Below are 234,947 nucleotides of genomic sequence, written 5' to 3'. Positions count from 1 at the left end.
CTATGCACTTTTTCCATGTGTTTTCAATTCTCCGACTTTAAAATGCATCAAAAGCCTGAAAGATAATTATACACACCTACATTCATACTCTTTGACTTAGTCTCATTCCGGGAACCTAAACTACAGATAGAATCACATACCCAGACAAGTTTTGATGCACAAAAATGTTCACTGTAGTGCTACTTACAATAGCCCCATTTTTTAAAAGATCTAAATTTTCACTAATAGGTAAAGAGTTAAACACAGTATAATATATACACAATTTGGAAACTTACTTAACCATTTAGAAGTCTGCTATCAAAGTGTATTTAATGGAATAGAGCACTGGTCATGATCCATGAATAAATGGAGAGGAAAATAGTGGAATATAAACTAAATGTAGACTGTGATCTCAATATTGTCAATATATATCATATATTCATACAAAAAAGACAGGAAGGAAATATATAAAAATAACAGGAGTAGTTACATCTGGGCAGTGGAATTATGGGTATTTGTTTTTGTCTTTATACTCATATTTCCCAAATTTCCTACAATGGATATATACTAATTTTATTCTTTTTTTTTTTTTTAATATATTTTATTGATTTTTTACAGAGAGGAAAGGAGAGAGATAGAGAGTCAGAAACATCGATGAGAGAGAAACATCGATCAGCTGCCTCCTGCACATCTCCCACGGGGGATGTGCCCGCAACCCAGGTACATGCCCTTGACCGGAATCGAACCCGGGACCCTTCAGTCCGCAGGCCGACGCTCTATCCACTGAGCCAAACCGGCTTTGGCTTAATTTTATTCTTTAATACATTCCCTTTTCCCCCTTCTTTAAATCTGGACCTTAGATGCACACAATTAGTTAACCACACTCGTCAGGCCATGGCACACCATCAGCGGCCTCTAAGTATGGCCTCTATTTTGTTTTATATTCACTTATTTTTGCCTTCGTCACCCATCTCCACTCCTTGTATTTCCCCCTCCCCCACAGACACCCACTCAGGTATATTTAAAGTATGTTCTTTCTATCCATATGCCATACACTTGTTGGGGTGTATGCATATCCAAATAGATAGAGTAAAAAAATATATGAAGAGCTGAAGTGCTGTTTTATGATTGTTTTTAATTTTCTACATAAATGGTACAGAGTTGTGAATCTGATGCTATCTTATTTTTTCACTTAACATCATGTCTTTGGGATCATTCCTTGATGCTATTTGTAAATAAAATGCATTATTTCCGACTCTTGCTTAGTATTTTGTTATTTACATGTATCACTGTGGTAGAGACTGCTGGCTGTTCCCCACAAGCAATTTTGTCCTCTTCCAGAACACACTCAGGGACTACATTTCCCAGTCTCCCCTGCAGATAGGTGGAGCCACACGAAGACACTTTAGCCCATGGATGCCAGCCCAAGAAACTTCTCCCTTGCTGTCTCCTCTATGCTCTTTGCCCTTCTAAGCTAGTTGGTATGAGGATGCCAGAGTGACCTTGGAAGTCAATGGGTTTAAGGTGGCAGAGTCACCCTCAACCTGGGTCAGAATGCCTGCGGGGAGGGGAGCCATACTCAACCATCAGTAACATTCACCTTGGACTATTATATGAACAAAAAATACAGTGGGTCTGACACTTTACATACATTAGGGCCTATTTATTATAGCAGTGAATATTAACCTTAACCAGTAAAACATATTCTACTTATCCATTTCCTAGTACAAGACACTAATGCCTCTAATTCTTTGAAGCAACACTGTGACACATATCCTCATATATATTTCCATTTACATCTGTGAGCAAGATTTTATTTTTAGGTTGTCTACCAGAAATGGAATTGCTGGGTCATAGGGTATGTACGGATTTTGTTTACCTGACCAAAGCAATGTCAGGGGCATCCAGCTTTGGGGTCAGTGACAGCAGAGGTTTTGGTATTCAGATACCCAGCATCGACATTGCTGGTTGGGGTGTCTGTGCTCAGAGGGGTCATCACTGGGGCCATGTCACAGAGTGGTTTGGGCAACGTTCTATGGTTGTGGTCTCTGACTGGCTTCCTGGGCCCCCTGGAGGGGCTGTGAACGCCCATAATCATTAATAAAATTACTAGAGTGGGTTCTGTTGTGTGCAGCTGCAAATTCCTAATCCATGTTAGATTAGGGGTTGGCAAACTTCTTCTGTAAAGGACTAGACAGTAAATATTTAAGGCTTTCAGTGCCTTGCGGTCTGTGCCCCAGTTCTCCAATTCTGCTTTTGTATCACTAACAGCAGCCAAAGACAATATGGAAATGAATGGGTGTGGCTGCATTCCAATATAACTTTATTGATAAAAACAGTAGCCTTCAGGCCACAATTTGCCAATCCCTGAGCTAGACAAAAAGTGATCTCTCCTTTCTCTAAATCTCTATGTAGACATTTATATCATATTTCCTGATCTTGCTTTAGTCAGCTTCTTTTCTCAATCCCCTTTTGGGTCCCACACAGAACCTAACACATTACCTCACCTGCAATAGACTGATGGAATAAGTGAGTGAGTGAATGAACGGCTTTCGTCTAGAGGTGGTCCCATGAACAATCCAAGCCAAGACCAGTGAGAACAGGAGCCAGCAGCAGACAACCTGTGCACCAGGGGGAGTCTAGTCCTGCTCCATGTGGCCCTGGAGGACAGGGTGCTTTCCGTTTTTCTGAGTCCTCAGAGCCTAGGACTATGCTTTACATGAGGTGCTTCTCTGTCCAGGATCTGTGCACTTAATTTTTTAGAAAGTCCCAAAGCAGGCCCCAGGCCTGGGTAGGTCCCTAGCTTTTCACACTTTCACCCAACACTGAACCCATCCCAGGCTAATGAGGAACTGAGAGAGTGACCTCCGCGCCCCAGAGGGGACGGAACAGATATTTAGGGGACTCCCAGAAGCTTTGTAGAAACTCCTGCCTCAACTTTAAAGGTCAAGCTGGCCGTCTCTGGCCTGCCTGCTCCCCCTCCCTGGTTTTCTTGGCCCGGAGAGAGCCTCGTTGGGCAGGGGGGTAGGGCCGGGATAGAGGGGTGGAGGCTGAAACCTGGGCAGACAGCAGGGTCAAGTGCCCAGCTCACTCCTCTCCTGCCCTCTGGCCTCCTGGGGAGCTCGAGCTGAGGCAACTTTGGCCTGGGAGCAACTGGGCCACTCGAAGTGTTTTCTGTGGCTGGCAACACAATAGAAGTTTTGCTGAGACTCAGGGAGCGTCTACAAAGTGCTCTCCAAGAGCAAGGCGCTGAGGCCCCAGCTTTTGGGAGGCTTTTTATCTTTGGATCCAGGCGGAGGTGTGGAGGGGCAGGGCAAGACCAAGGTTGAAGACAGTTGTAGCCACCTCGGGCTGTTTTCCGCTGCTGGGGTTGTTCGAAAAGGGAGTGGTCCTGTGAGATGAACAAAAGGCCAGGCTGGATTGGGGAGGAGGGCGTCACCTCCATCCTTAAGGTGGGCAGGGAGGCCACTGGGAGCTGGTGACTTGGCTTCAGCCAGGGCCCTGTTGAAAGCCCTGCTGTAGACGGGCATCAGTCGGCACAGACAGGAAGGATACTGCACAGCACCAGAGGTAGGATTGCCGAAGCACATGTTTAACTTTTATGAGAAATTGCCAATAGTTTTCCAAAAAAAATTGTGCTGGTTTTTTTTCCACTAGCACTATATGAGGGTTCCAGTTGCTTATTATTACTACTTTTTCATTGTACAAGTAATACATGGGTATATTCCCCTATAAAGCTAAAGTGCCTTTGAACAACCACCCAGCACCCACCACTCCCCTAGAATAATGCTGTCAGCTGTTGGGACAGCTTCCTTGCAGAACTTTTCTTGTGCATTTATGTATAATAACCCAACAGGGTTAATAAAATCGGCCAAAGGGTCAGGATTTCTACCACCAGATACTGCAAGAAGATCAACTCATGAGATAATGGTAAGTGGGTAGAATCTCTGATTTTGGCAAAATGGGGTGATCAGGAGAAGATAGCATCAAAGTTATAGTGGGCGGGGGGCGGGGGGCACCGGGGAGGGATTATGTTCACATCCCTGGAGCTGAAAGCCCTCAGTTCAAATTATGTCTGTGCCATCATCATGCTGGGTAACCTCAGGCAAGTGTTTCAACTTCTCTGTCCTCAGTTTCCCATCTAAAAATGGGAATAGTGATAGTAGCCACCTCAAAGTATTGTTATGAGATTTAACACAAATGTAAAGTGCTTAGCCCAGCTGGTGTGGCTCAAGCCTCAACCTATGAACCAGAAGGTCACGGTTTGATTCCCAGTCAGGGCACATGCCCAGGTTGCAGGCTCGATCCCTGGTAGGGGACATGCAGGAGGCCGCCTATCAATGTGTCTCTCTCATCATTGATGTTTCTGTCTCTCCATCCCTCTCCCTTCCTCTCTGAAATCAATAAAAATACATGTTTTTTAAAATGCAAAGTGCTTAGAACAGTGATGAGCACTTGTTAAATATTCAGGAAGTGTCATCTACTGTTACTATTTAACAACCCAAGTGTGTCTGTGTCCAAAGAACACGTTCAGCTCACTTCAATGATTGTCTTTACCTTCCTGGCCCCTTGGTGTTAGCTTTTCTATCTGTTGACTTAGGACACTTAGTGTGGAGGAGGAAGGAGAGACCTGGAAGATGCCAGGGGGTGGGAAGATGGGGAATCCAGGAAGGAGGAGCTTTACAGGAACCAATAGTTTCCAGAAGCAAGGGCCATAGAGCATCAAGAAAAGCCCCAGAGGTGAGTACAGCAACGACGTAGAAGAGGCTGCTGCAGCCTGGCCGTGGGACGTCCGGTCACAGTGACCTTTGGAAGGGACGTTGGGGGCAGAAGCCAGCTTCAGAGGGGCAGGGACGGCCCGCACTCAAGCAGAGAAATTGGTCAGGAGCACCAATGCTTCTGAGAAATCTGGCCCAAACGGATTGTATCTAGAAGGAGAGAAAAATGTGGGGGGGAGGGGGGTGGGTTGGTGTGTTTGTTTGTTTGTTTGTTTGTTTTTAAGGATAGATAATCTGAACAGGTTTAGGGGGAATAAAGTATTTCAAGAGCCGTGACCACAGGGTCTGAAAGGAACACAGCCTGACTCTCTCAGAAAGTTCTGCCTCGGTTACATGATCCACAAATTTCTATTGAACTGTTAACCACCCCCACACTCACTAATTTCATGGTGAGATACCAAGAAATAAATAACACAGTCTCCGCCCTTAATTGAAGGTGGTTTCCAGTCTGGCCTGGAGAAGTTCACAGGAACGTGAAAAAAGATAAAGTCATGATAAAAAGTGAAAACATGGAGCCATGCCTGGTTGGGAGAAAGGTGGCAGCTTTGATGGCCCACAGGAAGATCTTTTAAAAATTGATTTAGTTGCCATTGATTATAGATAGGATGTTTTCACAGTAAGATCTGAATTTCTCCTACCCCACGGCCTAAACATCAGCAAATTCTACAGCTCTGCCTTCAAAATGCATATATCCAGAGTCTGATGACTTCTCCCTACCTCTACTCTTACCCACCTACTGTCCATTCTCTACATGCAGCCAGAGGGATTCTGTGATGACTTAAGTCAGATCCTCTCTTTCCTTTGCTCAGAACCCTCCATGGCTCCCACCTACTCGGAACAAAACCCAGAAACCTCACAGTGGCCCACCGTGGCCTGCATGGTCGGCCCTATTACCCTCAGCTCCTTCCACTTTCCCTTCTCTCCCTCTGTTCCAGCCACACAGACCCCTCACTGTTTCTAGGACATTCCAGTCAGGCTTCCTCTTTGGGACCTTTGCATTTGCTTCCCCCTTTTCCTGGACTGCTGTTGCCGTGGTCGGCAAACTGCAGCTCGCGAGCCACATACGGTTCTTTGGCCCCTTGAGTGTGGCTCTTCCACAAAATACCACGTGCAGGCGCGCACGTACAGTGCAATTGAAACTTCGTGGCCACACTCAAGGGGCCAAAGAGCTGCATGTGGCTCGCGAGCCGCAGTTTGCCGACCACTGTCCTAGGGAAAGGGTAACCCACAACTCATTCGGCGAATCTTTCCAAATTTGATTCAAATGCCCCCATCTCACTAAGGTTTCCCGGATCCGCCTCTAAAAATTCACACTACCCGTGACACTTCTACCCCCTGCCCTGGGTGATGTTTCTCCACAGCACTTACCACCCTCTAACATGCCACATAGGCGATTGGTTCACATCTGTCCCCCATTAGTTTGCAAGCAGTGTCTTTAATCTGTTTTGACCCCATGGTCACGCCAGTGCCTGGAATAGTCCTGCACATATTAAGCTCTCCGAAAACATTTGTGCAATGAGTACATTTCCAGCTTCCCCAGAAGAATTTGGCAACACTGGGCAGGAGCTAGATAAGGAGGGGCCACCCCCTCTTCTGCTCACTGAAGTCCCCACCCAGCCCCCTTCACTCATTTGTTTTTTGTTCCCTGGGCAAGTGGCAGAACCCTGCATTGGGAGTCCAGAGCCTGGCGTTCTGATCCCAGCTTTTCCGTTAAATCGTTTCTTCCCTGCCACTTCCCTGTCCCTGCCAATCTCACCGCCTGGAATACCCTTCTCCTGTCTGCCTGGCAAACTCCTCTTCGTCTTCTAAATCAGGGGTCCGCCAACTCCGGCTGCCAGCCAAACCCAGCCGGCCGCCTGTTTTTGTGCAGCTTGTGAGCTAAGAATGGTTTTTACATTTGTAAATGGCTAGGGGAGGGTGGGGGGATCGAAAGCAGTCAATTTCCTAACACATGAAAATTATATAAAATTCAAATTTCAGTGTCCATGATAAATAAAGTTGTGTTGGCCGCAGAGAGCCACACCATTCATTCACCTGTCGTCTGTAGCACTACAACAGCAAAGCTGAGCAGTTGCGACAGAGACTGTGTGGCCAGCCAGTCTAAAATACTTGTCATCTGGCCCTTTACAGGAAATGTTTGCCGACCCTGGTCTAAATCCTTTCTTGAGATGAACAAAAACTAAAAACCACCAACGTCTTTCTCGGCCTTAGATCCTCTCTGAAACTTTCTCTCACTCCTGGATCCACTTTGGCCCAGGGAACCAACTCATATTAGAGCCCTATGTATTTGCCCCCTTCCTCCTCGGAGACCTGGCCCTTATCTCACAGACTCAAATCCTCCAGCACTGATCACGTTGCCTGATTGTCAATGACTATTGACTAAGCTTTATTGCCGGATCCAGGCCACCTACTTCCCTCTGGGCTTAGTTTTCTCATCTGTACAGTGGGAACCTTGGTCCCTGCGATCTCCAGCACTGCATGGAAGAAGCATACCTGAGTCCTTGTCAGGCAATGTGAGATTATTCGCCAAGACAGATTTTTTAATATGTTTTATTGATTTTTAGAGAGAGAGGAAGGGAGAAGGAGAGAGAAAGAGAATGATGGATGTGAGAGAGAAACAACCATCAGCTGCCTCCTGTATGCACCCTGAGGTATGGAACCGGCGACCCTTTGGTGCACGGGACGATGCTCAACCAACTGAGCCACACCAGCCAGGGCCAGATTTTTTTTTTTTAAGACACTGTGAGGGCACAAAGGCCACAAACCCACAAACTGTGGCCCAATTTCAGCCCAAATGTGTTTTGCTTGGTTTGTACCTGCTCTAATATTTTTTTTTACTTAGATATCGATATAAACATAACCTCTATAAACCCAGCCCACTTCAGTCACGAGTACTATCTTTATGGCCCTTGTGGGCATTTGAGTTTGCCGTCCCTGCATAGAAAGTTAAAGATCGTTACAGCCACAATGCCCCGAAGCCCTAAAGAAGCTTCTGGAGTCAAAGGTTAGGGATGTATTTAGGCCAGTTGTTCCCAAACTGGGTTGAACATCGAAATCACCAGGGCGTGTATAACATGCAGATTCCAGGCCCACCCCAGACCCACTGAATCCTACTCGCCATAGTATGTGGTGCTGGATATGAATTTTCTTTTCAAGATTCTCCCAAAACGCTTATGCATTGCAGATGGGAATATGTATTGAATCAAGCTCTACAGATGCGAATTTGACTGTCCCTGTCAAAATTATAAATGTTTCTATCTCTTGACCCAGCAATTCCACTGCTGGGAATTTATCTTCCAGACCAGTGCGTCTTAAACTTCAATGTGCACACAAATCCCTTGGGCATCTTTCTAAGATGCAGATCCTGACCTAGCAGGCCCAGGGTGGGGCCTAGGAGACTCCAGTTTTAACAAAGCTCCCACCTGACACCCAGCTATTAGTCTGGAACATTCTGAAACACACATACCCAGGGATGCCTGTACAAGATGAGTCATTGTACCATAGTCTGTTATTTGCAAGTGTTGGGAATAACCTAACTGTTCGCCAACAGGCGACCGTCTAAGGTGCATCCCTGCAGCGGAGCATTATGCAGCCTTGAAAAGGATCACGGCGGCTCTTCACGGAATGGTGTACAATGATCTCCGCGACATGTTATTAAACACAAAAAGCAAGGAGCAGAGCAGCGAGTGGAGTGCTCAACCATTTGTATGAAGAGTGTTGAGGGGAACATTTATGCTCATGTTGACTTGTAGAAGCGCAGAACAGCCTGGCAGGAGAAGCGTAACTGAATGCCTCTGGAGAAGAGGACAGGGTGGATGGGTGACAAGGGAGAGAGGGAGCTATATTAGAATACCCATTTGAATTTTGAACTATAGGAATATAATACCTGTTCAAAAAACTTTTTAAATTTTAAATTATAATGATACCTAAATAAAAAGTCTCACTTCTGGTGCTCAGACATGAATTTAGACCATCAGAAAAGCTGGTCCAGAGTGGGTCACCTCCTACCTCAGCACACCATGTACATTTGTGCATACACACACACACAGACACACACACACACACACATGCACACACTCATGCACACGCACACACGCACGCTCGCGCACACACACGCACGTGCGCACACATGCACACACACACGCACACGCACACACACACGCGACCCTTCGGTCCGCAGGCCGACACTCTATCCACTGAGCCAGACCGGTTAGGCTGCAGACAGCTTTGAGGACAGTCTGTGCAGCATGTTCACAAGCAGACCAGGCTTAGACTCTGCAAACTTGTTAGATCCCAGTCCTGCCAGCCAAGTGATAGAGAGCAAGACATTCAGCCTCAATGAGCCCCATTTCATGGGGGATGATCAAAATAACGCTGGTCGCCCTGCAGACCTTGAGTGGTGGGAAAATACTTCACAAACAAGAGTACACATGAAAACACTAGTTATAACATGAACCCCAGTGGTGAGCAGGGGGTGGGGCTGCCCAGCCTGGTCTCCGCGGGGTCTCGTGCAAACCTCCCAGGACACCATGCAAGGTGGAAACCCAATACCTTGACCTTTGCAGGGAGGCAACTGCTCTGAGCAACCCCTGGCAATGCTAATCACCAACTCTCCTCCCACCATCTGGTCCAGCTGCCAGGCTGAGTCACATGCAGGCAGGCTGAGGGACAGGCACATGACCTGTATGTGGGACTGGTGTGTGAGGTGGTTGGGGGAGGGTGGGAAAGGCCACAAAAGGCTGTCAGCCCCCCCTCAGTGGGAAATTTCCTGCCGGAGGAGAAGATCTAAGCTTGATTCTTAGGTTTGGAACTCAGCCGGCTGCCTGGATGTCTGGTAGAAGTCCTCCTTCAGGAAGCCCACTGGGTGTGCATGAGAGAGAGAGAGGAAGTGTACATGGAATAATAATAATAAAAATAACTAACAAATACGCACCACTTACTGTGGGCCAATCTCTGTCCTAAGCATCCTGCAGATTAAACTCTGTGAATCTTCATCAACACCAGCATCCTCATCACCCCCACTCTCCAGATGAGGAGCCAGAAGCACAGCACAATTAATAGTTCACCCAAGGTTATATAGTCCAGATTCAGAGTCAGGCAGTCCGACTCCAGAGGCCCCACTCTGAACCTCTCAGCTACAGGGAATTTCATTCCTTGAAGGGGTTTTCCAGGTGTCACTGGGCTCAGGGCAGTGGGTGACAATGGTGGAAACACTGCCAGCTTCTATGGGCATCTGTCTGTGGAACGCTGGACAAATTAACCCTGTGCTTCATGCTGAAGAGCCTCCGCTTCCTCACCTGTAAAATGAGGATCGTCATGGCAGTGCCCACCTTTCAGGCTGTCTCCAGGCTCAGTAATGAGGTACTGAGAGTCCTGCACACAGGAATGCACAGATATTAACTTTGTTAATATAATGTATACCCATTATTACCCAGTACTATTGAATGAGGTATTAAAAAGAAAAATAAAACAGCTAGAAACCCCCAGGCCTGTGCAAGAAGGAATCAAATCTCTTTTTTTTTAACTGTTTGTCCATATCATTCATCTGTAACATGTAACTTAAATAACTTGCCTTTTCTCCTGTTTCTATAAGAAAGCAAGATAGCCATAACTGGTTTGGCTCAGTGGATAGAACATCAGCCTGCGGACTTAAAGGTTCCAGGTTCAATTCCAGTCAAGGGCATGTACCTTAGTTGCGGGCACATCCCCAGTGGGGGGTGTGCAGGAGGCAGCTGATCAATGTTTCTCTTTCATTGATGTTTCTAACTCTCTATCCCTCTCCCTTCCTCTCTGTAAAGAATCAATAAAATATATTTTTTTTAAACAAAAGAAAGAAAGCAAGATCGGGTTAGCAAAGAAAGTACACAGATCTTGGTCATGATTAAAACCACTTTCATTCTTTCAAAGACATCAAGAATCTTGATTTCTATCAAGAGATTTTCGCAGAAGAGAAACCCACACACAGCACCAAGTCCAGCCTGGTGGCAGGGGGACAGATGAAATGTATCTTTCAAGGACACCTGCACCTCTTGGTCCTCGGGAAATTAATTCGATTCAACAATGATTTAGTGAGCATTTACACTGTTCCAGGTCCCTACTAGGGACTGGGGAGATACCACTCAACAAGACAGATACAAATCCCCCTGTCTCATGAGGCTGACGTTTTAGGGGAGGAGACAGATAATAAACAAGTAAATAGATCATCTGATGACAAGCGTTGAGAAATGCTGTGAAGAAAAATAAAGGAGAATTAGGGAATGGAGAATGGGGGGGGGGGGGAGGGTGTTATTAATTTGAACAGAGTGACATTTGAGCAGAGAGCTGATGAAGTGAGGGTAATTAGGGAAAAAGTATTCCAAGTTGAGGGAATGAGTGGCATGTACAAAGGCCCTGAGGCAGGCACAGGGAGAGAATGATAGAAAATGAATTTGGACAAGCAGGCAGGCCTTGCCTCTGTCTCTTTTCTTTGCCCCACTGGGATGAAAACAGTAACCTGCCACCCCACCTCCATTCCAGAGCCGCAGGGAGCTAACGGATGGGAAAGTGCTTTGAGAGGGAGAGCAGGAACAGTGTTATTAATGGACATGCTGGACAAGGCCCTTGCCAGGTGCACTTTGGGACAGTATGCTTTCTCCTCCCTCCGGGTGGTTCTGTTATCCTAAATACCAGCACTGGGCGAGTCCAAGCTGCAAATAGTTCTGTGCTCTAATTCAAGGGATGGAAAAGGTAGGGCTCAGAGAGGAGAGGAGACCTGCCTCAGGTCACAGAGCAAGTTCCTCCACAGCCCCAATTTTCAGGATTGGGCTCAAAAGTAGTGGACAAATATTGAACCAGCCCACTCTTCAGTGAAGATAAGAGTAAACAAAATCAATATTCTTATCTCCTTAAGAAGTTGCTACTTCCCCAGGGCAAGAAAGAGGTGAGACAATTAGCTGGAGGGTGTGGGGGCGGGGGGGGGGGGGTGGCTGGGGCAGTCACACTTGGCAAAGCAAATTAAATGTGTTAAATTAGCAATTTCTCCAATAGATTGATCTCTTTGCTCTCGGCAGGTGACCTCTCATTTGTGCTTTTCAAAACATTCCCCTAATTTTCCCAGGTCTTCACAGCCCAAGACTCGGGGCTGGTTGTCACCTTCCCACAGAAGAGAGAGTGAGAGCGAGAGCGAGGCTCAAAGTAGTGAAATAGCTCATCTGAAGCTGTACAGCAGGTTTTTCTGATCAGCCAGCAGATATGGCCTAACTGTGGCCTGAGAAAACGGCGGGGAGCAGGCCACACAGAAAATAACATAATGAATAAGATCATTTCAGAGAACACAAAGATGAAATAAAACATGGGGACTGCAGAACTAATTTAGTGTGGTCAGAGAAGGGCCCCAGGGGAGGTGACATATGAGTGGAGAAGAAACCAGCCATGTCCAGAGCCAATCAGAAGAGGGTTCCAGACTGAGGCACTACACACACACAGTCCCTGTGGTCAGAACAAGCATGGTGGTGGAGGAATGAACAGGGCAGACCAGGGGGAGGGGCGGGGGAAATGAGATCAGAGATGGGGGCAGGGCCTTGCAGGCCACTGTAAGGAATCGGACTCAGCCCTGAGGGCAGAGGCTGCCAGTTCAGGGCTCTATGGCTGGTGGCAGAGCTGGGCCTTCAAACCCAGAGCTCCTTCTTCAGAACAAAACTCTCTCTTCCCTTTGGCCTTTTGTGCATCCTGGTGCTTCCTCAGCTGACCTTGGAAGTTCCTGGTTGTACTCCTAGCATGTGACTCTGTCTTGCTCTGCTCAGCCCCGCTTTCCCACAAAGTCAGCATCGACTTGACTGTCTTTCTCACACGCAAAGGCCGACCTTCACCTCATCTTCTCAAGTTCAGACTCTCTGGGGGTCTTGCAACAGCAGATGAATTTGCATCCCCCTCCTCCTCTGGCAACAGCAGGTATTGGGGAAGGGAAAGAGAGAGAGAGAGAGAGAATATGAATGTGTCTTTCAGGAGTAAATCTGCAGCAAGCTAGGTAAAAAGGCAGAGAGAATACAGGTAAGAGCTGGTATAAAAGGCTTACCAGCCTTGCCTCAGGGACAGGCTCCCAGTGGCCATCTCTGTCTCCTCTGGCCTTACTTCTGGTGTTAGGAGGTGGCAGACAGGATCCCAGAATGTAGCTGGCCAAAAATAGCCATGCAGCGGGGACAGCCTCTAGGGAACCCTGAGGGGGTCCTAGGTTGTATAAGGTCATCATTACTGTCTACACATTTTGTTATTCCTTGAACATATTTCCTTAAAATTCAAATTATACATTAGGAGAATGGATTGGAAACTATATTGGCCAGTGTAGGGTGTGTTTCTGTGTGTGTTTTAAAAGTCAATTAAATCAACAGGAACAAGACAGCATGCCCACTTTCACCACTCTTATTCAACATAGCACTGGAAGTCCTAGCCACAGCCATCAGACAAGAAAAAATAAATAAAAGGCATCCAAACTGGAAAGGAGGAAGTAAAACTGTCGTTATTTGAAGATGACATGATATTGTACATAGAAAACCCTGCAGACTACACTGAAAGACTACTAGGTTTAATAAAAAAAAAATTTGGCAATGCAGCACAATACAAAATTAATACCCAGAAATCAATGGCATTTTTATGAACTCTGAGAAAGAAAAACTAAAAAAACCATTGCAACAAAAAAGTTAAGATACTTAAGAATAAACTTAACCAAGGAGCTACAAGACCTATACTCAGAAAACTACAGGACGTTGAAAAACAGATAGAGGAAGATATAAACAAGTGGAAGAATATACTGTGTTTATAGATTGGTAGAATAAACATCATTAAAATGTCCATATTGCCCTGGCCAGTGGTTAGAGTGTCAGCCCAAACACCAAAGGGTCTCAGGTTTGATTCCCCATCAAGGGCATGTACCTGGTTGCAGGTTCTCTCCCTGTTCCCAGTGGGGGCCTGTTCAGGAGGCAACAAATTGATGTGTCTCACATTGATCTTTCTCTCTTTCTCTCTCTCCCTCTCTCCCCCTCCCTCCCTCCCTTCCACTCTCTCTCTCTCTCTCTCTGAGAAGCAATGAAAAAATAAATGTCTATATTACCCAAAGCAATCTATAGATTCAGTGCAATCCCTATTAAAATACCAACAGCCTATTTCACAGATCTAGAACAAATACTCCAAAAATTTATATGGGACCAAAAAAGATCCCAAATAGCCTCAGCAATCTTGAAAAAGAAGAACAAAGTTGGAGGAAGCACAATACCAGATATCAAGCTATACTACAAAGCCACTATAATCAAAACAGCCTGCTACTGGCACAAAAACAGGCATTTGGAACAATGGAACAGAACAGAGAATCCAGAAATCGACCCAAGCCATTACGCTCAATTAATATTTGACAAAGGAGGCAAGAGCATGCAATGAAGTCAAGACAGTCTCTTCAATAAATGGTGTTGGGAAAATTGGACAGGTATACGCAAAAAAAAAATGAAATTAGACCAACTTAACACTATACACAAGAATAAACTCAAAATGAATAAAATATTTAAATGTAAGTCATTAAACCCTAAAAATTCCAGAAGAAAATTTAGGCAGCAAAATCGCAGACATCTCACACAGCAGAATTTTCACAATCGCTTAGGGCAAGAGAAACAAAGGAAAAAGTAAACAAATGGGACTACATCAAACTAAAAAGCTTCTGCACAACAAAAGAAACCAGCATCAAAATATAAAGCTTCTGCCACCGGGTGTGGCTCAGAGGTTGAGGGTGGAGCTATGAACCAGGAGGTCATGGTTCGATTCCCAGTCAGGGCACATGCCCATTTCAGGCTAGATCCCCAGTAGAGGCTGTGCAGGAGGCAGCCTATCAGTGATTCTCAGCATTAATGTTTCTTTCTCTCTCTCCCTCTCCCTTCCCCTTTGAAATCAATTTTTAAAAAAATTTTTTTAATAAAAAGGGGACCCACTGTATGGGAGAACATATTTGCCAATGATGCATCTGACAAGGGGTTAATTTCCAAAATATATAAAGTACTCATGCAACTCAACAAAAGGAAGATAAATAATCCATTTAAAAAATGGGCAGAGTGCCCTAACCAGTTTGGCTCCGTGGATAGAGCTTTGGCCTGTGGACTGAAGGGTCCCAGGTTCGATTCCGGTTAAGGGCATGTACCTTGGTTGCGGGCATATCCCCAGTGGGGAGTGTGCAGGAGACAGCTGAATCGATGTTTCTCTCTCATCAATGTTTCTGGCTCTCTATCCCTCTCCCTTCCTCTCTGTAAAAAAATCAATAATATATATATATTTTTTAAAATGGGCAGAGGACCTGAATAGACACTTCTCTGAAGAGGACATACAAATGGCCAATAGACATATGACAAAAATGTTTAATATCACTAATCATCAGAGAGATGCAAATTAAAAGGACAATGAGGTATCACCTAACACCTGCCAGAATGGCTACCACCAATAAATCAACAAACTGTAAGTGCTGGCAAGGATGTGGAGAAAAAGGAACCCTAGTACACTGCTGGTGGGAATGCAGACTTGTGTAGCCACTATGGAAAACAGTAAACAGTGTGGAGTTTCTCAAAAAATTAAAAATGGAACTGCCATTTCACCCAGTGATCCCACTTCTAGGAATATATACTAAAAATCCCAAAACACCAATCAGAAAGAATATATGCACCCCTATGTTCATAGCAGCGTTATTTACAATAGCTAAGACCTGGAAACAGCCCAAGTGCCCATCAGCAGATGAATGGATAAAAAAACTGGTACATTTACACCATGGAATACTATGCAGCTATAAAAAAGAAGGACTATTACCTTCTTTGAGACAGCATGGAGGGGTCTGGAGATGATTATGCTAAGCAAAATAAGCCAGTCAGAGAAAGACAAATATCACAGGATCTTACTTATATGTGGAATCTAATGACCACAATAAACTGATGAATAAAATAGAATCAGAAGCATGGAAACATGGAACAGGCTGACAAATCTCAGAGGGAATGGGGAGGAGGGCAGGCTGGAAGAGATTAACCAAAGAACTTCTATGCATACATGCATTGGCCATGAACACAGACAATAGGGTGGTAAAGACCTGGAGTAGGGTGGGAACTGGGTGGTGGGGGGCAAAGGAAGAAGAGGGGGGAGACATTTGTAATACTCTCAACAGGAAAGATAAAATAAATAAGTAAGTAAGTAAATAAATAAATAATTTTAAAAGCCAACTAGTCCATCTATTGCATTTTTCCATTTTTCCATTCCAACGTGGGCCCAGCAGAGTGGCCCCCACAAAGAATGAAGGTGAGAAGGACCGTTCTGCCATCAAGAAAAAGTGATCAGAGAATACACCATCGGCGTTCACAAGCACGTCCAAGGGGTGGGCTTCAAGAAGTCTGTCCCTTGGGCACACAAGGAGATCTGGAAATTAGCCTTGAAGTTGAATGGAGACTCCAGAAGTGCACTTTGACCCAGGCCAAAGGAAGAGGAAATGTCCCTTACATACCTGTGTATGGTTACCCAGAAGCGTAATGAGGATGAAGATTCACCAAACAAGATCACCACATTCAAAAATCTGCAATCCGTGTGGATGAGGACTAACCACTGATTGTCAAATAGAGTTACAAAACCAGAATTTCTTTAAAAGCCAAATAAACTTATAAAACTGAGCCTAAATATTTTAAAACTTAATATACACTCTAGAGCAGTTTTATATTTACAGAAAAATTGAGGGGAGAATACAGAGAGTTGCCTATACCCTCTGAACCTCCCCCCCCCCCCACCACCACCACCAAATTTCCCGCTATTAGCATCTTGCATTAGTGTGGTACATTTGTTACAATTGATGAGCCAATATTGGTACATCATTATTAACTAAACCCATAGTTTACATTAAGATCCACTCTGTGTTGTATATTCTATGGGTTTCAACAAATATATAATAACACATAGCTTCCATTGTAGTAATATTTAACATTGTAGTTTCGCTGCCCTAAAAATCCTCTGTGTTCTGCCTATTCATCTTCCCTCCCCCCAAACCTCTGGCAACCACTGATCTTTTTACTGTCACATTATTTTGGCTTTTCCAGAAAGTCATATATTTAGAATCGTACAGTATATAGTGTTTACAGATTGGCTTGTTTCACTTAGCAATATACATTTAAGTTTCCTCCGTGTCTTTTTGTTGGCTTGATAGCTCATTTTTTAAAAATCACTGAATAATATCCCATTGTCTGGATGGACCATAGTTTGTTTATCCATTCACCTACTGAAGGACATCTTGGTTGCTTCCAAATGTTGGCCATTACAAATAAAGGCAAATATATTTTTTTAAATATTTTTTTTCTTCTCATTGCAAAAAGCAATGGCATATGGTCATTGTAGATTAGGAGAGCACAGACAAACACAGAGCACGAAATAAACATCTCTCATTTTACAAATAAAGTAACTGAGGCTGGGGAGGGAGAGTGACGTGTTCATTCATTCCTCCCTCCAGTGAATATTTGCAAAGCTCCTGGAGGTGACAATCTAGAATCTAGATGGACAATAACCAAGTAAATAAATGATATGCATAATGAAAGAACAGCTAGTATTTATTGTGTACTTCTTTAGTGCCAGGCATTGTTCCAAAACCTTTGTGTGAATTGAGACAATTAATCTTCACAAGCGCAGATGGGAAAACTGGGGTCCAGAGAGGCCAAATCACTAATCCAACATCACACAGCTAGAAAGTGGAGGGAGCAGGATTTGAACCCAGCTCATGGGCTCCCAAGTCTGTGGGCTTACCACTCCTCTACTACAACAAGAGGGAGTCTTTTCAGACCAAGGGTTGGTGGCAGAGCCCAGGCTGACCCCTGATCTTCAGCTTTTTGTCTGCCGTTAGGGTTCTGAGAAGCCAAACGTCATTGTTCCTCATGGCTTCTTCCAGTCTCTTAGCCGCGGTCCCCGAGGACTGGAGGAAAGGCCTTGGAGCTCAGTGGCTGGCCAGGGCTCCTGAGTGCAATCGGATGCCCTTTATTTTTAAGCCATTAAATCCCTGATGACAAATGCTGCTGCTCTTCAGAGGAGCAAGATGACCTGACCAAGAGAGAGTCATCGCTGGGTATGGAAAAAAACAATCTCAAAGCACACACCTCGGCGGATGCATTTGACCATCAGTCAGGGAGGAGCAGTCTCACTCAACTCTGTTTCCTGCAGGGCAGTTCAAAATCAGCAGCAGAAAAAGCCAAAAGCTTCAATAAACGGTGTTGGTGAGGCTCTGGGGAAACAGATACTGTCCTAGACAGCTGGTGGAAGTCGGAGTTGCTTTGGGAAATGATTGAAAACAACTACCCAATTTTATTTTTTTACTGATTTTTAGAGAGAGAGGAGAGAGAGAGAGAGAGAGAGAGAGAGAGAAAGAAACATTGACGTGCGAAACATCGATTGGCTGCCTCCTGCATGTCCCTCACTGGGGAGCAGGCCTGCATCCGGGGCATGTGCCCTGACTCGGAATTGAATCGGCAACCTTTTAGTGCCTGAGACAACACTCTGCCAACTGGGCCACACCAGCCAGGGCTCAATTACCCAACTTTAAAGGAACACAGCCTTGGACCCAGCAATTCCAGGTCCAAGAGTTTCATCATACAGGCATCCTCTCTGTGTGTACACTGATGTACATACAAGGCTACACAGCACAGCAGTTTGTAGTAAAAGAACTGGAATAGGACTGGCCAGGTAGTTCAGTTGGTTAGAATGTTGTCCTAGTACATCAAGGTTGCAGGTTCAGGACACATACAAGAATCAACCAATAAATGCATTCATAAGTGAAACAACAAATTTCTCTCTTCTCTCTCTCTCTCTCTCTCTCTCTTTAAAAAAGAAAATCAATGAAAAGTAAAAATGGCCCATCCTTCTCCCATCCCTAACCAGACCCCTGGTTAAATAAAAAACAGCCATCCAGGCATCCTTCGCTTTACTGACCTTCGCTTTACTGCGCTTCACAGGTATTGCATTTTTACAAACCGAATGCAAGACCCTCCACCAGCAAAAAGATTCCGGCTCGCTTGGAACCAAATCCAAGACGCCTCTGAGGTATGCCTGTGCATACTTGCAAAGAAGTGCTCCACGTACTGCAATTGATCTTCACTCAAGACAAATTGTTTAAGGGGGAAAGCAAGGTCGGAACATTAAGTGCTGTCTCTGCTGTAAGGAAAAGGGGTAGGGGCTATTCCCGAGGTGTTGAATCATGACAGTGGCAAGGACCTGGGGGCAGGGATCCCATGCTGTGCAATGAATGGCAAAGTCCTCAACCTCTCCAGGCCTCAGTTTTCCAAACTGTAAAATTGGGCCCTAATATCTGGGCTCTTTGGAAAAATTAGATAATCTATGTGAGGGGCTCTGCTCAGTGCCTAGGATGTAGGAATTGATTAAAAAGAATGGCTATAGCCCTGGCTTGTGTCACTCAGCGGTTAGAGCATTGACCGGCACACCAAAGGGTCTCTGGTTTGATTCCCAATCAAGGGCGTGTACCTGGGTTGCAGGTCCGGACCCCAGCCCTAGTTAGGGCTAGAGCAGGAGGCAACCAATCAATGTGGCTCTTTCACATCGATATCCCAATGTTCTTCTCTCTCTCTCTCTCTCTCTCTCCACCCCCCCCCCCCCCTTCCTCCTACTCTCTCTAAAAAGCAATGGGAAAAAATATCCTCAGCTGGGGATAAAAATTTAAAAGAAGAATGGCTATAATAATAATTATCATTATCCACAAACACTCTCTCGAGGAAAACACAAGAAACTGGGTAGCTGGCTACTTCTGAGGACTGGGAGGATGGGGATGGGATAGAGGGCGACTGAGAGTGCATGCCCTTATTGAAACATTTGACTTTTTTTTTTTTTACCTTGTACATGTATCACACATTTAAAGAATATCATTTAAAATAGGGGGAAAGAGCCCGCTTGGCATGGCTCAGTGGTTGAATGTCAACCTATGAACCAAGTGGTCACGGTTTGATTCCTAGTCAGGGCACATGCCCGGGTTGCAGGCTCCATTCCCAGTGCGAAGCATGCAGGAGGCAGCCAATCAATGATTCTCTCTCATCATTGATGTTTCTATCTCTCTCTCCCTCTCCCTTCCTCTCTGAAAAAAAAAAAAAAAATATATATATATATATATATATATATATATATTTAAAAACAATAAAATAGGGGAAAAGAGCAAGTTCAAAATGAGGTGATTTTTCCACTGGATTTTCTGAGCTAACAGCAACCTGTGTGTCAAAGCCTTGCTCCCCCTGGGCCTCACCTGGGAGACTGTTGGAACTGCAGGCCCTCAGCCCCACCCCAGACCTGCTGAGCCAGAATCTGCATTTAACCAGATGTCCAGGTGAGTTGCACACTTATGCAAGTTTGAGCGGCACCGGTTGTAAGACTGCTGCCCTAGAGGCTGCCAAAGGCCAGAGGCGACATTTTTCCGTTTTGTGACTCAGGGTAGCACAGGATGAATGGAATGAGTTGCCCCTCCCTTGGGGTAGTGAGGCGGGGAGGGGAGAGAACAGTAAGAATTAAGAACTCTGCTTGTTCTCTCCCCACAGGAGGTTGTAGTACATGAGATCTGAGGTGTGTGGCTTTTGGTGACTCCCCACTTAGGGCTTAAAATAACTTTCTGGTTTAAAAAGAAGGAGGAGGGGGAGGAGGAGGAGGAAAGGGAGAAAGAAAGAAAAGGGAACCTCTCGCTGTAGCCCACACAGCGCCAACAGGAAAGAAAGCCTCTGCTCTCCCCATCCCATTTCATCTGTCTTTGGAGACAGTGACAGAAGAATTGTGGAAGGAGAAATCAAGTGGGAGGTTCTTAGAGTTGAAGGGCTTCTGAGATGATCCACTTCAAGCTTCTTATTTAATAGGTGGGAAATAGAGGCCCAGAGAGGGGAAGTACTTTGTCCAGGTCACACAGCAAATTAGGGGCAGAAGCAGTTCAGGGATCATAGAGGCAAGAGAGTCCTTGAAATTTGAGGGGCCTCACAGGTAATCCTACTGAGAGAGGCAGATCAGCCATTCTATCCTATAGGCCACAGAACGGGCATGTGAGCCAGCTGGGCTGATGAGAATTGGTTCTGGATCCTTTGTTAGTATTGGGAGCTATCTTTGCATCTTCCCACAGGTATAGAACTTGCCATATTTTTTTTAAAAAGTAGTAAAATACACAGAAGATTTACCCTCCTAACCATTTCTTAGTGGACAGTTGAGTAGTATTAAGTACATTCACGTTCCTATGCAATGAGCCTGCACTTTTGATGGAGACAACAGTAGGAGGAGTGTTTCACAGACACCATACAGATGGTAACTGTGGACGGAGCTGCCCTCACACCCAGCAAGTGTCCTCTCAGATGTACCAGTCAGCTTTGGCTGTGTAACAAACAACCACCCAAAAAAAATCTCACTTATTTCTATTCTTTTCACCTAAAAGCCTTCACCGAAGGCTGGAGGAGGCCCTTATTGCAGAGGGGAGTCTGCAGCTAAAACCCAGGAACGAGCTTTGGATCCAGACAGACCTGGACCCCAATCCTGGCTCAACCTCTTGCAAGCCGTATGATTAATTAGATAATTGTCCCTGTTATGCTTCCATTTTCTCAACTGTAACAGGAGGATAATAGAAGCCCCACTTCGAATTGCAATTGGTAACCACAGTGGACACAACGTTAAGTATTACAATGGACCAACCCAATTGACCATTACAATTAAGCATTACAATTAGGCTCAGCTCACCAAGATGCTCAGACTATGAAAGGCTGGAAGGGCCTGGCCTGAGTGAGAGAAGATTCCGGGTTCTCCTCTCACTCACCCTCCTCCATGTCACACCTTCATTTAGGCAAGAACGGTGGGCAGAATCACTCATACTCATTAAATTACCATGGCTTTTTCCATTGAGCGCCTATAACTGAATAGGTGCACATTACATGCACATGTAAAGTAATGCCTTTGTACTTATATTGTGTTTATGCACCTAGATCCTAAGCTCTGTGAAGGCAGGGACTGGCATGGGGACAGCTAAATATTTTGCCAGGTAGAATACAATTAGTCGTGGCTGCAAAGTGCCATGGGGAAGGCCAACCATTCACCCTGGGGCCGGGAAGGGCTCTGCAGTCTTCTGAACCAGCCCTTGAAGGAGAATTAGGGGATGGGAAGAGGATCCAGCATTTATTAACTATTTGCTTGGTACTATGTTTCCTGCTTTCATTTTTTCTACTTAGTTTTTTTTACTTTAAAAGATGACACAAGTAGTCCTAACCGGTTTGGCTCAGTGGATAGAGCGTCAGCCTGTGGACTCAAGGGTCCCAGGTTCGACTCCGGTCAAGGGCATGTACCTTGGTTGCGGGCACATCCCCAGTAGGGAGTGTGCAGGAGGCAGCAGATCGATGTTTCTCTCTCATCGATGTTTCTGACTCTCTATCCCTCTCCCTTCCTCTCTGTAAAAAGTCAATAAAATATATATTTTTTTAAATGACACAAGTGTACCAGTTAGCTTTTGCTATAGTACAAACTCATTTATTTCTTCCTCACGCATCTGTGGATTTTCTGGGAGATATTGTTGATCTCATGATCTCAGCTGGGTCTCTGGGCAGTGGATCTCCCACATGTTGTTCATTTTGGGGGGGACTAGCAGGCAACCTATGGCACTTTGCAGCCATCATTTCATTACTCTTAGTGAAAGGCAGGGGCACAGGGGACCAGCCCAACTCCACCAGCATAGCTCATGGTCACTGATATCCCATTGGCCAGAGTCAGTCACATAGCCAAGGCCAAAGACGAGAGACGGAGAAGTACATTCCTTCCATGAAAGTGAAGGTTGAGAGGGTGCATACTTGCTCAACAATAAGCTACTCTCCAGCAACCAGTAATACTTGAATGCAGTCTCATTAAAAATCCAAACTAGAAAACATAAAAGCATAACAAGAGAGGAAAATACTACCCTCCCCCTCCCCACCCCACCCTCTCTCCACCCAGGCATAAGCACTTCATCATCAGTTTGGGCTGAGTCCCACCAGACTTCCTCCCGACCTGCTCCCCTCACACACAGAAGGTTTTTATTTTACACAATGAGATCATACTACATAAATGTTCACATGACAATTAAAGTATCTAATCATTTAAGTAGTATATTGACCCTGTGATTAACCTTGTTGAGTTACCATTTTATAAATAAGAAATCTGAGGCCCTAGCTGGTTTGGCTCAGTGGATAGAGCATCGGCCTGTGGACTGAAGGGTCTCAGGTTCGATTCTAGTCAAGGGCACATGCCTGGGTTGTGGGCTCGATCCTCAGTGGGGGGCGTGCGGGAGGCAGCCAATCAATGATTCTCATCAATGATGTTTCTCTCTCTCTCTCCCTTCCTCTCTGAAATCAATAAAAATATTTTTTTTTAAAATAAGGAATCTGAGATTAAGATGCTTAAACAAGATCACCCACCTCTTAAATAGTTGAACCAGGATTTGAACGCAGGACTTTCCAAAAATTCTTTTAATTGCAATGAGGCTGTCTCTATGAAAAGGGGACTGGGTTGGTCCATCAAACATGTTACCAGCTCACTGCACCTATCCTTTGGGACCACCGAGAAGGATGTGTGTTTGTGTGTGTGAGTTTTAGGAAAAGGAAAAGGGAGTGTTTACTGTGACCGGACTTAGGTTAGGAGCTTTGGGAGACACAATGTGGAGGACAAAAGACCTCCCCCCTCAGGTCACGTTTAATTGAGTCAAAGAAACCAGGAGCCTCTCTTGAGGCAATTTAATAAGAGGGCAGGATGTGCTGGGTGAAGTGTGGGGCACCTACAGGAAGTGTCATTATCTGTCCATCTAAGAGCTGAACGCTGAAGGCGAGCTCAGCCAAGGGCTGACAGCCCTGCTCAGCCTTGGGGAGGACGCAGGCCTTAACCACATTCCTAGAAAACGGGTAGAATTTAGAGAAAGGAGGAAAAAACGCACTCCAAGCAAGAACTGGGGATGGTGACTATCACTCTATCACCTCCAGCAGCATGCCATCTGAGTGTGCCACCAGGGGGTCAGGGAAGTACATTCTAGCAGGAACCTGAAGGCTGATTGGGAATTAGGTTTTAAAAAAGTGGGGGACAGAGAGGGAATGGCATGTGAGAAAGCCTTGACTGAAGCTGGAGAGGGCTTGGGCATCAAAGAGAAAGACACTTGGGTGGGGGTGGGGGCAGGGATGTGGTTCAAGATAAGGCTGAGCGGTTGGCAGGGGCCAGGCAGGCAGGCACGTGAGCTGAGCTCATTGGGAAGGCGAGTAAGAGGGGAAAGATGTGGTGTGACCACAGGCTGCTGCCAGAGGAGGAGTGCGCATGTATGTGCTCTAAGAATGGCGTCGTGAGCGTGTAAGAGAACAAGGGCAGGGCAGCAAACGGCTCTGCCACAGGACCAGGGCGGGTACTGTGTAAACCCTGTGATGACTCTGGAATATGACTGAACCAGCAGCTAAAAATTCAAGATTTTGAAAGCGTGCCTCAAATAGCAAAACCTGAGAAGCCCTTTACATGGAATTTGAACAAAGCACAAAAGAGGCAAATTCTGATGTGTTTGTGGTGCAGAGTAGAGGAAGACGTGGGGGAGGGATTGGCATTTGGGAGGTGTCACAAGGTGACATCTGAGGATTGAATAGGTCTTGAGGAATGAATGAGAGATCACCGAGTAAGAATGGGGGCAGGACACAAGAGGCAGAAGGCACCGCAGAGGCAAAGGCGGAATGTGCCCGGAAAGTGAAAAGTGATGGAAGGGTGCGAGTTAGATTCCTGAAGGAGAGGGGCACCAAGGAATGTGGCGGTTCAGCTGAGGATAAGCTGTGCAGAGCCTCCCACACCAGACACGGACACTGGGGAACGCCAGGATCAGATGGTTCATAATAATATAATGGGCTTACCTTCGTGCTCTCTCACTCCCAGGGACTAGAGCAAGGCATTTGGGGCCCTTCCCCCTCTTCCTTCACACAAAGACACACCTTTTGGGGAGGTCCGGGTGACAGATGGGGGTGAGAGATCCTGTAATCCTATCCCCCGTCCCTGAGTCAGAAAGCCCTTTCCCCAGTGGGTTCCAGTCCAGGTCTACTGCGAAGACAGAGGCTGGAAAACTTTTTCTCATCCACCTGGCTTCAGGTGGGTGGGGTGGAAGCCAACCTGAGTCCTCTGGAGACAGCTCTGCCTGTGCGATCGGCCCCTTAAAAAACACAAATGAAACCCAAAGCGACATGAAAGATGGAAGGAGGTAGCCAAGTGCTGATCTTATCAAGCAAACTCCTTAGAATCAAAGAAAGGGAATAGAGCTTTCCTTGTTTTCTCTCCTTTTTCTTCCTAGTTAAATGCTGACTGGGGGTCTGTGGCTTGGGGTTGTAGGGGACTCCTAGATGTATCTTCAGGCCTGCGAGGCAGGTTTCCCAGCCACCCTGGATTTTTACCATTTTCTTGTTGGAAGTCACATCAAGCAAACTTTAAACACCATTTGGGGGAGGAACAGAAGAGGTTATAAAAAAAGAAGAAAAAAGAAGACTATCTCTACAAAAGGAGTTTATCATCTTGATGGAAGCAGGAAAGAGGCACATGTTTGTTATCTATCTCACTCAACTGTGAGCTCATTAGGAGCAAAGACCTCGTCAAAACCATCCTGACACCTATCTCTGGAACCAAGTGCATAATGGGACTCAATATCCATGTCATCTCCTTCAGAAATCTTTTAGTTATAAGTGATAGAAACCCCAGCTAAGTCAATCTAAGGAGATTCGATCCTGAAACTTTCATTGGAAGTATTAGAAATACAGTGCTTTCTTTATGCTGATCTTGTTAGAGGGATAATATCAGCATTAAGCCACCAGAGCTACCGCATGGAGAAACACCAGGGAAAGCAGAGCAGGAGAGGAAAATTGAGCTCTGGTTGATATCTTTGAGCCCCTGGATGCAGCCATGCCTGAATCCCACTCGTCGTTTAGTTGCAGCCTGAGTAGAGTCCCTTCTTGGTTCAAGTCAAGTTGAGTTGACTTTCAGTCACTTGCAAACAAAAAAACCACATTGAAAGGCTGTTGTAAAGGTTAAACAAGGTTGTAAATCATAAAGTGCTCAAAAAACAGGAGTTATTATTAGTAGCATTTTATAGTTCCATCTTCTGCATGCATATTGAAATCTGCTTTCACTTTAAAACTTTTACTTAAGGAAAAAAATGCTTAAAAGTCTATAAAATCAGGGCTGATACTCACTTGGTACCAGTGTGGCCACATGGATTATTTTAATACTGAAATATTTCCATAATGGTTGATAAATGGCACCACTTTGGATCTCCAGGACATACCCGACCTCTCTCTCAGGACCCTTCAGCCCATCCCACAGTCTGGCACCTAAGGAGTTAATACCAGGGCTGGCAGGGGATCCCGGACCTGCTCTCTGACTTAAGGCCTTCTCTTTGCTACATATTTTTTACATCACCTCTGGGTATAGCTGTGTGACCTTTTCTGATCCCAAAGATGCCAGAGACATAATTTTGCACAGTGGTAACTAAGCAGGTATGGGCACCAGGCCAAGCCCTGCCTCCCTCCCTGCCTGTTACCTTGTGGTGCTCCTTGCCTTAATTCTACATCAGGGCCATATTTGTCATTTCTGTGGCAATATGATATGCCTTTGTTTTAACACACGATGGCTGGCCCAATCCTTTCCCTGCAGTGGGACATATGGTCCGTTTTTGTTCAGCTCTTCAAATTTTAAAAACTCGCTCTGTTGGAAATTGCATTTCCATGTGGTGCCCATCTTTCTGGTAATAAGCAACGGATTTCCTTCCTGCCTCGAACTTCAGTTTTGCGAATCACAAGACACAGTTTAGCCTTTTTGTCTGGAAATGTTTTTTTTTGGTTGTTGCTCTTTGAAATAAGAATCCATGGGCTCAATTATGTAATGCTGCCATTTAATAAATTATTTATTTCGACTCTAAGTCTAGAAAGGATTTAAAATGGTTTATAAAAATACATACCAGATGAAATCAATACAAGAGGGAATCTCGGGGGGTGGGGGGTGGAATTAAGAAGCAGTATGTCTGATAGGTGAGGTGCTCAGCTGCTATTGAGAGGGACCAGAAATAATAGTAGCCTAAACACCATAGACGTTTACTTTTCTCTTACATCAATGAAATCTGGAGAAAGGAAGTTTAGAACCGATTTGGCAGCTCCACAAGAGCAAGGACACAGGCTCCTTCTAGTGTCCTGTTTCAATAAATCCTTAGAATGTGGCTTCTGTCCTCAAGGCTGCCTCATGGTTCAAAATGGCTACTGGAGCTCCAGCCATTGCAGCCACATTTAGGCAGCAGGAAGAAGGAAAGGAGAACACCCTTTCTTTAAGGAGTCTCTCAAAAGTTCCAGCCCCAAACTTCAACTTATATATCAATTGGCCAGAATTTAGCCCTCGCTGCATAGGAATTCGAGAAGTGCAGCCTTTTAGCTCGGCACAATGCCACCTCAAATAAAACCAGGATTGGGTTACTAGGAAAGAAGGGAGAATGGATAACAGGTAGACTGCTAGTAACCTCTGCTACAGGTAAGAAAAAGAAATAAAGCCAGGAATTCTGCTGGTTCACAAAACTGCCCATTGTAAAGACTTTTCTGGATTCCAAATTGTCTCTGAGCATGCTAGCAACCACGGCAGAAGGAAATCCATGACTAAATACAAAGTGTTATTATCAAAGCAAAGAAAGCAAACAAATTTCCCAGGAAAACTTATTTTTTTTCCAGACTCAGAAGTTAAGAAGAAAGTCTACCCACAAGTCTTCACGAGGAAGACATGGGACATGATGTCCTTAACAATATTCCTGCAAAATGGAACAACATGATTCTGGGATTTGCTTCAAAACTTCCGGGCCAGGAAGTGTGTGAGAGTATAGCTAAAACCAGATGAGCCATGAGTTGGTAATTGCTGAACAGGGTGATGGAGACATGGGACCTTTTTATACGTTTCTCTTTACTTTGGTGTTTAAAATTTATCCATAATAATAATAATAATAATAATAATAATAAAAGAGCTTAAACTCTGCAATACATCCTTTCCTACAGTTGCTTTTCAAGTGTTCCTTTCAATAAACTTGTCTTTAAGTTTAATTATCAGGCAGTTTCTACAATAATTAATCTGTCCTATTTTTGGCCTTTTTAGTAATGTCCTTATTTATTAACTTCTTTAACAGATTTATTGAGATATAATTCACCTACCGTACAATTCACCCTTTTAAAGTACCACTGGTTTCTCAGAGTTGTACAACCACCACCACAATCTAATTTTAGATACTAGTATGTTTATCAACATATAGAAACCCCCTACCCATAAGTAGTCACACCCCATTCCCCTCCCCCACACATCCCCTGACAACTGCTATCTACTTGCTGCCTTTCTGCATTTGCCTATTCTGCATATTTCATATATGGAATCATACAATATGTTTTCCTGTGTGTGACTAGCTTCTTTCATTTAGCATAATGTAGTCAAGGCTCATCCATGTTGTAGCATGCATCAGTACTTCATGCCTTTATACAGCCAAAGAATATTCTGTTTTATTGGTAATACCACATTTTGCTTATCCAACTGTCAACTAATAAACATTTGAGTTGTTTCCAATGTTTAGTTATTATGAATATTGCTGATATGAGTCTTTGTGCACGAGTTTTTGTGTGAATATATGTTTTTATTTCTCTTGGGTATATACCTAGAAGTGAAATGGCTGGGTTAAATGGTAAACTCTATGTTTAAGATTTTGAGGAATAGCTGAACTGCTTTCCAAAGTGGGAATGTATAATGGTTCCAACTTTTCCATAGCATCATCAACACTTGTTAATATCTGTCTTAATTATTTTAGCGATACCAGTGGGTGTTAAGTGGTGTCTTGTGGCTTTAATGTGCATTTCCCTAATGAGGAATGATGTTGACCATCTTTAAAAATGCTTATTTGCCATTTGTATATCTTCTTTGGAAAATATCTTTTCAAATCCTTTACCCACTCTCCAATTGACTTATTGTCTTTTTATTGTTGGGTTGTAGGTGTTTTTATATATTCTGGGTACAAGTTCCTTATCACATATATGATCTGAAAATATTTTCTAGCATTCTGTGGCTTTTTTACTTTCTTTTTTAAAATATATTTGTATTGATTTCAGGGAGAAAGGGAGAGGGAGAGAGAAACATCAATGATGAGAATCATTGATTGGCTGCCTCCTGCACGCCCCCTACTGGGGATTGAGTCCACAACCCAGACATGTGCTCTGACCAGGAATCCTGGTTCATAGGTTGATGCTCAACCACTGAGCCATGCCAGCTGGGCTTTTTTATTTTCACTTTTTTTTATGGTGTCCTTTGAAACACAAAAGTTTTAAATGTTGATGAACTCAAATTTATCTATATTTTTTCTTTAGACACTTGTGTGGGGTTTTTTTAATCAAGTCTAAGAAGGTTTTGCTTGACCTGAGGTCACAAAGATTTGTTCCAATGTTTTCTTCTAAGAATCGTAGTTTTAGTTCTTACCTTTAGGTCTACGATCCATTTGGAGTAATTCTGTGTGTGAGGAAGGGGTCCAAATGCATTCTTTTTTTTCTTTTTCTTTTGCATTGGATATCCAGTAGTCCCAGCACCTGTTGTTGGAAAAGATTTTATTTACCCATTGAAAGGTCTTGGCATCCTTGTCAAAAATCAACTGACTATAAATATAAAAAATTATTTCTATTCTTTCTATCTATTCCATTAATCTATATGTCTGCCCTTATGCCAATACCAAACTGTCTTGTTTACTGTAGCTTTGTAATAACTTTTGAATTCCAGAATTATGAGTCCTCTAACTTTGTTCTTTTTCAGGGTGGTTTTTTTTTTTTTTTTCAGCTATTATGGGTCCCTTGGATTTCTGCACAGATTTTAAGATCAATTTGCCAACTGCAAAGAAGTCAGCTGGGATTTTTATAGGGATTGCTTTGAATCTGTAGATCAATTGGGGAGAATTGCCACCTTAACAATATTAAGTCTTCTAATCCATGAAAATGGGGTATCTTTCCACTTATTTAGGTTTTCTCTTATTTCTTTCAACATCTTATTGTTTTCAGAGCACAAACTTTGTACTTCTTCTGTTAATTTATTCCTAAGTATTCTATTCTTTTTGATGCTAATGTAAATAGAATCATTTACTTAATTTTTATTTATAAACTTTTCATTGATACTTTATAGAGATACAATTGATTTTATATTAATCTTATATAGTACAACCTTTTTTACTAGTTCTGATAGTTTTTAAATGAATTCCTTATGATTTATAACATATAAGATGATGCCATCAGAGGATTTGAAGATAGCAGCATAGGTAAACACCTGAACTCGCCAGCTCCCGCATCAAAATTACAACTAAAATACAGAACAACCATCATCCAGAACCACTGGAAAGCTGGCTGAATGGAAATCTTACAACTAGAGAAGTAAAGAAGAAAGCACACTGAGACTGGTAGGAGGTGTGGAGGCATGGAACAGGCTGGTCTGGCACCCACGTGGGACGCTTTTTTAATTGGGAGGGAGATCATCTCTGCGGAGGCTGCCTGGAGGAGCAAAGGATCCCAGCCCCACACCAGACCTCCAGCCCAGGGAACCAGAGTTGGGAAAAGAAGTCCCTAAGGGCAGTAAGAACTATGGGCTGTAAAAACCAGTGTGGATTGGGGCTCAGTGGCACAGAGGCTGCTGGAGACCCAGCTGTTCCTCTTAAAAGGCCAGCACCACAAACTGAACTTACAAGGTCCTGCTTCTTCTGAGCTCCAGCACCAGGACAAGGCTCTGGGGAACACAGACACATATGAGGAGGAACTGGATTGTCTGGCATCGGTGCAGGAACTCGGGGGCAACTTTCTCCCAGATGGAGGTGCTCCCAGGGATAATTGTTCCTAGGCTGGCACCTCCATGGTTGGCCGCAGGGCTGACTGGCAGCCATTTCTGTTTGCTCTGCCCTGGTGATTCTCTAAGACCCCGCCTCATCCAATTTATAACCTCAATCAAGCTGTGGGCAACAGCTTTTGTACATGAATGGCCTATCCTTGCTCAGGCTAAAATCTCTCAAATAAGCTGCAGCTGGGTCAGGAAGGCCCAAACCAATCAATAAGAAGCCCAAGACCTGCCACCAGCACCAGCCTGCCTTGCTTCACAGCTGGGCCTTGTCTGGGCACTTCCAAACCCAATAAAAAGGAGAAATCTGCAGATCTCTCTGTATCTCCTGCTGGGTGGCCCAGGCAGTGGCTGACTTTGCACCTCCCTGGAAACCCATGAGCCAGTGTACCCAGTGGTCAGTGTCAGACCATACCAGATTACAACTCTACACTTCCATAAGTGACTCACTCAAGGGGCAGACTCAGTGAGCACCAAAGCCCCACTGAAGCAAGTCCTGCTCCATAGGGGGGAGGGAGGTCTCCTGCACAGCAGCTCTCCCACTGGTGTTGCAGCTGGTCCTCACAGCCAATTGGTCTGGAGGTCAATTCCCCCCAGTGACACCAACAGCAATCAAGTCTCAACTAAATAAGACTGTGCTCACAGCCCACAAAGAGGTGAACCTAGAGCTCCCAGTTCAGGTGACTGGGGAGGCTAAGCTACTAGGCCCTATAGGACACCTACTACACAAGGCCACTCTATCAACTCAAGGAGACATAGCAGCCACCCAATACATAGAAACAAACACAGGGAAGCAACCAAAATGTGGAGACAAAGAAACATGTCACAAATGAAAGAAATGGAAGAAAGCAAACTACTGGATACAGAGTTCAAAACCACAGTTATAAGGTTACTCAAGAATCTTCTAGAAACCTCCAAAAACTTTGAAAAGGACCAGTCAGAAATTAAGAATACACTGACTGAAATAAAGAATAATATACAGGGATTCAACAGTAGAGTAGAGGATTCTGAGAATCAAATCAACGATTTGAAATATGAAGAAGCAAAAAACACCCAACCAGAAGAGCAAAAAGAAAAAAGAATCCAAAAATATGAAGATAGTGTAAGGAGTCTCAAGAATACGAACATTTGCATTATGGGGGTGCCAGAAGAAGAGAGAGAGCAAGATATTGAAAACCTATTTGAAGAAATAATGACAGAAAACTTCCCCTCCCTGGTGAAAGAAATAGACTTCCAAGTCCAGGAAGCACATAGAGTCCCACACTAGAGAAACCCAAAGAAGACCTCACCAAAACACATCATAATTAAAATGCCAAGATCAAAAGACAAAGAGAGAATCTTAAAAGCAGCAAGAGAAAAGCAGTTAGTTACCTATAAGGGAATGCCCATATGACTGTCAGCTGATTTCTCAACAACTATGCAGGCCAGAATGGAGTGGCAAGAAATATTCAAAGTGATGAATAGCAAGAACCTACAACCAAGATTACTCTACCCAGCAAAGCTATCATTTAGAATTGAAGGTCAGCTAAAGAGCTTCACAGACAACAAAAAGCTAAAGGAGTTCATCATACCAAATCAGTACTATATGAAATGTTGAAGGGTATTCTTTAAGAAGAAGAAGAAGAAGAAAAAGATAAAAAATATGAACATCAAAATGGCAACAAATACATACCGATCAACAACTGAATCTAAAATTCAACATAAACAAATAAGAATCTAATGAACAGAATAAACTAATGAATAAAATAGCATCACAGGCATGGAAATGGAATAGACTGACAATTCTCAGAGGGAAGAGGGGTGGGGGGTGGGAAGAGATTAAACAAAGATCTTATATGCTTATATGCATTACCTATGGACACAGACAATAGAGAGGCGAAGGCCTGGGGCGGGATGGAAACTGGGTGGAGGGGGGCTATAGGGGAAAAAAGAAGGACACCTATAATAATATCAACAACAAAAAATTTTTTTTTAAAAGATGATGCCATCAACAAATAAAATAATCTTACTTCTTCTTTTTCAACCTGGATGCCTTTTATTTCTTTTTCTTATCTAATTTCCCCTGCTAGAATGCCCAGTACAATGTACAATAGATGTAGTGAGAGCAGACAGCTTTATCTTGTTCCTGATCTTAAGTGGAAAGCATTCTTTCATCATTAAGGAGGAGGGTATCTGTGGGGGGTCTGTAGATGCCCTTTATTGGCTTGAGGAAGTTTACTTCTATTTCTAGTTTGTTTAGTGTTGTTGTTGTTTTTATCATGAAAGGGTGTTGGATTTTGTCAAATTGTTTGTTGGGATTTTGTGTGTGTGTCTGTGCCTACTGAGATAATGTGGTTTTTTATCCTTTAGTCTATTAATATAGTATGCTGTATTAATTGCTTTTTTCATGTTAAGTCCACCTTGCATTCCTGGGATAAATTCCTGGTGTGTAATCCTTTTTATCTATCTCTAGATTTAGTTTGCTAGTATTTGATTGAGGATATCTGCATCTATGTCCATGAAGATATTAGTCTGTACTTTCATATTCTCATGATGTCTTCATCTGGCTTTGTTATCAAGGTAACACTGACCTCATAGAATGAGTTGGGAAATGTCCCGTCTTCTAATTTCTAGATGAATTTGTGAAGACTTTGTATTAATTCTTTCTTAAATGTTTGGTAGGATTCACCAATGAAGCTCTCTGAGCCTTGCTTTTCTTTGTGGAAAAATTTTTGATTAGTGTCTCTTTCTTCACTTGTTATAGATCTATTCAGATTTCCTATTTCTTCTTGAATCAGTTTGCTAGTTTGTCTTTCTAGGAATTTTTCCATTTCAGCTAACTAACCTAATTTTTGGCATAGTTGTTTATAGCGTTCCTTTATAAACCTTTTTTCGTTTTTCTGTAAGGTCAGTAATGATGTCTCCTCTCTCATTCTTGATTTTAGTAATTTGGGACTTCTCTCTTTGTTTCTTTTTCAGTATGGCTAAGATCTATCAATTTTGTTAATCTTTTCAAAGAACCATCTTTTGGTTTCTTTGACTTTATTGTTTTCTGTTCCTTATTTTATTAATTTCTGTTCTATTTTTTCCCCCTTCCTTCTACTTGACTTAGGTTTATACATAATATTTTTAAAGTAGTATTTTCTAAGTTATTTTCCACAGGAACTAACTGGTGAAGAGAAAAGATTACTCTAATCAAATAGTTTGGGGAAATATTGAATTTCATTGCATGAAATCTCTCTCTCTCTCTTACTGTGGAGGTCTCAGAACCTTTGCTATCTTTAGGAATAATGTAGATTTCTAAGAGGGGGTTTCAGTATGCAGCATTTTCTTTTTTTTTCTTTTTTAAATATATTTTATTGATCTTTTACAGAGAGGAAGGGAGAGGGACAGAGAGCCAGAAACATGGATCAGCCGCCTCCTGCACACCCCCGACTGGGGATGTGCCCGCAACCAAGGCACATGCCCCTGACCGGAATCGAACCCGGGACCCCCCAGTCTGCAGGCCGATGCTCTATCCACTGAGCCAAACCAGTTAGGGCAGTATGCAGCATTTTCAATAGTTATTTATTACAAAACTCATTTTCTTTGTAAAGTAATTTTGGATTCTGAGATTTTGTGAAAATCTACTCTTAAGTTTTCTGAAGTTTTACCATGCACAGAGATTTTATATGGTTAAGATGTAGAGTAACCACATAATTTCTCATTCAAACCAGCACACTTTTGAGACTGACATGGGTGTGAAATTTAAGGGGTGCCAAACACTTGGTGATCAGGATAAAAAATATTTATGATGCAATTTTAAAAGCAATCCAAATCAATGTAAAAAAATTCATGGTGAACAAAATAGCAGCATTTTAAATAAAAACAGCAACAGTATTCCAGACTTTGCCTTTTGCCTCAGGCTCCAGGATAACTTGGGCATGGCACTGTTACCGATCGATCCTATTTTTATAAAAAATATTAGTATTTAATTCATTATGGCTTTTTTGCATTCGTTTTTATTTTTGTCAGTATTGCACTACAAATATAATTATCCTGATCACTGGTTTTTTTGGTGCCCACCCTCCCTTACATTTTGCCTGGCTCAGCTCACCCTACCTAGTCCCCGTCTTGTTTTGCATAGAGAAGGCACTCAATTCAACTGTGTGTTGAATGCTAGCTGTGTGCCAGAAATTGATGTGAAGAGTTTTGTTAAGTATTTATCACCTCAACAACAACCAGAGGAAAAACCTTTGCAACTTTACATTGCAGAGTAAGTGACAAGCTGGGAGAAAATATTTGTAGTTTATACAGGCAAAGGATCACTGTCCAAAATATATAAAGAACTTCCACAAATTAAAAAAAAAATTTTTTTTAAGACAAACAGCCCAACACAACTGCACGAAAAGGAGAGAAACTGGCCATTCACCAAAGAGGAAAACCAGATGGTCAATAATCACGTGCAAAGGCCTCAACCTCGCTTTTATGAAATACAGATTCTGAAGTTTGATGTTATCAAGTATTGGCAAGGGTATAAGGAAACGGGATTATAAACTGATATCCTCCCTGGAAGGAAATGTGTCAGATCTGTTACATTAAAATTACACTCATCCTCTGGCTGAGCTATCCTACTTCTTATCTACACCAGGGAGAAGCGTGACACATGCACAAAGATTTGGGGCGGGGGGAGCTTTGCACATAATGGCAATACATTGGAAACACCCTTGAAGTTTCTTCAAGGCAGGAGCTGATAAATAAACCATGGTATGGCCGGCAATCCCATTCCTACTGGGGGCCCCAGTGGATCCCAGTGGTCGTCAGCCCTGGTCTAGAGAGAGAGCCAGCCCCACGGAGCCCCTTACCACACACCTCTTACGTGTTGGGGAATTGGAGCATTGTGGGATGTGGTTTCCCACCTCATCTAGTATCTTCACTTTTGCAAAACCTGCCTTTCTGGGTCTGGCCTCTCTTCCTTCACAGCCTGCTGGGCAGTGCTGCCTTTCTGCCACACTTGGTCTGGGTCCATGTTTTTCCAAGCTGCCTTCCTGGGAGCCTGGGAGCATCTGTCTGTCTCCTGGGGAATTAAAGGTGTTAAATCTGGTATAACAGGAATGCTCACAAATAACAAACTCACCCTTGTCCAATAGCATGGTTAGCTGCCTACACCCTCGCCCCTGAATCCAGCACCCTCACTCAGCCCGTTCTCTCCCGGTTCAGGTTGGTGCACGTGAAACTCATTCTGCAGTCCCTTTGGAGTCTAATCCCCATACTCCTTAGCCCAGAACATCTCCCAGTGGGGCTGTGCTGGAATGTGACTCTTGGAGACTCGGGCGGCGGTGAGGGGTCCTGTTTGTTGGTTCTCCACATCTAGTGTTTGAAAGGTTAGACTCCAGCTTCTGGAATCACATGGCTTCGAGCTCAGCACTTCCTACTTGTGTGGTCGTGGAAATTCACTCAACCTCTGTGAGCCTCCCTTTCCTCTTCTGCCAAGGATAGGGGACCCCACGAGCCTCATGAGGGTGTTATAAGGATTAAATGAGACAGCACCTTCAAAGCTCCCCGCCGAGAGCCTGGATGGTTGGGCTGAGGGACTTGGATGGGCCCTTTCATACCTGAGATTCTATAAATAGGAAGAAATGCTTAGCCGAACCCAGTGGGGAATTGAAAGCAGTGTCAGGAATCGGGTGAGAGGAAGAAGAGGAGGACTTGAGGGGGAAAAGGAAACACAAGCTGTGGGCTGTGCGTGGTGTTCTCTCTAAGATACTTCTCTGTTGTGGGTGCTGTCCTGTGCATTGAGGGACTCATAACACACCGGCCTCTACCCACTGGATACCAGTAGTCCTCCTACCCCCGTTGTGACAACCAAGTATGCCTTGGTGGGCAAGATTGTCCCCAGTTGAGAACCTCTGCTCTAAAACTGATTAAGCCTCCTGGTAAAACTGGGGTAATGATGCAGTAATATCTGCCTTGTATGGTGGCAGCTAAAGATTGTCATTATTTGCAGTGTGTTTATTGAGCACTTACTATGTACCGATGGCTGTGCTGATGCCTGACATGTATCAGCTCTCCCAGTCCTCTAGTCCATCCTGTTTGGCACTGCTCTCTTTATCTTCCCTGTACAGATGAAGAAACTTCAAACATCTCTCTCATCTTCAAATTCAAATTCAACCAACACCTTCCAAGAGCCGATACGTTCCAGGACCCAAGGAGTTATTGCACACATATATCACTTGTTTCTGGGTGGATTCAGCTCATGGGAATCACTAGGTGGAGACCAGAGAATGAGAGGAGGGGAGAACCCAGGGCATTTCAGCAACTTCAGCAGCTGCTGTGTCTCCTCTGTGATTCCAGTCCTCCTTCGGGGGTCCTGGCTCTGGCTGCCTGGCCAGACTTCCACCCGGTGGCCCAGACTCTGAAGCATGGCAACACCAACTCCTCACTTTACTCCTCCCCCAACAGGGTGGCAGCATCTTCCTGCTACGTTTGATCATCAGGTTGCCTAGCATGCCCTTTTGACTTTTCAGCTCCTCCATCACCCTTGTAACTAATGCCCTGTATTATATTCCCTCCGTTTAAAACCTGGAGGGTTTTTAGCTTCTCTGATTGAACTGTGACTGCTATACACAGGATTCAGTTTCCTAGGTCATCCTCTTAGATATCAAGCTGATGAGCTCTTGGCAATACACGGAGATCTCCCAAATATGAGGTTAAATGTGTCTGATAGATGTATTAGTCAGCACTCTTTTGATGGCAAGTGACAGAAAACCCAACCCTAAATGGTTTAAGCAGAAAAAGAAATGTATTAGCTTATGTAACAAAACAGCTCTGGGGATAACTGGCTTCAAGCACAGTTTGATCCAGGGACTCCAATGCTATAGTCAGGATATCTCCATCTCTAGCTCTTATTTTTTTCTGTGTTAACTCCATTCTTAGGTAAGCTCTTCCACTATGTGACAAAGGATGGTTCCAGCAGCAACAAGACTACATCCTTCCAGCTTAACAACCCCAACAGAAAGAGAGCCCTCTTTCTCAATATTTCCAACTAAGTTCCAGGGAAGATTCTCATTGATCATATGCCCATTCCTGAGCCACTTACTGTGGCCAGCAAGATGAGATACCGGGTTACCCCAGTGACTCCCCCCACCCTCCTTAGTTAGGCACACTGCTGCCTGGTATCAAGACCACATTTCCCAGCCCGCCTTGCAGCTGGGTGTGAACATGGGACTAAGTTGTAGCCATGGGATTATGTGGAAATGCAGGGTGGTGCTGGGGAGTGGGAAAAGGTGAAGTTGGGGGTGTTCTTAAAGGGAGGGGCCATGCACCTACCTGTCATGGCTCTTCCCTGGTACTTGAAATGGACATATGACCGTGGTAGAGCAGGTATCTTGGGCCACAGGGGGTTAACTCCTGGATCTTTCATCTTTAGGTGGGGAAAAAACCTCTGTTTAACTCATCTCCAGCTATAGCCCAATTTCTCTCTTTCCCTTATAGCAAAAACTCAGAGTCTGTCTTCTCTGTCTCAAATTTCTCTCTCTCTACTCACCCTTGACCTGTCATTCAAAGCTCAATCCCATGGTCATTCAAAGCCCTCATCCAACTTGGATCAGCAACATGTGACACAATCGCTCCCTCCCTCCTTTGTTATTTTTAATTTTGGTAAAATACATAAAGTAAAAATTGCCACCTTAGCCATTTTTAAATGGACAGTTCAGCAGCATTAAGTATATTAAGGTTGTTGTACAACCATCACCTCCATCCAGCTGTAGAACGTTTTCATTTTCCCAAACTGAAACTCTGTACCCATTAAACAACAACTCCCCATCCTTCCCTCTCCCCCCACCACCCCCAGCCTCTGGTACCCCCTAATCTATTTTCTGGCTATAAATTTGCATATGCTAGGTATTTCATATGTGTGGAATCATACAATATTTGTCCTTTTTCGCCTGGCTTCTTTCACTTAGTGTAATGTTTTCAAGGTTCATTTACATTGTAGCATGTATCAGGACTTCAGTGCTTTTTATGGCCAAACTAAAGGTCCGGTGCACGAAATTTGTGCAGGGGTAGGGTTCCTAGGCCTGGCCGGTGATCAGGGTCAATCTGCAGGGCAATCTGCGGGGTGATCAGGGCCCCACTTGCACTTGCCTTGGCTGGCCTGGCCCTGCCCGCTCACTGGCCCCGCCCCCCACTGCTGCCCTCTGTCACCTCCCTCTGCAGGGCCTGCGGGCTAGGGGCAGCTCCTGCGTTGAGCGTCTTCCCCCTGGTGGTTAGTGTGTGTCATAGCGACCAGTCGTTCACCTGTCGTTCTGCTGTTTGGTCGATTTGCATATTAGGGTTTTATATAGGCAGATAATATTCCATTGCTTGACTATTCCACATTTTGTTTATCCATTTATCTGGTGATGGACATTTGAGTTGCTTCTACTGCCTGGCTGTTGTGAATAGTGCTGCTGTGAACATTCCTGTACAAGACTTTGTGTACCTTGTTTTCAGTTCTCTTGGGAATACACCTCGGAGTGGAATTTCTGTGTCATATGACAATTGGAGGTTTTCTGCTTTGGGGGCTGTGCTGATTACGGTGGGACAATGGTTCCCAGCCTTTTGGACTTCTCAAGGCCAGTACAATTTCTTAAAAACAAATCAAATGATTGGACGATCTACATAAGATGGTCTGCTTTTTATATTACCAAGTAAAGACTTTAAGATAAGACAAAAAGGAGTATTTAAAGCACCATCACTATACCCCCAAAAAGGGAAGGAGATTAAAATATTAGAACAAACAGCAGTTAAAGTTTATGAAAATTTCACTACATTGCTACTTTCTCAAAAGTACATGAACTGCTAAACAAACAAACAAAAACCTCACTCCTCTCAGACTAGCCTGGCTGTGTGTGTGTGTGTGTGTGTGTGTGTGTGTGTGTGTCATGGGGGGATGTTGGGTATCCCAGCTCTAGGGAATTCTGAGATGTATAAAAGTGGTTCTTTTCTTAAGGAGCTTCAGGCTCTGAGAAGAATAAAAACCAGGATAACTGCTTTAATTGAGGCACAAGCAACAAGAGAACTTGAAGACAGAAATCAGTTCTGACCATGGGAAAACAAGTTGGAGATTCTGAGCAGGCTGGAATGAATTCTGTGTCCACAAGTCTGGGAGATAATTTTTACCAGACCAGAGAGAATCTACAATTCCTAGAGTCTTGGTATCTTTAGGAACAGAGAGATTCTATTGCCAAATAATCTCTTCCAGTTGGGGCATTAATGAAAACAGTGGGAAAGTTTGGTCCCCTCTCCTCCTGGGCCCAGGGGCTCTGAAAGCCATTGCCTTCAATAGGATCCAGCTTGGAAATTAGCTCCAAAGTGCCTGCCACCTGAGCAGATTTGGGAAGAAAGCAGCAGTCCCAGGAGGTCGGGTGCCATGGTGAAGGAACTAAAGGACGATGTACCTGGGGCAGCAGACATCAGGGGATCTGTGAGGCTCTGAGACCCCCGCCTCCTCCTAAGCCCCTAAAATCCCCTTGGAGAATTCGGGGGAGGCAGCCAGGGGACAGTTGTAGCGAACGCATTATGGGAAGGATCATTCTCTTTGCTTCCCAGTCCCACAGCTCCCAGCTGGAAGTACAAAATGAGGAAAGGAGGCGATAAAATGTGGCGACTTGGGATATGACTAAGTGACTCCCAAGGGGAGAGGCAAATCCTACCTGCAGGAGTTTAGGAGAGCCTCCTCCTGGGAGGAGGGAGCGAGCTGGGTGGGGAAGGATGCTGCGGCCTAACCCAGGCAGAGAGGAGATGGGGAGGCAGACACTTCCATATGGTGCTTGTGCTCTGTTCTAGGCCTTAGGGACAAAGCACCCAAGTCCTTATTCTCATCGACCTTCATTTCTTGTGTGGGGAAACAGACAACGCAGATATAAATTAATGTGGGGGGGTGGTTGAAGCTTTATTTGTATCGCAGGTCATAGATGAGAAGCACTCACTGGCAAAATAGTGCAGAAGTGGAAGTGTATCGAAATCAAACTTGGCTGATTTTCGCCAAGGCTGGCAATGAAAGCGGAGAAGGAAGTCCCCAGATTTTATGAGGTGGGCTCATGGAACGTTGTGGTGAGGGAGATTTTTTTCTGATTATCTCTGAAGGATAAAACAAGCCAGTACGAACTCACACGTGACATAGCGATCAGATTTTCTTCTGGTGCCAGGGGAGCTCATGAGAATGATGCTAAGGCCAGATGGTGAAGCCAAAACCTTTTCCCTCCTTTTTTTCAGAGGGGAGTAAAACAGGACCAGGTGGTGAGTCCATCTGAACTGCCTGGACATTGGCGTCCTCTGGTGGCCGATATATAAATTGCGTCAAGGTTGAGGATGGAATTAGGGTAAAATTAGTAGATCCTGGGCTCAGGCCTTTAAATCTGCAGTAAGCAACGTAGGTGAGAGGTTTAGGACTTGTTCTGAAAGGCTAGACAAAGCCAAGAATGAGGACCCAGTATTCAGTTCTGAGACCAAAAGCATTCTTTCCAGAATCCTCTTTTGGTATAATTTCAGATTCCCCAAACACCCTCATTTCCCACTTACTTTCTCAGCCTGGTTCTCCAGTCTTCTATTTAGTTTTGTAAAAGATCCATCATCATTCTGGTATAGCCCGTTTTTTTTCTTAAGTTAGTAAAAGTTAGTGTATTAATTAGGTTTGGCTGCATACATCAGAAAAAAAAACAAAAATAACTGCGACTTAAACAAGATAGGCAATTTTCTCTTTGTGAAAGTGCAGAGGTCAGCAGTCCCTGGCTCTCGGAGACCCGCATCCTTGTGTTTTTCTGGCTGCAGTTAGCACACTGCCTCATGGTCTAAAACAGCTGCTCTACCTCCAGCCACTGTATCAACATTCTGGCCAGAAGGGAAGAGGAGAGAGTGAAGAATGATACACCCTCACCCCTTTAAGGAGACCTACACATCTCACTTAACACCTTGTGGCTAGAGCTTCATCACAAGATGACTCTTAGATGTGAGAAAGGCAGGGATGGTTAGTATTTCACTGAGTAGTTAGGTTTCTGGCTGAAAATCAGAGTTACATTGCTCAAGAGGAAGGAAGGAATGACTACTGGGGTAGGCTAGTAGGAATCTCTGCCTTGATCTGTCTCTGCCGCTACTCAACCAAGAACCTCACATGGAAGAGCCAGGCCAGGCTACAAGTCTGTAGCCACAACAGAACAAGGGACTCTGACAATACTTATCACACTGACCTACAACTGGTTCCCCCAAAATTGATTTTCTCTAATTTCCTTGATCAAATTATTTTGTGTTCATTTCCCGTTTGTACTGGATGCCCACTGGCACTCCCTTGACCCTAATTCCTTCATCTTTCTGCTGTCTTTTCTTTCCTACAGGCCCAGCCCAGTGTAGCCTCCACGCCTTGATGCATGCTGCTCCTTCCACCTGGAAGGGCCCTCCTTCCTCAGGCTTATCTAAAGGTTAGCTGTGGGGAGCATGTGGCATGCTCTTTGGCTACCCTGTCTACGTGTGGGGGATGTCCCACCTTACAAGTGGAAGGTGGAGCCAGACCTGATCTCTAGCCTCCCTTGCAGCTAGAGGCAGGCGTATGGCCTTGGCTTTGCCAATCAGTTATAACCAGACGGGCCTTCAATTTGGAAGTGAGTGACATGAAGAAGGCACATCTCAAATCCACCCGGTGAGAGTAGCAGAGGGGCCTGCAGCTTTCAGGGACAGCTACAGAAGCCGGATCCTAGAAAGTTCATCCCATACTCAGCACTGGCCATTGTGAGCAGACAGCCTGCACTCCAGGGTGGTGGCAGTGGGTCTTTCTGGGCTGTCCAGCAGTTAAATGTGGACATTGCCTTTGGTGGTAGAGCCTCCAAAACTGATTCCCTGGCCCTCCTTCTTGGTATATTTTCATAAAATCCTTTTCTGCTTAAATGATCTGGAGTGAACCTGTTGTTTGCAATTCAACACTTGCCTGGTACACTCATTGTCTAGGTATTATTTTCCTGTGGCTGCAGTAACAAATTGCCTTAGTGGCTTAAATCAACACAGATTTCTTATCTCACAGTTCTAGAGGTCAAAAGTCTAAAATGGGTCTCATCGGGCCAAATTCAAGGTGTCATGAGGGCTGTGTCCTTTCTGGAGACTCCAGAGGAGAATCGTTTTTCTTACCTATTCCAGAATCTAGAGCTGCCCACACGCCTTGGCTCATGGCCCCTTCCTGAATCCTCGCAGTTAGCAATGGCATCGCTCCGACCTCTGCTTCTGTCCTCACATGTGCCTTCTCTGGTTCTGACTCTTCTGCCTCCTTTTTAAACTTATAAGAACCCTTGTGATTATATTCAGCCCAGCCAGATAGTCGAGAGTAATCTTCCCATCCCAAGATCCTTAATGCAATCCCATCTGCAAAATCCTCTTGCCATGTAAAGTAACATCTTCACAGGTTCTGGGGATTAGGATATGGGTAACTTTGGGGAACCATCATTCTATCCCCACAGTGGGGTTCCCCAGAAGCCTATCCTGAGACAAGGATGTGGGTGCAAATGGTTTTATTTGGGAAACATCAGTGGGAGAACAGGGAAGGGAAGGAAGCCACTACGGGGTTTGCCCTCAGGCTAGTAGTCACTGGGGACCTCTGGGAGACTATAGAGGAGTGATGGCGAACCTATGACACGCGTGTCAGAGGTGACGCGCGAACTCATTTTTTTGGTTGATTTTTCTTTGTTAAATGGTATTTAAATATATAAAATGAATATCACAAATATAAGTCTTTGTTTTACTATGGTTGCAGATATCAAAAAATTTCTATATGTGACACGGCACCAGAGTTAAGTTAGGGTTTTTCAAAATGCTGACACGCCGAGCTCAAAAGGTTCGCCATCACTGCTATAGAGCATGCGCCGGAGGTGTAGGTTTATCATTGGGCGGCTCTCCGAAGTGTGTCAACCCACTGGCACTTCTGGTCTTCCCAAGTTTGGCCAAGCACACGTCTTTGGCCAGAGAAACCTCTGAGGCTGAGAGTCTGACATATTTAAACCAAAACAATTTCCAAAGCAGCATGTGGCAGACGCCGTCAGTGCCCCAGCCATCTGCCCTGGGCACTCACCTACCCTGTCCTGCCTGGAGGAGGCTGCTGTCCATGGGCCATGGGGCTCGGCCAGCCTGTGTGCAGGACACAGTCTCAGAGTCCAAGTCCCCAGAAGCAGCCCGTAGGCCAAGATGGGTGGGGACTAAGTGAATAACTACCCCAGTTCCCTCCTCCCTCGCTGGAGAACTCCGAGGCCGTCTACACTGACTCTGGGTTGTCCAGTGGGCTAGAGCCCCAGAAGCCCTTAGCGGTCACTGGCTTGATGTCACACCTTTGCTGGCTGCATCCCCGCTCCCCTGCTGCCGTGTCCTGGGATCCCCTCCCAAACACACTCAAACCCTTGTCTCAGGGTCCTCTTCTCGGGACAAGCAAACCACAAAATCCCACACCATGGTGTCTTAACTATTTACATCGAACAAGTTAACATTTCTAGTGCAGTGGGGGCTCGAGTTGGGGCCTCATAGTAGGGAAAAGCCTCAACTGTAGACTTTGGAGAGTCTCTCCAAAGGAGGTTATGTACCTCGCCACTGGATTCCGCTCCTGTGTGTGCGTGTGGCCACCGCAGACCTGCTGGCAGGAACTGAGGATGCTGTGTTTGAGTTCTGCCTTAAAGTAAACACGGAAAGTAAATATGTTTCAAAGGGAACAGTGACACACAGAGGCACCCTGGGAGCGGGCGGGTCATCCAGGATGGCCAGGCGTATAAAGAGTCTGTGTGCAGTGGGAAGAACCCAGACTGGCAATGGGAAAGGCCAACGGCAGGCTCGGCCACAAGGGCCTCACGTGATGCTGCATGTCACCACGTTGAGATGGTACTCAGAGGAAAGCAGGAGTCAGAGCAGACACGGTTAGCTGCCAACTTTACTACTTACGACCAGGTTCAGCTGCAAGAGGTAGGGAACCGGAAATAAAAGGTGCTTATGTCTACCTCATGTAGAAGTCCGTCGGTAGGCACCCTGGAATGTCAGGGAGCCAGGGGCCTCCGCTCTAGTTGCTCTGCTGAGGAGACTTCTGTGTCAAAGATGGCCTTGTGGTCCAACGAGGCTGCTGGACACTGGGGCGGGGGGGGGGGGGGGGCGGGAGGGATAGGGGGGAGGGGTCGCTGGATAAAAAAAAATGCAACGTATTCAGTTAAATTGCAATTATTTCTATTTCAGGTAAGCAGCAAATACTTTTAAAATATAACTCTGTCCCAATGATTGCGTGAGACATACTTAGACTTTCTTCTTTAGAAAGTACTCATTGTTTACCTGAAATTCAAATTTAACTGCTGTAACAAATTCCCATAAATGTAGTGGCTTAAAGCAACACAAATGTATTCTCTCACAGTTTTGGAGGTCGGAAGCGTCAAGCCGTGTTTCTGGTGGAGGCACTACGGGAGAACCCATTTCTCTGCCTTTCCCAGCTTTTAGAGGCTGCCTGTGTTCCTCAGCTTGTGGCCCCACAATCACTCCTACCTCTGCTCCATCATCGCATCTCCTGACCCTGACCCTCCCATGTCCCTCTGATAAGGATCCTTGTGATTACATGGAGCCTACTGGATAGTCTAGAATAATTTCCCCATTTCCAAACCCTTACTCGCAGCTACAAAATCCCTTTGCCCTCTAAGGCTTCTGGGGGTTAAGATGTGGAGATCTTGGGGAACCATTATTGTGCGTACCTTAGAAATGCACAAGTTGTCCCCCAAATAACTTGCTGATGGAAGGATTAAATCATGTGGACCCCAATCCAGCCACCTTCATTCATTCATCCATAAACAGTTACTAAGCACCTCCTATGTGCTCTGGGTATAGAACTATGAATGAGACAACGTCTCTACCTTCATGGATGCACATTCTACCTGGAGAAAACAAGATGGCAAGTGAACAAACTCACGTGAAAGCAGACCTTTCCTTTAAAAGGTGGAGCCTAATTCTTCTCTCCTTGAGTGTAGACTGAACTTGTCATTCATTTCTAAAGCAATTGTATGTAAATCAAGGGAAAACTGTATTTTGTCTGGAAGTTCACCATTTCAAAACCACATCACCATTGCCCTAACCAGTTTGGCTTGGTGGATAGAGCGTCGGTCTGCAGACTGGGGGGGGGGGGGGGGTTCCAGGTTCGATTCCGGTCAAGGGCATATACCTTGGTTGCGGGCACATCCCCAGTAGCGGGTATGCGGGAGGCGGCTGATCGATGTTTCTCTCTCATTGATGTTTCTAACTCTCTGTCCCTCTCCTTTCCTCTCTGTAAAAAATCAATAAAACATATTTAAAAATAAAAAAACACACATCACCACCATTTGCCAAACATGGTTGAGTCACCAAAACAGCACCACATCTGTGTGGTAAGCCACTTCAGAGACTAGGTCATAAAAATCACTGTGGCCTCCAATGGCTACTCTCTCTCTTTTTCTCTTAGGTCACTCGCTGTGGGGAAAGTGAGGTGCTGCGTCAGGGACACACTCAGCAGCCCGACAGAGGGGTGAAGAACTGGGATCTCCAACCAACAGCCCTGTGAGGGAGCCACCCTGTGAGCGGCTCCTCCAGCTCCGGGCAAGCCTTCTGATGACCGTGGCCCCAGCTGACAGCTTGACTGCAACTTCATGAGAGATCCTGAGTCAGAACCAACCTAGCTGCTCCCAAATTCCTAACCCATACATATGATGAGATCATAAATGTTTCCTTTCAAGCCACAAAGTGTTCAGGTAATTTTTTTATGCAGCAAAAGATACCTAGTACACAGATACACACACACCACCATTTCAAATTAAATTTAGTGCAACAAGTGAAGTGAATCAAGATGATGTGGAAACAAGTGGTGGGAGCAGGGGTGATAAGACTGGCAAGTTAGTGACAGCCTCCCTGGCCAGTGACCTTGAGCTTCGAACAGAATGGTGGGAAGGAGCCAGCCAGCAGGGCTTTCCAACCCCTATAGATACCACACACCCCTTTTTATAACCACTAGGTCTCCATTAACTATTCAAAAATGAAATTCATAGGCAATTAAATCTTCCTACACACATAATTTTTTTTAAAAGATAATGACCTAACAAAGATGAAACGAAAGGAAAGCAATGTATAATTTGCAAATTTTATTATGAGGTATAAATGCTCAGACACAATTACTCTAAGCCTTAGAGTCTAAGGGATACAATAAAGCAGCCTGATGCGGGAACCTAAAAGGAGAATCCCTTGAATGGTGACAGCTACAAAGCAGACTTACCAGGGTGCTGTGGTGGCAACTCAAACCCCATGGCTGGAATAAATGGCAGTGATGTGGTTTTGAAATGGCGAACAACAGTTCCAGACAAAACAGTTTTCCCTTGAATTACAATAATAGTTGCATTCCTGGAAAATTCCATACATATTAAAACAGGATGAGAAGTGCTTTGTGTTTATATGTAAAGCAGATGTAGGTTCTAGGTTTAGATCATTCTGAACAGGTTTCTCCCCTACAGGGATGTCTAGTCCAGCCACGTGAGACACGTGTAAATCTTTGCTATTTGGGATTGTCCCGCTCTCTACAGGATGTTGTCAAGCATTCCTGCTCCCCCGCCATCATAACAATAAAATTACTCCCCCCACAAAATTTCAACATGCCCTGGGGGGGTCGCACTGCCCTCACTGAGATGCACTGATTGAGAGGAACAGGGATGCTTCAGCCAAGCCCTTGATGGAAACAAAAAGGGAATCCAGTGTGGCTGGAGAGTCCTGGGGAGGAAGAGAAGAAAAGGGGAGAGAGAGGTTCAGGCAGAGAATTCAGCCAAGATGAGACACAGGTATCCCCCGCTTTTCAAAAGTTCGCGCTCCTCAGCTTGGCTTTTACAAAAGACCTACACTGTTACCTGTTTTCCTTAACCAAAAGAAATCCATAAAGCAAAATGGGAGCCATTATAGAGGCAGTGCACACCCTGAGCAGTGAAAGTGACACCACCAAGCTCCTCCGGGATCCACATGCAGCGAGCAGCTCCACATCAAGCCCCAGGGCTTGGAACTGTGACTGTGAGCATCTGTGTTTCACCCTCACTTATGTCGTGCATCCATCACCAAGATGTATCCTAAGGTATCAGAAAAGCCTCAGAGAGTGCTAAGGGGGTTCTGCTTAGAGTAAAACTGGACATACTTAAGTGTTTTGATTGTGGTGAATGAAATAAAGGCATTGAACTTGCCTGTGTTCACCATTCATACCACTTACACACAGAGGGAGAATCTTGAAAGCTGCCGAAGTTACTACTGGCTCTGCTAGTAGCAAAGTGGTTTCCGTTAGCCCGCATCCAGTAATAGATAAAATGGCAAGTCTAGAGCTTGAGCGGATTGATGGGTGCACAACGCTGTTATCTGGGAACACTCAAAAACTTTCCCATATACATTAATGGTAATTGCTTCTTCGCCTTATGCCATTTCAGCTTACGAAAGGTTTCGTAGGAACGTTCTACCTCCAGCTAGCAGGAGAAACTTTCCCTTAGATTCAATTCCAAGGGCATTAGGGAGTCCTGTAGGGTTTTCAGCAGGGAGTGACATAGCCCGACCTTGTTGTGGGGGGTGGCTCCAAACTTCTGTTACTCAGGGGATTGCACTGCACTTCTCAGAGAGTTTCACACATTCAAGCACTCATTCATTCAACACGTAAGGATTAAGGGGTGTCTCATGCTGTGTAACAAACTACTCCAAAATGGAGTGGCTTAAAAGAACAATCATTTGTTGTTTTCTGCTACTCTGTGGGTTGGCTGGGCAGTTCTGCTGGTTTCACCAGGGTTACTGAAGCTGCTTTATTCAGCGGGTGGGTCAGCTGCAATGGCTGGGCCTCTCTCTCCATGTGCTCTTTCTTCCAGATGCTTCCTGAGCATCCAAGACTTCTTGATGCCCAGGCTCTGGACCACACACAGCCTCACTTCTATCACATCTATTGGTCAAGGCAAGTCACAAGGCCACCCCAAGAGGGTAAAGAAACAGACTCCACTTTTTAACAGGAAGAGCTATAAAGCCACATTTACAGCAATGGAATTCATGGCCATGAAACATTCGACCTGGCTCTGGACCAGGCCCTGGGGATACAGTCTGCCCTTCTGTGGCCTATACCTGGCAGATCACAAACAAGTCAACAAGTTAAAAAGGTCAGAAAATGCAATGAACACACCAAGTAGGGAAAGAGGGGCTACTTTATTTTTTTTTATTTTTTTAAGTTCATGTGGCTTTGCACTTTTTAAAAATATATATGCTTTTATTGATTTTTTTTTAGAAAGGAAGGGAGAGGGAAAGAGAGAAACATCATCATTCAGCTGCCTCCTGCATGCCTCCCACTGGGGATGGAGTCTGTAACCTGAGCATGCCCCGACTGGGGATCCAGTCTGTAACCTGAGCGTGTGCCCTGACCGGAAATTGAACCCAGTGACCTCGCCATGCATGGGAGGATGCTTAGTAAACAACTGAGCCACAGGGGCCAGGGGGAGAGGTAGCTATTTAAACAGGGTGGTCAGGCCCTAGCCAGCTTGGCTCAGTGGATAGAGCATCGGCCTGCGGACTGAAAGGTCGTGGGTTCAATTCCGGTCAAGGGCATATGCCTGGGTTGTGGGCTCGATCCCCAGTGCGGGGTGTGCAGGAGGCAGCCGATCAATGATTCTCTCTCATCATTGATGTTTCTCTCTCTCTCTCCCTCTACCTTCCTCTCTGAAATCAATTAAAAATAAATAAATAAACAGGGTGGTCAGGGAGGGCCTCCCTGAGATGTTTGAACAGAGACCTGAGCATTTGAACATGCCTGCATGGGAAGTTTCTGCCGTTTCCAAGAAAGACATGTTCTTGCATGAGCCCAAAGCACCATGGCCCCACTTGGGAGAGGATGGCAGTGTAAAAGAAAGGGCTCCAAGGGACATCACCAGTGGTGTTGTGCTATCACTGGTCGTGGGATGGGGGGAAGGTGCCCTAGGGCCAGAGTATCTGTCTTCTTATACTCATTTGCAGCTGTATAACACTGGCAATCTCTGCTTCTGCTTCTGTCAGACATCACCCCAAGCCCCCTTGCCCTGGTGTACTGCACAGGGAGGAACCGCAAGGTTATGAGAATAAACGGATGCACTCCAGAGGGCTATGCACTTGGGGTGGCTCTTCCTGGCTGCACTGTGCACAGGGGTGGCACTAGATGCACAGAGGGTCTCCATACTAGATGCCAGGGGTCAGCTCCGCTGCGCAGACAGGAGGCTTGTGCGGAAGGGGTGTGTCTTGCCAACAGCATGGAGAAATCCCGTTTGGAGAGTGCACACGAATACCTGTCTCTCTTTCTCTACCTTCCCTTGGCTTCTCCTTCCCGTCCACTCATCATCCCCTTCATTTCCTTTTCTCTCTCCATCACCCACCGTGCTTTCTTTCCATCCTTTCTCACCTCCTCCCCTTCACCTCCTCCCACACCATTCTTTTTCCCTTTCATTCCTGTGCCCTTGTCCTAACTTCCCCCTCTTCCCTTTATCCTTCTCATCTCCTCTTTTCTTCCTTCTTCTCTGCTATTCTCCTACGCTCTCCACTCCCGACCTCCTCCCTGCCTTCACCCCTTCACTTCCTCTCACCCCAGCTCCACCTCTCCCCTGCTTCTCCTATCTTCATGCCTCCCCTCATCTCTAACCACCTCCCCTCATCTCTAACCACCTCTCCTCCTCTTCCACTCCCCTGGCTGCCTCTCTCCTCCTCCTCTGGCCCCTTGATCACCTCTCTCAGTCTCTGGCCAATCCTCTTTTTTCCCTAACTTTCCCCCCTTCCTTCCTCTCCTCCCTTCTCCTCTCCTACCCCTTACTCCACTCTCACGGTCCTCGCTGCCTCGCGGTCTCCTCGCCTCCTTTTTTATCACCCACATCACCGCCTCTCCTGCCTTCACCTCCGTTGTTCTGCCCTCCAGGACCCGACCCGACCCGCCTTCGCCCACTTCCACTCGCCTCCCCACCCTCTTTTTTCCTGCCTGCCTTCCCCCACCTTGGCCCCGCCCTTCCTCGTTCACTGGCCCCGCCCCTTCCCAGCCGTAGGCCCCGCCTTGCCGGGGTCACGGGGTCGACGGACGCGCGGCGGCCGCAGCGGCCCCGCCAGTCACGTGGTCACGTGACGCGCTCCAACATGGCGGCGCTGTGGGGCCGCGATGTCGCTTCCTGACGGGGCGGCACGGACGGACGCGGCGGGTGCCGACCGGGACGCCGGGCCCGCGGCCTCGTTCACCCGTTCGCTCGTGCCGCCAGCCCGCGGGGCTCCCAGCCCCCGCCGGGCTGGTGCCATGCAGGAGAGCCAGACCAAGAGCATGTTCGTGTCCCGGGCCCTGGAGAAGATCCTGGCCGACAAGGAGGTGAAGCGGCCCCAGCACTCCCAGCTGCGCAGGGCCTGCCAGGTGGCGCTCGGTGGGTGAGCCGCCCCGACCCGGCCCGGCCCCGCGCCGGCCTCCCCGCGTCGGCCGTTACCGCCCTCGCCCTCAGCCCAGCCTCCGGGGCTCCACCTCCCCTCGACCCCAGTCCCACCCTGCCGTCCTCCTGCAGGACCTCGGGGGAGACGGATGCTCTGGCGCCTCGGGACTGGCCCAAGGTCACCCCGCAAGTTGTGGCGACCGGCGCGGCAGGCTCTCCAGCCTCCAGTCTTGAGGCACTCGCCTCGGCGTCCCGTTTCCTGGTTCCTCCTCACCCGCTCACTGTAGTCCTGCCTCGAGTCGGTTCTGCACCCGCTGGGGGCTCCGTGCGAGCGGGCAGGTGGGGAGGGCTGGTTCGGGGAACCCGGAGGCTTGCTGTGGAAGTGTGGGTTGGAGAGCGTCTTCCTTCCATTTGGGGAGTTCCCCTACCCCCTCCACGGGGGGCATGGAGCGGGCTCTCCTGCGTCTCCCAGGTATGGTGTGGACGAGACGTGGTCCGGGCGGTCCACTGCAGGGGAGGGTCTGAGGACAAGGGTGCTCGTCTGTTTTATTCGCTTCTGGATCCGCTGCACCTGCACCCGTGCCTGGCACACAGTAGACACTGATCGGATAGACCCCTAGTTACGGAAAGAGGGAGAGGGCGCTGACTCATAACTAGTTAAAACCTTAATTCCAACATCAACATCCCATTTTTCAGTTTAAAGCAACAGATATTTGTCACATGCGCACTGTGTACCAAGCACCGTGATGGGCACTGGGGATACAGTGGGGAACGAGTCAGACAAGATAGTTGCCCTTTAAGGAGCTTGTACTCTAATAGGGGAGACAAAATAAGTAAATAAGAAAATTAATGAGACACCTTTGAATACTAATAAGTACTTTTGTGAAAATAAAAGAGCGAGATGTGATAACAAAGGAATGCTTTTGATGAGGTGTCAAGAAAGTAATCCTTTCTGAGGGGTGACGTTTGAACGGATACTGAACGGCAAGGAGCATCCCTGTGGAGTTTGGGAGAAGAGCGTTCCGGCAGCGAGGATCAATACGGTTGACTAGATCCGGCCACACTGCCCCTATGCCTTTGGTTTGGAATATGTAAAAAGACCTGTTTTTCCCAGCAAACTGCGTAAGTGGAAGGTTTTCTTTTCTGCAGAGTTTGAGATTGCCATCACCTTTCTCACATTATCTGGTCCAAGGTCCAGTGCTGAGATTCTTCTCTTGGGGCCTGGGAGTGGGCTTGTGAACTTTGCACTCCTCTGGGCAGAAGGCCCCTGGCTTTCATCAGATTCCCATCAGGGCCTAACTCCCTCAAGGGTCAAGAACTGGTGACATAGAGGTTGTTGCTTAGATAATCTTGGAGGAATTTACTGAGATTTAGACTTGCAACGCTTTTCTGTTCAGAAAAACCAAGGCTACATGTTGGATGTCGTTTTATCAGGAATGCTCGATAAGCACTACAAAGCAGTTTGTTAGTTAGGCCAAAAGGCCTGGTACTTATAACTCTACTTGGAAATCTGCCTGGATTCTATCCTCTCACTATTACTTTTAAGTGTATTGTCACACACGATTCAAAATAGTTATTTGGCAGAAAAGTCTCCATTCCTTCCTCAGAAAACAACCTATAATTTTCACCAAATTGTATATCACATTCTTGGAACCTACTTATAAAATGGATCATAAAGGGCCATAACATTGAGAGCTTATTAGACATTTTTGGATCATATCTTTCTTCAGAAGTTCAGATTTTTCCAACCCGTATTGTGGAATGCACATTCAGTGTGTTAGTAGTGGCTGTAAGAAATAACCTGTAAAGGAAGTAATTCGACCATAGGTTAAATGAGTAGCAAGTTGACATAGTGGCTCATCGTCATAAAATTGAGTAATAGGAGCTATAGTAAGGAGACCTACGCTTAGTGTTGAGTTGAACCAGCCATCTTGTTTAAGAGAGTAATTGTGTGTTGTTGCTGTTAAATAAAAATGACTGTTTTACTTATAAACAATAGAAAACATACAGCAAAATGCCTAATGAGATGTCACTCTGCATCTCAAGACACAGTCCTCTTTCCAGTAAAAGTAGCCACAATGAGCCTGTGTATAAGAAGGGTTGCAAAGGAGCTAGTATTTTAGAGGTTACCATGTGTGGATTGTCATTAATTTTTGATAAGAGGAACGTTAAATGACTACTCAAAGTCGAAATGCTTGAATGAGAAGAGCACTTAACAGGAAACAGCCTCTGTGATATGAGTCCAATTGTAGCTTGTCAGGGGAGGGGAGAGGGGCTGCTGGATAGGGATTAGGAGTGTGTGCTCACTCAAGACTGCCTGCGTTTCCCTGCCTTCCACTTGTTATCTTTGTGATCTTGGAGAGATCGACCTTCCTCAAAGGGTTGTTATAAAGTTAGTTGACATGTGCAAAGGACTTGGCATGTAGTAGGTGCTCTGTAAAGGCTTGCTGCTCTTACTTATGTTTATTATTTTAAGCTACAAACCAGAGAAACTATAAGTGCTCTGGCTTAATGTAGTATATTAACCTACATTGGTTCCTCATTCAGCAGTGGCTTTTTCTTTATTTGGTTTGTAGATGCAATAAATAAGAATTTAATTACATAGCAAAAAGACTGTTTATTGCTAAATAAACCCAATGAAGATGGGGTGGTTGTCTCTTGTAAAAACAATGATGATCAAGATGGAAAAAGTTTGGAGTAATCTCACTGATTCATCTCCACTAAATGCCAAATGCCTAGATAGAGACTCTCAAGTAGGGGTTGTGTCCTTCCAGCCTTTATCTGGAGAAATCAGAAGAGCCCGTGAGAGTATTCATCTCCACAAGGACATTGTGGCTCTTTCCCATGTTAACAAATTTTTGACATATAAGTAATCTTGAACCTTTCAGCCCCCTGTTGGGTAACATAATTATATCACTAAAACTCCCTTTCATGTCTTTTTTAAGAGCCATTTTTTCCCCGTGATCTCTCCTTAACTTATATTGCTGCTTTTTTTTCTTTTTAATCCTCACTCTAGGATATGCTTATTGATTTTGAAGAGAGAATGAGAGAGAAATATCAATCGGTTGCCTTCCTTACATGCCCTGACCAGGATTGAACCTGCAACCTAGGTATATACCCTGACTTGGACTCGAACCCACAACCTTTAAGTATATGGGATGACACTCCAACGCACCTGAGCCACCTGGCCAGGGCATCTGCTCTTGAACTATATGGAGTTTGCAGACTTGACAAGATAATTGAGTGCTTTTAAATTGAGCATAGAAAAATTTGTCTGGAAATCTGAAAAACTTTAACGGAATTCTAACAATTCTTTACGTATATATAAGAGATACAATATCTTATTTAATAATTTAATATGCACAAATGGCCAAGTAAGGGTTAAGTGTTCTATAATTGTTGTCATTATTCTTAGTCATTATCAAGAATATGTAAAGCCAATAGTAAACATACCTATATGTTTTTCAAATGACTTTTAAAAATTGAATGTATTTTTTAGAGTAGTTTTTAGATTCACAGCAAAATTTCATTAAAGGTACAGAGAAGAATTCTCACATAGGCCCTACCTCACACATGCATAGCCTTTCCCGTTATCACTATCTCTCACCAGAGTGGTACATTTGTTACAATTGATGAACCTGAATTATCATTAATGTAGACACCCAATTGAGTGACTTTTTAACATCTCATGTTATGTAGTAACTATGATATCTACCATGTACTGAGCATTTCTTACGTTTCAGGCACAGTGCCATGAGCTTTACATGCAGTTTAGTTCTTACTGTTATCCTCATTGAGGCCCAGAGAAGTTGGCCAGCATAACTCAGCCAGTAAGCAATGGAGCTGGGGTGTGAACACAGGCAATCTGGCTCCAGAGCCCAAGAACTATTACTACCATGCTGTATTGTTTCTCCATATAAAAGTTCTTGTATATGAAGTCTTTAAACAGTTATTATACTACAATGATGTTTCTGTGCAAATGAAGTTTTAATAAAGTTTCTGTAAGTAAACCACTCAGTAAGTAAAGAGACCATATTTTCTATAGTTGGGATGTATTTGAAAGGCCTCTAATGAAAAAGATCACAACTATTTTTCCTGCAGGGTTTTACTGCATAGGTCTTTGGTTTACTTTAATTTATGGACTAATGGGAAGAAGTAAATGAGGGTAAAGAGCTGGTTTCCCATAAGTTTCATTTGAGTTATGAAGTTCTTCTGATTTATGACATCTCTCTTTATCAGCCATGAACTCCCTCATATTAATTCTGGAGTTGTGGCCTGTAATTGATGTCTGTCTTTGGGTCCAGTAGGGAAAGGGGAACCAAGGCCCAGAGAGCAACTTGCCCACATCTGCACAGCCAGATGGGGAAGCAGCTATATACAACACAGCTCTAGCCTGACATAAATGATAAATTAATTTGTAGATTTTCTACTCTGTTAAATATATGGGATTTAGAGATACGTGGATCTTTGGAGAGCTTAGCTTGAGCTGTCTTGATGGCAGGATGAAGGTGGAAACCAGACTGGAGTGGGTTGAGGCATGAGTGGGAGGTAGGGAAATAGTGAGCTCAGACAACTCTTTCCCAGAGTTTGGCTGTGGTGTGAAGGGGAGGAGGAGATATGGATCATGGGAAGTTTTCTTTCTGTTGTTTTTGTCTTTTTTTTTTTAAGATATGAAAGATTTGTTTAAATGTCATTGGGAAGGAGCCAATTAAGGGAGTACATTCATAAGTTGTATATTAATGTGCAAGAAACATTTAACATTTATACATCCATCTGATGGTAAATTGCTTTTTCCTCCATATGCTGATGATGATGATGTTCTAATTTTGATGTGTTCAGAATAACTATTCTCACTATTAGGAAGAACCTCAGTGCAAAATTTGAAAAATATAAATTTTTAAAAATCCCTAAATTGTCATAGCAGATAGAGTAAGGCTTTAAATTAATATATAGAATGAAATATTTAATTTTAGCAAATTCTGGTATTTTGGTTGGACATTTTGTTTATGAGTGCTGTATATTATAAAAGTTCTGAGGAATAACAGGACTCAGGAGCCTGACAGATTACTCTTTGTTGAAAAGCTTTATGATGATTCTTTGGGAGGAGGTCATCTCTCTAGAAGCAGCATCTAAAAATTGGATTTTGGTTATTGAAAGGTATTTATTTATTGGATTGGTGGAATATTCATTGAGAACTGAGTTTGAAACTTTGCTTATTCATTAGTCCTGTGAACCTGGGCTAATAAGTTAGCTTTTTGAGCCTGAGTTTCCTGAGGTGGTAATACCTATGCCACAGGATTATTGTAATGGTTAAGTGAATTAATGAGTGAAATTACTGACACAGTACCTGGCACTTAACAGATGACCTGCTAAAATTCAGAGGCATTGGTGTTACCATGTTTAAAGGAGAAGGAGCTGAATGCTTGCTCTTCTCTATCTTCCCTATTCATTGGTTTATGGACCTTTTTGCTAGTCTCTGACATTTGGACACCAGAGAAGCAAGTGGTTGGATGAATTTAGAGCTCTGTCCTGTACTTGTAAATCTCAGGGAAGATTCTGTAAGCAGTGCTGGGGAAAACAGTAAGACCATTCTTTATGGAAAAGAGTGAACTTGTGAAAAGCGTGTACTTAATCAGCAAGTACATGGAGTCTCCTACATAAATAGCTCAGCACTGTATTTAGTTCTCACCATTTTCACCAGGCTGAGGGGCCTGCCAGGAAAATACTTGACTTTCTTTCCAGCAAGGTTATCTTAGAAAAGAGTTTTTATGTTTGTTAATCCTGGAGTCTTCCTATAAGAAACTTCTTTTGGTTTACTGTCTTGGTTATAAATAAATCTTTTAGCTTTTTGTTAGGTATTTTATTAGGTTTTATAGATTTATAGGGAGAATAGCCTTCTTGTGCTAGGACATAAAACTCTTAAATTTGCCCTCAGCCCTAGGAAGTGGTCAGTTTATATATGTTCTTTATATAATTCTTTTTCCTGTTGACTGAATGAGGCTGAAATTCATTTAGATAGTATTTATTTGGGTGTCACACCTGGTGTTATGATGCAAGGAAAATAAAAAAAACAAGGACCCTGTTCTGTTCTCATGGAGTTTTCAGTTAATGGAGAAGAGGGGCATTGTTCAAATAATCTTGTCCTCTGGGCCATACTAGCAACTTGAGAAATCCCAGGAATGAGAGAAGCCTGGTCCTGCAAGGGGATTGAACAAGAAGTGAGGGAAAACTTTCCTGAGTCTGGAGATCTGAATGATAAATAAAAATTAAATAGGTCAAAGTCAGAGGCATTTTGGCAGTATGGGGAAGCAGCATGTGCAAAGGTCCTGTGGCAGCAAGGTGGTATATCTGTTAAGGAAACTAAAAGATATAACTATATATGAATTTACAATTACAAAAAAAAAAAAGTCAGGGAAAGAATGTTTGAGGATGAGGTGGGAGAGGTAGGCCAGGGCCCTTGGAGATCATTGTGAGAGTTTGACTTTTAGACCAAAAGCAGTGAGACCACACTGAAGAGTTCTAAACAGGGAAGAAGGTGATGGGATGACCAGTTTTGTATTTTTGTTTTTTTTGTTGTTGTTGTTGTTGTTGTTTTTCAAAATATATTTTATTGATTTTTTACAGAGAGGAAGGGAGAGGGATAGAGAGTTAGAAACATCGATCAGCTGCCTCCTGCATACCCCCTACTAGGGATGTGCTCGCAACCAAGGTACATGCCCTTGACTGGAATCGAACCTGGGACCCTTCAGTCCACAGGCCGACACTCTATCCACTGGGCCAAACCAGCCGGGGCAGGTTTTGTATTTTTGGAAAGATCACTTGGGCCATTGTGTTCAGAACATCTTAGAGCAGGGATGGGGAACATCTGGCCCGTGAGCCATATAAGTCCCACGAAATCATTTGGTCTGGCCCTGCCAAGGCATTAGGGGTGAGTTAATTAAATATTTGACCAAGTATAGCAGGCTAATTTTTAAGTTGATAGTTTTATATGGCATGAATATGATGTTATAAATATCCAAATGGCCCCTGGCAGAAAAAAGGTTTCCCACCCCTATCTTAGAGAAAGACCAGAGATGTTAGTGGCCTGGACTTAGAGTAGTAGTGACAATAGAAATAGAGCAAAATGAATGGTTTTCCCATTTGCTTAGAAGGTAAAGCTAAAAAAACCTGCTGATGGATTGGGTGAGAATGAGGATTGCTAAGGCTATTAAGTTTCTGACTCACCCAACTGGATGGATGTTGGTTCCGTTCTTTAAAATGGGAGTGTGGGAAGAGGAGGGGGTCAGGGATGAATTGGGACTTGGATGTGTTGAGTATTACCTGCCTTTGAGCATCCAATTGGACAGGTGGAGTGGGAAGTGGATAAATAAATGAGCCTGATGTTCATAAAACAGGCCTGGACTGGAAATCGAGATTTGGGAGTCATCAGAGTCTGGGTGGGGATCGAAAATATAGGTGAGGGTAAGACGGCCTGAAGAGAAAGAGAGAGTAAAGGGAAGGAGAGGCATGGGGAGCTAGGAACCCAGCCTGCTCTGGCTGAGTAGAGGAAGTTAAGTCTGTAAGGTAAATGAAGAAGAGATGGGCTGACAAGAGGCGGAAGGCAGATGAGAATGTGTGCTTAAGAAGCATAGAAAATTTCAAGAAGGGTGAGGTCAGTAATAAGGTCAAATTTTGCAGGGAGCTCAGGTCAAATAGATACTGGAAAAATGCCTATCAGATTGAGTGGTATATGGGTGGATTTAGCTTGAGTTGTTTTGGTGGTGTAGTGAAGGTGAAAGCCAGGCTGGAGTGGGTTGAGGCATGAGTGGGAGGTGAGGAAATAGGCAGTGAGCACAGACAACTCTCACATGGAAGTCATGGAAGTTGTATTGTGTAGAGGTGTGTTATTTATTTATTTATTTATTTATTTATTTATTTATTTATTTAAAGGTAAAAGCTTGAACTTGTTTCAGTGTTATTGGGAAGGGAGCCCGCTGAGGGCAAAGGTTAAATGCAGGAATGAGAAAGGACAGTTTATTCAACAAGTATTGAGTGCCTACTCCATGCCTAGGAATTCCTAGGTGCTGGGAATTCAACAGTGAAGACAACAGGCGAAAGTCTCTGGTTATAGAGTTTATGGTCTACTGAGGAAAACCAATAACAAATGGACTGATACATAATATGTCAAGATTGGTAAGTACTGTGAAGAAAAATTAGAAAAATGAGTCAGAATAAAGTGAAAAAATAAAGCAGGTGAGATACAAAATGATGAGGAGTAGAGATGACAGTTTTAGGTGGTGAGGGAAGGACTCTGAAGAAGTGACATTTGAACAGTGATCTGAAGGAGGTGAGGGGGGAAGCCATGTGGCTATCTGGGGGAGGGAGGGCCTTCCAGGCAGCAGGAAAAGCAAGTGCAAAGGCCCTGAAACAGAAAAACCCAACAAGCAGGCTGGAGACAGGCAGTAGAAGATGAGATCAGAGGGATAGCAGGGGCCAGATCTTATAAAGGCTTGGAGGCCAAGGTCATGATTTTGGATTTTACTCAGAGTGAGATGAGAAGTCAGTAGAGAGCTTTGAGCAGAGGAGCATATATCATCTAATTTACATTCCAAGGGAATCCCTCTGGCTGCTGTGTGGAGAAAAATGTGGGGAGGGAGGGCGGATTAGATCTCAAGCAGTAAGACCAGTTAAGAGGCGGTTATGGTGGTCTGGGTGGGAGATGATGGTGGTGGCCTGGTCAGAAGTGATGAGATTCTATATAATACGGAAAGCATGAAGTTCCTGAGAAGGCAGGTAGGGATGGGCGACTGCAGAACTGGAGGGATTGGACACCAACTGTCTTCTAGCAGGAGTGGAGGTGGTGGGTTCAGAAGTAAGTCAGTTTACAGGTTTGCTAACAGGAAGTAGAGGGAATCTCCTTGTGGCAGCTTCTAATTTCTGTGTGAAGTAGGAGCCACTCCATCGATGATGAGTAAAGAGTGGTGATGATTAGGAGGGAGAGATGGGGTGTTTAAGGAGAGCAGAGAAATGCGCAGTAGTCATTGCAGAGCGTTAGAGAAGATGGGCTTAAGTAGCAGTATTTGGGGTGCTGATTATGGCTTTATAGATCTACCAACTTGGTCTGTTGTCAGAAGTCTGGTTTTTAGGTGGGAACAGGTCAAAAGGAGATGGTAGTACAATCTAAGTTTGAGATTTTGCCAGCAGTTAAGAGTAAAGGTCAGAGAGAGAGAGAGAGGAACAAGGCTATCGATTGCCTATCATTCAGATAACAATCCTGCTAATGGATTCTATCCTGGAAAGTGAAGATAGGGGAAACCTGATATATTAGCCTTGTCAAAGTTTGACAGGCCAAAAGTAGGCCCTGCTTGCAGTTGAGTAGGTCAATTGGAAGGAAAGGAGGTTGTGGGCAGAGAGCAGGAAGGAGCTGGAAGTACCACCGTTGCACATGGGGACAAGATTCACAGTGTCACCAGCCACACCAGGGCGGTTTAGAGTGAAGGAGATCATTGGAGGGGGAGTTGAAGGAATTGAAGGCAGCATAGTAGAGAGGGGTGTGGCAGCTCAGATGTGTGAGGAGTAGTAAAGGTTTGAAGGGATGTTGTGGGACTTTCCGATCCCCATCCAGACTCTGATGACTCCCAAATCTCGATTTCCAACCCAGGCCTGTCTTATGAACATCAGGCTCATATATCTATCCACTTCCCACTCCACCTGATCAGCTGCCTCCTGCACACCCCACACGGTGGTGGCACTGTGGAGCTTGAGGAGAGAATGTGACTTAGTGCCAAAGTCTCTGATGAATGGGGAGGTGTGACCCAAGAGGTTCATAGGTGGCAGCCATGCCCAGAAAGGATTTCCCAGGAAGACCTTGTGGTTTTCCCCACCCCTCCCCACTCAGGTCTCCTTTCTTTCCGGCCTACTCATTTATTGCTTCTAATTGCCCAGTTGGCAGTTGGGAAAGCAATGCCTGGTAAGAAGTGGAGCAGTAAATGGAGCAGCTGTGACCCACCATATGCTCCTCTTCCTTCACCCACCCTCTCCCCCTTCTCATCATCGGCAGGTTCTGGAGTGCCAGCTCTGGAGCAGCCAGTCTTGGTGTGAATCCTGACTACACAGTAGCTCTTCCAGGCTGTGAGCATGGGAGGTGACTTCACCTCTCTGTGCTCGAATTCCTCACCTGTATGACAGTTAAGGATAAGAGTGCTCTTGCTTCCATGGGTTGTGATGAGGACTGAATGGGCACCTGCTGCTAGTGAATGTCAGCTGTTTTGATGATGATTTTGGTTCCACTCATTTGCTTTTTTCCCTTGGCTTTGTCTGGTTCCATCTATGGCACTAGAGATTTTGCACTGTTGCTAACTCCTGTTTTAAGATAAGAGCAAGACATTTATTGACCTCCCGCTGTATGCCACATAGTGCCTTAGCCATTAATCTCACAGTACCTTTCTTCTCATGGGGTAGTTGAGAGAATTACCTGCACCCAACTGCCTAGTCACAGTCTCTAAAGCACATGGGGCTGCCTTTTATCCTTTTTTTTTTTTTTTTTTTAGTTAATCCTCACCCGAGGATATTTTTTCCATTGATTTTTGGAGAGAGTGGAAGGAAGGGAAGGAGGGGGAGAGAGAGAGAAACATTGATGTGAGAGAGACACGTCAATTGGTTGCCTCCCACATGCACCCCAACCATGGCTGGGAATTGAACCTGCAACTCAGGTACCTGCCCTTGATTGGGAATCAAACCCGAGACCCTTTATTGCATGGGCTGACACTCTAACCACTGAGGGACACTGGCCAGGGCTATTATCCTAATTTTTTAAAGTTGGAAATCCAGATTCAGGGATAATTAATAACCCACCTGGCATCTTTCAGCTAATAGAACTCCATGCCAGGACTTGAACCTATTTCTCCCTGAATCACAAATCTATTTTTTTCTTCCCATACCAGCCTGCCACACACCTTTTCCCGCCTCTTTTTTTTTTTATTATGTATTTTAGAGAGGAAGGGAGAGAGAAAATCACTGATCAGCTGCCTCCTGCACACCCCACACTGGGGATCGAGCTTGCAATCCGGTCATATACCCTGACTGGGAATTGAACTGTGACCTCCGGGTTCATAGTTCAATGCTCAACCACTGAGCCACGCCGGCCGGGCTCCTGCCTCTTTTTTTTTTTTAATATATTTTATTGATTTTTTACAGAGAGGAATGGAGAGGGACAGAGAGTTAGAAACATCGATGAGAGAGAAACATCGACCAGCTGCCTCCTGCACACCCCCTACTGGGGATGTGCCCACAACCAAGGTACATGCCCTTGACCGGAATCGAACCCGGGACCTTTCAGTCCGCAGGCCAACGCTCTATCCACTGAGCCAAACCGGTTTGGCACCTGCCTCTTTTTAATGGGGAAAAAAATGTTGTTATCCAGTTACATCCAGAATCCATTAGTTGGATCATATGAAACTACTAATATTTGACCATAAAACTGGCATTTTTATGAGGTTCAGACTGGTACTTCTCTCTACACCCCCCCCATACCCCCCAGTCTCCACCCTGTCCAAATCCCCATATTGCTTGCCTGATTGGCTTCCCTGCTTCTGTTGTGGCCACCCTCCCCTTTATCCTCAAAATAGCCAGAAGGTAGGTCTGCTCAGGCCATGCTGCCTTCCTCCCCAGGCTGCCCATCATCTGGACCCCTGCTGTGCTGGGTGGAGAGGATTTTACTGTTTTTCCTTTAACAAAAAGTGGTTTAGAGAGTGCAACAAGTCCTAATTCTTGTGGGAATACTTAAGTATAAATTAAGAAAACTAAAGAGAATCTGTGAACAAACGATTTGTGGCCACAGCTTCTGTAGTAGTAGTCTTCTCTTTACTGCTCACTGCGATTGGCCCTGCTCTTCACTTAATACTGAAGCTGCTGCAAGTTACTCTGGCCCTTGTTCATTCTCCTTGGAAAACCAGGGTGCACCTTCACTGTGGTCCTGACGCAGCAGGCCAGGAAAGGGGATTGGGAGACTCCAGAGCCAAGTTGTAAAAGCCTCCCCAAGGCATCTGGAGCTCATTAGAGTAGTACAAAAACCAGTGCTTTGTGGCATTCACAGTTGGACATAATGATAGCAAAACCAACATTTATATTGTTCTGCATTTACAGTTTACAGAGTAATTCTGCGTGCTTATTTGAGAGTCAAGGTACCCAAGAGGTTATGAACATGGACTCTGGAGCCCAAATTTTGGGTTCAAATCTCCCTCCACCACTTACTATTCTTGTAACCTCTCCTGGGTCTTGTTTTTTCATCTGTAAAATTTAACAGGATCTGGCTTGAATCCTGGCCCTCTGGCTTCTTAGTTGCTCTTAGCTCTTGGGCTGAGCAACATACAACTTGTACAAAACTTAGATGTTTTGTCCTCACAGTGCTGATCATAGCCCTCAAAAGTCACTTTTATCCTCTGCAGTTACTTTTTGGTAGTCAGTAAAGTACTTTCGCTTGGATTCTTCCCTCCCCCTTAAAGCAAAGGTTGCCAACTGGTAGCTCCAGGGTCAGAGTAGCCTGCAAAACAGTTTTATTTGAGCCATATATTTTTTTTTTAAATAGTAGAAGTTGCTTTGAATTGCAGTCAGAACTTTCACTTTAAAATCCAAGTCAGAACAACTGGCACTTCTAGGCTCAGGGTCTCTAGAGGTATCAGTCAGCTGAAGCAGAGGTGCTGCTGTGCCCTTAGCACTGTTGGGTAGGGAGGGGTCCTCCCTGCTCTTAATGTCCTACACCCACCCATCTCTCCCCCTGAGGTTCCCTACCTGGTGGCTCCCATAGGCCTTTGACTGTGTAATCCCTGCACTTGATTTTATAACCATGGGTACCTCAGTCAGTAGCAATCCTGATGATAGATTCACAGATTGGTGGGTTGGCACCAGCGGCATTCCAGAACAGATTGTTTTAAAGCTTATAGGTTATCAGGGACTCTAGCAAAGGCCTAATTCTTTCAGAAATGTTTACTGACTAAGCTTAACTCTAACAAGGTAGCCATGATTGGAAGGAAACTTTATATTTATAAAGTGCCCCTCAAACGTGTCACACAGTGACAATTTACCACCAAGCAGAACCTTGAGGTTATGGATGTAGATTTCTAGAGGCTGAACGCTTAGCTACCAGCCTCATGGGTTAGATTTCATGGGGGCTTCAGCTTAGAGGAAGCTAGAACTATTTCCTTAGTGTATTATTGTCCATGAAGGGCAGGAACCATGCCACAGAGCTCTCTTAACAAACTCTGTCACAGGCCTTATGGTCCATGAGCAAAATGCTTGATATTAATCATATGGGTATTTGGCTCCTGTTTTCTAAATGCAGTAAGAAGACGTTGAAAGACTGGTTTGAAGGTTAGAATTTGCCACCTCTAGTAAGTCCAGGTATTCAGTTTTCACATTCTAAAGTTCAGTCTAGAGTAGAGGTGTCCAAAAAAAGGAAATTTGTAACTTCCAGATCTGTGTTCTGGGGTTGCTAGGATAATTAATGCCATATTCAAACCAATGGCTCTCAAGATTGTATAAAGAAGGCTGGTGTTTTGGACATTACCTGGATACGTGCATGGCATTCAGGGTAGGCTGCTTCATTGGCCCATGTTGGGGATACATTGAGCCTAACATATATGAACATGTATGATTGAGTTGGTGTAGGGAATTCTTGGTGTTTAGATAGGGTGTTCTGGTTTTCAGTGGTGTAAACCCTTGTACTTCTGGAAATAAGACTATCTCTTTGACATTGTGATTTCTGAATAATGACACTTTATTTCCGTAAGTGTAACCTCCATGGTTAAGATTTTTAAGTTAATTTGAATTCATAAAATTTATATATGCCTTCGCACAATAGTATGAATGTACTTAATGCCCTGAACTGTGCACTTGAAAATGGTTAAGGTGGTAAATTTTATCTTATGAATATTTACCACAATTTTAAAAACACATTTGTTGTTTTAAAAAATAAAGTACAAAAAAAAAATAAAGTACATATGCTTACCATAGAAAATGTGAGAAAAAAAATCCTACTACTTAGACAACTTTTGATATTTTATTTTTTTTGCAGTTTTCCATGCATATTTTTATACAGTTGAGGTGTTATTGTATTACCATACTATATTGATAACTACATTAACATACATTTTGTAGAATAGAGGAATAGCCAGAACGTGGACTATGAAGCCAAAATGCCTGAGTTCCATTTCTGGCTCCCCAGTTCCTGATAGGTAACAGGAAGCAAGTTACCTAACTTTTCTGTGCCTTGGTTTCCCCTGTCTAAACCAGTGATTCTCAACAGGGGCCTGAACAAGGAGCACCTGGCAATGTCTGGAGACATATTTGGTTATCAAGACTGCAGGTGGGGAGTGGGGGTGTTACTGGCCAGAGAATGCTGCTAACCATCCCAGAGTGCACAGGACAGCCCCAAACTAAATTATCTGTCCCCAAGTGTCACCAGTGCTGAGGTGGAGAAGTCCTGCTCTAAGTAAGAGATAGTAGTACCTACCTCATGAGATTGTTATGAGTACTAAATAAGTTAAAATATGTGAAGAATTTAGAACAATGCCTAGCACGTAGTAACTGCTATGTGTTAGCTATGACTGTTTATAAAATCATTTTCATCACTTCATATCAGTATTTCTTTACTTTAAAATCTTATAAATATTATTTTTAATAGTTTATGAGTGTCTTTAGTAAAGTTTCCTTTTATATAAACATTGCATACTCCTAACAGGTCTTTCTTTCTTCCTCCTCAGATGAAATTAAAGCAGAAATAGAAAAGCAGAGGTAAGCTGGGGCACTTTCTCCTTGCTGAAATATGATATTAAGGGAGTAGGTAGTGACTAAGGGAACGCATTTCTCTGCATGTTTTCTTAGATTTCTGATCCTTGGGCAGCACACACTCTCCTAGCCCAGAGCTGGACACATTGTAGAGCTCTGTATGTGTTTGAACCGATGCTAGGTTAACATGTTACTGGCTCAATAACTGTATTTGGAGGAAAGGGTAAGAAAGGTCAAGTTAATGCTGTTGTACCTTTTCTTGACAAGAGGTAAAGCCCTTGTCTCTTGTATGTCATGCTTCCTTAAGCAGGAGGACAGCTTGCCCCTATAAGTGGCTGTTCCTCATCTTCACAGAAATGAAGCCAGTAGTCACATTTCAGAAATAGAGCTCTGACATGGCGATGCCAAGATTCACTCCCGGATGCAGTCAATACACCTCGCTAATCTGAGACCTTGCTCTCTGCATGTGGCACTTGGGTGTTTTGTCCAAATGCATGTATGTATTAACTTTGAATTGTTTAGCCCCACAGATGCAGTTTGTAGGTATTTTTAATTAAATGATTGCAGATGGGATGGGAATTTAGAGTTAGGTGTAGGAAAAGCAAACTTTTTGTTTTCTCATTTTCCCTCGCTGGTCCTCTCCTGCTTTTTTTCCCAGGCTTGGCACTGCCGCACCACCCAAGGCAAACTTCATTGAAGCTGACAAGTACTTCCTTCCATTCGAGCTAGCTTGCCAGTCCAAGTCCCCACGGGTGGTCAGCACGTCTCTCGACTGCTTGCAGGTACCATGTTTAAGCTTAATTGTGTAAAGGGGGTTCTCTGCGGGCCACACTAGTGAGTCCCCTGCTACTCAGAATACTTTCTGCGGTGACAGAAAAAGGCACATCCCAACCTATTCTTTACAGAGGTCTCATGAGGAAGGGAAGTAAGAGGGGGCCAATTACCTTAGCTAAAAAAAGAAATACTATTTTGTTGATCTCTCTTACGTATGTTTTTCTAAATGAAACCTTTAGCATTAGTTGGAATATTTGCTACACATGGGCACTTAAGGAATTTTTATTTAATCTCTTCCTTGATGGCATTCAAATTCATAAAATCAAGTAGAGAAATAGATATAATCAAATCTCATTATTTGTAGTAAAATCTTATAAAGCTGTTATATGGTAAATGGGAACATGGGCCTCTTCCCATGCTTCAACTCCCCTTCCCACCCTGTGGGAAGATGATGAGGGCCATCAGTTAAGCAGACTATGAGACCTTGGGAGCATGGCCAGCTCCTCAGTCAAGAAAACAGCGTTTTTGATCTTACACAGGCCCATCTCCTTCCCCTGCATGCCCTGTTTTTTCTCTGTTTTCTGTACTCTATGAAACCTGTGTTGGGAAAGGCTGGGTGGCAGTGAAACAATAGCACCAAAATACTGCCTCCGGTGTGGCCAATTGCAGGCCAGACAGGACCTAGCAGTTCAGCTTCACTGGTGGCAGCTGGTGTGGCAGTAAACTTCACTTTGGGAATCCAAGGGCAATACCCTGAGGTTTTCTGGGACCTCAGCACTTTGCATAATAGTTTCAAACGCTGGTTTAGTAAATTCTGTACCATTGTTCCTAGAAGAAATATAGAGTTAGGTTCCCTTGAGCCTCTGGCCTCAGCATGTTCATCAGCTGATCAGTATGTAACTGTTCTCTGGGTATTTTGTTTAAAGACATCTTATTTGATATATATTACTGATTCATTAAGAGTGAACTCACAGTCCACAACATTATAGCACATGCCTGAACAAAATTTAATACACATAATGTCTCCATAAAGCACGCCACTGTCTTCTTTCTCTTAGGAACTCTAAACAGCACTAGATTTGGGGGCTATTTTAATTGGCAAGCTTTTGCCCTATCTTAAAAGGACAAAATGGGAAAAACATAACACTAAATGGACCACAAAAAAGATACTGCTTACAGTATGAGGACTGAATCAAGAAGGCAGAGTGTCGCCTTGTTTAATCTCAGCTGGGAACCTGTGCATTAAGTGATTCGAATTTTTCACTGCTCCGTACATGTCTGCAAATGACCACAAAATCACCACAACTGTTGATTTTGGGCTTACAAATAAATTTTAGTGAATGGGTGCATTTACAAATCCAAAATCTGCAAATAATGAGGATCAACTGTATTTAGACCACCATTAACCTTGTCATAAATTACCTTTTACTAATGAAGAAGCAGGAGTAGAGAAGTTAGGGTAACTTGTTCAATGATATACAGATAGTGAGAGACAGAAATAGGGCTACAACTTGGATTTAATTCCTGGTCCAGCATCCCTGTATTTTTTTTTTTTTTTCATTTTAAAATTATATAGGTTTCAGAAATACAATTCTAAAATACATCGTCTGTAGGTTGTATTATATGTTCACCACCCTGTATTTTTTTTAATGATCTACTCCTAGGGTTTCTGGTTACCTCAAAGGACATTTATTCTTAAACCCAATGGGCAGCCTACATCAATAAAAAAAGATGGATACATTTTTAAAAATATATTGAAGAGATCCATATTTATTGGTACTTTCTAGAACAGAAATAGTGAATAGGTTCTGTATTATGGTTGTTTCAAAGCTGTGTTGAAAACATGAAGCCTCATCTGGGTTTCTTTAGAAAGTGCCATGATTGATTGGTTATGTCTGCTGAGGCACAGGCTGGTGCTGATAGTTAATGTTATTGATATACTAAGCACAATGGCTAACATGTATTGAATGCTCAGCCTGTACTGGGCCCTGTGCAAAGTGCTTTATTCTCATCATCAAGTTTAATCTTCTCACAACCCCCCTGAGTTACTTATTCTTAGCCTTACTTTAGAATCAAGGAAACTGAGGCTTGGAGAATAAAATGACAAGCCCCACCAAGTTCCCCTGGCCCAGAAGAGATGGAATTGGGTGGATGTGTGGGATTTTCTTACCCCACATCTGTGTTCTTAACCAGGAGTCCTTAAACTATAGCCATGAGCTATATCTGGACTGCCACCTGCTTTTGTAAATGAAGTTTTATTGGAACATAGCTGCCTTAATCTACTTGGAGTAATACAACAAACTAGAGGCCCAGTGCATGAAACTCGTGCACAGATAGAGTTCCTAGTGGCTGCCGGCTGCCAGCCAAGTACTCCCTCCCTTCCCCTGGCCAGCCCCACCCCCTGGTCGAACTCCCGGATAACTCCCGGTCAAGGGACAATTTGCATACTATGCTTTTATTATATAGGATACCACAGACAGGGTGGCTAAACAAGAGACAATTATTTCCCATAGTTCCGGAGGCAGGAGAATCCAAGATCAAGGTACCAGCTGATTTCAGATCCTGATGAGAGCCCTATTCCTGGTTTGTAGATAGTCAAATTCTCATTGTGTTCTCACATGGCATAGAGAGCTCACTAGCTCTGTGGTGTTTCTAATCCTTTCCTGAGGACCCCACCCTTATGACCTCGTCTAAACCTAATCACACCCAAAGGCCCCACCTCTGAATACCATCACATTAGAGTTAGGACTTCAACATAGGAATTGTGGAGAATGCAAGCATTCAGTCCATAGCAATGGCCATGCCTGTTCATTTATGTATTATCTGTGGCTGCTGTGGCTGAGTTGAGTAGGTGGAATGGAGACCATATGACCTGCAAAGCCTAAATATTTAGTATATGGTCCTTTACAGAAAAAAGTTGCTAACCCCCACTCCCAACTATTATCCTGTAGTTCTGGCCAGTTTAATTAAAAATATGGTCTGTTATCCTAGAAATACTCTGTTTCTGGAAATCTGTGCATGTGTATGATTTCTGTTGGGAACATCGATGTCCTGCTTTGACTTTGAGTTGAAAATTCAAGAGTAGAGTGCCTGTCTTATGGTTTATGACATATGATTAGCTCTTTTTTAGAATGAAAGTTCTCTAATTTGTTAGGTACTCCTGTGTCATCCTTTTTATGACATAGGAATACTGAATGAAAATTTAATCTCCTCTTGGTGGTTGTCCTTGCAAAGCCTGTTTGACTGGCTTTTCCCAGTATGCGTGAGGTAACTTCTGTCTTGGAAATGGAAGGCCAGCTGGGTAAAGGTTGGTTTTGGCTGGATTGGAGCCAGCTACATACACATCCGAATTCTGCCCTGGGCATTTGAAGGTATCTTCTTTGAGGTTGGAGCGGTGATGGGTGGTAAAGGTGTTTCTGGGTTTGAGTTAGCTCAGAATTTCCTCTCCCCATTGGAAGAAGCCTCCCCTCTGCTTACTTCTAACAAATGATGAAGATCCTCTGCATTCCTTTCCTTCAGCATCAGGTCTGCCACACACTCTCCCAAGGCCAGGACTGGGGAAGGATCATTCAGTTCAGTCTTGTTTAAGCTAAGGAATGATCTCCATGTTTCTCCAGGCACATATCTGTAACAAAATGTTTTAAAGACTATCCTCCTGATGTAGTCATATTTCTTCAATGGTAAGATTATACATATGTCCTACTGCTATTAAATTGTATATATTATAAAACATATGAAAATAGAACTTTTAAAAATATAAGACAAAAAAATACGTAGAAATAAAGTTCTGATATTTTTTTTACACCCCAGTGAAGACTGTAGGAAACCACTGGTCTAAGCTGTCCTGTTCATACCACAAACATTGTCTTTTAACTCTTATTTCTAGAAAACTTTGGATTTTTAAATGCAAATTTGTAATTATATAAATTGTATATGACTACATTCTTTGTTAAAATATTTTTAGAACATTACCAATAAGGCCAAAATCCCTTGGACCACTAGCCCCAAACCCAGTTGCCTGTTTAGGTGTATAATTTTCTTCCTTTCATTCTTATAATTTTCTTTCTTTCTTCCTCCCTCTCTTTTTTTTCTTTTTTACATAAATGGTATCATTTGTACAAATTTTCCTGCAGTTTTTTTATATGTAGCAGTGTCTTTTTTAGATCTAGTTATATTGCTATAGGCAAATATAAGACAATCCTTTTTACTGGTATGTGGAATATTAATGCTACTATTTTATTTATCCCTTCCCCTATAGAGGATATTAACTTGGGGTTACAATGAATACCCCTGTGCATGCAGCTTCCTTGGACACACGTATCAGTGAGCCAGCTGCCCAAAGGCCTCCCTCCTCTGTCTCTCTCTTCCCATCCCCTTACTGTATTAAGGATCAGGGCAGGAACTTCTCTCCATCTCTATCATCCCCAACGTCAAAGCCACCAGCAGCTGAGGTGTCCTCCTCACTGGTCCTCTGCTTCCACTCCTGTTGCCCTTCAGCCTATTCTCCACACAGGAACCAGGAGATACCTTTAGAAATGTATGACATTGTGTTAATCTTTTGCTTAAACCTGCCAGTAGAAGCTTCCTACCTCACTCACTGCAAAGCACTTTTCCCCAGGGAGTTTGCCAAGCATGCTCAGGCCACTGGACATCAGATATGTTTCCAGGCTTTTTTCTATGCATTTATAAAAATATATAATATTTTTATTTTTCAAAAATGAGATAATGCTGTGCATTATTGCTTGCTTTTTTTAAGATGACTACAAATCACACAGGGTCCTGTGGGTCCCAGTCCAGACTTTGGGCTTTAGTCTGTCCCACTACCCCCCGGGAGAATATAAACCCTAGGAGAAAAACGACTGCCTTACTCACTATTGTACCTCCAGTACCCAGAACAATATCTGGCACAAGAAAGAGCAGAAGGCAGAACTAGAGAGACCACAGAATGCAGGAACTCTGCTTTCTTCTGGCCCTGTCTCTGCACAGACAGGGGAGTAAAATCATACTAAAACCCATTTCAATTTGAAGGGTCATGTGTCTTTTAAGGAGTTTGTAGTGGGAAGAATAATTCCAAATATTTTTTTTTTTGTACCTGAATTAAACATCTGGTAATTCACTTCCATCTTTGTTTTGCAGCATTAGTGTTGGGTTTTATGGGGCCTACTTATATTTTTTAAAAAATTTACTGTCTATAGTATTTGTTAATTGTTTATTTATCAAGAGAAACTATTCCTTAGTCTGAGTATTCATGTTTCATAGTTCAGGAACACAGGTCAATGACAAACTTCCATGGAACTCAACCCAAAGAAATTCTTTACATTCCAAAATCAGTTTGCACTCTGAAAGATACCAGCATTCCTCTTCTCCTCAAAATGTTTTATGGAATCATAATTTCTGTAGAAATCTGCATATGCCTTCTTTCTTGATTCAGCCACAATAAGCTTAGATAAAGCTAAAATCCCGAGGGATACAGTGAATGCTCCAACATAAAATCACAGATGATTGTCCAGAAGGCCACACATCTGAAGTTTCGTCAAAGCACTGGAAGGCATGATGATTATATTTTTCTCAACACCATCGTCCTTCCTGATTGTGCCTCCTTTTCAATATTCACATTTTAGGAGTTCATAGATCATCCCACTCTTCCCAGTGCTCAAATCAGACTTGAGTCCATTAGGAGTAAGGAGTAAGTAGTGTCCAAACCCAAAGCTCGTTTAGCAGGTCGCCAGCATTGCCCTCCTGGGAAGCCTGCATATACAGCAGCTCTGAGGGGATGAGGTAAAGGGCATTTTGACTTATTCTTCAAAAACACACTTCGGCCTGACCAGCATGGCTCAGTGATTGAGCATCAACCTATGAAACAGGAAGTCACAGTTTGATTCCCGATCAGGGCACATGCCCATGTTGTGGGCTCGATCCCCAATATGAGGCATGTAGGAAGCAGCCGATCAATGATTCTCTCTCATCATTGATGTTTCTATTTCTCTCTCCCTCTTCTTTCCTCTCTGAAATCAATAAAAATAAAAATAAAAAACACACTTCGGTCCCCTACCTCTTCTCCTACCCAACCCAAATCTGGAGATCTGATCAGCAGAGTGTGTGCAGGCCTTTCTCCTGCTCATTCAGTCACCCAGTCCAGCAGTATCATATTTCTACCCTCAGCCACTCTCTCTTAATCTGTTTTTCTTCTACCGTGGAATGCGGGGGGAAAGCCATTGGGAAACAGCGTCAGGCCTCTGCAGGGTGGTAGGTCTTCCTGGGTAGTGGTGGCTGCACTGTACATAACCTCAGATGCTTGTCACTTTGTGCAGATAGAGGCGAAAATGTGACAAGCCAAAAACCAAAAAGGATAAGGAATAGAATAGCATTTTTAAGAGTCTTTACTAAGTCCCTTGAAGCAGATGATGATTTAGAATTCATGAATCCCAGATGACTTGTGTCAGATGAGTGGTTCTTTTCAGCCTTTAAAATAGCCTGGATAGCTTGGAGAAAAACAGATTCCTAGGCTCCCCCCCCAGATTTTGTGGTTTCGTAGGTTTAGGTTGAGGTCCAGGAAGCTGTATTTTTAATGAGCTCTCTCAGGTGAATCTGAATCTCAGCCAGGCTTGAAAGTCATCTGCCTCCAGACCTTTGAGTTCCCTTCCAGCTCTGATTCTCCATGGTGAAATCCAGGTCACCACTGAGGTGACAGGCAGGCTGCCTCTGAAAGGTGGCCCCTGTCCAAGCTGATCTGTCACCTGATTATGAGGTTGTGGGCCAAGCAGCCACTTATCTCTTCAGCCACGTGGGTAACATGCACTGTTTGATAACATAGGTGTGGAATTTAGTGTTTTTGCTTTAATTTTTGGAATAGAAAATATACTGATGTGACTCAACATTCAGAAAGAATGAAAGAGTGTACTATAATGAGCGGTCGCCAACCGGTGGTCCGCGGACCCCTGGTGGTTCGTGAGGTCCGATAGGTTGGCGACTGCTATAAAGTGTCTTAGTACCACCCCTGCCCTCAGCTGCTTAGTTCCTTCTCAAGCAATTTATGTTTTTTATGTATTTTTCCATTTAAAGAAAAGTATATATATGGTTTTTTTAACAGCTTGAGACATAATTCACATGTATATGATTTAGCCTTTAAAGTGTACAATTTAGTGATTTTTATATATTGACAGAGTTGTGCAACCATCACCACAGTCTACTTTGAAACCATCTCTGTCACCTCAGAAAGGAACCCTGTGCTCCTCAGCAGTCACCCCCCATTTCTCTAATCCCCTCAACTCCAGGCAGCCACTGACTACTTCCAACTCTATTATGTATAGTTTTAATCCCTCAATTTTTCGCATGAGTGGTTGTATACTGGGGACTGCTCTACAACTTGCCTCCTCCATCAGGTACTATTTCACCATCTTGGGGCTCTTCTGACATGGAGGAAGGAACAACCAAAGCTGCACTCTCAGGTGGCTGTGCCCACCATGTGCCTGGGATGGGAGGGATCTGTGGGAACTGGAAGTTAAGGCCGTGCTTGTCATTTGCTACAGGGGGTGGCCTCAGTCCCTGCCAGACAGAAACATCTCTCTGTTCTTTCTGTGCTTAGAAACTCATCGCATATGGGCACATCACCGGCAATGCTCCAGACAGTGGAGCTCCAGGGAAGCGGCTGATTGACAGGATCGTTGAAACCATTTGCAATTGTTTTCAGGGCCCTCAAACGGATGAAGGAGTCCAGTTACAAATAATTAAGGTATTTCTGTGAGTTTGCCTGGTCTGGATTTTAAATTTGAAACTAGTCCCCTGTGGTAATTTGGATTTCTGATTTACCATGTGTTAGTTGTCTCAGGTGGTGCTGAGCTGGAACAGAAAAATGTAAGCATCACTTAGATCTTTTATAAAGTGTCAGAATTTATTAGCGTGGAATGAGACAAGAAGAGTGGAACCAGGTGTGTTTTCAGAGTAAACAGTTCCACTAATAACAATGTAAATTGCTTGTGAATTAAATTGGTTTGAAGTCCTCTGGTCCTGCCCCTTGAATTTCTGGATTCCCAGTCTGCCATTTCTCAACAGGTTCCTGTTGATACTCCTATCACCAGTTTGCCCCTGTCCCCCCGCCCTCCCTCATTCCATTTCCCTGTTCCATTTATCCTGCCAGGAATGGTTTGGCGTGGAACAAAGAGCAAGATCAAGATGAGTGTAGCCAACATTCTGTATCTTAAGTTCTGGATGTAGAATGACTGATGGCTCCATGTTAGCTGCACCTTTCCTAAAGCTCCCTTGAAACTGACCCCCTCCCCCATCAAAACATGTATATTTTGGTGTTAATCTAGGTGAGATAAAGTTGGAGCATTTTTCCTCTTAAGAGAAGTATTTTTTTTTTTCTTTTTAAAAAGTAAGCTGGTAGAAAGCCCACTTTACAACTTAATTACTTTAAATAATTTGGACTTTATGGATTTAATAATTGTTTTTAAACTCAGAGCACTAGTGAGTCATCTCTTAGTACTAAGCATCCAGTTTAGTTTGCAGAGCCATTCTTTCAAAAATTTGTCAAACCAAACAAAAACAAAGCCAAACCTTGTGGAAAAGTTTGGCTGTGAGAAACTGGGAACAAGCTGGGTATTTGTGAAGGCGAAGGTTTCGGATTTTTGTTTTAGGCTCTTCTGACTGCAGTAACGTCCCCGCACATTGAAATTCACGAGGGCACTATCCTACAGACTGTTAGGACATGTTACAATATCTATTTGGCCAGCAAAAATCTCATCAATCAAACCACTGCCAAGGCTACCCTTACTCAGATGCTGAATGTCATTTTCACCCGCATGGAAAACCAAGTGGTAAGTGAGAGCAGTCATCAGCTGCTGGGGGTGGGACAGCATCCCATGCTGTGAACTGTTTTGTGTGCCTGGCGAAGATTCACTAGCATTTTAAAGTGTATGCCTTCTTCCTCTGAATTCTCTACACTTTTGTTTTCGTTCTTGCTATAAAAAGCAAGAGAGAGAATCTAGCAGGTATTTTGAAATTTGCATTCAGAATTTGCTTTTGAGTTTGTCAAAGGGATTTATTTCCTTGTTAAAATTTTATCCTTCTCTTTGGAAGTTTTTTAAGCAACAGGCTGGCATACTTTCTGTTCCTTATCAAAATTCTGGGACCATTTGGATTTAATCCCTTTTTTGTTGCCTTCTAGTTTCAGGAGATCAGAGAATTGGAAAAACCAGTCCAGTCGAAACCCCAGTCCCCTGTGATCCAAGCTGCAGCAGGGTCCCCAAAGTTCAGTCATTTGAAGCAGAGTGAGGCACAAAGCAAACCAACAACTCCTGAAAAGACAGATTTAACCAATGGTGCACATGACACAAGTGGTTCTGAAAAAGTGAGCTCAGAGAATGGAGATGCACCCAGAGAAAGAAGCTCATCGCTATCAGGTATGCCCCATGTGCTGTGAGAGGGACAGGAGTCTGGTAGCATCTGCAGGAAACCTCTAGTAGCAGCTCCTCTATTTCTGGGCCTTCCCCTTGACTTTCTGTCTGCTTTTCTCTCATGGAACACAACCATCAAGGCATGATGGCTAATGCCCATTGTCACCTGTGTAGTGTTCTCTCAGTAATTCCTGAAATGTATCTAGCTACTGCTGGGGTTTTTTTAATCCTCACCCAAGGATATGTTTTCATTGATCCTAGAGAGGGGGTGGAGGGGTGAGAGAGAAACATCAATATGAGAAAGACATCAGTCACCTGTCTTCCATATGCACCCTGACCGGGAATCAAATCCACAGTCCTTCGGTGCATGGGACGATACTCCAGCCAACTGAGCTACACTGGCCGGGGCTGGCTACTGCTTCTTGACATCAGCTTCAATGCAGTGGGTTTAGTTTGGGGCACTTATCTCCCAATAGTTAATTATTTGGGTGGTTAGTTCAGTGTCTGTGTTATCTTCCCAGAGGATGACAAGGACTTCATCTGTCACTTACACACAGGATCTCCAGGCCTTACCCACTGCCTGGCAAGTCTTTGATACTCACAGGCATCTGTAAGAGGAGCAAAATATGGGCAGTTGCTGGAGATGTAGATGGACAGATAGACAGCTTTGTTTTTTATTCTATGACTGAGAACATTACCTGTTTTTGTTTGCTTTTTTAAATGAAGGAGATATTCCCCACCTGTCTATAGTCTTAAAGTAAATAATGTATTAGGCATGAAATATTGGATTGGGTTATCATAAGATTATTTTCCTTGGACAGTTGATATGAACCAGATCCAAAATTTATTTTTTTCCCCAGGAATGTACCTTCCTAAGTGATTCTGTCAAATAATTCATTACTCTAGCTGGTTGTTCTACATGAAATATCTGACCCATCTTTATAATTGCTCTCATGTTTTCTTGTGTCACATTATTGGTGACAATTTCTGTCAATAGTGTGTTCCCTCCTAGAGAGTACAGATTGGAGCAGCTTTTGTTCCTCTGTAAGTCAGCAGAGTGTTTGGCATACATAGGAACAGGCCAAGTGTCATTGCTGGAATTGTGCTGTATCAGTTCACTCAAGGGAAGGACAAAAAAGAAAGTGGCCACTAAGAATTGCATGTATCGCAGGGTGAGCACAGAGGTGCCGTCTACTCAATCCTGCTGTCTTAGGGAAGGTGCTCAGAAACTCCTGGCCCACACTCTATATGTCATCATCTTTGCCTTCTCAACTCTCAGGGCAAGGACCAGGTTTTTACTGTAACCTTTATCAGGCAGTGATCAATATATAAATATTAATTTTAAAACACACTGTACTAAGCATAGCTGTGTCTCTCTGAGCTGCATGAAAGTGCTTCCACTACAGCTCATTTCTACATAGCAGCCAAAGTGATCTCTTAAAAGCATGCATTAGATAACAACCCTCCTCTGCTTAAACCCCATTGGTAATTCCCCATGCTGTCCCACTCAGAGCGAAATGTATGTCCACCCTGTCCCTGTGGCTCCCAAGGCCCTGCTTGACCTGGCCCCTGCCCACCTCTCTGTCCCCTTCTTATACATCTACTATACAGTGTGCAGGTGGTATTTCTGATTCTTAAAAGTGCCTTTGTATTTCTTGTCCCTTCTTTGCCCCACCTTTATCTTCAAGTCTCTCATTTCAAACAGATCACTCTCTGAAGCTCCCTATCATGTCTGTCCCCTAGCCTCTTTTCTTCATAGCACTTAGCACTACTTGAAGTTACCGAGTTAATGTTTACTTGTGCCCGCCTGAGACCTAGGCCGCCCTGTTTATGACTATATTTCCAGCACCTGGAATGGTGCCTAACACATATGGCAGACAGTAAATACACTATTTTAAACAAATGGGGAGGGAGGGAGCTTGATTTCCAGAATATAGTTTTGCAGAAACACAGTAACTTAAAATTCTGTGAGAATGATTTGCAGTTAGTATGTTGCTGTGGATTTCGTTGCCAATACTTGTGCACCCCATGAGGCTTCTCCCAAAAATGTGGGAATCAGATTGCCTGTGAGAAACAAACCACAAACTTGCAAATAGTAGGTCAAAATGGAGGTGTGCCGTCAGTTCTCAAGATGTGGCTCTAAAGAAAGAATGGGACCTTCCAAAGAAAGGCTTGGGAAGCCTTGGAAGCAAGGAGGCTGGACAGCCTGAGAGGCAGATGGCAGAGACAGTGTCTTGGGCTAAAGTGATAGAGACCACACATCCACCCTCGCATGGTTCCATCCTATAGTAACCACCATCACACACCACCCCTAGCTTTGCCAAGCACTGTGCAAGGCACTGCTCATTACGTGAGCACCCACATACATTTTCCTGCTTAACTGGGAATCCTCCCAATGGCCTGCCTGGGATAATTTGCCTCCCAAGAAATTTGTGTAGATGGAGATAATTCACCCAAAGACCTGAGGATCTATTCCCTTTTCCAGTTGTCATTCTTATCTGCCTAAGAAATGGATCAGATGGCTCTTTGTAAACTCACAAAATTAGATTTTTTTTAGCATAAGGTATGCTAAAAGTCCTTAGCGTAAGATATGCTTACTTATATGAATTTTTGGTCATGGCTAACCGCTTTCCCCAGGGAACCTCACCCCATTTGTCCATTCACACCTCTCCTGATTGCCCAGCTATTCTTGTCAGTTTCTTAAAAAACCAACTTGTTTGAGATATAGCATATATCATAAGTTTGCCCATTTAAAATCACTTGTTAGTATATTAACAGAGTTGTGCAATAATCACCACAATTAATTTTGGAACATTTCATCACACCCTTAGCAATCACTTCCCATTTTCTCTTAAGTTCATTTTTGAAATTCTGACATTTTAACTCCCCACATTACACATTAGCATTTATATAGTTAATATGTAGTTATTGTAGGTACACAATTACCTATGTATATACTGATTGGTTAGTTCACTTCTAAATAACCCATTTTTAAGTACTATACAATAGAGAAACTTTATCCTCCCTCAGCCAATATGGAGGTTCTGATCAGACAGCCTAAGTTCAGGTCATGACTCTACCACTTAGTTCTTTGACCTTGGGCAAAATCTTTAACCTTTCTGAGCCTCATCTGTAAAATGAGAATACAACTAGTACCTATCTTATAGGTTTGTGAGAATTAAATGACAGCAGTGTCTGGCACTTAGGGCTGTGTAAGTGTTTGCTATTGTCATCTTTCAAATAAGTTTCAGCTTTAACAATGACTTAGTTTTTTTAAAAAAAAAAATAGCAGATATTTCAGCTGGTAATCTGATGTGAAGGTGGTGGGAACAGTGTCATGGATAAAGAGAGCCTGTTTTGTGGTAGGTTAAGTATTCAGTGGAAATGAAAACACTTTGGGCTGTACTCCAGGACACGGGACCAAGCATGGAACTTATAAAAAATAGTGGCTTGATTGAAAATCCTCCTTGAGGAAGAATTTAAAGGGTTATTTTGGTTTTGTTTATTTAATGTAATGGCCTTTTTGGTCATTGTGATGTTTTATAATGTTTACTTCTAGAAGGGCTGTTTAATAGTTCTTCCAGATCTAGTTTTCTACAAAAACAAATGGTGCCAAACCTCTTCCACTTAAACTATTAACATTTTACAGAATAATTCCATTTAAAATTTAGTAAATCCTCAACTAGCACATTAAAAATCTCATGCTAGCCGGGACCGGTTTGGCTCAATGGATAGAGCGTCGGCCTGCGGACTGAAGGGTCCCAGGGGCATATACCTGGGTTGTGGGCACATCCCCAGTGGGAGATGTGCAGGAGGCAGCTGATAGATGTTTCTCTCTCATCGATGTTTCTAACTCTCTATCTCTCTCCCTTCCTCTCTGTAAAAAATCAATAAAATATAAGGAAAAAAAAAATCTCATGCTAAGTTCTAGGTTTACATTGTGGGGAAAACAAGGCAGCAGAAAGTAGTCACTTACTAAGGCTTCGTGTTCCCGAGGTGAAGACACAAGAGAAACCATCTTCTTTTGTTCTGCCAGGAACCATAGATGGATAAAATCCAGCTCCTGCCTCCAACTTGGGGGTGAGGAGGAGGACCCTGGGACTTAGAGCAACTATAATTTAGGAAGGAAAAGTGTGTAAGTCGGAGGGGTACTAGTGTTCCATGAAAGGAAAGATGAAATCATAGTTGATATTGCCTGAGAATATCCAGATTTCATGAGACTTGTCTTCTGTTGGTACAATCAGATCTGGCCTTGGTGGGTACTTATTTGCACCCTTTGCCTTCTGAAATTTGATTCTAGAGAACATGGACAAAATCTCCTCCTTCCTATTTTCCCTAGAAATGCCCACGTGTATATGCTTGTGTTTGTGTATTTGGGTGCGTGTGTAGGGACTGATGATGGAGCCCAGGAGGTGGTGAAGGAGATCTTAGAAGATGTAGTCACATCTGCTGTCAAAGGTAAGAACCAATAACCCAGCCTTTCCTTCTACCCCATTCCTTCAAAAAAGCCCTTAGCCAGATATTTTAGTGGTAGGGTGCCCCGCCCCCAGTGAGCCCATGGAAAATGAATCTGCCCATGTCTGCTCATCTTTCATATGGAATCCAAAAATTACTTGTTTTTAGCAGGTGATTTTATTCTCATTTGGGTTGGGTTCAAGAAGCACAGTCTGACAATGTTAGGGTTGTGTTCCACATAGAGACACAGAGGACTACTCCCATATATATCCAGTTTTTCCAGGAGTGAGCTGTGAGCCCTGAGGTGGTGTCTATTACTGCTGAATTTTCATGGCTAGCCATTGACTTGTAGGTATCAGATACACATGGAAGCTTATTCTTTTGTTATATTTCATTCATAACTCCCTCAACTTTATGGTGTGGTTTCAGTGGAATTAAACTTGTATAGCTCAGTTCCAGTGCCAATAGACCATTAGTGGGTTAGGAAATCAATAATTTAGTGGATTGCAGTGAGCATTTATTGAAATAAATGAAAGAAAATAAATAGAATACAAACTGAATGCATTGCATGTGGTGTATTAAGCATTGTTTCATGAAACATGCATTTTAATTATGTCCACATGTGTACTAGTTCATTATTTTAAAAATGTATTTCTTAATGAAGGTTATCAAAGAAATTTGACCTACTGCTCTAAGCCTATCCTTTTGTTGATTTAGGGTACCCACCAAGCTGTATGTATAGATTTCATTATTTAACTCCTTTTAGAAGTGTCTTTAAAATTGAATGGTTTTATTTCACATCCTTAGTTTGTTTTCTGGGGCCAGTACAAGAAGTCCTCACATAATAAACATTTGTCTGTCTTGTTCACTGCTATATCCCTCAGTCCCTAGCACAGAGATTGGTAAATAATAGGCACTTGATAAAATTTGTCGAATGAATATATGCTTTGTAAAACCATTATGGAAGATTGTGCTTATTGAGTTGTTTGATGTCCCATGTATATGTAAAGATCCACATGGTAAATTCTCATGGAGTTCCGCTCTTCTGCTAATCATCAAATAGCTTTCTTTCATTAAATGATGAAATCTATTTAATTCTTTCTCTTTCCATTTTTCACATTGCTGCCAAGAGCCTCACGTCTTCATTTTCTTTTTTCTTTTTTTGTAACTGAGGTTTTCTTTCATAACTATCAAACCCTTTCATTTATGGGGCTCTTTTTCTCTAACCCCTATATTAATAGCCCTTTTAAAAATTATCTGCACTTTTCATGTTTAGCTGTTTCTAATCTTTTTGAGAAGGGGAAGGAGGGGGCAGGGCTGCTGTATCACAATTCTGGACGTACCATTGACATGGACTACAGCAGGGGTCCTCAAACTACAGCCCGCGGGCCACATGCAAATACAAATATTGTATTTGTTCCCATTTTGTTTTTTTACTTCAAAATAAGATATGTGCAGTGTGCATAGGAATTTGTTCATAGTTTTTTTTTTTAACTATAGCCCGGCCCTCCAACGGTCTGAGGGACAGTGGACTGGCCCCCTGTTTAAAAAGTTTGAGAACTCCTGGACTACAGTATTAACCAAGACCCTATTGTTGGGGCTGTGGATAACAGACACATGGGAAACCTATGCGTCACTTTGGGCAGCCTTTTTCAATACGTATTGTGTCAGTCATGGGGCAGTGATGCAGGAAAAGGGAAAAAGCATTACCTAGAAGGTTACATGAATCACTTCTTCCTGATGTCAGGCTACCTTTCAGGATAAGTACTAATTTGGTAATGATTTTTGCACTTGTGTTTGAAGAAGCAGCACAAAAGCACAGTCTGACAGAATCCGAGAGGGCCCTTGGCGAACTGGAGGGACAGGAATGTGCTGTCCCATCAGCGGTGGACGAAAACTCACAGACCAATGGAATAGCAGATGACAGGCAGTCCTTGTCGTCAGCGGATAACCTGGTATGTTGACGATTCTCTCATATGGATTCATTTCGATTTTTACCTTTTTAGAAGATGCAGAATTAAATCTCTGCCAGAAGAAGTGAGTGAAAACCAGTGAGCCCTCTTCAATTACTGGTCAGAGTCCTGGCCTGATATTCTGTGTTAGTAGGTTCCATTTTTGGAACATGATAATTAATGTTGGTTGTATTCAACATTGTTATTAAACCTTGTTTATTCAGATTTTTAACACATTTCTTGCCCTTTTTATTCTCTCTCAAAGTAATATGCATTTATTATAGGAAAATAATCCCATAATCCCATAACTCAAAGATAACCCTTGTTAACATTTTCTTTATAGCCTTCTAAATTTTCCTACCCTTCACATATTTTTTTCACTTAAATGGAATAACAATATACATGCTGTTTTGTGACCTATTTTGTAAACTTAATATATATTATGAACATTTTTTTCAGGCCGATATGTTCACTACAATTTTTTTTAATAGTTTTATTGTTTTCTTGAAAATGTTATGTGTGGAACCTTGGTTCGCAAACTTAATTTGTTGTAGCAGGCTGTTTGAGAAGCGACTTATTCGAAAACCGAATCATTTTTTCCCATTAGAAATAATGTAAATTAAATGAGTTCATTCCAAACCCACAAATGATTCCTTGTTTTAACCATTCTTATATGCAGTACATGTCTAATATACTGTTTAATCTATAAATAAATACTTCTTTTCTTAAATTTATTAAACCACCCCTGTCTAGCCTTTTTTTTTTTTTTTTTTTTTTTTTTTTTTTTATTTATTTTTTACAGAGAGGAAGGGAGAGAGATAGAGAGTTAGAAACATCGATGAGAGAGAAACATCGATCAGCTGCCTCCTGCACATCTCCTACTGGGGATGTGCCCGCAACCCAGGTACATGCCCTTGACCGGAATCGAACCTGGGACCTTTCAGTCCGCAGGCCGACGCTCTATCCACTGAGCCAAACCGGTTTCGGCCCTGTCTAGCCTTAAATGAATCACTTTCAGCACTTGTTCCCGGGCTGTCTTTTAGGAAGTCAGCATGGGCATCTTCCTTTTTTCACATATCACTGTCTTTGAAATGCTGTCACTGGCTAACTACTTTTCATTTATTCAAACCAGCAACAGTTTGTCTACCTCTTCAATTGCCTGTGATCATTGTTTTGTTTCACACCCTAGCAACATTAGCACTCTTGATAGCCTCTTTATGTTTTAAAATTATGCTATTCATCGATTTCCCAGCAATAAACGCATTCTCTCCTTTGTTGCCTGAGAGTCCCTTTTGTCATGCTAAGGTGTTAGCATGAAAGGGTTGTCAGGTCAAAAACCTAAGTTTGGTTTGACAACCAGGACATTTTTCCCCCTAAACCATTTGGTTGAGAACTGAGATGGGAGATGTTTGAGATCTGAGGTTTGACTATATATAAACATTCAAAACAGGAAGTAATATAACATTAACATCCCACGTGAATGCACTCCCTGTACCTTTTCACTAGTGTTTCTCAAACTTTTTTCATTATCACCTCTTTAAGGAGCCTTTTTACATATTTCTTTTTCTTGCTCACCGCCCACCCTTTATGAAATTTTAAAGCTACTGATAAATTAGATATCTGCTTATACAGAAAAAGAAGAATTTTTCACCCCCCCAAGAACCAATTTTTTGCCCTTGTCTTAGTCTGTTCAACCTGCTATAACAGAATACCATAAACTGGGTGGTTTATAAACAACAGAAATTTATTGCTCACATTTCTGGAGCCTGGGAAATCAAGATCAAGACTCCAACAGTTTGGTATCTGGTGAGGGTCTGCTTTCTGGTTCATAGTCAGTGGTCTCTCTGTGTCTTCACATGGCAGAAGGGTGAGGGAGCTCTCGGGCCTCTTTTATAAGGACACTAATCCCATTCATGAGGACTCCACCCTCATGACCTAGTCACCTCCCCAAATCCCCACCTCCTAGTGCCATCACGTTAGTGATTAGGTTTCAACATATGAATTTTGGGGGGACACAAACATTCAGTCTGTGGCAGCCCCTTGGGATTATATTATCCCTGTTAATGCACATCGGGATGTACTTAAGCCCATATGAGGGTCTCCTGTCTTATATACAATGCTGACTTGCTTTGTTCACTCAACACTATCTTATGGACATCTTTCCACATCAGTACATATAGATCTAACTAATGTTTTAATGGCCATGTAAAATTCAATCATATGGATTACTGTAATCTATTTAGCCAATTCCCTATTAAGCCTTTAGGTTATTTCAGTTTTATCACAAGAAACAACAGTTCTATAATGAACATCCTTACAGATAAAGCTTGTGCACATCCTTAATTCTTTCTTTGTGATAAATCCCTGCAGTGGTATTGCTGGGTCAGGGGTTGGAAGCTCTAAGGCTTTTGATCCTTAACATCAAATTAGCCTGCTGGGAAGGTAATACTGGAATCTGTGCCCACTGTAAGCTGTCATTTTCTCGTTGAAACTGGACAATAGTGTTCATTCAGAGCCCTGCTAGTCTCTTAGGAGAAAGAGCCTGCCTTAATGATTGGTAGTAAGGTTATTTAGGTTTGCATTTGCATTTCTTGGAGAATTGCTTATTAATGTTTTTTACCAGTTTTTTATTTGAGATAAAGATTTCCATATTTCCTTAATGAATTATAAGAACTTACTGTATATTGAGAATATTAATCCTTGCCATAGGTTTCAAATATTTTTATTTTTAAATGTAGTTTACTTATTTAAAGAAGTTTATTTTAAAATACCTATCATATTTCTCATTTACCTTGCAATAGTATTCTTAGAAATACCTTTTTACCCAAGCTAATATAAATCATTACCTATATTTGTTTTAGTTTTTTTATGGTTTAATGTTTAAAATTGATCATTTTAAACCACCCATACTCACTTTTTGAAGGACAAGGAACACGGTTTTAGAATTGCCTTAATGACTCCCGCATAGCTCCTATTTTGCCATTTCTCCCCCCTCCATCCCTCACTTCTCCATTGAATAAATAAAATAATTGGCATTTCCATGAGATACTTATTTCTTATTTTTGAAAATAATTATCCTTTTGTCTTGACCTTTAATTTTTTTCTATTTAGGAATCAGACGCGCAAGGACATCAAGTGGCTGCTAGGTTCTCTCACATTCTGCAGAAGGATGCCTTCCTTGTGTTTCGCTCCCTTTGCAAGCTGTCCATGAAACCCCTTGGTGAAGGCCCCCCAGATCCAAAGTAAGCAGACAGTAGTTCTTGGCTGTCTATAACCCAGGTGATCCAGGAGGATCTCAGGGGTTCCAGGAAACCCAGTGCTTTGACCCCTGGCAGGAATTTATTAAGGATAGTTTTATAGCTCTTTAAATTCATGTGGTGCCTACAATCACTTCTTTCACAATGAATTGTCTCTGTGTCCCCTTCAACCAAGATTCTGCCCAATTTTGCCTTTTTGGTTTATATGCTAAAAATAATTACCTTGAACATGCATGCACCCTCTTTTTACTGACTATAATCAATTTAATGTACTAATGAGGGCAAGAGCAGGATATGAGCAAATCTCAGTTTCCTGCCCTGGTTGAAAACCTTTGTTGCATGGATACAGAACCAGATTCAAACCAGAGAAACCAACCTTTCTTTGTAGTACTGAGTGAACCACCACAAGGATGGAAGTACTGTGGAGTGTCCAAGCAGAGGCTTTGGAGGCAGAGAGAACTACTTTCAGTCCTGGCCCTTACACTTGAGACCAGCTCCACGGCTTGTAGAAGTTTCTGGAAAATGGGAATATGGAAAATCACCTTACAGGACCCATTTAATAAAATAATATAAAGCACAGGGCCTTGCACTTTGTAAGAGTTTTGTAGTCACTATCATTATCATCATTATTATTAGTCCATTAATAAGAACCTTCAACTCTTCTGTTGAGAATATAACCCTTAGGAAAATGGTTTATGGAAATTTCTCATTTCTTACCATCCCTGTGGGCGGAGTGAGGGGACACAAGGCAGGTGGATAAAGAGCACCATCTTCATTGTCTATGAAGGCCAGGTGTCTTAGGTTCCATGAATGAGGTGGTAAAAGTAATTGTTCTATCAGGTGAGTTGCAGAACCAGCTCTCCAGGGCCAGTTGACACTTACTTTGCTTCTGCTATGTCTACTTTATGGCAGGGGGGATGAAAAGAATAGAAGCTGGCAGTTCTTGTTTTCACAGGATCTGCAGGTTCCAAGAAGACCCATCTCCTGTCATCTCCCTTGTTCTCTTGACATGTAGGTGCTGTTGCTAGTTCTTAACTCATTGGCTTCTCAGAAAATTCTCACTGGTAGGAGTAAGGCCTTCTCGAGAAACATGATTTTTAAGTTTTATCTTTTAACCCCATCATTGTTCTTTGTTTTCTTTGCTAGGTCCCACGAGCTGCGCTCCAAGGTGGTTTCCCTGCAGCTGCTCCTCTCAGTGTTGCAGAACGCCGGCCCAGTCTTTAGGACTCACGAGATGTTCATCAATGCAATCAAGCAGTATCTCTGTGTGGCATTGTCCAAAAACGGCGTCTCTTCAGTGCCTGATGTCTTTGAGCTCTCTCTGGCCATTTTTCTTACTCTTCTTTCAAACTTTAAAATGCACTTGAAAATGCAGATAGAGGTACGGGCTCCAAATTAATTTTTTTTCATTTTGTACCAGATGGTTAACTGCTGGTGGCAGAGTCACCAAGAACTATAGTTACACAGTCTACTAGTTACCTTCCCCCCAAAGAACTTTTTGAATGAGTGAGGAGAGAAGAATACTTTTTCGTGAAAAGTTACTGCCCAAAAATCTTGTATTCCTTTCATTTTAACCAAAGGTTTAAATCGAGTGGTCTGTGTGCTAGGTTTAGCCCCCACAAATATGTTTGTTTAATCTAAATTATTTGAACTACCCTGAATTAGGTCCCAAGTAGAGAAATCAGATTCTACATGAAAATCCAGATTTCTGGTTTCTCTTGAAAAATCACGACAGCGGTCCTGCATTTCCATGTGGCAGCTTTAGGCGATGACTCGGGAGCAGCTGCTCCCTATGATGAGCCCGTGTTCCCCAGTTCCCCGTGCCCCTGCCCTCCAGCTGTTCCCACCCAGCCAGGGTTTCATTGGGATTCAGCAGCATGTGTACGCCTCTCTTCATCGTAAGATCTGCCTGTCCTCTAAAGTCTTTGAGGTTTTGAGCCCTAATTTAAACTATTAATCAGTGTCCTCCTTTTTCTTCATGTCACATAGGTCTTTTTCAAAGAGATTTTCCTGAACATTTTAGAAACATCAACAAGTTCTTTTGAGCACAGGTGGATGGTCATTCAGACTCTGACAAGGATCTGTGCAGGTATTTTCTCCCTGAGGGTGCACATCCCTTTGGCTAGCCCGGAACCTCTTGATGTGTTTATTTTCCAAAGTCCAGAGGAAGATCTTTAACTCCTCCTCTTTGAGTTTTAATGAAGTGCTGGGAAAATCATTACCTTATAGGCCAATGCTAACCTAATGACTAGACCCACCCCACCTCCTTTGGAGGATGAGCAACTCGGCCTCGTTGCCTGGGAAGTTGGGGTTTTTGCACTGTAAGTTCCACATCCTGAGAAACCCTCACATCCTGGAAAACTGGGATACTTGGTCACCCTGCCTATCAGCTGAATGTGCTTTTTTAGTCACAGGGTCCAAGGTATTGGTGCTGCCAACCCTTGATTGGGTGCTTAGGTAAATTTGGATTTACCTTACACAGTGACTGTAAAGCCAGCATCCTACTTGTCCAGCATCAAACATAACTTCGTAAGAATTACACAACTTAAAGTGGATCAGGCAATTATTACTCCTGTTGTGATGAAGAAAGTGAGCTTGGAAAGTTGGAATGAACTGCCTGAGATTTTAGGTAGTTGCCCAGGCCTGGAGAGAGGGTCTCCCATCTCTCTACTACTTAAGACATTCATTTCTTGTGTGTGACACTGTGGTATGTCCACTTGAGTTAACAATTCACTGGGAAAAATTTTTTAACAAAAGAACCTTATTCAATAAGAAAACATAACTGTTACTTATGTTCAATCACAATTTCTAATATCTGTCTGTTATTTTCCAAGATGCCCAGTGTGTTGTAGATATTTATGTCAACTACGACTGTGATTTAAATGCTGCTAACATTTTTGAGCGCCTCGTAAATGATTTATCCAAAATTGCTCAGGGAAGAAGTGGACATGAGCTGGGAATGACACCTCTGCAGGTAAAAATACTAAGAACACTCATTTATACTTAAAGTTCATTCATTTTGATAAACATTTATCAAGTGCCACCATGTGCCAGGCACTGTCCTTGCTGCTGGGAATACAAAACAAACGTGTATGTGCATGCACACAATTGCTGCCGTCACAACACTTATAAGCAGACAAGGAAGAAATAAGCTGCAGGGATGATAGAGAAGGAGTGTGGAGGTGTTGTCATTTTTAATGACGTCATCAGAGTTAGTCTCCCTGAGGAGGTGACATTTGAACTGACATTTGTAGGAAGCAAGTTCACTCTCAGTCATCTTTCCAGAGACCTTGTGAAAACAGGATCTCAGGCTCCAGTAAAGGCAGAAGAGATTGCCTCTTATCAGTGTGCCTGTAAAGAATAGGGTCCTTAACCTGGGGCCTCTAAATGAACTGTGAGAACATCTGTGAGCTGCCTGGAATTATGTGTAGAATTTGGTCTATGGCGTTTTTCCTAGAACATTCATATTGACATTAGATTTATAGAGAGATCTGTGCCACCTTAGATGCTGTTTTGATCCTAAAATATTTGTTTTTGTTTTAGATTATCTGCAGTTCACATTTAATTTTTTATTTAAGAAATGCTATTTAAAAAAACACACAACAGTGTTTTTATTGTAGAGTGAGCCTTAAAAGGGAATACATTTGTGAGTGTTTAGGAGATAAGAGTGTGTTCAGAATCACTAATTTGTTGCATAATACAAGATTTTTTTTGTCTTATTTTGAGATCACTGGTTTAACACCCTGGTTTTGTTTTTTTAAAGGAAAGTATTTTGAGTGTTTTTTCAAATTATACAAGCAATGAACTTCCTTTTAGAAATTCAGAAAGCACTGTTCATTTTAAGAAAACACACATCCAATATTTTTGCTGCTAGGATGTGTATAATGAATACCTTCAGAGATTTCCAGGGTTTTTACAATGAGCCCTTAATACTTAATTTCACCTGTTAACTTTCCCTTGTCAGTGGTTATCTTCTGTCCTCATAGAATTCTCTAAGAGCCCTATTGATATCTGCACTTAATTTATCTAAGTCTCTGTGCCATCACTTTTGTCCTTTAGGAGCTCAGTCTGAGGAAGAAAGGACTAGAGTGCCTCGTGTCCATTCTTAAGTGCATGGTGGAGTGGAGCAAAGACCTGTATGTGAATCCCAACCACCAGACCAGCCTTGGTGAGAAAGCGTTGCTGCCACCACCGCCTCCATTCACAATAGGCTACTTACGGCTATTGGAAAAAGTTGTCCTGTTATAATTGTCTTAGAATTAGCAAAAACACTTTAGTTTGCTAAATACCTATAGTATTTTAAAGGTTCCTCTTTTTAATCCATCTGGAATTTGGAAGAGGGATGTGTATGAGTTGTGCTCTAACTTCACTTTTCCAAATGGAGGACCAATTGTTCCAACATTTTTCATTAGTCTCCCTACCAATTTAAAGGTCCACCTTTATGACATACCATATTCTCTTGTGTGTATATGTCTGTTTCTGAATTTTCTATTCTGTTCTATTGATTTGTCTATTCTTGCACCAGTACAAGTGTCTTGACTGTTTTTTATCATTATACTTTTATGTGAATTTTAGAGTTAGCTTATCAAATTCCACAAAAATGTAAGTTTTTAAGTAAAGTATTAGAGTAATATCACGGTTTTATGCTTATGATCTTGACAGTGCAAACTTATTGTTATAGGTGTGGAAAAGGGAATTGCAGAGCCAGACCTGAGCTCAGCCATGTCTGTTTCCCTTCTGCTGATACGGTTTTCTTTTCTATTATGTCATTGCAGGTCAGGAGAGGCCCACAGATCAGGAAATGGGGGATGGGAAAGGTCTCGACATGGCGAGACGGAGCAGCGTGACCTCCATGGAATCCACGGTGTCCTCAGGGACCCAGACAACTATCCAGGATGATCCGGAGCAGTTTGAGGTCATCAAGCAACAGAAAGAAATCATTGAACATGGCATTGAGCTGTGAGTGTGGCTGCTACTCTAGCTGAATCTCTTGGGGCCTCTGACAAAGCCACATCTTCTCTGGGGACCTGGGGCTGGCTCCTCAAAGGGAAATGCCTGTTGCAGAGGCGAGTGCTGGCACTTGCAGCCGAGCCTGATTAAGCCAGCAGAGTGAGTGAGTTTTGTGTGTTAGAGAGAGAAATTTAATGGGTTTGTGTTTGATGCCTGCTCTTTTTTTTTCCTAATGAAAAAAAATTAAACCACTAGAAAATATAGTAGAGTATAAAGCAAGAATGTTAAAATTGCTCATAAAATTACTCCTAGAGGAAATCACCATTGGTAACATTTTTTCCAGCTATATATTATGAAAATTTTTAACATACAGAAAATTAACATCTGCCACATTAGTGTTACCTATGTATTTTTTTCTCCTGAACCATTTGAAAGTAATTTCAGCCCTACATCTTTGAAAACCATACCATTATCGTAACCACTGGTAAATCTTAATGTGTTTCTTTCTAGTCTTTTACACACAAAAATACATATGCGCACACTCATATCCTGTCCAGCTTCTGAGTGATTGAAGTGTAGATCTCTTCATTTCCTCTGTCACCATCCCTACATCCTTCAAAAGTAATCTTTTTGAAAACTTAAATCAGGTCTTATCACTCCCCTGCCTAAAGTCATTCCAGGTTTTCCATTTTCTCATCCCAGCCTGACCCAGCCTCTGGCCCATCTCACTGACCTCATTTCTCGATAATCTCATCTCCTGCCAATACCCCTGAATCACATAATCGTTTCAGTCCTTTAAATACTTCCAGGTGTTTTTGTTTTCATACCCCCTGATTGGGATACTCTTGTGTCTTTTTCATCCTTTGGACTTGGCAAAACACGTCTTCCTCAAAGTGGCCTTCTGTAACCACACTATCTAACAGGTCCCAAGTTGTTCTCTGTTCCTGCACCCAATTCATCTTCCTTCACAGCCCCTGCTACAGTTTGTGCTTATATGTAATGTCATTCTCTCCCGTGCACAGCCCGGTAAATAAGTTGAATTTATACCTTAGTGGAAAGTTTGCCTGCCTTTAACAGGAAATACACAAAAGCAGTCTAGAGCTTTTGTAGTGGCTCCTATGGACATCAGAGATCCAGGCTACTCTTAGCTTTCTGCTTCACCAGCCTTAACACAATTTGCATCTTCATTGTTGCCTCATGGTTTAAGATGACTGCTGGAGCACTAGCCATCACACATATATTCTGGGGAAGAAGATGGGGAGGGCAAAAAGAGTATACCTCCCAATCAAGTTGGCTTTGTTTAAGGAGCCTTCCTAGAAAGTACCCATAACACTTCTGCTCAAATCCTCACTGACTAGAACTTTATCACATGGCTGTACTTTGTTTAAGGGAGGCAAGGAAATGTAGTTTTTATTTCAAGGAGTTGTGTCCCCAGATAAACATCTTGGGTTTTGTGAATGTTGGAGAAGGGGAGTACGGATATTGGTGGCAACCAACAGACTGCTGTATAGCTAGGTGAGAAATTGAAGATGGAATTCAGAAACCTGCCAGGATACACAGGACCTTCCTAGCTGATATATGATGGCTTGTTCATGGTGTTATTGTAACCTACCTCAAATGCCAGGTATTTCTATCCTTTAGATTTTCAAATGAGCAATCCGTGTCCCATCTCTTCTTAAAACAGGTTCAACAAGAAACCCAAGAGAGGAATCCAGTTTCTCCAGGAGCAGAGCATGCTGGGAACATCAGTTGAAGAGATTGCCCAATTCCTGCACCAGGAGGAGCGTCTCGATTCTGTAAGACTGGGAGTTGAGCACTTGCAAGTGGGTTCTATCAAGTGACACTAAGACCATACCAGGTTTTAACATAGAGATTGTCCGACCCTGAGTGCAGTGGCTATTGTCCACACGCCTGCTTATAGCAGCCCTACTCTTCCCTTTGGCCAGTGATGCAAAAAGCTCTTTGAAGGGAATAAACTAACCTCCTGACAGGTGGTTGTGTATTTGGTGGCACAGTATCAGAGCTAGAAGTATGCCTTCACTGCTAGAAACTATATTATCTGCCACTAACCTCCCTCCCTAGTGCCCCCCATCATTTCTCCCGTTTTAAGTCTCATGTGCTTCCTTCTCCTCTTTTGTGGCAGGACAGACTGACCTGGAATTGTTGGGTGGGCGGACAGTTCAGGGAATCACCTAGCTTCTAGCAGTTTATCTTGTCTTGAGTGTCCTGAACTGGGCACTCTGCCTCCCCACTTTGAAGTGTCTTTCGTTGCACATTCATATTTGACAATTTCTAGATGTAAGTGAATGCGTGTGTTTCAGACCCAAGTAGGTGATTTCCTGGGAGACAGCACGAGGTTCAACAAGGAGGTGATGTATGCCTATGTGGACCAACTTGACTTCTGTGAAAAGGAGTTTGTCTCAGCCCTGCGGACATTTCTAGAAGGTTTCCGCCTACCTGGGGAAGCCCAGAAGATTGATCGGTTAATGGAAAAATTTGCCGCAAGATACATAGAGTGCAATCAGGGGTGAGCATCATATTTAAATCCCTTGTACGTCATCTTTTTGCCTACATCAGAGCACTAATCTTAGTTTGGTTGGGGGTGGAGTGTAATCTTTCTAAGTCTATGCCAAACAACTAAAATTTCTGTTCACCATGTGCCAGACACTGTACTGAGGGATTATCTCGTGTAAGGCCTCAGAGCAACTGTTTATGTCCCCTTTTACAGACAGTGAGATTGAGACCTGAGAGGCTAAATAACTTGCCCAAGATCCCAGCTAGAGCCCACGCTGTTAATTATGATAAGAGAGTATTATGGTTTGAGAGGAAGCACTTGGTCACCTCTTCCCTAATCAAAAATAACTCCCTGATTTAATATATGGGATAGATCTCAGGATTTTAGTTTTTCTTTAATTACATACTGATGAGCAGGTTACAAAAAATGGCTCTGTAACTAATAAAACCCATCTAAGTGCGTGATTCCATATTAGGGCCGTTTTTCATAGGTAGTTCATGTTTTTTGTAGAAAGTGAAATTGAAAAGAGAACTGACCTTTATTAAACACCTGCTATGTGTCAGCCAGGCCATGAGTTTTACATGCATTACATTTAATTCATGGTAAGTCTGGGAGTGGTATCCCCATTTTACAGATGAGGAAACACACTCTGGGACATTGAGCAACCTGTCCAAAAGTAATCAGCTAGTAAATAGTCAGAGCCAGGGTTCAATATGGGTTTGCCTCAATCAAAGCTCACGCTTTTTCCACTGAACATGAAGTTACTAGGGTAAAAATGTCTGGATATACTGTAAAAATGATGTGGAATTGTTCAGTAGAAACATGTTGATAACAGTTTTGTCTCTTTAATCAGCTTGGTTTTCATATTAATTGGTTCCAGTCCTGCAGGTGTACAGCAAGCTGTCCCCAGGAGATGGCATGGTCAGCAAAGGAAGCATCTGGTCATTCTAACTAAATGGATGCTAGAACTTGCTGTGAAGACATAATTAGATGTTATTTACTTCAATATATAGGCACACCAAAAGTATTTGCTCACTTGTGTCTCTGTGTCACATTTGGATAATTACAGTATTTCTAACTTTTTCATTATTAGTATATTTGTTACTGTAATCTGTGATTAGTGATCTTTGCTGTTACTATTGCAATTGTTTTGGGGAAGCACAAACCGCACCCATATAAGATGGTGTACTTAATAAATGTGTGTGTTCTGGCTGCTCTGCCAACTGGCTGTTCCCTCGTCTCTCTCCCTCTCCTCAGGCCTCTCTTCTCTGAGACACAACAATATTGAAATTAGTCCAATTAATAACCCTACAGTGGCCTCTTAAGTTTTCATGTGAAAAGGAGAGTCTCACATCTCTCACATTAAACCAAAAGCTAGAAATGATTGAACTTAGTGAGGAAGGCATGTCAGAAGTTGAGATAGGCTGTAAACTAGGCCTCTTGCACCAAACAATTAGCTAAGAAATTGCCACAGCCACCCCAACCGTCAGCAACAACCATTCTGATCAGTTAGCAGCCATTGACATCTAGCAAAAAGATTATATCTCACTGCAGACTTAGACAATGGCTAGTATTTTTAGCAATGAAGTATTTTTAATTAAGGTATATACATTTTTTTGACATAATGCTATTGCACACTTAATAAATTTCTATAGTGTAAATATAACTTTCATATGCATTTGGAAACCATGTGACTTGCTTTATTGCAATGTTCACTTGATTGTGGTGGTCTGGAACCAAACCTATTATATCTCTGAGGTATGCATGTATTTCCTGTGTGGACCTGGAGACCTTGGTCTGTTTCTCTTAATCAGTAAATATGTGGCCCAATTAAATTTCACATTAGAATGCAGATCTTTTGTGTGTTCTTCAGAATTTCTCCTTTTCCTATTGGGAGCAGTTGGGCAGACCAGTTTTTTCTAGCTTTAGCCTCACCTATTATGAAACTGTGCATCTACCAGTTTTTGTCCTTTTTTCCTTGCATAAGACAAAAACAGTCAGACATCACCGGCATAATGTTTAGAACACACAAATATTTCTACTGTTAAATATTACAGTGGGTAATGTAAGCTGTAAATTGTTAATAACTGGACAGCAGTTTTAGTCAGCTTTCTACCCAGTGCCCAGCACAAAGTGCATGCTGACAGTAAGAGGACCAGCACGAGGCAAGCGAGGCACTAAGGGTGCTCCCTAGAAGAGACCTCACTCTCAGGGTCTAGTACTGCAGGGTTGACACCCAGGAGTGAGGGTGCCTCGCTTGCTTCAACCTACTCTCTGGAGGATACTTGGGGATCTTCTTAAAAAACTGACTTGAAACTGTTTTATTCAAAGAAATCCAAAGCTGACACATTCTTAACTACCTTTCTCTACACTCTGGGTCGTTAATTATCAATCAGTGATGATGAAAGCATGAAACTCTTTACTCATTTGGCATCACATGGAGCAGTCAGCCTGCTTTCAGTGAAGCATGTCCCCATCAGCACTGGACCGTCCCAGCCTCATCTCTATGCGTGTTCTGACATCTGGAATCTTTTCTTCCAGGCAAACACTTTTTGCTAGTGCTGACACTGCGTACGTCCTAGCATATTCGATTATTATGCTAACTACAGACTTGCACAGCCCTCAGGTACAATATGTTAATGATTTATATGTTATGGTAGCTAAATAAGTAGCTTTATTTGGGCCATTGGATATTTTCTAAATGGTTTTTGAAATTTTTTTAAATTATAGGTAAAAAATAAAATGACAAAAGAACAGTATATTAAAATGAATCGGGGCATCAATGACAGTAAAGATCTACCAGAAGAATATCTCTCAAGCATCTATGAAGAGATAGAAGGCAAGAAAATTGCAATGAAAGAAACAAAAGAGCACACGATTGCAACCAAATCTACTAAGCAGAGTAAGGTCTAATGGCAAACTTTATATTCACTACAATTTTCAAGTGTATCAGAATGCATGATTAAGCTAATTTTATGGATGATAATGTTAATTTGCATATATAGATAACGGAATAAGAAATGTGGTTAAATTAATTATTAGGATTATGTTGGTTCTCTCATATCACCATCTTCTTGCTAGCCTTGTGATTAGATTCAAGAGAGAATTTAAAATAAATAATCTGAATTGCTCCCCAAAAATGTTCCTTAAAACTTTGCTTTAATACCAGTGGTGATTTTGCTGACCTTGATTAGAATTCTGTTAGTTAAGGCCGTTTTGAAGCTACCCATGTCTTTGTTTGCGAGGCAGCAGAGTGTAGTGGTTTATAGTGCAGGCTCCAGAGCCACTCAAGTCCCAGCTGTACTACTTACTAGCTGTGTGACCCTGGGTAAGTTACTTAACACTCTGTGCCTCGTTGTATGATGACAGTATTTCTAACAGACTCATGGGGTGGTTGGGAGGATTTGTGAATTAGTCATTATAAATCTTTTGAAGCAGTGCCTGGCACTTAGCAAGCACTCAGTGAGTCTTAGCTCTTATTCTCTTATATCTCTGTAGATGTAGCTAGTGAAAAGCAGCGACGGCTGCTGTACAATTTGGAGATGGAACAAATGGCTAAAACAGCCAAAGCTCTGATGGAGGCTGTGAGCCACGCCAAAGCCCCATTTACGAGTGCCACTCACTTGGACCACGTCCGGCCAATGTTCAAAGTGAGTATCCTGAGAAGTTAGGACGTGGCTAACCCCATTTCTGGAGTTAACCAGCAGGAAGCTAACCAGCGAGTGTATAATGATGAAGAGATTGAGGAGAGGAAAGGCCAAGTCTGGGAATTGCTTTTTACATAGTAACTGAGGTGAATCCTTTCTAGAAGCCCTTTGATGATGCTGGGGATGTGCCAGCATCAGCCAAAAGCATAGGCTCTGCAGTCAGAATGTCTGGGTTGGAGCCCTGTCTTTGCCACTTTAGTTTTTGTTGTTGTTTTTTAATTGAATTTATTGAGGTGACACTGATTAACAAAATAAAGACAGATTTCAGGTGCACAATTCTACAGCACATCATCTGTACGCTATATTGAGTGTTCACCACCCCAATCAAGTTTCCATCCATCATCATGTATCCCCACTATACCCTCCTCCACTTCCCTCTACCCCAAGCCTTTGCCACTTTGTAGCTCTGTGACCTTGGTCAGTTACTCAGCCTCTCTCTGTTCATCATCTATAAAATGGGGACAAATACAGGGTTGCTACTAGAATTTAATGAATTAATAATTATTCAGGCAAAAGAGATCGTTTTATTGTAATAGCTCATCTCAGTGGCCTCAGGGTTAGTTTATCAGATGAAAGTAGGTGGAAGTAAAACACCATACCCTGAGGCCTCTCTATTTTTAAAATGTCTAAAAAAGAAACACGCCCTAACCGGTTTGGCTCAGTGGATAGAGCGGTTTGGCTCAGTGGATAGAGCGTCAGCATATTCGATTCCGGTCAAGGGCATGTACCTTGGTTGCAGGCACATCCCCAGTGGGGGGTGTGCAGGAGGCAGCTGATCGATGTTTCTCTCCCATCGATGTTTCAAATTCTCTATCCCTCTCCCTTCCTCTCTGTAAAAAATCATTAAAATATATATTTTTTAAAATAAAAAAGAACCCTGACCGGTTTGGCTCAGTGGATAGAGCGACGGCCTGCAGACTGAAGGGTCCCGGGTTCGATTCCAGTCAAGGGCATGTACCTTGGTTGCGGGCACATCCCCAGTAGGGGGTGTGCAGGAGGCAGCTGATCAATGTTTCTCTCTCATCGATGTTTCTAACTCTCTATTCCTCTCCCTTCCTCTCTGTAAAAAATCAATAAAATATATTTTTTTTAATTAAAAAATAAAATAAAATAAAAAAGAAACACGATCTAATGCTACATAGTTTATCAATTCTAGATTTTTGTGAGCTTTTCTTTTCAGGGAGTTCACAAGAAAATTAGAGGACAAGTAAAGTCGAAATAATTGAATTAGGACTCTTTTTAATTAACTAAGTTATAGGAGATAAGTTGCCTATAGGTTTTATTTTGCATGCTAACCTCTGATTGGTAATGCTGCCTGTTGCACTGTGGGATCTGATTGATTAGTGATGTCTTCCGTGAGCACAGGTAGGCGTAGTGGTGACACACTAGCCACATAGTTACCATCCTTTCTTTTGATCTGTACATATAGTATATGGCATCTCTATAGTGACAGCTTTGACCACAGTTTAGGAGGAACTGTTTTATATTGTAACTGAAATAGATTGAAATAAAAATAGCAGTGAATTTGTCATCCTGGCTGTGCTCATAACTAACAGTATGGCCTGTAAGTGCTCTTCCCACTGAAATTCTAGACATTATTGAAACCTTCCTTCCTTGGTAGCTGGTGTGGACGCCGCTGTTGGCAGCCTACAGCATTGGACTGCAGAACTGTGATGACACTGAAGTGGCCTCCCTGTGTTTGGAGGGCATCCGCTGTGCAATCCGGATCGCCTGCATCTTTGGAATGCAGGTGGGTGTAAGTTAGCAAAGCTCCAGAGAGGCTGGTAGGCTGTGTTCTTTTAGATTTGGCAAAACCTAGAAACTATCAGGCATTTCCAATTAGCCAAAAAAATCTCAGCAAACTCCTTACTTGTGCCCACTGAGAAGCAGCCCACAGATTTGTGCTAACAACTGCCTCATTAGGAGGAGAAATGGAGGTTTGGGTTAAAGCTCTCTGAAAGGTTTTACGGTTGAAAAACTTTCTTTGAAAGTTCAGGCTACTTGATTGGATTTGGTCTGCCTAACTTGCCTTCCCTGGTGCTTAAAAATCAGCTTTTATTATAATTCCCTCATTTCCCGGTCTTCTCTGGGGGCAGCAAATAGTTCAGTAGGAAATGAATATGTCTGTAAACTTTTTGAATCTTGGAAGATTCTAGCAAATAAAATTTAATTTTCAAACTGTTATGAAATGAGGACATTGTCAATCCCATTCATTTTCTAAGTAAGAATTTGCATCCATTTATTTTTAAAAACTCAATCTTCTGTTCCCATTTATTTTACAGTTAAACATTTTCTTTTGTACCAAGACCATAGGCTTTGACATCAGGCAGTCTGGGTTTCACTACCCCGCTCTGCCTTTTCTCTAGCCATGTGACATTGGCCCAGCTAACTTCTCTCTAAGACACCTTGTATTTCCTCATTTGTAAACCTGAAAAAAAATAGACCTACCTTACAGGATTGTTACAGATCCTAGAATTTAAGGGATAATGTTAGCATTCAGCAGATTCCTCCTCTTCTTCCTCCAAAGGGAATGGAACAGGAACATAAGTGTGAGGTCATTTGAAAAGGAGAGGGCTAGTTCTCAAGCATGTGGTGTGTGGGAGCCTCAGTGGGATGTTCTGATAGTAGGAAGACACCAGCATGGAATAACTGGCATGTTAATGTGCCTGAAGCCTGTCGTGTGTACAGAAGGTATCAGAGAAGCCCAGTGCACCAGCCCCATAGATGTGAAGACGGTCATGCTCAGGGTGGGATCTCAATGTTCTCTCCTGGGCTTCCATTACAGCTGGAACGAGATGCCTATGTTCAGGCTCTTGCTCGCTTCTCCCTGCTGACAGCCAGCTCCAGCATCACAGAAATGAAGCAGAAAAACATTGACACCATAAAGACGCTTATCACAGTGGCTCACACTGACGGCAACTACCTTGGGAATTCCTGGCACGAGGTGTGTGTCTCTCTGAAAGCCTGGTAATTGCCTTTTTTTAGTTAAGGTGACTACCGCATTCCTTTATTCAGTGTCAGTTTCTCTTTGGTCACTTTCAGTTTTCTTGAAGTCGAGCCTAACTTTAACTCTGGGTTTTCTCTTACCCACAAATACCTCATATATCTAAAGGTCAACCTCTGGGGCTGTGGTGAGGGAAATGATTTTGTTCAGATGCACCACCTCATGAGGTGATCTTACACCCCATGACCAGTGTCCTCACATAGTGCACTTCTATTGTGGCAGCTTTGCTCCACATGAATGCCACTTTCCCCAAGTCCTTACACACCTCCTGGGAGGTCTCACCGTCAGTGAGTAGATTTAGGACAAAGGTAGGAGCCTAATGTATTTCCCAGTTACCGCTTTAAAAAACAGTCAGCATATACAATGAGCCATTAGGGAAATTGCTAGTGGGTTCAAATGTGCTTGTAAGGTCATCGAAATTTTAGTTCTAAGGAAAAGATTGGAGTAGAAACAGCCTAGATGTTCCAACAATGAGAGATTGCTCTTTTTTAAAAAAGTGTGGTACACCAGTTCTTTGACTGTTACATAGCCATTTAAAATGATGTTGCGGAAAGGAGAGACAACCAGACATGCACAACCAGTCACATATTCCCAAAATTCAAACCTAAATCAATTCGAGCCTCCACTGCAGTCACAGGAAATACAGGAGACAGAGAAGCACAGTAAATGATGATAATGAGAATGCAGTCTGCAGATTAGGATATGATAGACCCTCAGTGCAAACGAGCAGGTTCTTCAACAAATAACTTTCAAGAAAAATAGTAGATGAAGTGGGGGACCTATCGATTAAAGAGACTTTAGAGAAGAAAGATAAAGATGTTATTAGAAACTAATACTGAGGATATCAAAAAGTCATAATAAAACACTGTGAGACGTCATCCCTTGTGCCAAACATACAAAGAGAATGAGGCTTAAAAGAATAAAAATGTTAACATCCTGCCCTAGCCGGTTTTGCTCAGTGGAAGAGTGTTGGCCCTCGGACTAGGGTCACAGGTTCGATTCTGGTCAAGGGCACACACCTTGGATACAAGTCGGGGTACATGCAGGAGGCAACCAATCAATGTGTCACTCTCACATCGATGTTTTTCCTCTTTGTCTCTCCCCCTCTCTTCCACTTTCTCTAAAAATCAGTGGAAAAAATATCCTCTGGTGAGGGTTAACCAAAAAAATGTTAACATCCCCACCCCCCGGCCAGTGTGGCTCAGTGGCTGAGCATTGATCTGTGAACCAGGAGATCACAGTTCGATTCCTGATCAGAGCACATACCTGGGTTGCAGGCTCGATCCCCAGTAGGAGGCAAGCAGGAGGCAGCCAATGAATGTTTGGCATCAGGCAATCTGGATTTCTCTTCCTTCTGTGCCAATTAATTGTCATCATTAATGTTTCTGTCTCTTCCTCTCTGAAACCAATAAATATATATATAAAAAATTAAATTAAAAATGTTAATATTCTGAGTGATAGAATTATAAAGGTGATTTATTTTTTTCCCCTTAAATGCTATTTTCATATTTCTCTACCATGTACACATGTTACTTTTTGTCCTGAGAGAAAAGTATTAAGAAGAGAGACGAGAATATTGAGTGGTGGGGACTATGGTGGGGATTGCTATTAGCCTCCTCCCCCACCCAGGGATTGAGTAGTTACGGGAAACGGCCTGGAGTCAGACTGCTAGGGTCTGATCTGGACATCCACCTCTGCCTGCCTGTAGGGCATGGTGGTTACTTCATCTTGAAACCTCACCTTCTTCCTCTCTACAACCTTCACAGTGTTGTTGTAAGGATGAAAGTAGTTAATATGCACAAAAGGGCTTAGAACTGTATTGTTAGTTATTATCATGATCATCATGGCACAGACCTTTGTCCCTTTTCACCCATCCTTTCCTTCCTCTATACAACTCTGGAGTGTTTCATGTTAGAAAAGATGAAGGATGGGTGTTTTGCTTTTTATAAGTTGGGTACCTTTTTAAAGAAATAATTTCCTGCTCTGGCCGGGTAGTTCAGTTGGTTAGAGCATTATCCCGATGTGCCAGGGTTGTGGGTTCAATCCTCTATCCCCAGACAGCACACGTGCAAGAAGTAACTAATGAATGCATGGATAGGTGGAACAGCAAATTAATGTTTCTCTCTTTCTCTTTCTCTCCCTCCCTCCCTTCCTTTCTCTCTCTTTAAATAAAAAATTAATTAAAAAATAATTTCCTGTCTTCTGAGGTGTCTTAATACCTAGTGAATTAATGAATAGTTGCTTTCTCTCCTACAATTATTTTTTTAACCTGGGAGGTATGATCCATGTGGGGTTTCTACTGGTTGTCAAGCATTTGCAGCACCTGGAAATATTAAAAATGAATTAACCACCTATTTGATGGTCAGAAACCTTGAGAAATCAGGTTAGAGCCAATAAATTTTTGGCCACAAGTATTCACATACTTGAGATTCTAGCTATCCCCAGCTTCTGGAAGGGGGATTGGGGGCATTAATAGTTTACTAGTAATAATTTAGTAGTATGCTGTGTGGACCAACCAGGGAATGGCTTTCTTTGGTAGAATTAAGTACCTTTCTCAGTCAAGGGGAAGATAGTTTATAAGTAAAGATACTCAGCAGTGCTCAGTGGCAGAGTGGAGCCCTGTCCTCTGGGATTGGATTGTAAGATCAGTATGAAAAGCAAAACTCAGCTTTATTCAGAAGTTCCCATGAAAATTCCTTAGGAGGGCTTTATCTGGAGATGTGTGCACCATCCTTCAGTGAGTTTCATGAGGCTAGCTTTCCCTCCAGGAGAACCTGAAACGCATTTCTTTCTTTAGGTAAGCTCCAGGTGAGAGAGGCTTGGGTGTAGGTATGCGATCTCAAGTACCAGAACCACCCACAGGGCTGGAAGACACTCTTTTCTCCCACTGCATGTCCATTCTAGGGCACATGTTCATTCATTCAGTTAACCAAGTAATAGTTGCCAACTATTTTTAAGTGCTGGGAATTCAGCAGTGAACAAGACGGAGTTAATGCCCTGTTGGCACTTAAGACAGAGAACAAACAAATAATTATATGATATAATGTTAGAAAGTATGTGACTAGGGGAAGGTGTGTGATCTTGGGGTGGTCAAAGGAGGTGTCTCTAAGGAAACATGCCTAAGCTGAGAATCTAAGGAGTGAGCCAAGGGGAAGAGTATAACCAGGCATAAGAAACAGCAAGTGCAAAGGCCCTGGGGTAGGACTAGATATGTCAAGTTAAAGGAACAGCAGGGAGGCTAGTGAATTGTGTAGAGTAGAAAGGAGGTGGGGTGGCTAAGTCAGAATAGATGGTGCACTTATTGAGTGGCATGGTGGATGGAATCTCCTTCTCTAGTCAAATACCTTTTTTTCTGTCTTGAGCACTTACTAAATTTGCATAAACATTTATATGGCATAACTTCCGTTGTACCAGCTTTTATTTTGCTCATTTTCTCTTTCTCTTTTTAATAGTTTGTTGTTGTTTTTTAAGTGAAATCTGTTGTCCAGACCTACATTCTGGGATTAGGGAGTCCCTCCCCCCCCCCCCAACACCCTCAGATTTTATTCTCACCTGAAAAGCTGTGTGTTTCAAAGGACTCTTTAATGACTAATTTAATATCACACTAATTTAGGCTATAAAATGAGACCTCATTTCTTCATGCCTTCTTTTCATTAGATCTTGAAGTGTATCAGCCAACTAGAGCTCGCTCAGCTCATAGGAACCGGTGTGAAGACCCGCTACCTGTCTGGGTCTGGGCGTGAAAGAGAGGGGAGCCTGAAGGGCCACACGTTGGTGGGAGAAGAGTTCATGGGCCTTGGTCTCGGTAAGACTCCAGGCCCCACAGCTGGCCATCACGGACTCTCAAGTTAACCAAAATGAAACACTTTTTGTCTCATCAGGACTGTCTCATAAACCGTCTCTTCCTTCTGTGCCAGCTGACAGTATGTTTACTAATGCAAGTGCTGCTTCAGCAGTCTTAATTGTCATGAAACTGTCAAGTAATGCAATTTTATCAAAATCAGCAGGGTGCATTCTTTTCTCTACATACTAGTACATAAAACTGTACTGGGAGGAAAAGCCACTTGCTTTAGAAAGGCTACAGCTTTGGTACCTCCTATTAGAGGAGTGGGTATGTGTATCTCTAGATTTTAAAAGGTGGAGTCAACCTCTCTTCCATGTTCATTTGGGGGGCTTTTTAAAATGGTATTCTTATGAGAATAGAATTATGTCTGGCTATATGTTGGATTGAGAGGCTCCTGTCAGTAATATAACACAATAATAATAGTAAATAGGGCAAACAGATATGCAAGCCACACTCTCTAAGTTCTCAGTGAGATTGGGACTATTATCCCATTTTGTAAGTGAGGAACGTTGAGGTACAGAGGATAGAGTGAGGTACAAAGCCACCCTGCAGACAAGTGGCAGAGGCAAGTTCAAACCCAGGCCATCTGATTGCAGAGAGCAGGCTCCTAGGTCCCACAAACAGTGGTTAGAATAGTACAGTGTAACAGTTAGAAGCATGGACTCTATGAAAATGGAGGGTTGTAATAGTACCTACTTCTTAGGGTGCATGTGAGGGTGACTGGAGTGAAATCCTGGAACATTATACTGAACATTCAGCAGGTGTAAGCCATTACATATTCTAGAAGCTCTGGGTTAGTGTCCATTAATTCAAATTTGTTTTCCTTAATAATGGGCATTTAATACTATAAAAATGTAAAACACTATGAAGAAAGAGAGATGATTAATACAAACAAGGAAAGTATAAGAATTCATTTTAAAAGCCAAAACCCAAAACCCAAGTTTAATTTTATTCCATCATCAATTGAGGATATTTTTGCCTGCAAACCATTCTCATTTGTGTCTTTTGTCTGCATGTTGATACTGTGTGCTGCATACTTGCCTGTTTGGAAGCACTGTTGGTTTTGCGCATTGTGTTTCAGGTAATTTGGTGAGTGGTGGAGTGGATAAAAGACAGATGGCCAGTTTCCAGGAATCGGTTGGGGAGACCAGCTCCCAGAGTGTGGTCGTAGCTGTAGACAGGTAATGACTTTTCTCTCCAGTGAAGCTGGACCACCCAGGGGCTTGGCGTCCTCTGTGTCAGCAATTTTCAACCTTGTTCATCTTACGGCACATATAAACCAATTACTAAAGTTCTGTGGCACACCAAAAAAATCTATTTGTTGCTGATCTGCCAAAAAAAATATAGGTAAAATATTTTGATTCATTTACACCAGATGGTTTTTGTTGTGTTGGCTGTTGTCATTTTTATTTGACAATCTAAGGGAAAAAGAGCTCAGTGCCCATGACTAAATAGTAAGGTCGTTCATATTTTAAAAATTCTTAAGAGCTCTGGCCGGTTTGGCTCAGTGCATAGAGCGTTGGCCTGTGGACTGAAGGGTCCCAGGTTCGATTCCGGTCAAGGGCACATGCCTGGGTTTCGGGCTCAGTCCCCGGTGTGGGAAGTGCAGAAGGCAGCCAATCAATGATTTCCTGTCATCATTGATGCTTCTATTTCTTTCTTCCTCTCCTTTCCTCTTTGAAATCAATAAAAATATATTTTAAAAAATTCTTAGGGAACAAAAGTTGAAAATCGCTGCCCTATGTACTTACTAGGTGAATGACTCCTAGTATGTTTAACTGTTGTCAATGTTGTCAGTTCCATATCACTCAAGCTAAGAACTGTTTGAAGTGTTGCATGATCCATAACTGCTAATAGCCTTCACATTCATTTCGATTTTGACCTTGAATTGCATCATGACCTTTTTAAAAAAATTGCAACTTTAAAAGCCTTTGGTAATTCCAAAGTTCAGTTCTGAAAATGTTGATTTTGGTAATTTTTTGCCAGTTTTTTTGTTGCTGTTATGGAAGAGCAGCGTTTTGGAAGTCCTCACTCAACCACTCCCACTGTGGTGACATCACATGCTAATAAGTTTTAATTCTTCCTCCCTCCTTTTTTTTAAAAAATATATTTTATTGATTTTTTACAGAGAGGAATAGAGATTTAGAAACATCAATGAGAGAGAAACATCGATCAGCTGCCTCTTGCACACCCCCTACTGGGGATGTGCCCTCAACCAAAGTACATGCCCTTGACCAGAATCGAACCTGGGACCCTTCAGTCCCCAGGCCGACGCTCTATCCACTGAGCCAAACCTGTCAGGGCCCCCCCTCCTTTTGATGTGTCACTTTCTCTGTCAGTGTAGGTATTTCTGTTCTCAAGGCAATTCATTGACCAATTCTGTACCTCTGATGCTTCAGCATTTATTTTAAAGTGGAGATACCAGACCTGAAATGTTTCCTTTCTCCCTTTTCTAAGATTGTTTGAGATTGAAACTTAGGCTTCCAAATCTAATTTTTATTTTATTATGTCTGGAATTACCTTCCTAGAATTTTTACTGGATCTACTAGACTGGATGGAAATGCAATAGGTATGTATGTGACTCCTCTGTGACAACTACAGACGCCTCATATTGTGACTGACCATTACTAACGAGGCCTTGCATGTGTTGTTGCGTCTGGCCTGTAGTTGATTTTGTCCGTTGGCTATGTGCCGTGTCCATGGACGAGTTGGCTTCCCCCCACCATCCCCGCATGTTCAGCTTACAGAAGATTGTGGAGATATCGTATTACAACATGAATCGGATCCGACTGCAGTGGTCCCGAATATGGCATGTGATTGGAGATCACTTCAACAAGGTAACTCTTCAAATTTCAAAACTATTCCATCCATGTCCAAGACAAGCAGGCAGTTAAATTTTAAAAAGAAGTGAAGTGATGAGAGTTTAGGTGCCTATCATTCATTTTCCTTGTGGAGTCCAAGACAGCTCAGTAGGACCAATAGCATACTTACATATTGATAGAACTCATAGAGAATAAATAAGAATTCAGGCTGTGCGAAAACTTCTATATCCCATATCCAGGACATAGATTAACATCACAAAGAGCATTATAGTCACTCAACAAACATATTGGTATTTGAAAGCATTATGAAATCCTAAAGTGCTTTCTGAAAAGTTTATGTTCCATATAGTTTCTCTATTAAATGTCACTTCCATTCTATTCTAACTTCCATTGCCACCACTTTTCTGAAACCTTTGTCGAGTAAACGAACACTTTTTTTTAATTAGAACTAAGCAAGAGCCTTCTGTGATCTGAAACTGACAACTACTGAGAGAAAGCCAGATTAAACTTTCTCTCCACCAGAGGTTTCATTATATACAGGTAGACACATGCACACCTATATTGACCAAAGAAAAAGAAATCAGAAGAATATGTATGTATTATATGTGTATATATGTATTTGTGATGCTATTTGCTTCATAAGGGAAAAGTAACAGCTTAACACTGTTCCCTACCAAAACACACTTCACAATTTACAAAAAATTTCTCAGGCCTGGAGATATAATAATACAGAGTTATAATACAGATGCTTAAAAATAGTAAGAAAAACAATTTACCCAAAAGAGAGTCACTCTTTACACTGAATAGAAGAAAAATCGTAAAAAGAAGTTGTCTGTCATTGAATATAGAAGAAGCAGTAGAGTGCCAATAAATAATTTGTAGCACCTGCGAATTTCTGTGGTGCTCCTCCCCACCCTCAGGGACCAATTTGAGGCTAGGACTAGGATGCCACTAATTGTGTAGACTCAGAAAGAGTTGGATACTATTGGCTCTCACGGGCAGCTGCTAGCCTGCTCCAGGGCCCTACAGAAATAAGGCATTGTCAGATGTAGTCTGGCTTCTAACTTGGTACATCAACTAATCAAAGTTTTTGTTTACTTTGTGTCCTTATTAGCTCCAAGTAGGGTACCTCACAACATCTGTTTAACAAACTACCTGAGTGCCTTATACCAGGCAATGGACAGATGAGGTCCCTGCCCTCAGGGAGTTCACCCACATTTAATGATAAAATAATCGATGGTAAAGGGTCAGGTGACACAGTATGTCAGTCCTCTCTGGATGTGACCTTTCATCTGAACCCTCAGTGAGCAAACAGCCACAAGAGTCTGAAGATGACCCAGAGCAACTGTTTGCTAAGTTAATAGTGACACTCATTCATCTAAAGTCAACTCATTTAGCAACCATCTTTCCCACTGTTCGGGTAAATAAACTTTTAGTGGACCAGTTGACATGATTGATATGAACTTGCTGGAAGTCTAGGTTTCATGTTCAGTGGAACTTCTTTTGGTGGGGAGCATCGATTTTACGAGTCCCTTTCCAACCTGCAATTCTGTTGTCAAAACTCTACATGCCAGTTCTCAGCTATCACTGGGTCACTTCTGGGCAAGCTTGGGACGTGGGCTGGCAGATAGTACTTAGACATTTCATGGTTGTCAACTTCATTCCATCTAATCGGTGCCATTAAGCACAAAGTTTGGAAAATTCAGTTGCTCGCCCTGGGGCTTTTTATTCTTTCCACCACCTCAGAAAGATGTCTGCTTCCCTTGGGAACTGGAGCACATGAGAATCTCGAGGCTTGAGGAAATGGATGGCTAAGTACAGCTGTAACTTAGCTCTGGGGATTCTAGCAGAGCCATTGGAACAATCACGTTTCTTTTCTTCTAAACTAGGGCACGTGTGTGTCTTAGGGTATGCGAAGCTGCACAATAAGCCTGCTGTGCATTTCTGAAACAGGAATTCCTGAATTCTCCTGGATTTTTAGGATGGGGATATATTTTTTATTAGTCTCTAATTACATGAAAATCTTTAAAAAATTATATCTAAAACCAGTTTGACCATCACCACCCCCAACAGGACCCTCCCCCCCCCAAAACTAATTGTTCTGATCAGTTTGGTACATATCTTTCCAGACATTTTTCTATACACATGCATATGTAGGTACTCATAGAAAAATAGATAATATTGTCTTGATTTGTTTTGCTTTTTTAAAAAACATAAATAGTATTAAACATATTTTGTAATTTGCTTCTTAATTGTGCTAGAATATGTGAGTTTATTCTTTTTTAATTGTAGTAAAACATACATAACAGAATTTTCCATTTTAACCATTTATAAATGTAGAGTTCAGAGGTGTTAAGTACATTCATTGTGGTAATCTCCAGCATTCTTTCCATCTTGCAGAACTGAAACTCTGTACCCATTAAGCAACGACCCCCATTCCTTCCTCTCCCCAGTCCTTGGAAACCACTTTTTACTTTCTGTCTGTGAATTTGATGACCTTGGGTACTCATATAAATGGAATCGTGCAGTATTTGTTCTTTTGTGTCTCACTTATTTCACTTGGTATAACGTCCTCAGGGTTCATCCATGTTGTAGCCTTTGACAGAATTTCCTTCTTTTTATGAGGCTGGATTTATTCTTTCTTTTTAATTGCCAAACATTATTCCATCTGAACATATCATCATGTAGTCATTTTCCTATTGATCTTTTTTTTTTTCTAAATGATGATGACTTTTGTTAAAATTCAAACATTTCCAGTCAGCCACGTGTCAGTGAAGTTTCTCGCCTGGAACAGGCTCCTGCATGTGGTTTAGGTCCTTTGTCAGGGATTCTGGTGAGAAATATTCCTTTGCTCTGCTGTTAGGGTTTCTTCTTGAGGGAGAAGTCTAAGAAGTACCAACCAAAAACACACCCATAACTTCAGTCCCTAAAAGTAGGTAAGCCACAGACAAGTCCAATGTCAAGGGAATTGAAAAGCCTCACTATTTCTACTGAATTTTTTGAGGCTGATGATACACATGTATAATCTTTTGCTTTAGGCAGCAAACATGGGCAGTATGAAAAGGCTTTACAGAGACTTCCAAGTCTTTTGACCTGTCATGTGTATTTGTATAAAGTTAAATAGCACATGGAGAATTATTTAATGGATATAATTTCAATTTTGCAAGGTGAAGAGAATTCTGGTAGTACAGCAATGTGAATGTCTTTACTAAACTGCACTTAAAAATGGTTAAGATGATATATTTTGTGTTATGTGTATTTTGCCACAATTTTTAACAAATTAGCACATTTTGAAAGAACTAACTAAATATGCATTACTTTCACCATTAAACTTAAATAAAATTATACAGGTCATAGCCATAAAATAACCATTGTTTTCCTCCTTCGGTGTGTTTTCCCAGAGCATTTATTTTAAAGGCAGGATGTCCATTTTTGAGGTTCAGAACCCCACATCCACAGTTGTTTCACTGAGCCTATTTCACCTTACATCCTGTTCTGCTCAGGTTGGCTGTAACCCTAATGAAGATGTGGCTATCTTTGCTGTTGACTCATTAAGGCAACTTTCCATGAAGTTTCTTGAGAAGGGAGAATTAGCCAACTTCCGTTTCCAGAAAGATTTTTTGAGACCCTTTGAGCATATAATGAAGAAAAACAGGTATGTGCATTGTTCTGAAAGAGCTTTGGTCAACTTTCCCATTGGACCCAGCCAGTGAGGCTCATTGGTTGAGCATCAACCTATTAACCAAGAGGTTCCCCCAGTTCGATTCCCATCAGTGCACATGCCCAGATTATAGGCTCAATATCCCTCATCCTTCCTCTCTCTAAAAAAAGAAAAACATATTTATTAAAAATTTCCCTATTGGGCCCCTAAAAGGACCCCCTACCACTAACCACACAATTAATTTTTTCTTCCTTGATGGTGGAAGCAAATAAAATGAACAGACTGTGATTCGCGTCTATTGTCTCTAAGTAAATCACACTGCGATCTGTGTGTAACATTCCCCAAAGGACACATTACACCACTGCAAATAGTAGAAATAGGTGACCCGTCATTTTGAGGCTGATGGGGGGGGAGCGGGGGGGTGGGGGGGGGGGCGGGGGGAGGCAGAGAAAGAGTCACTGCTGAAGCAGCCTCAAGCAAGGTCAGGGATTATGTGACTCAGCATTTGTGCCCCAGGGAAGTGATAAAAAGGTCAGGGCAGCTACTAGCCCTTTGAAGCAGTCACCCTTTTCATTCATTCACTTGGCTGTGTGAGAGGCCTGCCATCTCCTAGGTACTATTCTAAGTGCCAAGCATACAGCAATAACGCAAACAGTCAACCCTAACCGGTTTGGCTCAGTGGATAGAGCCAGCCTGCAGACTGAAGGGTCCTCGGTTCGATTCCCATCAAGGGCACGTACCTTGGTTGCGGGCACATCCCCAGTAGAGGGTGTGCAGGAGGCAGCTGATCAATGTTTCTCTCTCATCGATGTTTCTAACTCTCTATCCCTCTCCCTTCCTCTCTGTAAAAAACCAATAAAATATATATTTTTTTAAAAACAGTCAAAAATTTATATTTTCATTTGGCCCTAATTCGATAATCATTGCAGCTAGGTGATAGGTATACAGTATTCATTACTCTGTTCTCTCTACTTACATATATGTTTGAAGTTTTTCATAATAAAATTAAAAAACAAGTCCTTGTTTATATTCCAGTGGGCTAGATAAGTAAATGTTCAGTAAATCATTGGTAATTACTCTAAAGAACTTTAGGGGATACTCTTTTTTTTTTAAAATGTATTTTATTGATTTTTTACAGAGAGGAAGGGAGAGAGATAGAGAGTTAGAAACATCGATGAGAGAGAAACATCGATCAGCTGCCTCCTGCACATCTCCTACTGGGGATGTGCCTGCAACCCAAGTACATGCCCTTGACCGGAATCAAACCTGGGACCCTTCAGTCCGCAGGCCGATGCTCTATCCACTGAGCCAAACCGGTTTCGGCTAGAAACACTCTTTATACAGGGCAGTCACAGCCCAGTTGTTGTCAAGGACTCAGGTTCTTTCCATTTCTTTGTTTGGCCATCCACAAGGTCACTTTCATCCTTGAGCCTGTTGTTTGTGATTGCTGGACTGAGGCTCTAGCTCCAGCCATCATGCTGCGTTCGGAATGAAAATAAGAGAAAAGGGGGCAGAGCCTGCCATGTATTCCTTTTAAGACGAAAGCCAAACCTTCCCAGAAACCTCTTCTCCCTGATGCCGTACATTTTCTCTGACATCTAATTAGAGCAGATCATGGAGCTCCCCTAGCTGCAGGGGAGGCTGGGAAATCGAAGACCTGGCACATGCTACAAGATTGCCATTTATCTTATACCGTTTATGGTCCATTTCCTGATGTTGGGCATGTTGCTGCCTGCAGTGAGAGTTCTGTTGTAAGGAGGTGGGAGGGTAGCTTCTGGGTAGGCAACTAACTGTCTGCCACAGTGATTACTTAACCATTTTTTCTTTTTGTTGTCTGTAATTTTTTTTTTGTATTGTGTAAGAGTTTATTTGAGGCAAACTGCCGACATATGCTGGGGAGCAAGATCTCAAAGCTCCAGAGAATAATAGTTTTGCAGCTTTTTTTATGGATGTGATATTAAAAAGGAAACATAAGGACAGTTACATGGAGATGGGGAAAAACAAGGCAGTGATTGGATTACAAGATAGTTAACAAGATTATGTGGTCTCTTATTTCAAAGGTGTGTTAACCTAGATGCACAGAAACAACAGACAGGTCTGCCTGGGGCATGACTACTCACTGTGACCTGCCCAATTAGGAATTTATGACCAATCATCCTGTGAGGTTCTTTTCCATAGAATCTCTTTTTTGTATTCACAGTTCCCCCTTTTGGTCATAAATCAATCCAAAGGATACATTTATGACCAAGCTTTGGTCAAATATTGTCTCTAATTTTTTTTTAAGTGAATCTAGATTACTGCGTGGTTTAAAAAAATGTGTTCAGTACTGCTTCTACATGATAAGCTGTGTTTATGTGTCTTCCCACTGTCCAAAGTACAGATGACATGGCTGCCCCATTTCTTCCTCAGGTCGCCGACCATCCGGGACATGGTGATCCGCTGCATTGCCCAGATGGTAAACTCCCAGGCGGCCAACATCCGCTCGGGCTGGAAGAACATCTTTGCCGTGTTCCACCAGGCAGCCTCGGATCACGACGGGAACATCGTGGAGCTGGCCTTCCAGAGCACAGGCCACATTGTCAGTAGGTGTCTCTGTTCCCTCCTAACATCCACCCACAAGACTGGAAGAGGGACCACTTATTTCCTGTCTCTTTTACTCCCAAAAAAGGGCTTCCTTGGTTTACCTGTACTGTGATACAATGATGTGCCACATTCTTGACACGTGTACAGCATCCCTATGAAGGAAATACTGTCAACTCTCATTATTCGCAGCGTCCATGTTGGTGAATTCACCTGCTTGCTAAAATTTATACGTAACCCCCACGAATACTCCTGGCACTTTTGTTGCCATTTGTGGACATGCACATGCACAGAACAGCGAAATACTTGAGTCGCCCAAGGTACACATTCCCAGCTGGGTTAGAAGGTCATGCTCTGCCTTCTTGTTTCAGCTCTTTTACTATAAATAAGCAAGCATCCTTTTCATAGTACACTTCCACATTTTTTGCATTTTTGTCTTATTGTTGGTGACTTTGCCATTTAAAATGGCTCTGCACATAGTGCTAAAGTGCTGTCCTGTGTCCGTAAGCACAGGAAGGCTGTGATGTGCCTTATGGAGAAAATACATGTTTTACATAAACTTCATTCAGGCATGAGTTACAGTGCTTTGTTGGCTGTGAGTTCATTGTTAATGAGCCAACAGTATATATTAAATAAGGTGTCTTTAAACAGATGCACATAAAGCAAGGTTATGTAGTGATCAGTTGATGAAAATGTGATGGTCCGAGGTTCGTAGGAACCTAACCCCGAATTTCCCCTAGAAGTGATAGTTCAGAAATTGCTAATTCAGTGTTCACAGCTAATCTAGAGAACCCAACTACCATGATTAATGAGAAGTGACTACACCATCGTTTTCCCCATTTTACTGAAGAGAAAACCGAGGCATCAAAAAATAAAGAACAACTTGCCCAAGGTGACGCAGCTAGGAAGTGGTGGAGTAGGATTCACACCAGGCAGTCCAGCACTGTGTCCCTCTACCCTAGACTGACCAGAAGTTCCTGTCCTGCCTGTGATCATGTAACAAGATGTTTACTGGTCTTGGTCTTCGTGGAAATTGTAAAGCACTGGGTCACCTTTCATCTTTTTTCATTTTTTTAACTTTTTGTAAACTTCTTGCTACGCATATATTTCTCCTAGATCATGTGATATTTGTAGGGTTTTGAAAACTTCAGGTTTCTAAATTTCCTTTAACCTTTAGCTCATTGACATTTATCTTTACAGGATTCCATTCAGCAAGGTAGCACAAGGTGTGGTCTTAGGAAGGAAACAACCAGAGAATTAAGGGATGAGGTCAGGATCACAGACTAGGCCAGAGCCTTGCTCAGGGCTCAGCTTTTGGCAGACAAACCACTATGAGCAACGGCACAACACAGATCAGTGTTTACGTCTTACGTAGTTCCTCAAGCTCCATTCTAAAGCAGCCTCAGTTAAATGGACACCTTGGCATCCTGCTGCAGCTTGGCTTTCTCATGGCTCACCCTCTCTCACTTCCTTAGGGACACTTCTCAGGACCTATTCGGAGAGATCTCCCCTGACCACCAGCCTAAACAGCCCCTCTTACCTTCTGCCCCTTATCTAGAACTCACCCCACCTGAGATTATCTTATATATGTATTGACTTAGGTGATTGTTGTCTGTCTTGCCCATTGGAGCACAAGCACCATGAGGCAGCAAGTTTGATTCATCATCTCTTTGTCTCCAGGGCCCATAACCATGCTTTGCACATAGTTGACACTCAAATGTTTGTTGAATGAATGATTATTTGGGTCTTTACGAAATTGTTTGAGCTCAGGAACCAGTTTAGCCCAAATTGTACCCAGTGCACTTATTCCTGAATAATTGACTAAGAAGCACTGTCTTACAGAAATACTGACATGCTTTTCTTAGATTTTCACAGAAGAACTCCTCTCTGGTGTGTGTGTGTGTGTGTCTCTCTCTAATCCCCATTTCTAAATCCTGATCTTATTTTTTTTTATGTGCCTTTGTCTCCCCAGCAACTATTTTCCAGCACCATTTCCCTGCAGCCATCGACTCCTTTCAGGATGCTGTGAAGTGCTTGTCGGAGTTTGCCTGCAATGCCGCTTTCCCTGACACCAGCATGGAAGCCATCCGGCTCATCCGTTTCTGTGCCAAATACGTCTCCGAGAGGCCTCGGGTACATTTCTCCTTTCCTCGCTCATATGGGCGATGAGGGGAAGGAGTTGTGGGGCCAAAACCCCACTCCTGGCAAAGAGCTTTCCATTGTAGGGGTTATACCTTTTCTGTATTTTATATTTATGAAGTTATTTTATTCAACTGAGCTTTTATTTGGTATCCTACAAATTATTTTGTAGACAATAATAGTATTTTAGCTTTGAATTTTCGCAAAGCTGAACAAGCTAGACCTTTCTATTTGAAGGAAAATAAACCTCCCTTTTAGGAAGTGACATTATGCCATTGTGACATGGCTGGGAAGTCACATTGAAAAATCACCTGGAAATATTTTGGGTTTTTCTATCATGTCTCACCTATCTAAGGAGGCCTGCTTGGTTTAAATGACAATCTCAAAACACTGAAATTGGGTGGAAACAAACATAAACTACGGTGGCTAGATCTCTTATCAAGCATTCTCTGCAGAACTGTAAGCCCCTGAAAGGACATGCTTGGTCCCCCACAGCAGCTCATTAAGATGATGATGATCATGAGAGCCACTGTCGGCTGAGCACTGGCTACATGTCAGGCACCGTTCTAGGCACCGTGCGTTGATTTATGTAATCTTCATAGCAGACCGATGAGGTGGGTAGTTATATCCCCATTGTGCAGGGGAGTTAACTGAAGCACAGAGAGAAATTGCCTAATGTTAGATAACCAGAGTTGATAAAGAAATTCCTTTACAACAAACAATGCCACTTTAAGAGTGGTTACAGAGCAGAGGGCTAGAAATCCTAGAGATAGGGCTTCACATCCAGGCTATGGAAAGACTGCCAGCTCTTGACTGCATGACCTTGGGCAGTTTACTTAAACTCTTAAGTTCCTCAGTTGATTCATCTATAAAATGGGACCATTATTTTTTCCCTGCCCCTCAGAATCATTGTGAGAATTATTAAACCATGTAGAGTACTTTCACAGTCCCTGGCCCATAACAAGCATTCAGTATAGTAGCTGCTGCTGCTATTATTTTAAGTAGTACTTTAAGTACTGTATTAACATTCCAGAAAGACCTAAGACCTAAGATTTTGCAGCATCCCTTGCTGAATGGATACTTTCAGGAGAGAACATGTGTGAGGCCTTCCCCCCTGTGTAGTTCCCTTTCACTTCCTTCCTTTTGCTTGCATAGTCTTTATCTGAGAGGTGACTTTCATTGTAGGTGCTACAAGAATACACAAGCGATGACATGAATGTGGCTCCTGGTGACAGAGTCTGGGTCCGAGGCTGGTTCCCCATTCTGTTTGAGCTCTCCTGCATCATCAATAGGTGCAAGCTAGATGTGCGGACAAGGTAACTGTGTCCCAGGGCGGTGCCCCTGCCATCACTGAATGAGCCTCAGTCACCTGCTCACCTGATCCCATGCTCTCCCACTCTCTTCTCTGCTGTTCTCTTCCCCCACCCCCTTCCCTCTTCTGCTCCTGGCTTTGTTTCCTGCAGAGGACTCACGGTCATGTTCGAGATCATGAAGAGCTATGGCCACACCTTTGAAAAGCACTGGTGGCAGGACCTGTTCAGAATCGTGTTCAGGATTTTTGATAATATGAAACTCCCGGAGCAGCAGTCGGAGGTAGGTGATGACTACAGCACAGCCGGGATGGGATGGGAGACAAGCCTCTCTGGCCTTTGTCTGCCTCTGGGGTTGTGTCCTCATCTACATGGAAGTCTTAAATACTGAGCCACTTGAGATGTGTTTTAAAAATGGGAATATCCTTCCTGGCACTCTTCTACCAGTATCAACTAATGAAGAAGCCCTCCCTGTCTGAGGACAAGTGAGAGGAAATTAATCACCACGCTCTGCCTTTTTGGCCCTGAGGCATCGTACCTGCCAGATCAGCAGGGCACCTGACTGGTTCACTTAACTTCTGAACAATCAGTAAAAAGTGGAGTGACTCTGTCCCTTCAAAAACACACTTAAAGGGGTTTTTAATATGAACTTGCAGTCAGATGATGTCAGCAAATATTAGGCCTTTTTTAAAAAGATATGAGATGTTTCTAGTTGTCTTTGTTATTTCTCCCCTGGAGGTAAAGGGCTGAGGAGAAGGCATTCTAGTTCAAGATTTTAAGATGGGAGAGTAACTTTTTTACCTTCTTTTAGGAACAGCATTCCCTCCCTCCCCCTGATATAAAAGGAACATATACTTAATATGGAATTTTAGGAATATAAAAAACATAATTTAAAATCATTCCAAAATTAGAGTTAATGTTTTGGCAAGTTTTCCTCTGTCTTTTATATAGATTAAATAAGGTTGTTGAATGGACCTGGTTATAGTAGAGATACAGTTTTCTAATCTTATATTAAAGTAATTAAAATTTTTCTTCATTATAAAACAAATTGGAAAACAGAAAAAATTTAAGCACCCACAGTTTAAAACTTCCACAGGTTACCACTATTAACCCCTTCAGATATGCCGTGTGTTGTGTGTGTGTGTGTGTGTGTGTGTGTATTATACACTTCTTTTTTTAACAAAAATGGAATCCCATCATATACTGGGAACTGCTTTTTTAACTTAATGTGTTTTTTTCTACAACTGCAACTTGTCCTCCACAATGTTTTTAAGGACTGCAAAACATTCCTATCTGTGGATGTTCCATAGTCCATGGAAAATTGTTTCCAATTTTCCTTTAGACAGCAATGAAATGAACATTTTGCAGCTACAGTTTGCTTTCAGGAGAAGTGGTCTGACTGCCAGGTTTGGGACTTGCACATCACTGAGGCTTTTGATACTTCTAGTTGACCTCCAAATGCACTCACAGCTCTTCACACTTCTGCCAGCAATGTATGCGAGTTACCGCTTCCCCATACCCACTCCAGCTCTTTGTAATTTATTTAATCATTAATTTGATAGGCCAGAGATGTGAGAGTGACACATCTACTGGTTGCCTCCTGCACGCACCCTGACCAGGGCCAGAGATCAAACCCACAACAGAGGTATGTGCCCTTGACTGGGAATCAAACTTGGTACCCTTCGGTCCATAGGCCAACGCTCTAACCACTGAGCAAACCCAGTCAGGGCTAGATATTTCTTCAACATAGTTTTTTCAGATATATATCTAGAAGTAGAATTTATTGGATCATATGGTAGTTCTATATATATATGGTTTTTTTTAGGAGTCTCCATACTGTTTTTCATAGTGGCTGTACCAATTTACAGTCCACCAACAGTACAGAAGTGTTCTCTCTTCTCCACATCCTCTCCAGCATTTATCTCTTGTCTTTTTGATGAATGCCATTCTAACAGCTGTGAGGAGACATCTCATTGTGGTTTTGATTTTCATTTCCCTAATGTTTAGTGATGTTGACTACCTTGCCCTGTGGCTGTTGGCCATTTTTATATCTTCTTTGAAAGATGCCTATTTACTCATTTTTAATATTTAAATTTTTGATGTATGGTATATTTAGCATAATCTTATATTCATTTTTTCCAAATCATTAAAAATTTTTGTAAGTAATACTTTGAATGACTGTTTAATGTTCTGTCAAATGGATGTACTCAATTTAATCGCACATTGCTGGACATGAGTTTGTATCTGTTTACAGTGTATAAATACCAGTGTGATAAACATAAACCTCACCCACAAATCTTTGATTATTTCTTTTGGGTTCATTCCTAGAAGTGTTATTGCACCAATGGATGTGAACTGATAGGACTGTTGATACATGATGCTAGATTGCTTTCTAGAATAGTTTGTCAGTGATGTCTGGGACAGAGAGGTCTTTAAATATTATCTTTTTACTGTTTTTCCAGAAATCTGAGTGGATGACAACAACTTGTAATCATGCACTTTATGCTATTTGTGACGTATTTACCCAGTTTTATGAAGCTTTGAATGAAGTTCTTCTTTCTGATATATTTGCACAGTTGCAGTGGTGTGTAAAACAAGGTATTCTATGTCTCTAGGCATCATTTATCTTGACATAGTCCTTCATGAGAGACTAATTTTTTCCACATATAAAAGCATGGCTATAATGCCAAAGAGTACACTGTATCATTTCATTCAAGGGTGGGGAACCTTTTTTCTGCCAAGGGCCATTTTGATATTTATAACATCATTCACAGGCCATACAAAATTATCAGCTTAAAAATTAGCTGCTATATTTGGTCAAACATTTAATAAGTCACCCTAATGCCTTGGCAGGGCCTGACCAGATGATTTTCCCAGCCTTAGGCGGCCCTCGAGCTGGATGTTCCCCACCCCTAATTTCATTGGTGAAAATGTATTTTTAAAATTTTAATTAAAACATAAAAACAATCTCTCAACCAAGTCAGTTTATATTTCTTTAAGATGGGATGTATTTTTATATTTTAAAAGATGTACCTTTTTGTAAGTTACACTATTCTTTTCTATTTTTGTCTATGTTTAAAATTTTCTGTAATGTTTTTTAAATGTACTGTGGGAGTCAAGAGCAATAGCTTCATCGATGGACATTTTTTGTTTTAATACTTAGGTGTTTATTTTAGTGTGTATTAGGAAAAATACCCACATAGCACATTAGATCTGGATGCATTAGATAGTTTTGGCTTCGTAAGATGAGGCTTAATTTAAGCTTTTCAAAAAGTGACTCAGTTTTAAAATAAATGATAAAGCAGTTGATACTGATATGGCAAAAACTGGAAAAATAGAATTTGAATGACTACATTTTTAAAAACACTGTTCTGATATTTTCCATCTTCTCTTACCATTTCTCATACAAGAAGCCAGTTAATTAAGTAGCAAAATGTTGACCTTCTTCCGATCCCTAGCAGTAAAGCTATGAGAAATAATTTCTCCCCCACTTGAACTATAAAAACGTTAATACTATCTGTAGCAATGCTGCATTAATTAAAAGCCTATAAACCCACCAGTGGCATAGTCTCCACTTCACAACATGAAGCATCAGCAATCTGTTTGGAATCAAAGAGCAGTTGAAGTTTAATGATAGATATTATTTTATTTTACAGATAATGAGCAATTGGCTCGATCAGGTACAAATTGCTTAGAAAACTTAGTAATATCCAATGGAGAGAAATTCAGTCCTGATGTCTGGGATAAAACGTGCAGTTGTATGATGGATATTTTCAAAACAACCATCCCACATGTGTAAGTGTTAGTGTGATTATCGTTATGTGTTTGTATGTGCAGTGGAGCCTCAGAGCTCTGCGTTGCCTTTCAAGTGATCATTTTCCTTCTCTGCATTTTCTCAAGTTTGCTGACGTGGAGGCCTGTGGGAATGGAGGAAGACTCATCAGAAAAACATTTGGTAAGATTTCTTTTTGGTTCTCTTTTCTCATTTTATAGTAAAAGATTTAGCAGCCCAAAGAGTTAATGCTTTCCTGATGGGAAGTGAGTTAAAATCATTATAAGATCTAAAAACGATATATGTTCATTAACACGGTTTTTCAAAAGTGTAGAAAAATATTACGAAAATAAGTCATCTCAATAAAAAACACAAAACATTTCTAGTTTTTTCTTTATGTGACTGCACTCACGTAACCCACATATTTGAAATTTGGCTTACTTGGCACATAATGTATTAACATTGTGAGCATTTTCCCATATTTTAAATATTCTCTGAGAACAGCCTTTTCAGTAGCTGCACATTATTATAATTTATTTAATGAATTCTCCCTTGTTGGACAGGTCAGTTCCCATACTTCACTGTTATAAATACTTTGGTGTAATTATCTTTGTTTATTATCCTCTTAAGTAGAGAGTGCTTTTTCTCTCCACCAATGAAGTAGTAGTTTTTAGGGGTTTTTTGTTTTATTTGTTTTCAGAATAAATTAATCATTTGTATAGAAAAGAATGTTCAGTATATGCCATACTTTCATACCTGGCTTTCCAACTAAGCAAGGATTAACTAGAGCAGTGATGGCGAACCTATGACACACGTGTCAGAGGTGACACGCGAACTCATTTTTTTGGTTGATTTTTCTTTGTTAAATGGCAGTTAAATATATAAAAAAAATATCAAAAATATAAGTCTTGCCCTAGCCGGTTTGGCTCAGTGGATAGAGCGTCAGCCTGTGGACTGAAGGGTCCCGGGTTCGATTCCAGCCAAGGGCATGTGCCTTGGTTGCGGGCACATCCCCGGTAGGGGGTGTGCAGGAGGCAGCTGATCCATGTTTCTCTCCCATCGATGTTTCTAGCTATCTATCCCTCTCCCTTCCTCTCTGTAAAAAATCAATAAAATATATATTTTAAAATATATATATATATATATATATATATATATATATATATATATATATGTCTTTGTTTTACTATGGTTGCAAATATCAAAAAATTTCTATATGTGACACGGCACCAGAGTTAAGTTAGGGTTTTCCAAAATGCTGACACGCCGAGCTCAAAAGGTTCGCCATCACTGAACTAGAGTATCAGCTGCAGCGTGTTGACACTTACTAAACGTTAACAATACGTTCACTGTATAACGGAAGTTATACACAGACTACCAAGTAGTAGTTGTTTTTGTGTGCAGCAACATAAAGTCCTAATTCAAGTCCCACTTTAAAATACTTTGTTTTACAAGTATTTTATAAGTGTTTGTAATTTATTTTAAATGTGTTTTTATATTGATTTCAGAGAGGAAAGAAGGGGAGAGAGATAGAAGCATCAATGATGAGAACCATCAATCAGCTGCCTCCTGGACCACGCATGCACGCACACACACACAAACACATACACACACAATCGAGCCCGCAACCCGGGCATGTTCCCTGACCAAAAACCGAACCGTGACCTCCTGATTCATGGGTCAACACTCAGCCACACCGGCCGGGCAGTGTTTGTAATATTAACGTCTATTCCCAAATAACAAAAAGGGCATTAGATTTCAAAAGGCATTTTGGGATATAGCAACTTAACAATGAAGCCCATTATTTAAACTTTCTGGTGGGTTTTTTTCATTTTATAACTTTACTTTTTTATTTTTTCAATTATGGCTGACATATTCAATATTATATTAGTTTTGGGTATATAGCATAGTGGTTAGACATTTAAATAACTTACAAAGTAATCCCCCCAATAAATCTAGTATCCCGATGACACCATACATAACTATTAAACTCTGTCTTCTGTAGTCAATTTAAAAAGGAAAAAAGGCGAGCTATTGCACTAGTTTATTTTTTAATTTGATCTCATTAAAATTTGGTCATGCTCATTGTTAAATCATATGTCGAGAAATGCCCTCTAAATTGGAATGAGAAAATATGAAGGTTTAATGGAGGGAAGAAATCATTGAAATTCCTAATCTCTCCTGTGTAGCCTCTGAGAAGTGTCACTTTAAGCATGCAATGTAATTGTACTTCAAGCTGAGCAAGACACTTATATTTAAGTTGGGCCCCAGTGTTAAAACAGGCACCGCTCCGCCCAGGTGCTGAATTACAGATGAAGAAAAGTGACCGTTGTATTTCTCTCTGGTTTACTTTTAGGATGTGGATCTGGACCGCCAGTCTCTAAGCAGCATAGACAAAAATGCCTCTGAGAGAGGCCAGAGCCAGCTCTCTAACCCCACTGATGAGAGCTGGAAAGGTAGACCATACGCAAGTAAGGCCACTTTTTTATTTTTTATTTTTTATTTATTTTAAATAGGTAACACATTTACATGGTTCAGATACTCAGAAGACACAAAAGGGTAAACATGATAAGCCTTTCCACACTGTGCCTCAGTCTGCCAGTTCCTTCCCGTCTGGCCGCCAGTGCCACCAGTTTCTTATGTGCCTTTCCAGAGACATTTGTTCATATGCAAAAAATGTATATCCATAACACACCAATATATATGTACACATAGATAGTTACAGAAATATAGATATACTACATATAGATACTGTGTATACATTTACATCAATTCTCTCCTCTTTATGCAAATTGTAGAATACTATGCATTATTATTTTATCACTTAATATATCTTAGAGCTTATTCAAAATCAGTCCCTAGCAGCTTTCACATTCTTCAACATGATTGTATATTATTTCAGTCTGTAGATGTTATTTGTGTAATTGGATCCCTACTAAAAGACATTTGTATTATTCCCACTATTTTTATGTTACAGTCAATACTGCATGAATCACCTAGTGTGCATCATTTATGAATTTATCTGTTATCATATGACCGAAATTTCTAGTCATTGGATTGCTGGGTTAACTGATAAGTGCTATTTGCCATTTTGGCAGATAAGTCCAGATTGCTGCCCATTAAGGTTATACCTGTTTACATGATCTCTGGAAACACTAGGTGATATTTGGTATATTTGGAGTCATTTTAATTTGCAGCTTTTTAATAATGAGTGAGACTGAGCCATTTTTTAATGTGTTTAAGAAGCAGTTCTATTTTTTTTTCTATGAACTATCTGTTCATAATCTTTGCTCATTTTGTATTGATTGTTGCTCTTTTTTTTTTATTGGTTTAGAGGAGCTCTTTTTGTGCTAGAGATCCCTTTTCTGGATGTTAGCTTCAAATTACTTTTACCAATTTGTATCTTATGGTGTTGCTTATGGTGTTGCTTCTCGTGTTTTTTGCTGTCTGTCATTTTTTTAAAAAATAGGTTTACCAGTTGCTATGAGCCAGGCACTGTACAGTGTGTTTCATGTGTGTGACCCCATGGAACCCTTATGCTAGCCCTCTGAGGCGGTAGTTTTACATTTGAGTGGCCTGGGACTCAAACCCATGGCATGACCTGCAATATGTGGTAGAGTTGTGATTCAGGCACACTTTGGCTAACTGAGAAATCAGAACCGTTCTGATGTGAGTCTGCTCTTTTTAAAGTTATGTGCCCCATTGTTTTTCTTCCTAACATACTCACCCACTTCTCAACATGCCAGGCTGTAGGTGTTAGCATTGCCATTAACTTCTAAACAGCACCTCAGACAAAGCCATGTGTTCATTATCTTTTGAAGGCATAAAAACTAATCCCCCTTGAAATGCATTACCAAGGCACCGTGCTGGAGACTGATGCACTGTTCCCACTAACCAGCACAGCATTTCCCCATGTCCCTGAGAGCATGAGCACTGTTGCCTCATCACCTCCAGGTAAAGGGCTGGCTTGTGTATGGGGAGCAAGTGTAGAACCACTGTCAGTGCAGCAAAACATCTGTACCCTGAGAGACGCCTGGGACTCAACACCCTGCCATCCCTCCAAGGAGCAGTGTTGGTTTCTCCCAGGCTCCCATCTCGCCTCCCTTCTAGGCTTCAGCTCAGTGAGCAGAACAGCAGGAGAATCTCTTACTCTGCTTGTATTGTTTTCTTTCCTTGTTCTTATTTGTGGTCAATGATGCATAATTGAATTGGTGTAAGTTACAACATTGCAACTCCACTGTATTCTTTTTTAATTAAAATGAATTCTTCATGGAGATCTTATATAATTTCATAGCCACTTTCAAAAACTTGAAGATGACCCATCCTCCTTATTTGCCATCACTAAACACTTCATTTAGTGTTTTCCATATTCTGATTCTATAACAATAAGTTGAATAGAAATCTATACTTTTACTATAGTTAAGTCAATTAACACCTATGAAGTGCCTGACATAGGCTGCCCCTGAGCCCAGGAATTTAGAAGAAAAGATGGCCGCAACACTAGTCAGAGTCTAGTCAATAGACAGAAACCCACCAATAATATGGACAGGGAAAATTCAACATAAAGAATTATTAACTAGTCAAAGATGGATAACCACCAAAAGGGGTACATGACTCTTGAGGGATACAGAAGTAAGAAATGCAGAAAGCAATTCTGCCTCCAGGGCAATCCAGAACTAAGAACTTAAATGGGCCCCGCCCTTTAAGACCCAGATACAACCTCTTAGGAGCGTCTGGCCACCATAGGAACCTGTGGCCTCCTGTGTCTAGGGCACAGTCCTGAGCTGCTCTGTAGGAGTGGCCCACAAGGTGACTGGAGGATACTGGACTTTCATAGCTGACTCCTCTCCTTCTTCAGGTCTTGGTCTTTGGTCAAATACTACATTTTCAGAGAGGCCTTTCCTGACCACATTGCTTAAATTTGCAAACCAATCCTGACCCCATCTTTACCTTATCCCCACCCCTACATACATCTTCATCATTTGACATACTCTATCGTATACTTAGATACCTTGTTTGTTGTCCGTTTCTTCCATGGGAGCAGGGATTTTTATCTTGCTTATTCATTGTTAGGCCACAGCATCAAGAACCATCCTGGCACATAGTAGGAGCTCAGTGAATATTTATCCAATACTGGCTGAATTATTATTAGGGTTAATCTTTATCATCTAATATAGATCAGAAACTGTTTGCCAGCCTCCTCATCAAGTGCGTGGTCCAATTGGAATTGATACAAGCCATTGACAACATCGTGTTCTACCCAGCAACGAGCAAAAAAGAAGATGCAGAGCACATGGTTGCTGCCCAGGTAATGAAAGCAGGCCTTGAGAAGGGCATCCTTGCCCCTGGGGAAGTTGTGCAGGTGCAGTGGTGTGCTGGAACCAGCTGGTACTGGCTCGCAAGAGCCCATCATGCTCGTCTTTTCCCAAACCCGTGTTCAACATCATATTGGCCCTAGACGGTTTGGCTCAGTTGGTAGAGCATCGGCCTGTGGATTGAAGGGTCTTGGGTTTGATTCTGGTCAAGGGCACATGCCTGGGTTGTGGGCTCGATCCCCTGTTGGAGGCATGCAGGAGGCAGCCAATCAATGATTCTCTCTCATCACTGATGTTTCTATCTCTCTCTCCCTCTCCCTTCCTTTCTGAAATCAATAATATATATTTTAAAAATAATAATATTGGTAGCTTCAAATTGGCCGAGATGGAAGTATTTACACCACAGAAATCAGCAAACGCTAAACGTCAGGGCTTCTTTTTATTTTTATTCCCCAGAGAGCCAATTTATCAGCATACCATTGCTCAGATGCCATCCCCACCTTGAATGTTATTAATCACAGGACTACTTCTCATAATTGGTATATAATTTAACTGCAAATAACTGAGAGGGAAACATATGCGGATAATACCAGTTTTTCCTTGAGAAAGTTCAAGGAAATGCAGAAATGCAGAAAGCAATCTCTCATCACTGATGTTTCTATCTCTCTCTCCCTCTCCCTTCCTCGGCCCTCTCGGCCACAGCGGTTTGCCTCAGCCCTCGCAGCCCCAGCTTCGTCCAAAGGAGTCTGGAAGGTTGTTTGGCTGTCTGGTCTAATTAGCATATTATGCTTTTATTATTATAGATAGATTTATAAGGACTTTCAGTTCTGTTACATGGATCTTTATGTCTACCTTTATGCCAGTTACCACAAGTCTTGATTACTGCAGCTTTTTATTGAGTTTTGAAATTGGAAAATATGAGTCTTCTGTGCACACCAGTATTCTTGGAAATAGAGAATTGAGTGTCCAAAACATGGACAGTAACCTTACACCATGGGTTTCAGACAGGTGCCTCAGGGCTAGCAGATCCTGTGAGTGCTTGCTGCAGGCTGGGTGGGACTGACAGAGAGCTCCAGTCAGAGCCAAAGCCACACCCAGCTCCAGTGGTGCTGCTGTAGGGGAGGCAAGTCTTGATGGTCTTCCAGTTTTCAGGAGAAACCAGAATTAAGATAGTTTCAGATGGGAAATCACCTAATTAAGTACTATAATTACTGATGAACAAAACATCTGTGGGCCAAAGGCTGTATTTTTTAAGTGTACAATTTGGTGGTTTTAGTATATTCACAAAGTTGTACAAATACACCACGGTCTAATTCCAGAATATTTTTTGTCACTGCCAAAGGGAATATCCTAACCATTAGCAGTCACTTTCCATTCCCTTCTGATTCCAGCCCTTAGAACCACTAATCAAATCTACTTCTGGATTTGCCTAATCTGGTTATTTCATATTAATGGAATCATATAATATGTGCGTTTTGGTGTCTGGCTTCTTTAACTTAGCATAATATTTTCTAGTTTCATTCATGTTGCAGCCAGTATCAGTACTTTATTATTATTAAACTAGTGGCTCAATTCATGAAATTCGTGCGGGGGGGGGGGGGGGGTCCTCAGCCCAGCCTGCACCCTGTCCAATCAGGGACCCCTTGGGGGATGTCCGACTGCTGGTTTAGGCCCGATCGCAATCTGGGACCGCTGGCTCCTAATCGCTCACCTGCCTGCCTGCCTGCCTGATCGCCCCTAACTGCTCTCCCCTGCCGGCCTGATCGAGCCCCCAACTGCCCTCCCCTGCTGGCCAATTTGGTTCTGATTGGTCAGTTTCTATGCCAGTCAGCATCAAAAGCTCCGCCTCCAAGGCAGCCATTGGCTCCTCACAGTTCACCCAGATTTGGTTCTGATTGGTCGGTTTCTATGCCAGTCAGCATCTCCGGACCTGATCAGAGAGGTGGGGCTGATCAGCAGCCCCCTCGGAGGCCCAGAGAAAAACAGAGGCGCAGCTGCTGGTGAAGCCCAGAGAGAGAGAGAGGCAATGGCTGATCAACAGCTGCCATGGAGGCTGCGGATCAGACCCTGCCTCTCTCTCCGGGACTGACGTCCCATGTTTGGTCAAGCCTTTGTTCAGTCGTTATGGACCCTGGGTTTTTATATATTAGGATACTAGAGGCCTGATGCACAGAATTCGTGCGAGGGGCTCGGCCCTCTCAGCCACAGCAGTTTGCCTCAGCCCTCGCAGCCCCAGCTTCGTCCAGAAGGACGTCTGGAAGGTTGTTTGGCTATCTGGTCTAATTAGCATATTATGCTTTTATTATTATAGATAGATTTATAAGGACTTTCAGTTCTGTTACATGGATCTTTATGTCTACCTTTATGCCAGTTACCACAAGTCTTGATTACTGCAGCTTTTTATTGAGTTTTGAAATTGGAAAATATGAGTCTTCAAACTTTGTGCTTTTTTTATATATATAAGAGTTTATTTGAGCCAAACTGATGACATTGCCAGGAAGCAAGTTCGCCAATGCTCTTCTTTTTTCAAGATATTTTGGCTTCTCTGTGTCACTTACATTTCATACGAATTTTAAGAGAGCTTGTCAATTTCTACAAAGAAGTCAACTGTGATTTTGATAAGCTGTTGACGCTATAGATCAATTTGGAGAGTATTGCAAAATCTGCTCCTTTTGTCCTCTTGTAACCTCTTGTAACACGTTGCCTTATGAGGAGGATGGGGTCCATTCCAAGAAGGCGTAAGGGATATAAAATCCCTGATTACATCTCACATCTCAGGCAACGTGTTCAATAAAAATTTCTAGCATTTCACACATGTTTTTATGCGTTGTTTTCTTCACATTGGAAAACGCAGTTGTTGAACTTAACCCTTTGTTCACTATAAGCAACTATAGACTTGGGGGTTTCTGTTTTGGGTGCATGGCAGTTAAATGGTTAAGTTCATTCATCACCTGATGAAACTAAAGATTCCAGTTAGGCTTTGCTCAATAATTTCTGTCTTTCAGGGAGTATATTTTGAGACACTTTCTGTCACAGAAAATACTACAGTTTGATTTTGCCATTTTCCAATTTCTTTATAAAATAAAAAGAGAACAATGCACTCCTGTAGTGAAATAATTGGAGAAATATACAGTGTTCATACCCTGAAGGCAATACTGACCAAACTGAAACATTGGCCAGCAAAGCCCTCCACTGTGCAAGAGCTCAGAATATTCTCTCACCAGTGTGCAGAGTCTAAGTGGGAAATAGTTCAGGGTGTTGAGGAATGCAGTCTGTCTTACACAGAGGACAGGACTTTTGGAGAGTATAACTCCCTGTATCAGATATTACAGTGTCCAAAACCACTTCATCTTCCTTACTTAGTGCTCTGTCCTCCCCTCTAGCAAGACACGCTGGATGCGGACATCCACATAGAGACGGAGGATCAGGGCATGTATAAGTGCATGTCTTCCCAGCACCTCTTCAAGCTGTTGGACTGCTTGCAGGAGTCCCATTCATTCTCAAAAGCCTTCAACTCCAATTACGAGCAGCGAACTGTCCTATGGCGAGCAGGTGAGGACACCCAGCATTTAGGACAGGCGGCCACAGTGGTTATCACCCTAAAACCTTAAAGCCTTTGGGAGATTCCTGATATTGTACACATAGCTGCAATAACTTACCAACTACTTCCATGCTTGAGGGAGAAAGAAAGAAATTGCTGGATAGATTTTATCGCAGTACCAGGAATATTGCCTGGCTTGTGAGAGATTCTCAGTAAGTTTTTAATGGAAAAACAAGTTGAAAATTGAATTGATGTAGTAAATAAAAAAAAATTTTTACATTAGATTAAAATTATGTAGTTATATGATGATATAATAAGTGTAATAGTCTAGGAGAAACAAAGCATTCATACATTTTCTGAAGCTTTTAGGGGTCCACTCTCTTCCTCACCTCCAAAAATATTTACATAAATCCTGGGGTGATGGTGGGAGGCTCATTTTTTTAATTTTGCACAATAGTGATACTTTATATAATTTTTGTATTACCATTACTTTAATCCCCAAATGCCTATTTTAACCCACAATTTTTAAATCTCATTTTTCTCTATGACTTTAAAATACCTAGATGTGTTGTCTTTGCCTATTATAAGGTCTTGCCTCTGAGAGTGGGTTACACATCTCTGTGGTTGATTGGTACTGCTTTGTTTAAGAAAATGTGTTCTTATGCGTGCTTTGTTATTGCAACATGCTAGAATCTTGAGAAGCTGAAACAAATGGCTTCACCAGCCAGTGAGCAGAGTCTAAGGGAGCAGAGAGCAGGCAGTGAGAACGAAGTGTGTCTTACACAGAGCACGGGTGAGCTGTTCTGACTGCCTTTACCTGGTATCATAGTTGAGCCGTATTAAGAATGTAAGCTCCCCCCCCCCCCCCGCCCCCCAAATCAATAAAAACACTTTAAAAAAAAAAGAAAGTGAGCTGTTTGGGTACTTTTTACTATATTAGATTAGATTCCCAGATGATTTTTCAGCAGTAACCTAGAATGTGCACAATTTCAGTGACTATTTGATCTCTAGGTTTTAAAGGCAAGTCTAAACCCAATCTTCTAAAACAAGAAACCAGCAGCCTGGCCTGTTGTCTGAGGATCCTGTTTCGAATGTATGTCGATGAGAACCGCAGGGATTCCTGGGAAGAAATACAGCAGCGACTCTTAAAGTAAGAAAATTGGTTTCTGATTAAATTTCTTATCTGTAATACACAAAATGCACCACTGCAATACCATGAATTGAGAAGAGTAGGAGAAAAGTACCTCTACACTGATGTCCTTTCAAACTGTTTTCCTTCTCTTTGGTGACTTTTCATTTTCACTTTTCTTAATGCCCTGAAGGTGGCAGGGCCGCATTTCTTTAATTTGTAATTTTCTCAAGGTACAGAAACAGGGGCAGTGAAACGTGCCCTGGACTCAGAGTCAGCAGGGCTGGAGTGAAGTCCTTGCTAGGTTCTCCTTCGAGCACTGTCAGCCCTAACATCCTATCATTTCTTTTTTCCAAGAGGAATGTAGTAAAGCATGCGAATGCCAGGATGCACTTACTTTGATTATGGGGGAGACAGGCGCCATTGAGAGCTCCCCAGACAGAAAAAGTAGATTTTTGCCGCCCAGCTTCTTGGGCAACTGTGAGCAAGATGCTATGTCAGAGCCTCCATTTACACCTTTTTCTTTTAATATAGTTTTATTGATTTCAGAAAGGAAGGGAGAGGAAGAGAGATATAGAAAAAATCAGTGATGAGAGAGAATCATTAATTAGCTGCCTCCTGCACACACTCTACTGGGGATTGAGCCTGCAACCCAGCCATGTGCCCTGACCGTGAATCAAACCATAACTCTTGGTTCATAGGTCAACACTCAGCTGCTGAGCCGTGCAGACCTGGTTCCATTTACACCTTTAAGATTTAAAACCAGCAGTACGCACTGCTGCCCCTGTGCATCCGTGTGATAAGACTCGCTCCCAGCACTGCTGGTGGGCTGTATTGACGGGCTCTTTCTGGAAATCAGGTGTCGTTATAAATCAGGAACCTAAAAATGTTCACTTCTTTGCATCAGTAATCCACTGTTACGGAATCTATTTAAGAAAATATCTAGAATATAGGAACAAGTTTTCCCACACATAATATTAATTGTTGGCTTACTTATAAAAGGAAAACATTTAAAACAGCTCAACTGTGAAATTAAATTACAGTATAATCTATAATAGAATACTATTATGCAGCCATTAAAAATAAAGTTTTTAAAAAATATTTTCCCTGATGTGGAAATCAGTCAGTTTCACCACAAAAAAAGCAGATGTAAAACTATGTATACTTAGGATTTTCAGCAGTGTTGTTTTTTTTTAATCATAAACAAAAAAGTTGGAAGGAAATACTAAGCCAAAATATTGTCATGTGTCCTTCAGGACAATGGAATTATGGATATTTTCCTCCTTTTTACTTTTATGCACTTTTCAGCTTCTTACAATGAGAGTATAAGACTAACAAGTAATAAACTGAAAAAAGAATTAAAGGGCACACCAGTTGCTCATTTCAACAGAGATTTACCTACATAGTGGTGTAAAGTTTCTTTAAAGAAGATACGTAAATGTTTTTAGCATAACATGTTTAAAATGTTAGCAATCGTATGTGATATGAGAAGAGAAAGGCAGGTTATAATTAACTGTGGATAATAAGCTCTCGTGCTTTTTGTGCTGCAAACACTGATTGAGCCCCAGCTGTGTGCCAGGTCTGAGCTTAGCTGACATTTAACACACGTAGTCCATTTAATCTTCACAACAGCCCCTTGAGTTTGGGATAGTTACTTGTCCCCATTTTACAGCTGAGGAAACTGAGGCTCAGCGATTTGCTCAAGATGGCACAGCCAGAGCAGGTGCTTGGTAAATACTCATTGTGAGAATAAAGCATTCTCCACTCAGTAGAACGTGAGCTGTTCATCCTTCGTTCCGTGTGCCCTTCTGATTCTTCTAGTGTGTGCAGTGAGGCTCTCGCCTACTTCATCACCGTGAACTCTGAAAGCCATCGGGAGGCCTGGACAAGTCTCCTGCTGTTGCTCCTAACAAAAACCCTCAAAATAAACGATGAAAAGGTAAATAAATAAACTGTGTCTCCACTAGGACATGGGTTTGGGTTGGCTTTTTACTCAGAGTGCAAGTTAACTATCTTCTCAACTCTTCCAAGGAAGGTGACATAACTAGTACCATTGTACATGCACTGGGAGGTTAGTTCATCACAGACGCTGGAAGCCTTAGGTTGTTGGGTTTTTCTCTCGCAGAACCCAGCTGGGAAAGGCTGACGTGGAAGCCATAGCAACATGCATGCTATTCAGCGCTGTGGTGGTTTCAGTGAGGCTGTGTTGGAAGGGATTGAGATTGGGCAGCACCGATCTAACACTGGGAACTTGCTTTACTAAAACTAAAGTTGACTTTTGTAGCAAGCCTATCCCTAAATTTGTGTTTGGAGTTAAATATAATGAAAAGAAGTTTTAATTGGCAAATTTTTTGCACCAACTTTCTAATAGCAAAAAAGCACCAATACTGCAAGAAGTTCCCAAGAGAGGTGAACACTTCTGTAAAACGAGTGCCAAAAAGTAGTTCTCTGTCTCATTTACTCTCTCTCCTCTCTCCCACCTCAAGTTTAAAGCACATGCTTCAAAGTACTACCCCTACTTGTGTGAAATTATGCAGTTTGACCTGATCCCCGAGCTCCGGGCAGTCCTGCGGAAATTCTTCCTACGGATAGGTGTTGTGTATAAGATATGGATCCCAGAAGAGCCGTCACAGGCAGCAGGCACCCTGTCACCAGTGTGGTAGCCCTGGCCCTGCTGCCCTCGGAACACTCGCCACGCCACCTCTGCTGGCACATCTTCCGAAGGGGCAGATCCTAGAAACAAGGAGTCAGCATCTTGGAGCTCAGGATGGTCTGGATAAAGCTGGCCTCTGCGCTGGTCCCTCAGCGTCCTGAGCAGGGCGTGTGGTGTATTAAACTGCTGCAGACCCAGTTAGCACAGCGGGTGGGGAGTCTCTCATCTCCGTCATTCCATTCCCTGACTGAACTGCCGGTCGGACCTGTCGCTGCACCTGCTGTCCTCTCCAGGGATGACCCATGATTGACTGGAACCATTTTGTCAGAGGAAGTCGCTCTCCTTTAAAATACTGGACATAGCTGTATCGGTTCGTGACTATTAGAGTCTGTTAATAAAATTTCTTGTAACGGCCGAGGGCCACCTAAGATGCTGGGTTTTGTTGTTGTTTGCGTGTGTTAGACAAGTTTGAGTGTTTGTCAGTTCTGAGTCAGCTGCAATAGATTAGTTTGGGGAGCTGTAGGGGACAAAGGGAGGGTGTGTTCCCTGTTCTGTTTATGTCTGAGTGATTTTTAAAGTATTTTACAAAAACATATTATTGAAGATTTGATTAAGGCAGAGTTTCGTGATTAAGTTAAACGAGCGTGCAAGGTTAAAATGTAGTGCCTCCTGGCTCTGCCTGTTTTAGTAACTTGGGGTGAAAGACTATAGGGGAAAAAAATTTAATGAAGATGATTAGCCTTCCTTGAAGTAAGTACTTGTGGATGGGTATCAAATTAAATTTCCAGGATACATTGTCCATCTCACACACTGAAATCTAATATATGAAGTAGTAATTTAAAAATTAATTTATATTTGCGTAAACCTTTTATTTGTACCTCAGAATCGTGAGTGGACCAATGGTTAGTGTCCCTCTGCACAGTCCCCAGTGCAGGGTCCTCGAGAGAGGGCAGTGGCTGTGCGGGAGACGGTTGCTCTGAACCTCCTCAGGCCCGTGTGCAGGTCCAACCAGAGCAGACCTGTGCTGTTGTGGGGCCAGCACAGCTGGTCTGTGACCTTGGCGGGAGGCGACATGTGCCCAGTGCTTCTGCTGATTTGAGCCCAGGAGCTGAATTCTTGGGAAGATTCGATTCTGAGGCCCTTTCTGTGTTAACAATGGTGCAATATTCTTAGCTGCAGTAGACCTGGATTCTGATGCATCTTATGTGAAAGCGGGCAGTGTACAGGTCGGCCCAAAGCCTGCGAGCAGGATATTTGGAAGTTCACGTTATTTCGAGTCCGTGAGAAAGAGCACACCTCATTCTTTGCCCTCTCACCCTCTGCTCACCAAGAGCAGCTCCACATCAGGAAAGGTGTTACACAGTTTTTAACGCATTCAGACTTCTACCTACGCCCTTTCGTCCTGTAAATTGGGTTGTATCGATGTCAACTCTGGTGCCTTAGAAGTTAGTAAGTTGGGAACCTATCTATAAAATCAGATATTTTTTTTCTTTATAGAGAAGGATTTCTGGTGCTTTTGTTTATTAAGAAACCCATTTCTTAAATGTTTTTCTTTTTAACGGCCTTGAGAAATGTTTGGTTTGGGCCAGCAGTACTCTGTCTACTTTTTTCTTTCTCCAAAAGTGTTTTCATTTCTTTACCAAAGAAAAAAAGCAGGCTTATGTTTTTACATTATTTACACACATTTAAGAGGAACTATATAACAGGAAGGGACACAGGAGAGCACATTGGACTGACTTGTCTTGAGTCCCTGACGTCTTGGCACTGAACGTGGGAGCTCCGTTCTAAGACTGACTGACTCCTGGTACGATGGTCTGTCACAGCCCCAACAAGTCAGTCATCCCCATCGACATTTGTACTAAAGGCAGAAATGGGGAACAGGCATGTTCATTACATTTTCGGTACAGCTGCATCCCTGATTGGGATTTTTCCTTTCCTTCTGAGATTGTCATACGACATTTGCTTCCTCGAAGGTGACTGCAAGACTTTTCCAGTATATTCCTGCCTTCTCTTTAATTTTTGCCTCCTTTTGCAGAGTAAGAAATGTGTAGTACATTCTGTTACATGCTGAAACATTCAGGCTTCCATTTCTTTTTAACTTTATCTTTTAAACGATTCCATTTTCTAAATGAGGCATTTGAATTGTACCAGCGTGGACTTTTAAACACTGGACGTAAAACCATGAAGGGTAATTTTTCTTGTCTCCGAACCGTGACCTACAGAGGAAATCCGTTACCTCCAGTAATAAGCCATTCAGCCTGAATTCCACTTCTGTCTCGTGGTGGACGTGGCTGGTGCCACTCAGACACTAGTGAGAAGGGTGTGTGTGGCTCGCAGCACCATGTGTTAACGAAGCTGAGGAGCAGAGTGAAGCGTTTCCAAGGCCTTACTTTCCCAGAATGCTTTAAGTGTTGATTATATGTGCTGGGTCTCCAGAGAAGTTTTTGTTACAATACTTCTGCTTTGAGCAATTTTGTTCTTCTTCATTGTCCTTTATAGAAATCACCAGCTTTGGTATCTTAACAACAAACAGATGGGAAATTTTATTTCAAATATGTATCTTTAGAATCAAACACACTTTTCCCCTGGTACTGGCACATACAACCAAAGAATATACATTATGGAAATTGTATAATATCTGGAAACACAACATTTTCCTCTGACAGGTGACTTTTGTACAAAACACAAAAAGAAAAAAAACTTTTTTGTGGTTCCTTTGTGATTATGGCTATACATTTAGTAGTCTTTAGTAGTTATTAAAGGAACCTGTTGACAAAAGTATGACCATCTCATTCAGATGTTTGTTGTTATGATGCAAATGGTATTGGTTTAAACAAGCTGGATTCTCAATACTGCATTTTTTGAATTCTGTTTCTATATTTGTGTTAAGGTAAACATAGCTTGAACTCACATGAAATCTTGGAGTTTTGCTATTAGCAGCTTTGTAGTTTGGGAAACAAAGAAACCAAAGCTGAATATTTAAAAGAATGAATATATCTGGAAATCCTTGCTGTCATAAAAAGACGCTCATCAAAGGTGTCATTTTTCTCAGTGTTCTAATTTTTTAAAAAAATTTTATCTGCATATTTGCATCAAATATTTCTTTATGTGCAAAATATATGTTTTACCTTCTTAAAATGCCTAAACGTTAATAGCTACTTTTGTTTAATCTATACACGATGATTAAGTGCATTTAATATTGGTAATTTAATGAAAAGCATTCCTTGCCCAATGGATGTATACATTTTTGAAAGAATAAGCAGAATTATATAATATGAAATGCTATGTAAAGTTTTCTATGTAAAAATATTATGTATAATATGTTAAAATATCCCATGCTTTAATCAGGTGGTAAATCAATAAAGTTTTAAAAAGTAAAGCTGATTTTCATGGAGTAATTCATATGTATATCAAGCCATAGTTTGGGGTTAGTTTGTTCTTACGGTAGCTATAGCTTGTAGTTTAATAATGGGAGACTATTTTCAGTATGTTTTTATTGACTTTTTAGAGAGAGAAGGGGGAGGGATAGAAATGTTGATGAGAGAGAAACATCGGTCGGCTGCTTCTGAACATTCCCTACTAATGATTGAGCCCACAAACCCGGCATGTGCCCTGACTGGGAATCGAACTGGTGACCTCTTGGTTCCTGGGTTGATGCTCAATGGCTGAGCCACACCAGTCAAACAATGGGAGAATATTAATTTAAGGGTTTGGGATTTTTTCGAGTACGGTTGCCCTTTTCTCCCTCCCTCCCCTACCCCGGGAAAGGGGGGGAAATCCAGTCATGAGACGATTCTTATTTATCTCTTGAACCCACTGTCCCTCATTAATTAGTTTGATCAGTGCATTTGTTCCCGAGAAAAGACAGATATCGCCTCTTGCTGGCATTGAGGGCAAGATTGCAGTGGGAGACTCACAGGGTAGCCAACTGGTCATTGAGTGGGAGGCAATTCTAAGGTTCACCCAGGATGCCCACTTAGGAAGACGGTAAGCTCGAGGCCTGGCTTCTCTGCCTCTGAATACAAAATCCATTCTTTCTGAAATATTCTAAAGTTGTAGATCATTATTGTACTTAAAATGCCCCACTGCGGGAATCGACTGATACGTTGTCATCCTTACTGATTCGCTGGAGTAAAGCTCTGCGGCCCTAAGCTTCAGGAGCTTCCAGTGCAGCTTACAGAAGGACAGCCCTTTCTCTGGCAAAGGCTTCTAAAGAGCATCTCGCCAGAGCAGATGGAGGCTGGGTTTTATGTAGAGCAGTAGCTTCCAGTTCTGTCCTCGGGACAGTGGCAACTTTGGTTGTCACCTGGGGTTGGGGTTGGGGGTGTATTTGCTACTGACACCTCGTTAATAGAAGCTGCTAAACAAGGAGGCTGCTGAACAGCCCCCACAAAGACTTGCCCAGCCCCAATGTCAATAGTGCTGAGGTCGAAAAGACTCAGCTGAAGTGACTTCCTTCCTGAGTCCATAGAGGCTTCTTCAGCTTGGTTTGTGGGCCCTACAAGTCCACCTGTGCCATATACTCTCGGCATTCGTTGGCCTTCCTGTTAAAAAAGTCACTTTCTGTTAAAAAGTCACTTCTGCTTACCCACTTTACCAAGGAAGCTTGCTGAGGTCACTAGTTGGGGAAGGACCAGCTCGACTTGATTTAAAATGCTACTTATTTAAGCATTTTGAAAGATAATGTCAGCATTATACTGCGTTTGTACCCTGCCAACAGACGAGAACACATTTTAGGCAAAAGTAAGTTTCCATTTTCAAAGGACCAGAATGGTTCCCGGGAATTTTTGCAAACTTATGTAAACATGCCTGTTGTCCAGTTTAAGAAATCTGCTGACTGTCCTTGGTTAGCTATTTGTGTCATTTCTTGGGAGTTTCCAGCTTAGTAAATGCAACTATATGCCCACAGCAAAAGGAAAGGAGAAAGGATGGGGCTGCCCCAAGGATTCTGGCAAAAATGGTTTTAGTATTTTTTTTAAACGCCTATTTCCAGACAAAAGCTGACCTTATCTGGTGCTCAGCTGACAATTGAGTCTTTGAGGAAAGTTTTATATAAGTCAATTTTCATTTTTCCCCCAGAGATTCCCAATCTTTATATAAAGCTTCTATAGCAGCAGTTCTCAACCTGTGGGTCCTGACCCCTTTGGCGGTCGAATGACCCTTTCACAGGGGTCGCCTAAGACCATCCTGCATATCAGATATTTACATTACGATTCATAACAGTAGCAACATTACAGTTATGAAGTAGTAACGAAAATAATTTTATAGTTGGGTCACAACATGAGGAACTGTATTTAAAGGGCCAGAAGATTGAGAACCACTGTTCTATAGCATCCTCTTCATTAACCTAATTCAGATTTGCTTAAAGAATTTATCTTGATTTATTCTAAGAAATACTCATGTGACCTGGAACTAATATAAAATAATATTGAGTTTCTGCACAGCAAAAGAAACCATCAACGAAATGAAAAGAGAGAGCCCACTGTATGGGAGAACATATTTGGCAATGATACATCTGATAAAGGGTTAATATAAAAAATATATAAAGAACTCATACAACTTAACAAAAGGAAGACAAGCAATCCAATTAAAAAATGGGCAAAGGACACTTCTCCAAAGTGGACATACAGATGGCCAAGAGACATGAAAAAATCAAAATGACAATGAGGTATCACCACACACCTGTGAGAATGGCTATCATCAACAAATCAACAAATGACAAGTGCTGGCAAGGATGTGGAGAAAAGGGAACCCTAGTACACTGCTGGGGGGAATGCAGACTGGTGCAGCCATTATGGAAAAATAATATGGAGTTTCCTCAAAATATTAAATATGGAACTAACATTTGACCCAGTGATCCCACTTCTAGGAATATATCCTAAGAAATCTAAAGCACCAATGAAAGAGAATGTATGCACTCCTATGTTCATAGCAGTGCAATTTACACCAGCTAAGATCTGGAAACAGCCAAATGCCCATCAGTAGATGAGTGGATAAAAAAGCTGTGGTAGGTTTATACCATAGAATACTATGCGGCAGTAAAAAAGAAGAATCCCTTGCCCTTTGAGACAGCATGGAGGGACCTGGAGAGTATCGTGTTAAGTGAAATAAGCCAGTCAGAGAAAGACAAGTATCACATGATTGCACTCATATGTGGAAGGTAAGTAACAAAATAAACTGATGAATGGAGTGGATCCAGATATGTGGAAGCATGGAACAGAGTGTGGAATCTCAGAGGGAAGGTGGGGGAGGTGGGTGGGAGGTAATCAACCAAAGACTGTGTATGCATATATGCATAACCCATGGACACAGACAATAGAATGCTGAAGGCCTGGGGTGGGACAGGGGGCTGGGGCGTACTAGAGGGGTTCAATGAGGGGGAAAGGGGGACATATGTGATACTTTCAACAACAAAGAATTTTTTAATATATTTTTATTGATTTCAGAGAGGAAGGGAGAGGAAGAGAGAGATGGAAGCATCAGTGATGAGAGGGAATCATTGATTGGCCACCTCCTGCACGCCCCCCACTGGGGACCAAGCCCGCAACCCAGGCATGTGTCCTTGACCTGAATCGAACCCGGGACCCTTCAGTCCGCAGGCCGACACTCTATCCACTGAGCCAAACCAGCCAGGGCAACAGTAAAGAATTATTAAAAAAATAAAATAAAATAATGTTGAGTGTCAACTGTAATTGAAAATTTTAAAAAGAGAGAGAAATACCCATGTGTTCTGGTAAATATGTTTGCTTAAGTGGATTTTAGCTCAAATAATGGCCTATTGGTTTTCTTCTCCAGAGGGCTGGGGGTTTTGGAAAAGCAGCGAAAACCAAGCACTGCCAGTAGGCGAGGCCAGTGGGCAGACGATGGGAGCTGCAAGAACTCTTCCTGCAGAAGGGATTGTGCTAACTCTCTGCCTTTGGGCACTACGATAAGCAGGCTATTAATATCACTTCTGGGTTTATTGTACTCCAGGCACTAAGTGAAAACAGCCCTATGAGTATGTAGCAGTATTAGGCCCTCATTTAAAAATATATATATTTTATTGATTTTTAGAGAGAGGGGAAGGGAGAGAGAAAAACATCAATGTGAGTGAGAAACATTGATTGGTTGCCTCTTGTATGCGCCCCAACCGGGGATCGAGCCCGCAAACCTTGCATGTGCCCTGACCGGGAATCGAACAGACAACCCTTCGGTGCTTGGAATGACGCTCCACCAACTAAGCCACACTGGCCAGGCTAGACACCCATTTTTTAGACAAGGAAACTGAGGCCCAGAGAGGCCCACTGAGGCTGTGTCACTGGATCTCCAAGGTGAGAAGTGGCAGAGCTGGCCTCGGAGCACACCAGCCAGTCTGGGAGGAGGGGTCACCACGCAGAACACAGTGCTGGTCTCTGAGGAGCTTATGTGCCAAGGCCCCTGTTCATAAGTTGAACTGCTCGGTGCAAACTGCAAACACCTGAGTTAGAGACGGTGGGGTCATGCCTTGGACCGTCTCACACTCTGCAGAAGTGAGGAAAAGGACCTGACTAGCAGAGATAAAGAGGAAGAGACGATGCTGAGGTTGGGCCGGTGTGCCCTTGCTTTCTCTTGCCCTAGTCTCACCCCTTTTCCATCAATTCATAAACTGCCTTCCTTTTTCCACTTTACTGAACAACTGAGTAGTCCTGACTGTTTTAGAGCTCACATCTGCTCCTACCTCAGGGCTTCTGCCCTTGCTGTTCCCGCTGCCTGGAGTGCTCTCTCCCCAGATCGCCCCATGGCTGGCTTCTCCTCCTCCAGGGCTCAGGCCAAGCACTAACTCCTCAGTTGCCTCCCGTGCCTCCTCAGGGCCCAGCACCATCGGCAGGGCTCTGTCTGAGGCCCGTCTCCCCCGCTAGAAAGCAAGCCCGTAAAGGCAGGAACCGTAACTGTTCTGTGTGTGTCTCACCAGCTGGAGCTCAGTACCAGACTCATAATGGGCACTCAATTAATTTTTGGTGAAATAGCGCAGGGATCTTTTTTTAAATGGAAATTCTAGGTTGGTCACAGAACAATGCCCGAGTTCAAGGGCCTTCGTTTCCTGTGCTTTCTTGGGTTGCTGGCACGTGCCCTCTCCATTCGCCTTGCTCAGCGCGAAGAGGAAGCTGCTGCCTGAAGGCTCGCTTCCCCTCCAGGCCTGCCCTCAGCACTTACTTCCATAGAGAGAGTACTGGATAGCGCTGGGCCTCAAATCCTAAGGCCACAGGAGCACAGAGGGCTCTGGGTTGAAGCTCCACATTCCTGAACTCCTCTGGTCTAACCCCCCTCTCACTCTCCCAAAGGAGGAAAGGGAACGTCATCCTCCCGCTGGCCTTCCCTATTGATCACTTTACGTGCTCTCGCCATCTCAACCGCTGTTCAGCCTCTCTCATTTCAGTGGTAGCACCTGGCAGCAAAGTAACGGTGATAGTAATAACCGTTTATTGGCTTCTTAATGTGCAAGGCATTTGCTCTGCACATATCTTCCCCTTTAATTCTCACCACCACACCAGAAGGTTAGGTACTATTACCCTCGTCACACCCCATTTTCTATAGAGGAGTACCTGGGGCTCAGAGAGGTCACTAACCTCGCCTAAGGCCACACAGCTCGATTTAAAGCCTGCAGTACAGCCCTAGCTCGTTTTACTCGTTGGATAGAGCGTCGGCCTGTGGAGTGAAGGGTCCCAGGTTCGATTCCGGTCAAGGGCACATGCCCGGGTTGCGGGCTCGATCCCCAGTGTGGGGCATGCAGAAGGCAGCCGATCAATGATTCTTATCATTGATGTTTCCATCTCTCTCTCCCTCTCCTTTCCTCTCTGAAATCAATAAAAATACATTTAAAAAAAAAAAAGCCTGCAGTCTGGCTCTAGAGACTGCCTCTTGAGCACTGCCCTCACCACCTCTCAGTGCTGAGAGCCACTAGCGACTGTCCCCATCCCTCCCCTGCACTGCAGCCCTGCTGCTCCCTTCAGTCCTCCCAAGGAGGGACCTCCCACACAGGATCTGCTGTCTGTTGGGGAGAGATCACTGTATCATTGGGCACTGCCCAGTGGTGGGAGCACAGCACAGTACTGACATCTGCTGGCTCTGGAGCAGAAATGCAGATGTGGGCTCATGTCAATAACCTTTTGAATAAAACGCATTGTCAAATGCCCTAGCCCAGTGGTCGGCAAACTGCAGCTCGGGAGCCACATGCGGCTCTTTGGCCCCTTGAGTGTGACCACGAAGTTTCAATCGCACTGTACGTGCGCGCGCGCATGTGGTATTTTGTGGAAGAGCCACACTCAAGGGGCCGCAGTTTGCCAACCACTGCCCTAGCCAGTTGCTCAGTGGTTAGAGCATCAACCCACTGACTGAAGGGTCCCAGGTTCGATTCCGGTCGAGCGCAAGTACCTTAGTTGCAGGCTGGATCCCCAACCCTGGTGGGGCTGCGTGCAGGAAGCAACCAATCAATGTGTCTCTCTCACACCAATGTTTCTCTCTCTGTGTGTCTCTCCTCCCATGCACGCTCTCTAAAAAAAAATCAATGGAAAAGATATCCTCTGCTAAAAATTAACAAAACAAAAACACATTGTTAAATGGTAGACTTCATTAAGAAGAAACTGCATGGTCCCAGCTGGTGTGGATCTGTGATTAGAGCACCAGCCAGCACGCCAAAGGGCCTCAGGTTTGACTCCTGTTCAAGGACACAACCAATCGATGTGTCTCTCTCACTCTCTCTCTCTCTCTCTCTACTTCTCTCCTCCCTCCATTCCTCCCTTCCACTCTCTCTAAAAATCAATGGAAAAAATATCCTCCGGTGAGGATTAAAAACAAAAAAGGCCATGTTTTTCATAGCTACTTCAGCTTTCATCTGAATTAACAGTTACTAGTCCTTGTTGGGTTAGCAGGTAAACACGTTCCCATAATTGGTTTCTAGCATCATTCACGCATAAATTTCCTTTTACAAGATTCCTTTTCCACAAACCTTCTACAGCTTCCCTTGTCCTTCTTAGTTTGTCTCTTTTTCCTCCTTCAGAAGTAACCAACTTATTGGGACGAACTAGTTTTTTAACTTCTCTCAACAATTCATATATCCTTTTCCTTCCTTCTGCAATAACATCCCTTCAAAATTTCAAAAGATAAGCAATTAAATCAGGATTATTGATGATACAAAAGTTATCTTTTTTGTTGTTAATCCTCACCCAAGAATATTTTTCCATTGATTTTTAGAGAGAGTGGAAGGAAGAAGGAGAGACAGAGAGAGAGAAACATCAACAAGAGAGAGACACATGATTGCCCAGCAAGCAGTGCTATTTTAAGAAAGGTCCACTTAGAATCGTGTCCATCGTGTCAAAGCTAAACCTGAGAACGTGGTAGCTGTTGCTGCAGCCGCAGTCTCATCCACAAAACCCACGGCTCCCTCCCGGGATTTCAAGGAGCCTGATGACCAGGGCTCGGGTCTTATCTCGGCCGCTAGCTCTCAGGCAAGAGTTTACACTCTAATGAAATAGCATAGCAACCTCTCAGTAAGCATCAGGCGCCATCGCCTCAGACAGCTGTCACCGCCATCCTAATGGAAGCCTGAAGATCCTGGAGACAGAAACTCGCCCCCCTGCCTCCTCATCCCTGGATGTGCCATGTTTGGGGCTATATACGAATCTACATGTTTTCTGAAAAAAAAAGGGGATACAGCTTAAAGCGCTCATGGATCCAGAAAAAAACAAGAACCCCTGTCAGGGAGGCAGGGAGGACGGTTCAAATGTTGCCAGACAGGGTGAGAGTGAGCATGGAAGATGGGTCTCAGGTTGGCCCCGGGGGTTCCACTATCCCCTCCATGGCCCTGTCTCTGTCCATCTTGGTCAGAGTCGGAGCCTGGGTCTTGTCAAGGAGCCAACCACCAGCCCTTTGCCCTTGATGTCTACGCATCAAGTCTGCAACCATACAAAGGAAGGAAGACATACTTCACCCAGAGGGAAATGGGCAGGATCTCTTAGGATTTCTTTTTTAAGAAGAACCTAAAAACTTCTGAGCGGTCAGGGCCTGACCATGCACCCTGCTGGGGTGGGCAGGGTGTGCAGACCAGTGTTCCTCAAACTGTAACATGCAGTCTGACTGGTGTGAATCAGTGGTTGAGCGTCAACCTAGGAACCAGGAGGTCACAGTTCGATTCCCAGTCAAGGCACAAACCCAGGTTTTGGGCTCAATCCCCAGCAGGGGTTGTGCAGGAGGCAGCTGATCAATGATTCTCTCTCATCACTGATGTTTCTCTCTCTCACACTCTCTCTCTCTCTCTCTCTCTCTCTCTCTCTCTCTCTCTCTCCCCCTCTCTCTCTCTCTCTGTCTTCCTCTCTGAAATCAATAAATATTTATCTTTAAGAAACTGTAACATGCACACAAATCCCTGGAGATCTTAAAATTTAGATTCTGACGCAGGAGCTCTGAGGTGGGTGCTGAGATTCAATATTGCTAACAAGCTCCTGCATGGTGCCGGCTGCCGGCCTGTGACCCTCACTGGGACTCGTGGGCCTCTGAAACCCTCTCCTGGCCTCCTCTCCCAAGCCCCGCTTCATGATGGCCCCGGCTCCTGGGTCCCCTCAGCCCAGCACACAGCCTCCAGCTCACTGGGAAACACCATCATCACTGGCAGCGTTGAGTTTTATATGAAGGGGAAACCTCCATGTCTGCAGCTTGTTCCCTGGGCTCCCTGAACTGAGGTCGGTGGGCAGAGCCAACCTTCCTGTGCCCCCGAGGTGGCCTGGGTGAAAGCACACCCAGGATGCCCAGGAAGCACCAGTTGGATCCAGACCTGCCACCTGGGTCTTTTCTCTCCAGTAGAACTGACAGCAGAGAATGGACAGGACACCTGGGGCAGCCTCTAGGGCAGTGGCAGGGCCTCCCCACGCGCAGAGGGGTCCTGGGTGTGTCTGAGGGTCAATGTCGGGGCCAGGAGGCTGTCCGTGGGAGTCCTGCTGGAGAAGCCCTTTACGCGGCAGGTGGGTTGGGGGGGCGGGGTCTGCCTGCCTGGAAGCAGCACATTGTGGAAATGGCAGGGTCATGTGTGGCTGGGGTGGCAAGTGTCGGGAGCGTGCAGCGGGCTCTGGGTGGTCCTGGGGGCCTCTTGAAGGAGATTGAGGGCAGCAGGGAGCCGTGCAGAGGTCTGAGCAAGGGGGTGACCTGGTTAGTGTGCGACCTGCAGTCAGATGTGGAAACCGGAGGCCGGAGCCAAGTCAGGCAGAGGCTGGCAGAGTCTGGGCGGGTGGGGAGCGGCGTGTGGGAAGGTGACCGAGGAGGGACTTCAGAGCTGTGAGGATGAGAGGGGCCATAATGGGGCAGGGCGCCCTGCATCCTGGCTTCTCTGAAGGAAGTGCTGGCGGCCCCTGTCCCCAGCCCAGCCGCTGGGCAAATGCGTGCAGGGTGCAGGGAGGGCTTGAGCCAGAGCAGGGGCAGATTCAGCTCTGGGCCCAGCACCCAGCCGGGCCTGGCCCTGGCGGGTTCAGGTGTGAATTCAGTGGGGGTTTGAGCAAGGGTCTCTGAGTCCCTGGCCTCAGTTTCCCTGCCTTAAAGTCCAGGACTGGACTTGTGAGTTTGACCCGGGGTCTGGGTAGTCCCTGCTGAGGGCAGAGAAAAGGAAGGACCCTTGGCACAGCCTGGCCCACATCAGAGCCTCTGGGATGGGTGTGCAGTGCCCAGCTCAGATGTGGGTTTTTCTTTCACGGGGCACACATTGGGCTTGGGGCTGCCTTGCATTCACTGAGAGCAGGAAATTCAGACAACGGTGTTTCTTCTCCCTGGAAAAGGTGGTTGGCAAGTGCCTGGAGTGCGGCCCCTCTGGAGTTTCCAGGGCTCTGGGCCTTCCTTATTCAGTCAGCAGCCTCTGCCACCGGGGACAGACAGACAGGAGGCCCTGCTCCAGCCCTTCCGGTTACTAAGCTCCTTCCAGCCCAGGATCTCATCTTGGCGTCCCCGATGCAGGCAGGACAGGAATTAAGTATCCTCCGTCCTTGGAAACTGAGGCCCCAAGTGGAGAAATGACTTGCCCAAGTGCATACTAGTGAGGGCAGGCCTGGACTTTGCATGGAGGTTGGTCTGAGCCGTGATGTCAGTTTGTCTCAGGACGAGGCTTGGCAGGTGGATGCATGCCACCTGGCTGCCATGAGCAGTCATGCCATGCTCTCTCCATCTCACCCCTGCGGCCAGGAGCAAACCCATTATCGTGGTGGACTCTGGGTTCACAGGATTCCTGGTGCCCGGAGCCAGTTCAGGCCTCAGCAGTGCTTCCAGCTCCTAGGTGCCGAGCCCCTTCTCGGCGCCGCGCTGGGAATAAGCATGAACAAGAAGAGTCTGGCCCTCACGGGGTTCTTAGATTTGACTTGGAATAAGAGCTAACCGTCCTTGCGGCTACAAGGCTTTGGCAAGCATGGGACTCCCACCCCGTGTCTGTTGGCTCATCTGAAAAAGTAGACATTTGAAGTGTGAGGAATGCCTCGTGCTCCGGGCAACCACCAAATAACATTCCCAACCTCCCTCTCCACACAGCAACTGAAGGAACCTGGGCCCAGGAAGGCCAGTGACTTGTCCAAGGTCACATGAGATCCCTGGCAGAGATGGGGCCCAAACTCCTTCCTGCTCCCTGGGCTGTTGGATCCCACACTCGTCCGGGGCAGAGAGATCTTAACAGTCTCCAGGCAACAGACGGGCAGTGGGCAACGCGTAGGCTCATCAACCAACTCCAGGCCTGGAGACGAGCAGGGGGAGGGGAGGGGCAGGTAGGCAGGTGGGACCATCTGTGGGGATACAGCCACCTGGGCTGGCTCTGGGCTCCAAGGTTAAGAGAACCAGTCTTGGGTGCCACTGGCTCATTAGAGAAAACTGTTTAATGGTTTAGGAATGTGTACACTCTGGCTCTGTTAAGTTTCCATAAAGGCAACTTTTCCATGTTTTTAAAAATAGATGTGACATAAAGATGTATATATTTATAAACAGGTAACGTAAAATTCCAATGTAAATGGCATCCTTGGGCTGCCTAAGGCACTCCCCACCCCACAGTCCAGAGCAGTGGGGCTCAGAGTGTCCCTAAGACCCCCAGCCGCCCCACCCCCACCCCGCCCAGCAGCCCTCCTGGAGAAGAGTAACTGGATTCAATGTGAATTAGGAGTTTCCTCCAGCTCCGCGTCTGCTGGGGCTGGTGCCTTTGGGGTCAGTCCCCACCCCTCCCCCATCCCCACCCCCGAGGACAGGGGACCACCTCTGGCTTAAGAGTCAGGATCACATGTGTCTCCTGCCCACCCCAGTCCTCCTCCCAGAACTCTATCAGCTTCCCTGGTTCTCCCTCAGCCCGTGTCACATGTGCCTCACCTAGACCGCACTGCCCTTGTCCAGGCCTGGCTGCCAGGACAATTCCCCGATGTCCTTCCCTCTCCCACACCCAGGCCCCTCTCCCCACCTACTCCTGTGCTTAGATAATTTATAAACAAAGAGCGAGCCCTGGCTGGCGTGGCTCAGTTGGTTGGAGCGTCATCCCATGCACAGGAAGGTTGCAGGTTCGATTCCCTCTCTACAAGTAAAATAAATAAACTAATAAAATAAAATAAATAGAGATTAAACTGTTCCTTTGCCCCAGAGGCTGCTGGGAAAGGAAACAGAAACAAGTCTTATTTGCTGTCTCAGATACTTCCCTCATTTCCTCTTACTCCATCTGACACAGGATAGGCCCAGAGAGATGGAGGCCCCAGCCTGACGGGCATACAAAGCAGGGACCCCATGCGGCACGCAGTCAATGCCTCACCCGCAGCCAGGCCCTGAGCGCTAGCATCTGTGTCTGAGGTTGAGGGCATCTCTCGGAGCATCAGGAAATGGCTTCAGCCCAGGGAGTGGGTGGAGGAACCTCACAGGCGGAGGGTAGGGAAGAACTCATTCTTGCAGGAGAGAACTATGAACAAATTAGCTTGGGGTGGGGCAAGTTCTCAGGGGTGTCCAGCTGGGTCGTTTGTGGGATTATAAATGACATGAATAAAAGGGCAGGGTAAGTGGGGGGGGGGGGGGGGCAGAAAGGTAAGTGGAGGGGGAGCAGGATGCTCCTGGGGGACAGGCAGGTGCTGGAACGAAGCCAGGGTGGAGCTGTGAAGGCCTTGGGCTTCTGGGTCCGTGTGGACAGCACCCCAAGTACCCGAGGGCACCCTGAAAGGTGTTGGGGGGGTGGCAGGACCAGGAGTGACCTCTCACAGCGGACACTGATGGCTGCAGGCGGTGGCTGGGCAGTGGGATGAGAAGCCCAGGACCAAGGTCAGTGAGATGTCCAGGTGAGAGGAAGTGATGGCCGGTGTCTCCGACACCTCGGGACTGTGACGTGGGGGAATCAAGAGTTGTTGGCTTGGTTTCTGGGTAAACCAAGAGGTGACCAGTGAGAAGAGGCCTCCCTGGTCCCAGGCTAGGTCGCTCTTCCTTCCCCTTCTAAGCCAAGCCTCTGCAGGGTTTCAGGCCTCCTGCCCTAAGGACGGGGGTTGTGGTGGCTCACGTGCCAGTGACAAATGAGCCTGTCACCTGCCAGCTACCCATTCCTGTGCCTACCGCCAAGGACATCCATCCGAGGGGGTAGAAGGACCTCCCTCTTCCCTGAACCCTGCGGGGCTGGGTACCTGTGCTCTCAGCTGGAAGTGGGGCTGCAAGTCAATCATAGGGATGCAGGCCCTTGCCTCTGCCCCAAGACCCCAAAAACAGCAGGTGACATTTCTAGCTGGGGCCTAAATTCAACGCCCAGCTCTGCCCAAATATTAGCCCCTAGCAGAGGTCATGGGGCTGGAGGACCTTTGTCCCTGACCTTAAAGGAACCCTCTTCAGGGAACCCCTCAGCGACAGGCACTTTCTGCTCGGCAGGTGGAGCCCAGGCCTTCAATGGAGAGGCCGGGCAGGTGCCAACTCCCTGCCAGCAGCCAGGCCCCACTCACCAGCAAGGCCACTGAGGACTGAAGCCAGGCAGCCTTCTTGCTTGTCAGGTGCCTGACAAGCCTGGCAGGCTCTGGGCTGCCTCTCCATGATGCGGCCTCGCAGTTCACTTCCTGAGGCCCCACACTGAGAGGCCAGAGGGCCTGAACTGGGCTGACAGGGGAGAACTGGGCTGGCTTAGGAAGATCACCCAAGTCCAGACCCTGTGATCCTCTGAGCTATGCCAGAGTCTGGTGCTGCTTCGAAGACCCCCAGTGACCTTGGCTCCACCCTGCCTTCTTACCTCAGCATCTGCGCATGTGGAGGCTGCTGGGGGCAGGTGGACTCAGAGGAGGGGAAGGGGAGGACGGTGTGGTGAAGTGCCCAGGCCCAGAACTACCAGGCCTCGCCTCTTTGGTTTGGGAAACTCTAAGCTAGACTGGGAGCAGTGGAGAGCTGGTGCTCTAAACATGACAGGAAAGATTTCTCAGACCTGAGCCTCAAGGATGCAAGATTTTACTTTTCCCTTAAATGTCCACATTCCTCTCTCATTCCCCAACCCCCAAGCTTCTGAGACCTCAGAACTGAAGAATTAACTGTTTTTGCAACCTGAGTGACACAACTTTGGGTCCCAAGCCAGCAGACAGTCCCTGCTTGGCTGTGGGCCTCCACTTTTGTGAATGAAAACAAGAAGCTACATGGAAAACTTGAGAGGTCTTGCTAAGGCAGCAAGTTGGGCCCCATGGTGTCTGTGAGCTTAGAGCTGGCAGTGAAGAAGGTTCCTGCCCTGGAAGGAGTTAGGGCTTCCCTGGGCTGTGCTCAGAAACCACCTATTGGGCTGGTTGCTCTGCTCTCCGCAGCTACATATGGAGGCCCTGGAATGACCTGGGAACCAGTCACATCCCTGGGAGGCAGCAACCTGCTGCTATGGCTGCAGCAGACACAGGTGTGAAATGGTCAGAACTAGTCAGAATATAGCAGGGGAGGCACGGTCCAGGCCCCTCTCCAGCTGTGGTCCACACTGTGAGCTCGGGCCAGTCCTGAAATGTAAGAGCATGAAGGGAACAGCCACTGACCGGCAGGGCGGGCCCCACACCCTGCCCTGTGACCACAGGCTCCTGCAGGAGGAACCCTGCTTCTCCTTTCCTTGGGGGAGCTTTCCCATCAAGCATCCAGGCCATGGGATGAATGATTCCAGGACTTTATCCAGCTGCTCTAGAATCACGGGTGCCCTAAAGGGCCAGCTCTGGAGGGCTGGGCTTGGCAGACCAGAGCGAGGAGAAGGGGAGGCCCCTGCCTGCCTGCCTGCCCTGCACTCCAGTCAGCACCCGCAGCCCCAGCTTTCTCCAATGTCCTTGCTATCCAGCTGGATGTGGTCGGTGCTCTTCTCACTGAGCAGAGGACCCCCGTGCCTCATGACCAGCTCTGTGGCCACCCTCACGAAGGCCTCCTCCACGTTGCTCGAGTCCTTGGCAGACGTCTCAATGGCACACAGGATGTCATAGTGCTCCACCAGGCTCTGCGCTTCAGCCAGAGGGACCTCCCGGAGCTCGCCAAGGTCCGACTTGTTCCCTGCGGGGAAAGGCCAGGAGCAGTGTGGTGAGGTCGGCTGGTGCAGGGAAGCCCTGTCCTACGTGGCAGGACCAAACTGACAAGCCCAATCCCATCTGATGCCCTCTGTCAACTCCTAGTTGTGCATGGTGATCTTTAAAACAACAGCCAAACTGTTATTTTAAAGCTGCAATTCTGCCGAAACCGGTTTGGCTCAGTGGATAGAGCCTGCGGACTGAAAGGTCTCAGGTTCGATTCCGGTCAAGGGCATGTACCTGGGTTGCGGGCACATCCCCAGTACGAGATGTGCAGGAGGCAACTGATCAATGTTTCTAACTCTCTATCTCTCTTCCTTCCTCTCTGTAAAAAATCAATAATATATATTTTAAATAAATAAATAAATAAATAAAGCTGCTATTCTATCCTTTAGTCCACCCCAACTCTCTGTTTTTAACCTTTGCCAGAGGATTGTATATTTTGACTCTTTCTAAGATATAGCAGTAAAATTTAGGCAAAAGAATACCATACTTTGCCAAGGCCGGTTTGGCTCAGTGGATAGAGCGTCGGCCTGGCAACTGAAAGGTCCCAGGTTCGATTCCGGTCAAGGGCATGTGCCTGGGTTGCGGGCACATCCCCAGTGGGAGATGTGCAGGAGGCAGCTGGTCGATGTTTCTCTCTCATCGATGTTTCTAGCTCTCTGTCCCTCTCCCTTCCTCTCTGTGGAAAATCAATAAAATATATTTAAAAAAAAAAAAAAAAAAAAGAATACCATACTTTAAAGCTAGAAGAAAATCTGGGTAGAAACTCCAGCTTCCTATCACTTAGGTAAGTCACTTCATCTCTGAGCCTCCATTTCCCCATCTGATGCCACCTTCAGCAGAGCAGGGATTAAATGATACAACAAATATGAAAACAACTGGCATCTGGCAGGTACTCCATAAATGTGTAAGTTAGAGAAATCTGGCACTGCTCTTTTTGTGTTTGTTTTTTTTCTGGTAAAATTCCGTTATTATACTTATTATTTATTCTCTCTTATTTTTCTACTACTAAGAACACAGACTACCACTTTACCTGAGAGTACATCATTGGCTTCTCTTACAGGTGTGAGATGTCTCATTACATTCCAAATCATCTAGTAAACTACTCCTTGACCCAATTTTTAAAAGCATTTTTTAAGTTTCTAAATGGTTGACTTTTATAATGTGATATAGGGAGGACAAAAAAATAGATAAATGTCTATAAATATCTGAAATTTCTTTGGTAACCTTAAATGATGTAGCAATCAATTTCAATGTGTGAAACTTATTCTAATTTCAAAAAGAAAAAAAAGCACATGTTGTTTATGAGTAATTATAAATCTGAACACAGGTCAGTTATTTGATTTATTCAGGAAATGTCAATATTTTTAGATGTGAAAATGGTACTCTTGTCATGTCTTTTTAAGTGTTTTTATCTTTTGATTCACGCTAGAATATTTACAGATGAAATAGTTGTAGTTAGGAATCGCCTGACAATAATACAAGGGAGGGAGGGGATGAGGTGGAGGTGATATGTGACATGAGTTGCTGAAGCTGGGTGATGGGTCTAAGGTCCGTTACACTATGTTATTTCTGTATTTGTGTAAAATACTCAATAATAAAATGTCTTATTTTAAATGTCCTGGATAAAAGGACTGTGGAAGGCTGGGCAAGGAGAGCTCCATTACTTCCCGGGCAGATGAGCTCTGCTAGCCCTTCTCACCCCAGTCCAGGCAGGTGTGTGGGACCAAGCCACCCTTCCCCCAGCTGGAGCGACATCCAGGACCCACCTGCACAACCTCATCTTAGAAAAATCAGTCTGACTGCTGAGGTGAGGACCCAGGGGTCACACAAGTGGTCCAAAGCTTCCTGAGCCCAGTTCTGGGAAGTTTACGTAGGAGAAAAAATGGAAAATGGAGGTATCCGCATCTCTGCAACAGTAGTTCTCAAAAGTGGGTTCCCTGAGTCGGCAACAGCTATGTCCCAGATGTCACCTGGGAACTTGTTAGAAATGCACATTCCTGGGCCTCACCCAGGCCTCCTGAACTGAATGCTCTGCAGGTGGTGCCCAGCAGCTGTGCTTTATGGCTTTGGAGGCCTGGGAACATTTGAGGAGCCCTAATCTGCTGAATTATGGTTAGTACTAGTAGAACTACACTCAAATTTCACGTGTGTATGCTCACAGACTGTTTGAACTGAGAAATTATTTCACTTCTCTGAGCCTCATGCCCATGCCCTGACAAATGAGGAGTATACAGATTATGGAAATTAAATCCAAAGACACGTGTGAAGACCTAACCAGTGTTAACCACTGTGCAGAAACATGTACGCTGCAAATCAAATTTTAGCTTCCTTTCTTCCCAAATTCCAATTTTAAATATAACTTTACAAGTGACGAGCAGAATCAGAATTTCAAGTTCTGGCTCCATTCCTGCCTGGATAAGCTCAGGCCCTCTCTGTGCTCTGGCTTTCCTTTGTTTAACAGGAGAGAGAAGCCCTAGCCGGTTTGGCTCAGTGGATAGAGTGTTGGCCTGCAGACCAAAGAGTCCCGGGTTCGATTCCGGTTAAGGGCACATGCCTTGGTTGCAGGCTCCTCCCCGGCCTGGGCCCTGGTTGGGGCACATGCAGGAGGCAACCAATCGATGTGTTTCTTTCACATCAATGTTTTGCTCTGTCTTTCCCTCTTTCTAAAAGATCAATGGAAAAATATCCTCAGGTAAGGATTAAAAAAGAGAGAGCCCAGCCAGTGTGGCTCAATGGTTGAGCATCGACCTATGAACCAGGAAGTCATGGTTCAATTCCAGTCAGGGCACATGCCAGGTTGCAGGCTCGATCCCTCATAGGGGGGTGTGCAGAAGGCAGCTGATCAATGATTCTTTCTCATCATTGATGTTTCTATCTCTCCCTCTCCCTTCCTCTCTGAAATCAATAAAAAAAATTTTTTTTAAAAGGAGAAACTGAGACAGACAGGATCTGTGGTCCCAAGGAACCCTGCCAACCCCGACTTCATCCCTCCCAGCTCACCAATCAGCAGCTGCACAATGTTGGAGCCAGCATACTTCCTCACGTCCTCGATCCAATGAGGCACTGACAGAAAGGAGCTCCTCTTGGTGATGTCGTAAGCAAGAATAGCCCCATTAGCACTGCGGTAGTAGCTCTGGGTGATGGTGCGGAATCGCTCCTGGCCGGCAGTGTCCCAGATCTGCAGCTAAAGACATAGGAAGCCTCCCATGAACCGGATGACATGGCCGGGACAGGGCGGGCAACCCCACACACCCATGCCGAAAGCACTGGTTCCAACTGGCAGGCCACCAGCCCAAACCCTGACTGGAATCACACAGAAGGTCTAGAAGGGAGAGAGAGAGAGAGAGAGAGAGAGAGAGAGAGAGAGAGAGAGAGAAGCACTTCTGAGTCCTTAGAAAGCAACTCAGTGGTCAGACGCAAAACGCCGGGCCTACCGCGGGAGCGCCAGAGGTGCCCCGAATTCCGTTTGGAAGTATCTTTGAGCTCGCTTGGCCACCATGAGCAAAGCTCACCCTCCGGAGTTAAAAAAATTTATGGAGAAGAAGTTGTCATTGAAATTAAATGGTGGCAGACATGTCCAAGGAATATTACGGGGATTTGATCCCTTTATGAATCTTGTGATAGGTGAATGTGTGGAGATGGCAACTGGTGGGCAAAAGAACAATACTGGAATGGTGGTAATACGAGGAAATAGTATCATCATGTTAGAAGCCTTGGAACGAGTATGAAGAATGGCTATAGTTACCAGAGAAATCAACTGCTTCCACGTGTCCCCTCTCCATAGCACCTGTTTTACTACAATGTAAAAATAGAGTCCAGTCCATTTTCACATTGAACTTTTGTTAAATAAACTTTTGTATTGGTCAAAAAAAAAAAAAAAAAAGAAAGCAACTCAGTGGCCCTGCGCTGTGTAAGGCTCCCCCACAACTAGAGTTCTCTATCTGCCTCAGAAATACCCAGGAATATGCTCCCTACTTGGTGGTAAGGGAGGCCTGGGCTGTGTCAATGAGGGCCTAGGGGAAGCAGCGGGCAGAGCCCTTCCTGGGGCCTTTACCATCAACTGACCCATCTCGACCAAACGCAAAAAGCTTGGCATCTTTTCCTGCCCATGTCTTCACTTAACAACACTCATTAGGGCCCAATACCCAGCCCTCCTGGACACTGGCCACGCAGGAGAGGTACCTGTGTGTGGCAGGAGTTTCTCTAGCTTTCTATAGAGGCAGCAGTCTGGCAAGACAGACACAAGATAGAGCAGGCAGACCTGGCCCTACACTGTGCCCAGACGAGGAGGCCTCCCACTCCAGGTAGAGACCACCACCAGTTCTAGGACTGGGAGAGAGACTGCGGACAGGCATCAGAGCAGGCAGGTACCAGGGCTCTCAGGAGCTCAGGGATTGCTTTCTCCACTCCAGAAATCACAGGTTCTCGGGGCTCTCTGAGGATGAACACAAGCCTTTGGTCCACACTGGGCTGCAGGTCCATCCACGCTCCTTTGCTGGCGCAAGTACTGTCAGTGCCTCTCTATCTAGTTCTCAAGGTGTCAGAGGCCCTCTAGTCTGTCCAGAGTGGGACAGGCCTCAGGGGTCTCAGACAGTTCCTGGGGGCAGGGATAATGAGCCTCTCAGTATGGAGGTGACAACCTTTTCCCTAGGCCCCACCAAAAAACGTCTGAGAGTTAACCTCTGGGCCACAACATGCCAAATACAATCCTCCAGTCCTGAGGATTCCTATTTACTCTTCAGCTCTAAGAGGCTACAGGGAAACCAGGCTCCATACCCCACAGCTTATGCTGTCTGCTAGCTCACGCATAGGGTGAAGCAAAAAGTGTAAACATTGACACTACACAAACCTGGGATCCAAATGACCAAGCACTCATCTCCACACCCCAGAGGAGAGTATATAACACTAAAGACAGAGGATAAACATGGAAAAAAGCAACTTGGAGGAAACAGAAATTATGCAAAAGCAAAAACCTCAAAAACAATCATCAAGAGTTTCAGAGATAGAAAAGATCTGTGAAACAACAATAAACACTTTAAGTAGAGGGAGCATTCAGAAATAAAAAAGAGCTCTTGAAAATTAACTATATAACAAAAATGAATAATACAACATAAGGGTTGGGAGATAAAAGTTGAAGACATCCCTCCATGGTAAAGAAAAAAATAAATACAAAGAGATGGAAAAGAGAAAAGAAAATTGTAGAAACAGCCTGGGAGGTACAATATGTGATAGCAAAAGGTTCAAAGGGGGTGAGGGGGAGGAAGTAAAATCAAAGAAATACTTCAAGAAAATACCCCAGAACTGATTGAAAGGGTCCACTAAGCACACACACAATGAAGGAAAACAGACCCTCACAAAACACATGACTGAGAATTCCAGAATAATAGGGAAGAAAAACTCCCAGAGTAAAAACAGAAAAAGAAAAAACAGGTTTCAAGGTTTCACACAAAAGATTCACATGGTATTAGATATTCAATCAAACAATGCCTAAAATTATGACGGAAGATTATTTCCAATATAGAATTCTCTACTCAATCAACTATCAGTCAAGTGTGACGGTTTAATAAAGGCATTTTCAGGCGTGTAGGCCTCAAAAAATTTACCTTCCTACCACCCTTTATCAGGAAACTACTGAAGGTTCCTCTACCTAAAGAAACCAATCAAAAATAAGAAGATGGGGGCTTCAGAAAACAGAGAATTCAACTCAAAAGAGAAGCAAAGGGAATCGCTAAGTGAGATCCCAAGACAACAGCCAAGCAGGGAGCTTGGATGTTCACCCATCCAGAGCAGGCCCAGCACTCCAGGACAACTTCCAGCCCTGGCACAGTAATCAACAGCAGACAAACCTTCCCTCCATAAACAACCATTAGACTGAGGAAAACAGGGAGGCTGCCATTTTTCAACCCCGTTGTGCTGCTTGATGTAAACAACACGCAGCAAAAAACTGTAACCCTGCAAGAAGCAAAACTCATGAAATGTACCTCATGATCACCAAAACTCTCTATCCAGGGGTGGTTTCCTAACCATAGGACAGTGGATAGAATCCAGAGCATGGTGGTCCCACTGAGCCAGGGAGGCAAAGATCAGCATCTTAGATGTGATGGATGGAGCAATGCAAGGGGTATGAGAGCCCAACAGTATATATGGGGGAGTTCCCAGTGAGTCCTCACCTGAGGACTCCATGCACAGAATCAGACTACCAGAATCTTACCAGAGTGGCTCCAACAGGGTTAAGAATAGACCAAACACAGAAATAGAGGTTGAGCAGTGCTAGGGGATGCTGAAGTTCCCACCAAGACACATCAAGGTGCCTCTTCAGCACATTGTTAATGACCCAGATATTAAGCTGAGACATCAGGAAGGCTGTATACTATGAGTGAGAACCATGGCTGGAGGAAGGCCTTCATAAACCTGCCCCAACAAATCCTAAAACCAACACCCAACGTAAGCCTCAGGTTTGGAGGCTGAGTTCTGTCCGGTTAGAGAGGCAAAACAAACATCCTTGAACACTAACAAAACATAAAAACAAACATACACAGGTTCAAAGTGATCAACCAGTAATTTAATTAACTACTAAGATCCTGCACGAGCCAGGGAGGAGCCTGCAACCCGGGCATGTGCCCTTGACCAGAATCGAACCTGGGACCCTTCAGTCCGCAAGCTGACGCTCTAGCCACTGAGCCAAACCGGCTAGGGCCATATATTTTTTAAAAAACAAAAACAAAAACAAAAAAACACACACACAACCAACCAAAATTAAAAATAAGTAGAGAGAGGTAAGAGCCTCTCCACTCCTCTGATGAGTGGCACAGAGTCCTCTTTCACTATGACTTCCTATAGTTGCATTGCCAGTTGAGGGCCTCCTCATCCTTCCAGGGCATGGGCGGGCACCTTGCACTTCAGAACAAAAGCGCCTACTGCACACCCACCATTCATGGGGGCTTGGAGGACTGTGTGTCGATGTCCTCCGTCTGCTTCATGTCCTCACACTCCTCTGAGGGCTACAGACGTGGCTATGTGGGCACCTTGGCTGGGTCCGACAGGCTTCTGGTGGGCAACGAGACAGTGACCATGCAGAACCTCAAGACCTCAGCGCCTCACACCTGGAGAAGGTACGTGCCCTGGAGGAGGCCAACAGGTGACCTGGAGGTGAAGATCATGACTGGCACCAGAAGCAGGCACCTGGGGTGCCTATGACTACAGCCACTACTACCAGACCATTGATGATCTTCGAGACGAGATTTTGGTGCCACCACTGAGAACTCCAAGATTGCCCTGCAGATTAACAATGCCGTCTGGCTGTGGATGACTTCCAACCAAGTTCGAGGCAGAGCAGGCCCTATGCATAAGCATGGAAGCTGACATCAATGGCCTGTGCAAAGAGCTGGAGGAGCTGACCACAGCAGGAGCAGATCTGGAGATGCAGATTGAAGGCCTGAAGGAAAAGCTGGCCTATCTGGAGAACCATGAGGAGGAAATCAGTGCCCCAAAGGGCCAGGTGGTGACAAGGTCAGTGTGGAGGTGGATTCCGCTCCAGCACTGACCTGCTAAGATCCCGAGTGATATGAGAAACCTGGTCATGGTTGAGAAGAACCTGAGAAGAACTGGAAGGATCATGACCTCCTTCACCAGCCAGACTGAGGAGCTGAACCAGAGGTCGCTGGCCACACAGAGTAACTGCCGATTTAGCCCATTAGCAAGACGGCCCTGGCCAGGTAGCTCAGTTGGTTGAGCATTGTCCGGATACACCAAGGTTGCAGTTCGATCTCTGGTCAGGGCACACACAAGAAGCAACCAATGAATGCATAAATAAGTGAAATAATAAATTGATGTTTCTGTTTCTCTCTCTCTTTCTCTCTCTCTCTCTCCCCCTTTCTCTTTCTCTCTCTTAAAAAAACGAAAAAAACCTATTAGCAAGACAGAGGTCACCAACTGGTCTAGAGATCAAGCTTCAGTCTCAGCTCAACATGAAAGCCACCCTAGAAGGCACGCTGGCTGAAACACAGGCTTGCTTCAGAGCCCAGCTGACAGGTCCAGGCGCTATCAGCAGTATCCAAGCCCAGCTGAGTGACATTTGTGCTGGCACTAAGCGTCAGAACCTGGAGTAACAGCAGCTCCTGACATCAAGACATAGCTGGAGCAGGAGACCGCCACCTACCACAGCCTGTGTCAGGGCCAGGATGTCTATCACCAACCTGGCCATCACCAAGACGGCCTGAGTCCTGCATACTCCTGGGCTTCCGGCTTCCAGCAGAGGGATGCTCTGGAAGGGAGGGAGCCTTACCCCGGCTCTTCCTCTGACCTGTCAATAAAATTTTATGGCTCAAGGGAGGAAAAAAAATAAGCAGAGAACCTGAGTAGACACTTCTCCAAAGAGAATATACAGATGGCCAATAGACATATAAAAAAATGTTCAACATCACTAATCATCAGAGAAATGCAAATTAAAATGACAATAAGATATCACCTCACACCTGTCAGAAAAGCTATTATCAATAAATCAACAAACAAGTGCTGGTAAGGGTGTGGAGAAAAGGTGCGCTATTGATGGGAATGCAGAGTGGTGCAGCCACAGTGGAAAGCAGTATAGAGTTACCTCAAAAAATTAAAAATGGAACTGCCTTATGACCCAGCAGTTCCACTTCTGGGTATATACCCAAAGAAATCCAAAATATTACTTCTAAAAGATATATGCACCCCTATATTCACTGCAGCATTATTTACAATAGCCAAGATATGGAAGCAACCCAAATGCCCATCAATAGATGAGTGTATAAAGAAGATGTGGTACATATATAGAATGGAATATTACTCCATCATAGAAAAAGAATGAAATCTTACCATTTGTGACAGCATGATGGATGTAGAGGGAGTTACGCTAAGTGAAATAAGTTAGAGAAAAGCAAATACTGTATTATTTCACTTATACGTGGAATCTAAAGAACAAAATAAAACAGAAACAGACTCATAGATACAGAGAACAGAGTGATGGTTGCCAAATGGGAGGGGGGTAAGAAGTACAAACTGGTAGTTACAAAACAGCCATAGGGAATGTAAAGTTCAGCATAGGAAATATAGTCGATAATATTTTAATAAGTATGTATGGTGCCAGGTGGTAACTTGAATTATCGGGGGAACACTTTGTAAATATATGACTGTCTAATTGCTATGCAGTACACCTGAAACTAATATAAAATAATACTGAATGTCAACTCTAATTGAAAAACAAAATTTAAATGCCAGTAAAAAAATTTGCCCGGACAGAGTGGCTCAGTTGGTTGAGTGTCACCCTGTGCACCGAAAGGTTGCTGGTTCAATTCCCAGTCAGGGCACATACCTGGGTTTTGGGTGTGAGTCCTGATCGGGACATGTGATGTAGGCAACCAATCGATATTTCTCTCACAATGATCTTTCTCTCTCTCTCTCAATCCCTCCCTCGCTCACTCTCTCCCTCCTTTCCTCCCTTCCTCGCTCTAAACATGTCCTTGGGTGAGGATTAAAAATAAATAAGTTAAAAATAAAAAAATGATGCCAAAATGGCCCATATATAGATTTAATAGGCAATACTTTGAAACAGTTATTTTAAATATAATTTAAAAACTAAATGACAATATGGTCAAAAAATTAGAGCAAATATGATCACAATAAGTGAGTAAATAGGGGATTTCAGCAAAAAATGAAAATAGTTTTTAAGGATATTTAAAAGAGACTCGAGGTTCTAGAACTTAGAAGTACAATAAGTGAAATGGAATATTCATTCAATAATGTTAACAGCAGCATGAAAATGCAAAAGAAAAAAGAACCAGTGAATTTGAAGAAAAATTAATAGAAATATTCAATCTGAAGAATAAAGGGAAAAAATATAGATTGAAAAAAAAAGTGAACAGGGATCTGTGGGACAATATCAAACTGCAGTCCCAGAAGTAGAAAATATGGAGAATGTAGCAGAACTAATGACTGAAATTGCAAATTTGATGAAAATACTAACTTAATTATCCAAAAAACTCAGCCAATCCCAAGCAAAAGAAATACAAAATATATAATGGGAAACCATAGCCAAACTGATAAAAAAAAAAAAAAGTAAAAAAGAAATTTTTAAACCAGTTGGGAGGAATAAAAAGACATAAAGGAATGACACCAAAAATGACAAGTGACTTCTCATCAGAAATAATGAATACCAGAAGACAATGCTGAGAAGTGTTGACAAGAAAAAACTCTCAGCACCAAAGTCTATCCAGGAAAAAAGAAAATCTCTCACAAATGAGGGTTAAATAAAGATATTTTCAGATTAAATTAAAGAGAACCTTCCTGGGAGACTTGTGTCTGTTTGGCTTTCTCCATGTGTCCAGCACCCAGCACAGTGCCTGGCATGTAGAAGGTGCTCCATAAATATATGGTGGATGGATGAGTACTATTTCTGCCCTTACAAGCCTGTTACCCTGCGCTGCCTGCTCTCCATCTAGTAGCTGGACTCTAGGCCCTAGTTTAGGAAACCAGCCCCCTACCCCCCAGAAGTACTCTCCTGTACTCTCATTTGACAAACAGACAGGGACTTTGTACTGTGAACTGTACCTGCGCCCTCACTCCTTAACTGTCTCACCCCCCACCTGGCACACCTCCAGCTTCTCTCACCTTTCCCTACCAGGCTTTCTCTTTAGGGGAAATTGCCTTGGCTGCTGATATCTGGAGTGAAGTCCAGAAGATTCTGCTGGGCAGAAAGGGTTGAAGTGAGGTCCAGTTAGGATGGAATGGCTCCCAGAGGGTGTCAGCTAGGAAGACAGGAGCTGCCAGCCTCCCACTCAGCAGGGGATGGTCAGGTGAGTTTCAAATGGGTAGGATGGGGTGGGGGTTTCAAGACAGCAGGAGTCCTTGTTTCCATCCTTCTCTGGCCTTGGTGGTGACAGGCTCCAGCCCATCAGCTGCTGCCTCAGTCAGGGAAGCACCGTCTCCATGAGGTTTATTTTCTCTTCTAAGTTCCACACCTAACAACTCCCAGTGTATATTGTCCCTCTGAGTCCCCACACCCATGGTGGGGTATTGTCATTTTTGTCATTACCTCCTTTTTCTAGGATAGACTGCATTCATCTTGATCTTTTGGTGAACTCCTACCAAACCTTCAGGACACCAGTTCAAAAGTCACGTGGTCAGTAGAGCTCTCCCAGACACACAGGCCTGGGCCCAACCCTAGCAGAATTCATTCTTTCCACCATGCTCCCAAAGCCCTTAATTCTTGACTCTGTAACAGCCCACACCATAAAATATGTTAGCCATTTAAGTCAAATGTCCCAAACTAAGGTGTCTTTGGGGGCCAGACAGGGAACATAAAATGCACCCCGAGACATGGTGCACCGATAGGACAATAGTAGACACTGCAAAACCTCAGTCCTCTCAACTGAGCTGTCTTGCTGCAGGGTTATAGCCATACTTAGAATAATGTGCTGACTGAAGTGAACCCCCAGACTCGAATTCCCAGAACCTTTGACCGTTTTTTTTGTGGCCTCATGGTTCACTTTTTAGACAAATGCAGTGTTCGAGCAATGGATGGCCCCCAGAAGCTCTTAAGGTAATTAAGAATCCAGTGTGAGATCATTTCCCAGTTGGATGCTTGAAAATTGGTACTTCTTTTTCCATCACAGTTGTCAGTAATGTGCAAGAGTTGGTGCCCAACAGCAACCCTATTGCCTCTGTAGTGGGGGCCTTGGCCCATGGCAAGCTCAGTGTGGAGGGTACAGAGAAAATAGTGTCCATCAGCAACTACCCTTTTCTGCGGCCTTCACCTGCGCAAACCTTACCACAGCCTTTGAAGAAGTATGGAGAGTCCTTTGACAGTAGGACCTTGCTCTGAAACAGAGACTGGTGACACTGCATCGCCTGACTCTTCCAACTCACTGCTGGAAGATGACCTTCCTGCACCAAGACGGTGGGGTTAGTGGAAGCCAAGGCTGTACTTTTGCTATTTGTTTACCATATAAACACTATTCTTGCAAACAAACAAACAAAAAGCACACGTGATTAAGTTCCCAAAAACCGTGTCCAGCACTGTCCCGCCGAATGGAAACACAAGAGGATTTTATTTGAATAGTCGTCCTCCTGCGTGACAAATCAGGCAGTGGAAAGTTCCTTGCTTCTTCACAGTAGAAAAGGACTTTGGTAAAATTAGTGCTCAAGGCAAAACTCTAAAAACTGGTCAGAGTGACCCAAATACAAGTTCCTGAGCTATTTTTCATGGTATCTTGGGATATAGTGAGTCGAACCAGGAGGTGGTTTGTGGGCCACTCCTCCAGCCAACACTGTTGTCATTCTCCTGCCTCGGTTCTCCAAGGGAAGAGAAGAGGTTGGCCCAGGCTCACAAACAAGTCACAGCCTGAGACATGATGCACCAATAGGACGACAGTAGACACTACAAAACTCCGGTCTATTAGCGGAATAAAGACAGTCAGGGAGCTGGACAGAGACCAAGTGAAGAGAAAAGTGAGAATGCTGAGCTAGCAATACAGGGAGGAATAAACAACGTGAACCTAACACAGCCGACTTCTCTGCAGTCAGCAGTATTGAACATAAGTCCCTCAAGCCCCCTAAACACGGGTTCCTCAAATCCCAGCATGAAGGTTACTTTCTTTGTCCTTTGTCACAATGCAGCTCTCCTTGGTAGAGCCATCTGCAGTTTGAATGAAAGAGAAATCAGGAATCCTGACCTACTCCACCAGTCAAGTGATCAAGGATGGTCACAGTAGCTTCCTAGAGTCTGTGTTTCCTTACCAGTAACTTGGGAATAGCAGCGACCAGCTTCATTTTGCAGGGCCAGTGGGAGCACAGGGTGAAGGTGGGGTTCTACTAGTAACCTGCTCTGAGAACCTTCAGGCACTAGCACTATTAGTGCTTCACATCTATTGGTCCATTTTATACTCAAAACAGCCCTAAAAGGTAAGTCTAATTACTTTTTAGATGAGGAGTCACAGGAAAGTAATATAAAAAGAGCTCTGTCTCCACAATAAATTTTTTAAAATATATTTTTATTGATTTCAGAGAGGAAGGGAAAGGGAGAGGGAGCTAGAAACATCAATGATGAGAGAGAATCACTAATTGGCTGCCTCCTGCACGCCCCACACTGGAGATCAAGCCTGCAACCCGGGCATATGCCCTGACAGGGAATCGAACTGTGGCCTCCTGGGTTCATAGGTCGATGCTCAACCAGTGAGCCACACTGGCTGGTCTCCCCAATAAATTTAATCTAAAAAAAGAAGAAGAGCTCTGTGTAACCCCATGCTGTATTCTGTGTGCACAGCAACTCCACAGATCATTTCCAGCCCAACTACAAATTCTGATTTCTTTGGTAAATGGTGTTATGCAGCCCTCAACAGCCTCTGCAATAATTCCCTGAAACTCAACTTGCTCCCTTTTTCCAAAACTTCTCATAAACAAGGGCCTGGCTTACAGGGGGCTCAGATGCCATATGTCCCAAAGTGAACTTTGCCTTCCCTCAAACTGTGCCTCCTATGCCCTGCTACTTGAATTAATGGAGAGTGGGCTAAGCCAGCAGGCTCACTCAGACTTGATCCCTTGGCTGCCCTAAAATCACTGCCGATTATGCCTCCGGCCCATGTCAACCCTCAGGAAAAAACGGTGGTTTTCCCAGACAAACGTTACCAGTGTCCTCCCTTAAGACAGTCAACACACCTTCTAGTATGATCAGAAGGCTGGTCCTGACCCCAACCATAGTCTCACTACCCCCACACTCCAACTACACTTGACTTGAACACACACACTTCCACTTTCACATCTCCATAGTTAGTACATACGTGATCTTGGTAGCAAAGTCCTTTCTGTCTGTCCCCATTGGGAAATTCTCACTTATCTTCCAGGGCCCAACTCAAACCTCACTACCTCTGTAACCCGGGGACGAGCAGACTGCTGCCTCCTCTGTGCCCCTGTAGCACTCAACACACATCCCTATGACAACCACAGGATCCTGCTTTGAGGGAACAGTACTAATTTTAAAACTTCAGTCCTGCTGTCACCGCAATAAACACATATGTACTTGTCAGGCCATGTCTTCCAATTCTTGGTTCAGAAATCACAGTCACTACAGAAACAGCATTGACACCATTGCACTCTAGGTATTGGTTTCCACAGATGTTCGCCAACCAGATGTTAGCTCCTAAAGAACAAGAACTGTCTCTTATTTCCCTTTTCTCCTCCTCAGTGCTTATAACAATGCCTAAGAAAGAGTAGATACTTACAGTATAGATAAATAAACAGTGAGCTCACTGCCATTTAAACATGTGCCTGACATGTAGTGTATGTCTCAAGGTGCTAAAGGCCTTCTGTGACTTGTGGAATCTCTGCCCACATCCGTTGCAGGGGCCAGGCCCTTGCTTTTTCTTACACAGAAAACCCTATATGGGTAGGTCAGACAAGGATTCTTTTCTTCATTTGACTGATATAGTAAGGATCAGTGAAGTAACTTGGGCAACCCCACACTTCCTGTCTTCCCATGCCACTGTCTCTCTCAGGTGATTTCCACACCAACGTCAGTTCCCATCTACTGATGGTCTGCTATACACCAGGTCCCTAAAGTTAGGGGTTTGCAGGTGAAGCAGATTAAAAGCAGTGACATCAGGGCCTATCTGGCAAAGCCAAAATTTTAACCTGATGTTGTAGGGTTCTAACACTGGCCCTCTTTCCACTTCACATGCTGCCTCAGGACTTTCAGAAAACTTGAGAAGCAAGTCTTATTTTGCAATGAGGATGGTTGCCACTGGTATCAAGAACAGATTTCTTCAGCCCAGCTGGTATGGCTCAGTGGTTGAATGTCAACCCATGGGGGCTTGGGGAGTAGAGGAGAGGAGAGGCAGCCAGTTGATGTTTGATGTTTCTCTCACATCAATGTTTCTTTCTTCCTTCCTCTCTCTCTAAAACAGTGATTCCCAAAGTGGGCGCTGCCGCCCCCTGGTGGGCGCTGCAGCGATCCAGGGGGGCTGTGATGGTCACGGGTGCATTTGTTTTAACTTTTTTTATATTACCTTTCTATTCTGAGTTCAATAAATAGTTTCATAATTTCAAACTTCAATGTTTCAATTTACACCTTTCTTTACTATATTTTACGAAAAAGGTAGAAACATTAATACATATATCTTTCTGTTTAATTGCTATTAAAATTTTAAAAAAATTAATTTCCAGGGGGCGCTGAGTAATATTTTTTCTGGAAAGGGGGCGGTAGGCCAAATAAGTTTGGGAACCACTGCTCTAAAATACATATATATTTTATAAAAATTAAAAAAAAGAAATATATATATATATATATATATATATATATATATATTTATTTTAAGACCAGGTTTCTTCAGACAACCAACAAGAACTTCTTTCTTACCTAACAGTCCTTTTGCTATCTCTGATCAAAACTGAAAAAGTCAAACCAATTTTATTTAAACAGGAATAGCACATGAGCAAAGCCAGCCCCTGATTGGAAAGACTATGCATGCAAACTTTAAAAAGAAGCTGGTTCTTTTTACCTACCCTTACCTTCCTTTTGGAAGTGCCACAAACAACGACTGTAGGGCCAAGGGAAGCTTTAGAGTTAAGGCTGAAGGTCCTGAAATCTGGGAGACCCGGCCCAGGGGTGTAGACTTTACCTCTGTGAATGAGAGATCCAGCCCCAAAAAGGGGAGAGTGAACTTGATAGAGAGCTAAGGAAATGGTGTCTAATTTTACAAGGTTAACCTCTCTGTGTAAACTTGAGGCCTGCATCACAAGTAATCTGCAAAAACAAGTTTACATAACAGGCCTTTGTGTTGTCCTAGATAAGAGTTGAGTAGAGGAACATTCAGAATGTTTTAAGGATTTAGAACCAACTGAAATTTTCTAGGGGACAGAGAGGTTGGGGAGGAGTGAGGTGTGGGAGAGGGCAGGTTAAGAAATAATGTGTCTGAGCATGAGTGGACCTACAGATTATGCTCAGTGAAATAAGTCAGAGAAAGACAAATACCATATGACTTCATTTACATGTGAAATCTAAAGAACAATATAAACAAACAAACAAAATAGAAACAGACTCATAGATACAGAGAAAAGACTGGTGGTTGCCAGAAGGGATGGGTTGGGGAACTGGATAAAAAAGGTGAAGGAATTAAGAAGTACAAATTGGTAGTTACAAAAATAGTCATGGGATGTATAGTACAGCACAGGGAATATAGTCAATAATATTGTAATAACTATGTATGGGGCCAGGTAAGTGCTGGAAATATTGCGGGGGACACTGTAAAATATATGATTGTCTAACCACTGTATTGTACACCTGAAACTAATTCAAAATAATACTGAATGTAAACTATAATTGAAAAAAAATTTAATTTAAAAATAAAAAATAATTTGTCTAATGTAGGGAGAAAAATAATAACAACAACAATAAAATAATTCCTTATATTTGTGATTCCTTGGGGGTTTTTTTGTTGTTGTTTTAATCATCACCCAAAGATATTTTTTCCTTGATTTTATTTATTTTTATTTTTATTTTTATTTTTAAAATATATTTTATTGATTTTTTTACAGAAAGGGAGGGGGATAGAGAGTTAGAATCATTGATGAGAGAGAAACATGGATCAGCTGCCTCCTGCACACCCCCCACTGGGGATGTGCCTACAACCAAGGCACATGCCCTTGACAGGAATTGAAACTGGGACCCTTCAGTTCACAGGCCGACGCTCTATCCACTGAACCAAACCAATCAGGGCTTTCCTTGATTTTAGAGAGTGGAAGAGAGAGGGAAAGACAGAAATATCGATGTGAGAGATACACATTGATTGGTTGCTTCCTACACGCTCCTCGACCAGGGCCTGGCCCGGGGAGGAGCTTGCAACCAAGGTATGTGCCCTTGACTGCAATCGAACCCAGTACCCTTCGATCCACAAGCCAGTGTTTTATCCACTGAGCCAAACTGGCTAGAGCTCCTTGGTTTTATTTACAATACTTTCAAGATAGACAAAAAAATGGATTAACATTGATTACCTCTTATTAGAGGGCACTGGGTGGCTTGGGAAACAAATGTGGAAAGAGATTTTTTACTGTGTCTTTCACATCTTTGAACTTTGGAATTCTGAGCCATGTGAATGAATTATCTATTCAAAAATATATGAAGAGAATGTTAAACTATTTTAATCATGTCCACAGTTTTCCAACAACCCTAAGAAGTAGGCAGAGTGAAGATCATTAATTCCATTTCATAAATGCCAAGGAACTGGCCGCAGTGTGGTTGGACATACAACCCAGACCTTCAGAATCCTAATCCAGTGTTTTCTTTCAGAGACTCCACAATTTGAAAGACTAGCAGCATCCAGATTCACTCTCGGAAGTTCAGTCTGATTAGCTAGAGCAAAAGGCATTCACATGAGGTAGGGGACAGGAACCAATCACCCCATCCAGAGTCTTGGTAACCAGCACAGCAGGCTATGTGAGCTATTTGGGACTGGCTGGATGTTCTGTTAGCTGAACATCTGTTTACCCTGAAATTCTTTGGGATTTCAATCTTCATAATTGAAAATCTATAAAATGCCCACATTCACATTCTTTTCTCAAAGTGTGGTGGCCACAACGGCACTTTTACTAGATTCATTAACTTGCAAGATCTCAGGATTTTCATTATGAACACAAAGGGACTCAGAAGGGTGGTCAAGTGTAAAAAAACATTGGGCTTAGAAGCCAGCCTGACTGGGTTCAAATCCTGGTTTTACCACTGACTTGCATGTGGCCTTGGGCATGTTGGTCACTTCACTTTTGTATTTTGGCCTCAGCTTCCTCAATATAAAAATTATTAACAGACATGTATTGAGCACTGTTGTAGGTGTAGGGATTCACGGATTACACAAGGTAGACTGGATCCCTGAGCTTTCAAGAAGCTAAAATTGTACAGGGGAGAACAACACCAAAATAATTTCAAGTCTTGGTAAGTGCTATGAACTTATCCTTAAACTTAGCCCAGAATAAAAAAGGAGGGGTAGGAGGCCAGGGAAGGGCTCCCTGAATAGGAGGCCTTCTCAGTGGAAACAAATGATGAAGCGGAGCCCCTTGGGACAGAGTGACAGGCAGGGGAAAAACATAAAAGGCCTGAGGCAAGTAGGGTTGAAGAACGGAAAAAGCTAGTGGGGCTGGAGATTTCTGAGTGAGGGGCACAGGGGATAAATGAAGTCCGCAAGGCAGGCAGTGGCCCATTTCTTCAGGTAAGGAGTTTGAATGTTATTCTGGATCCAATAGGAAGTGACTATAAAAATAAAGGTGTTCAATTATATCTGTGATGTCTCAAACTTTTTATTTTTTAGCAGAACTTTTTAGTCAAATGAAAACAAGTGGGACCTCAATATAAAACTAACTAAAATTAGTATTTTTCTGGCTGTGTGAGAAGTTCGTTAAGGCTCTTCTGAACCTGTGGTCTCTTGACCTTCCCCCTTTGCCCCACCATATCCTCAAGCACTGGAGCTTGGAGGAGCTGGAAAACCATTAGGTGATCTATCTCTAAGGTTCCTTAAGCTTAAATCGAGCAAAAGCCAGCATTCCAGGAAAAAGGAGTTTAGGAGATCACACCGGATGCTTGTTGGACCCCGGACAGAACCTGGAAAGGTTCTAAAACTAAATCCCTGACGTGGACATGCTTCTGTTCACCAAAGGTTCCAGTTAAAATCACATTGATGAAAGTATAGGGGCAGAAAACAGATCAGTGTTTGCCAGGGCTGGGGAGAAGGGAGACAATAACACAAAAGGATACAAGGGAACTTTCTGGATTGATGGAAGTATTCTAGACCTTGATTGTGGCTGTGGTTACAGGACTGTATATGTTTATCAAAGTTCACAGAACTATACACCTAAAATTGGGTGTGAAGTTTACTATGTGTAAATTAAACCTCAATAACCCTGTGTTTTTCAATTACATTGCTGGAAGACACCTCACAGTTATTTTACAGATGAGAAAACAGTCTCTGAGAGGAAAGATGACTGGTTCCTGATGAGTCAGGAGAGCCCAGAAAGCCTGACTTCAGAGACTGTCCCTCACCCACTACCGCTCAGTTTTAATTCAGAGCCTCTTCAGTGTGCTGGGCTTCAGATTTCTCTGACTGCAAAATGAGGAGGTAAATAACAGTCAAAGGCTCTCCCACTTCCAACAATCAGATTCTAAGGAGGAGGAGAAAGATCTCAGTGCTTTGGAATCAGAAAAACTGGAAGAAAAATTCCAACCTCTGTCACTCAGTAGCTGTGTGCTCTGGTGCAAGTGTGTCCTGTGTGGCAGGGGGTTAATAATAAGAGCACATCTGTAAAACAGCTGGCAAACAAACTCTCAAGAAGGGCAATGATTCTACACTGTTGTCCTATTCCCAGTCCCAACTGGCTGCTTCCTAAGAAAAATCTGGAGGTGACCATAAGGAAAAGAAATAATGAACTGCCTGCTCTGCATTGCATAACCTGTGCTCTGGTTCACAGTACACCCTGGGCTCCAAAGGGGCACAGGTTGTTATCTTGCCGGATAAACAGGAACACCCTGCCCCCTCCTTGACCACCTTCAGCACGGGCCACCACAAACACTGGAGTAGGAGCAGGCTTATGGCTTGCAAGAGCGCCACTGCTGATTATGCCTATATTTTATTTTATTTTAATTTTTTATTTTTTTTATTAGTTAAGGTATACAAATGTGTCCTCATCCCCCCCTTAACCCCCAACCTCCCCCCTCCCGTGCCTATATTTTTTTTTTAATATATTTTATTCATTTTTTACAGAGAGGAAGGGAGAAGGATAGAGAGTTAGAAACATCGATGAGAGAGAAACATCGATGGGAGAGAAACATCGATCAACTGCCTCCTGCACATCTCCTACTGGGGATATGCCCGCAACCAAGGTACATGCCCTTGACCGGAATTGAACCTGGGACCCTTCAGTCCGCAGGCCGATGCTCTATCCACTGAGCCAAACCGGTTTCGGCTGTGCCTATATTTTAATACTCCACTTTCCCTGTGGCTTCTGGTTACAGGGCACAAACTTGCCCATGGATATATTCCACAGCCCTTTCCTGGCCACCTGTTAGCTCTAAAAGGGGTGGTCCCAAGTAATGACTCAATGCTGCCTGCCACACCTTGCTTTTTTTCCCTTCTGTTCCAAGGAGACCAAAAACACACAAAAACCCAAAAGACTATTTAAAGCAAAATAAAACAAACAAAAAAACCCTCAGCCTGACCGGTGTGGCTCAGTGGTTGAGCATCAACCTACAAATCAGGAGGTCACCGTTCCCTGTCAGGGCACATGCCTGGATTGCAGGCTCAATCACCAATAGGGGACGAGAGGAGGCAGCAGACCTCAACATGGATGTTTCTCTCTCTCCCTCTCCCTTCCTCTCTAAAACCAATAAAAATATATTTTTAAAATATATATTTAAAAAAATAAAAAATCTTCAGGCCTGGCCGGTGTGGAGCCTTGGTTGGAGCCTTGGTCCCTGCACACCAAAACGTTGCCAGTTCAATTCTCAGTCAGGGCACTGGGTTGTGGGTTCAATCCCAGGTCCTGGCACTTAAAGGAAGCAAATCGATGTTTCTTTTCTTTCTCTTTCTCTCTCTTCTCTCTCTCTCCTTTCCCCTTTCTAAAAATCAATGAATGTCCTCATGTGAGAATAAAACATAAAAAAATAAAAACCTCAGGCAGGTAGTTTCTGCTTCCACTGTCTCATAGACTCTAGATGCACTGTGGTCATGTAAAGGCTATTGGCTTACTTTTTGTCCTTGAAGGGGCAGGAGGGAGGCAACACTGAGAAATTATCCAACTTTTGCAGGAACAAAGAGCTAAGTATCTGGGCCAAAGGCAACCATGAGCAGACTACAGCAGACCAAGGAGGCAGAGTCCCCAGCATCAGGACTCAACAACTCCAATACCCTGGCCCAGCTTCTCAAGAACACAGAGATAACACTTGCCCTGTAGTGCCCCTGCCCAGTGCTCTTAAGAGTTGTCCTGGAGCCCCGCAGGTGTGGCTCAGTGGTTGAGCGACAACCTATGAACCAGGAGGGCACAGTTCAATTCCTGGTCAGGGCACATGCTTGCGTTTCGGGCTCCATCCCCAGTGTGGGGCGTGCTGCCGATAAAAGCTTCTCTCTAATCATTGATGCTTCTATCTCTCCCTCCCGCTCTGAAATCAATACAGCCCTAACTGGTTTGGCTCAGTGGATAGACCGTTGGCCTGCAGACTGAAGGGTCCCAGGTTCGATTCTGGTCAAGGGCATGTACCTTGGTTGCAGGCACATCCCCAGTAGGGGGTGTGCAGGAGGCAGCTGATCAATGTCTCAAACTCTCTATCCCTCTCCCTTCCTCTATGTAAAAAATCAATAAAATATATAAAAAAATAAAAAATAAATGAAATCAATACAAATATATTTTTTAAAAAAGAATTAACCAATGAATGCAAAGATAAGTGGAACAACAGGTCGATGTTTCTCTGTCTCTCTCTTTTCCCCTCTCTAAAATTAATAAAGTAAAAGATAATCACAATTTAAAGAAAAAAATAAAAAAGTTGTCCTGGAGATCATGTGAACTCAAAACCGTGAAAGAAGGAAAAGGATTTCTGTACAGCGAAGTTAAGTAAAGTTCCTGAGCGAGAAAGAACAATGCTTTGTCCGAGAGGGCTGACACCAGGTTAAGAAATTCTGATTCATAATCACAAATATTATTTGTCAAACAACTGCGAGGGCACTGTGGCAACTACATCCTGCTGTTTCTATTCCGAGTCATTGCCAAAGACGGGTCCTCAGCCCTACCTTCCGGTATCTGCGAAATTTTCAGTTTCTATAAACTCCAGCTGGGGGAGGGGACCAGCGCCGGCCGTGGACGAGTAAAGTTCCACCAGCGAGTCCACAAAGAGACCAGAGAGGCGTGGCCAGGCCGGAAATTCTGACCCAAAGTTTGGGCCCTCGGGTCCTAGAGGCAACTACTTCCTGATCGCTCCTACCCGCGGGCGGGCGTCGTTTTCGCGCTGCGTTCGCCACCCGCGGGCCGAGCTCGGCTTCCACCGCGGGGGGCACGGGTCGGGCCAGCCCGGCGTCCACCAGGCCCCCCGCCCGGCACCGAGGCGCTCCGCTGCCTCCCCATGATTTTGGAGCAAAGTAAAGGCTGTGAGTTCGCGAGGGCAGAGTCTCCTCCCCACTCCCCCCGGACACACACAGACTCATACATACACCCCGAGGCAGGCGCTGTGCAGACGGCACCGGGCTCAGACCCCAAGGCCCAGGCCCGCCCCCCCACCCCCCCGGGAGAAGGGAAAAGGAAAAGCGAAAGGGGTTTGGCAGACACCTCCGAACTGTCCTGGACGCTAGGTACCGAGGGGACTGAGCAATCCCGCCCCGCTGAGGGAGACCTGCCGGGGCACTGGCCAACCCCAGTGCACGTCGGAGCCCCGGCTGCGCAGTGGCCCAAGAGGGCCAGGCCCCCGGCCCGGGGACCCCAGGCCGGGCCTCCCACCTTGACCCGCTTGCCCTGGATCTCCAGCGTCTTCATGGTGAAGTCCACGCCGATGGTGCTGCTCTGGCGCTCCGAGAAGACGCCGGTCTTGAAGCGCTGCACCACGCACGTCTTGCCCACGCTCGCGTCGCCCACCAGCACCAGTTTGAACAGGAAATCGTACTGCTCGTCTGGGTCCCCCGGGCCCGGCCCTGCCATGGCTTCGCGGGAGCCGAGGGCCGGCACTCCGGACGCTGGGGGCGGCCTGGGTTCACGGAAGCCACAGGCGCCGGGCGACGTGGAGCCGCCCCAACACCTGAAGCTGGGGCGCCGCGGAACACCGGCCCCGGTCCGCCCGGGCCGGCCCTCCGCCCCGCCCCGGCCAGCCCGAAGCCCGCCGGCCCCGGCTCCGGCTCCGCCCCAACTCTCCTAATCCGGAATCTGCGAAGCGCGCCGCTGGCCCACGGTTCCGCGCCAGGCCAGTCCGGCCCTCAGGTCCGCCCTCAGCACCGCCCACAGCTCCTCCCCTCCAGGCTCCGCCCTCAGCACCGCCCACAGCTCCTCCCCCGCCAGGCTCCGCCCACAGCTCCTCCAATACCAGGCTCCGCCCCCCAGGTCCGCCCGCAGCTCCTTCCTCGCCAGGCTTCACACTCAGGACCGCCCACAGCCCCTCCCCTTTCCAGGCCCCGCCCACAGCTCCGCCCCAGATCCGCCCACATTCCGACTCCGCCCTCAACACCTAGCCCAGCATCACCCACATTTCTATTCACCCTCGGCACCGCCCCAGCACTCGCCACGCCCCCTCCACCTATTTATTCGGCTCTCCACACCGCCCACCTCAGACCCCTTCTTAGCTAAACTACTCTACAGCCCAGACCCCAGATGCTGTCCAGTGCCTCCCGTCCTTCCTCCCTGTTCCACAGGCCTGGCCAGCCTGTCTGGGGTCGCTTGCCTGCTGCTCTTCCCCAGTCAGAAGAAGACTCATGGGAATGGTGGGGACTCTGGACCTGCAGGCCTGGGGGCCTGGTGACCCAGCACTTGGACCCAGAATGCCCTCCTCTCGAGTGTTCACTAGGGGAGTGGACAACCACAGCAGTGTCATCTTAGTGTTCACACTAACAGGGCAAATGATGCAGAATCCCTCTAACAGAAGATGGGATGGAAGGAAGCATTTTCCCACGCTGAAGAAGGAAAAGGCCTGGCAGCACACTAAAAAAGATAAAGGAGAAGTCTAAGAAATTAAGCTGGCTACAAAACTGGGAAGGAGGCCAGAATCCTTGTGGAGAGGCACCTGAAAGCTTTGGCTCAAGATGACCTCCCAGAACTCTGGGGCGAGGAGAATTAGGGAACCTCACTTGGTGGACAAATAAGCCAGAAAGAGGAGCTGGGACATCACAAACCCAAAAGGAAGCCTAGCGGTTGGAACAGGTGCTCAAATGTCTCAGAATAGGTTGGCTCAGCTGGTGTGATGGGGGAACTAACCCAGCTGAAATACACTGAAGATTGGCCTGAGCAGAGGAATAAGGGAGGTTTGTGGCAGTTCTGTTGGACAAACCAGCTCCCAGGATGGCCCAGTGATCCAGGGATCCTCAGAGAAATTATATTCAAACATCTGTAAGAAGCTTAAAATAGATCAAATAGAACCTATTTTCCAAAGCACTTTCCATCTATCAAGATGAAAGGGAATTGAGAACATTCCTGCCCTCTTCATACAGCACTCTTACAAGGGGGCTATAGCACTCCAATTCCATTTATTCTTTTTTTCTTTATTGATTAAGGTATTACATCTGTGTCCTTATCCCCCCCATTGCCCACCCCCCCCCCACACACACACACACTCATCCCCTCAACCCCTGGTGTCTATGTCCATTGGTTAGGCTTATAAGCATGCATACAAGTCCTTTGGTTGATCTCTTTCAATTCTATTTAATTCAGTAAGTTTGATTAATGCCTGCTATGGATCAGGTATTCTTCTAGGGTCTTGAATACATCAGTGAAGAAGACAAAAGTCCATACCCTCCCCAATAGAAAGGGGAATAGGGCCTCCTCGTAGCTTAAGGAGACCACAGAGAACAAGTCCCCCAGGACTAGTATACCCCCTGAGAACCCTTCACCAGCTTTACTGGCCAAGTGGGGAAGAGACTGGATGAGGAGACAAAGGTAGACCCATGGTGAAGGTGGAAGAGTTATTTGTTCTGGAAGAGTTTGAATTCTGTTACCATGGGAAGTAACCAACAGTACTAGACAGGCAACCCTCAAGTGCCATGGAAAAGCAAAGCTGGGAGCACAGCTTTGGTATGTCAGAGGCACAGACAGTGGGAGCAGCAGGAAATAGCCTCCACTCAAAAGGAGTAGCATGCTGAAGCTGGTTTGGCTTAGTGGATAGAGCGTCGGCTTGCAGATTGAAGGGTCCCAGGTTCGATTCTGGTCAAGGGCATGTACCTGGGTTGTGGGCACATCCCCAGTAGGAGATGTGCAGGAGGCAGCTGATCAGTGTTTCTCTCTCACCAATGTTTTTAACTCTCTATCTCTCTCCCTTCCTCTCTGTAAAAAATCAATAAAATATATTTTTAAAAAAGGAGTAGCAGCCTAATCAGTGTTGCTCAGTGGTTAAGCTTCAACCTATAAATCAGGAGGTCACAGTTTGGTTCCTGGTCAGAGGATATGCCCGGGTCATTCATAAAAACCCCTCTGGCCCGGCCAGTGTGGGTCAATGGTTGAGCGTCGACCTATGAACCAGGAGGTCATGGTTGGCTCCTGGTCAGGGCACATGCCCAGGTTGTGGGCTCGATCCCAGTGTGGGGCAAGCAGGAGGCAGCTGATCAATGATTCTCTCTCATCATTGATGTTTCTATTTCTCTCTCCCTCTCTCTTCCTCTCTGAAATCAATTCAAAAAACTTTTTTTTTTAAGAGTAGTAGCCGTGGCCAATGTGGCTCAGTTTGTTGGGCATCCTTCCGTGTACTGAAAGGTTGCTGGTTCTATTTCCAGTCAGGGTTTCCAGCTCCATCCCCAGTAAGAGGCATGCAGAAAGCAGCTAATGGATGGTACGCTCTCACATTAATGTTTCTCTCTCTCTGAAAATCAATTTAAAAAAATTTTTTTTAAAGTAGCAGATGAGCCCTAACTGGTTTGGCTCAATGGTTAGAGCGTTGGCCTGCGGACTGAAAGGTCCCAGGTTCGATTCCGGTCAAGGGCATGTACCTTGGTTGCGGGCACATCCCCAGTAGGAGGTGTGCAGGAGGCAGCTGATCAATGTTTCTCTCCCATCAATGTTTCTAACTCTCCATCCCTCTCCCTTCCTCTCTGTAAAAAATCAATAAAATATATTTTTTTAAAAACTAGCAGATGAAAAAAAAAAAGTAGCAGATGAGATGGAATGGCTCTGAGAAGGTGGGGCATGTCAATACTCAGAATCCCAGAAAAACATCTGCCTCTAGCTCAGAGTGGCTAACCCAAGGCACAGGGTGGAGAAGGGGAAGGGAAAGATGAATCTAGGAGTCAGTATGAGACAAGGCTGTCACCAATTAGACTTAGAGGCATGAGGAAAGGAAGGAAGAAGGAGGAACGTTGAACATGTGAAATGGGATGGGATGGACAAGTGGCCAGATAGCCCAGTTGGTTTTTATATTGGCCTTGCCTGGAATTAGTTTGGGACTGGGTAGTGCATATTGGTGTTGGCATAAATTTTGCCAGAGAACCCAACCACCATTTGCTTTTGTAGGATGATGGAAATGTCCTAAAACTGGACTGTCATGAGTATTGTATGACTCAGAAAATTTATCAAAATCTTTCAAATGTACATTTATAATAGATGAATTTTATGGTATGCAAATTATCTCTATATATAAAAGCCTAAGTGACCATTTGACTGTTCAACTGGTAGCTATGATATGCACTGACCACCAGGGGGCAGATGCTCAGTGCACAGGCATGGAAACATGGAACAGACTGATGAATCTCTGTGGGAAGGGAGAAGGGGGGAGGTCGGGAAGATATCAACCAAAGATCTTATAGCATACTAGAGTCCCGGTGCACGGATTTGTGCACCAGTGGGATCCCTCAGCCTGGCCTATGGGGATCAGGCCAAAACTGGCAGTCCGAAATCCCCTGAGGGGTCCCCGATTGCGAGAGGGCACAGGTCAGGCCGAGCGACCCTACTGGTGCACGAATCTGTGCACCAGGCCTGTAATCTATATATATAAAAGCCTAAGCACCCGTTAAGCCCTGACGACTGGACAGTAGCTATAATGTGCACTGACCACTTAGGGGCAGACATACAATGCAGGATCTGCCCCCTGGTGGTTAGTGCGCTCCCACAGCCAACCTCCAGTGGTCCCTCCCCCGCCCCCATCAGTGCCCTGACTGGTCCTGATCTGCCCAATCTCAGGCCAGGCTGAGGGACCTCACCCGTGTACGAATTCATGCACTGAGCCTCTAGTATCTCAATAAAGCTGTTAAAAAAAAAAAAAAAGAATCTGCATTTCCTCTCTTTTAGTGGTAAATCCCTGAATAGCACAATCGCATTTTATCTGAAATTGAATTAAGCTTATTTAAAATAGAGCAATTCAAAAAAACATTTGCAATGTCTCACTTAATGACCAAAATTTGAAATGACACACCTCAATTTTTTAAAAAATGTATCAAGAATTAGCCAAAACCGGTTTGGCTCAGTGGATAGAGCATCGGCCTACGGACTGAAAGGTCCCAAGTTCGATTCCAGTCAAGGGCATGTACCTGGGTTGCGGGCACATCCCCGGTGGGAGATGTGCAGGAGGCAGCTGATCGATGTTTCTCTTTCATCGATGTTTCTGACTCTCTATCTCTCTCCCTTCCTTTCTGTAAAAAATAAATAAAATATATTTTTTAAAAAAAAGAATTTAACATCCTGCCCTCACCAGTTTGGCTCAGTGGATAGAGCGTCGGCCTGCGGACTGAAGGGTCCCAGGTTTAATTCTGGTCAAGGGCATGTACCTTGGTTGCGGGCACATCCCTAGTGGGGGGTGTGCAGGAGGCAGCTGATTGATGTTTCTCTCTCTCTCTCTCATTGATGTTTCTACCTCTCTTTCCCTCTCCCTTCCTCTCTGTAAAAAGTCAATAAAATATATTTTTTTAAAAAAAGGAATTTAACATCCTTAAAGCTAAAGGCCGGTAAGCTGAGTGAATTTTAACTGTGCTATTGCCACAAGGTGGCACTATCCTAGCTGTAACATCTGTGGAATGTGCTGTACCACCAATGTTCTGTGAATCAGAACCCCAAGTGATTAGAGAGACAAGTGCCATCCTTCTCTGTCTTCCTCCCTCTTTTCTTTCTGCTTTCTCTTTCTACAGTCACCATCATTATAGCCTCTAACAATATTATCCATTTTGTTTTATTTGATGGTGTCCACACTAGTTCTGATAATGTGCCCCCAATTAGAAATGAAGGTGAAAAACACCATGAAAACGACCAGACACCAAACATACCACCGTGTTCTTTTAAATATATATATATATTGATTTTTTACAGAGAGGAAGGGAGAGGGAAAGAGAGGTAGAAACATCAATGAGAGAGAAAAATTGATCAGCTGCCTCCTGCACACCTCCTACTGGGGATGTGCCCGCAACCAAGGTGCGTGCCCTTGACTGGAATCGAACCTGGGACCCTTCAGTCTGCAGGCCAATGCTCTATCCACTGAGCCAAACCAGTTAGAGTGATACCACCGTGCTCTTAATATAGAAGAGTGCTTGATGCAAAATATTAGACAATTAAAAACATCAAGAAAGCAAACTATGCCACAGCAGTTGCAGACTTAATTGTCCTGGGCTGATGCTGGCTGAGGTCTGGGAAGTCTCCCTCCCAGGCAGTCCTCACCTCACCTGACAGCCAACAAAACTACAGCCATCCCATTCTCCCCTCCCAGAAGTCCAAACCTTCATAAACAGGAGTCAAATGAACCCCAACCCTCCATTTTTGGTTTCTTTTTTTGGGGGGCGGCGGGGTTGTTATTTTGCAGCAAAGCAGGCAAGAATTTATTGGCTGCAGCAAAAGTACACTCAGGACAGTGAAACAGAAAGGGCTTAGCGTAGAATCAACAGGAGAACCTAGGCTGGGCTGCTTTGGCTCAAGGGAGGTCAGATTAAAGGGGGCCTTGGAGATAGATTCGGGGGGTTAGCCTGAGACAAAATACTACTGCCTATTTTTCCCTTGGTTGCAAGTCTCTGTGGGTCCCTTACAGTTTAGGAGATGCATGCCTGTGGGGAAGTAGAGGAGGAAGGGAATGGCACGGGTGTTCTCCCCAGATGGAGAGCATGCCTGTTTGTGTTGATGGTACCCATCTCACACTTGAGGCTCTGACTGAAAATATGGGGTTATCTGGCTCTCAGCACCCCTACTTGAACCTCCCCCAACTCCCCGACTATTACCCTCAGACCCAGAGCAGTGCCCCTCCACCCCCAGAGGACTGCCCTAGCTTCCTCCCCTCAGCTTCTAGTTGTCCCCACAGCACCCCTACCCTCACACCAAATGGACCTACTAGAAGTGCTCTTACCTAGCTACCCCCTGCTCAGACTTCAGTCACAAGCCCAGGCCCTCCAAACACTGCACATTCAAGGCTCACCTTACCTCATATGGTCCCTGGTCATAAAGCCCCTCCCCTATTTCCCAGGAGCTCAAATTTGCCAGTGTGGGGGTTCAGAATGAGCCACCCTAAGATGTGACTCAGTGGTATATAATTACTTTGAGCTAAAAACAATTTTAGCATCAGGCTCATAAGAAACTTCTGCCCCTCTCTTTAACTACCTAGAATAGGGGTGGGCAAACTTTTTGACTTGAGGGCCACAATGGGTTCTTAAACTGGACCGGAGGGCCGGGACAAAAGCATGGATGGAGTGTTTGTGTGAATTAATATAAATTCAAAGTAAACATCATTACATAAAAGGGTACGGTCTTTTTTTTTTTTTTTTCAGTTTTATTCATTTCAAACGGGCCGGATCTGGCCCGCAGGCCGTAGTTTGCCCACGGCTGACCTAGAACTTGAATCAGGGGCCTTGCCCATAATAAAAATTATCAGAAATAACTTTTTAAAATACATTTTTATTGATTTCAGAGAGGAAGGGAGAGGGAGAGATAGAAACATCAATGATGACAGAGAATCCTCAGTAGGCTGCCTCCCACATGCCCCACACTGGGGATCGAGCCCACTGACCTAGAATTGAACCTCGACCTCCTGGCTCATAGGGCAACGTCAACCACTGAATCACACTGGCTGGGCAATAACTTTTTTTAAGTTTTAGAGAACTGCAGCCTTCTTTTTTAAAAATGTTTTTATTGATTTTTAGAGAGAGAGGAAGGGAGAGAAAGAAATATCAATGATGAGAATCATCAATAGGCTGTCTGCCTCCTGTGCAACCCCCACTGGGGATTGAGCCCACACTCCTAACGGGAATCAAACCAGTGCTCTTGGTTCATGGGTCGATGCTCAACCACTGAGCCACACTGGTTGGACAGACATAATTTCTTTTGACCTGTCTAGAAGTCAGGGTAAATTTCTGTTTACTAAATGTCTGTTTTTGGCCCTAACTGGTTTGGCCCTAGCTAGTGGATTGAGGGTCAGCCTGGCAAACAGAAGGGTCCCGGGTTCTATTCTGATCAAAGGCATGTACCTCATCCCTGGCCGTAGTCAGGACATGTGCAGGAGGCAACCAATCAATGTATCTCTCTCTGTCTCTCCCCCTCCCTTTCACTCTCTCTAAAAGCCAATGGAAAAATATCCTCGGGTGAGGATTAACAAAACAATAAACAATAAGTGTGTTTTTGTTATCATTCTGCAATGACTCATTGAGGTCCCCAAGGTACCTTACTTCACCCCTAGCTCAGGATGTCTTATATACATCCATGTTCCCTTTCTATCTCTGAACCTCTCCTGCATGCAAGGTCTATCATGTATGCAAGGTTCCCATACACATGTATGTATTATATTTGGTCGTTTTCTTTTGCTAAGCTGCCTCACGTCTATTTGATTAGTCGATCAGCCAGAAGAACCTTGAGAGCAGAGAAGTTTCTTCTTCCCCAACACCAGTTTTCACAGGATTCTACAGGGCCCAGACAGAGGCCTGGAAGATCTGCCTGTCCCACTCATCTTAGTGAGGTGGGAACCCAGGCTCAGTGACTCGTAGAAAAGTACCCTGTGTAGGAAGTCTGTAGTACAGGGTCAGCCCTACAGAAGATATTACCTCTATGGGGGGTGGAAGTGTGTGTTGGGGCCGGGGGGGGGGGGGGGGGGGGGGGCGGGGGCGGTTAAAGCAGGAGGGAAGCAGATGTAAAAATGCCTGAAGGGCCAGGGAGCCACTTGTAGTCTCCCAGTGGACCTGTCTCATTAGCCAAGCAGTACGTGCTGGAAGTGAGAGAACACCTGGTGACGCCAGGTGGGATCCTGCTGCATTAATGTGAGCAGGGGCTTTGGGAGGAAGCAGTAAGATGGGACAGTTGTAAAGGATGGAGTTGGGGTAAGGCATTCGATGAGTCAGCAAAATCAGCCCCTTGATCTCCATTAGTAGGCCATCCCTCTCATAGCAGCCCATGGTGCAGAGGAAAGTTGGTTGGGTGTTGTCCCAGGCACTGAAAGTTTGCCAGTTCGATTCCCAGTCAGGGCACCTGCCTAGTTTGCAGGCTAGATCCCTGCTGGGGATGTGCAGGAGATAGCCAATTGATGTTCCACTCTTACATCGATGTTTCTCTCTCCCGCTCCCTTCTTCTTTTTCTAAAAATCAATAATAAAAGAATCTTTTTTTAAAAAAGTTTTTAATCTCTTGTTTATAAATTACCCAAAGTAGGGGCATGTGAAGTGAAGTCAGGGGGCAGAGTGCAGGGGATAGGGTGCAAGTGAGAGTCTAGGTGAGGCTGATAGAACAAATCTTAAAACAAAACAGAAGGAAGATTCACGTTTTAGACTCAGAAGACCGATGGGGGGAGGGGAGGGGAGGGGAGGGGAGGGCAGTCCATGGAAATGTGTCTATAGAAAGCTGCCATTTAGGAAACTCAGGCAGAACCAAAGGTAATGGAAATCATGAAACCAGTTTGGTAAACAAAGAATCCTGACAGAGCATTAGCTGGGCCAACAGTGGTCACACCCACCAGTGGTCACACCCACCAAGCCAACTCAGGTTTCCCTGCTGTCCCCGGCCTGTGGTGCGGGCCCTGCAGAGATTCGAGATTCCATTTCTGGGGTCTCTGGCAAACAAGCAGACAGGACCTGTAGGCAGGAAGAAGCCTGGGGTGGATCCCATCTCTGCCAGGAAAAGCAGCAGGATGTCGGGCGAGGTACTTCTGTAGTCAGGGAAGGACGTTTAGCTCTTATTCCAAGTCAAATCTAAGAACCCCGTGAGGGCCAGACTCTTCTTGTTCATGCTTATTCCCAGCGCAGCTCCGAGAAGGGGCTCGGCCCCTAGGAGCTGGAAGCACTGCTGAGGCCTGAACTGGCTCCGGGCACCAGGAATCCTGTGAACCCAGAGTCCACCACGATAATGGGGTTTGCTCCTGGCCGCAGGGGTGAGATGGAGAGAGCATGGCATGACTGCTCATGGCAGCCAGGTGGCATGCATCCACCTGCCAAGCCTCGTCCTGAGACAAACTGACATCACGGCTCAGACCAACCTCCATGCAAAGTCCAGGCCTGCCCTCACTAGTTGTATGCGCTTGGGCAAGTCATTTCTCCACTCGGGGCCTCAGTTTCCAAGGACGGAGGATACTTAATTCCTGTCCTGCCTGCATCGGGGATGCCAAGATGAGATCCTGGGCTGGGAGGAGCTTAGTAACCGGAAGGGCTGGAGCAGGGCCTCCTGTCTGCTGTCCCCGGTGGCAGAGGCTGCTGACTGAATAAGGAAGGCCCAGAGCCCTGGAAACTCCAGAGGGGCCACACTCCAGGCACTTGCCAACCACCTTTTCCAGGGAGAAGAAACACTGTTGTCTGAATTTCCTGCTCTCAGTGAATGCAAGGCAGCCCCAAGCCCAATGTGTGCCCCGTGAAAGAAAAACCCACATCTGAGCTGGGCACTGCACACCCATCGCAGAGGCTCTGATGTGGGCCAGGCTGTGCCAAGGGTCCTTCCTTTTCTCTGCCCTCAGCAGGGACTACCCAGACCCCGGGTCAAACTCATAAGTCCAGTCCTGGACTTTAAGGCAGGGAAACTGAGGCCAGGGACCTGGAGGGGCTTATTCAAAGCCCCCACTAAATGTGCACCTGAACCTCCTAGTTCGGGCCAGGCCCGGGCTGGGTACTGGGTCCCAGAGCTGAATCTGACTCTGCTCTGCCCCAAGGCCTCCACTCCCAGAGCTCCTACCTCAACCCCTCCCTGCATCCTGCACACATTTGCCCAGCGGCTTGGGTGGGGGTTGGGGTACACCAGCACTTCCTTCAAAAAAGCCAAGACTCACCTGAAGAACCAAACATCTCCTGGCCCTGACACTGACTCTCAGACACTCCCAGGACCCCTCTGCATATGGAGAGGCCCCCCGACACTGCCCTAGAGGCTGCACTTCTGCTGTCAGTTCTCCCACTGGAAAGAAAAGACCCAGCTCAGGTGGCAGGTTTGGATCCAACGGGTGCTTCCTGGGCAATCCCAGTGTACTTTCACCCAGGCCACTTAGGGGGCACAGGAAGGTTGGCTCTGCCCACTGACCTCAGCTTAATGCAATCATCACCTTGATACAGGGAGACCAGGGAACAATAAGCTGCAGGCATGGAGGTTTCCCTTTCATATAAAAATCTTTAATAAAAATAGCTCTCAAGTGGCCTTATATGGTGATGGAAGATTGACTTTGGTTTGTGGGTACACAATGCAACATATAGATCTTATATCATAGACATCTATACCTGAAACCTATATGATTCTATTAACCAATGTCACCCCAATAAATTTAATTTAAAAAAATAAATTTTAACTTTAAAAAATAGCTCTCTACAGAACCAGTCATAAAACAGAAATAGCAAATTCAATTTCCTGCCACCTGGGCAGGAGGGAATGAGGCAAGCTGAGCAGGCCATAGAAAACTATGCCAGGCCCAAAAGGTACAGCTCTGGCTGGCTACTGACACATGGGATGTGGGCTCAGGGTTGACACATTTCATTTTTCAAGAGGAGTTACAAATAATGTCTTGTTGGGAAAAACTTCATTTTTTTAATGGTGGTCACTAACTGATCACCCTCCCCACCAAATGGCAGTTAAAGGTTAAATAAAACACTTATAGGCAGCCAGTTAGCAGCCTGTTTTATACATTCAATATAAAAATAAGTGGGTTCATACAGTAGCAAAACATTTGTACAAAGGTGACAGCTAAACTGATAGCATGTAGGCAGCCTTTAAGGGAGGGATGGGACAGACTCCTCCCCCGAGACCATAGCTGAGGTAAGAAAAGGTAAAAGAACGAATGGTAAGAAGTAGCAGGGAGCCTTGCCGCACTGGCCTGCCAGTCTGTAGTCCCAGGACAGCAGAACCCTGTAGGTAATGCAAGGGCCAGCTGGAGCTGAAGAACTCCCGACAAGTTTCCAGACCCAGGGAGCACCCTCACTCAGCCCTAATATCCCATGAGTCTTTTGGCCTCTTCGCTCTGGGCCTGCAGGGTCTCACTTGCATACTTCTGGAGGAGTTCCATCTTCTTCCTTCGCACAAGTGCCTCCTCGATCTGTGAATAAGGGTAAAAGACTCAGGCAACACTGCTCAGTGAAGCCCTCTATGTCCTGCCAGAACCCAGCCAGGAGGGAGTCCCCGTGAAGGAGGCCATTGAGGAGCTCAATACACAGAGCGTCTTGAAGGTCCCTTTCTCTCCCACTGGAAGCATGTGAACAACAGAATATTTACCAGTTTCCTCTAAAGCAGATAAAACCCTGCCTTCTCTAGATCCCACCCCTATTATGAGCACAGTGACCAGCGCCATGTGGTCAGGAGTCAGAGCTGCTCCTATGGACAGATGGGAAAAGAACCCAGTGAAGCATTCAATGGAGTCTCCTTTAGAGGCAAGGCCCCTGGCACCTGGGAAACTACACATTCAACGCAGCTCACCCTACCTCTTGCTGCGACGGCACAGGGACATGGGCGATGAACTTCTGCTGCTCATCTTCACCTCCTTTCTCCTGGCTGCCTTCCTCATCAGACTACAAACAGAGAACAACCAAGAGTCTGTGAGTAGGAGACCATGAAATAAACATTGGCAGTGCTATAAAATGCACTACTCTGCAGCTGTTTAAAAGGGCGGGGGTGGGGTAAGGTGGGGGGGGAGGGGGAGATTAGGAAGTTCTGTACTCATACAGAAACAACATCTATCTACAGTAATAAAAGAGAAACATGCAAATTGGTGTCACTCTGCTACGCCCACAAGCCAATTAGGATGAGCATGCAAATTAACCCAACAAAGATGGCAGTTAATTTGCATATGCAGGTGCGGAGCAAAGACTGAAGACTGAAGATGACTGAAGACTGAAGAGGCTTGGCTTCTCCGCTGCGGCTGGAGTGAAGGCCTGGGTCCTGGGTGCCGGAGGAAAACTGGTGCCAGCAGCCAGGGGAAGGAAGGCCTATTGCACGAATCTCTTCGTGCAACGGGCCTCTAGTATATCACCAGGGGGCAGATGCTCAATGCAGGAGCTGCCCCCTGGTGGTCAGTGCGCTCCCATAGCAGGAGCGCCGCTTAGCTGACTGATGGGCACCAGACACTGGGCTCACAGTTGGCAAACGCAGCTGTAGGGGCGCAAGCCTCGCCCACCTCCACGGCAGTGCTATGGAGTGGCAGCAGCAGGCGCAGCGGGGCTGGGATGAGTGGGAGTGGAATGGCGCCTCCCCAGGCTCAGGCTCCTCCCCAGCCGCCTGCCGCTTCATACACTACTGTATGCTTTGGGGGATGTCGAACTGCTGGCTTCGGGTGGAAACCAGCAGTCTGACAACCCCTGAGGAGTACCGGATTGCAAGAGGGCACAGGCCAGGCTGAGGGACCCCATCGATGCACAAATCCGTGCACCAGGCCTCTAGTTAAGTATAAAAATCAACAGAACATTGTGTATATTATGCTAACTTTTGCAGTAGGAAAGAAAATAGAATAGAAACTAGTGACAGCAGCAAGAACTAGGTAGATGGAGGGCAGAGCTGCAAAAGACAATCTTTGTTGACTATCTTTATATACTGTTTTGTTCTTGATCTTTGTAAATTTATTATCTATTTTAAAAAAAATTAAATTTAAAGTTTGGTTAAAATGATGGAGTAGGTAAATGCTGTATTGTCCTCCCACTACCACATCAAAATTACAACTAAATTATAGACTGTCATGAGAACAACCTGGAGACCAACTGAACAAAAGTCCTATAACTAAGCTATATAGAAGTTGTCATGTCAAGACTGGTAGGAGGGCTAGAGATGCTGAACCTGCAGGTCTCTTACCCACAGTGTGGCAATTAAGAACCAAGAGAGCCCTAGTTGGTTTGGCTCAGTGGATAGAGCATCAGCCTGTGGACTGAAGGGTCCCCAGTTTGATTCCAGTCAAGGGCACATGCCCGGATTGTGGGCTCAATCCCCAGTAGGGGGTGTGCAGGAGGCAGCTGATGAATGATTCTCTCTCATCATTAATGTTTCTATCTTTCCCTCTTCCTTCCTCTCTGAAATCAATAAAAATATATTTAAAAAAAAAAAAGAATCAAGAGAGATATCTCCACTGCGGATGTCCCCAGTGAGGAACAAGGGGCCCCACCCCCATACCAGGCTCCCCAACCCAGAGCACCAGTGCCAGGAAGAGGAATCCCATAACATTTGGCTGTGGAAACAAGCAGAAAATTCATCCAAGTGAGACGGAGGAATGCTGGAGACCGAGGCACTCCTCTTGAGGGGCCTGGAAATGGACTTACTCACAAACTCATTCACTCTGGGCTCCAGCACTGGGGCAACAGCTTGAAAAGTGCAAGATACATATGGGGAGGAACTAAATAGATGAGCTTCAGGACAGGTGCTGGAGGGGCAGGAGTCAGGGCAGTTCCCTCCAGGACAGAAATGTTGGCGGCAGCATTGTTTCCTTGTTGAGCCTCCTCCCATCTAGCCTGGCTAACATGGTTCTCCCCACCATGATTCCCTGAGATCCAGCCCCACTCAACTCAATCACCCAGCCTGAGCCTCTTCTAGCAGCTGTTCCACATAAGCACTTTCTTAAAATCACTGAAAGATGCATAAACCCCAAACAAGCAGTGGCTGGCCTCAGCATGCCTTGTATTTCTTGGTAAGCAACCCCAGACTGAGTATATGCAGCAACTGGTCTCAACAACTTGCACCATAACTCCCATCAGGTGTCCCCAAGGCTGGCATAAGTGGCAGCCAGTCACAGCTTGAAATGTAGCTTCAAATAAGTGGCCATAAGCCTAGCACAACTGGCAGCTGGCCTCAACTCATATCACAGTGTCCAGCAAAGGGTCCAAAGCCCAACATTAGGGGCAGTTGGCCTCGGTTCACAGCATAGCCTCCCTCAAATGCCTTCAAGCAGCCACAACTGCAGAGCACTTTGTAGCTCCTACCAGGAGGCCCCAAGCAAGGCAAAAAGCGGTGGCTAAACTTGACCTGCACTGACACCCTTCCCAAAAGGTCCAGGCTTCACAACTCAGAGCAGAAGGTAAGTGAGCGCCAGAGGCTCCCTCACTGTCCACCAGTACCTCCTCCTCCGTGACAGCATAGATGTTGATTTCTTCCTCCTCTTCCTCCTCCTCTTCCTTTTCTCCTCTTGCCAGGCGAGCCTCTCTCTCTGCTTTCCACTTTTCCACTAACTGGGCTCTGACTGAAGACAAGAGACAGCAGGTGTTACTTTGGTTTCTAAATAAGCTTTAAACATCATGCAGGGCAAAGCCAAGATGTTCCCTCAGAAAAGGGTCACCCTTCATTCTGCCCTGGTCGAAGGGAATCAGATGTGAGGGGCAGTCTGGTCTCACACAGCTCTGACTTAAGTCACTACAAGGTAGCTTTTTAGAGAACATCCTCAGATCCTCCTCAGTTCATCAACCTTGGTGACTTCCTGATATGCCCATGTGAAAAGAGATGCTGTATATAGCATGCTGGCAAAGGGCTCCATCTCCTGACTACCTGCTTCTAAAGCCCTCGTTCAGCGCACCTCCTGGGGAGTAGCACTTATTCTTCACAGGGTTGTCATGAGGGTTCAAAAGAATGTCCATAAAAGGCTCAGCATTTGCTTCTCATGGAGGAAGCTCTCAGAAAGGGAGACCCATTTTGCTCTACACTGATATCCCATTACCTGTGTTTAAAGCAGATCTAAATCTCCTTAAGTGGGCACTACTTCATGATTTCAAGAAAGGCTAGTCTGGGAAGGAATCCTGGTGGACAGGGAGCAGGTGAATGACACTCTGTAGCTTCTCCAACATGCTCCTTCTGGCCCAACACCATGCTAACTGCCTCATAGTTACTGGGAGTTATGGCATTAGCAGATCATTTCCTCTGAGGACCATTAGCAACAAAGAAAACTCCCTTCTGGCATAAAGCACTATCTAAAAACCCAATTTCAAGAGAAAGAAACCAGATGCCAAATATAATGAAACGAAATGCCTGTAGACCTACATTTCTTTTCATATTCCTGTTCCAAAGGCACAATAACACCATCATCTTCATCTAGGTAACCGTAGTATTCAAAATCAATTGCCTTCATGAGCTCAGCACGTGTCTTTCTTGGAGGAGGAAGAGCTAAAAGAAAGAGTACCAACTTAGCTGAATTTCCCATCATTATCACACTCAAGCCTTCTCCCTACACACTGTTACAGAGGCATATAGTATGTGTGTTCATGAAAATATGAAAGACATTTCTTTACACTAGTAATTGGATTATATAAGTGGTACTATCCATCAGTGTTGAAACCGTTCACCCAATTAGTCCATTTAAAAAGAATTTATCCTGTCCTTGCTGGTTTGGCTCATTGGATTAGTAAGCATTGGCCCATGGACCAAAGAGCCACAGGTTCGATTCCAGTCAAGGGCACATACTTTGGTTGAAGGCTTGACCCCCAGCTGGCCCAGTAGGGGTGCATGCGGGAGGCAACCAATCGATGCGTCTCTCTCTCTCTCTCATTGATGTTTCTCTTTGTCTCTCCCCCTCCTTTACACTCTCTCTAAAAATCAATAGAAGCTCTGGCCAGTTCGGCTCAGTGGATAGAATATCAGACTGCAGACTGAAGGGTCCTGGGTTTGGTTCTGGTTGAGGGCACGTGCCCGATGTTGGCTCGGTCCCCAGATGCCCCCCGAGGCATCGGTCCCAGATGCCTCGGGGGGCATCTGGGAAGCAGCCAATCAATGACTCTCTCTCATCATTGATGTTTCTATCTCTCTCTCCCTCTTCCTTCCTCTCTGACATCAATAAAAAATTTTTAAAAAATAAATAAAATAAAAATCAATGGGAAAATATTCTCAGGTGAGGATTAACAACAACAAAAAAAGAGGCCCTGGCCAGTTTGGCTCAGTGGATAAAGCATCGGCCTGTGGACTCAAGGGTCCCAGGTTTGATTCCAGTCAAGGGCATGTACCTTGGTTGCGGGCACATCCCCAGTTGGAGAATGTGCATGAGGCAGCTGATCAATGTTTCTCTCTCGTCGATGTTTCTAGCTCTCTGTCCCTCTCCTTTCCTCTCTGTAAAAAATCAATAAAAATATATATTAAAGAGAGAGAGAGAGAGAGGAAGAGAGAGAAGAGAAAAAAAGAATCTATCCTAATTAAAAACAACAACAAAAGCTGGCAAAGCTTTATGGACAGAGATGTACATCACAGCATTATTTATATAACAATGAAAATTGAGAATATCTTAGAATAGTTAATTGCAGAATGTGTATGAGATGGGGTAGCCTCCAGCCCCAATAATACTGTTTTTCACAAGGTGCTTTGATAACAGAAAATGCCATAATGTTTAATGAAAAAAAATAACCAAAAACACGAAAAAAAAAAAAAACATTAGGGGAAAACATAAGTATATAAAAAAACACAAAAGAAACTATAAAAAAACAAAACAGATAAGTGAGAAAGACCTGAAGAAAATATTTTCAGACTTAGGATTACTATTCAGAATATTTAAATAATTCTTGAAAATCAAAAGGGAAATGACACCCTGGCTGGGTAACTCAGTTGATTAGAGTGTCATCCGATATGCAAGGTTATGGATTCAATCCCTGGTCAGGGCATATACAAGAATCAAGCAATGCTGGGGGGTAAGGGAGGGCAGGGGCTTGTCAAGGGTGGGGGGGGAAAAAAGGAGAAAAAAAAAAAAAAAGAATCAAGCAATGAATGCATCAATAAGTGAAACAATAAGTCGATGTTCCCCTCTCTCTCTCTCTCTCTCTCTCCCTCCTTAAAATCAATAAATACAAATTTGGGGTTGTGGAGGAGAGAAATGATAACCCAACAGATTGGTCAAAGAATAAAGCTGATAATTTAAGAAGAAAAAAATTCATAAGTATACAAATGTCAATTAATAACTGAATTTAATTATCAATTTCATTAGTAATAAAAGAAATAAAACTAGCCCAGCCAGTTTGGTTCAGTGGTTGAGCACTGACCCATGCTCCAAGAGGTTACTGGTTTGATTCCAGTCAGGGCACATGCCCAGGTTATGTGCTCTATCCCCAGCAGAGGATATGCAGGAGCCAGTCGATTGATGTTTCTCTCATTGATGTTTCTGTTTCTCTATCCCTCTCCCTACCCCCATCTTTCTATAAAAATAAAAAATAAAAATAAAAATAAATCAATTAAAAAAGAATTATGCTAAATTTACTCTGCCTGTCTATAAATGGGGCAAAAAACCTGCATGACAGCACATCTGCTTACAACATGGTTTACTGAATACTTTAAGCTCCTGTTGAGACCTACTGCTCAGAAAAAAACGATTCCTTTCTAAATATTACTGCTCATTACAATGCAGCTGGTCACCCAAGAGATGTATGAGATTAATGTTGTTTTCATGTCTGCTAACACATCATCCATTCTGAAGCACATGGATCAAAGAGTAATTTTAACTTTTAAGTCTTATTCTTTAAGAAATATATTTTGTAAGGCGATAGCTGCCATAAATAGTGATTCCTTTGATGGATCTGGGCAAATAAATGAAATATCTTCTGAAAAGGAGTCACCATTCTACATTTCATTAAGAACATCCATGATTCATGAGAAGGTCAAAATATAAACATTAACCAGAATTTGGAAGAAGCTGATTCCAACCCTGATGGATGACTTTGAGGGGTCTAAGACTCTAGTCAAGGATGTAACTGTAAATGTGGTGGAAACAGCAAGAGAGCTAGAATTACAAGTGGAGCCTGAAGATGGGACTGAATTCTGCAACCTCATGATAAAACTTGAATGGGTGAGGAGTTGCTTCTTATGGATCAGCAAGGAAAGTAGTTACTTGAGATGGAATAGAAGCCCTGGCCAGTTTGGCTCAGTGGATAGAAGATGAAGATGCCGTGGAGAGTGTTGAAATGACAACAAAGGGTTTAAAATATTACATACACTTGATAAAGTAGTGAGAGGTTGGAGAGGACTGACTCCAATTGTGTGTGTGTGTGTGTGTGCGTGTGTGTGTGTATGACTCCAATTTTGAAATAAATTCTACTGTGTGTAAAATACTATCAAACACCAAGGCATGCTACAGAGAATCATTCATGAAAGGAAGAGTGAAACAATGAGGCAAAGTTCACTGTTGTTTTATTAAGAAATTGCCAAAGCCACCAGTCTTTAGGAACTACCAACCTGATGAGTCATCAGCCATAAACATCAAGGAAAGACCCTCCATCAGCAAAAAGATGATTACTCACTAAAGGGTCAGGTGATGGTTAACATTTTTTAGCAATAAAATATTTTTAAATTAAGGTGTGTACATTACTTGTTAGCATAATGCTATTATTGCAAACTTAATAGATTACAGTATAGTGTAAACAACTTTATATACACTGGGAAACCAATATATTCATAACTCTCTTTACTGAGATATTTGCTTTATTGCTGTGGTCTGGAACTGAACCTGTAATATCTCCAGTGTATGCCTGTGCACGAAAACTCCAGACCAGTGGTTTCCATTGTGAAAGGCCAAGGTTTGACTGAAGTTTCCCAGGGCCATGAAAGGACAGGAGAAATAAGGGTGCCTGGCTTGGATCGACACAGAGCAGCTTGATTTTTCTCTATCTTTACCTATTGTGATTAGGCCCACGGTCTTACTTGTCGGTTTTTTGGGGGTCCCCCCCCCAAATAATAGGTAAGTGAAATATGAATCCAATTCAATTAAAATCCTGCCTTGCAATTTTGGGACATTTCAAAGAGAGGAACTCCTCATTCAGAATAAGAGTCTAGTATGTGCAGAGTGTGGAATTTGGCACTAGTCATTTCTAGGTACTTTTCAGCCCCAATTGTGTATCCTGGGTCTGTAACTTCATTTCCTAGTGCTTAAAGGTTCTTGTTAAAAACCTGGGAACAATAATTCCGATACTACTGGGCTGCTGTGCAGCTAAGAAGTAATATAGGAGAAGCACTCAGCATATAGCATATCTACTGTTATGATGATTACCAATAAATTCAAGGCTAGTATTTTTGGTTCTCTGGCAGCATCAGAAAGTGGCAAAAAGGGAGCCAATGAGAAAGTGGTTGATCTGTTTTCTGAGAAAGATTGGTATGATGTGAAAGTACGAGTTATGTTCAATGTAAAAAATATTAGAAAAACACTAGTCACAGGACTCAAGAAACCCAAATTGCACCTGATGGTCTTAAGGGTCGTGTTTTTGAAGTGAGCCTAACTTATCTGAGAATGATGAAGTTGTATTTAGAAAATTAAAGCTAATTACTGAGGATACTCAGGGCAAAAACTGCCCAATTTTCATGACATTGATCTTAACCTGTGACAAAATGTTTCCATATTCAAAAAATAGTAGCCCATGATTAAAGCTCATGTTGATATCAAGACTACCGACAGTTATTTAATTCATCTATTCTGTGTTGGCTTTACTAAAAAACACAGCAATCAGGTTCAAAAGACTTCTTAGGCTCAGTATCAACAGTCTGCCAAATCTGGAAAAAGATGAAAATCGTGACCCAACAGGTACAAATGACCTGAAAGAAGTAGTCAAAAAATTGATTCCAGATAGCATTGGAAAAGACATAGAAAAGTCTTGCCAATCTATTTGTCTGCTCCATGATGTCTTTGTCAGAAAAGTAAAAATGCTGAAGAAGCACAAGTTTGAATTGAGAAAACTCATGAAGCTTCATGGTGAAGGTAGCAGTTCTGGCAAAGCCACTAGGGATGAGACAGGCTCTGAAAGTGAAGTGAGCTAATGGATATGAGCCCCCAGCCCAAGAATCTGTTTAACCGCGATCGCGCTCCTCCTGTCTTTCACCAAAAGTGCCGGGAGCGCTATCGCGCTCCTCCTGCAGTGTCACTATTAGAGGCTAGTAGTTCACTCTTTATTGACAGATGGCACCTAAGTGCAGATTACTTATGATGTCGGATGTCTGTAGTTCTAAAATTGACCACTGGCATTTATCTAATTTTTTACAGGTACTACGATTTTATGAAGTTTACTCAGATTTTGTAGCCCTAAAGCTTCGAAATGGCGTCCAGTTCTAAGTCTGCTTTTATTAGTGATGATGATATTGCTAAATATGTCAATTCTTGCTGTGAAGAGGACAATTTTGTGGAAGATACTGGAGAAGGGTGCCCCTCTATTTTAACATTATATGTTTTGTTCAAATTTTTTTTCTACTAGTATTTTATAATACAATCAGCAACCAACATATGCCAAAGATGAAAACAAATGTAGTAAAGGTTTCCTTAAGTTTTTCAATATGTAACCTCCTTTACTTGCGATTCATAATTTTTTTCCTAAACTGCTGTAAAATCAGTAAAAATGCCTTGGCAATTTTAGCACAGTTCCTAGGATATTGGTTAGCACTCAAAGGGTTAAAATTCAGACTTACTTCAATGGTGACAAGTAAAAGTCTATTTGTAATGTTTAAAAAAAATTTGAGGCCAAAACCCACACAAATATTAATTACTTACGTTCTTTTTCAAATAGCTCTCTAACACCAGGCAAATCTTTTGCTGCTCCAAAGTATTTGTAACCTCGATTTCCCGGGACTTCTTTGCCCTCATGATCCAGCATTTTAGGGCCAACTTTCTTAATGGCAAAGAAAAAGAGAAATTATTTATGTACACAGAAAAATAATTAGGCACCTTTTTATCCTTTAAAAATCCATCTAAAAAAAAAAAATCCATCTAAATATCTAAAAGTTGGTTGAGTGTTCTCCCATATATGGAAACATAGTGGGGTTCAATTTCTGGTCAGGGCACAAACCCAGGTTGTGGGTTCGGTCCCTAGTCAAGCCAGGTATGGAAGGCAACCAAATGATATTTCTTTCTCACATGGATACTTCTCTCTCTCTCCCTCTTTCCCTGCCTCCCTTCTCTCTCTCTAAATAAAAAAAAATCTATAATAATAAAAGGGTAATATGCTAATTAGACCTGATGTCCTTCCGGATGTCCTTCCTTCCGGACAAAGCCACAGTAGGCGGGGGCCACAGCAGAGGTGGCAGAGGCCCTCGGCCACGGCTGTGGTGGACAGGGGCCAAAGCAGAGGCCGCAGAGGCCCCCGGCCATGGCGGGCAGGGGCTGGGACCAAGGGCCCTTGCACAAAATTCATGCAAGGATAGGCCTTCCTTCCCCGGCTGCCAGCACCAGCTTCCCTCAGGCACCTGCGACCCAGGCTTCCCTCCAGCTGTGGGCAGGCACCCAGGACCTGGGCTTCCCTCGAAGCCCCAGCTTCGTCCAGAAGGACTTCTGGTCTAATTAGCATATTAGGCTTTTATTATTATACACATCCTCAGATGACGATCAAAGAAAAAAGCAGGATTACAAAAAAAGGAAATATTCAAGTACTGCAGACAATTAAAAGTGTTGTTCTGCTTCTTTATACTTTTCTGAACTTGATGACAAATGTTGTTCTGCTTCTTTATACTTTTCTGAACTTTATACTTTTCTTTTTTTATTGTGGAAAAATACACATATCATAAAATTTACCATCACCCTGGTCAGTGTGGCTCAATTGGTTGTAGCGTTATTCCGTGGACGGAAAGGTTAGCATTTTAATTCCCGGTGGGGGCACATATGGGAACCGATTAATGTGATTCTCTCTCATACATTGATGTTTCTTTTTTTTCTCTCTCTCTCTCTCTCCATCCCTCCCTCTCCCCACCCTCACATATCCTTGGATGAGGAAAAAAAAATTTACCACCTTAAGCATTCTTATGCCTACATAAAACTGATAATAAATACATTCATAATGTCATGTAATCATCACCACCATCCATTGTAATAACTCTTTTCATCGATTAGGCAGCAGCTGGGAGAAAAATCAACACACCAGGGAACGGACTCTAACCTCGGTGGCAGAGTCGGCCACCACCCGCCACACTGGGGCTCAGCATCAATGATAAGAGAATCATTGATCGGCTGCCTCCTGCACTCCCCCCGACTGGGGATTGAGCCTGCAACTTGGGCATGTGGCCTGACCAGGAATTGAACCGTGACCTGGTTCATGGGTCAACGCTCAAACACTGAGCCATGCCAGTTGGGCAGGGTCATGGTCATTTTAAACAAGGCCCAGAGAAATCAAGGGGCTTACTCAGGAACATCTGGCTGGTATCTGTAGGTAACCTATCTGATCTGAGCCTTGTCCTGTGGAGTCTTTAAACATTATCCGATCTATCCTTTTCATAGGTTTCCTGTCCACATGCAACAGGTACCTTTTTTCAAAATATTTATTTTTATTGATTTCAGATAGGAAGGGAGAGGGAGAGAGACTGAAATATCACTGATGAGAGAATCATTGATTGGCTGCCTCCTGGGGATCAAGCCTGCAATCCACACATGTACCCATGACTGGAACAGAACCAGGGACCCTTCAGTCCGTAGGCTGACGCTCTGTCCATTGAGCCAAACTGGCTAGGGCCAACAGGCACTTTTTCAAGCCTTCTTTCATGTCCTGAGTGCTTGCCCTCTAGCAGGCACAGGCTGGGAGCTGCAGGCTCCTATTCAGGCCCTATCCAGCCCACCCAAAATCTCACAAGCTCATCCCAAACAGCCACAGGGACTGCTGCTTACTTACTACATAATCAGGACCACCCAGCTCCTTTATCCGGACCTCCCAGTGTCCTTTCTCTCTTAGCAATTTGTTAATTTCATCATTCAGGTCACGAATTCGGAATTCACCTAAACCAGCTAGAAAACAAAAACACTCATATCATATCTTCAAAACACCACTCAGTGTCATGCCCCTAAAAATAAATGCCACAACAATAGACATATTAGGGGACTTTAACACCCCTCTGACATACTGGATAGATCTTCCAAACAAAAAGTCAACAAGTAAACAATGTCCTTATACAACACACTAGATCAGATGGATTTAATTGATATTTACAGAACATTTCATCCCAAAGCTGCAGAATATACATTCTCCTCAAGTGCACATGGAACATTCTCAAAACAGACCACATGTTGGAACACAAAATAAGTCTTTACAAGTTTAAGAAGACTAAAATCATATCAAGCATCTTCTCAGATCACAATGGCATGAAAATAGAAATCGACAACAAAAACATTAATAAATATTCAAACACATGGGGGCTAAATAGCATGTTATTAAATGATGAATGGGTTATCAATGAGATGAAAAAAGAAATCAGACAAGAAGAAAAAGTCATCCAAATTGGAAAGAAGGAAATAAAACTGTCATTCCCCGAAGATGTCAGGCTATTATACATAGAAAACCCAAACACTCCACCAAAAAATACTAGATTTAGTAAATGAATTTGGCAAAGTAGCAGGATACAAAATTAACATCTAGAAATCAATGGCATTTTTATACACCAGTAATGAACTCTCAGAAAGAGAAGCTAAAAAGATAACCCCATTTACTACTGCAACAAAAAAATGAGATACCTAAGAATAAACTAAACCAAGGAGGTAAAACACCTGTACTCGAAAAACAACAGGACATTGACAAAAGAAATAAAGGAAAAAACAAACAAATGGAAGCATTTACGGTGTTCATGGATTGGAAGAACGAGCATAATTAAAATATCCATACAACACAAAGTAATCTATAGCTTCAACACAATTCCTATTAAAATACCAAAGACAGCCCTAGCTGGTTTGGCTCAGTGGATAGAGCGTCAATTTGCAGACCAAAGGGTCCCAAGTTCGATTCCGATCATGGGCACGTTCCTTGGTTGCAGGCTCCTCCCCAGCCCAGGCCCTGGTCAGGGCTCGTGAAGGACACAACCAATTGATGTGTTTCTCTCACATTGATGTTTCTCTCTGTCTTTCCCTCTCTCTCCCACTCTCCCTAAAAATAAATGGAAAAATATCCTCTGGTGAAGATTAATTGAAAAAAAAAAAAAAAAAAAAAGGCCTCATTAAAAAATAATGATTAAAATAAATAAATAAAAGATAACTGGAAAAATATCCTCGGGTGAGAATTAACAAAAAATAAATAAAAATCTCTATATATAAAAGCCCAGTGACCCAAACAACGTCACTATGACGCGCACTGCAGCAGCCAACAGGTCTGATCAGGGCCCCATAGGCCCCTCCCCACAACCACCCACGGCCCCTCCCCCTGGCCAGCCTCACCCCCTGATCGGCCCCCCCACACACACCCGGATCAGGGGCAAGGCCAGCTGGCCAACCACCCACGTCCCCTCCTCCCCACCAGCCCTGCCGATCGGCCCCCCATCAGATTCATGAACCAGGCCTCTAGTAAGTAAGTAAGTAAGTAAGTAAATAAATAAATAAATAAAAATACCAAAGGCATATTTCACAGATCTAGAACAAATATTCTCTTTCTCTATCCCTTCCTCTCTCTTTCTATAATCAATCAATAAATCAATAAAAAGGTAGAACAGTGTGTCGAAGTTCCCAAGTCTAATTGTGTCTTTTAAAATCAAGCACTTTAAGTAGATAAACTTACCATTCTGAATTTGAGCCACTTTTTTAGAGATCTCTCCAATGATCTGTAAAAAAAAAAAAAAAGTCAGCAAGTTCTTATGACTTTTTAATATGTCTAAAAGCAAAGGAAAATACAATTAAAAAAACTGGTAATTAAAAAACTTAGAATTTTGGTTTTAAGAGTCATTTAGGTAATAAGAAGCAATTAGAGACTTGTTACTTCTACTAAGATCATATTCCGAATTTACCTGTCGTCTCCACTTCTCAGCTTTGGGCAACTCAGTACATTCTGAGGCAAGGAAGGGTCTTCGTTCCTAAAAAGAAGCAAATTATACACGTTAGCACTATATTGTATGAAGGTACAAGCTTCATTCACCGTTCAACTGATTCAGGCCTGAAATCTAAGATGTCTAATGGTTTAAACACATCTGAAGTTCCAATTGCAGATCTTAATCAAGCCTTAAACCCACTCTATAGCCTCTATTTAGGAAACAACTATATAAGCAAAAACATTCATTGCATTGTATTTAATACAGTAAGCCAATGGAAACAACTTAAAAGTCCAATAATAGCCTGGCCAGCGTGGCTCAGTAGTTGAGCCTCGGCCCGTGAACCAGGAAGTCACGGTTCTAATCCCAGTCAGGGCACATGCCCAGGTTGCAGGCTCAATCCCCAGTGTGGGGTGTGTAGGGGGCAGCTGATCAATGATTCTCTCTCATCATTTTTATCTCTCCCTCCCTCTCTGAAATCAATAAAAATATATATTTAAAAATTGTGGTACATATATGCAATGGAATATTACTCAACCATAAAGAAGAATGCCCTTGGCCAGTGCTGCTCAGTTGGTCAAGCATTGTCAGGTGCACAGAAAAGGTCACCAGTTCGATTCCCAGTCAGGGCACATGTCTAGGTTTCAGGCTCAATCCCCCATTGGGGTGCATGTGGAAGGCAGCTGATAAATGTTTCTCTGTCACATTAATGTTTCTCTCTCTCTTTCTCTGTCTCTCCCTCTCCCTTCCTCTCTCTCTAAAGTCAATAAAAATATTATTTAAAAATAAATGAAATCTTACCATTTGTGATAGCATAGATGGACCTAGAGCAGTGGTTCTCAACCTTCTGGCCCTTTAAATACAGTTCCTCATGTTGTGACCCAACCATAAAATTATTTTTGTTGCTACTTCATAACTGTAATGTTGCTATTGTTACGAATCGTCATGTAAATATCTGATATGCAGGATGGTCTTAGGCGACCCCTGTGAAAGGGTCGTTCGACGCCAAAAGGGTCGCGACCCACAGGATGAGAACCGCTGACCTAGAGGGTATTATGCTATGTAAAATAAGTCAGTCAGAGAAAGACAAACACCATGTGATTTCACCTTTATGTGAAATCTGAAGAGCAATATAAATGAACAAACAAAACAGAAAGAAACTCATGGAGAACAGACTGATGACTGCCAGAAGGGCAGGGGATAGGTTGGGGGACGGGGGTAAAAGGTTAAGGGAATAAGAAGTACAAATTGGTAGTTACAAAATAGTCATGGGATGTATAGTACAGAATAGGGAATGTAGTCAATAATACTGTAATAATTATGTATGGTGCCAGGTGAAACTAGAAATATTAGGGGGAACAGTTTGTAAAGTGTATGATTGTCTAACCACTACGCTGTACACCTGAAACTAATACAAAAAAACTGAAGAAAAAAAATAAAATAATGCAAAGAATGGTACATTTTATCCTAACCTGGCTGAGTCTCTGTGAGTTTGAGATCATTTATTGGTTTCAGGTTAGAGCTGTTCCCCACAGCACTTCCACTTCCTATTATTCAATATTAAATAGAGCTGGGATATCAGAACTCAATTATCATCGTACAAAAGAGACAGAAGGACAAGTAGCCAGATCCTCACACTGCCCCAGGTACAAAGACATACACCTGGAATTTAACTGTATAGATTCATAAGTGTGTCAGCAAGTACAGACAAGAAATAGGAAGATTGGGAGTTTTGAAGACTACTCAGGAGAGAATTTTACCACATTTGTTCATGATATTTACAACTTATGAGAAAAATTTACACCAACCTTCACTTTTCCCTCTTCCAATTGAGCTTGGCGAAATCTTGCTAAGGCCGTCCTACCAGAAAGAGAGAAGACTCCATTAGATCTTGCTCACAAACTCTTATCACCCAAGTTCCTGGATAGGGTAAATCTGCTCATGACCATATTTAACATCGTGTGTGTGTGTGTGTGTGTGTGTGTGTGTGTGTGTGTTGTGATTTAGAAACCACAGAGAAGTTATGAGTTTTTACTTTATTTTCACTCCATGTTAGGACTGTGGGAAACTATTTATCAGACCACTGTGGTGAGCAACACATCCAGATGTTAAAGGCTAATATCCTGGGGTGCCCCAGCTGCCACTCTCACAGCCCATGCACCATCCCCAGATGAATGAATGTTCATCTGGGAAAAGTTCTAGGAGCTGTCAGAAAACACTAATGGGGAAAACAAATGGGAAAATATGGGAATACTATTTTAAAGTATGTAGAGAAAGAAACGTGTACCAAAAGGACCAAATACAAAAAGAGCTCTGTGGTAATAACTGTTACATAAAATTTACAGACAAAATCAAGTTGATACTTACATGGCCTTTTCTGCATTTCGGGCCTAAAGGAGAGAGAAGGGAAGAAAAATATCCATTTTTAAAATGACTTGCAACCAGAGGAGCAATGGGCAGCAACAGCTCATCCTGGGCTAACCCCTGACTCTGTCTCCAAGGCTCCTTTCCTTTGACTTTCCAGTGAGCCAGAGCAGCCTAGGCTCATTTCTTTCCTATAACATTTCTAGAGACCCAAAGCAACCCTGCCTAGGCTCTCTCCTGTTGCTTCTTCTATCCTAAGTCCTTCCTTGCCCCTAGCTTTAGTAAACATCCTCTCAAAATTTAAAAAAAAAAAAAAATATGCCCTGATTGGTTTGGCTCAGTGGATAGAGCGTCAGCCTGCGGACTCAAGGGTCCCAGGTTCAATTTCAGTCAAGGGCATGTACCTTGGTTGCGGGCACGTCCCCAGTGGGGAGTGTGCAGGAGGCAGGTGATCGATGTTTCTCTCTCATCGATGTTTCTAACTCTCTATCCCTCTCCCTTCCTCTCTGTGAAAAATCAATAAAATATATATAAAAAATAAAAATAAAAATAAAATTAAAAAATATATTATGTGCTACCAGTGTGGCTCAGTGGTTGAGCCTCGAACTATGAATCAAGAGGTCACAGTTCCATTCCTGGTCAGGACACATGCCCAGGTTGCAGGTTCGATCCCCATTAGGGGGCATACAGGAGGCAGCCGATCAATGGTTCTCTCTTATGAATATTTCCTTCTCTCTATCCCTCTCCCTTCCTCTCTCTCTAAGATCAATAAAAACATATTACAAATATATATTAAAAGATATCCCAAATCCTGTGACTTTACCTATGCTGCTCCCTCTATCTAAAACAGTGGTTCCCAAACTTATTTGGCCTACCGCCCCCTTTCCAGAAAAAATATTACTCAGCGCCCCCTGGAAATTAATTTTTTTAAAATTTTAATAGCAATTAAACAGAAAGATATATGTATTAATGTTTCTACCTTTTTCATAAAATATAGTAAAGAAAGGTGTAAATTAGAAACATTGAAGTTTGAAATTATGAAACTATTTATTGAACTCAGAATAGAAAGGTAATACAAAAAAAGTTAAAACAAATGCACCCGTGGCCATCACGGCCCCCCTGGATCGCTGCAGCGCCCACCAGGGGGCGGTAGCACCCACGTTGGGAATCACTGATCTAAAATCTTTGTCTGCTCCCCAGCCCCTTGGATCTGACTAACTCCTAGTCATCCTTCAAAATTTACCTTTGTCATCACTATCCCAGAAGTTCTTTCATGACCCCCTTCTTCCCAGCTAAACTGCTACCCTTTGTCTGGGTATATCACCATGGCACTTTCTATCCAGCATCACAACTGTCTGTTCCCTGGCAATGCAATTTGAGGAAGACTGACTTTTACAAAGTGAGTTTTATGTAAGTATTGTTACAAGTTTTATGTAAGTATTAGTGCCAAGTCAATTATCCCTGAAAAGCACAATGTCAGGCGGGGAAGATGTTTTCTGGATATAAGTAGAAAGAATTCTTGCTGAGTCATGTAACTGAATTTTATTCTCGGCTCTTCAACTTACCATCCTAAGAATTAGTCTCTCTAAGACTACTTTACAACAGTAGTGTGTACCTCTTATCTCATAGACATGTCATGATGACTTGATGAGATAAATACATGAAGACATCAGTTATGCAGTTTATAGACACTCAGCAAATGAGCTCACTTAAAACTCCTTTCTGACCCTCCACTTCACTGGACACAGAAACAAACTTGGCAAATGCTTTTGGGATAAATGAGCACAATATCTACACTAATAAAAGAGAAACATGGTAATTAGCATACGACTGCTACCCTTTTCATTGGCTAATCAGTGAGTATATGCAAATTAACTGTCAGCCAAGATGGTGCCAGCAGCCAGGCACTGAAGCGAACAGGGAGGCTTGCTTGCTCCAGTGACTGCGGACTCCAACGTTTCCCGCCTCACTTGCCAGCCTCTCAGCTGCAACTCTAAGCAACTATGTACTATGTTGCAAATAAGAAGCTAAACAAGCCGAGACCGGTTTGGCTCAGTGGATGGGGCGTTGGCCTGTGGACTGGGGGGTCCCGGGTTCGATTCCGGTCAGGGGCATGTGCCTTGGTTGCGGGCATATCCCCGGTGGGAGATGTGCAGGAGACAGCTGGTCGATGTTTCTCTCTCATCGATGTTTCTAGCTCTCTATCTCTCTCCCTTCCTCTCTGTAAAAAATCAATAAAAATATATTAAAAAAAAAAAAAAAAAAAAAAAAAGGAAGAAGCTAAACAAAACCCCAGAAACCAGCTGGACTGAAAGCCAGCCAGACCGCAACATTGTATCGATGTTTTCAGCGGCGAGGCCTCAGAGCTAAAGCTGGCCCAGAATAAAAAAAAGAAAAAGAAAACAAGGAGCGGTTGGGCGCTTCAGTCACTCACTTCCGGAAAACAGCCCTCAGCCCCTCACCCAGACCTGGCCAGGCACCCCAGTGGGGACCCCCACCCTGATCTAGGACACCCTTCAGGACAAACCAGCCAGCCCCCACCCATGCACCAGGCCTCTATTCTATATAGTAAAAGGGTAATATGCCTCTCGGCACCGGGATCAGCGTGACAGGGGGCAGCGCCCAAACCCCCTGATCGCCCTGCAGCTCTGTGTGTGACAGGGGGCGGGGCCACAACCTCCCTATCTGCCCTGCTCTGTTCGTGACAGGGGAAGGCACTCCAACCCCCTGATCAGCCCTGTTCTGTGCCTGATAGGGGGGAGCTCCCCAATCCCAATTGCCCTGCGGCTCTGTGTTTGACAAGGTGCAGCGCCCCAACCCCCTGATTGGCCCTGCTCTGTGGGTGATAGAGGCTGGCGCCCCAACCCCTCTCCACAGGCCTTGCTCTGTGTGTGACAGGGTAGAGCCATAACCTCCCCATAGGCCATGCCCTGAGTGTGATAGGGTACAGCGCCCCAACCCCCTGATCCGCCCTGCTCTGTCTGTGACAGGGGGCGGTGCCCCAACTCCCCTATCAACCCTACTCTGTGAGTGACAGGGGGTAGTTCCTCAACCCCCTGATCGGCCCTGCTCTATGTGTGACAGCGGGGAGCTCCTCAACCCCCTGATGGGCCCTGCTCTGTGAGTGACAGGGGGCAGCGCCCCAACCCCCTGATTGGCCCTGCTCTGTGCGTGACAGGGGGTGGCGCCGCAACCTCCCCATCCACCCTGCCTTGAGTGTGACAGGGGGCTGTGCCCCAACCCCCCAATCGGCCCTACCCTGAGTGTGACTGAGGGTGGCATCGCAACCTCCCGATCCGCCCTGCTCTGTGCATGACGGGGCGGTGCCCCAACTCCCCAATCGGCCGTGCTCTGAGCCTGACCAGGGGCTGCACCTAGGGATTGGGCCTGCCCTCTGCCACCCGGAAGCAGGCCTAAGCCAGCAGGTCGTTATCTCCCGAGGGGTCCCAGACTGCGAGAGGACACAGGCTGGGCTGGGGGACCCCCCTCCCTCCCCTCCGAGTGCACAAATTTTTGTGCACCGGGCCTCTAGTCTACTAAGGAATAAAATAGAGGCTCTCGGAGGGGAATCCATCCTGCTGAAGGCTGAGGTGGTCTGTGCCTTACGTATTTCATTAAAGCCTATAGTTCCTAAATATTTAATTCAGTGTTTCTCAATGCTTACTCCATGCTTGAAACACCATGCTAGGTGCTGGGAATTCTGCCATGGTTCTTCCCATGGAACTCACGGGAACGTCCTCCAAAACAATGAATCAATTATAAGTGATCAGTGATAAGGGTATGTATCCAGGATGATGAACGTGTGATGGTGACAGTTATATAAAACTAGAGGCCCGGTGCACAAAAATTTGTGCACTTGGGAGGGAGGGGGGTCCCTCAGCCCGGCCTGTGCCCTCTCGCAGTCTGGGACCCCTCAGGAGATAACAACCTGCTGGCTTAGGCCTGCTCCTGGGTGGCAGAGGGCAGGCCCAATCCCTAGGTGCAGCCCCTGGTCAGGCTCAGAGCAGGGCTGATTGGGGAGTTGGGGCGCCGCCCCGTCATGCACAGAGCAGGGCGGATCGGGAGGTTGCGATGCCACCCTCAGTCACGCTCAGGGTAGGGCCAATTGGGGGGTTGGGGCACCGCCCCCTGTCACACTCAAGGCAGGGTCGATGGGGAGGTTGCGGCGCCACCCCCTGTCAACGCACAGAGCAGGGCCGATCAGGGGGTTGGGGCGCTGCCCCCTGTCACTCACAGAGCAGGGCCCATCAGGGGTGTTGGGGCTCCGTACCCTGTCACGCACAGAGCAGGGCCGATCAGGGGGTTGAGGAGCTCCCCGCTGTCACTCACAGAGTAGGGCCGATAGGGGAGTTGGGGCACTGCCCCCTGTCACACACAGAGCAGGGCGGATAAGGGGGTTGGGGCACTGCACCCTGTCACACTCAGGGCAGGGCCAATGGGGAGGTTATGGCTCTACCCTGTCACACACAGAGCAAGGCCCGTGGAGGGGGGTTGGGGCGCCGCACCGTGTCACACTCAGGGCAGGGCCGATGGAGAGGTTATGGCTCTACCCTGTCACACACAGAGCAAGGCCTGTGGAGGGGGTTGGGGCGCCACCCTCTATCACCCACAGAGCAGGGCCGATCAGGGGATTGGGGAGCTCCCCCCTATCAGGCACAGAGCAGGGCCCGTGGGGGGGGGGGGGGTTTGGGGCGCCGCACCCTGTCACACACAGAGCAGGGCCGATCAGGGGGTTGGGGAGCTCCCCCCTATCAGGCACAGAGCAGGGCAGATAGGAACGTTGTGGCCCCGCCCCCTGTCACACACAGAGCCGCAGGGCGATCAGGGGATTGGGGAGCTCCCCCGTCACACACAGAGCCACAGAGCGATCAGGGGGTTTGGGCGCTGCCCCCTGTCACGCTGATCCCGGTGCTGGGAGCCTCCCTGCTCCGCTGATCCCGGTGCTGGGAGGCATATTACCCTTTTACTATATAGAATAGAGGCCTGGTGCACGGGTGGGAGCCGGCTGGTTTGCCCTGAAGGGTGTCCTGGATCAGGGTGGGGGTCCCCACTGGGGTGCCAGGCCAGTCTGGGTGAGGGGCTGAGGGCTATTTTCCGGAAGCGAGTGACTGAAGCTTCCAACCGCTCGTTTTCTTTTTTCTTTTTTTTATTCTGGGCCAGCTTTAGCTCTGAGGCCTCGCCGCTGAAAACATCGATACAATGTTGCTAAAGCCCGGCTGAATGAAAGCCGGTTTCTGGGGTTTTGTTTAGCTTCTTATTTGCAACATAGTACATAGTTGCTTAGAGTTGCAGCTGAGAGGCTGGCAAGTGAGGCGGGAAACGTTGGAGTCCTCCTTCACTGCAGCAAGCAAGCCTCATGCTCGCTTCCAGCTGCCTGGCTGCTGGCGCCATCTTGGCTGACAGTTAATTTGCATATACTCACTGATTAGCCAATAAAAAGGATAGCGGTCGTACGCTAATTACCATGTTTCTCTTTTATTAGTGTAGATACCCAACAACTCCTGTAACCATAAATATCCAGGTCCAAGGAGATGCCCAATGCTCCCCAGAGTTCAGAAAGGACAGTATGCAGCAGTAACTCTGGAGCATATCCTCCTACAGAAAGTGCTGCTTCTAGCCAGCTGGTTCCTTTCTTCTTAGGCTCTTGTGCTCATCAATCTACAAGGGCTTCCACTATGCCCTTATGTTGTAATTATTCTATACTGTAACCTTCCTATGACGCCGAGTGCTTCTTATGGGGGCCTCACTTAATGAAAATACTATTGTAACCAACACGTATGCGCATCATTTTTGTACCAGCACTCTCCTGTTTACCCGTCGTGAGCACTTCTTGAATGAAGCCCACTTACCACGCCAGCCCAGAGATCACACCCTCATGCAGTGACACTGTGACACCCATTCACACGTTACTGAACTCCTGCAACGTGTCAGACACAGTGTTGGACATTAAAGAAGCAATGGTGAAAAGACCCTACCCTCAAAAAGTTTACGTCCTGCGGGGAAAAACGGACCTAAGTCAATACTCTAGGAACACATGGTCACAACCGCAGTGTGACTTGGGGACAAACAATCCGACACCCTGAATCGGGGCGGTCCTTGTGCCTCTCTGTTCCTTAGTTTCCCCTATCTGTAACGTAAAGCGCTTCGTCCAGATTAAAACACCATTGGGAGATGGTGGCTCTCGACATTCCAGTTTCCTCCTCCAAATTCTGACAGCTAAAGAAAGGCAAGAAGAGAATTTCCAGGTTACAGCCTAGGAGCCCGACGCCCGCAGTGATGCCGCCTGAGCGCCTCCGATGGTGCTGGGAGTCCTCACGGCCCGCCGGCTCGCTCTTCCTACATCCCGCCCCCCTACTCACCATGGTGCAAGTGAGGGGGGCCGCCCTCGGACCGCGTGGCCAGAGAACTTCCTGGCCTCAGGGGAGGCCAACCCCGGCGGGAACTGAAGATTCTAACTGACGCACCACCGATTTTTCTGTCGGAAGGAAAAAAAGGGGGCGGGGAAAGAACCGGAAATAAGGGACCGGAAGTGAAATTGAGATGAGCCAGGGAAAGGGGAGGAAATGCAGACTTGCTCTCGTAGGCGGCCTTCCCTTGACTTCTGACGTCACCAGCGCGTGCGTAGGAAGAATGGGGCGTTGGCAAAATTGCGCTTGCGCAGCGGCACTGCAACTTTGCCCCGGCGGCTGGTTTTCTCTCGCGAGAACAACTGCGAAATTTCACGCGGTAATTATCAGTACTGCAGGAACCAGCAATGCTGCAATTGTCTAAGGATGTGTGAAGTTGTCGTGGCTACTCTCTCATGCTCTCTTCTCAATGAATGGACCGAATTCTCACAACCGACTGGGCGGGTTTCAGATTTGCCAAGTGTACTAAGAAGCATTCCTCATTGGTGGCACACAAAGAATCTGGTGACACTATATAAGTTTGAATATAGATTATAGCTACAATTCAGCAGTTCTCAACCTGTGGGTCGCGTCCCACAGGTTGTACATCCTGCATATCAGATATTTACATTACGATTCATAACAGTAGCAAAATTACAGTTATGAAGTAGCAACGAAAATAATTTTATGGTTGGGGGTCACCACTACACGAGGAACTGTATTAAAGGGTCGCAGCAGTAGGAAGGTTGAGAACCACTGCTCTAACATAAGGAAATAGTGACCTGATTACGTTTACCCCAGCCTCTTGAGACTTGCTTCAAAAGACCTTTAGCCGAAACCGGTTTGGCTCAGTGGATAGAGCGTCGGCCTGCGGACTGAAAGGCCCCAGGTTCGGTTGCGGGCACATCTCCAGTAGATGTGCAGGAGGCAGCTGATCGATGTTTCTAATTCTCTATCTCTCTCCTTTCCTCTCTCTAAAAAATCAATAAAATATTTTTTTAAAAAAAAGAAACATTGGTAAGAGAGAAGTGGCCGGAATTGAACAGTTTGGCCAACGCTCTTTCCCCTGAGCCAACCCTGACCTGATGAACAGAATGAACTGGTGATTATAATAGAATCAGGGGTATAGAAAGGGAGTGGACTGACTATTCTTGTGGGGGAAAGGGTGTGGGGGATGCGGGAAGAGACTGGACAAAAATCGTGCACCTATGGATGAGGACAGTGGGGGGGAGGGGTAAGGGCAGAGGGTGGGGAGGGAACTGGGTGGAGGTGAGCTATGGGGGGAAAAAAGAGGAACAACTGTAATAATCTGAACAATAAAGATTTAATTTTTAAAAAAAGGAAAAAAACCAGTTTCGATGGTTGAACCAGAATGAGGTTTAGAGCCCAGTCAGCCTGACCTCTGCTTCCCCCTCTAATGGTTGCTCCAAAGGCACCCAGTGACTACTAAGGTATCTGTACAATGTCAAGGGTGATGACTCAGCCTCATTTGCATACCCATAATACCCTGCGCAGAGTACAATGCTTTTCAAGTTTAAAAGACTTTTTTTTTTAACTTGTCATTTCTAAGTACAAGAAACTTACTTGAAAAATATCTTGTGCAAACTTTGGGCAGAAAATACCCCTAGCGCTAAAACGCCATCATAACTGAACTAGGTGTTGTAGGTCTTGGGGAAGGGAACTCGGGCTCTGTCAAGGACAAGCTACTTCCTCCTCAGACTGGATTAATATTTCACTGCTTACTGTTGGTCTCTGTGAAGAGAAATACGTTTTACAAATCGTTTTACGCAGAGCCCACACCTTCAAGAGAAATACGATTTACAAATTGTTTTACACAGAGTCCACACCTTCAAGAGGAATACGTTTTACAAATTGTCTTACGCAGAGTCGGGAACTCCTGGACTTCAACGACCTCTGCTAGGCGGTCCAGGAGGTCCTGGTCCAGCTCCTGCGCGCTCTGACCCGACCCCGGGCCACCCCTCAGCGTATCCGCCACAAGACTCGGAAGATCCAGCAGGAGGGTCGCTACAGGGTAGCCTCTAGCCACCGACCCTCGGGCCTTCTCTCCGATGACCTGGGGAAAACCCAGAAGCCAACAGTGACGCAGGCTTCCAGCTGTTGGATCTGGTCCACAAAGGAGACCCAGAGGCCGCTGCTGCCACCGCCGCCACCTCCTGCAAAGTATCTGGTCCAGATGTGACCCTTTGCAATTCTGTAGAGTTGCTCCCCGAGCGGTTGACTATATCTGAGGATGGACCAAGTGTCGGGCACCGGGAGGAACAGAAGGGTGACTATGTGCATGACATTTACTACTTGGAGACGGCCACTCCAGGATGGATTGAGAAGGTCCTCTCTGTGCGGCCCTTAAGCCAGGAGTGTGAGCTGGTGGATGAGGACGTTGATAAAGAGGAAGATGAAGATGATGAGAATAGTGAGAATAATTGGCGCAATGAGTACCCAGAGGAGGAGAGCAGTGATGAAGATGAAGATTCCAGAGGCTCTGATGAATGCGACAGCCTCAATGAAGAGGAAAGCGGCAATAGCAGTCCACAGATGTGGCGCAAATACCCTTTGTATGTGCAGAAGGAGTTTGGCTATAACAGCACTGATGACCTGGACTGGGACTGAGGATCCTGTGACAACCATGAGGTTGGATTCCCTGTCTGGGCACATGCCTGGGTTGCAGGCTCGAACCCAGATTCTCAACATTGATGTTTCTTTCTCTCCCTGTCTGAAATCAATGAAAATTAAATAAAAAAAGAACTCCAACAGAACATCCTCAAACCCAAGCAACATTTGCCCATCTAATGGCTTTCATTTTGTCCCACATTATGTGTTACTGTGCCTTTTCTCTGTTGTCCAAGTGGCATTATGTCATCCAGACTGCTCATTATATGTATTTAAATGGTACCATAATGAAGAGAAAGTCATACATTATTCCACACTCAAATCTTCCATGAAAAACAGAAACTTGAAAAGCCCTGTAACACCAATAAAAAAGGATATATGCACCCCTATGTTCATAGCAGCACAATTTACAATAGCTAAGATCTGGAAACAGCCTAAGTGCCCATCAACAGATGAATGGATTAGAAAACTGTGGTACATCTACACGATGGAATACTATGATGCTGTAAAAAAGAAGGAACTCTTACCATTTGCAACGGCATGGATGGAACTGGAGAGCATTATGCTAAGTGAAATAAGCCAGTCAATGAAGGAAAAATACATGATCTCACTCATTCATGGATAATAAAGACCATTATAAACTTATGAACAATAATAGATACAGAGGCAGAGCTGCCTCAAACAGATTGTCAAACTGCAGTGGGAAGGCTGGGGAGGGTTGGGGGGGCAGGAGGGAGGGGGATAAGAAATCAACCGAAGGACTTGTATGCATGCATATAAGCATAACCAATGGACACAAGATGGGGGGGGGGGGGGGTAGGGGAGGCCAGGGGATTGTCAAGGGTTGGGCCGGGGTGGGGGTGGGGGGGAAGGGACATATATGTAATACCCTCTGTAATACTTTAAGCAATAAAAAAAAAGAAAAACCCTGTGTTGGACAGGATGGAAAAAAAAGGTTTTTTGTGGAGAGGAGGAGAAGGGTGGGAAAGGGACAGAGAGCAGAGGACAGCCCTAGTGAGGGAAACAGAACTACACGAGACTACTGTGGGTCCCACATCTCGGCCCCAGAGGCCTCAAAGCTCATGTGCTAATGACAATAATATACTCACGTACCTATTTCTTTGGTAATTAACAAAAACAAAACCCTCTGAGGCCCAAATTCTTTGTTGGCTGAGCATTTCATCTCATTTAACAACTGATTTAAAAAATCCAGTAAACAGCCCGGCCGAGTGGCTCAGTGGTTGAGCATTGACATATGAACCAGGAGGCCATGGTTTGATTCCCAGCAGGGGCATGTGCCCGGATTATGGGCTCGATTCCCAGTGTGGGGCATGCAGGAGGCAGCCGATCAACGATACTCTCTCACCATCGATGTTTCTATCTCTCTTTCCCTCTCCCTTTCTAAAGTCAATAAAAATAAATTTTAAATAAAAAATCCAGTAAACACTGGAGCTCATGCCCTGATGAAGAGACAGCATAAAAAACAGGTACTTTTTACATAAAACACTGAACTTAAAATATGCCAAATATACTTAGAATGTACATGGCATGATTGCAGATAGCAAGCTGGGAAACTGCCTCCAAGGCTGAGGAGTTTTCTTTGAGCAAAACCGGTAAATTTGCTTCTCATTCATCATCTGTTTTGTTTTTTAAAAAATATATTTTATTGATTTTTTACAGAGAGGAAGGGAGGGAAACATTGATGTGAGATGTCAGGGAAACATCAATCGGCTGCTTCCTGCACCCACCCTACAGTGATGAAGCCCACAACCTGGTCATGTGCCCTAACCAGGAATCCTGGCAACAATTTGGTGCACTGGATGACACCCATCCAACTGAGCAACACTGGCCAGGGCAGGAATAAAATGGTTGAGGACTCTCTTCAGTTGCTTTTTAAGTATCAAAGCAAGAATGCACAGACCAATCAAATTAACATATGAAAAAAATGCTTTGCTACAGCCCTAGATGGTTTGGTTCAGTGGATAGAGTGTCAGCCTGCAGACTGAAGGATGCCTGGGTTGTGGGCTCGATCCTCAGTAGGGGGCATGCAGGAAGCAGCTAATCAATGATTTTCTCATCACTGATGTTTCTCTCTCCCTTCCACTCTGAAAGCAATAAAAATATATTTAAAAAAATAAAATAAAAGATATTACCAGTGTAGCTCTGCTATGCATTTCAAAATTCAATGGAATTTGGATGCATTTGAGATCTTGCTACCAGGCATATGTCATCAGTTTGGCTCAAATAATAAACTCATAAAAATTCTCTACAGGGGCCCTGCCAGGTAGCTTAGTTGGTTAGAGCATTGTCCTGAAACCCCAAGGTTGTGGGTTTCATCCTCTGTCAGGGCACATACAAGAATCAACCAATGATTGATTGTGGTTCAGTGGTTGAGTGTCAACCTGTAAACCAGGTCACATTTCGATTCCCAGTCACAGCACAGTCCCCAGTGCAAGTGTGCAGGATGCGGCTGATCAATGATTCTCTTTCATCATTGTTTCTATTTCTCTCCTTTCCTCTCTCTGAAATCTACACTAATAAAAGAGAAACATGGTAATTGGCGTACGACCGCTACCCTTCCCATTGGCTAATCAGCGTATCCTTATGCAAATTAACTGTCAGCCAAGATGGCGGCCGGCAGCCAGGCAGCTGGAAGCTAACAGGAGGCTTGCTTGCTGTGGAATCCAACGTTCCCCGCCGGCCTCTGAGCTTCAGTTGGAAACATAGTAACATTTACAGAAGATAAACAAAACTCCAGAAACCTCCTGTTAGTCAGCCGGGATCTCAGAGCTGGAGTCGCAACATTGTTTCGAATACAGAAAACAAAGGCCAGAAACCTGCTTTCAGCCGAGCCTCAGAGAGAAAGCCGGCTCTCAGCTCCCGTGACAGTGATGGAAGGTAAATAAATGCCAGAATAAGAATAAAAAAAAAAAAAAGAAAAAAAGGAGAGGTTTGGAGCTTCAGTTGCCCGCCAGCCTGAAAACAGCCCTCAGCCCCTCACCCAGACTGGCCAGGCACCCCAGTGGGGACCCCCACCCTGAAGCAACAAGATGGCGGCTAATTTGCATACTGAACGCAGGCGGCAGCAGGCAAGGCTGTCTGTGGTCTGGGACCCGGATCTGTGACCCTGCCAGGCGGGATCAGCGGAGCCTCGAGGCTTCCCGGCACTGGGATCAGCGTGATAAGGGGCAATGCCCAAACGCCCTGATTGCCCTGCGGCTCTGTGTGTGACAGGGGGCAGCGCCCCAACCCCCTGATCAGCCCTGCGGCTCTGTGGGTGATAGAGGGCGGCTCCCCAACCCCGATTGCCCTGCGGCTGTGTGTGTGACAGTGGCAGCGCCCCAACCCCCCCATGGGCCCTGCTCTATGTGAGATGGGGTAGAGCCATACCTCCCCATCAGCCCTGCCCTGAGTGTGACAGGGTGTGGTGCCTCAACTACCCCCCCCCCCCCCCCCACGGGCCCGGCTCTGTATGTGACAGGGGGCGGTGCCCCAGCTCCCCTATTGGCCCTACTCTGTGCATGACAGGGAGGAGCTCCTCAACCCCCTGATTGGCCCTGCTCTGTGTGTGACAGGGTGCAGCTCCCCAACCCCCTGATCAGCCCTGCTCTGTGTGTGACAGGGGGGAGCTCCCAAAACCCCTGATTGACCCTGCTCTGTGCATGACAAGGGGGAGCTCCCCAAACCCCCGATGGTCCCTGCTCTGTGAGTGACAGGGGGCAGCGCCCCAACCCCCTGATTGGCCCTGCTCTGTGCATGGCAGGGGGCAGCGCCCCAACCCCCTGATCTGCCCTGCTCTGTGCATGGCAGGGGGTGGCGCCGCAACTTCCCTATCGACCCTGCCTTGAGTGTGACAGAGGGCGGTGCCCCAACCCCCCAATCGGCCCTACCCTGAGCGTGACTGGGGACTGCACCTAGGGATTGGGCCTGCCCTCTGCCACCCAGGAGCAGGCCTAAGCCAGCAGGTCATTATCTCCTGAGGGGTCTCAGACTGCGAGAGGGCACAGGATGGGCTGAGGGACTCCCTCTCCCCCCCCCCCCCCCCCCGAGTGCACAAATTTTTGTGCACCGGGCCTCTAGTCAATAATAAAAATTCAAGAATCAACCAATGAATGCGTAAATAAGTGGAAAAACAAATTGTTTCTCTCCCTTCCTCTAAACCAGCGGTTCTCAACCTGTGGGTCCCGACCCCTTTGGGAGTCAAAGGACCCTTTCACAGGGATTGCCTAAGACCATTGGAAAACATAATTACATATTGTTTTTGTGATTATCACTATGCTTTATGTTCAATTTTTAACAATGAAATTGAGGGTCACAACATGGGGAACTTTATTAAAGGATTGCGGCATTAGGAAGATTGAGAACCAATGCTCTAAACTAAAAATAAAAGAAATGTAATTCTCTGTAAGTTCATCAATTCACTTGGCATAGCACAGGATTCTAAAGAAGCCCACCCAGGACCACCCAATGGACCCAGACCCGATGCGAGGTACCAGCAGGGGCCCATTGGGCCCCAATGGGTTCCTTTGACACATCTAATGAACTTGGGTGTTTCTCTTGGAATTCTGGACCTCCTTGCTTCAAGTCGCAGGGCCATGCCTTTTTTTGAGCTGTTCCTGAATAGCTGATGGGATGATGGAAGTTTTTCAGATCCCTGAACCTGGATGGCAGAGATGAGCATCCAGTTGTCCAGTGCAGTACAGAGGATCCCGATCCCAAAGCTGATGGCAGCCTTGGGAAGGGCACCTTGGAATTAGTGCACCGAGGGACCTGTGCTTTCGGTTCCCGTCGCATCTGGGAAGCTTACAGGCCCTGGCTTGGGTATTCTTAGGAGACTGGAGTACACAAAAGGTCTGTTTTTTTCTGGAAGTTTGTTCAGACTTTACAGATCTCAAAATTAACATGGGAAATGATTCCTCGGCAGCCAGTAAGTCCCCTATCTGCCCTTCATTGATATGAAGTTGGCTGAGCCTGGCCAGTGTTCCTCGATGGTTGAGCATCAACCCATGAACCAGGAGGTCACTGTTCAATCCTGGGTCAGGGCACATGCCCAGGTTTTGGGCTCAATCCCCAGTAGGGAAGGTGCAGGAGGCCGCCAGTTGATGTTTCTCTCCCTTCCGCTTTCTGAAATCACTAAACATATTTGAAAGATGGCTGAAATGAGGATTCTTATACATCTACATTAATTTTCATGCACCAAATATAAAAAAACGATAAAATAGGTATAATGAATGGAAAACATTTTTAATTGGTCTCTCACACCTTTGAAGAGGATTTAGGTAAATAGATCAATCTATGATGTTTAGTTGTCAACCCAATTTTTTGAAGTGTTAAAAATGGCTGGTCATATTTTAAAAGAGGAAAGGTCATTTGGGACCTGACTTGTCAATGACAAATATAAATTGTAAAGGCCTCCAGGGCAAAATTTGAATCCCAGTTTAAGTTTTTCTCATGGCTAAAATGTCTGTCTGCATGTGAGTCTATATATATCTATATATGTTGTAAATGTGAGACACTTTTCTACCTCCAAATGGTATTGTTAAAATTTAAAGGCAAGCAATTTTAAGAATTGGCTATACTAAAATTCTTAGAAACTAATTCAAATGTTTTTCAAGTTCACTCTTTATTTTGCCCGCGTTCTCCAAGTCCATAAATAACAGACTTTATGTCTACGGTAAATGTTTCTATAAGATGTCCTAGAAATGTTCTGGCCGGTGTGTCTCAGTGGTTAAGAGTGTCGGCCCGAGAACAGAAGGGTCAAGAGTTCAATCCCTGGCCCTGATCTGAGCACACATGAGAGGCAACCAACCAATTGATATTTCTCTCACATAGATGTTTCTGTCCGTCCCCCGCCCTCATTCTTAAAAAAAAAAAAAAAAAAATCAGGGGGAAGTAATATGTTTGGGTAAGGATTAACAAAAAGTAAGTAAGAATAGATAAAAGTGTAATGTTGCCCTGGCTAGTTTGTCTCAAGTGATAGAGCGTCAGCCCAGACAAGGGTGGCAGGTTTGAAGGGCACATACCTTGGTTGCCTAAACTGGAACCAGGGATTGAGCCTGAAACCTAGGTATGTGCCCTTTGCCAGAATTCAACCCGCAACCATTCTGTCTTCAGGCCAGCACTCTAACAGCTGAGACAAACTGGCTAGGGCCACTTTTTAAAAAAATGTTTTTACTGTTTCAGAGAGAGGGAGATAGAAACCTCAATGATGAGAATCACCTATCAGCTGCCTCCTGCATGCTCTGTACTGGGATGGAGCCTGCAACCCGGACATGTGCCCTGACGGAGAATTGAATCGTGACCTCTTGGTTCATAGGTCAATGCTCAGCCAGAGCTAAGCCAGCAGGGCAACATTACACTTTTAAACATTGTTAAAGCAAATTCAAGCTGAACCCAATAATAAAGTCTCTAGATCAGGAAACACGGGGGATATAAAATTGACACCATGTAGATCAGTAAATATAGGACATTCAAGAAAACTCTTCTTGGGGGGGAATAATCAAGGTTACAATTGTTGAGATTAAGAGACTAAAGGAGCCCTAACCGATTTAGCTCAGTGGATATAGCGTCGGCCTGCGGACTCAAGGGTCCCAGGTTTGACTCCAGTCAAGGGCATGTACCTTGGTTGCAGGCACATCCCCAGTGGGGAGTGTGCAGGAGGCAGCTGATCAATGTTTCTCTCTCATCGATGTTTCTAACTCTCTATCCCTCTCCCTTCCTCTCTGTAAAAAATCAATAAAATATATCTTCAAAAAAATAAAATGGTTAAAAAAAAAAAAAAGAGAGACTAAAGGAACTTAACCAAATGCAATTTATAAACTCTGATTGAAGTTGGTTTGGAAAAACTGGCTATGTAGGACTTTTTCATCCTCTCATTTAAGTCATTGATAAAGCCTCTATTCTGGTAGGTAAAAAGGCAACAAAACAGGGGTGCAAGAGCAAGATTAAGTCTTATCCTTTAGCCGTAACCGGTTTGGCTCAGTGGATAGAGCGTCGGCCTGCGGACTGAAAGGTTCCAGGTCCCATTCCGGTCAAGGGCATGTACCTTGATTGCGGGCACATCTCCAGTAGAGGGTGTGTGGGAGGCAGCTGGTCGATATTTCTCTCTCATTGATGTTTCGAACTCTCTATCCCTCTCCCTTCCTCTCTGTAAAAAATCACTAAAATATTTATATAAAAAAAATCTTATCCTTTAGACAAGGCAAAATTATTTGTATTACCCCACTTACCTTTCCTTCATCAATCCCTTCAACCCATGTTGTGAGAGAAATCCCCAATCTTTTACCTAGCCTACAGGGATGGGAATATCAGCAGAGATGAGAGAAACACAGGGGGAGTGGGTTCTTCCTAGTTCATAGCTCCTGGAAGATTCTCCAAGTTCAGAATTAGATTTCTTAGCTATTGGTTCTAGTAATTAGCTTGATTTCCCTACAAAACATATTTTCATGTTGCACTTGCTCGGTAACTAAGGTCAATACAAATAAATGTTCTTATCAAAGGGTCTCAAAACAAAGGCTACTAGGCACAAATGCAGCCCAAAGAATGGTGTGGAGCAAAGTAGTTCTAAATATCTCATTTGCTATGTTTTGTTTTTGTACTTGAGGCCAGAAACCTTGGGGGAAAACAATACCATGTACATGCACACCACCCCAACTCTAAATAGTACATATGACAACAGGTCTTTTGTTACATACTATGGTAGAAACCAAGATTAACATATTTAATGTGTTTAGTTAGCATCAGAGACAGCATGCTTAGTAAAAATAAAAAATGGAAGAGAAACATGTAAAACTGTATTCATAAGGAAATGAACCTGCCATGCCTTCTTTCTTGCCTGCTTTGGACTATTTGACAAAGTTTGAATTGGTACACAGCACAGCTGACATACCAACATCGTGGCACTGCAGTGATATACTATCACAAATTGACCAAACTCCACTTGAAGGATAAAAAATTCACGATACAAGAAATCACATGACACTGTGAAGAGAGAAAATAACAAATTGGGAAATTATGCCACTAACTGTATTTAATTTAGTGGGGGGACAAAAAAGAATAGAGGACATAGAGTGGAAAGGACACTTGAGGTTCTAGGCTTTAGGTTGCTATACATTTAAGCAAATGAACCTTCTAGTTAACTCATCTATAAAGTGAATTCTTTAAGCTAAATGATTTCCAAAGTTCATCTCAACTCTAGATCAGATCTTAGAAAAAGAAAAAACAAGGAATCCAATATTTCAGATCCTTGTAAAGCCCAGGAAAAATACGAAATGCTAAAACATAGCAATGGTATTACAACTGTTCAGTATCACCAATGAACTAAAGGGCACTATTACAATGGCACAGAAAGAAAATTAAATCTTCTCTATATCCGTGCAAAACGGACACCGAGGTAGTTAAGCCTATGTTTATATGTCTTCATTACTGAAGACATGACTGAGTTAATACACAAAGAAAAGTCCAAACTGTCAGCTTTCAGTACTCCACATTCCCTTCTTTAATATGGCATTTTGTACTATATACAGCAATGAAAATTTGAAACAAAAAGAACTTCAGTCAAACTCCCCTTCCTCCTCCAGCTTTATTGGATAGTTTAAAATTACATTTCTATTTTCTAGGACTTCAGTTGCTTTTTCCATCTGACTTTTAAAAACTGATTACATCAAATGAAACACAGTTGTCTAAGTGATATAGTATACAAAAATAACATCTTGATTTCTGTGAAAATGCATTTCTCTGCAATTCCTGAATAGCTCCAAATTATGCTTACTCTAAGCATAGATGTTTACTCTGGGTTTTAGATTTAGTCTTTGCAAAAAAATGTGTTCTAAACCTTTGCCATCACCATCTGCATATCCAGCATCAATGCTGCTTTAAGGTGTTCCTCTTTAGGCGTTTATCCCGATTTTCCTCCCATAGATATTAACAGACATATTTGTCACTTTATTTTGTTTACTCCCACTCAACTGAATGTTCTATGTAGGGCCTGATAAAGATGTTACTTGATGTTACTTAATAGCGACTGAGGTCAGACAACCCAAGGCCATCATTATGCTAAAATTAAAGTTACTTATGGAAGCTCACAGACACTTCCAAAATTGGTTTTTACCTCCTACATGGGAACATATTTAACAAACCCAGAACGGGCTTACTGGTCTGATTCAATTCTTCCCATTCATCAATCCCTATTCACCAGTGGCATGGAAAGGGGGTTCTTTAACAAAGCATTATACATAACACCTCTACCAAACTAAACATAAACTTTTTTTGTAGTTAAATGCAGAAAGTCGATTTTTTCCACCCCTTTCCTCCTTTTACATGGCAAGTAAAGCTCACTGGCCTGGGAGTAGCCTCTATCTGCCAACCTTTGGCCAGTGAAGAGGATTCAGAGAAAATAATACAACCATCAATCAGAAAAAGGAGGGGCGACAAAGGAAAATAATTAGGCTGTGGCCTCAATCGTGCATTCCCGTGCAAGGTGCCCTGATTCGCCACAGCGGTAACAGTTGACTTCACTTGTCTTGCTGCAGTTGATGGCTACATGACCAGTTTCACCACACCTAAAATAAATAAACAATTTCACAATGGTGTTCAGAAAATGTAAAACTGTACTAAAGAAATAGTCATTGCACCCCGGGCTGGTGTGGCTCAGTGTTGACCTATGAATCAGGAGGTCAGGGTTCAATTCCAAGTCAGGACACATGCCCGGGTTGTGGGCTCAGTACCCAGTTTGGGGCTTGCAGGAGGCAGCTGATCAATGATTCTCTCTCATCATTGATGTTTCTATCTCTCTCTCCCTCTCCCTTCCTCTCTGAAATACATAAAGTCATTGCAGAACAAAAAGCAATGACAAGTGAATCAACATATTTTTGTTTTCACAACATTAAGTCTTATCATTAACCCCTGATCTAAAAGCAAGAAGAAATTAGATAACAAAGCTACTCAATTGTGTAGCAAAAGCCACAAAATTAAAATTTGCACCAAAAGGGATAAACCAACATCAAAACCAAATTACAGGCCAAGATGTTATATCTTTATGCAAAATAATTTCTAGTATTTCACATCTCAAAGCTTTTACCATTCTTATTTTTAAACACTGAACTGATCCACAAGGTCATTCCATTTATAGCAAATTCATCTCTAAAACAGTATCTGCAATGAGCATTTCCTGCAGCAACATTCTAACAACTTACCGATAGCACTTCACTTTGGTGCAGTCTTTCTGAATGTGTCCAAACTCTCCACACGAATAGCACTTCTGCTCGTCTGCGTGGTCACAGTCACGAGCCAGGTGGCCTGGTTTGCCACAGTTGTAGCAGCATTGCTCTCGCTCTCTCTTGGGCTCCTTGCAGTCCTTGGCAATGTGGCCACCTCTACCGCAGTTATAGCAGGCTTCAACAATAAGAAAAAGAAGCAGACCAAGACTATAAAACCTTTATAAAATGTTGCTATGTTTTAAAGCATACAATAGGAAACCTCAAGAGTGGAAAATCTTTCCAATGCTTTGTGCATGCTCACCTCTCCAAGTTCTAGAAGGATATGAGAAGTGTTAAATACTTACCATCCTCCTGAAGATCACAATCCTTGGCAAGATGACCAGACTCACCACAGCGGTAACAGATGTCTGGAAGAGATGAGGAAACAAACTGGAAACCTATTTTGGGTAGAAAGAAACAAAAACAAAAAAATTTAACAAATTAGACCAGTCTTGATACTAATGAATATTTTAGTACTTCAAAATTTTTTATTCGACAAAAATACCTCTATCCGAGGTAAAACCACCTCTGCCACGGCTTCTCATTCCACGCCCACGGCCTCCACCAGTAGGGCATTCCCGGGCCCAGTGGCCAGATCGTCCACACTTGAAGCACTCATTGCTGCTCATGGCTGCAGTTAGATCTTCAAAATAAGATTATGCATGTATTGATCAATACACAAGTTGTGATAGAGTGATGCAATTTTCAGCTTATCAATGAACACTCATTAAACAATTAGTAACACCTCATTCCAGATCCAACTTAAAGGATACATCTTCATGGTTTTAAGCCAGTAAACTTTATTTTGGGCAACTGGAAGTCATTTACTGGTAATAAAATTGGAATAACCCAAACCAATGGAGTTGTAGTGTGGATTCTGTGAGGGACAGGTGAAGAAAAGTAATTTCTCTCTGTAACCTTAGCACCTAACAGTACCTAGTTATACTGAGCTCTTGCTTGCTGATTGAGTCTTCAGAGCAGATACATTTATAAAAGGCAGGATATAAATTTCCTCTATAGAGGGTACAGTATGTTAAAAATGTTAGAAAAGCCCGGTTGGTGTGCTCAGTGGTTGAGTGTTGACCTATGAACCAGGAGGTCACGGTTTGACTCCCAGTCAGGGCACATGCCCAGGTTGCGGGCTTGACCCCAAGATGGGGGCCTGTAGGAGGCAGCCGATCAATGATTCTCTCTCATCACTGATGTTTCTCTCTCTCTCTCTCTCTCTCTCCCTTCCACTCTGAAATCAATAAAAAGATATTTTTTAAAAATATTAAAAAAACAACAAAGAAGTAAACCAACATGCTGGCTGATACCATCTAAAGAACTAGACTGCTTATATTTTTTCTATTTTTCTCTTTTCAAATTTTTCTGTAATTTTATATTTAAAGCAAAACTCCTACCAAAGCAAGTGGATTTTATACTTTTTATATAACAATCTAAAAATAAACAGGCTATTCCTGGAACGAAATGGAAATGGAATGTTGCAGGACAAATTCCTAGTATAGTAGCTTTTAAAAAAGGAACTAGCTAAAAATAATGTAACCTTTACATTGCCATACTTTCATATCTAAACATTTTTACCCTGCCCTAACCGGTTTGGCTCAGTGGATACAGCATCGGCTTGCAGATTGAAGGGTCCCAGGTTCGATTCTGGTCAAGGGCATGTACCTTGGTTGCGGGCACAACCCCAATAGGGGAAGTGCAGGAGGCAGCTGATCGATATTTCTTTCTCATCAATGTTTCTAACTCTCTCTCTCTCCCCCCCTTCCTCTCTGTAAAAAATCAGTAATGTTTAAAAAATAAAATAAAAAATAAACAATTCTACTCTTAGATTCCAGTGACAAGCAATGGTACACCAAGTTTTGTAAATACCCTCTCAAAGCCAAGCATAATAAGCACCATGATCTAGCAAAACATACTGTTTCAATTAAAACAGACAGGATAGCCCTAGCCGGTTTGGCTCAGTGGATAGAGCGTTGGCCTGGGGACTGAAGAGTCCCGGGTTCGATTCCGGTCCAGGGCATGTACCTTGGTTGCAGGCACATCCCCAGTGGGGGGTGTGAAGGCAGCTGATCGATGCTTCTCTCTCATCGATGTTTCTAACTCTCTATCCCTCTCCCTTCCTCTCTGTAAAAAATCAATAAAATATATTTTTAAAAAAACCAAACAGACAGGATAGTGAAATCATCCAAACACACCAAAGCACCAGAAGTCAGTACATGGTACATATATGGTTCAAGTTGTAGAAAAATCTAGTGACCAAAAATTTAAGCTAATGTTGAGTTTCAAATTCTTCCACTGTCATTTTAAAAAATAATGTCAGTCTACTTATCCTAACTCTGCAATCAGATGCAGTGTAAATTTTCAGAGGAACCTTTCTACCAACTCTTGCCACTTGTCATTATTTAAAAATCATGCAGGTACATAATGTAAATTTCTAGTCAGAAGAAACCAGCCAGTGAAGATTAAAAATGTGTTGTTTTTTTTTGCAAAATTCGAGATTACATTTGCTTTCTTTATTGGTGTTAGTTTAAATCATGTAAAGTGCTAATTTCCACTTGAAAAAACAGAATGAAAAGATGAGTGGCACATAAAAATGATCACAGAAAAAAAGCTGATTATGGTACTTCATCCTTCCCTCATTCCTATTTTCTTCATTCTGCAGTTTACAATCTTCTCCAACTTACAGTCAGACCCATTTGAGCACATTTACCTATTGCTCTCAATGAGTTCCTTGCACAGAAACAATCACTTCCTCATACAAGGTAATCCAGGCAATTTGAAAATTCCCAAGTATTTTAAAATGAAATATTTAAACAAGATACTATCTTTTAGAAAACACGACAATTCAATATTCAATATGCATTTTTAAAACTAAAGAAATGGCCCAGTTGGCATGGCTCAGTGGTTGAGCGTCAACCTATGAACCAGGAGGTCACTGTTTGATTCCTGGTCAAGGCACACACCCAGGTTGAGGGCTCAATTCCTAGTGTATGTGAGCAGGAGGCAGCTGATCAACGATTCCCTCTCATCATTAATGTTTCTATCTCTCTCTCCCTCTCCCTTCCTCTTTGAAATCAATAATAAAAATATATTTTTTAAAAAACTGTTTAAAACTAAACAAACGATAGTTTGAGCAATCCCCACTTTAAGACTGTTACTTTAAAATAATCTATTTCATAATAGTAAAGTACAAATAAAACATGTTATAATGACTCATCAGATTTTTGTCAGTGGAATAAAGTCAGTAGTTAAAATTTTAGGTTTACTTTCTGCACAGAAATATTAAAATTAAGCTACTCAATAACCGATTAACCTATATGTAGGTTTTTCATGAACTCTTTTTTTCTTCTCCATTCATAGGACCCAGATCCAAAATGAACGGAGAAAAAAGAAATGATAGGAAAAGTAGTATTTTGGAGAGCAGACAATTAGCTAAAGTAACACTTTCAGATGAACAAAACACTCTACTTCCTCCTACCCTAATTCCTAACTGAAAGTTGGTCAAAATGTGATTTCTCTATGAACTACAATTTTAGGAAAAGCAGTATTTCTCCAATTAGATTGCAATTAAACTATTCTGCAAAATAGAAATGCACAGTTCAGTGGCAAAAGCAGAACTTTATACACTAAAACTAGTTTTAGATGTTTGTGTTCACATCAACAAATTTTATTCTCACATAAATTAAGGTTTTGAAAAAGCTCACACTAGCTCCCTACCCGGTTTGGCTCAGTGGATAGAGCGTCAGCCTGTGAACCCAGGGTCTGATTCCAATTAAGGGCAAATGCCTGGGTTGTGGGCTTGATCCCCAGTAGGGGGCATGCAGAAGGCAGCCAAGCAATGATTCTCGTCATTGATATTTCTCTCTCCCTCCCTCTCTGAAATCAAAAATATATTAAAAATAACTAAATAAACCCACTAAATCTTAAAGGTAAAGAAAACATTAATTTCATTAATATTCCAGAGACCTATCATCAGTAGGACACATCCCAGTGGGGCTCAGGTAATGTGTATGCAACCTGCCTTCTCCCCTTTGGCTCAAACACAGCCAATCAGCTGGTCTACATTTTCATTCAGCCCCTTGTAATATACCTTCCTTACTTATTCCTAGTATGTTTTAGAGCAGCAGTCGCCAACCTTTCGGACCTCACGACCACCAGTTGTCGACCATTTTAGAGTCATGCTGCTTATCCTGGGGGAGGGGTGGAGGGGAGGTCCCTATCCTAATCATCAAATACAGATTGCATTTAGCCAAAAGGTCTTTTTTTTTTTTTTAATGTATTTTATTGATTTTTTACAGAGAGGAAGGGAGAGAGATAGATAGTTAGAAACATCGATGGGAAAGAAACATCGATCAGCTGCCTCCGGCACATCTCCCACTGGGGATGTGCCCGCAACCCAGGTACATGCCCTTGACCGGAATCGAACCTGGGACCTTTCAGTCCGCAGGCCGACGCTCTATCCACTGAGCCAAACCGGTTTCGGCAGGCCAAGAGGTCTTTATGCTAGCCCTAACCGGTTTGCTCAGTGGGTAGAGCACCAGCCTGCGGACTCAAGGGTCCCAGGTTCGATTCTGGTCAAGGGCATGTACCTTGGTTGCGGGCACATTCCCAGTAGGGGGTGTGCAAAAGGCAGTCCACTGATGTTTCTCATCAATGTTTCTAAATCTCTAACCCTCTCACTTCCTCTTTGTAAAAAAATCAATAAAATATATATTTTTTAAGAAGAACTTCATGCTATTCCTTAGGAAAACTAGAGACAGTAAAGTAAGACAGAACTGACACTTCAGGCTTCATGGTTCTCAAGGACTATGACTGCTCTTGGCTAGAATTTTGCTGCACTGTCCTGCCTCTGCCCCCTCCACCTGTCACAACCTTTTCCAACCTTCAAGGGCCAACTTAACTGCCAACTCTATAAAAAAAATCTGACATCTCCCAGCCTGGAACTCTCCTTCCTATTAAGACCCAGGACAGTTTGTTAATATCTGTCTGATGGCACTACTATATTTGGCTTTTATCACATTCCTTTAAGGCAGAGACCAAGTAATGCATTACTGAATCATCCCAACACTCCATGATTATCCTTTAGTAGTTATATAACTCAGTATTTTAACTGCTTTTGGCCAGGGGTGGGGTGTGTGTGTGTGTGTGTAAGGCCTTAACAGTCATTTGCTAAATGAAATTGTGTTTCTTGTATAGACCCAATCCAATCTAATTGAGTACTGACAATAAAATACCTACATTCTTGCTATCAAAAGTCACTGTACCGAGCCCTAGCCGGTTTGGCTCAGTGGATAGAGCATCAGCCTGTGAACTGAAGGGTCCCAGGTTCGATTCCAGTCAAGGGCATGTACCTTGGTTGCTGGTTGCAGGCACATCCCCAGTAGGGGGTGTGGAGGAGGCAGCTGATCGATGTTTCTAACCCTCTATCCCTCTCTCTTCCTCTCTGTAAAAAATCAATAAAGTACATTAAAAAAAAAAGTCACTGTACCATTAGTTTAAAGCAGCAATTTCCAACCTTTTTCAACTAATGGCACATGTAAAATAATAAGTTAGGTAAAATAACTAAAATTCTGCAGCACAGCAAAAAATATACTAATTTAGTCAGGTATTGCATGTTTTAAAAATTCTCAGGGACTAGCTGGTTTGGCTCAGTGGATAGAGCTTCAGCCTGCGGACTGAAGGGTCCAGTGTTTGATTCCGATCAAGGGCACATGCCCGGGTTGTGGGCTCAATCCCCAGCAGAGGGCATGCAGGAGACAGCCGATGAATGATTCTCTCATCACTGATGTTTCTCTCTCCCTTCCTCTTTGAAATCAATAAAAAATATAAAAATTCTTAGGGTACACCAGCTAAAAAATTGCTAGTTTAAAGCAACAGTGTCTTTTCAATTAGGTACCCATTAAGGATGGACTACCACCACTCTAAACTCAAGAACATTTCAGACTAATAAAATCTCCTATGTAACAGAAACTTTTCACTCCATGTTACTAAAAAAGTTAGCAGCCAAGCCAGGACCCCTAACTTGCCACCTAGGCTCTTCCTATTACTCCAAGAATTCACAGCCTCAGTAATATTTTACAGGATGCTACAAAACACACATACATGCTAACTTATAAGACAAAATACAGTTATTTTCACTGTTGTCAGGCAGTTAGGAGAGCATATATTTTCTTTCTTTTGCTGCTAAAAATCAGAGCGGTATCTATACCAATGAATCCGTACACATTAAGATTTGGGGACCATAAGTAACTCCGGATTAACCATCTGACCCAGCTTAAGGATCTGCTTGCTGTGTTACTACCTCAGGCACTTGACCCCCTCTCCCTCTCCTGTCCTTATTTGGAAAAGGATGATAAAACTGATCTGTGATGAGAATTGTTGCTAGGTGTCTAGTGCTTAATAGATTCTAAATTTTAAAAACTGCAAGGGTTTATGTCCTCTGCTTATATAGTTTCTTTTCCATTCCTCACCCAATTAAGTTAGACTGCTTAAAAGTAGATAGAGCTCAGTCTAATGTCTATATAGCAGGCTTACAGCAGCTAACTCTGCATATACTCAACTCTCCCATCTCATCAAGTCTACTTCCAGAATGGAATGAAGAGAATTATAGCCCTAGCTGGTTTGGCTCAGTGGATAGAGCTTCAGCCTGCGGACTGAAGGGTTCTGGGTTCGATTCCAGTCAAGGGCATATGCCTGGGTTGCAGGCTTGATCCACAGTAGGGGGGATGTGCAGGAGGCAGCTGAACAACGATTCTCTCTCATCACTGATGTTTCTCTCCCTCCCCCTTCCTCTCTGAAATCAATAAAAAAATATTTTTTAAATGACTTGGGCTTAATGTGATTTAATCAGTTATGCCCAACTTAAAAAAAAGAGAATTATAAATGACTTCTTTTCAACAGATTACCTGTTTTCATTTCAATTTTTGTGTGTCAAATTTTCATGACACAAACCATACCTAAAGATGGTAAGAGCACAGAGCAATCAGGCAACAGTACTAAAGGCAGTAAAGATACTGCTTGAGCCTAACCGGTATGGCTCAGTGGATAGAGCGTCGGCCTGCGGACTGAAAGGTCCCAGGTTCGATTCTGGTCAAGGGCATGTACCTTGGTTGCGGGCACATCCCCAGTAGGGAGTGTGCAGGAGGCAGCTGGTCAATGTTTCTCTCTCATCGATGTTTCTAACTCTCTATCCCTCTCCCTTCCTCTCTGTAAAAAAATCAATAAAACATATATTTTTTAAAATAAGATACTGCTTGAAAAGATTGAAGATTCACTGTGAGGGGCCATGTACTGTAAACTAAGAGATCTATTTTTACAGGTTTTGCACTATTTTTACAGGTTTTGCACTCATCTAGGCTTTAAGATTTAAATCCTGGTATTGGTATCAAAACACAAATGGTTATACTGATTTGTCTTCATTAATGTTAGTAATTGAACCATATTTTTGGTACTAAGAACAAAGCCAGTAAACTACTTAAATCTTAACAGTACATGCCCAAGACTAACAATGAATTCCATAACTCACTCCATAAATACATTTAAAAAAAAGTAGCAAAAGGAAAGTGTGTGTGAGATCTGGCTAGCTTTATTTTTTTATATGATTTTCCTAACACAGCTATATATACTCACATATGCTCTATCTCTAATTATTTTGACCTTAGGTTTATCCCTGACTCATCCAACATTGTTGACCTAATTGCATTTAGATCATAGCAGAGCTTTAGTCCCATGAATGTACCCACTCATTTTTATGCTCTAATGAATCAGTTTAGTGTTCCAACAGGTTACTGAAACACTTCAGACTATTAGCAAAAACAAGCTACAGATGATAAGCTGGAAGGAAGTTACATTGTATATTACCTGCATTCTGACCAGAATAATGGAGAACAAAGTACAAAACTGGGAGCAATTCTATGTTCTTATCCTGGTTTCTGCATTTACTGCATGACCTTGATTAGTATTTACATATACTGCTGTCTGCTCTCATTACCCCCGAAGGGTTTTAATTAATAGCTAAATATCTACGATGAGTCAGGGGTTAATAAACATGTTATCTATAATGCTCACAACCCTGCAAGTTATGTACTCTTGCTCCCATTTTACTGACAAAGAAACTGGAGATCTGAGACCAAGTGACTTACTCAAAGCCTTATAACTAGAAAGTTCTCAAGTCAGCATTTCAAGTCTTCTGCAGAGTCCTTTCCTAGGGTTAAGTGGTAATAAAGTACAGGAAGAATATACCAATTCACCCCTACTTCAAAAATATACAGCATATTACTGCTGTATAGCAAATAACTGTAAAGCACATGTTAACTTAAATTTTAATGCAGTTATCTAAGGTTCTACATTTAAAATATACTTTCAAACTCTGTATTTAAAAATCCACAGCCATAAATGAATTTATTCACAGTGTACCATCACACAGCTTTCCTGAATTTTAAGCCAAGACAGATTTTCTTAACCTTCAAGGTATAACTTAAAGAGTGCCACCACGGACGCAAAGACTGGCAACCTGATTTCTTTTTTAATTTATTGATTTCAAAGAGAAGTTAATTTTTTGGTTGCTACTTATATGTGCTCTGACCGTTTATCAAACCCACAACCTTGCTTACTGGGATGATGCTCTAACCAACCTACGTACCCAGCCATGGCTCGTGGCAACCTGATTTCACCTACTAATGCTCTCATTTGCAATTATGGAACACCAGGTAATCACTGCACTATACACTCTCATTCTCCTAATTAATAGACTCCATTGGCTTACAACTTGAATTTTGGTAGCCACAAGCTCTCATTTTATTCCAGAAGCTTTTTACTTACAACATGAAAATGGTGCAGTTTACTCCAGTCTCCTTACTGCAACAGCATCTGACACTGCCAGAATAGTCCTATTAAGTGAGATGGTATAGAAAGAGAGTTCTCCACATAGCAGGCCAGGATGCCTTGGCATCAGTCTCCTGGTTCTCCACTTACTGTCAGGAGGCCATGAAGAGGAAAGGAGCCAATATTAAAAAAATAAAAAAAAAACTCTCACTCCTACAAGGGGAAAAAGCAAAAGCAAAATCTCTTTTGTGGTCAAGTGTTTAACCAACAGACCTATTTTCCCAATTACAGGAACACCTCATATACATTGTAGGTTTGGTTCCAGATCACAGCAGTAAAGTGTTTTTAATCTTTTTGCTGGAGGATATTCTTTTCTTTTTAATATATATATGTATTTTTTTATTGATTTCAGAGAGGAAGGGAGAGAGAAACATCAATAACGAAAATCATCCATCGGCTGCCTCCTGCACGCCCTCCACTGGGGATCGAAACCCAGGCATGTGACCTTGACTGGAATCGAACCCGGGACCCTTCAGTCCGCTCTCTCCACTGAGCCAAACCAGCCAGGGCGGGTCTTGTTTCCGATTTGTAAAAATCGTAACATCTGCTGCAATACAGTGACGTGCCATAAAATGAGGTATGCCTTAAGTCGAACTGTGGCTCTATTGCTTGTAAGCACTGATTTGGTACCTTCCCATGTACATACCACATATTCTTATTAGATTTTAAAAGAGAAAAAAAGAATACAGTCATAAAATCACATTACAAAACCATTTATGATACCTTAAAAAAGGTATCACTCTGCGTGTTCCAGGTATTCAACTGCTGGTGTAATAACCGACCCTTGATTTTCCACCAATTTGGCTCCTACGGTTAGCTCTTTTAAAAATACTGTTGCCAAGAGTTGCGATTTAGAAAGAAAAATTCTTTGTCCAGCTCTTGGGATCTAATACATTATTCCTTTTATATTCCAGCACAGAGCTCCTTGTAGGCAAGAATCAGGTTCAACAAGCTAAAGAGCATGCCCCTATGTATGTGTCAGGTGTTTAATTAAGCCACGGTCAGTGATTTTTTAGAAGTATTTGAAAATAATTGCTTTGGGGGGGGGGGTGGGGAGGCAAAGAGGTAGGAACTTCATTTCATACATTTTTTAAAACCCTCAAATCCTAACTTGCAATTTATGGTGCTTAAGCAAAAGGAACAACGCTGTTGATTTAGTTGATTAAAAAGAGAGTGATGAGGAAATTAACTGGTTATATTTCTCTCTAAAACTGGGCCATACAACTGGAAAAAAGAAAAACCTATTTTTAAAAACTTGAATTTTGGGGGCAAGATGATGTAATTAATCCTCCTTAACCTTAAAAGAAACAAAAAATGAAAACAGACTTTTACACACTATCTGAAGTCACAATGAGCGATGTTTTCTTTTTCTAAGACCCCCTTCCCCCTCCCACCCACCACGACCAGATGTCACTTCCTTGGAAGTGCCCCGTGTGTCTAAGGCCACGTGGTTAACATGTGGCAACAAGCAAAATCCTTACCCGTCATAAAATTAATATCATGAGAACCAAAATGCGGGCCACGATGCCTTTCACGTTTGGAAAAATCTAGATGGAGGCTGGCTAATTAACCACGTCTCACTTTTAGATTCAACAGTATCGGTTTCCTTAATCCAATGAACGATGCTATGATTTTGGAGGTTTGGCCATTTGTTCCCCTCTGGTAACGAGATTTTTTTTTTTTAAGGCCCCTCTAACTTAAATAGTGTTGATTCGTGAAAGCGAGCCCTAACTGCCCCTTTTCGAAGTGTAATGTAAGACAAGTCCATTAAGGCTTGGCTATAAAAATTCAAGAGTCGGGAAGCTATCCAGTATGGAGAGTGTGATTCCGGGCTTTCGGGCCTTCCGGCGGAGTACCACCCCCTACACGCCACAACTTCCTCCAGGACCCTTTCCCGGGCCCATCCCGCACCCCTGGCACATGGCCCGCCAACCCATTACACCAGCACGTGGCCTGCATTAAGGGCCCAGCCCCATCCCCCTCCCTCCGCACCGCGGCCTTTCCCACCACAAGGCCTCCTTTGAAGAAGTTCCCGCCAAAACGACCCTCCGTCCCGCACCCCGAGACCCTCGAAGGCTCGGGGCCTCGGTCCCAAGAGCGCACGAGCCAGGGCCTCGTTGGCTGTAAAGGCTGTGGCCTGGGGTGCGGCCTTCGCCCCGAGAGAGGCCACGACGCGCGGGGAGCCAGCTTCCCAGGACGGAAGTAAGGGCGGGAGGGTACCCCGACTGCAGGAGGCCGGAAACTTGGCCCGGAGACGGCGGGGGCAGCCGAGTTTCCCGCCTGACGCAGCAGCGGAAAAGGCTCGAGGGAGGCCGCCATCGCCGCCTCACCGCTCCCTGCCCTCTTCGTCCGCCTCGGACACGGGCCCGCAGCCCAGCTTTCCCCTCCCCTCGCTCCCGATCCTCACCTTCTGCGTCTGGGCAGGCCCGCCGCGACGGAGAAGGCGATGCAGGCCGAGGGAAGCGGCTCGCAAGGTAGCGGCTGTTTATTTTCAGGAGGGTCCTTGCCTGCGCCACACGCTGGTCTGCACACGGCCCCACACACGCCGCTGCGCACGGCTCTCCGCCGCCTCGCCCACGCGGCCAATCAGTGCGCACGGCTCGGGCGGCCAATCAGAGCCTCTCGCCGGGAAGACGGCCCAGCCCGAGGGCGGGACGGGGCCGCGCGGGGCTGTTTTCCTCCGCGCCCTTCGGTCTTTCCGGCAGTTTCCGCGCGCGCGGCCCTTACTTCCCGGCTTTCCGGCCGCCGTCCCCTCCCGCGGCCTTCTCGCTCATTCCACGCCTCGCCGGTCCGGGGGGAGGGGTGGTCAGCCTGTGTGTCCCGGCCTCGGCGGTCTGTCCCATCAGCTCGCGAGGAGGGACGCCAGGGGACGGGTCTGTGATGAGCGTGGGCCCGGGACAAACTCCTTCCCCTCCGTGGGCTCCGGAGAGTGTCGGCCCTGAGCCCCTGCCCTGGCCGCGCCTTCAGAGGCGGCCCCAGTCCGTGGTCCATCAGTCTGGGGGGAAGTGGTCTGTCATGTCACAAGAGGCTGGGGCTGTCGGCCGCAGGCCTGAGGTTTGTTATAGTGTTTGTGAGCCGGGGCAGCGCCCAGACTGCCTGCTTTCACCTGTAGGCCCCGTATACCCGCCTCAGAGTCAGTGGCCGACCAGGGAAAGGCGCCAGGTGGGGGAAGGTGCGAAGATAGTGAGAGGATGGCGCTGAGGCTGACCGCCTCCCAACAAACCTGGTGCTCGGTGTAGAATATTTATGAACGTTCCCTGCGTCCGAAAGGTGGAATAGTGAGTGCTAGGGGCTCCATCTAGCCTGGGCTCTCACAGTCAGAATTGATTGGCCTTTAGACCTGGTGTTTTCTCCAAAAGAGATTGCATATATATATATATATATATATATATACATATATATGTTCATAGGTACTGTTAAGATGACATCAACGTAAGTTGTTCAATGCGAACTAAAGAATTAGAGAGTCTTGCATAATTTCCGTGTAATGAAAAAGAAAGGAAGGCCCTGCCTGCGTGGCTCAGTGGCTGAGTATCGACCTACAAACCAGGAGGTCATGGCTGGATTCCCAGTCCGGTCCCGTGCCCGGGTTGTGGGCTCGATCCCCAGTGTGGGGCGTGCAGGAGGCAGCCCATCGAAGGTTTTCTCTCATCATTGATGCTTCTCTCTCTACTCATTTCCTCTCTGAAATCAATAAAAATATATTAAAAACAGCAACAACCAAGTGTCATCTCCAGCCTCTTGAACTTTAAAAGGTCCTGGAAGTACTATAGTCTCTTACACACTTAAAATGCAGCTTGAGATTAGTATGCAACCCATGTTGTTGGCTGGTGTATCCCAGCAATGTCCATTTTATCCTTTAATGACTATCCTATTTTTTGCGCTAGTTTCAACTCATTGAATCCTTCCCGCCTCAAGGTAGTGTGGCTTTTGAAATCATGTTTGTGAAGAGACAGTAAAGTAGTTAAGAGCACAGATATTAAGGGTCAGGTATTAAACCTGGGTTCAAATCACTGGGGCTTACTTAGTCACTGTAAAGCATTTAGCAGATTGTCAACATAAAGAGGGAATGGACTTTAATTTTTAAAAATATTTTTAAGTTGAAGTCTTAAGACCTCTGCTTTTTAAAAAAATTTTTAAATATTTATTTCAGCCGAAACCGGTTTGGCTCAGTGGATAGAGCGTCGGCTTGCGGACTGAAAGGTCCCAGGTTCGATTCCGGTCAAGGGCATGTACCTGGGTTGCGGGCACATCCCCAGTAGAAGATGTGCAGGAGGCAGCTGATCGATGTTTCTCTCTCATCGATGTTTCTAACTCTCTATCTCTCTCCCTTCCTCTCTGTAAAAAATCAATAAAATATATTTTTAAAAAATATTTATTTCAGAGAGGAATGGAGAGGGGAGAAGCAGAGATGAAACATCAATGATGAGAGAGAATCATGGATCGGGTGCCTCCTACACACCCCTAATGGGATCAAGCCAGCAACCTAGGCATGTGCTCTGACTGGGAATCAAACCATGATCTCCTGGTTCATAGGTCCATGCTCAACCACTGAGCAACACCGGCTGGGCAAGGGAATGGACTATTTTAAAGACTAATGGTCTTTTTAAAATTTCTGTTGACTAACACAATTTAAACTTAACGTTTTAAAATTCAGAATAAAAAGGCCCCATTCCCAATAAGATCGAATTGTCTAGCACTTGATGTATTGAGTTGTAACATGGGAGTTACCAATAATATAACTGTTTTGTTACCAATAAGCTTACACAGCTTTATAGATTTCCCCTCTCTGACTGATTAATATTTATAATATCTTGAGGTAAGGCATACTATAATTGCAGGCATTTTAGTAGTGCTTTCCTAAGTGAGTCAGTGTAATGTGTCAAAGGTTCAGAAATAGCCAAAATAAAACCAAAGAGTCACTGAAGTAGTAATTGGTAAAAATTTACAGTGCACATGCCAAAAAGACAGTTTATAAACTAGGAGCACTCAAATGAGGTGCAGGGATTTACCGTTACAAAGCAGCTTATGCAGTGAGAAAATAGTGTTTTTGCAGTGATTGGTAATTAAGCTGAATTAATGACTAAACTGGTTTTATCTGCTCAGGGAGTCTTCAATGTTGGTCTCTGTTTGCCTTTGATTTTAACAAGTGCAAGAGGCTAGGTAGGCAGTCCACCTTGGGTGCATCCATGCCATCCTAGGAAGACAAGTTAAAATTGTCTTAAGAAACATAAATTAATATTTCCTGGCTTGACTTTTGTTTACAGTTCCAACCATAGAGCTAAATAAATGTTTGCTATTCAAGGATGAATGTTCCTAATATTTTTTTTAATGAGGGTGGGTGTGAAATAGAGACACTGGACATAGTGTTCTTCTATAGGATTTAAAAGACTTAAGTAGAAGGAATGGAAATATAATGTGATCTTTGCTGTTTGGCTTTGGGAGTAGTAATAGCTAATGGCTCTTCTCTACCTGGCATCCAGCTTTCCATAATGACTATTATTAATAGAACCAAACTGATCATGAGGCAGTCTGACTATCTCCAGAGAAGGTCTATGATGGGATTTAACTCCATTTACTCGTGCTGCCTGGATATGCCCTTGGGTACACCTATTCACAGAGACATTTAAAAATAAGAAAGAAAGAAAAACAATCCACTAAAAAGATAAACTGCAAACTGTATTTGAAGAAAAGTTCCTGTTATATTTTCCTCCTCTGTAAATTTGGGCAAGGGAATGGACTATTTTAAAGACTAATGGTCTTTTTAAAATTTTTGTTGACTAACACAATTTAAACTTAACATTTTAAAATTCAGAATAAAATTCAGAAAAAATATATTTTTTAAAATATATTTTTATTGATTTCAGAGAGGAAGGGAGAGCGAGATAGAAACATCAATGATGAAAGAGAATCAGTGATCTGCTGCCTCCTGTATGCCCCACACTGGGAATCAAGCCCGAAACCCGGGCATGTGCCTGTGACGGGAATTGAACCTGGGACCTTTCAGTCCATAGGCCAATGCTCTATGCACTGATCCAAACTGGCTAGGGCAGTAAATGTGTTTTATCCCCCTCCTCCCCTCGTGTTCAGTCTTACCCAGTTATTGTGCTCAACAATGTAGTGATTACAAAGGTGACTAGTTAAGTCACAGGCCTTGCCCGTAATCTTGTAGGCTGACAGGGCCATAAGAAAGTATTAAGAGGACCAACTGAAATGCTATGATTCAGCATGATTCAGGATTTCTTAAAATTCGTACCAGTTGAATAGCAATACTTGCCAACTCTTAATTTCTGCTAAAGAGCTCAACTGCATAGTGTATGCCTTAGTTTCTGCTGATGAAAGGAAAGGAAATGGTATATATCCTTTAAAACTCCTCCATGTCTTATCTCAGCCAGCAGGAAAATAGTGTGTGACTTGGAATGTTTGCAGCTAAAGTTAAGGAAAATTAATTGCTTCCACCTATCCTGCCCGCTTCTGAAGCAGAAACATAGTTTACTAAGCTAAATCCTGAAATAGGTATCAGTTATACTAATAAATAGCTAATAGTATAAAGTTTTATAAGTGCCTAGCATAGAGTAATATCAACTCGTGTTATCCATTATGATTGTTATTATTACTTATTGAGCGCTTACTATATGCCAGGCATTGTTTATAG

General features: G+C 43.9%; 4 protein-coding genes and 3 pseudogenes across 11 annotated transcripts; 4 read left to right on the top strand and 3 right to left on the bottom strand.

Annotated features, from left to right (window-relative positions):
• Window positions 1-50,757: 50,757 nt before the first annotated feature.
• On the top strand, window positions 50,758-135,925 carry ARFGEF2 (ARF guanine nucleotide exchange factor 2). 4 transcript variants are annotated; one of them, XM_070420772.1, is made up of 39 exons: window positions 50,758-51,031; window positions 65,773-65,803; window positions 66,456-66,579; window positions 74,262-74,303; window positions 75,208-75,387; window positions 75,738-75,972; window positions 80,356-80,424; window positions 82,225-82,376; window positions 85,485-85,615; window positions 86,777-87,011; window positions 87,620-87,719; window positions 88,465-88,604; window positions 89,690-89,798; window positions 90,406-90,589; window positions 92,265-92,376; window positions 92,902-93,107; window positions 95,637-95,721; window positions 95,826-95,997; window positions 96,594-96,745; window positions 98,424-98,552; window positions 99,588-99,746; window positions 103,464-103,611; window positions 104,732-104,831; window positions 106,179-106,219; window positions 106,318-106,487; window positions 109,976-110,127; window positions 112,543-112,715; window positions 114,686-114,846; window positions 116,038-116,168; window positions 116,316-116,445; window positions 118,625-118,760; window positions 119,819-119,957; window positions 120,063-120,117; window positions 122,291-122,405; window positions 125,112-125,242; window positions 128,633-128,801; window positions 129,802-129,940; window positions 131,741-131,858; window positions 132,406-135,925. In XM_070420772.1, exons 1-39 carry the CDS (start codon window positions 50,779-50,781, stop codon window positions 132,580-132,582), a joined length of 5,385 nt encoding a protein of 1,794 aa, XP_070276873.1. In that variant the 5' UTR covers window positions 50,758-50,778; the 3' UTR covers window positions 132,583-135,925. The 4 variants fall into 4 exon arrangements, with proteins under 4 accessions (XP_070276873.1, XP_070276872.1, XP_070276875.1 ...); XM_070420771.1 differs by having other exon boundaries at window positions 74,157-74,303; XM_070420774.1 differs by lacking the exon at window positions 106,179-106,219 and having other exon boundaries at window positions 74,157-74,303; window positions 106,391-106,487.
• A 10,482-nt stretch (window positions 135,926-146,407) lies between these two features.
• Window positions 146,408-172,979, bottom strand: RAB43 (RAB43, member RAS oncogene family). Of its 2 annotated transcripts, none has more exons than XM_070420769.1 (3): window positions 172,544-172,979; window positions 153,065-153,248; window positions 146,408-150,044 (listed from the first exon to the last, which is right to left on the bottom strand). In XM_070420769.1, the coding sequence occupies exons 1-3, from the start codon at window positions 172,739-172,741 to the stop codon at window positions 149,794-149,796; spliced, it is 633 nt and encodes a 210-aa protein (XP_070276870.1). In that variant the 5' UTR covers window positions 172,742-172,979; the 3' UTR covers window positions 146,408-149,793. The 2 variants fall into 2 exon arrangements, with proteins under 2 accessions (XP_070276870.1, XP_070276871.1); XM_070420770.1 differs by having other exon boundaries at window positions 153,065-153,242.
• LOC139014069 (small nuclear ribonucleoprotein G pseudogene) lies at window positions 153,507-153,951 on the top strand (annotated as a pseudogene).
• Window positions 172,980-183,655: 10,676 nt separating the features above from the next.
• ISY1 (ISY1 splicing factor homolog) lies at window positions 183,656-206,644 on the bottom strand. The gene is made up of 11 exons (XM_070420768.1): window positions 206,493-206,644; window positions 200,137-200,159; window positions 199,578-199,629; window positions 197,749-197,814; window positions 197,523-197,565; window positions 195,657-195,769; window positions 193,553-193,670; window positions 188,092-188,214; window positions 187,179-187,300; window positions 184,566-184,652; window positions 183,656-184,183 (listed from the first exon to the last, which is right to left on the bottom strand). Exons 1-11 carry the CDS (start codon window positions 206,493-206,495, stop codon window positions 184,076-184,078), a joined length of 858 nt encoding a protein of 285 aa, XP_070276869.1. The 5' UTR covers window positions 206,496-206,644; the 3' UTR covers window positions 183,656-184,075.
• On the top strand, window positions 192,123-192,862 carry LOC139014071 (small ribosomal subunit protein eS1 pseudogene; annotated as a pseudogene).
• On the top strand, window positions 206,494-209,807 carry LOC139013503 (probable RNA polymerase II nuclear localization protein SLC7A6OS pseudogene; annotated as a pseudogene).
• A 7,813-nt stretch (window positions 209,808-217,620) lies between these two features.
• Window positions 217,621-230,836, bottom strand: CNBP (CCHC-type zinc finger nucleic acid binding protein). Of its 4 annotated transcripts, none has more exons than XM_070420765.1 (5): window positions 230,700-230,836; window positions 219,909-220,046; window positions 219,709-219,801; window positions 219,341-219,539; window positions 217,621-218,707 (listed from the first exon to the last, which is right to left on the bottom strand). In XM_070420765.1, exons 2-5 carry the CDS (start codon window positions 220,030-220,032, stop codon window positions 218,590-218,592), a joined length of 534 nt encoding a protein of 177 aa, XP_070276866.1. In that variant the 5' UTR covers window positions 220,033-220,046; window positions 230,700-230,836; the 3' UTR covers window positions 217,621-218,589. The 4 variants fall into 4 exon arrangements, with proteins under 4 accessions (XP_070276866.1, XP_070276865.1, XP_070276868.1 ...); XM_070420764.1 differs by having other exon boundaries at window positions 219,341-219,544; window positions 219,711-219,801; XM_070420767.1 differs by having other exon boundaries at window positions 219,930-220,046.
• Between the last annotated feature and the right edge of the window lie 4,111 nt (window positions 230,837-234,947).

This window comes from Myotis yumanensis, unplaced genomic scaffold, assembly GCF_028538775.1.
Source record: "Myotis yumanensis isolate MYYU_CA2020_CCGP unplaced genomic scaffold, mMyoYum1.0.hap1 SCAF_7, whole genome shotgun sequence".
Taxonomy (NCBI): domain Eukaryota; kingdom Metazoa; phylum Chordata; class Mammalia; order Chiroptera; family Vespertilionidae; genus Myotis; species Myotis yumanensis.
The sequence above is the reverse complement of the archived record's forward strand: the minus strand, read 5'-3'. Positions and strand labels throughout refer to the sequence as shown.

Bases quoted from the DNA above. Each gene is read 5' to 3' on its own strand.
- ARFGEF2 (XM_070420771.1), top strand. From the start codon at position 50,779: ATGTCGCTTCCTGACGGGGCGGCACGGACGGACGCGGCGGGTGCCGAC. The intron at 75,973-80,355 runs GTATGCCCCATG...GTGCGTGTGTAG, and splicing joins AAGAAGCTCATCGCTATCAG to GGACTGATGATGGAGCCCAG. The intron at 90,590-92,264 runs GTGAGTGTGGCT...TTCTTAAAACAG, and splicing joins ATTGAACATGGCATTGAGCT to GTTCAACAAGAAACCCAAGA.
- RAB43 (XM_070420769.1), bottom strand. From the start codon at position 172,741: ATGGCAGGGCCGGGCCCGGGGGACCCAGACGAGCAGTACGATTTCCTG. The intron at 153,249-172,543 runs GTGGGAGGCCCG...CTATGTCTTTAG, and splicing joins TCCAGGGCAAGCGGGTCAAG to CTGCAGATCTGGGACACTGC. The intron at 150,045-153,064 runs GTGAGCTGGGAG...CTTTCCCCGCAG, and splicing joins CATTGTGCAGCTGCTGATTG to GGAACAAGTCGGACCTTGGC.
- ISY1 (XM_070420768.1), bottom strand. The intron at 197,815-199,577 runs GTTGGTGTAAAT...GCTTCTTTTTAG, and splicing joins TGGAAGAGGGAAAAGTGAAG to GAACGAAGACCCTTCCTTGC. The intron at 188,215-193,552 runs GTAAGTAATTAA...TCTTTCTTTTAG, and splicing joins AGAGCTATTTGAAAAAGAAC to CTCTTCCTCCTCCAAGAAAG.
- CNBP (XM_070420764.1), bottom strand. From the start codon at position 220,032: ATGAGCAGCAATGAGTGCTTCAAGTGTGGACGATCTGGCCACTGGGCC. The intron at 219,545-219,710 runs TGGTAAGTATTT...TTTTCTTATTGT, and splicing joins GATTGTGATCTTCAGGAGGA to TGAAGCCTGCTATAACTGCG. The intron at 218,708-219,340 runs GTAAGTTGTTAG...TATTTATTTTAG, and splicing joins ACCAAAGTGAAGTGCTATCG to GTGTGGTGAAACTGGTCATG.